Source organism: Neofelis nebulosa, chromosome 1 (assembly GCF_028018385.1).
Source record: "Neofelis nebulosa isolate mNeoNeb1 chromosome 1, mNeoNeb1.pri, whole genome shotgun sequence".
In the NCBI taxonomy this organism is placed as follows: Eukaryota; Metazoa; Chordata; class Mammalia; order Carnivora; family Felidae; genus Neofelis; species Neofelis nebulosa.
Window position 1 is genome coordinate 87,308,685 of NC_080782.1, and position 288,358 is coordinate 87,597,042.

Here is a 288,358-nt window from a genome sequence, read left to right on the forward strand (position 1 = left end):
GAAGCACCTTTCTAAGATCATGCACACTTCCCTTGGAGTGTATGTTTTATTGGTTTTCTCCACAGATTGACTTTTTTCTTTTTCATCTAAATAGAACCCCAAAGTTCCCAAATTTATATGGGCTCAGTTTTTACCACCAACAGAGACAAGCTAGAATTGTTTAATCCTAAATACAAATTCCTGGAAAGAGAATCTGATTGGACAAGCTTTAGTGTAGTATCCAAATCTAGCCCAATTAATTGTAGCCTATGGCAACAGGTTACTGAGTACCACATTGGTTCCATGACCCATTTCTGGATGGGGTGGAATATTTGTTCTCAGAGAAGGAGGCTGACAACATACAATGTGTAGGCTACAGTGCAGAAGTTGGAACACAGTATCATTGGAAGTCATTGCCCTAGTGTATTATTAGTATAATTAAATTATTAGTATACTCCCAAAGGATTTAACTATCACAGTCATTTTTATATAATTTTTTCTTTGAACTGTTGTAGTTGTTAAAATATTTCTGTATGGTTTTTACTTAAGTTAATAATATATAGAGAATGTATGTGATTTGGGGGATGTAATTTTAACAACCAAGTTGTACTTTATAGTAAAAAAAATTACTTTGTACACAATCATAATATCAATGAATATATAATAACATAGAGATAAGAATGATATTGAGTTAAGTTTATAGGAAGTATATGAAATACTGATTTAAAAGATTTAAATATAACAAGAAGAGATATTTTATAAACCAAACAATACACTTTAGATTTCAAATTCAAAGAAGTAGAGATATCATTAAAGATTTACACTAGGGCAGTGTTTTCTAGAGTATTAGCTTTATAAGTGGCTCCTCCCAAAGGTTCTATGCTGTATGTAATAGAATCGTTCATTACATTCACTTCTTGAAAATTCACATTTCACATTAGTATATCAAAAGCTCTGATATGTCCAGTAGGAATGAAAATTGTCTAACTTTGTAACCCCAAATCCTTGGAATACAGACTTTTCATTTAGCTAATTAAAAATGCTACAGAATTGGGGGTGGGAGGGAGGGGAGGGTGGGTGATGGGTATTGAGGAGGGCATATTTTGGGATGAGCACTGCGTGTTGTATGGAAACCAATTTGACAATAAATTTCATATATTAAAAAAAATGCTACAGAATTAATATTATGAACTGTCTTATTTTGAGGGCTTCATATCACACTACCTGTTAGTTTTTGTATACTCATATAATCAATTAGAATTACCATTTTATGAATAATACCTATTTTAGAATGATAAGAACAAATGTCAGGCAAATGTTAGCATTTGCCAGCTTTCTCAAATCCCCTTTTGGTATTCAAACAGCCCTTAATAAGGACTATATCACTAGGGGGACATATTGTTGATGGCTGGTAATTGATGGATTATCCGTGTGTGTTGAACAACTTCACAAACCACCTAAGTGAGCATATGTTGTAAAGTCAGGCTTAGTCATTTTAATGTATACTTTTATATACTACAAGCATCTCATCTCTATGGATACCATAACAAACAGATGTTCTTAGCTGAAGTCACTTTGAAAGAGTTCAAGTTCAAGTGATGATAAATAGGAAAGAAAAAAAAGATAAGACTTCACTTTACTCTTTACCAAATAATGGTTATGTATTTAGTCATTCTTATAATTATCCAACTAATTTTTATTAAACATTTATTATGTGCTGGGTACAATGTGGAGATAGGCAGTCTCTGCCCTTTCAGAGTTGATATTTGTCATGAGAAAGAGGTTTGTCTACAATCTCATGCTAATATTATACTATCTTCCAAGAATAAATACAGGTTTCTTGGGAGGTAGGAGTTGGGGCTGGTATTAAGGAGGTTTGAGGTTAACTGTTAGCCAAATTACCGAAGACTTAGCATAATGGTCCTCAAACTTTAGTATGAGTATGCATTAGAATCATCTAGAGGGCTTGTTAAAACAAATTGCAGCCCCTCAATCCCAGAGTTCCTGATTTAATAAGTCTAGTGTGGAGCCTGAGAACTTGCATTTCTAGCAAGTACCTAGGAAATGCTGATGCTGCTGATCTTGGGACCACATTTTGATAATCACTGACATGGGGAGTTTATTACTTACCTATTGCTACTATGACAAATTCTCCCAAATGCAGATGACTTAAACAGTAAGTATTTACTATCTTACATAGTTTCTGTGGGCCCAGGAAACTGGAAGTGCCTTAGCTGGGTGGTTCTCTCTTGAAGTCTCTCACGGGGCTGCAGTCATCTGAAGGCTTGGCTGGGACTGGAAGATCCACCTCCTACATGGCTCACACACACGACTCTTGCAGGAGGCCCCAATTCCTCACTGGCTGTTGGCAGGAGGGTTCAGGTCCTTGTCACATGGATTTCTTCACAGGGCTGCTTGCAGTGTCCTCATGTCATGGCAGCAGGCTTCCCCCAGAGCAAGTGATCTAAGATCCAGAGCAAGACGAAGCTGCGAAGACTTTTATGACCAACTTATACGTGATTACATGGATCACATTAAAAGTAAGTCACTAAGTCCAGCTCACATTTAAGAGGAGGGGAATTAGGATCCACCTTTTGGAAGGAAGAGTGTCAAGAAATTTCTGAACATATTTTAAAACCAGTACAGAGATTATACTCTAGTGTGTAAGTAATTATTAGTTGTTAATTAATTATTAGTGAATTAATCAGTGACTAACTCTTCAAGGATGATAATATGATAGAAGTAAAGATGCTGAGGAATGGGAATTCAATATCCAGAATTTATTATTGTTATTATTTTTATTATTTAATTTTATTTTATATATAGAAAGAGAGAGCACAAGGTGAGGGGGAGGGGCAGAGGGAGAGAGCAATGTAAGCAAGCATCCACCCCACAACCCTGGGATCATGACCTGAGCTGAAATCGAGTCAGTCACTCAACTGAATGAGCCACCCAGGTGCCCCAACCCAGAATTTATTATTACTGTGCTTTTACTTTTAGTGATTTTAAAATATTTTGAAAATTATAGTAGTATAACAATATTATCCACATTTTGAATATTATTCATATTTTGAATATTCCTATTTTATAAAAATGTATTTTGTTTAAATAAAGAGGCATTCAAATAAAGAGACTAGAATGTCTCTTTATTTTATGTATGTATCTATGGATGGATGAGCCTATTTCGCTCCAAACATATGTTTGAACCAGGAAAGGTTAGGAGCATGGGGTCTTGTGTTTGAATTCTGGCTCCATCACTTACTACCTGTGTAATCTTTGGTAAGTTATTTAGCCTCTCTAGAATTCAGCTTCCTCATCTGTAAAATGCACCTAATAATAGTACCTACTTTATAGAATTGTTTTGAAGATTAAGTGAGATAATAAATGTTAAAGAGCTTAGAGAGTACTTGAATATTATCGTTTCATTGTTTATGATACATACATTAAAAATGGAACAATTCAGAAGGGGTTAAAAGGAAAAGTATAAGTTTCATTTAGAGTAGAGCAGCCTTCAGTGAATGTTTGGAGAGATAAAAATAAGTTTATATCTAAGCCAAACAGATAACTTTAAATTGTATTAAATACTGCTATACTTAAAAAAAACAAACAAACAAACAAAAAAAAAACAACAAAAAAAAAACAACTTGGTTATTTCTTATAACTGGTACTCTAGCCCTTGCTATACTGTTTACCTTTATCCCTCTCCATCCTTCCTCCATTCTTAAGGAACACCCCCTTCCCCAAATTTCTTACATTTTTCATGCAGAGAAATTCTGTCCTCCCTTTCTTCTTTTTTTTCCCTTCTGACATGAATATTCCCGCCCAAATGGGTCAGCAGGATATTTTCCTAAACAAATGTTCTTTCTCTAAGAAGAATTTTGGTGCCAGCTATTTAATATATATTTTAAACTGTGTCACTTATACATTAATTCTTAAAATACCTATTAGCAACCATGGCTACTGATCATGCGCTGTTTGTTGTAACCATGAATAAAGTGAGCCTATGAGCTACTCAAATAGAAAGGTGTGAAAAAGTAGTTCTGGCGTATATCATGTGTGATGCTTGCGTATATTTTTGATAAAACCTGAAGAAGGATGTATCACGAACATTGCTTTTAGTAATGTCAATTGTGACTTTGTATTCCATGTCACCTAATTCTGACTAACGAAAATCTCAAAACCTCAATTTATCAGAAGGCAATTAACCTCCGTTTGGAGTTTTAAAATACACTTTCTTTAAAGGGCAAAGGTAAAAGCCAGGGTTATTGACTCTTAGAATCTGGCCCAGGATTCTGTGCCTTTAACATCAGGGGTTTAGAAAAAAAATGGTAAGTGGTCAGGATGATGACTGAGGTGTTATCAAGTCTTGTCATCAAAAAAGGCTTTAGTATGTTCTATATCCTTTACTTAGTGCTTCTCAGTTTCATCTTAAGATCGGAATCAGAATCACTCCAGAATTACACACATACATATAGTGTATTGTCTCTTAATTCAAGTGTAGTCTTTTAAGATAGAGCCCCAGAATCTACTATAGCAAGTTCTTCAGTAATTCTTCTGTACTATAAAATTTGCTCTGCTTAGTAAAAGAGTTTTAGATAGATGTCCAATAGCAAAGTTGAATCTACAAAAAGGATTTTCTATTCATGATTAGTTAACCAAAGGTTATATTAAACAATCTCCTAATTGTTCTAGCTAATTGAAATTTTATTATCATATGGTGGGTTGATTAATTTTGTTTTAAAGATTCTATTTGTACCCTTTAGTTAGACGTGAGTGAGTCAATGAATATTTAATGTCTGGTTTTAATGAGCCAGGTATTAGAAGAGTGGAGAGGTACAGCATGAGAAAAAGTCCAGAACCAAGGTCTCCCTACTTCTAGTCCAGTGCTGTTTGTGTTGGTTTTATCTAAGATTTTTTTTTTTGCCTCTCATGCTCTGTTTTTAGTTTGAGCATAATTAAAACTTCACTCAACTATTTTGATTTTATCTTTTTCAGATTTTATTAGGGGTGTGTGTGGAGGGGCAGGTACAGTTAGAAAGATCATTGGCTTTGAAATCACACTGAATTGTGAACTCCAGTTCTGCCACATACTTGCCGAATTGACTGTGAACAAATGTAGTAAGTTCTGAGTCTCAGTCTATTAAATGGGATAATTCCTACATTATAGGGTAATTGTAAGGATGAAACAAATAGACGCATACATTTCCTAGAGAAATTCTGCTCAATATAAAAAAAATACTTAGATTAATTTAACTTGACTAAAGGTATTTATCATTTTCAAATTACCATTTGTGTTTACTTTTTTCTAATAGGCAGTTTGAAGATAAGTAAAGGTGTTTTTCGGATTAGTTGGTTGTCCTTTCAATTCATAGTATGTAATATTGATCCCGCTTCTTTGTACGGAAAGCACGATTCAAAGTTGCAAGGTAACGAACAGTCTCATACTCAAACTGTATCTCTTTGAAGCAAATACCATGATACATGCTTTAGGAAGTGCAAAGGAAGGAATTTTAAGATAAATTCACGTGTGTTGGATTCACTAGTAGAGAGACACAATAAAGGGATGGAAAGGTAAATAAAAAATAGAAGATTAAAATAACATTCAGAGCAACTTTAGAAGAGCTGACTCAGGCAGTGACTGACTAGTTGTTAGAATACCCACCATTAGCGTGAATATGTGCTAATGCAATTCTCTGAAGAATAGTCAACTTTTACATAAAATAAAAAGCATCCACCTGAAGCTGATGTTGACAACCAGAATTATATCCCCCCTCCCCGCCGATCTCCAGGGCAACCCAGGGAGGGCAAAGGAATGCTGTCTATAGTTATTTATCAATCTCTACTGTAAGTTCCTAAGACATAAAACTGGACCTTACTTTTAGTTTTGGAAATTATTCTTGAGAACAGCATTGAAGTATGCAGTATTTAACCTTTCTTTGTAATGATCATAATAGACAAAGAGAAGAGGATTAAAATGATCAAGTGCATGGAATATTTCCTTTGTCCTGCTTATGGTATTAGAGCACGTGATACAAATTATAGCTTATATTTTTATTCTAAATACTCATTAATAAGTGAGTGGGGAAGCTGGATATGTGTACCTAGACAAAGTAAAATTAAAAAATCAAAGGCTAAATTAATTAATTTTAGGCATCTAATTTGAATATTTCAGGTATTTTTCTCCATATTTTCCCTTGCCACCAGTGATTTTTTAAAAATTTCATATATTTTCCTTCTTTATTTCATTTAATTTAGGTTTTGTGCAATTTGTGTGTGTGTGTGTGTGTGTGTGTGTGTGTGTGTGTGTGTGTTATCTCTATGAACACTTCCATATTTTCTGGTTCCATTAAATGTCCCATACCCAGACAGAATTTTCTCTGCTCCAGCCCTGGAATCAGCCATTTTTCCAACGAGTCTCGGTTCCTTTTATTTATGTCTTTAGAAACCAAGATCTGGAGGCTAGATGTGTTCATTACTACTCAGGTGTCATTGCTTCTAGACCCTATTAATAGGCATCACAGAGAAACACATTCTCTCTCTTTCCTCATCTCACTGTATAATAAAAACCGTGATTCATACCAACATCTCCAGTTCTAGTCCATCACCACTGAAGCCATTCTAGCCTTCCCCCTTCCATTATTTGTAAATCCTTTTTCTAAAAGTGAGATAGATACCACAGTGTATTTATTTGCTCAATCCTAGAATAGATACAGTTTCAGAATAATTAATTTATTAATTAGGGTATAGTACTTCTATCAGTTTCTTTTGTCTTTAAAAGATTTTTCTTTTACATTTATTTACTTTTGAGAGACAGAGACAGGGCACAGGTGGGGGAGGGGCAGAGAGAGAAGGAGACACAGAATCCGAAGCAGTCTCCAGGGTCTGATCTGTCAGCACAGAGCCCAACGCAGGGCTCGAACTCACAGATCATGAGATCATGACCTGAGCCAAAGTCGGACGCTTAACCGAGTGAGCCACCCAGGCGCCCCTCTTTTGTCTTTAGAGTTAAAATACATATATTAAAAATGTTGTTATCCACAATGACTTGGATTAGTTCTTTTTTTTTCTTTGTCTCCTTAAATAGGGTTATGTTATTCATTTCTAATAGAATTAGGCTCATTTGTTGCTGTTTATATTTCCATTATGACTTTCTCCAAGTCTTGCTTAATTTTTAACATTTATTTGTATTTTGTGTATGTGAAACAATGTCATTGTTCTAAAAATCAGAACTGTGTGTGAAGATAAACTTAGAGATAATCCCACTCATCCATTTTACCTGTTCCTTTTCCTCCATTCCTTCCATTCTGTTCCTACCCCTGTAGTTTCCCAATTTCATTTGTTTCTAGTTTATCCTTTCTATGTAACTTTTTGCTAAAGCTGGCAGATATATGTATATTTCCTTATATTTCCCTTTACTTTTTCTTACACGCATGGCAAAATACTATAGCTACTCTTTTGCATTTTGCTGTTTTCTCTTAACCATGTATTATGGATGTCACTCTATATCAGTTCATAAAGATTTTTCTTATTCTTTTTTTAATAGCTGCACAATTCTCTGTGGATGTAGCATGATTTATTCATCACCATTCTATTTATGGGCATTTAAGTTGTTTCTAATATTTCACAATTATAAACAGTGCTGCAATGAATAACCCTGTACATGTATATTTTTCTATTGTTGTAAGTGTATCCTCAGGGTAAATTCCTAGAAGTGGAATAATTAGGTCGAAAGGTAAATGTATATATAGTTTTATTAGACATTGTCAAATTCCTCTCCAAAAGGTGTACCAGTAATGTATGAAAGTGCATGCCTTTCCACAGTCTCACAACAGAATGCATTCTCATGCTTTTAAATTTTTATTAATCTGGCTTGTGCAATACACTTTATATTTCTTGATTTTTAAACCATGTAACTAACTGCATTACCTATTAAAATAAAAAATAAATTAAAACCAAAAAAATCTTGTTTGTGCAAACCTTCTTTTTAATTCTCTTAAAATTTACTGTTGATTTGGAACTAACACTTTAAGAATTCCTCAAGGCACCTGAGTGGCTCAGTCATTTGAGGGACTAATTTCGGCTCAGGTCATGATCTCACAGTTTGTGAATTCAAGCCCCGTTTTGGGTTCTGTGCTGACAGTGTGGAGCCTGCTTGGGATTTACTCTCTCCCCCTCTCTCTCTGCCCCTCCCTTGCTCACACACTCTCTCTCTTTCGAAAATAAATAAATAAACATTAAAAAATAATAAAATTATACAAAAGAATTCCTCTTCATTGTTTAGGGTCTATCAGATGATTTTTTGAGATCTTGTCATTTTATGAATTTTTTTGGTCAGAATCATAAAATTTATTCTATCCATTCACTGACTACCTATTGAAAAAATATCTTGAGTGGCCTCTATTTCCCAGACTATATGGTAAGACATAGTACTTGCCCTCAAGTTGCTTACTGACGGAGAGGAACATGTTAGCAAATAAATGGACAGTTATGAGATAGACACAGCTCTACATGGAGAAGCCCTTCCAGTGAGGGAAGACAGCCAGGTATATTCTGAAATTGCAAGTAGTTTAATGCAATTGGCATATAGAATTCAAGTATGTGCTCATAGATGTGGTGCAATGAGAGAGGAGCAGAGAGAAATATGGTTCGAGAGGCATGTTGAGAAGCTTAGATATCATCTAGAGGACAAAGACTTACTAAAAAGTTTTAAACAGAATAGAGGTATGGTCAGGATTTTTATTACAGCAAGAACAATGAGGGGTTGCCAAAGAACTTCTGGTTTATCCTCAAAGTGTTAAACTATATCGTATACACAGAGTTATACTAGGTCATGCAAAAGAAAGGAATAATCCCTAAGACCAGAATTGACTGTGATCTTCTAGAAAGAAGTAACCTCTTTAAGAAAAAATGGTTCCATCAGAATGTCATTGGCAATGAAACAAGGTAAAGGAAGATGGTATCTGAGAGGAAGCCTTTGCCTGCTTTGGTGGTTTGAAGTGCGTCCTTTATTCAGAAAAGGAGCTGCTCTTGGTGTCTGGGCTTTTCCAGTAGAATTTCAACAACACTAGTGATTAAGGTGTTGAAAACCAAGACCATCTATACCTGTAACAGCTTATGGTTTACATTACCATGACTTTAAAATTCAGATGCTTCATAAATGGGTAAGGGGCATTAAGGACTCTATTCCTGAAATCATTATTGCACCGTATGCTAATTTGGATGTAAATTAAATAATAAATAAATGAAAAAAATAAAAAAAATTCAGATGCTTCATTAATGTGAGTTTATTATTCCACTCTCTTCATCAAACTGATTTTACTGTTTCAGAAATTTGCCTGGGAAGATGAAGTTGCTAATAACTTTAGTGTTCATTTCAGAAAGTTCCTGAAAATCCTTTTAAACTGATATTAGGCTACTCAAATAAAGCAACATTAAAGGACTGTTTACTCCTCAAAATTGTTTTGAAGCCCTTTCTTTTTAAACCTCCCCCATTTTGTGTCTACCAATCTTAAACTATTAGATCGTAGATTTGCCCAATCATAATGAAACCCCTCTTCTCACACCAAAAGATCCATCTTAAACCAAACTTCCCATATCTTATACATATCTGATCTTTATTTTACCTCTTCTGAAACTCCACCAAGATTCTTGTCAAAGTAGTGGTCTCACTTACTGTGGCAAGCAATAAACTCAAGTTTGCTTTATGAAAAGGTTATTTTGGTGATGTTTTCAGGAAATAAAGTACCTATGAGAGTCATTTCTTATTCTATCTGCAAATGATGCTTTTTGCAATAAATGGTGACCAGTAGTTTGGGACCATAAGCCTAAATTGACAATCCAAGAATATCTCAGTTAACTTACTAATTATTTGTCTTTCTTTCAACCTGGCACATGACATTTATAGCCAGAGACCTCAAGGAATGTCATTGTGCCCCCCCTCATAATTATTGTTTTTCAAATTAGTGAATTTGGAAATGTATAATCATTTCAGAAAGAAATAAGTGACCTATGTATCCTAGCCAATCAGCCTACACCAACCAAGAAAGATTTTTGAAAAAAAAAAAGCTGTATAGATTTTATGTAAATTTGGTATTTATGAACACCAAAGTTTTAGCACTGACATCTGCCTGAGAAGAAACTTCATTTACAGCAGTGGCAGAAATGAAGTTCACTGTGAACTAGTTTTGGATACCATATGCTTTAACATGCAGAAGAGGAGGGGAAAAGAGGCATTCTCAAACAGATTTTTCTTGCTCTCACTGTGTATGATGTTGCATGACAACATTGTGACATCATAACTTAGGCTACTTTATTTGCTGTTGCACCAATATAGCGCCAAGGCGCGGAGTAGCACCTTTGGATGCAAACGGTGCTTTCCTTTCATGAAACTTAAGGCACTTCGCAGGCATTTTCTTTCTAAACCTCACAACATCTCTCAAAGGTATTGCCAAACTGGAGACAAATTTCACAGTTTAATCATGTGGAACACATTGGTAAATATAGATGTGCCTTTTAGAAAGTTGCTTCAAAGTGTATTTGCAGCTCACGCGCCGTTCCTCAGGGTGTAAACCAGTGGTGTAATGTAAAGCTTTCGGCCCTCGCCCTCCCGCACGCGAGCTGGGAGGGTAGATGTGTTTGGCAGCGAGCAGTGGTGCAGGAGGGAAGGAGGGTGGGGCAGAAAAGGCAGGCTGTTTCGTTACCCGTCCTTCCCTTTCCTTCTTGTCTCCCCACAGGGGTGCCTCCTTTTCCCCTCTTTCTTTTCCTTTCAGCATCAAAAAGAAGACTTATAAAATTTAACTTGTAATTAAGAGTTTGGTTAGATTTTCAGGGCAGAACACAGCTGTCCATTTAATTCACAAGGTCTGTTGATTATAATCCTGGAAGTCTCTCTCTCTCTCTCTCTCTCTCTCTCTCTCTCTCTCTCTCTCTCTCTCTTTTAGTATATGTGCTGCCGAAGCAAACACTATAATCCTGGCAATCTAACCAGTGCAGATAATATAGCTTTAAGGGAATATGAATTCTTTTGAAATGGGAAGTGGCAATATTACAGACCTGTTTCTTGCTCTAATCTCTTCAAATCAAGTATGAAAGGGAATGGGCCTTTTCTCAGGATATTTCTGCCTCTCAAACCCACACTTTTCCTTCCCTCACCCCCACACCTCCTAATCCCCTAGAAGGGATCCCTTCATGTGGAGCAGAGATCTGGCTGTGAATCCTAGTTGCGTCATCCCATAACTGTATGAACACTGAGTCGTTAAACCTCCCTTAGCCTGTTCCCACATGTGTAGTTTATACATACTACTAACTCCCAGGGTTGTTATGAAGATTAAAATAACATGTATGGAAGAGCTGGAGGGCTGTCTGTAGAAGACAAGAGTGTGGTCAATGAGAAATATCTTTGACCTTCTGGTTTTCTGGGGATGATTAGTTCCAGCCTTTTGGGTATGATGCAAACCAGGACATTTTTGAGAGTGAAAGAGGGAGCCTCAGGACAACAAGAGGTATAAACTGGGACTGTCCCAAGCAAATCGGGATGTGTGATTGGTCTGTATAGGGAGAACTTTCAGATGGCAAGTGCCTGTGCCTAATTGCACATGTAATTATGGAGATGGGTTCCTGTATTTTATGAATAAGAAGACATCATTTATTGCCCACATACAAGTTGAACTTCACTCCTATTTTCATAACTCTTTGTATAGCTTGTATTTCCCCAAATGTGCCACATAGACAACAGCTGGCACACGAGACTGTTTCAAGTAGTATACAGCAAACATTATTTTTTTCTAAACTATCAAGTCAAATCTATAATTTTGGAAGTAAATTTTTAAAAATAAGTTCATGTAGACCAACATTTGAATTGATTAAAGAAAACGAATCAAACTAAAATTGGATTACAGATATAGGAAGGTTGACCCGGAATGACTGATAGGTGGGAAAGCCTTCCTTGACAGGGTACAGCCAGTAGCATGAAAGAACAAGCTTCTCAGGATTTGGATAAACAGTATTATAATATATCACCTTTCATTCCAGGAAAGGTGCTTTATAAGAGTTGGAGCTGAGGTAAATACCCAATTGTGGCACAGGTGAGGGGAATAGAAATAGAGTAATTGCAGTTGAATATTAGCCATGGATACATTTTCTTTTTCTTTTTTAAATTTTTTTATGTTTATTTATTTTTGAGAGAGAGACAGAACACAAGTGGGGGAGAGGGAGGAGCAGAGAGAGACGACACAGAATCTGAAGGAGGTTCCAGGCTCTGAGCTGACAGAACAGAGCCTGACGCGAGACTCAAACTCAGAAACCGCGAGATCATGACCTGAGCCGAAGTCAGAAGCTGAGCCACCCAGGCGCTCCTAGCCATGGATATACATTTTCTGGTGAGTCTGGGGCTTTACCACACCATTTTTACACATTATTAATGTAAACCATGAATGAAGAATTGATAAAACTTGGCAAAATCTAATACACTGTTTTAAACTTTGTGGGGACGTTTTATTTTTGTTTATTTTTTGAGAGACATAATTTAGGGTGGAAACTAGTTTGTCTTGTCTTGAGAATTTCAGGAATAAAGACGCCTCAAACTCCTCAAATTAAGTGAAAAGCTCATTTAATTCCCTGGTAATCAAAAAGGAATTTCTGATTTCTAGTCCCAATCCGTTTCTAGTTTAAGCGCAGTCTCCAAAGAAAGAAAAATTGGGAAGGTGTTGCCACTCTGCCACTCAATATTTGTTACAAAGACCACTGACAGCAGTGGACTTCCTAATCTTCACCAAAGTTGTTTATACTTTGTTTTCTTTTTATTTGTGATGTCTTTCATCAGACTTGAATGCTTCTTATTCTGTTTGTAAAATGGAGACAATTTAGCTAATGTATCAAGACACCTGAGTATGAATGATTAGAGGTTAGTCCTTAGCAATTATATTCTACTTTTTCCTGAAACACATAGAAATATTTGATAGATGATCATTCACAGATATCTGTGTGCACTTGAGCTTAGGGTTTGTAAAGGTTTACAAGTATTTATGTATGATTTTATGTGTATTTTCAGAGATTTTTTTTTTCTTGTGGAACTTTGAAAAATGAAGAGAATTAAGTTGTTTCTAAAAAGCCAAAGCAGCCTGCCATCTCTTTTTCTTTTCTGGGCTACGGTCCAATTTGCACAGCAGTTGCAAAGAAAAAGCAAACGCATCACTAGATTCAGCGAGAAATATTGTAACAGTATGTAATCTCTGTCAAGATAAAATTGCTTTGTGATTTACATTACAATAAATCCTGACCTTTAAGTGCTGCAGACTAAGCTAATCTGTGAAGTACTTTATTCCAACACTGAATCAGCGAGTGAAGCTCAACCAAATGGAGTGTATTAGTCCCACTGTGGTGTGGTTAAAGAGCCTATATATATCGAAGCAGATTACAGTGCATTGTTCTATGTGTACTATAATAAGTAGAATAATTGAAATATTCAATCTGTTTCATCATTGTGAAATAATAGAATTATTTTAACCTCCCTTCTGTTTGCCTATTATGGGAATTACAAGTAGCTTCATTTAAATATCATTAGGGCCTGATTTAGATCGATGAGAACAAGGAAATTCAGAATTCAGGCTAAAGTACCACATGACATTTCAACCTTAATTCACTTCTTATGGCTGTTAATTATTTTCTTTCTCTCTCTCTCTCTCTTTTTTCCCCCTTGATAGCACAGTTAAGACATTGTGTTGAATTTCTCAGTACTAGCTTTGAATTTTTGGCTTTTTGTCTCCCCAAGTCAAGTGTTAGGTTTATCAATCATTGGAGAATAGAATTTTCAGAGATACTGTGAATTTAAAACTAAGTAGAATTTACCAACTTTGGGAGATTTTTAGCCATTATTTCTTCAAAGATTTTTCTTTCCTCTGTACTCTTGGCTTTCGTCTAGATTTTGATCACACACATATTATGACAACTTGATATTATCCCAGGGGTCAGTGATACCTTTCTTCCCGCCCCCCCACCCCCAGTTTTTTTTTTCTCCGTGCTTCATTTTGGATAGTTGCTTTTGCTTGTCTTCAAATGCGCTCCCCCTCCCCCATGCAGCTCCTAATTTGCTGTTAATCATACCCAGTGTATATATTTTATTTCAGGTACTCAACTTTTCATCTCTAAGTGTTCCATTAAAAAAAAACCAAACCTCATTTCTCTCCTCATCACACTTGTGTTTGCTAATTCTGTTATCTCTCATGTATGCTTCTTTTCCTGTGTGGTGAGTATTGATTGGATACTGGATATTGTGCTTTTGTTTTTGAGTGCTAAATGTTTTGGCATTTCTATAAACAGTGTTGTATTTTGTCCTGGCACACAGTTAAGTCTTAGGAACCAGATTCCTTTGAGGCCGAGTTTTTTTGTTTTTTGTTTTTTGTTTGTTTTGCTTTTATTATTTGTTTTTGAGAGAGAGAGAGAGAGAGAGAGAGATGGGGGGAGGGGCAGAGAGAGAATGAGGCAGAATCCAAAGTAGGCTCCAGGCTCTGAGCTGTCGCACAGATGCGGGGATCCAACTATGAGATCCTGACCTGAGATGAACTTGAGGCTCACCCGACGGAAACACCCAGGTGCCCTGAGGCTGAGTTTTAAGCTTTATTAGGCAGATCGAGAACAGCCTTTAAACTAGGGCTAATTTGGCCTGGCAACAAAAGCAGTATAACCTGAAGATACTTCCTCTTGTTTCGAGTATTATGAGTCTTCTCACCCTGGTTGGTTGGGACAGGCAGAGTTTCTGGCCCTGTCAGAATGGAAAATTGGCCTTCTGCTTTCTGCTGCTTCTTTATTTGGTCAAAGGCACTACTTTCTCTTGCACGTACAGATTGGTACTCAGCTAAAGATCTGTGGGAAATCCTCCACTGATCTCTGGAAATTTCTATCTGTGGAGCTCCCTCCTCTCTGGCACTTTGCTATGGAAATTCTACCTGTCTTGGCTGCCCTGAATTCCATCTTCTGCCTCTTAAACCCAGCAAGACCACAGGGCTCAGTCTGGGTTTCCTTGTCTTCTCCGAGAACAGGAAACTGCCTTCAGGGAGTAAGGTGGAACGATAGTAGAGTTCACATTGTTTCCCTTTTCTTAGGTTGCACACTCCTGTGCTGCCTATTGTTCAATGTCTGAAAACAATTCTTTCCTATATTTTTGTCCTGTTTTCTCTTTGCTTAAGGTGGAAGATTCCCTGTTTCTCTATCATGGTCAGAAGCAGAAGTCACAAAACTAGAGTTTAAAAGACAGTTTCAGATTTTTATTTAACTATTTGTCCAACCATTCTTGCCAACATACATTTCTGGAGATGTCAAAGTAAGTGATAAGAAGGCTGTTAAAACAAATTCTGGACACAATAAACTGTAACAATGTTGATGCTCATGTCTAACCACAAAGCGATATAATGATTGCAAAGCACATAGGGCGCCATAATCACTTCAGCAACTTCAGATTAGAATTTTTTTTTTTACTTCTTTCAGAGTTATATACAAGAAACCAGTGCTTCTTCCTAATAAAATGGAATTTCCTAATAAAATAGTGCTAGAGGCCTCTTCCATTGGTTCTTATGGTAACTGTTGCTCTGCTCTATTTTTTTTTTTTTTTCAATGTTTTTTATTTTTATTTTTGGGACAGAGAGACACAGAGCATGAACGGGGGAGGGGCAGAGAGAGAGGGAGACACAGAATTGGAAACAGGCTCCAGGCTCCAAGCTGTCAGCACAGAGCCCGACGCGGGGCTCGAACTCACAGATGCGAGATCGTGACCTGGCTGAAGTCGGCCGCTTAACCGACTGCGCCACCCAGGCGCCCCTGCTCTGCTCTATTTTAAAGTTACACTGAGTTAAGGGGAATAGTTTTCATTTTAGTAAGACAAACTTTTTTTGTTAGTTTGTGGGTTTTCATTTTAGATTTTTTATAATAAATTTATAGGGTGCCTCGAGGGCAGCCCAATTTGCATCATAGGGGGCCACCTAAGAAAGTCACTTGGGGCAGACCACTCTGTTCTGCCTTGGAGCACTATTGCCTAGAACCAGAATTGTTCATGAGATACCCCATATTATAAATAGAGACATCCTCAGGGCACCATATCAATGTACACTGGACATCTTCTCATGCATTTTGAGAGGAAAATAGCAGTTTTGATATCAGCAAGATGAGAGCAAGTATTCCTAATGCTAAAAGGATACCTGAGCGCTTGGCTGAAACATTAGTATTTTTAAAGGTCAATTTCATAGTTCCAAACAATTTTAAAATATAGTGATTTTTCTAGAATCATTTGATTTAGTGCAAAGAGTACAAAGCTAATAGTTTGAAGGAAAGATTATTTAAAAATATCGATACATTGATATATGTAAGTTTACACACACACACACACACACACACACGAATAGTCTTTCAAACTGCTATTTATTTTCTTAGCAATGTTTAAAAATTGCCAATTGATGGACTGGTATAACCTGATGACTTACCAATATTCAGATTTTCTGTGATGCTCCACAGACTAGAGTGTATGAATCTTTTGTGATATCAATGAAATCAACATATACCTCCAAAATAACAATTTTATTTTTATTAGGAAGAAGCCTTGATCTTGGTTTGCAACACTTTCTACTGATTTGGGGGTTTTGTTGTCCTTGGGTCTGTGAAGACACCCCTCTAACTCCTTACACAGAAATGCTGACTCCACATTGATTGTATCGCTGTTGATGTTTTGTTGCTATTTGTTTTGGGGGTTCAATAAACTAAATACGTTATCACTGGAGTGCCTGGGTGGCTCAGTTGGTTAAACGTCTGACTCTTGATTTTGGCTTAGGTCCTGATCTCATGGTTTGTGGGCTTAGTCCCCACCTCAGGTTCTGCACTGACAGTGTTGAGCCTGCTTGGGATTCTCTCTTCTCTTTCTCTGCCCCTCCCCTGCTTGTGCTCTCTCTCAAAATAAATAAATAAACTTAAAAAAAAAACCACAATATCTTATCACCTATTTTGTTTTACATGTTGGTCTGCAGGTTTTTGGTTTTGCTGTCATGCTGTTTTCTGTTTTTATGACAATTTGAGGTGATTTAAAACTACCCCAACTGCCACCACTGTCTTCCCAGAATTTTCCCCTACCGTGACTTCTTAAAGCTTTTGTTTCTTCATCTGTTAAAGAGAACAAAATAATCTCCTAATATCCCTTCCAACTCTGAGATCTTTGACTGCATAAGATAACCGTGTTTGAACCCAAAATTGTTGAGGAAGGAGTATAGAAGGTATTGCCTCACTCTCATATTTTTGGTCCCTGCGTGTCTAAGATTAAGTTGCTGTGTGCCATATTTGTCTCCCGAGTCAATACTTGTCCTTACATCAATACATCTATCCATCCATCCTAATAAAAAGCCCTGAGCCTCTGCTCTGTACTACCTTTGTTTCTCCAGGTACTTATCAGGTTAGTTTGTGCTGTTTGAAGCTGTAAATAGCCTCACTATAAATGTCATTTCTCAGATACATGGCCACCTAAGCAGACTTGATTGGAGGTGGAACGTGAGTTTTATACTGTTGTTGTTGCTGTTGTTGTTTGGTGGGGGTAGGGGGAGGGATAAACTATTCCAGCTTTTTAACATAGACGATTTCTTGCCTGCCACCACAATCTGGATCAAATCAGGGCTTGAAGTTTCTCTAAGATTTAATAATCCAAGGAAGAAAGCCAATTGACCTTACTATTCGGTTAGTAGCCAGACTCTATGAGCTTGGAAGAACTGAAAAATCGAGGCCTCAGGAAGTTCATATTATTCGTTTATAGGCATGTGACAATTCAGTGTTATCAGCTAGCTTTGTGTAGGCAGCTGCTTTCTCTTCTCTGAGGCGGGACAGTCCTGCTGAATAGTTATCAAGAGACTCCAGCAAATGGGGGGGGGGGGAAGGGTGGTGGGGAAGGGAGAAGACACTCTCAGGCAGAAGATGCACTCAGGGCAGAATTTCAGGCAATGCTTCACTCCTCTGGAAGGATCCTGAGCTCAACAAATTGTCAATGACTTACCTTTTACCACACTCCCTGATGTCTTACAATTTATATAATAAACATTTATGGAATACCTACCATACACCAGTCATTTTATTTTCTTTATCCTTTTTATCTTAATGTATTTTTTTTAAAGTGATACTTGCATATGCTTAAGAAATCAAACAATACTTTAAGACTCATAAAAAATAGCTGGCTCCTGTTTTATTTCTCTTCTCTACAAATTCCTTCTCTCCAGATGCAACTGCTTTAAATTACTTTTAGCTGTTTTTTAAAAAAATATTTGCTTCCATATATCAAAATAACAGCTTTTACCATTATTTTTTGATTTGTCAGGTTTTTTTTTATTTTTTTTTAATTTTTATTTTTTTTATTTTTTTTTTATTTTTGGACAGAGAGAGACAGAGCATGAACGGGGGAGGGGCAGAGAGAGAGGGAGACACAGAATCGGAAACAGGCTCCAGGCTCCGAGCCATCAGCCCAGAGCCTGACGCGGGGCTCGAACTCACGGACCGCGAGATCGTGACCTGGCTGAAGTCGGACGCTTAACCGACTGCGCCACCCAGGCGCCCCTTGTCAGGTTTTTTTAAGGTTTATTTTATTTTATTTATTTTGAGAGAGAGAGAGAGAGAGAGAGAGCGCGCACATGCAAGGGGGGAGGAGCAGAGGGAGAGGGAGAGAGAGAGAATCCCAAGCAGGCTCTGCACTGTCATTGCAGAGCCCAATGTGGGGCTGGAACTCACAAGTCGTAAGATCATGATCTATGCTGAAATCAACAGCTTAACCAGCTGAGACACCCAGGGACCCCTGATTTGTCAGTTTTAAATATTATTCATTGACTTTTTGCTCTAGAAGATTATGGTTTAGCTTTCTCATATCCTATCACTTCAACACAGAAATATTTCTCCATTCTCATTCTTTCAGTAAAATTACACACTAAAACCTTGGTTTGTGAGCATAATTTGTTTGGGAAACACGCTTGTAATTCAAAGTACTTGTATATCAAAGCGAATTTCAAGAACCACTGGCTCAGTTGTGATCATGTGACATTCAGCATCATGTACAACTTGTCTTGCAAGACATCACTCACGTGTCAAGTTAAAATTTATTAGAAATGTTTGCTGGTTTTGTGGAATACTCACAGAATAAGTTACTCATAATCCAAGATTTTATCCTATATGTTTTATTTAAGTCAATATTTGTTTACATTGTTATGATCATATATTATGCATAGCAAACCATATGTTATACTGTATTTCATTGCCTTTCTGATATAGCTTATGTTTTCTTTGAAATAAAAAGTCTCTTTTTAAAAAAATTTTCTATATAAATATCACTGATTCATCGCCAATTCTCTGACAGAACTGAAATTCTAATACTTTGAATGACCACTGTATTCACTCTGTGTTAGAAATAGCTCTTCTAGAGATCTGTTCTCCAGCCTTCATCTGCACTGGTTGCTCTATAGACTTGCCCCATAGCTGTCATCCTGAATATTCCACTTACATGTCTGTTACAACTTTTTACTGTGACCCATTTGACTCTAATGCCTTTTCTGAATTTTCTACTCTTTTATTCTCTTTATGTTTCAGTTTGGATTTTTTTTTTCAAATGAACTATTTTCTAATTCATTAATCCTTTCTTTTGCTTGTCTAATGTGTTATTATACCCATCTATAGATTTCTTATTTTGAGTTTTTTTTAATTTTTTCATTCTAAATTTTCAGTGGATTGTTTTTAATATAGACTGTTCTGACAAAATTATTCATCTTGCGATTTATTTTCTTGAATGTTAGTGTAGCTATTTTGAAGTCCATATTGATACCTCTGATACCTAGACTACCTGTGGGTCTGTTTCTGTTTTATTTATTTATTTATTTATTTGCTCTTTGTTTTGAGTCATTTTTGTCTTTCTTGCATGCCTGGTGATTTTTGACTTAATGCTGGACATTGTAAATTAAAACTTATAGAGGCTCTGGATGATTTTTATCTTTTTCCAGAGACAATTTTCTCTTCTTTAGCAAGCAGTTAAAGGAGGGATGGATCACCTTGGTACATTTGCAGATAGTCTATTTCCAGTCTGTTCTTGCTTCTAGAGTATTTTCCTTTTGGGGATCTTGGCTAAAAGTCTGGAACTATTTATCAAGATCTCTTATCCTTGGTGGGCCTTGAACTTTAAGTTTTGTCTTCTTGACGCTGTGGTCAGTTAAATATTCTGCTTCATTTTTAGCTTCTAACTGCAGGTTTCTGCTTGTTTTCTTTGGCTTCTAATCCTGAAAAGTTTAAGAATCTGCAACTACGTTAAAGAGAAAAATTCCAAGGAATGTCAGGTTTACTTCTCCCTGTGGTCCTCTTTTCTTTAGGATATTGGTTCCTCAAGTTTTGGAATCCTGGGTATCCCTGAACTTGAATTTGTGTCTCCCCAAACCATTGACACTGACAACAAACTCCAGGCCAACCCTTTTTTTCAGCTTCAAAACCACACAATACAAATTAACAAATGCTCTGAGGACCATCAATGAATGTAAGGCTTACTTCAATGCATTTTCCTTTCTCTGTGATCTTGGCTCTTCAAATCCTGCCTGCCTTAGTTGTCTTTAATGCTTTAAAAGAACTGTGTTTACCCAGATTTTAATTTGGAAATCCTGACTTTCATGATTTGAATGTTTTTTTGTTTTAGTTCTGTAATAATTTATTGCCTTCAATTTTAGGTTTTATTTTTTTCTTTAGCAATTCCTGGTATTTTGATATTGGATCTGTTAGATGGATCCCTAAATGTTTAACTGCTTTCTCTCTTCTATTTCTATATCTTTTCCCTTGGGCTAATTCAGAGAAGAATCTTTAATCTTATGTCTTGGGGTATGGGATAAGTATGATTGCTGGTGTTCTGAGAGCCAAGTAGAGGATGGAGTTGAGGGAGAATGTTGTTCCTAAAGTAAACTTCCCCTCAAAGCTCTTGTTGCGACTTGATACCTTTCCCATGCCTTCAGCTGTAACCTATCCTTGGATTCAGAACTTCCCCTAGTTTATCCTCTTCAATGGATGAGAAATATTTGTCTATAATTTTGTTTGAAGTCCCCCTGTATACCTACCTTCAGAAATACTTGGTGCTGCCAGTTGTCGAGGCTTTCCAAGTGCTGTGGCACGATTAGATCGTAGACTTAGTTTTCAGCTTTCTCTGATAGTTTGAGACACTTCCCTTTTTCCTATTTGCTTTTTACTTTCTAAAATTATCATGTCATCTCTTGTCTCCTACATTCTTCTCACTCATTTTTATTGTCCTTATGGATTTATGCTTAAAAGTGTTTTTTTTTTTCTTTTCTTGTGTGTGTGTGTATGTGTGTTTTAAACTTTAGAGTTTTGGGGAAGGGCCAGAGAATAGGTGTGTTTAATCCACCATACTTAACAGGAAATTTTAGGTTCTTTATATATATCACAACAAATTTCCACAGCATGTATTTATATAAAGAAAATATGGAAGGAACACGGTAAATGATAAAGTTAGAACTAAAACTCTGTTATGAAAGCCTGCATTTTTGAATGCGGTATTTTTGTTGTTGTTTTACTTTGAAATTCTAGGTTTTACTTACAAACATGAAGAAATCCAATTCTTTTCAAAACTAAGTGATTCATGAAATAGGAATTTTTGCAACACACCTTTACCTTCTGTTTTGTGCAATAAATTCTTGTATTTTCAGCACTCTATAATGAATTGTAAATTTTCAAAATCTAATGTAATTTTACTAATACATTTTTTCATTATAGTTTCTATTTTATGCTTGAAATTATGAATACTACACTCTGGAGAAATTATTTTTTAATTGAGACTTTTCTCTAAGTCAAGATTATTCTTCCCAATAGACTATATCCATTTTATTTCATAGAGACTAAAGTTTCTTGTTTAACTCTCATGTTGTGTTTTTGCCTAAAGCCTGAAAACTTCTGGGAAGTTTCTTATTTTGTTTTCTTTTGGGCTGCTCCAAAAAGCTGTTCCCTTTTGCTTCTTCTCAACATGTCTCTGATCCTGGAGAGCCTTGGTAAAAATTTCCCCATGTATTCACCACACAATTAATGATTTACTTTTTCTTGATGATTTATGTGAAACAAGTAAGATTTTTTTTCAGAAGACAATTTAGACATTTTGTAACAAGTGTAACATACATATAATGCATAGAGAGTTTCTGTAAGAAATCTCCATCTAAAAATCATGCCAGCTTTACTTTCATATTCTTACTAAAGAATGGAAAGGGTCCTGCCTATTGGGCAATTTCACATGAGGAAATAGAGTTATGGTGGGCTGCTATCACTTCTAAACATTTTTGTTCCATGAGAGTTATAAAGGACCATATTTCCCTTTTGAAGCTGTCACCTACTTTCAGGCAAAAACTCTTTGTTTGCACTTTCTTCCCTATTTTCAAGAGGTAGGGCAGTGATATCAGCTAAAAATTTGCAGGAAAAATATCCAGATAATTAGAGAACTAAAACCAATGTGAAAGCATCTGATGTTATATAATATTATTTGAATTGAGAATAGAGTGGGTCCCAAACTATTTCATTGGTCTTTGTGTCTCTTGGCTCTCTGAAACCTCCATATTATTGCTTGTTTGAAATAATCAAAATTACTTTCTTTTGTTAAATGCCTACCAGATTTTTTCACTTGTTTAAAAAATTTCTACTCCCTAGGAACTCTTTCATCCTATTTGATCAGAAACAGTCAATTACTCTGTATCCTCTTTGAGTGATTTGTATATTCAGTTTATCTGCTTTTCCTTAAAATTTGCACTTAATTTTTATTTACTTATTTATTTATTATGAGAGAGCAAGCAGGGGAAGGGCAGAGGGAGAGAGGGAGAGAGAACTCCAATAAGGCTCCATGCTTTCAGGGCAGAGCCCAATGCAGACTTGATCTCACCAACTGTGAGAATATAACCTGAGCCGAAATCAAGAGGTTAAGGAAGCTTAACATACTGAGCCACCCAGGTACTTCCTGCACTTCATTTTTTTGTGTGTGTGGTGATCCTTGAACCGTTCCATGGCATTTTTTCCCTCCCAACTAGATTACAAGCTCTTATACTTAACAAAGGAGTGCCATCCCGACACATTAAAAAATATGCTCCATAACTGTTGTTCCCCTAAATACAGGAAATACATGCTTGTGTTTTAATTCTGGAGTGTGTGTTCTTTAGTGAAGGAACTGATGCGAGATTTCCATTTCCATGCGGGATCCTGGGTGGTCTGCCATGAGCAAAGAAACAACAGGTGGCTATCATATGGGACTCTTTTTAAATTAGGATAGTGACATGTAGGAGATTCTCCCTGTTATCCTACTGGCATACACAGCCCAGAGGAAGATAAAAATTAAATAAAAGGAAACAATTTCAAAATAAAGCGATGAAATTCTAGCTGAGTAAGTGATCAATTAGCAGATAGAAGTAGATTGAAGAATTTCCCAAAACAAGTAAGCAAAGGGAAATCTAGAAACCACAAAAGAATATGTATCTAGATCTATTATAAATCATGGTAACCTCTTCTATAACAAGGGCAGTTTCCAACAGGCAACTCTGGGTAAGAATTTAAAAACTAGTGTTAAAGCCAAGAAGAGAAAAATAAAAGCGTAAGCAAGAATAGCTTCAAAATGACTTTGTTTCAAAACCTTTTAATGATAACAAAATAGTAGCAAAGAGGAACAAATCCCTGAAGGAAGAAAGGTACATGTAAGTATTAAATTTACAAATGTTAGAAAAAGAGAATCACAAATTAATGATGCAATTTCCCCCCAAGAGAAGCTGAAAAGGAAATTTAAGTCATTTTGAGGAAATGACTCTCTCTGATGTTGAAATTACCTTTCTCTTTTAATATATAAACTATGTAGAAATATAAGTTATTGGTTCAAATGTGGGTCCTCTGTACCTTGAATCATGTCTGTCTTCCTTATATCCTATTATTTGGTCTATTATGAAGAAAGTTTGTATGACCATGTGGTGGCATGCATGTGAGGTCTTGCTGACATTTTAGCCCAGACTGAAGGGCAAGACATCAAAGAACATAGAGAACAGAGAAAAAAATTGAGGAATAGCAACTGATTCAATGTTTACAATAAGAGATGGGAGATATGGTAGAAGAAGTTGGTTACCAGTATCTCCCACATAGCAGAGGCCAATAAATATTTCAAGTAAGAATGACAAGAATAAATACAATTGTAACATTAAACAAATTTGTCCCCCACCAAAAAAGATAATAAAAATAGCTGCAATGTATCAAATGCTTTACACATGCCAAGCACTGTTCTACATATTTTTATTTCTTTTTTCATTTGTAAAACACCTTTAGAAGCTAAACATTATCCTCAGTTTACCAATGAAGAAACCAAGGCTCAGAGTTGTCAAGTGTCTGGCCCAAGATCTCTTAGCCAGCAGCACTGGAGTGAAGACTGTCTTCCAGACCATCTAACCATAGAATTTGAACTCTCAGATATTATGATGATACCTCTTCTTGAACCAAATATTTATGCTCAGGATGTCCCCAGTGTTGTTTGTAGGATGAACTAGGTTTCAATATAGCACAGTATAACATTTTTGTTTTTGTTTGAATATTAAAATTGCCTGGCAAACGTCTTCATTTGGATGTTCTATAGGTCAGAGTCAGCCATTAAATGGTCTTAAACTAGAGCTTCTTGTCTTCCCTGCAAGCTGCTTCTTTCTTCTCCTTCTCCTTTCCCTTCCCCTCTCCTCCTCCCCCTCTTCCTCTCCCCTCCTCCTCTCCCTCCTCCTCCCCTCCCCCTCCCCCTTCTTCTACTTCTTCCTCTTCCACCTCTTCCGCTGCTTCTTCTTCTTCTTCTTCTCCTCCTCTTTCTCCTCCTCCTTTTTCTTTTTCCTCTCTTCCTCCTCCCCCTCCCCCTCCTCCTCCCCCTCCTCTTCTTCTTCCTTCTTCTTCTTCTTCTTCTTCTTCTTCTTCTTCTTCTTCCTCTTCCTCTTCCTCTTCTTTCTTCTTCTTCTTCTTCTTCTTCTTCTTCTTCTTCTTCTTCTTCTTCTTCTTTTTCTTCCTCCTCCTCCTCCTCCTCCTCCTCCTCCTCCTCCTCCTCCTCCTCCCCCTCCCTTATTATATAGTTAATAGCACTATGATCTACCCAGGAACCTGTGAAGAGTTGACCGTTTCTTCTTTCACAGCATCCACAGCCGGTTTAGTCACTAAGTCCTAGGCTCTCACCTTTACAATATCTGTGTGATCTGAACCCTCTTTCTGTTTCACTGCTCATGCCTTTGTCAGGCCCACATTTCTTTCTCTTGTATTATGTCAAGAAGATTTTGATTTGTTTTACTGTCTCCCATCATGGTCATTTCCAATTCACAGTAATGCAGCTGGAGTCATGGCCCCTGTTTAAAACCTGCTTCCCTAAAAAAAGAATTCTCTTTGCTCCCATGACTTCATTCATGATCTATATGCTGATAAATCACAAATTTATATCTCTAGCCCAGATTTTGCTTCATAGCATCCGTATTAATGTTTCCAATTCAATAAACCATCCACCCAATGCCTTGGACTTTCTCACTCTAATAATTAACAGTTACAATTCTCACAGTTCTACTTCCTGAATACCTTTTCTTTCTTTCATTTTTCTGCTTCCAAACTGCCATGGTAATGGTCCAGTCTTCAACTTCTGCAAAAGCCTGAGTCACCGAAGCAGCCATGATAATAGGCTTCTAACTAGTTGCTTTGTACCCATGGTTTCCCACTTTTAATCCATTCTCCACACATTATATTTCATTAATGACAATACACACTTTTTTTTTTTTTTTTACATTTAGACTTCTTTGAAATCAGGGGAAGTCTTACAACTAATTTTGCATCTGCAGTTTAATTAGTAGCATTTTTAAAAAATAAGTCACATAAAATAATGATATATTTTATATTCAGTGGTTCCTTAGAGTTGATGAAATATGATAATAGGAAAAATCATCTTTTTGGATGTTACTATCCTGCACAGGATCTTCAGTGATTTCCCCTTTTAGGGTAAAATGAAACATTCTTAACATGCCTCTGAGGTCCTGCATATCTGACCTTTATTTACCTCTGTAGAATCATTTTGTGCTGATCTCCTCTTAGTTATCTATCCTTGAATCACATTAACTTAGTAAATATTAATTGGCTGATCACTGTGTGCTAGGCACTAGGATGATATATCAATGAACCCAAAAAACAACACGGCAACTGCTGGTATGGTGCTGACTATGCATTTGAAGACTCTTGGCTTATCCTGATTTGTCATGTTATTTCTTGCCACAGAATACTTAGTCCCTCTCTCAGGAAGGGTCCTTCCTCCTCCCCTTACCTTTTGTTCTTCTACCTTTCTAAGCCCTACCTCTTACTCATCCTTCATGGCTTATGTGACACAGCTCTCCCCCACAGTCATTCTGTTCAATACTCTCATGGTTCCTGCACTTCTTTTCATGGCCGCCATAGCACTTGCTTTCTTGGGATCTGTCTTCCTTTCTGGGCTAATAGGCCCATGAAGACAGAGGCCACATCTCTTTAACTCATGGCTTTCTCCCCAGCTCTTAGTCTAGTGCCTGGGTCATATTAAGACCTCTTTAAATATTTATTGAATGAATAAGCAATGGAATTGGAAACATGTATTCAATTTCAAACCACCCTGAGATATTCTGAATTTCTACTACTTGAATATATTATTAAAACAAAGCACAGCAATAACAAAAATAGAACCATGGGGTTATGTGAGAAGTTTTAGGTTGACAGGCAAGATGAGAAGAAAATATAATATCAGTTTCAATCTGAGATGCACAGAAGTTGATATTAAATATCATAAATATTTTCTTCCTTAAAGTGCTATAGTACTCTAGCATCATTATTTTGATTACGCATGAATATACTTACAATATTTGTACAGTAGTTTTTGTGTCTTGACAGATTATATCATATTCTTTCTCTGCTAGTCTTAAAAGCTTCCTTCTCTTTGGTCTATTCTTTGTATTAAAGAGGAGCTGCCTTTGTGAGTCATGGATTTGCTCAGTGGATTATGCTTATGAGCTAGTTGTACATTTAATTCCAAGTGGTGAATTAGCCTAACACTAGACATAGTCTGCTGTTTTGCAAATATGGGTCCGGTTATATGCCCAAGAAAGCAATTAAAATAGAAGCTCACTAGTGTCATTGTACTTTTAAATTAGCGTGTTTTCATTAGTGTTCAAAGCACTTTTTAACTGCTTACCTATTCTTTGCTTTAGATATAAAGTTTCTTCAACTATATGTACTCTAGTTCATTATGTGTGTTTCTTATAATTGCCTCTACATTTATATTAGCATAATCTTCCTCAGTTACCAAAGAAAAATTTGAGAAATAGTGAAGAAAAAAAAATCTTACTTTTTTGTAAGAAGAAAAATGTTCCACAATAAGTAGAGAAAGAACCACGATGTTAGGTTTTCTAGTTATTGAATTTTAGCTCTCTTATTTTTAGCAACATTTCCTAAATCCTTGGATGAAAAGGCTATAAAATGTGAAGTATTATTACCATAACCTATAGCAACAAACTACCTCAACATAGGTATAATCAGAAGGAAAATTCTTATAACCACATTCATATTCAAAGATCTTGTGATATAAGCCAACCCCTGTGGGGGTATTATTTTCAAACATAACAGGTTGACATTATATAATTACACACTGCTGGATATTGAAATAGCAAAAAAGGAAAAAGTGCTTATAGTAGTACTCACAGCACACTATTATGAGTATTCACCTTTATCCACACATCTTTAGAAAATTATTTCTAGTTACATATTATAGACTTTAGCAAAGATTTAGTGATTTATTTAATATCAATATTAGGTTTTGACATTAATGTCTTAGCAAGCATAGGGAGGTGTGGTCCTAAGACTCCCTTCCACTCAATTAAGGGGCCTCAAAGTGAACCTCTTCTCCATTATTCTGCATTCAGTTTGTTAAACAGACATTCACATATGTATGTGTAAATAAATATTCAAAATCCCATTTTTTTAAAAGTTTATTTATTTTGAGAGAGACAGAGGGAATGTGAATAGGGGAGGGGCAGAGAGAGAGAGGGATAATCTCAAGCAGGTTCCACACTGTCAGTTCAGAGTCCATGTGGGGCTTGAACTCACAAAACTGTGAGATCATGACCTGAACTGAAATCAAGGGTTGGATGCTTAAACGACTGAGTCAACCAGGTGCCCCCACAATCCCATTTAATTATTTTTATAATTTGCAATTCCTCTCTACTTAATTTTTCCCTTTATTGACTTTTCTACTTTTGATGATAACGTTCTTTTCTAAGATAAATTCCTGTTTGTTTGTTTTTTGGTCCCCCTTAACTGTCTACTTTTTATTTATGCTGATTGGAGAAGTGATGGGGATTTGTCACTATTTTTGATTTCTCAGATTTCTTTCTAATTATTCTCAGTGCCACCTTCTTCCCCTTTAATCTCTGGATTTTAACCACCTTATACCTTTCTCCCTTTCATATGTCAGGTTTCTCATATTTCCATTCTCTTCAGTTAACATGAGCTTTTTGGTCAGTGTGATGCACTGTGAAATGTGGTTTCACAAATATTTAGGCTCCAAATACTGTCAAATCTTGGAACTCTGCCTAGTCTCTCTCTCAAATTGGTCAGCTTACTATCTTACATCTCTTCTTTCTACTCTGTTATGTAAATACAATCTATTGGTTCCTTTTGGATTTCTCCTATCTGGTCTTCTTTTCTAGAATGGAATGCATATAATTGTAGGGTGTATAATTTCATATTTAATATTCTCAGCTATTTTTTTTTCAAAAGTGACCTACCTATGGTAAATTAGAGAAGATAAGAGAGACAGAGAGCTAGAATATGAGACTGAAACACAAGTATAATATATTTTGGGGATAGCATTAATAGACCATACAAGAATAGTCACTATTTAAGAGTAAATGCTAGTAGAGCCACAAACTAGTAGTATAAATAGTAGTCTAGAGAGTAGTATGCTTCCTTCCTCAATAACAAAAATCAACCAGTCAACCAACCATGCCATAACAGAGTAGGCTTGTCCTAATTAACAAGCTCAGATTTAAGTGGGTACATGCTCAATAAAAGTGAACCAAGACCCTTCATGTGGTTATAAGAGGCCTAAAGGGGTCTTGGAGTTTACTAAGTTAGCTTCGGTCACTGACTCTGTCCTCTCTCCTTAAATCTCTTGCTCTTTCTTTCTATTGGCACAAGGCAAGGATCTAGATGCTAGGATGCAAGATGGAGGTCGTTTAAATACCACTTCTTCAACCCCCTACTCCTCACCCATGCAGGGACTGAGTAATAACTACAACAGGTTTTCAGTAAACACTTATGGATAGAAATGATAACTTACAAAAGAAATTCAGTTAGCCTAGTTTGTTCATCTGTTTGCTTGTTTTTAATAAATTATACCTGGAGAATCCATATTAGGGGCACCCTAAAACTTCTGTAGGTGTCATCTTGAGGTATGCACTTACAATCATGATCTTTCAACTGAAATAAATTTGGAAAATCTCGTTACCACTGTAAAACTAGAAATCAGTATAAATAGGCATCAAATAAAATCCAAATGCAAATTCTCTGGAAATATAGTGTGATTATTCTGCTTTATCTCCCATAAAATCTGCTCTTCACACCCTTTATGGCCTCTTTGGGGTGTTGCTGTTTATGAATAAAAATATTACTTTAACAACAAAACAAATTTCTTTGCTCTAATTAGGCAAAATGAAAGCCTTCTGTTACAATTTATATTATTAAAATTTTGACATTTTCTAATGGCATAAAACAAGTTTTATTTTTAACAAAGTCTTATATTGGAAAAGTGCTTTGAGGAGATTTCCAAGTTCTAGTGAAGCTTAAGTTTTTGTAATTACTTGATACCAAAAATTATGGTGTAATAAAGTAATTTTGGTAGTCCTTTTTTCCATTTTAAATAGTAATTGACCTCTAGAATTATATGCACCAGAGTAATGTTACTAGTGATTAAAATGTAAAAAGATAATAATTATTAAAAGCTTCACGCATAATAGAACTCATCATTTCTGGCCAACAGAGTCTTTAGGGTAAAACAGTTAAGTAGGATTTGCCTATATCAAAACTACTTGGAAGGATTCTTTAATCTGGACCTTTATTTATGAACCCTACAAAATTGTTGAAAATGACCAAACTATATAACTGTATTTAAAACAACGAACTATAAAAGCCTTTCTTCCATAGTTTATGTTTTTTTTAATATATCTGTAGCTATATAACTTATAGCATATGACAAGATATATCTTTTTCTTGCATCAGGACCTTTATTAAAGCTTTTGAAATATGCAATTACAAACACTCAAAATTGATCTTAAAAAAAGTCTTTTTTGGAAATTTTGTTTTTTCCAAAATGTTTCCTATTTAATTTTCTTTTTTTAATATATATAATTTTTTTTAGTATTTTTTTTTTGAGAGAGAGAGAGAGAGAGAGACAGAATACGAGTGGGGGAGGGGCAGAGAGAGAAGGAGACACAGAATCTGAAGCAACTCTAGGCTCTAAGCTGTCAGCATAGAGCCAGATGCGAGGCTCAAACCCATGGGCCATGAGGTCATGACCCAAGCCGAAGTTGGATGCTCAACTGACTGAGCCACCCAGGTGCCCCCCCCCTTTTTTTTTTTTTTTAAAGATTTTATTTTTAAGTAATCTCTACACCCAACATTGGGCTCTGGGCTCATTGGGCTCAAATTCACAGCTCTGAGATTAAGAGTTGCCAGATAGCCACCTCATCCTATTTAACTTTCTAAAAGGAGTGGCTATTTTATGCTGCAACTGCCTTGTTCTATTCAAAGCATTCCAGGCCTGTGTTTATTCTGCAAATATTTCTAAGCACCTGTGGTGAGTAGGCATTGCGCTAGATACTATGGATATACTAGTGAATTAGATGGCTGGCCATCCCAGCCCTAGGGGTTCTTACATGCTAGTGGAGAGTACGAATAAACAAAAAGGTAATTGCCATATAATAGAGAGCTGGGATTGGGGTAAATTGAGAATGCTATGGGAACATGTAAGAAAGGCATGTAGTTTAGTCTTCATGGGTCCAGAAGAAGAGGCAGTGAAATTGAACCCTGAAGAGTGAGTGGGACTCAGCTAGATCAGGTGGAGAGGAAGAATGAAAAGACTCTTCCAGGAAGATGAAATAAGAGGTACTCTCTTGAACAGATTAGGTTTTCTTTACATAAATACTTTTTGTACACTGGTGATGGGAATCCTGTTTTAAATTACTCTTAGCTGGGAAAAGTCACTATTTGCTTTGTGTAAGCAGGTGCTAAAAGAAATATCTTCCTATGGAGATGAGTGAAACCTTTTCATGGTTGACTATCCCCCCTAGTAACAGCAACTAGCTGGACTACTTACTTGCATATAGTACAATGAATGCAAACTTGACTGTTTGACCTCGCTCTTACCTATTTAACAGGTCTACTCATTAAGAAGCTGCACAAAGTAAAAGAATACTTGAAAAGAATATGGCTGTTAATACTTGCAATGTGTTTGGCTGTGTGTAACAACAAATAAATCCGATCTGAATTGTTAAACAATAATTGGTTGCCAATGATATAATTGGCAAGTCAGGAGTAAGGCAGCCTTTTGTCATACAGTTGCTGGTGTTGAGTCATTGAGGACCCAGCTTCTTTCTGCCTGTGTGTTCGGCCATGCATGGCATGAGCTTCATCTTATTCCTGTTTCTCCCTTGTGGTGACCATCAGGGCTATCAGAGCCATGTGATTTCTTGTTGACATTGAACAGAAGAAGGTGAAATCCTCTGCCTCAAGTATGGAATCAAGTTGTTTCTTTTAGTCTGACATAGTTAAAGACATATCCTACCCTGGACCAAAAACGGAGACCAAAGCACAATGTTTTGTTTGCTCAGGGGAGAAGTATACTTAAAACAGTGAGGAATCAGGATATCCCCCCCTGAGTCATGGAGAGGAGGCATGGATACCTAAGAAAAATCATCTTTTTGCTAGGAAGGACGAGGGGAGGAAGGTTGTGGGATAGAGAAACAGCAGTGTGTCCAACCACGTTGTTTGCTACTCCTTCATATTTGTTTAATTCAAATTCGGCCTCCTGACCAGAGAAAAAAATACTTCCATATCATTGGGAAAAAAGGTCATAATTCTAATGGATTCTAACTCTTTGAACCATGTGTAGCTTGGTAATTAGGGGGCGATGAAGTAAATGTTGAGTTGTGGAGACCACTGTTTTATCTTTCCTTTCCTTTGCTTCCTGAATTGTACTTTTGAATTTCTATATTGGTTTTTGTGGTCCACGTTTACCATAGAGTAGAAAGAAATTGCAGGCATTTATTTTGCTGTAAAAGTATTTTTAGATGTTTTGTGGGCTCTGTATCAATTACTGTATAACATAGAGTTAGGAAGGAATGTGCAAAATATATTTAGCAACCTTTGATAATATTTTAAGAGCATTTGATTCTGACACATGCTATATAATTTATAGAGATGCAGGTTACATCATTATAAGGTTACATATTGGGAAATCTAAAAAAAAAATCCTTAACAAAAATACCTTCTTGAAACACAGACTGAGGAATGTTGCCTCAAAGGAAAAATATGCAATGATTGCTCAGGTTTTTGTTTTTCTTTTCTCTTAATTTTCTTTTTGAATATCTTATGCAAGTGTAGTTTTGTTCCTTCTCATCGTGACAAATAGGTCCCCGAACTTGAAGAAATTTATGTCTCTTGAATGATTGACCCTTATTTTTTATTCAGGACGATTCTTTCCCTCTGGCTACACAGGGTGGAGTGATGTGCTTGCCAGAGGCTGGACTAAGATAAACATTTTCGCCCATGGAAGTAGCAGAGAGCAACTACATATGCAAACACAAAAGGTTTCCTTTTGCAAGTTGGTTCAGGGCGACCTTTGATGGACAGAAGGGAGCATAAAATTAATAGTTTAACTATAAGAAAAATAATGATTTCCACCTAATATTTGCATAGTGACACATTTTTCAGAGTGCTTTTGTAAACATTAACTCACATGATGAAGTGGCTCTGTGATATGAGAAGGATGGTAGTGTTATAACCATTTTGCAAATTAGGAAATCAATATATATGAAGGTTAAATGAATGGCCCATGATCTGAAGAAGAATGGGGTTGAGAAATTCAAACTTGTTTTTCCCCTCAGTGTATGTTTCTGTGTGTGTGTATGCTCTAGTAAAACATTTTACTTCCCCCTTAAAGTAAGAGAACAAAACAAAGTACAAAGAAAAAAGAGAGCTGAACAACAACCACAAAACCTGCTATGTTAAACATTCGTAATGATCAATTTCTGGAGAACACACATTTGCTGCATTAGGAACTCTTGCAAGGTAGCCATTGTGAATTGTAGTTGAATGACTTAAAATACTTAAAAAAATACCCTTTGAAATACAGTATTTCCATTTTTGCTCTTCATTTTTCTATCAGACAGAGGTCTCACACCCCCAGTTCAATGTCCCTCAAGTGCATTTCTTCCTCTTAATGCTTTTATCCTCTTCCTCCCCCTCCTCCAAATCTAAACTCATCCCTCTTATGAGGATGTTTGGGCCTGAAATTACTTGTGAAGCCTCCACTTAAAGCCTAGAGACCCTTAATGGACCCTCTTACATTATTTACAGTGTAACTGTTTAGGAAAGTACGTTAAGGGGAAGGATTTTTGTTGGGAGTCTTTGAAATCATATATAGTATATCATATGCTGGTTACCCATTCCTAGGAATGATCCAGATACAATCTTAAGGATTTGGTGATTGGCACATAGTTGGCCTTCAATAAACAGCCATAGATAACTGTAGAATTTGCTGCTGGAGTCACTGTGTTGTGTGATTTCATGCTTTCTGAATACAAAATAGATTTTTGCGTAAGGTATGCTTTTTGACAGCTGCTGATAACATCTGAGAGACAATTTAATTCGTCTACAACTTCAGCAGCAGCAGCAGCAGCAGCAGCAGCAGCAGCAAAAAAAAAAAGCCAATAGTCTCCATCACTACTCCTGCTTCTTTGATGAATATCAATAAATATGGATGAAACACCTGAAGGAGCACACAAATTCATAGTTAGCAAATTTGCCAAGTATGCATACAATGGGTGTACTGCATGATTATGTTTGTTGAAAATAAGAAAGAGAGACACAAAAATAGGGCTAGTGAGAATGAAGAGTCAGTGACAGCATCGCATAAGGCTCATAAAGTATCTTTTATCTTGGGTAGTTTAAAGCATTTGAAAATGTCCTCATGACACCCTCTGCTACTAGTAGATGGTAAAGAAATATCAACTCCATTTAAATGAAAAAAGGATGTTGAAATGGGAGTTGAAAAGTTAAGCAAATTGCTTAGTGCCTTGGTCTCAGAAACGGTGGCTGAATCTATCTGTGGCAAGTATATTGTGTCATTTGCCCCTAAGCAATCTTTTTCTAGCTCTGTATAAATTATCTACCTGGCAAAAAGAAGACTGAAGCTGGGAGCAAAAATATACTTCTGTGGGTGTAATTGTATTCGTGGCCAAATAGAATTTGGACTTCTTCCATCAGCAGGAGTGCCTGGTGGTAGTACTAACTTTAAAACCCTGAATTGTCAACAAACAGAAGGAGCCTAGTTGAACAGGATTAGAGAGGAAGAAATGAAGAGATGGGATAAATACACACACACATCCAAGGATTTAACCTGAAACTTCCTTGAGGAAGATGAATTTGTGGGAGGGATCCTTTACCCTAAGGCAGATCTCATTTCTTTCTCTCAGCTTCCTCAACCACGATTCTAGTCCCCCTTTGCTCCTTGCTTTTCCCAGAAGTCCCACAGTCAGAACCAGAACAACCAGGATCTGGGGCAGGTTTCTTCCTGGTGAGGAGTAGCAGTACTGACAATTTTCCTTCTTCCTGCTGAGGTCACTGAGCATTTTCCTGAAGCACCTCACTGGGTCATAGTTGCCTCTCCTCTTTTACTTCTCTCACATCTTTCTTACACACCACCTCCAAGCACACCAGTCCTTGCTCTTGCTCAGACAAACAGGGTGTGTTCCTGCCTCAGCCTTTGCACTTCCGATTTCCTCTACCTGGAATGTTCTTTTTAGTCGAATAATAGCTTCGTCATATGCCTTCTCTGGCCCCTCAGTGTAGATTTAGAGTGACAAATTATACTGTTTTGCCTGAGACTGAAGATTCTTAAGGCATTCTTTAGTTTTAAAACTCAGTCCCATGCAAACTATGATGCTTTGGTCACCCTATTTAAACCGCAGCTTCTTCTCTCTGGTTTCCCTCTTTTATTGTTTTTCTTAGCGTTTATCACCAACTAATACATTATACACTTTACCTACTTATCTTGTTTACTACCAATTGGTTTGCTTCCTCCCCCAGAGCTCTCTCCAAGAGGCCAAGGATTTTTAAAATTTGTTTTTATCACTGTTGTATCCCCGGTGTCCAGCATAGTTCAGAATAGGTACTCAGTAACTGGTTTTGAATGAATAAGTAAATGAATGAACAAAAACTTTAGAAAGTGTTTGTCATATACAAAGAAACTATGTCAGAGACGTATTTCCTGAAGTGAATTATTTGAATCCATAAAGTCTTGGTCAAATGTAGTTTGATTCTCAAAATAAATGCATTATTTCCTCATGAGTGATACATTTCTTAGGAAATGTAAATAATGTCTTTGTTCATAATTTAAAATCAAACTATTACTTAATTCATTTTTAAACTAGATTTTTGCAAAAATAGACTATTAGTAGAATTTAGTGTTACACCAATTCTAGCTCTTGTATTGGTGGATCATTTGTGTTGGTTTAGGACAACTGATTTTAATCTTTTGGAATGTACTTGTAGTGGAAATTCAGTTAGTTTTAACTCATAGAAATCTCTTATTCACCCCATGAAAACTTAGGCATATGCTTGGTTAACAAACCTAACATTTCTCTTACTATCCAGTTATCATTGACTGGATGAATGGAGGTTGACTTCAATAGGCAAATGTACAGAAAACCAAATGAATTATTATCTGTCTTCACCAGACAAGAAATCAGAAACGATGAGCTGCCATATATGTAGGGTGGCACTCTTAGGTGTCTCACTTTTACTGACCTTGGGACCTCACCTGGAAAGCCTGGCCAAGTTGTCCCATTGTTGTATGGAACATTGTTGACAACTTGGGTTGTCACTCACATTTCCATGTTAGTGACATGCCATGGGGAGAACACTGCATCTGGGGACAGAAGCCCTGTGTCTTCATCCCTTCTCATTATTTAATTTTTTGTGTGGCCTTGCATGATCTCTTAACCTCTAAGAACCTGCATCCCATAATCCAGAAATGTGTATGATAAAGGCCCATCCACTTTAGTGGATTGATGCAAGCTTGAAATAGGAGTAGAGATGCTTTGAAAATCATTAGGTGCTGTGTAACCATGTAAGGTAAGTAAGTGAGGTAAGGTAAAGTGAGGAGAGGTGAGGTGTTTCCTGGGTGCATATGTTGGAGGTGATTGAGCAGCGACTGCCAGATGGGGCTGAGTTTGGTTTTTATTCATATCTATTTTCCACCTCACAGGTGAAGGTTTTTCTCTCACCAGTAATATCCAGAGAGCATCAGGAATGGAGCCTGTGTTCTTTTCCATTCAGATCTAAGAGTCACTTAGATTTTATTCTCAAAGTACATGGTTAAGGAACTATTCTCCTAGTGGCTTCTTACCAGTTTTAACCAAGTCACCTTTATGGAAGCAGACTACTCACTGAGAGTAGGGTTTTGTTCTCTCCTTTAAAATGGGAATCAGGGGTGCTTGACTGGCTCAGTCAATGAAGTATGTGACTCTTGACCTGGGGATTGTGAGTTCAAGCTCTGCATTGGGTGTAGAGCTTACTTAAAAAAAACAAAAACAAAAACAAAAAAAATTAAAATAGGCATAAGTCCTCCATTTTCATACTAGATTCTATCTTGGGAAATTGATTATTAGTTACAAAGATTCCAAATAACATAGTGGTTCAAACAGACTCTGGAGCCAGGCTGCTTATGATCAATCCCATCTCTGCCATTTACCGAATACTTGGCATTGAACAAGTGACTTATTCCACATGTGTCTCCATCTCCCTTACCTCACAGAGTATCTGAGAATCAAGAGTAAATAATGGAAAGTGTTGAGAACAGCTCCTCATGTGCAGCAAGTGCCATGTAATTGTTACTGTGTTATTATACATATACATATAACATATATGGGGCTATGTATATACATGTAACATACCATTATTATGATAATCTAACTGACTCCTCACTCAAATGGGGTGGCTTGGTCCTTACTCTAGACTTGGCTTCTCTCTCGTATTCTTTTTTTAAGGATCTGCTAAGAGCACATTGATTATACTTCATTTCCCTTCCATGAACTTTAGGGCACTTAATACAAATTATGTATTATCTCTAAGGGTAGGGACATTCCCTCCTGCCAGTCTATTCTTTCCTCTGCAAAAATCCACCATGGACTTCAGGTATAATTTTTAGATTGTTACAACATGCAGAACAGGTCAATCACAGTTCTTACCAATTACTGTGCCATCGAAGGGAGATTGCTCTGCTCATAGGGAGCCCTCTGTTGAGGGAAAAGCTATATCTGGTTTCTCACCCATATCTTGCAATGATGGAATTGCCTGTCTTGTCTTTAGGTCAGGGTGGTTGACCCAAGGAAGGACAACTGGCTCAGTGCAGCTGGTCCAGTGAATGGCCTATGAGGTGACATTCATGTTTCTGTTGAAACATGGATGATTATTTAGGCCAACTCAGATGTTGTATTTGGGTGCATCTTACTGAAGATATATGGAGAGAGTAGGAGTTATTGTATTAGCAGCAGTAGGGCTGAGTGAGTTGAAGTAAGCAATTGTCACTTAGACAGTAGGCTATGAGCAAGCAGAAATCACACATCATAAGCAGGCGGCAAAAGACATAGTATAGCACAGAGTGAGATAGTTGGCTTGGTAGTAGCAAGAGCAGAAGAAGCAGAGGTTGGAAACATACATCTGTACCCATACAAGTGGGTAACAGAAAGAAATTGACAAAATCCTTCGGTTGAAGGGGTGATAGGCTAACTATCTCCCATATCTAGTTTGAGTCCTTCAATTTTTGAATGGTTCCAAATTCCAGAGGTCCATTCTATGGTTGTTACTGGATTTTCTGGAGATTATGTGAGTGTGCATGCTTAAAATATATAATTATTATTTGAAGTAATCTGAATGAAGTTCTATTCTTTACCAGCCAAAAAAATGTAAGGATCACTCCAGATACTAACTAGTCTTTCCTTTTAAAAAAAATTTTTTTTTGTTTATTTTTGAGACAGAGAGAGACAGAGCATGAATGGGGGAGGGTCAGAGAGAGAAAGGGAGACAGAATCTGAAACAGACTCCAGCCTCTGAGCTGTCAGCATAGAGCCCGGCGTGGGGCTCAAACTCACAGACCGCTAGATCATGACCTGAGCCGAGGTTGGACGCTTAACCGGCTGAGCCACCCAGGCACCCCTTTCCTTCTTTTTTTAATAGAAGGAAATAATAATGAACTTTACGATCCTTGGTGGCATTTATCATTACAGGTCTATCTTAAAATGATATGTAAATATATTAACTTTACTAAAGAAATGTTTTTGGATAGATAAATAAAAAATAACCATTGTTAATTCCCCCCTTTTTTGTTGAGATATATTTCTCATCCCCTCCCAAAAAAGGTAGAATAAAAAGTAAAATAAAATTTAATGTAAAAAAAAGTAAAATAAAATGTTAAGTGTTCAGTTTGATGAGTCTAATAATTGGATTCACATGTATAAACATCACTACAATTGAGATTAAAAAACATTTCTGTCATCTCCAAAAGAGCTCTATGCCCCCTTCTAGTCACTCTTCCAACCCTCCAGAGGTGGTCACTTTCTGATATTTGTCACCATGGATCATCTATTCTTGGATTTCAGATAAAAGGAATTACACAATAGATATTCTATGTGTCCTGTTTCATTTGCTTAGCACAGGATTTTTGAGATTCATGCATGTTGTATGTGTTTCAGAGGTCGTTCTTTTAAATTACTGAATAGTATTCCATTGTATGAATATAAAATAATTAGTTTATTATTTCCCCTGTTGATGGATATTAGGATTACGTCCCAGTTTTTGGCTATAAATATTTCTGTGTAAGTCTTTTTGTAGACATTTGTTTTAATTTCTTGAGTAAGTACCTAGGAGTTATGACAGTATAGATGTATGTTTAATTAGTAGCTGTCGACTCATTTTTCAAGGTGGTTGTACCATTTATACTCCTACGAGCAAAGTATAAGAGTTCTAGTTACTCCATATACTCGCCAACATTTTGCATTGTCATTTAAAAATTTTTTTTTATTATTTTAATGTGTTTGGAGTGATAACCTTATTGTGGTTTTAATTTGAATTTCTCTAAAAATTAATAATGTTAAGCCATTTTAAGCTTATTTATTTATTTTGAGAGAGACAGAGAGAGTGCCAGCAGGGGAAAGGCAGAGAGGGAGGGAGAAAGAAAGAATCCCAAGCAGGCTCTGCACTGGCAACAAACACCTGACATGGGGATAAAATTCATGAAACTGTGAGATCATGACCTGAGCTCAAATCAAGAGTCAGACATTCAACCACGTGAGCCACCCAGGCATCCTATGTTAAGCCCTTAAAAAAAAAAAAAAACTTTTTTATTGACCTTTCGCAAATCCTCTATGAATTGTTTACATCTTTTGCCCATTTTTATTAGGTTACTTGTGGTTTTACTGCTTATTTACAAGAATTTTTACATAACTTGAGTCATTTTTCAGATATGTGTAGTGTGTGTGTGTGTGTGTGTGTGTGTGTGTGTATGTATAAAATTTATTTATTTTCTGAGCCATTGCCTTACCTATTCATTTTCTTAATGGTGTTTTCCTGATGAGCAGACATTTTTAATTCTGACGCTGTGAGCTTCCTCAAAAAATTTTTAGGACATTTTATGAACCAGAGTAACAAGTTTTAGACATCTCTGATAAAATATTTCAGGATACCACAGGGAAATCAGATTTCCTGAAAATACTTTTTTTTCCCCCCCAGAAAGATCAGTAGTTCGGGATCAAGAATATGAATTGTCTATGTGATGTCTATACTTTCTGATGATCGTGACTCTAATAGTGGTGGTTGTTACAAAATTAACTAGGTTTTCTATTTAAAATTTGGAGCACATGAAGTCATTGCCATCTTGAAGTGAACCATTTACTTTCTCAATTAAATGACTATCTTCCATATTTGAATTTTTACCTATTGGGTTCTAAAGTATGAGAAGTGTTTAGTCTTAATATATATGTGCAAAGCCAAGTTTCTCTGACATATTGGCCTGTGGCTTACTTGCATTCACAGTAACATCATTGCTCAGAGGTGGCTTTGGGTATGCATCCTAAGAAACTGAGGAAGTAGCTTTCTCTATTTAGGACACTTTAAAACTCAGCTTTCCTAGAGGTGCCCGGGTGGCTCAGTCAGTTGAGCAAATGACTTTGACTCAGGTCATGATCTTGCACTCCCTGAGTCTGAGCCCTGCATTGAGCTCTATGCTGACAGCTCAGAGCCTGGAGCCTGCTGTGGAATCTGTGTGTGTGTCCCTTTCCCTCTGCTTTTCCCTGCTTGTGTGCTCTCCCTCTCAAAAATAGATAAATATTAAAAAGAATTTAAAAAGTTGGATTTCCTGAAGATGTCTTATCTGTTACAAAACGTTTGACAGATACAGATCCCACACTGGTCAAAAGCAGGGAATTTGGAAGCCAGTGGGTCTGAATCTCAGTTTTACTGTTCACTAGCTGTGTGATCTTTTGTAAATTACTCATACTTTCTGTGTCTCAGTGTTTTTTGTAAAGTAGGGATAAGAGCACTATCTCATAGTGTTGTGAGAGATGAATGAACTGATATACATAAAGCACTTAGGACAGTGCTTGGCACATAGCAGTTACTCTGTATTAGTTGTTATTGCTGTGATTATTATTATTCTACTCCACAAGAACTTGCAGGAATGCCTGACTTTGCTTACTAGTTTCACAAATAATAATAATAGTAATAGCAACAACAACACGTCGTGTATTAATTTGGCTGTTTCCACATTGCAGATATACTCTCTGACGCCAGCCTTCTTCCACTCAGAATACTTTCTCTAGTCTCAGATGGCAGCCCACCCTCAGGCTACTAACAGTAGCCTCCACACCTTCTGTTTGATACTATACACGAGCGCAGGTGCTTCTCTTAGTTTTCTAGAATCCGCCAGAGACCTGGTTGTTAGTTTTATCGAAATGAACTGAAGGTTCCTGGGTGACGCAAGGGAAGAACAACAGAGATGATAACTTGATGTTAATACTAGGGGAATTCTGGATTCCAGTAAAAACAACAAAAGGTCACAACAAAACAAAACAAAACAAACAACAACAACAACAACAACAACACAACACCCCGCAGCCTACTCCTGCAATAAAATGAGGAGAGTTAGGAAGACCTACAAACTCCAAATAAAATATAAGTTGGGGGAAGAACATATGAAATCAGAACAGCATGGGCTGCCAAATGGTGTAGGGTGGCAGGTGCTGTGGGAAAGAACTGGGAGCGAGATTTTATAGCAGAAGCAGAACACAGAAAATAACAGCAAATACTCACCCCCGAAAGGAAGGAGCCCTACCTGAGTGAGACCTGCTGTGGGCATCAGGGCTAGGAGAAGCAGGGAGAACAGATGTGTACAGTTGTACTGCAAGACGCTAGAGAAAGTACCTGGCACAGTAACAACACAGGACAGATCCCCTGAGCTAAAGAAACTGGGAAAACAATCTTTACCTCTCATCTCCCATTCACTAGGTTCTTTTGGTCATAGGGAAGCCAGGAAAAAAGAAACTCGTTCAATTATGAATAAAAAAGTGAAAATGTTACAGCCACACATAGAAGTCATAAGGAAAGACAGAAAAGTCAGAGCTTAGCAGTGGAATAAAAACACCATCACAATTACAAGAAAATTGTAGGGGCACCTGGGTGGCTCAGTCAGTTAGGCTCCCGACTTCAGCTCAGGTCATGATCTCATGGTTTGTGAGTTTGAGCCCCACATCGGGCTCTGTGCTGACAGCTCGGAGCCTGGAGCCTGCTTCAGATTCTGTGTTTTCCTTCTCTCGCTGTCCCTCTCCCACTCACGCCCTGTCTCTCTCTCTCAAAACTGAATAAACGGCTCAAAAAAAAAAAAAAAAAGAAGAAAATTGGAAACAATGTTCTTCTAAGGAAAAGTGATATGCATATAAAGCAATCCCATCTATAAAAAAATCACAAAATAGAAATAAAGGAACTTAGAGAAAAGATGGCCAGACAATAATAGGAAGACAAAAATGGGAATTGACAGAATTCAGGAAAGAAACTGGAGAAACAGATACAATTATTTCAGAAATGCAAACTAAATTACAAAAAGCAAAGAGACACTAAATGTCTTGAAAACGTAAGGGTATGGGGAAGAAAAGAAAAAAGAAAAAGCGAAAAATAAAAAGCTAGGGAGGAAAATGGTAGAGAAGATGAGGAAGATCTACAAACATAGAACTAGTTTTTGAGAAAGGAAAACAAAAAATGTAACATAACACATATTTAAAATTACAGTTCATGGGAACATCCCTAATATCACACAAAATTTGAATCTACAGATTGAAAGGACCTATCATATACCTCCAGAAAACTAATCAACAATGATTAATATTAAGACTTGAGATAAACTGATAAAATTTTTGGACTTTAAAGAATAAAAAATAATCCTCTGGGTAACTAGGTGAGAAGTCCAAGTAACTTATGAGGAAAAAAAAACCAAGTTACACCAGACTTTTCAATAGCAATATTTAATGCTGACAGAACATTATAGAGCTTGGTACTCCAGAAATAAAGTGGGAGCCAAGGAATATACATCTAGCCAAACTCTCCCTCACATGTAGAAGTTTCAGATAAAAAGTATAGAGCAAATAATAACCTGCAGGTGCACTTTTCCAACCAGGAAGTAGTCAGTGGCAGAAGGACCATCTGTAAGTAATACATAGATATAAATATAGTAGCAAGAATAGAACAAACATATAGGGGGATAAGGGTGACGTAATAGTGTACAAATGTTGTATGCCTTGATGATATAAGAAGTGAACACCTGAGGAAAAATGGGAGGAGAAGGAAGACAGATGGTAGGAAGTAGAATAAACTCAATCGTGCTCTGTAAGTCATAACTGGAGGTAAAGTGATATCATTTAAAGGTGGCAAATCTGGGGCGCCTGGGTGGCTCAGTCGGTTGAGTGGCTGACTTCGGCTCAGGTCATGATCTCATGGTCCGTGAGTTCGAGCCCCGCGTCGGGCTCTGTGCTGACGGCTCAGAGCCTGGAGCCTGTTTCAGATTCTGTGTCTCCCTCTCTCTGTGACCCTCCCCCATTCATGCTCTGTCTCTCCCTGTCTCAAAAATAAATAAACGTTAAAAAAAAAAAATTTAAAGGTGGCAAATCAGGAAGTAGAGTTGCAAGCAGATATACAAGGTTTTGAAAATTAGCATTATGAAAAAGAATTGTTGACTTGGATGATGAGAAAAAGGAAGGTAGGGGGAAGAAGAGTTTAGGAAAAATAGAAAAATCAGTCAAACTGTTATCCCTTAAAATATTACTATGGCTAGCTGTTACAGTTTAATAAAGAAAACATAGGAATGTGTCCAAATTCATTAATGAAGTAGGTATAGCATGGATACCAAAACTACTAAAGTTGCACAAGACAAAAAAAAAAAACCCAGAGAACAATATCAATTCTAGATATTGATGCAACTCTACTCAATACAATATAAGCAAACAGTTTTCAACAATACATTAAAAAAAAGAACATTTCATGACCAAGTGGGGGTTTACCCCAGAAAAGTGAGGATGGTTTGATATTAGTAATTTAAAAGAATTAAGGGGGAAAACATGATTATGTCTATAAATGCTCAAAAAAGCATTTGCTAAATGGGTAAGGGGCACTAAGGAATCTATTCCTGAAATCATTCCTGAAATCCTGAAAACAATATAGTATATATATAATGCTATATATATACTATATGCTATATATGCTATATATATATAATGCTATATATATAGCATTATATAGTGCTAATATAGTTAGCACTATATGCTAACTAATTTGGATGTAAATTTAAAAAAATAAAAAATAAAAAAAAGCATTTGACAAAATTCAGTCTCCATTTCTGCTTTTTAAAAAAATAAATTGGCAATCGATAAACTATATGTAGAAATGTATATATGTATAGATATAAACATATATACACACATATGTACATATTTGTATCTATCCCCAACACAACATCTTACATGATAAGGAAGCATTGGAGGTGTTCTCAGTAGTCAAGAATAAGACAATGACACTAGTTTTCAACATTACTCTTTAAAATTTTACCAGCAGTGTTAGCTAGCACAATTAGATAAGAGAAGAAAATTAAAACAAGAATGGGAAAGGAAAAGGCAGTCTGTGAATGAATAATTGGAGAATTGCAAGAGAAACTGTTAAAAAAACAACTACAAATGAAACTCAGAAAGGTAACAGGATATGAAATTAACATACACAAATAAATAGCCTTGCTAGACACAGAAAATGAGTCAGAATATATCATTGAAGACAAGACCCCATTTACAATAGCAAGAAGAAAAATAAAATACAGTACCTAGATAAAAGTTAACAAGAAATATGCAAATCTTATAAATTGTTCTATATATTTATAAAAACCCAAGTTGTTTCTCAATTTGTAGAGAAAAACAAACAAGCAAAATGTACCCCCAAAACCCAGCACTTATTGTCTATTTCAGAAAAAAAAGACAAATCTATTGGTATTTTTATTGGACTTTTGTATTACATTTGTAAGCTAATTTAGGGAGGGTTTAAATTCTTAGAAATTGAGAAGCAAAAGACCAGCAACCCAACAGAAAAATAAAGCAAAGGGCATGAATAGACACAACACAGGAAAAAAACATTCATGTAATCCTTAGACATATGAGAAGATACTCAATCTTAACTCATACTAAGTGAACGATATGTTAAAATGACACCAAGGTACACATGTCACTTATCAGATCATCACATAAAAGTCTGGTAATACATTCTGTTGGCAAGCCTGTAGGAATAGGCACTTTCTTACACTGCTGGGGGAAGAGGATGTAAAATGGTATAACTTCTTTGGAAGGAAATCGGTAGTATCTAACAAAATAACAGTTGACTTTTTACCCAGCAGTAGGAATCTTATGGATAAGTCTGTGCAAATTGTTAAGTCTGCCTATGGCCATGGGAAAATTCATTGTGTCAGCTTTAGTTGTGAGACCCATCAGCCAAAACAGGAAGGGTCCAACAAGAAGGGTACTTTGTGCATTGTATGGCACAAAAATCACTAAATATCGTGGATCCTGCACGTTTCATTGCAACATGTTAGTTTTCAGTGTACACATACAGATATTAAGGTGATACACTTCCTGTTTACATGAAATGTAGCCTCATCACTGAATCTGAGTCTACCCGCACAGTCATCTCCATTGCCCATCTGAATCTGAACACAGTAGCAGTTGCTGGTTTCCACGCATCTGCTTCTGTCAGGGCCTGGAGCATGTGCAAGCGCCTGCATTTCATTTTGAGATGTTGATGGAGAAGGTGTCGAATACAAAGAGATGTCAGATAAAACTTTTCTGCTCCCTTTGTTTGTACCTGGTGTCAAGGATATTGTGAACTAGTAAAGATTTGTAGTATCTTGAATCATCTTTGTACCAAAGGACAGAATAACATGTAGCAAACTCCAACACACACACACACACACACACACACACACACACACACACTCACACGAGAAATAGACAATATTGTGCAATATGGTTCAGTATTGTGCAAACTCCACGCACATGTGATCTAGTACCTGAGTGTAGGTGAAGCTGACAGTGCTCTGTCCATCTCCGTGTGCTTTCTAGTCCAGCTCCTGGTCTGTTTTCACAAATGAAGTTCAGCTTATCCAATAACCAGGAACACCTTCCAGTCTTAATGCTCCCAGGTCCTGTGCTCTGAACTCTAAGGCTCAATGTGAACAGAGACATTTTTGCCATCCCAATCTCACTTGGGTCTCAGGTGGCCTCTCCTGTTCCTGAATCTTCCTGCTTGCACTTCTTTGTAGGGAATCCCTGGTCTTAGAACATTTCTGGTGTGTCTTTGCTCCAAACAATCACATCAGAACGTAAGAGCCCAACCTCAGAGTATTTTCAAAGTCTGGGTTAATCTTAATTTGAACTGTGAGGGAGTTTCCTACAATCCGTTGCAGTAGAAGCCTTTTGCAACCTGGCTATGCTTCAGAAGCATGTTTGGAACTTTCTATAAATATTGACGTGCAAACTCCATCACCTTGAGATTGAGGCTCAAGTTCAACTTTATATCCTTGAAACCAATATAATATCAGGTATCTTTCTAATAGTTCTGAATCTTAGTTCCTCCTCTTCCATGAGCACACTTCCTCATGTACAAGGAAAGCAAGAGTTTGCAGGTATGCTGCAATGAAAAAGGAGATTTAAGGGAATTTTTCTTTAAAGAAAAGAGTCTGCAGGGGTCAAACAGAGCCTTTTCTGTGATCTCATTGAATAATTCAGCTCTTCGAAGCCACAGCTTCCCAAACATTGCTATTTTATATTTGTATAATGAAGGACTCATTGTATTTTTTCAAAGACAAGGGAAAAAGTGGTGTATGATTTTCACATCTTATGCAACATAAAGTTGTTCACAGTTTTCAAATGGCAGTTTTTCTAGCTTCAAGTTTCCAAACAGCTTAGAGCATCTTAGAGAAATCTTATAGAATAAACCTGCTTAAAAATTGAGAATATTCTTTAAAACTTTTGGATTGCCTTGTAACCTATAGCAAAAATTTTAATGAAGACCTGAGTTGCTTTGTGATGCAAAGTTCTCTTTACCTATACAACATGTGGCATTTTAGGCCAGTTAATCTCTACATATTGTACTTGTACCATAATTATATTGTTATATCAATTCAATTAGTTTTCTCTAGAAATCTATTCAAGTTTATTTTGTTCTCTTTGAAAAAAAAGTGTCTTAGGATAGAATCATTTTTATAAAAGGAAATCTTAAAAAATAATTGAAGAAATAATTTATGTCATTTTTATAATTTTAATTACGACTTTGAAAATGTTGCATGTAGATAGACCACTGTCTCTGAATCAGCTTGTGATGTTTCTGTATTAGTCTGCAGAATTTCTGTTTCTGTATTAGTTTCTGTATTAATCTGCAGATTAGATTGGATTTCAGGGGGTTTATATCTCCCTATTAAAAATTAAAAATTCTTTTGGAATTGAGGCACCTTGGTTTCGGCTCAGGTCATGATTTCACGGTTCGTAAGTTTTAGCCCCCTGTAGGGCTCTGTGCTACAGAGACTGCTTGGGGTTCTCTTTCTGTCCTTCTCTCTCTCTCTCAAAATAAATAAATACACTTAAAAAAATTCTTTTGGAATAAATTAGCCAACTCTGTCCAAGAACTTGTGTGAAAGATTTGGGTGCTCTTGTCTCAAGTCATTAGTGTATCTCTTTCTCACTGCCTCTGTGCCCCTCTCTTAGTGAATTCACTTTCCCACTATAAGCCACTTAAGGAAAGAACTTATTCCCTAATAAAGAGAGTTAAAAGGCCAATTTGTTAGTAAGCAAAAGTCTCACTCCCTCTCCCCCATCTTTCTCTTATTTATTAGTTCATTCATTTGCTTACCATAGGTACTATCATAACTAAGGAAGAGCACTTTGTGGCTAGACTCTTCCCCTATTTGCCAAGAAGATAAAAAGTGTTAACAGAAGAGAAGTCATTTAAAAGCAAATACACGTGCAACTTTGGATAGCATTACTAAGATCCTTGTTTAAAAGAAGCCCATCTTCTCCAGAGTATCTTATGTTATTACTACGCTAGAGATAGAGCTGGATAGAAGAATGCAGATGTAACTGGAACTGAGGAATCCTACCAGAATTCTGTTTCTTCCTTTGATTGCTCTTAGAAATTTCATTGGTGTTTAGGATTTTAAAAATTTCACACTTCAGAACAGTTGAATTCCAAATTCTAAGGTCATATGTGTGGATACATATCATTTTTTTGGTGAAGAAATAAGTTTGTACGTGGTATATAGAAATGTGAAATATAATCTCTGGGTGGCAGCATGTATTCACCAGCTAAAAGTCCCTCTTAAATAATGCCGTTTTCATTTCTCTTATGGGTTGCTAAATTGATGGGTCAGCAGTATTCTATGGTATAGTGTGGCACGGTCATTTGATAGCCCCCGTTATGTACTTTTTGAGCAGGTGATAAAATATAGAATTAGTGATAATGCAATTAACTAGATTTGTATGTGATTGTACAACTAAATGCAAAGAAATTTGATTAATGCACCAATATCAATTTTTAAGACTCTCTCTAGTGAAGTTTCATAATGCTCTAGTTTCCCTATTAAACATGTTTTACTGCTTTGGAAACAGTACCCAACCTTATAAAAATTACAATTAATATAAACTTTGAGGTACAGTGAATATATCGAATAACAGAATTAATGCTCATTGGAAAGATGGAATAAAACCAATTAGATAAAATTTTGCAGATATTAATGTTAAGTCCTATGGCTATTAAAATAATATAAATAGAAAGTATAATATTGCCAAGACCTTATTGGCATTGTGGTTAATCCTAAATGCAATATGAGACAAAGAAAATATGTTTTGACTGTTGAGGCATATAATTACAGGTTGCATTAGTTGAGGCATGGCATGGTCCACATCAAGAGAGATCCTTTTTTTGGGGTAGTGTCTGCTGGTTAGACCAAACTTGTGTTATATTCAATTCTAGGTGCCCCCCTCTAAGAGGGACATTGGTGTACTAGAATATCAAAGAGAAAGGGGGAAGGTAGAAGGTGGAGAGTCTGGAAAGTACAAGAAAACACTTGAATGATATGGAGGTGTTTTATTTGGAACCAAAAAGAACCTGGATACATGGCAGCCATGTTTGAATATTTGAAAGGCTGCCATGTTGGGGAAAGAGACTTTTTTGTTGTTGTTTATTTTGGAATAATTGGTATAAGGTATGGGGCTATTATTGGAATCAGGAAAACTTTTCCGGTAAGAATTAGAATTATTCAGCAAGGAACTTTTGGCTGTTAATTTCCCATCATTGCAAGCGCTCACCCGATTATCCAGTGTGTGATCATCTGTCAAGGATTGTTGTACTACTAAAACCTCTAAGAGCCTTCTAGTCCTCAAGAGTTTTTACTTTTACTTTCAGATATTTAGTGACATACAGGCAGAATATCAAGATGAGTGATTGTACTTGTGTTCTGCATTTGGATTTTTGTTTGTTTGCTTGTTTTGTTAATACTGGCATACCCAAATTGTTAAACAGTCTTTTCTAATTTTCTTAAGTTGCCACTACTGACAGCTACTTGCGTACATATTAGACAAGTGAAATAATGTCGTCTATGATATGCTATGGTATGGGTTTTAGGAAAGATTACTGATTTAAAACAAACCTCGAGATCATATATAGAAATGAGATATCTTATAATAATATTGTTGAGACATGTTTTCCACCTTGTTCTTCACTGCAGTTTTTCATACATCTGATATCCCAAAAACACTGAATTGAAATGACACTCAGATTATTAACTCATGTTTCTGCTTCTCTGGGTCATTTGGAGAGGTTCCAATCTTCCCAAGTATATTTTCCCCGATTTTAAAAAGTGATTTTATTTTTAAATGAAAGATTTTTATGTGAATCACAATGTGGAATTATTTATCACTTTAAGAAAACATTATGGCTACATTATACTGATTTACATTTATAATTAATACTTATAAATTAAATAGCAAATATAATGTTAGCTGGTTTATCATTTATGCTCATTGCATTTTGAAGTGTATTATTGGCTTATTTCTCATTTAATCAATATTAAAAAAAGGTTTGGTGATTTTCTTAAATAATTTTTTTAATAAAAAAGGGTAAAATGAAGGCAACAGTGGTACTTGAATTTTGTGTTTTGTTTTGTGTTATCATTAAGAGAGAAGGCTACATATTGCCTTGATAGAGACCTTAATACAGCTTTTATTTCCCCGACTACTGTGAGTACTTATTTTCAAAACAATTGAGAAATAACAGAAAATAAAGATGCAACAAAAGGTTTCAGGAATTAAGTTAAAAGTTTTAACAGAGGCCTTTAGGCATTTATTCTTTGGCTAGGTTGTAGCTTCAACAATTTATTTTCCCTAGGGACAAGGGGCAGAGTTGACCTTTATCCCACACTTTTATTTTCTATGGTAATAGGGCCTTTGGGTGAGGCCATCTATATATTCCATAAATATAACTGTTATTGACATAAATGGAGTGAAGCATATAAACTAGCATTCATTGTTGAAGATCTTATAATGTTTGTCACTCACCTAGACTTCTTGTTTACAGTCTCTGTGGACACAATTGAGGTTTTAGCATTAGTCTGACTATATGTATTTTTCTTCCTCTAAATTGTAGTCATTCCCTTGTGAATTCAGTTCTACCCCTGAGGTTACATCTTTCATTTTACATTAGCAACTCAGCATTTCAAATATTTATATATTCAGGTTATCAGCTGTCTAGGGAAAAATAGGGTATTGTACACTTAAATCCTTTTACCTGCTCCAATTTTTTATTTATTTATTTTTTATTTTTTGAGCTGATCAGGAGAGGCAGCATGGCCTTCCTTTTGTAGTACTTAGAAGGATACGTTAAAAAAAAATCATCCTAAAAAAGAAATTTGGCCTGAAATTGATTTTAAGCTTTAATAGAGGTTTAAATGAAAGTTCACTAAAAATAACTTTTTAAGTTAATTTATTTGTGATAGAGTGGAGGGGGTGAAGACGGGTAGAGAGAAAGGGAGACAGAGGATCCGCAGCAGGCTCTGCACTGACAGCAGACAGCCTGATGTGGGCTCGAACTCATGAACAATGAGACCATGACCTAAGCTGAGTTGGATGCTTTAACCAACTGAGCCAGCCACCCAGGCGCCCCTCATTAAACATATTTTTATAGGGGCGCCTGGGTGGCTTAGTCAGTTGGGGTCTGACTCTGGATTTCAACTCAGGTCATGATCTCACGGTATGTGAGATGGAGCCCTTCGTTGGGCTCTGCGCTGACAGCGTGGGGCCTGCTTTGGATGCTGTTTCCCCCCCACCCACCTCTCTTTCTCTCAAAATAAATAAATAAAAACTTAAAAAAAGCCCCCCCCCAAATTTTTTTAAGAGCTATGTGATTCAAAATGAGAAACTATGAAAAACTATATATTGAAAAGCAGCCCTGCAATTCTTACCTTTCCCATGCTCAGTTCCCACTCTCTGCCAGTTAGTAGAGTTTAGTTTATGCATATACTTGCTACAAATACAGATATTAATCGTTTCTTTATCAGAAAACTGGCATTATATTACACACATTATTCTGTTTTTTTTGTCTAAAACTTAACAGTGTATCCCTCATTCTTCTCATAGCTGTATAGAGCACTTTTTCATTCTTTTTTTAGTTACATAGTGTTCCATTGTATTGATGTGCTATAAATGACTCAATCATTCCCCTATTGATGGATATTCATGTTGTTTCCAATATTTCACAATTACAGAGCATAAGGACTTACTTTATTTGTATACCTGTTTCACACTTGAGCAACGATATCTGTAGGATAAATCCAAAAGAGATTTAAAAATTTTTGATTTTCTTTTTAAGAAACAGTTTACTAATACTAAAAGATTCTGCAATATCGATGCCAACACTTTCCCCCTTTTTAAACTTGGGCATGTGGAACCCAAAGTTTTCTGTCCCTTTTATAAATGCCTGGCCAAATCTTGCATGCTTTTCTTCTATATGTGCTCTAGAGAGCCTGGGGCTTTCAAAGCAGAACCCCTGGCTGGGCCCAGCAGTGTCTTCATTCCATAACCATGTTTCTTGTTCGGAGAAATACTTTTACAAACTGGCTCTCTGCTGCTATATGTCTCCTTCAATTATCATTTCATTGTCTAAGAACAGGTCTCTTCTAAGCATGAGAGGAGGAGTTCTTTATTCTTTTACTAAATTGGTCAGCCAAAGAACAGCTTTTGGTGAATAAAAGATATTCTCATTTTAGCAAATGAAGGGGAAGTTCTATTCCCTCCAGTCCAATGCAAAATGTTGTTATTCCTTAAAAATGTTCTAAGTGCTCAAAGTGCTGGAAACTGTTCAGAACGTACCACAGAACCCAGTTCCTCCCTACATTCAAAATGTTTACATTCTAAAAATGACAAGAGAGGGAAGGTTGGGAAGGTAGCTAGATCCGGAACAGATGGGCACATATGCCCTCTCTCCTTACCAAATGCAGTCCTATGGATGGCTCAACAGTTAATGTAGATTTCTCTTTACTAAGTTTTGTAAGTAACTCTGCTGTGCACAGCCAAATGACTTGAAATGTGAAGATGTAATGCCTCTTTGCTGTGCCCTGCTGTTCAAATGTTCTCAGCTTTGACAATTTATCTTGCTGGAAAATGTCTTCAGAATGTCAGTCACTTTGGTTTCCACGCTTGCCATTTGCATGTTGCACACCTGCTGATATCTTCGGTTGTGTTCTATTGTTATTTTTCTGCGCGGATGGGGAAGGTGCAATATTGCATTTTCAGACTTGGAGTTCAGTTTGTGCTCACTTTGGAAATAATTCTCATAAGCTCAGCTTTTCTCCTTAACATCAGTATCACCTACAAACCACTGTTTACTGAGTGCCTGGTGAAATTTTAGTGCCACATTATCCACTTGGGGAGATAATTATAGGTGAATGCAAAGACAAGTTCTTTGTGCCAAAAGGATTAGGTCCCACATGAGGATATACGTAGATACAGAGGAACATAGAATCACAAAGGAGTACTTGCAAACAGCGTTATCTAGGCAAACATAGGAGCAGATTTAAATCAAAATGTGTTAATAGTGGTTGCATCTGATAAGGAGTAAGCATTTGGGGGGGGTGCATGAAAGGGAATCATAACTCTGTGCCTATTCTATCGTTTTTTTTTTTTCCAAAGAGTAGGTAGTAACTACTTTCAATGAGCATGTAATTATTTGCTTAATTAGAAAATAATTTTTAAAACAGCAATACAATAATTTTATGTAACATTTAGGATAACATAGGATACTTTTGGCTGCGAGTAATAGAAAACTTATCTTAAAATTATCTGAAATAATAAAGCATTAGTTACTTGACATCGTCAAATCACAGAGTAGAATACTTTCAGGGTGAGTTAATCCATGGCTCAATGATGTTATCAATGAATGAGTTTCTTCCACTCTCTCTGTTCTGCCATAAATACAGTTGCCTGTCAGGGTCATAATAATGTTCAGAGGCTGGAAACAGGAAGAGGGTTCTTTCTTTCTTTCTTTCTTTCTTTCTTTCTTTCTTTCTTTCTTTCTTTTAAAAATTTTTAAATGTTTAATTTTTTTGAGAGAGACACAGAGTGAGAATGGTGGAGGGGCAGAGAAAGAGGGAGACACAGTCTGAAGCAGGTTCCAGGCTCTGAAAGGTCAGCACAGAGTCTGATGCGGGGCTTGAACCCATAAACTGTGAGATCATAACCTGAGCCAAAGTCAGATGCTCAACTGACTGAGCCACCCAGGCGCCCCATAGGGTGCATCTTTTCTTATGTCAGATTTTTCCCATGTCTCTAAAATCTTTCAATATTGGAAAATTTCAAGCATACACCCTTTACCCAGCTTTAATAATTATTGACATTTTGCCAATCTGTTTCATTTATTTCTTTTCTCTACTTTTTTTGGCTTGAGTACATTCAATCAAGCATTACATATTTTGCCTGTAAACATTTCAGCATGCATTTAGCAAATATAGGCATTTTTTCTTAACCATTGTATCTTTATCACATATAAAAGTCATAATAATTCCTTAAAATCATTTACACACTAATCTATGTTCAATTTTCCCCAACTATGTAAAGAAAAAAAGAATAATTCAAATAAGGTCCTTAAACGACATTTGGTTGTTATATTTCTCTAAGCCTCATTTAGTCTTTAACGATCTCTGTCCATTTATTTATTGAAGAAACTGCTATTTATCCTGTAGACTGTCCACATTCTGAATGTGACTGATTGCTTCCTTGTGCTGCATTTACTTTGATCCTCTTCCTTATATTTCCAAAAATAGAGGTTTAAATATAGAAACTTGAATAGATTCAGGTTTACTTCTGTTTTGTTTTGCAAGAATATTTCATAAGTGATACTGTTTACTTCCTAAAAGTTCAAGTTAGAGCACAGGTAATGTTGTTCCAGTTTTAGTGGTATTAAGATTCATCAGTGAATTCAGAAGTTTTCAATAAATTCCATTCTTTATAAAATCCCATACCAACTTTTGCATAATATTTTGGCCTCTATTGATGCTTGTTGCCTAGCTTCATTACCCCTTAATGGCTGTATTTATTAACTGGAATTCTTGAATAAAGAAGAATTTTTCCTTATCAACTATTTGGTTACACAAAATTCAGGAAACAGAATAAATGCTTTATACTTTGTTTTCCTTATTTTTTATTTTCTCCTCTTCTTTTTTAAGAGTGATGAAATTTGTCCATCTAACTCTCTTCAAAAGTTTCTCCTTACTTCCTGCTTGCTACTTGTGCAACACTTGTCCATTTTTAGAGCCATTATCTGCAAAGTAAATGGAATTGCCACAATTGACTTGAACCACAGGAGCCCAGTCTTTTGAGAAGAACATGGTTGACTTAATGTTTGAATGAACTGGGTGTATTTAGTAATGAAAAGGAAGAAAAGTTGCTAGTGGGTAGGTAACAACAAAGCACAGTGGAACACCACTATCTGTATGCATGTAATTGTTACCTCCTTGATTTTTGATCACTAGTAAGTTAACAGAATTTACTAAAAATAAACCTTACACTTTACCTATATACTCTGAGTACTCTTTAGATTCTTTGAATCTTTACCTTTACATGTTAACCAAATCCATTGTAACTTCTAATGGTAAATTTACCTCGCTGTGTTACTTCCTTCTCTTTCAATGGCCTGCCATCACTTTATGATTCCATGACCTGAATCCTTTCCTGGGGTCCATCTGAGAGCCATTGAGTTCTTGCTACCCAAGGCACTTGATTAGTATTTGAAACCTCTGTGTGAAATTAAAGCTTAGAAGAACACTGGAAAGATAATTTTTACTATAGACGAGTCAAATTTCCATAAGATAGGGTTTTATCCCAAGTTAGCTATATTCTAGCCCCAAAGAGCTGGTGATTTTACTACCCACATTGATGCCTCCTAATTATTATGATCTTTTCTATACAACAGGAGGTTGATGTCTTTAATACCTAGGGTCAGATTCTTTACTGGTTTGCTTACATATGTGAAATCATAAGAGATAAGACTAAGAGATTGATTATGGGGTAATATGTGGGCAGAAGAAAATAAGGTCTAACCAAAAGAAGTGTTCTATGTTGGTTTTCTGAGAGATGAAGCAAAAAAAAAATATGGTTCTGAGGAAAGCCAAGTTCATTGTCTAGAGAGATTGGTATAAACATAAGATGAAAAGATGTGGGGTGACTATAAGGGTAGAGTTAATAACAGCAGAGTTGGGACAATAATATCCAGCTGATTTTTATTGAGCATTATGATGGTCTAAACCATGTTCTAAGCACTGTATATATATTAACTTATGTAATCATATACAACACTGTGAGGTAGGAAAATTATTCCTATTTTTTTTTCTTCAGGTAAGTTCTAGGACAAACACTGTAGATTCCAAGTTTATGGCTTTCTGGAAAAGGTAAAACTATGGAGACAGTAAAAAGATCAGTAGTTGCTAGGGTTTGGGGGAGAGAGGGACGAATAGGTGGAAAACAGAGGATTTGTTAGCGGAATGAAACTACCCTGTATGTTACTATGATGGTGGATACATGCCATTATATGTCTGTCAAAACTTGTCAAATGTACAACACCAAGAGTGAACCTTCATGTACTGCTCTCTGGGTAAAAATGATGTGTCACTGTACATTCATTGATTGTAACAAATGTACCATTCTGGTGGGGGCCATTGATAATGGGGGAGGCTATGCATAGGTGAATGCAGGCAGCATATGGGAAATCTCTGTACCTTCCGCTCAATTTTGCCATGAACTTAAAACTTCCTTAAAATATAAAGTTTATTCTTTTCCACTGGAGCTTTTTAATTCTTTGGGAGCTTCCTAAAGATTCTAACCATGAATCCTTTATTCCTGAGATCCCATGGTTGGCCTTCTCTTTTTACCAAGAACTAATTGTTCAGGTTTTTAAGAATTCTGTGAACTCTCCCTTACCTTTCATTAAATTACTTCTTATGTGTAAGTTATCCAGAGTTGGCTTCTATTGCTTAAAACCAAAGAACCCTAACTACATACCCACACATACTCATCCACATTTTATGGTTCATTTTTGAAAAAACATTTGGCTTACAAATTTAGTCACATCTTGACCAAATGCAAAAGAGCTTTAAAGTTATTCAAAACCAGTTGAAATTTCAACACACTTTGAACATGACTTTGCAATGTTACCAAAGTGAAGTTACCTTAATTTTTCACCAACCTAAATTAGTAAGAGCATTAGAAGGTATCTGTAGTAGTTGTAGGTAGACATACTGTTATAACCATACTGTATATTTTGTTTATGTAAATTTTTCCTACAAAATGACAATTTCATGTGGTTCAATTTATTACACAGATGAAAGAGAATCAATACTTTTCTTCTTTTCATGTTTGCATTTCTGTGTTCTTAAGAGTAGTATGTGTAGGCAATAAAATGGATGAAAGGGAACTTGTGAAAATATAGGAAAAGAGGAAAGGGTGAGGATAGGATGTAAGTAGGAAGAGGTAGGTCAACAATGCTTGAAGAGAGAGTGAAAAGAGAAGAAGGTTGAGCTGCAAGAGGGAGAGAAAGGAGACGTGTGGAAAGTTTAGCATTTGCCAGGCTCTCCCAGTTTCTCTCCATACCACCAGCACACTGGATGAGTCTCTGGTGTGATTATGTCCTCTGATTGTGCCCGGTTCTTATAACTTCCCTATGGATATACTAACTTCTAGGAGGAAACATGTTTTCAAATAATTTTTTTCTTTCAAATAGTTATCAGTCAAAATTTCAAAGCCTGTTATTGTTAATAACGTGGTTATATTTACTCCATTTACCGAGAATCAGTAATAGGCTAAGAACTCACTTAATCCTCACAACAACCCAGTGTGCTAGGTTCTATTGCTCTGACTTTGCAGATACGCAGTCTGTAATTTAAAGGGTTTAGATAACTTTCCCAGATCTTTCTGCTCGGTATTAGCTGAATAGAACTGGAACCCTGGTCTTTACTTTCACTCCTTACTCTCTCATGGGCAGCTTCCCCAATAGCTTTTTTCCTTATCCTCTCTTTAAAGTCTCTCCCAGAATGACTCCTTAATGCCTCATGTGTACAGATTCTTTGCTTCTCCCTCTGTGTCTCACAACCTTGTGATCTCTACTCATCCACTGAGTAAATCCTAACTTTTCCAAAGCAAGGGAAGAGGATGCCCGGGAAGCAATGATAGAGTTTTTGGAGTCAGGCAAAGGCTCTATGAACTCTCCTCATACATTAATATTTGTTCCTGTTATGTTTGTTTGTGGAATTTTTCATAATTCTAATCTTTACTGTTTTAAACCATTGACCTAATTAAAAACTTGACACTTTATTGTTTGCATCTCAATGTCTGAGTTTTCTATATATTTTGATAACTGTTTTCATTTTTACTACAGAGTGGTGAATAAATACATGCTTCCATTCTGTAAGTCTCCACTTTTTTTTTGTAATCTCATAAAGCCCTTTTGTTAACAGGCCATCTTAGAACAAATCAAATTGTCAAGTACTTATCAAGTGTATATAATAATGTGTTCACTCCTGTAATGAGTATTGTGGAGAGGCAGAAGTTTTGGTTGCAAGGTAGCTGGGATTATAAAATTAACCAAAGGGGAAACAAGAACAAGGAGTATGGGACAACATCTGCTAAAGTAGAAGGTGGAGATTAGAAAAAGTATAAGAATTCATAGAAATAAGAAGTTGCTGGGGCTGGGAATTGCCATGGGGGACACAGGATTTCAGCTGGCTCTTTCAGGAGAGCATCCCTTGCAGGGGATGAAGAGGGGAGAAAACATTCCAGACCAAGGGAGCATGATTAAAGGCAAAGAAACAGAAATGCACGAATGTTAGGGAATAAGGCTGAAGTGATAGAAGTCCTTCTGTTTTCATGCTTGTTGGGTTAATATTTGATGTGTGTCAACAGTTATCTTTCTGTGCCGTGCACGTTTTGGTAACTGTCAGCCACAGTTCTCTTGCTTTTCAGTATTTCTAACTTGCTTTGCTGTTGTACAGGTTACACTGTTTGGGCTATTATTTTACCTCGTGGTAATGAAGTAGTAATATTTTTTTTGGTTCATAAATTGTTTCATGTGTAGATCCCAGCATTTAGCATAATACCAGGCATATGACTGGTGCCCAGTTAATGTTATTAGTGGGATGATTGATTACATGTGGTGTATAAGGCTTAATTAGGTTTTAAAAAAATTATTCCTGGGGCACCTCGGTGGCTCAGTTGGCTGAGCATCTGACCTCGGACTCTTGATTCAGCTAAGGTCATATCCCATGGTCATGGGATCGATCCCCACATCCATCGCTGAGCATGGAGACTGCTTCAGATTCATTCTCTCTCTCTCTCTCTCTCTCTCTCTCTCTCTCTCTCCTCTCTGTCTCTCAGTCTCTCTGTCTCCCCATCTCCCCTGCTCTGCCCCTGTCCTGAAGTCAGGCATGCATTCTCTCTCTCTTTAAAAAGAAAATTATTCTCTGAAGTCTTTATATAATTAGAGTGGTGTAAGAAGGGACAGACTCGGGTATATGTCACCATCCCAGGGATTTGTAAGAGTGGATTGAAATATTTTCCTTTCTCCTGTGTCTGTGATGAAGAGGGAAGGTGAGGGCAAGAAAAACATTGTCACTTCAGGGAAAACACCAGGAAAGATCTAAGTGTGAGAAGCTTTCCAAGTGTAAGGAGGATCTCTCGGCTTTGCTTCCCTTTCACTAACACTGCATTGTTGTGACAAGATCCTAGATACCATGGCAGACCTGTGGGTGGCCTCACTTGCAAACACCTCAGAGATGTGCTTTCCTTGTAACCAAGCCATGAAATCAAATTTTGTTTGGAAACTGACTGGCTTATACTTACCTTTGAAAGTAAGCATGTCACAGGTATTTATTTCCGGCACAACAGCTTCATCGCCATAACTAATAAATTCTTTACACTGAGACCAACTTTCCTAAGCACTGGCATGGTTAGGAAGTGCTCCTGGAGTGAAGACATTTCAAAGACATTTTAATACAGTGGCACCATGCAGAGGGCATTAATCTTTCTTGTGATTTCCTCTTATTGTAACAATGGAAAAGGCTTCTAATGTGCAAACCTCGTTAAATCAATCATCTTGGGAATTTAGATGCACAGTGTGATAAAGGCAACAACTTTCTCTACCTTAAGGCAATTTTCCATATGTCTTGGAATTTGGGATTTAAGGAAAATAAGTTCTTTGATGGATTTATGATTCAGCATCAAATATAATATCTGAATTATTCTCTTTATTAGCAAAAAGAAATAGAAAGTCCTAAATAGCCAATAAAGTGAGTTTCATTTTTAGATAATATTTACTGTTTACACTGCTGCTTTGGACAATCCTTTTATATCTTCTAAGCTGTAACTACGCTGACAGAATATAATAGGAAATGTATTAATTTGGAGCAAGGAACTATTTAACTGTTCTTGATTTATTTACATCTCTCTGCTATTTTTGTTAAGAATTTAACTGCTTTTATTTGACAAAGCAATTTTATGAAGAAGATTAACAAGTGTGAGGAAAATGCTTAAGACAAAATGTCCTATGTTAATTATACCTCAAAAAACAAAACAAAAAAAAGACAAAAATGTCTTAAGAGATGCAGATTTCGTCTAGGCTTGACTTCTTCCTGTTTGTATATGGAAATGTACGTTGAAAAGGAACACTAACTTCCATAATATTTTAAATTTGGACCTAACTGCGCATGGGTTATGCCTGTATAACTACAACGTTAGTCCTGGCAGGTGGGAGTGACAAAGTTGTGGGAGGCACTGTTTTAATGTTAGAATGAGATTGGCCAGAGAAAATGCACAATTAAAGCATTTGCTTTAAATTTCTGTGTTATATTTGGGAAAGAAATTGATTCAAAATGTTAAATTTGATTTGCTTTTATTAAATGTCATCTATTATTTACCTGGCTGGTGGGGTTTATCTGGACATTTCACAGCAAGACGGATAGTACGGGAAGGTCTACGGGCTTCCAGGAGCACACTAGCACCATTGTTTGTGCATCTGTATCAAAACCATCCTGGGATTAATTTGGTCAAAGGTTAGAGATTGCTGGATCTCTAGTAAGCTCTGTTTGAACTATGGATACTGGTTCCAGGAATACCTAGATCTATAGACCAAGTGGGGAACTCGTGGTTTGAACTCAAGAATTCCACAAGTCGATATCATATTGAACCAGTTTTCTCACTGCTTTCCTATAGTCCCTGGTTTGGTATTTTTGGAAGTTACATTAACTCTTTCAGAGACATTGATGCTATACCCATGTGAAACAATTATACTGATTATCTAGCTCTATTTCAGTTTGAATTGTACTTATTATGTGGCACTAAGGTGTTAAAAACAGACAAAAGAATTAACTGAAACACAAGAACTCTATTGTTTGCAATTAATTCATGCTTAGTATTAGTAAATTAAAAATGTCAAGCAATCACATTTCAAAAATTATATACATACATACATATATTATAAACATTTTGTAGAACTGAGATTATATTTTGTAGTCTCAGAAAGGTTAGTGTGGCACCATTAAAAAAAATCTTAATTGGGGGCATCTGGTGGCTCAGTTGGTTAGGTGTCTGACTTTGGCTCTGTTTGTGATCTTGTAGTTCATGGGTTCTGGCCCCGCGTCGGGCTCTGGGCTGACAGTTCAGAGCCTGGAGCCTGCTTCAGATTCTGTGTGCCCCTCTCTCTGCCCCTCCCCCACTTGCACTCTATCTCTCTTTCTCTCTCTCTTTTTCAAAAAAATGAATGATCATTAAAAATTAAAAAAAAAAAACCTTAATTGTATTACTTCTCATCCTGAAGGATCATTGACTATAATCTTTAAACATTTGTTAAACACTGGTTTTCCTTAGAAAACCAAGATTTGAATAAGCACTATAGCCTTGGAAGAGAAATAGAACATTGCAAGTATTTGTACATGGCTAAAAGCTCACATGACATTAGGTAAACTTGCTCTCTCTCTTAATTGACAGTCTATATCTCCATGGCTCAGAGGAAAGTGACAGGTGTGGGAATGAAACAAGCCATCAAATAAGTGCTTATCTAGTGTCTAACTGAGCAGTGGTCATTTTCCAAACATACTTCATTTCGTAAAGTGGATTTACATATAGGTGGTATCATACGCATTTTCGAATAAGAATACCATCATTTTCTTCCTTCTCCTCTTTGTCCCTTTCTGTCCATTACCACCACCTCCATCTACATACTTATCTGCCTTTCATAGAGTTTGAACCTAAAGTTATCCCCCATAAGCAATTCAGTGGCTTTTGCTTACCATCGAGCTTTGACAAAGTTTTCCTCTGTGATGATCTATCTCTGTGGTTAAATGAAGTTGCCTACAATGCAGGCTATATTTCTTTGCTGTAGTTCTCTGAGGAAGCTGGAATGAGCAAGTCCCTGTTGTCTGTTTGTTTATTTTTTGTATAATTTTTGAGATTTGAAAATGTGAACTGATGTTGACCTGGTCACTTTCAGGAGACTGTGCAAAAGAATTTTTGGTTCTATTAGGAAAGCTTTGAGAGTGAATGAGAAAAATGAGCAGAATATGTCCCTGAACACTGATGCATAGATAATAATGGGGCTAGAGAAGTAAAAGGCAACAGTACCCTCAGTGGCTACAGGGCTGGCTTCTTTTCTCAGCAGTGCAAAGAGCAACCACAAAGCAAGGTCTTCACTGGGTAGAAAGGAAAGTACTCTTACAGTCCAATCACAGATAAGGTGTGTGAGGACCTTAGAAGTATAGGGGAGATGGTAGGTACTTTAATGGAAGGCTTGGAGGAAATACCGTTTTATGGTACTGGTTATTATAGCATATATATATATTATTGTATACAATATACTTTTTATTATTATACTATGTAATAATAAAATACCATAGATTATATAGTATTCATTATTACAAAATTAACTATTTTTTTTCAAAAGCATGAAATAAAATACTGTATAGATACAATGGTGGTGTTATTATTGTACTCTTACGCCTTCCACCTGCTGCCAAAGATGCCTAGGAAACTTTCATATATAATATAGGACATAGTTGTTCTATGCGTGCGATTCTGATTTAGAGTAAGAATGAATTGTGTAATAATTGGATAAGAGTATGTGTCAGTCTATAACAACGGAATTCCAGATTTATATTAAGAGGAGCATGATTCATTAATAATGTGGCCTTTTTAAAAAGTTTATTTATTTATTTTGAGAGAGAGAGAGAGAGAGAGAGGGAGAGAATGAATCCCAAGCAGGCTCCATGCTCTCAGCATCCTGATGCAAGGCTTGATCTCATGAACTGTGAGATCATGACCTGAGCCCAAATCAAGTATCAGGCGCTTAATCAACTGAACCAGCCAGGTGCCCTGTTAATAACGTGGTCTTATTTCCTCTCCTCACTCTGCTGTGAGAGTAGAGGCCTTGGCACTTAGTTCTTGACTTAGCCAATCCTATTCATTCTACCCTTGTCATCACCCTGCATCGCTGTCATCTATAGCTCAGCTCCATCTAAGGAGAGACATGCCTTTACTCCCACCCTGCTCTATGCGTGCCGTCATTCTGGTATACCCAGTTTTGCTCACTGCTGCCTATTTTGTGTACTCGGAAACTTTTCCTAGAGACTGATGCTACCTTTTACACCTTGTTTGATGAATATTTTAAATGTTTTCCAAGATCCTCATGAGCACAATTTGATATCAGTAGCCTTTTTTCTTCCTTTGTGCCTTTGACATTTAATACCCGTTCCTTTATTAAGTTTTCCCATCTATTTCAAACAAAACCAATTTAGCCAGCAGAACTCCGGATGGGGGTGTTTAGGTTTGGAGACCACCTTGTTTATGCCATACTTGTAAGGATCCTGCAAATGGCCTAAAGTGTTAGGGCTACAGATGGATATTCCAAACTCAGGGTATTTCCAAACTCAGCTTTCGAGAAAGTGTTCTTGCTCCTACAATGTTAAGTAGATGAGTGCCTTAATATTGTTGAGTGACTTTGGGCTGGTTAATAGAGTTGGATGTGTATAGCAAAGGAGGGGTGGAGTGTTTGGCAGTTTTCTGGAGAATGGTAGAAGTGGGAAGAACACAGAAGAAAACATGATAAAAATTAAACCAGGGAAAGTATTATCAAATACTGTTGAGCCCTGAATAAGGTGGAAAGAGTTTTGGAATTGATCTCCATCTGGAAGGAGCTGAGAAGAAGGAGTACCAGGTTAGTTAGAAACTTTTGGGTGGGTTATGGGGACAGGATCCCATTCATTGGCTGCAATGGTATCTTCATGTGTGGGAATCAAAGGTGACTAAGACCTATCCTCAAAGACTAACTAGTACATTTTGCACTGAATGCACCTCGTCAAAAAGCAAAGTCAAGTACAAATAACTACTATTCAAAACCTGGTTCAAACCTGAGTGGCCAGTCAAGAGAGGAATCTACATAAGGAGTCAAGATTATTAACAAATACAATCATCTTAAACAAGGCTAGGGGTTATAAAAGAAAGTAACTCCAGGAACAATTCCAGAGTTTATATGAGGACCGTTCCTGCTGTTTATTCAGTGGTGGAAATCTTGGAAGTTAAAAGCAATTGAGGAAAAAATACATGATAGGAGTTTGTAGAAGCCAGTCTATATCACTCTCTGACTTCTTTTAGAAATGTTTTAGTCTCAGAACAGAACAAGCAGAAGAGAACAGGTAGGAATTTTAGGCTTTGGAACTGGCTGTGCAAATAATTGGCAGAGTTTGAGGTGGAGTGACCAAAGAGAGATTAGTGGACTAGATAAAATGAGGTTCTGACTTTCTGGGAGAGACCAATTGCTAGGAAATAATTGTCATGATGGAGTTAAGTGATATAGACTGTCATGGTATACATTCTTAAATAAGTTCTAGCTAGATACTACCTTTCTCTCAGGTGTTAAAAACTCTCCAAAAGTCACATTCAAAATAATCTGACCCTCCTCCTCTCTCTTTATATTTCAAATTTTCATTTCTTCTTTTACACTGTAAAGGATGTTTGCAACATTAACTTTTCATGTATCTTTACAATGTAAGGTTTCTGTGAGAGGTTTAAAGATGGAGTACAAATGTACTACATTATTCATGTATCAGTCTTGAGCTCTAAGAAATCTTACATTCTTGATACACAGAGCTGTGTGACTGTAGCAGAAATGACTGGTCAGTCCAACTTGATGCCTGTTCAGTGACATCCCTGGGGCAGTGCATGAGTGAGAACCTGGAGCCTTAAATTTATCACCACTGTGGTATTAAGGTTAGTTGTAGGAAATAATATTTTATAGTTTCATGTTCAATTTAATCACATACTGAGGTGGATTATTTTAAATATAAAGAAATTATATAGAAAATATCTAGTCTGTGTACTCATTGTAATTAGCTCATCTATATAATTGAGAAACAAGATTTGGGGCTGAACTTGCTAGTGTTTGGCTTGTATTAACTGATTTCCTGATCCCTTCTCTACTTATTCCTCACAATCTAAACCATCAGTCTATACAAGTAGCATGGCTATATTTGGACCAGAAAGCATGGTACTCTTGGGCACCTGGGTGGCTCAGGCCATCTGGCTCAGGTCAGATGGTTGAACATCTGACTCTTAATTTTCGCTCAGGTCATGTTTCCAGGGTTGTGGAAAGGAGTCCTGGGTTGGGCTCTGCATGGAGCATGGAGCCTGCTTGGGATTCTCTCCTTCTCTTTCTCTCTCTCTCTCTCTCTCTCTCTCTCTCTCAGTCTGCCCCTCCCATACTTGCATGTGCTCTTTCTCAAGAAAAAAATAAGACTATTTTTTATAAAGTGTTGAGGGGGAGCACCTAGGTGGCTCAGTTGTTTGAGTGTCCAGCTCTTGATTTGGGCTCAGGTCATGATCTTGCGGTTCATGGGATTGAGCCCCATGTCAGGCTCTGCGCTGACAGTTCAGAGCCTGCTTGGGAGTCTCTCTCTCTCCCTCTCTCTCTCTGCCCCTCTCCCATGCATGTTCTCTCTCTCTCTCAAAATAAATAAGTGATCGTAAAAAGAAAAAAGCATGGTACTTTTCGTCTATCAGAAACTTTTACAGTGAAATGGGCCTATGACACTGTCTTCTTATTGTCAAAACAACACAGATAGATGGAAAAACTGCATGTGTACAATGTCATTTTATTAACAGGTTTTAAAATTTACTGTGTACAGACTATCTCTGGACATATATTGCTTGTGAAAATTATCATTGATCTTTAGAGGTCATTTTCAGTCTCTACACATAGTGGAAATCGGTGAGGATGTTAATAGTTTGAGATGGTCTTAAGTGATGAAGGACAAATTTGGACTAATTGTCTATTTGTGGCTACTAAGAAACCCATGAGCTTTATTCGCCACCTACACAGGTACACAATTAGTGCCACCCAACTAAGAACGACCCCTCTTGTATAACCAGCTAAATTCCCCTGGCTGCTGGGGCTATATTTTTTGCTTGATGCAGACATTGGGTAGTTCCTTCCCAGGTGCCTGCTCTTTGTGTTTTCTACAGACTTTTCTTCCTCAGTGGCCACCTGGTTTATATTCCTTTTGTTTGATTCTAGCTCCCATCTTCTTTGGTTCTGAATAGTTTTGCAGAGATCAGCATATTCTATTTCTTGCTGAATGCTTCCCTTTCTGTGAGTTACATTTTGTTGTTTTTGTACTCTCATTTAATCTTTTTCTTGCCTCTTTTCTAATTAACTCCATCGTTGCCTCCTTCATTATGCTTGTAATGAGGTCACAAAGGTGTTCTGAAATTTCTGCTTTTCCCATCTGCTTCAGGGTTCCAATTAGTTTTCTTTGGAATTCTAAAGTTTTTTGCTTGGTAGAAGCTTCCAATAAGGCTAACTCTAGGATGGCCTCTTTTCCTCCATCAGTTCATATGAAAACTTTCAAGATTATTCAGGCTCTCAATGGTGTAAAAGGCATCATTTTCTTTAGCATAGAAATGGAGTTAGAGACAACAACAGTTGAGCTACACAGAAAATTTAAATATCTTTTGAAAGAGTGTGAAGTCTGTTCTTCCAGATTGCAAGTAGATGCAGGTGAGAAATTTCAGAAAGACACTTTTATCCACACTTGGACGTGAAGGGTATGTAGCTAACACAACAAAATGAATTTTAAAGGAAATTTGCAAATAATATATTTTAAGGAAAAAGTTTCTTAACTTTAGTATCTTGCTCCTGGAGCATTATTCTCATATAGAATTTTTCAGACAATTGTTCAGACATTGCTTTGGACTGAATTGTGTCCCCCTGAAATTCATATCTTGAAGCCCAGCACCCAGTGTGACTGTATTTGAAGACAGGGCCTATAAGGAGGTAATAAAGGTTTAAAAAAGGTCATAATCTTGGGACCCTAATATGATAGGATTGGTGTACTTATAAGAAGTGGAAGAGAGACCAGATGTCTCTCTTTTTTTCCCCATGTGCTCTGAGGAAAGGTCATTTGAGGATAAAGCAGAAAGGTGGCCATTTGCAAACCATGAAAAGAGTTATTACCAGAAACCCAACTTTGATCCTAGACTTTTTAACCTGTAGAACTGTGAGAAAATAAATTTCAGTTGTTTAAGCCTCCCAGTCTATAGTATTTTGCTATGGCAGCCAGAGCAGAGTAATAAAGCCATTAAAAGAAATTCTTTTAAAGAGAGAAGCACTTATGTAGTTTATAAATTATTTGCAGCAAATAGAGATCACGGGGAATAACTTCTAAAGCCTTGACTCCCTGAACGGGTGTGAGGGGGTTTCTGTTCGTTAGGACTAGGGTGAATATTCAGAAAGGAGAGTTTTGTCATCACATGGTACTTAGGAGACTTGCCTATCCATATGTCCATGTTATGTTAATGAAGCTTGTGCTTCAACTTGGGTAGAGATTTTAACATTATAATGAGGTAGAGATAACTGTCGGACACTTCATGATCCATCTGCACAGTTGTGAGTCAGTGGTCAAGCTCAAACTGGTCTAGGCCAGTGGGAGCTCTTCTAAAAGTTAACATTCCTGGGAAGGATGGGGTCAATGGGGGTCTTGCTGGTGACAGTTTAACCTCATTAATCCTATGGGACACAATTTCATATGCACCAAGACCCTAACTTAAAAAGTATAGAAGGAATTGAAACCCTCATATGTTGCTGGTGAGAATGTAATCTAGGCAAAGAGAGCAGCACATGTACACCAAGACCAAAGGTAAGCCAGAGTACTGTCCATACAAGAAATTTCAAAATCTATAAGATTGTTTGGAGTTTAAGGATGGCTCAGTCGGTTAAGAGTCCAACTTTGGCTTAGGTCATAATCTCATGGCTTGAGAGTTCGAGCCCTACATTGGGCTCTGCACTGATAGCTTGGAGCCTGGAGCCTGCTTCAGATTCTGTCTCTGTCTCTGTCTCTCTCTCTTTGCTCCTCTCCTGCTCATGCTCTGTCTCTCTCTCTCAAAAATAAACATTAATAATAATAATAATAATAATAATAAAGACTGTTTGGAGTTCACTGAGCAGAGTTGTAATGAGAGGTAAAGTTGGAGGTACTAGAGGGCACAGATCATAAGAGCCCCTGCATGGAGGGCTGAGAGCTTTGGATTTTATCTTGATGCAATGGTGAATCTTTAGTAGGGTTTTGGATCAAGAGAATTCTCCATTATATTGGTACTTATCTTGTTTTCTTTTTCTGTCTGTTTGTTTTATTTTAGAGAGAGAGAGAGAGAGAGAGAGAGAGAGAGAGAGATGGCGAGAGAGAGAACTTAAGCAGGCTCCATGCTTAGTGTGTAGCCTGACACAGGGATTGATCCCAGGACCCTGGTATCATAACCTGAGCTGAAATGAAGAGTTAGATGCTCAACCTACTGAGCCACTCAGGGGACTTAGTACCTATTGGTTTTGAAGAATCCTCTGTTTGGGTTCCATTGTTATAGTAGGTATTTACCTAGAGGCTAGCAAGAAGTAATTTGAAAGTAAAGGAAGAAGAGGCTTGGGAGGTCTTTAAGCAGTCATGTTATCACTTTTTACTCTTCTCCTACTTTCACCTCTTATCCTGTTGAACAGGAAGTTAAAATCCTGGGTCAGAAAGAAAGGGAGACACTTAGGCTGGGGTTTTGGACTGGTTGGCAGGAGAAGAGAGCTGTGACTCTCTTGGAGCTTCACTCTGGAGAGATATTACCAAAGGCTGGCTTTACTCTGAAGTGACCAGAGACTCAAGTTAGGGTTTCCAGCTCTCCCTAGATCTTCCACCCAGCAGGTGTGGTCTTGTCTTCTCTACCCTGTCTATCTACCTAGCTACCCTATCTGAGCTTTTGATATTGACAGCTCGTACTGACAGGTGACTCTTAGTTCAAATTATAATCACTCTGAATAATATTTTAATTCCATCTTATATTTTAAATTTATGTTATTTAAACCCTCTGTACCACTCTCTTATATAATAATGACATTGTATTTTCCATATATTTTGGCCACTATAGATAATTTCTGGCTTTTAATCTTATCATCTTCACATTCAATATACCATATCGCAAACCAACATTATATACAACTAACTAGAGGTGGAGTCCTTAAGTGCTTTCATGTGGGAAGCGGTGGGTTCAGTGTGAAGAATGGAGCTATTGTAAGGAGTCCATGTGAGGGACAATAGCAGCCTGAGCTGACCAGACATAGAGGCAGAAATGATGGAAAATAATTAACGTATAAACAGTGGACGTGGTAATGCCGAATGATAATAATAACAAAGAGCACTTACAAGCCACTTTATTTTGTGCCAAACACTGTACTGTACTTTACCAGGATGTTCCCATTTTACTTACTTAATGCCTACAACAGACTTTGTGAGTTAGAACCCCATCACCTATTCAGATACATCCGACCTTGACTGGCAGCATGTTTCAGCTGACCTGAACAGCTTTGGTCATAATAGTATTGATTTTCTATCAGTTCCATTAACATGCCTTGTTCCTCCTAACTCAGGGCCGTTGTGTATGCTGTTCTCTATCTGGAATGCTCTGCACACCCATTCCCTCCTACTTTCAAGTCAAAAGCAGTTATCCAGTTAACATTTACTTTCAGATCTAGCTCAAATGCTTCCTGCTCAGAGAGTCCTTCCTTATTCCCAAATCTAGGTGAGATCTAATTATTTCATGATCTTATGACACTATGTATCTTTTTTCCATCAGTAATCTGAGTTATAAGTTTATGTTTATTTGAGTGTTTATTTGGCTCATTGGTGTTTCTTACACAAGGTTATAAATATGGGGGATAGGAACCATACCTAGGTTTCAGTTTTATGTATTTATTTATTTTTTGATCATCATAATCCCCCCAGCACTTAATACATTGCATGGCATATAGTAGCCATTTGATTAATAATTTTTAGACAGACTGAATTTGGAGACTTTTACTTTCCTCTGTTTACTTTTGAAAATTCATCAGTTTACAATGATCCTCTCACTACACTTATGATACCCCTTCCCATTACTTACAGTGACCATGAGTACTCCAAAAACTCTGGCATTCAGGGTTTCTCTTCAATGATAGTCATCATGCTACTCTGACTTCCTTCTTCCATCTGCCTCCATGATTCATTCCTCTCCCTATTACTAGCATTCCTCCAATGAAAACAAAGCCTTTTAATTTTGTAGATTCATGATCAAACACAGAGACGTATGCCTTTGAGTTGACCACTCTTCTAGTCAAAACCTGGAGCAGTTATTTTTGAGACAAAAGGATGGGAAATGATCAAAGGCTGGGAATTTTAGTGCAAATAAAGGTTGTTTCATGCATTTTAAACACATGACATTCATAATATCAGAGTGCAAGATGAAATCGCTAAAGTAGAGATTGCATTTCAAGAAGGTAGTAAAACTTTCAGCTTCAAAGGCAGGGAGGACCAGCAACTTGATTGCTTCTCTCTACCTGCTTGAGGGAAATTTAAAAATGAGGCAGAAAAAGAGACATCTCTGAACTGAGTTTTCAAAAAGTCAAGGAATTACAAAATTGAATCTACTTTGCGATTTTTATTATGTAAAAATATTCTATGTATATAAAAGTGAAGTGACAAGATGAAAATGTTTTTTGAGGTAACAAGATTATAGGTGAGTTTTTCCTTTATTTCATTTTGATTAACATTCCTATTATCATGTGCAATATATAACATATTTTTCAAAGACCTCCAGACCTTCTGCAAAGTTCCAAATTATAATTACTGTGTATTTACCATGTGCTAAGTTTCCTATTATATTATTTGAGTTATTTCCAAAGACAACCCTGAGAGGATGATGTTGAAAAGTTTTAATAAAAAAGATAGAAATTTGCTCCAGGTCCGGTACCTTGTGAGAAGCAGAGCTGGTATTTGAGCCCTGTTGGATCAGACTTCAGTTTTGATCCATTGTCCTCCTCTGTCTCCTTTTAGAGTCACTTTTAGAGTCACTTGACACAATCTCCTCAAAGACTTTCCAAATTCCCTGATATTGTTGCACGTGTTTCTTCCTCTGCTGCTTTTTTACAATTAGTTAATTATTTCAACAAATATTTATTAAACATTTGCATTATCATTCTGGTTTCTGGATCAACAAAGGTAAACATAATGGACAAATCATTACTCTAAGGCCATCTAGTAGAAGAAAGATAATAAACTGTAAAAATAGCAAATAAGAAAGCTATGAGGTCACAGTTAGTGATATGCAGAGAATGAATGTTTGTTATCTGTAAGTGACTAATTATTGGACCCCAGAAGCTTCACATAGTGTGAAGACCTTGAATCTGAAACACTGAATCTGAGACCTGAATGATAAGGATGATACCAGCAAAGGAGCAAATTTTTACAAAGGCCCAGCATGGTATGTTTAAGTGATGGGAAGAGAAGACCAGTGTTGCTAGAGCATAAAAGATGGAGAGGGATGTTATTGGAGAAGAAGCATGTAGCTAGGTCATGTAGGGATGTGTAAACCAGGGTAAGGAAAATAATTTTATTTTATTTTATTTTTTAATTTTTTTTTAACGTTTATTTATTTTTGAGACAGAGAGAGACACAGCATGAACAGGGGAGGGGCAGAGAGAGGGGGAGACACAGAATTGGAAGCAGGCTCCAGGCTCTGAGCCATCAGCCCAGAGCCCGACGTGGGGCTCGAACTCGCGGACCTCGAGATCGTGACCTGAGCTGAAGTCGGACGCTTAACCGACTGAGCCACCCAGGCGCCCCATGGAAAATAATTTTAGTTTAATGGACATAGAAAGTCACTGGAGGATTTCAAGTAAAAAAAAAAAATACTATTCCTGTTGCTGAGAGGAAAATGGATGGTAGGGGAACAAGAGTAGAGACTCATAATGTTGCTTTGATATTGTCATACACTGACGCTGGGAGCTGACAGTGGTTTTGATGGGAGCAGTGGTTTGCAGGCCAGGGTGTTTGTCAGAATCACTTGGATGGTCTGTTAAAACACAGACTGATGCCTCTTCCTCTCCCTCCTGAGTCAGTATTTCTGGGATGGGGCCTAAGAACTGTTCAGCAAGTTCCCAGATGATACCGATGCTGAGTTGCCAATGGACAAAGATGTTAATAATACAGACAAAAGGGGAAAGATTCAGAATGTATTTCACAATTACAGTGGTAGAACTTACTGATGAATTGAATTTAGGGAGTGGAAAAAAAGAGGAATTGACACTTAGAATTTTGGGGAATTTGGGGAGTACTCTTTACTGAAATGAGGAGTTCTTAGGAAGGAGCAGTTTTTGGTGGGATAGAAGTAAGGGAAGAATCAAGATTCAACTAAATTAGCGACAAATATTTTATATATTTATACTGGATTATTTAAATATAACTTTACATCATTAATTACAATGATCTAAATCCTTTCACTGAACGGGGAAGGTTAGTGCAGGTAGCATAGCTAGTTTGAACAGATCCCAACTAAGTGTTGGGGGTCAAGATGGGGGCTAGAGCAAAAGAGGCCACAATGAGGTTGTTGGAAGCCAGAGGTATGATTCAGGCCAACTGAACTGACTGAATCAAAATATCAGAAATAAGTATGGTGGACTCTATATGATAGAGTTGGCTGGTATTTTTGTCTAGGGCATGTAGGATGCATTGTGTTTGGATGAAATAGACCAATTTACACAATGAGTGGCAATCCGGAAACATGTTTATCAATATGTACACATGATAATAATTACAACTAACCTTTACTGAGTGCATAGTACTTGTTAGGCATTGCTAAGTGCTTTATATAGATTATTTAATTTAACTCTTACAATACCCTTGCCAAAAGCCAAAAATTCAACTGACTACAGTAAATTGGCTTTACTCCACAATTGGGTTTTGTCCCATCTAGAAAGTAGAAAGGAGCTCTGAAGAGCTGTAGAAAATAGAAGGCTTTTGTAGGCAGAAGGGGGCAGGAGTAAGGATGTCATAAACAAAAGATAGTATTATTTCAGGCAAGCTGACCTTCCTTTGGGGAAGGGGAGTGGACCAGGGTCTATTAGGCAGATTACCTCTCTGGGATTGATCAGTAAATTCCAGACTGATATGTTTAAAATTCTAGTCTTTGGGAGATGTTGAAACTGCAATTAGGTTAGGTTTTAAGACCTTTTTTGCTGATGTAGGGCTTAGAACAAGTGACTCTATTTTGGACCTGTTGTGGTTTTTTGAACACCATATACAAGGAAAACTTCTTTCCTCGATTCTCACAACACTTCTGACACCAAATGTGTGGAGTTTTGTAAACCAAGCAATTCTCCATTTGTTGGAGGACACCAACTGGGAGTCCTACTAGATAACCCAATTCTGACACTGACTGGAATTAGTGAAGACCCCACGGGTTAAGGGCTCATTCCCAGAAGAGGACTCCCCACGTGAGACACCAATTACACGTCCCAGGTTGTCACCTGTAGTTCTGACTGGCTATAAATCAGGGATTCTGCAAACCCGTCTTTGGGTTTGATAATTTGCTAGATGGGCTCACAAAACTCAGGAAAGTGCTTTGCTTATTATTATTGTTTTGAGAAATACAACTCAGGAACAGACAAATGGTAACAGTGCATAAGACAATATATGCGGGAAGTGGTGTGGAGCTTCTGTGACTTCTCTGGGTGGGTCACTTTCCCCTCACCTTGATGTGTTCACCAACCTGGAAGCTCTCTCAGCTCTTTGGTCAGGGTTTTTATAGAGGCTTTACCAGATAAACATAACTGATTAAATCATAGGCAATTAGTGATTAACTTAATATCCATCCCCTCTCCTTCACTGGAATGCTGGGGGGATGGGCTGAAAGTGCCAAACTCTCATCACATTGTTGGTTCCCCTGGCAACAAGCCTTCCCATTCTTAGGGGCTTTCCAAAAGTCAATTCATTAACATAAACTCAGGTGTGGTTGAAAAGGTTTTGTTATAAATAACAAAAGATACTCCTTTTACCTCTATCACTCTTGAACTATATCAGGAACCAGGGACAAAAACCAAATATTACAACTAAAGATACCCCTTACACCTTTTTCACTTAGGAAATTGTAAAGGTTTTAGGAACTCTGGCTGGGAGCCAGAGAATGAAGACCAAAATACATATTGCTTGTTTTATCACAAATTCATGCTTTATGAGATAGGTATCATTATAATCCAATTTTATAGAAAAGGAAACTGATTCTGAGAGGATCGAGGCAGGCAGGCAGTGTCTAGGGACCCAGAGGTAGTCCCACAGGACCTGTCAAGAGGGTCCTTGGCTTCAAGCGGGATAGAAATCAAACTCCAGCCAAGAGGAAGTAAGAGCAGATTGAAGATATATGGAGAGTGCAGATATGGACAGAGGATCTATGGAATGACTCACACAGAAAGACTCAGAAGTCTCCATGGCAGGCCCAGAAAGAAGGTTGAGTGAGCCTTGTCCTTGCTTGGGGACTGGAGTTTTTACTGAAGATTGTGGTCTGGTATACGTATCCTCTCAGGCATCTAGAAACTGGTCAAAACAAGGACGAGAGTGCTCGAGTGTCCTCCATGATAGATGTTACTTACTGTGTCGGAAGACTTGAAAAACTCTTTGACCTTTAAAAGGAGGACATACGTTATCTGTTTTGTAAGTCATGTGTGCAAGGTGGAGGTAGAAGTCCTAGCAAAAATAGAAGCAGGAAAGGAGGAACAAAAAGTTTTCATGGGATTCCTTTAGTTTCCCTGTCTCAGGGTAACTTACCTGAAGTGACATAGCTAGATAATGACAGAGCTGGGATTCCAAACTGGGTGCTGTTCAATTTCGGTATAGTTTGGAAGGTTTTAATCTGTACCAGTTTGAAACCAACATTTTGCTGGGAAGATAAATTGCTCTTTGCTGCCTAGTCTATAAAATGTTTAATGTCAGGCTTTAGCCAGGGACGTTATCTCCCTCCACCCACTTATGACATTACTTCTGTTGAAGAAGCTAGATCTAGTAGCATCATATTATTGATTGCTCCTCTTCCAGGAGTGTATTTCATTGTAAGCTTGAGGACTGTTTGTGTGATTTGTGCCTGAATTCAGTATCTTCAGCACAGAATTAGCTAGAGTTTATACCACTGTTTTTTTTTTAAAGTGTTAATACATTAATCATAGTATGAAAGTGTTAAATTTCCTTGAGAAGACTTTTTTTTTTAAACTTCCTAGAAAAGGGAAAATCCTCACACACTGAAAGGCCAGGCTCTTTGTCTACTTCCCCTCCCTTTTCCTCGTCTTATATCTTTGCTTTCTCTCCACTTGTCATATCTTCACTTTCCAAAATGATGTTTCCTAGGAAAACAGAAAGAACAAAAAATAGCCCAACACACAACCCCTTAAAGATAGGTGTGCCTTTATCCTTTGCCCTTGCTCTGAATGTGTCCCTCTGCTTAGTACATGTCTCTTCTGAGCCCTGACTGCTGGTGTGGTCCCTGATAGTCCCTTACACAGACAAGAAGGAAAATTCAGTAGGTTTGCTTAGGGGATCAGAGAGGTAAGAAAGATATTTTCTTAACACATTAAATTTCGTGGAATTTTTTTTAAGTTTAATTAATTTATTTTGAGAGAGAGAGAGAATCCTAGGGAGGCTCCACGCTGTCAGCACAGAGCCCTGTGGGGGCTGGATCCCACAAACCATGAGATCGTGACCTGAGCCGAAATCAAGAGTCAGATGCTTAACTGACTGAACCACCCAGGCACCCCTCATGGGAATTTTTTTTCTGCCCAGAGAAGCTTTCTAGAGCTGTCCACTTGCTATTTTCCCAGGTCTCTGAATGAGTTTTTCATTTAGACAACGTGAGAAACTGAGCAAGGGTGGGAATGTCGAGGAACTCCTGAACTGAACATAGGTTCTTTGAGGGCAGGGAGATAACTTTTATAAAAGAAATCTATTACTTTGCACCTACTGTATTATGTCAGGTAGTAATTTAGTAAATATTTTTCAATTTTTAAAAATTTCATAGAAATGGCTTTTCAGACTATGCAGCAAAGACCACAGATACACAGTATGTTTAATCCATTGCTGGCTGCCTTTCATTTCTGCAGAAAGGACTTTCAAATACATCTTATATTTATAAGTGAATAATACTTGAAAAATAAGACTTTCTTCATTGTATGAATTTCTGTGCTTTGAAACAGTTACAGAATTACAAACATAAAGCAAAATAAGTTTTGATTAGATATTGATTTGAATTAAATGGAAAAGCAAGAAAATCCTGAGCTGGTCAAGTATATAGACCGAAATATGATATGATTGGAGGTTGGGAAGGTGCTTGGCAGAAGTTCTTGTTTCTAAATATTTCTCTAATAGCACAGAGAGGTTCTTAGCTGGGAGGTTCTTGCTAATTTAAAAGTGATCTCTTGAAAGTAGCATCGAGTTGTCATTAACACTTGATATTGGAAATATTTGATATCTAATTAAGAGTAAGAGTTAATGAGAATGGGGTCCAGGGTAGGTTGAATAGAATGGAGTTAAAGCATTTTGCTGGAGCTTTTTGTGGAGATGGGTGGGAAGGAGTGAGAAGAAAACAAAGAGAAAAACTGCCCCTGTTGGGCATATAGAATCTCCCATTCTGAGGGGGACTGACTGCCTTGCTTAAAACGCCTGCTGGCAGGAAGGTGGGGGGATTTTAATATACTACACCACTGAACTTTTCTTCTTTGGTCAAAACAGTTTACCTTGCTTAAGGGGATGGTAAGGGGGTAATGAATCTGAAATAGGGGCAGCTGTTTTATAGAGGAACCAATGACCTGTGGCATGGCCTAATACAACAAGGTGGGTTGGATCAATTAGATTGTCCCTTTTAGTTATTTGAACTAAATTAATGGAAAGAAGTAAGAGCTCGAGCTGAAAGGATGCTGTCGTGTGAAGCTGGCACCACAGTGGACCATAATGAAATCAAAGTTTTTAGGGAGCTGACAGAAACAGAGTGTAACTGGTTCTTCAAGCCTGTGGGTAATCTCATAATAAACTTTGCTGTTCTTATGATGGCCTATGCCAATCCCACTTGTAGTCAAAGGAATCCAACTAATATACTGCCTGATTAATTTTTGTTTAGGGTGATCTTGACAGCAAATATTGAAATATGTAATCACTATGCCACTAAATTTCTAGATATAAGAAGCAGATAGCGTTATTTAAAAGGAATGCATCGGGGTGCCTGGGTGGCTTAGTCAGTTGAGTGTCTGACTTCGGCTCAGGTCATGATTTCACAGCTTGTGAGTTCCAGCCTCATGTTGGGCCCTGTGCTGGCAGCTCAGAGCCTGGAGCGTGCTTCAGATTCTGTGTCTCCCTTTCTCTCTGCCCCAACCCACTAGCATTCTGTCTCTGTCTCTCTCAAAAATAAATAAACATTTAAAAAAATTAAAAAAAATAAAAGGAATGCATCAATTTAATATGCTCATTGGTAATCTAATTTCAGAATCTCTCAGCTCATGTCAGTCTTCTTTGCCCACCTACTTCTTTGATTTAATCTTGTATGAACATAGGTTCTGAGACTATGCATAGGTTAAAAGAAAAAAGGATGACTATTTTTGACCTAGAGGGATGTTAGTAAGCATAGGTAGACAACTATGAAATTATCTATAGCACTTGATCCTATCAAATAGATGTGAGGGAAATTTCAACCAGATTTAGCTCAACACTACCATGTAGTAACATCAGGGTGTGCCCAAACTGAGTTTATTAAGCTTTTTTTTTTTTTTTTTTTGATTAATCCACTTTAGAAAGTATACCTTATAGGAAAGTTTCCCTGTGGCATCATTCCTAGCATTTTGGTTCCCACAAACGATTAGCTGTATCATAGGATATGAAGAAAAAATAAGAGCAAAAGATCATGAAATGAGACCATATTGTCCAAACATGCTATGTATGCCTTGGCAAACAGAATGCATATATTAAGACAAATCACATCTAACTTGCCAGAGAACTGGATCAAAGCTGGCACAAAAAAAAGACTCTTGTTGGACAGATCAGTCAGCAAAGCTTAAACTGTGGTCCCTGTGAAGTAGGGAGATCATTCAATGTATCGTCCAGACTGGGACACTTTTGAGAGTAGTAGGGACACTACTATTAATTGCTAGGTCAGTAGATGTAAACCAGAAGGCTTTTAGGAAACTGGATGTATGGTTGCCCTACAAGGAAGCCAATTCATCATTGCCTCTGAAAAAATTTCTTTGATGGCCAAAGAGCTAAAAGGTAGAAAGTCCTGAATTAGAAAAAAAAAAATCTAAAATCTGGGTCTCTTGAAAATGCATACTGTTAAAATGACTAATAAAAGTCAACATATCAGAATTTTTGCCTTTAGGGCCACATTTTGGGAAAGTTTATTTAGGCACTGTAGTGGGAACTTGACCTCACTTAAAAGCGACATCTCCAATACTGCTGTGAGGAGTCTTGGCTGCCAGGGGCCCAGATCACTTAGGCCAGGCACATAAACTCTGAAGAGTTTAGGGGCCAGATCACAAACACTGGAATTTAGTTTAGTTTAGTTTTGTTTTTAATTGAGATAAAATTCACATAACATGAAATTTAGCATTTTAACCGTTTAGAGTTCAGTGTCTTATGGTATCACCACCACCATTATCTGGTTGTACAGCCAGATGTTGTACAACCATCACCATTATCTGGTTAGGGGACATTTTTTATTACCCCAAGAGGAGGCCTTATACATATTAAGGAATCAGTCTGTATTCCCCACTCTCTTGGCCCCTGGCAAGCAGTGAACTGTTTTTTGTCTCTATGCATTTGCCTTTTCTGGATATTCCATATAAATGAAATTGTACAATCTAAGGACCTCTGTCTGACTTCTTTTGCCTAAGATAATGTTTTCAAGATTCATCCATGTAGTAGCATGTATCGGTACTTCACTACTTTCCATGGGTAAGTTATATTCAATTGTATGGATGTACTATATTTTGTTTATCTGTTCATCTATTGATGGTCATTTGGCTGTTTCCACCAAATGGAACTATTTTGGACTATTTTGAATAGTGTTGTTACGAACATTTCTACACAAGTCTTTGTTTGAACACCTGTTTTCAGGTTTTTTGTAGTGTATATACCTAGAAGTAGAATTGCTGGATTGTATGGTAATTCTATTTTAAACTTTTTGAGGAACTATGGAGTTAGTTTTGTGGGCAGGACAACCGTAAGTGTATTCTCATGGAGGTCACCCAGGAGAGGGAATTGGGAGTGGCCGTCTATGTATAGGACCATTTCCTCAAAAGATTGAGGCATAAAGATGTACGTCACTTTCTAACACATGATGGGTGTATATTTGTTTGGTTATTTCTAAAGTAGGAAGACTCAAGAAGGAAGCCTTAACACCCAACCCCTTACTTCACCAATAGATTTACATATAAAACAAAGGAAACTTGGCAGGACTTTTTGGTTAAGAATTTTCTCTGTGTCGGGGCACCTGGGTGGTTCAGTTGGTTAAGCATCCGACTTTGGCTCAGGTCACAATCTCATGGTTCGTGCATTTGAGCCCCGCGTCGGGCTATGTGCTGACAGCTCAGAGCCTGGAGCCTGCTTTGGATTCTATGTCTCCCTCTCTTTCTGCCCCTCCCCCACTCATGCTCTGTCTCTCAAAAATAAATAAATATGAAGATAATTTAAAAAAAAAAAGAATTTTCTCTGTGTCCAACACTTCTATTGGTGCTACTGAGTCCCTCGTATTTCTTAGATTTATTTTGTTTACAAACCATTACAAGTTACAAAAGGAAATATCCCTATGTTTTTTACTCTGTACTTGTCATATACCACTTACCTTCAGAGGTTAATCTTTTAGTATCTTAAGAACCATGTTATTTCCTTGTTTTGATGAGCAACTACCAATACACAAAGAAACTAACATATGATATAAGCACACTATTTCTTTTCCCTTTACTCTTTATAAAAGTACTATATTTATCTTTTTGAAATAATTTCTTTTCTATGAAACAATTTATGTACTAGAAATAAACCTCTTTGTTGCATAAGAACAGAAAGACCACATGTCTTTGGAAAGCTAACGGATAGGAGTCTGTGTTTTTTACTATTTTACTAATATTGTTTCAGAAGTTTAAATAGAGAGTTGACTAGCTTCCAAAATTAAGTTGAGAGTACTGTAATTTACTTTGGTTTCTTTTGGATGGAGTGTCCAAGAAACAAGTTTTATCCTGAGTTTTGTTGTTTTCAACTAACGAACAGATATGGGATATCTAGAAGAGCAACACACATAATGACTAACTATTATGATTAGAAAGTGTTTCAAATTGTTTCCCAGCTTCACAAAAGCTCTAACCCTCTGCCTTTTAGAATGTTCACTCAACAAATTTATTCAACTTATTCTTCTTCTTATTTTTTTTACTTGAGAGAGAGAGAGAGAGAGAGAGAGAGAGAGAGTGTTGAGTGGGAGAGAAGAGCAACTGGAGAGAGAGAATCTTAAGCAGGCTCCATGCTCAGTACAGAGCCAGATGCAGGGCTCAATCTCACAACTGTGAGATCATGACCTGAGCCAAAATCAAGAGTCAGATGCTTAACTGACTGAGCTATGCAGGTGCTCCTCATTCAACAGATTTATTACATATGAGCACAAGATATATTCTATAGATGTGAGTACTTTCGAGCTCATATGTGCTAATTTCTTTGCATTTAAATAGCATTGGGGGGAGGTAGATTGTAGATATATACACATATTTATAATTGTATAATTGTATGATTATACAAGAGTCAATTGATTATATTTTCATTCTCCTTTATTTCAAGATATAAGATGAAAATATTCTGTACTCTGCCCTTTATTAAGAGAATTTTGAATATTTTTGTCTTTCCATTATTGTGGCATTTATTTTGCAAAACAAATTAACTTCCCATTTATGCTCCCAAGCAACACACCTTTATTGATTAACTAAGACAATTATAGTTTTGCTTTATTAAATTCTAAATGTTTCTTATATTATAAAACTAGCACAGATGATAAATAATAATAAAAAATTTAAGATGATAATAAAATAATTAGAGGCAATGGCAATAAGAAGGATGAACTAATGAGCAAGACTAGCAAAGGTAATGTTTCATGTAGACAGAAAATGTGTCTCACACACTGAAAACCTTGCAAAGATGTTGGAGGTCAGCACTTTGGTGAGATAATTAATTTTTATCATTTTGGAGATCCAGGCTAGTCCTATTGTATGTGTATGTGTGTGTGTGTGTGTGTGTGTGTGTGTGTGTGTATTTCTACAGAATCAACAATGAAATGTAGACCATAATTTTTAAGTTTTTTCCCCCAAATTTGTTCAACACTATTATTGCAAACCTTGAGGTCTGAACACAATACTTGGGTGTTCAGTGTTGGAAAGAGGATGGTTATCAAAGGAAAATCACCCTGAAGTACCAGATTCTTTTGAATGGCAAAGAAATAAAAATAATCAGGAAGAAAGAACAGCAGCAGAGGGACAGCATCTGTTTCACTTTTTTAAGAACCGCATCTCATGGATCCATTCATTAAAATTCCAATGTGCCTATGCTTGCTTTCTGTGAAGCTGCATTTTAACCCCATTAGATTTGGAAAAGAGAAAGAGAGGAAGGGCAAGAGGGAGAGATGGAGGAAAAGCGTCCTCATTATAAGTGTTTCACATCTACTACATTGGATAATATCTACTATGGGGATTGTAAACTTTCAGGCACAGTGATATATTTTTGAACATCTGAGATACTACACACTGAAAACACCATGAAATAAAAATAATCTCTTCACACTTCCCAACTGGCTGTTTATCAACTTTTTCCTTTCCCACATTCATGCATGAAGTGTCCCTTTGCAGCCAGAAACCCTGTGGTGTTTTTGGCTCTGATTTGGACAGTAACTTGCTTATTTTCAGAGTTAATGGCAAAAAGCAAAGAAAAATGTAGTCCATTAGTGTGTTACGTTATGTAAAGAAAACAAGATTGCTAAATACTGCCATCCCGTATAGTTTCCAAGCATTTATTTAAAGCTCTTAAGTTCAAATCAAACATCAAATCGAACAGCCCCAAATAATAGAATTGGAAAAAAGTTAAGTCTCTGTGCGTCTTACAGTGATTGACCCACTTATTTAAAGTTTCTGTAAACGCATCCTCCATCAAGCAACCTCCAAGGGGAAACACACAAATGTATATATACTTAAATAACCACAGCAAATATTTAATATTGACTTTCCTGTTTTTCTTTCCTTCCCTTCACCCCAAGGGGAGAACAGTGTAGGGTTTAATTCTCTCCATAGCTGCATGCTTGTGCGTGTGTGCATTGCAAATTTAACAAGCAATGATGATAAAAGATGAGCAAAGTGAATTGCTGGACCAAAAGGGTATGTGATCTAGAAACTTGCTTTGAGGTTCATCAGGTGCAAGTTTTTATAATGGATACTGAGGACGAATGACATTGCTAGTTTGTTGATGAGCCTGAAGCTAAATATATGCTGTTTGGCAGAGGGTTGCAAAGGACATGATAGCGCTACTGAAGCAGATTTTTCTTCTTTAGGCAAGGGATGCTCCTGCTAATAGGCTATTTCAGAAGCTCAGTGCAATACTAGCTTCCGGGCCAATAGTTCCAAGGAAATGTTTTATTTTCTCAGAACAATTAATGAAATTATGCAATCATAGAATTAAAGGGCATTTTCTCTCAATTTATGTAAAAGCAAGAAAAAAAAGACATATCTCAATGCACTAATTATATGTATAAAGGCAGTTGCGTACTTATTCTTTATATCTTTATAAGTGCGTAAGAAATAGTTTAGAAGAACACACTTCTAACTGGTAACAGTGTTTACCTCATGGGAGCTGATTTGGATTGGGGTGATGACTGGAGTGGGACTTTAGAATTCTTTGTACTATTTGTAGTGTAGTGCACATGCATAAATTTGTCATTTCAAAAATTAAAATAAGTTATTTTTTATTTAAAAAATATTTTTAAGGTTGATTTTATTTATTTATTTTTATTTTATTTTATTAAAAAAAATTTTTTTTTTCAACGTTTATTTATTTTTGGGACAGAGAGAGACAGAGCATGAACGGGGGAGGGACAGAGAGAGAGGGAGACACAGAATCAGAAACAGGCTCCAGGCTCCGAGCCATCAGCCCAGAGCCTGACGCGGGGCTCGAACTCACAGACCGCGAGATCGTGACCTGGCTGAAGTCCGACACTTAACCGACTGCGCCACCCAGGCGCCCCTGGTTGATTTTATTTTTGAGAGAGAGAGAGAGAGAGAGAGAGAGAGAGAGAGAGAGAGAACATGAGTGGGGGAGGAGCAGAGAGAGAGATGGGGACATAGAATCCTAAGCAGGCTCCAGGCTCTGAGCTGTCAGCACAAAGCCCGATACGGGGCTCGAACCCATGAACTTCAAGATCATGACCTGAGCTGAAGTCAGATGCTTAACTGACTGAGCCACCCAGGTGGCCTCCAAATTAAAATAATTTAAAGTTATCTTTTCCAGGTTCTTGCCCGACAGAACATCTAAGTTATTCAAGATAGCGTGTTATTTTTCTAGTTAAAAATTTTATTGAAGGAAAGTTTCATTCCTAGGCATCCTAGTATATTTTAGACTCACCCATGGTTAACATTTTTTCCTTTATCTCTGAGTTAAATTAAGAGAACATAAATATCTTTAAGCATTTCTTTTGGTTCTCTTTTCTTTTTTAAAAGTTGAATATAAATGAAGAATGCCAAGCAATGTTTCATGAAACAACAGGGCATTGATGAAAATACCCAAGTAATGGCAGCATTCAGGACAATTTGACTATCAACATCCCCAATAACATGGAATTATTGCTAGACTAAAGTGTAAGAGCAAGAGTAGAACAATACTACATTTTGTGTATAAAGCCTTGACTTACAAATATCATAATCCAAAAGACTAAATTTGCGGGTGAACAGTGCAACACACATCAAGAGTTGTGTAGTGGAGTTTTCCCTTTCATCTGCATATGTAGCATTTACTTTCAGTAGGGGTATTTTTATAATAGAAGATATACCAACACAGTATAATTTGGATAAATCAATCCCCAGACTCTTGATGTATGGCTCTTCCCTTGCTAGGTTCCATTGAGTGGCTCACGCCTCCAGATGCCACATTGGCTAGAAGGATGGTATTGTATTTGTGGGGGCCAACCAGTTTATAAATTTGTCTAAGAATTTCAGAAATTATGCAAACAAAAAGGAAGCCCTTCCCCAGCAGCACTCATGCATACAGATGAGGCCTGCATCAGCTCGTGTCCTTGACTGCCGTCAGTTTGCTTTGCATTGACATGTTCTGCTGCTGCTGAGCCCCAGACTTTCTCCATCTGCTAGTCTATGCAGCACCAATCTTTACCCACCTGGTCTTTCACAGGAAGATGACTCTGTGTGGTTTTCAGTGGGGTCTCAGTGTCTAGTCTTTAAAAAAAAAATTTTTAATGTTTATTTATTTATTATTTTTTTTGGAGAGAGATGGAGAGTGGGCAGGGGAGGGGCAGAGAGAGAAAGAGAGGGAGACACAGAATCTGAAGCAGGCTCCAGGCTCTGAGCTGTCAGCACAGAGCCTGACACGGCTCATGAACAGCTAGATTATGACCTGAGCCAAAGTCAGCCGCTTAACCCACTGAACCACCCAGGGGTCCCTAGTCTGTTTAATTATACACACAACTCTTCTCTTTTGAGGCCCCATTGCTGAACACAGAGTTGCTTCAGTCTGCCCATTGAGAATCCCACAGTTACCTGGGTACCCTTCCCTCCTGTTAGACAAGGGTATTATCTTCTGCCCAGAAGTTTACTCTCTAGGCCAGGCTTTTCTTCATTCCTTTAGGGCCCTTTCATTTATTAGGCTACATCTGCTTCTCTTCGCTGAATTTCTTACCTGACTTTTCCTCTTGTTTACTGACAGCTATTATTGTACCCCTGATATCTGTTTACTTAATTGCCTGATTTACATACTGTCCAGGCTTCCTGACTACTACTGCCCTTTGTTTAGTATGACTCAAAAAGGTCATTCTTCTATATTAGCAAACTATTTAACAAGATAAACATCTTGAGTTTCTAGTAATTGAGAATTCCAGGGATTGTGTCCCATGAAGCAAATAATTACTAAGAAGAATGAGATAATGTATGTTAAGTTGCATAAATAACTTTATGAAGGGTTGATTTATATTGAAAAGGATCGATGTATAAAAGCACAATGTAACTATCTTTAACTTTTTTTGTTTTAAATTTTTGTCCGTATATAATGGGGAAAAATCCCTTTTATTGCAAGCCTGATGTATATCATGATCATAACTATTTGTGCTATTTGTGTGGCCACATCATGGTCTGAGCAGATCATCAATTACTTTTTTAGAAAAAGTACAATTAAAAATATGTTGGATGGGGTGCCTGGGTGGCTCAGTTGGTTAAGCGTCCAACTTCGCCTCAGGTCATGATCTCACGGTTCTTGGGTTCGAGCCCCACATCAGGCTCTGTTCTGACAGCTGAGCCGGGAGCCTGTTTCAGATTCTGTGTCTCCCTTTTTCTCTGCCACTCCCCCACTCGCTGTCTCCCTCTGTCTCAAAAATAAATACACATTAAAAAAATTAAAAAAAAATATTTTGGAAAGCCAAAGCCTATAATTTTGGTTTACATATTCTAACAATTTAACATTGAAATGTTTATATCATCTTAGAAACTCTAATATGATAACTTTATAATAACTGAAAATATTAAAGAGGAACAGCTTTATGTATTTTTTGTAAATGATGACTTCTTCCAAGATACACCAGTATAGTTTTATGGAGAGGATATTAGCATCAATTTAGATTGATAATATTGTTACCCCTTTGCTTTTAGCTCTGCTTAGCTGACTGGGATTTGCTTTCATAGCAATTAAGGCTGTCAGTTCAGAAAACCTGATAAGGTTGCCACAGTCCTTAATAGCTATATTGTTTGGGCCATTGTTTTTACCTACATGTAGAATTCTGTTGTAAGGTTAAACATAATCTAGTCTTCCTTTTATGTAGTTCTAGGTCATTTGGCTTGAATCTATACTTAAAAATCTTTGTCCATGCTATAATATCCTGTGACCCTAATCTTTCTTGGAAAAGCTACTAAAACCAAGAAATAGGAAAAAATGGCTATTAATAAGGGTTTTGGCATGTAGTTTCCTTTTCAGATCTTTGAATTATACTGTTAAACATAGATCTGTGATAACTTAGGTGAGTGAGGCTTGCACAGTTTGATTTAACCTCAAGTACTTTTGTTAAATTTTGTTTTTTTATGAAATGTATTTCACTTCTGACATTAGGAAGATTGCAGCTTTGAAGAATTCATGTGGACCTTCGGCAATCATTTTATTTTGCTAATGAACTAGAATTGATCTCTGTAATTGAAAGATAATGATACTATTTGACTATAATGACTAAATACCAGATGAAACTCTCTACAAGTGAAATTCTACACAATCCTGGATATAATGTAACTGCTTTATCTTAATTGTGAAATCACATTGTGTATCTTCTTGAAATTGTTTAATTATTAAAGAAAAATATCAGATGAAATGAACAGTGAGAAGGATGCTGAAGTAGGGGTCTGTAGACTTGAGTTTAAAACTGGATTCTTTGGAAAACCTTGGGCAAGTCACTTAATTTTCTTGGGACTCAGTTTTTGACCTATAAACCTGGTAGAACAAGGTTATTTAAGGTCTCTTCCAGCTCTTCCGTCTCTGGAATCTGAATCCCACCAAATTGATTTTTCATAGTCAGTAAAAAGTCTGAACAAAGCTGAACTGTGAAATATTTGACAAGCATTAACAGGATTGAACATGTTTTAGACATTAGGTGTTCTGTAGGAGAAGAGAACAGTTAAGATCTACTCCCCCCTCCACCCCACTTGTATTTTTAAAAATTTGTTACACTGTGCAACAGACGGTTACTCTAAACTGGTTTTATACTTCTTGTGGTAAGGATGGAGAGACAATGCTTAAACATATAATTTCACAGGACATGTTGTGCTTTATAAACGCAGTGACAAACAGTGGGTTGGGTTGGAGATCTGGATCAGCTTGGGTGCTACATGGTCCAGACTATACTAGATTTATCCTTGATAAACAGGGTCATGAATCTTATTGAGATTTTTTTTTCCATGGAGATAGGAAAAAAAGGAAAGACAGAAGCAAAAGTGCCTGCAATACCAGAGCACCTGCTTTATTAAATCTTCCCCAGGGAGGTTCATTATTAAGCTCTGAAATATAAGATCTTACTATAAATGGCAGATAGGAACCTGTACTCTCTTCACTTGTAATATGCATATTTTACTGATTTCTTATTAAAATCAAATTTACCAATCAGCTTATGCACAAAAATATACTTCTTTGTAGAATTATATGAGTGGATACAGCATATTAAATTGTACAGAGAATGTTCACATATTCATTAATAAAGATTCCTGCATGAGACAAAACGATTCATTTTTATTGCCTTTGCATTTCTAGAGTCTGTGTAAGATAACTGTCTTAAAAATATCAGAGAGAAGATTTTAGAAACAGGTAAAACAGACTTGCTTAATATACCAAAAAATATCTAGCTTTATTTTTACTGAGAGATAAAAATAGTATATGCGCATATATTTTGAAATGAAAGGATATAAATAAAAATGCAGTTGTAGAGAAGATAACCTGAATTAATAGACTGCTATTTATCTGCCTTAGTATTCACATGAGGCTAGATTTTAGCCATTTACATTAATAAACTTTTTCCCAAATAACCTCTGAGTTACAATACTTGATTTCACTTAATACATTTTTTAAAGGGCAGAATTTTTTGAAGGAATAAGTATTCTATTGTGTTGTAAAGAAGAATCATATTCTCATAGTTTTTTGTCCTGAATAAACAAATTCTGTGTTTGCCACTCATTGAAACACTAAATAATTCACTTTAATTTAGACAGAGGAAAATAGAACTTTTATTGCAATTCAGAAATTGCATAGCATTCAAGGACTGTGAAAGATAGGAGGTCTATTTGATTTAAACCTGAAGAAGAAATGTGAAAGGAAGCATCTAGCATGGAAAAGAATTTGGGATTAGGAGTATGTTACTGGAAGGTCTAGGTGAAATGATGGTGAACATAGCATGTGGCTGAGGCATGTAATAAGCCCAGTAACAGCATGGGTGCACCAGTAATCGTGACAAACCTATGTTAATTTTTCTGTGATTGGTTGGCTTATTTGAATAATGGGGACGATGGTAGAAAATATAAGGCAAAAACACAGCAAAATTTGTGTGGAAACTATAGTTGCAAATTATTTTGAAAAGAAAAGTTAATTTTCTGTAGGAGTCTAAGTAATATATCAAAGTGGATTTTAATGTTGTAACTTACTAGAGAACTCCAGAAATAGGGATGTTATTTTTTGGGGGAGGATCCTTAATGCTCAGAAAAATGCAGTATTCATAATATGAATTGGAATACAATCTATTCCATGATTTCAGAAATTTTCTAAAAACTGATAAAAGATAATTTTGAAAATCTTCTGAAAAAAGAGGTAATTGTACTCCAATAAAAAAAGCAGAGAGAACACAGAAACATCAAGGCTTATATATATAATTAAAATCTTTTCCTATCATTAGTCACTTTCATTTTCCAAACTGACGCTATTTTAAAATCAATATATAGATGTATATATTGGGTTTTGGTGATTAACTTCATTACAGTTATTTTCCAAACCAGGAAAAAAAGGCAATGATGTTACAACTAACTGTGAGACCAGAGTGCTGAACAGGTTTGTTGAATTCTGTGCATTAGGCTCAGGAACCGGCAAATGCCTGGGTGAAATTCTTGAAGATGCTCCCGTTCTTCTGAGCTGGTTCTTCAAGCACAGGCAATTTCAGGTTTCCTTACCCAGGAGCTCTTTCTGATTCTTGTGACCTAAATTTGCTAATACATTATATGGGCAATCATAAGTTGCACTTTGATGCATTAGGTCTGTAAATGCTAATTTGTTTTAGAGACTGAAAAGAGGGTAAACTTCTGTTTGCCTAAATATTGATAGCTAGTGGGGGAAGGCAACGGAGATAAGGCCATCTTGCCTATATTTGGCCTCTATGTAGATTCTGTAATGATTTAAGAAAACTGCAGCTCAGAGTTCATTTTATACTCACAAAATAGACAAGTGATCATGGTAAGACAGAATGAAAAAGAGTAGCTTAGAAATATAGAAATAGAGCTGTCTTTAGAATAACCTGATAGGTACACTATGAAATGCTTAGGGTATAAGTGAGGGTTTGGGGAGGGGGGAGAGAGAGATAGGGAGACAGAAAGAGAGAGATGGAGACAGAGAGAGTGAGAGAGGGAGAACCTTAAGACTTTAAGGCTTTGATTGGCTCTTTTACAGTGTGTATGGTTTAATATTGCTTTTTACCTTGAGATTTACATGGGTTGAATTGGGATAGCGATTCACCTCAGTGGCAATAATCTTTTCAGTGTTTAGTGTCCCTAAATGCCTTAATCTGGCTTTGGGTACCTTGGTTTTTTGTTTTGTTTTGTTTTCCTGTGCCCTTCCAAATTTTTAACACTGTAGGTATTACCCCTGTCTTCTTTCAGAGAGATGACAGAAAAGTAATGTGATATTGAGTGTGATTTGTGTATCATGATTAGAGATGTTATTAGAAATAAGAATACAGCAGTTTACAGAAAACTGGTTTAGAGAACAGTAGTTCTTAAGATCTGAAGATGTGGCCATTGGGCCAGCAATAACAGTATTACTTGGAGGTAGCCAGAAATGAGAATCTCTTCCCCCAATACTGAATCAGAAACTCTGTTAGCAGGCCTAGCAATCTGTTTTAACAAGTCCTCCAGGTAATTCTTTGGTGTGCTAAAGTTTGAGAAGGAATGTCCGGAGACCAGAGCTCTTTCCTCAGTTCTACCACTTTCTAGCTGTTAGATCTTGGTAAATTTGCTGAGCTTTTCAGAGTCTCTCCTCCCGTGTCTGTAAAATGAGAGATGGTCAACAATGGCCCTTCCGGTTGTGACGTTCTGCGAGTGTGGGATTCTAAGTACTTGGTGAAAGGGAATGCGGTAAGGATAAACAATGCCAAGACATCCAGCTACAGAGATAAATCTGATATTGCTCAGTTACATGCTCCTTCCACATGTTTAATGTACAGCGATCCTTCTCAATCCTCATTAGCTCTGTATCTTTCATGTAGCAGTTACTGTTAAATAAAATGAGCCTGCTAAATAACTCAAGACCAATTCAATTCCAAGTAAGTAGGATAGATTACAGTGATGTTATTTTTAATTGTTGAAGATGACACAAAGCATCAATGATATTATTAAATGTAATTTAGAAGTACACAGCTTTTAGTGGAATGGCTTTCACCAAATTCACTGTAAATCGAGTGCGCAGAGAGTACATAATTAAGTCTAGAAGCAATAATAGGGTGACATAGCCCCCTTTGTACCTGATATAATGTATTCAAAGTTTAGAAAGTGATAAACATACTTTTTAAGAAGGACCTGCTAAAGCACACTTTGGATAGCCCAGTGGAGATTAGTTAGTTCAAATGGCCAAAGGATACATCTTTTACTTGTAGATTTTCTATTCTCCTAACAGCAATTTTCAAATGGTAGCCTGCTTTTCAATTTTTGCAGAGGTATGATACATGATTTGGAAAGCTATAGCTTCTTCTGAAAAATGCTAAATGTATCTCTTTAAAAGTATTAGCTATGAACATGAGTATTTGTGTAATATAAACCGGGATTCAGGTCTGCTCTAAGAAACTATGAATTCTGGATACTGAGAAGTGCAGGTGTGACATTTCATTTCGTATATTTGGGTTACATCAATACTGCAGAGAAAGTTAACCTCCTTCTTCATTCCATTTTTGTAATGATCTGAGTCACTATATTTTTAAAAGGCACAACAGCGATAAATTTGTTTTGAGTAACTTGAAATAATTGGGCAGAAGATTTGTTATGTTAAAAAGACAGATTAGCCCACCAGACACAAGTGGCAAAGGTATGATCTGGCTTTCCTTGTCTGTGTCTGTTCATAATCTCATTCAACCAAGTTGAGTACAAGATATACTTAGTAGCTTTGTTTAAAAGGCTCTGTCTATGTATATCCATGCTATTTTCTTTATACAATTGAATGCTTAGTAATTGTAAGCTTGTTTATGGTATTATGGAAATAATATGACAATAACAATTAAAAAAATTTTTTTTTTTGCTTATATTCTAGCTATACGTAAACCAGGCAGTTATTTTAAAAAAGATGCTTGTAAATGAGATCTTGGAGTCGCTGTATAGAAAATTATGTAAGACCAATTTCAATTGAGGGTGACTTCTGCATTTTGTAGAAAGTTATCATATACTCTCCTTTACAATAAATCATACCAAATTATTTTCTTTTGGCTTTCGGTGGACACTGAAATTCTTTGCATCAAAACCTGTTGTTAAAGATACAAAAAGAAGACAATAAATGGTGGCATATTCTTTTAGAGTGGCAATGTCATTTGTCCAGAAGGGGGAGCTCTCAGTCCGCATGCAGCAGAGCAAAGCAGACAGTCTAGTATCTTATCTGCTGCTTGGAAATTGTCTGACAGGAAAATATCAACACAAACCATGCGATTTGCCGCTGGAGCACGCTGGACCTCATCTGCTTAAAAAGATGCACGGATATAGTCATCACAGTTCATAATTTAATAAACTGCTAAAAAAACCACACATTTTCATTTTAGCGACTTTGGTCTCACAACTAAATTCACATTGCTACAAAGACATTTGAATTTTGCACTAATATGTCATGAGCACTGCACCCATTGCAAATTAATGAGTCTCTGAATAGCACTGTGCATTTGTCATTTGAATTTATGCTAATGCAATGAGGTCTCCTGGTGATGCTGATAGTCCATAGCAGCTGCTCGAACCACAGAATGTACCGGCACTTTTCTTCTACTTTCTGTTGCTACCTCTTTTCTTGGCTTTTCTGGCCTGTCACTTAGGCGACAATTCTGGAGCTGGTTATTGATAGGGCTGCTAATTATCTTTGACTTTACACTATTGGCCTGACCCCCAACACTGAGCAGAAGTAATGGATCAGTGTTGAGAGAATTATGTACATCATATGGTGACAGCCTCAGACCAGGAGGTCAGAAGGAGTTCATGGAGAACCAGTGGTATTTACAAAGGATGTTGGTATAGAAATTGGTAATATTTTTCAGTGATATTGTGTAATTTATATCGAAAGGTCAATCTAAGAAAGTGACGGTAACCTTTGTGATCATAATGAACAGCGTATGTGTATGTGTGCAAAAAGAGAGGGTGGTCCTTTTTTTAATCTATTCTACTGCAATCTAAGAAAATGGTCATGGCACTACTTCTGGGTAATCAGGGCATTTGAGTCTTTGTTATGGTTATACACATTACTTATTGGTCAAAGAGATGTGTTGGCACATTTGGATCTAGTGGAGGGATTGTTGGCATGTTGTGTGTAGGAGGGAGATGCACAAATAACCATTTTCATGGGACACAAATCAATGACAAAAGTTTCTCACTGTTATCTTCCTTTCCCAAGTCTTAATTATGAAATTAAAATTTTTTCTTAGACTATTGTTTCCATTTGACCTGCTTCTAGAACGAAAAATGAAAGTATGTAGAATTTATTCTAATAGATTCAGGAAATTAGATTTGGTGTTTAGTAATGTCATGGAAAAATTAAGCAGAAAATTAAAAGCTAAAACCAGAAGTATCCATTAGATTATGTATCTTTTGAAAATCCTTACTGAATTTAAGAAATGTTCTTTTTTCCTTCCCCGGGGCCAAAGAAAAGCATGCAGACTTTTTCTTTCAAATAAAAAAAAAAAAACATTTTCTTTACAAGGGACAAACAAATGCACACCCTGGTTAAAATGTGGCATTGTTAGCTTTCATTTCCTCCATTGTAAAAGAGGCTGAGATAAGTAAGACTCGATTCCGGAATTATCTCCAGGGGAAAAAAACATTCCAAGGCAGATACGTATAATTATTTGTTCAGTGATGTCAGAAAGTACGTAGTATAGAAGTAAAAGTGACCAATCAATCTCAAATAGTGCCCAAGAGCAATAAGGCTGTTTTTCTTGTGAAACTCCTAAAAGGAAGAGGATTTTTATCCTGATTCCACAGGGCCACTAAGCTGCTCAGGGCACAAGCCCCAGGAGATACTAACACTTCTATTTCTCTCTACCTGTGGGTACCAACCTAAGGTTTAAAAGGCCACTCTAGAGAAAGAAACTTGACTGAGAAGGCAGCACATAGATTCTTACTACAGCGCCTCTGTTTTCCATCAAGGCAGGGAGACGTTTTTCACTCTTCTTGGAAAAACTTTGAAATGTAAACTGTTTCGATTGATGGCTCCTTCTGGCCTTGGCAACTCTTTTTGGTAGCTGGTGCTCTTTCTGTAATACTTGTTAAAAACGTCTCCGAAGCAAAGATGTTGTTTTTTATGTGATTTTTTTTTTTTAAGTCAGCACATGTGTGAGTACAGACAGGCTCTCATCTTGCACGGCGGAGACTGGCAGGTGAACACCTTCTCCTGTTGCCCTTATTCATTTGCAATACTTTATAAGATTAGTCTCTTTGAAAGCTGTTTTCAGTCTAAACTGTCAATCGTCTTCGAACGTGGTCCCTCTCACTGGGGATGACTCCTTGGAACTCAAGAGAATGTTGTGGCCTGAAAATCCCTTCCTTAGCCCAGAGATGTCTGCGTGAGCCTCTGTTATCTTGCCCCTAACCCTTCTACAAGACAGCCTGGGGGCAGCTTTCCAAAACAGGACACACATCTAGGGTATCATATGTTTCAGAGCTTTAAACTACAGACATTATTTCCACCTCCATCCACATAATTGTTACTGTTTTATCTAGTGTTGGAAATTTCATTTTTGGTCAACCATCTATGAAATGATTATGCATATGGGCTTTCTTAGATTCTTGTAACATTCTTAAACTATATCCATGTGGAAAGAATTTAGGTGGTGACATAGATCAATCTGCTTAAACCAATTGATTTAGAAAGTGAAATTGTCAAACTGCATAAAGCAGTATGAAAAATGACCATTTTAATCAAAACATTGACTGCTTGTATTGATCTGTTGGACTTATAATGGCTAAATTATTTCTTTTCTTTCTTTCTTTCTTTTTTTTTTTTTTTGAGAGACAGAGAGAGAAAGAGCGAGCACTCGTGAATGGGAGTGGGGGTATGAGGGTGGGGTGGGGTAAGGGGCAGAGGTTGAGAGGGAGAATCCCAAGCAGTCTCCATGCTCAGTGTGGAGCCCATGCAGAGGCTCAATCCCACGATCCTGAGTCGAAATCAAGAGGCAGACACTCAACCGACTGAGCCACCCAGGTGCCCCATTATTTCTTTATCCTGTGCTATATCAAGTCAAGTTCATGAATACATATTCTTATTTTTTGGGGACTTATTTTTCTTTGTCTGATCGTATTGTATGCATTATACTGTTCTCTGTTTTGCAGCTGTTGCTTTCCTTTGGATGCATCACAAAGAGGAAAGCCCTGTGACCTCTTTCTGAGTGAAGCGACCCTCTTCTCCAGTGTCTTGTACTCTGAGTTCTCTCATTGCCAGACACTCTCTCCACCAATAGCACATTCTAAGGCAGGCTGCAAATCAATAGCTTTTTGACTTGTGAGTGTTAAGGCAGGCACTGATTGTATATAATCGTAAGGGCAGGAGGCCATGCTGGCTGTCGTCCTCTTCAGGTGGCTGCTCAGGGGTTCAGAGATGCTTCTTTCCTTCCATTCTCTCATATATTTGTACACATGTTATACACACACACATTCCCCCCACCCACACACATACTTGTTACCTGATACGCAGGCACACACACGAGGTTAGATTGGGATTATCATACTCTGCTATTTTTAGCTTTTCTAATTACAGGTAAACAAGAAATACTTGTGTAAAGTTATCAAAAATATTTCTTAAACATATTTTTTAATTATTTGATGAAATATAGGTAAATTTAATATGTCTTAAATCAATAGGAAACATTTCATTTCCTTCTTATGACACTAAAATTTTAAGTAATGATTGATTCCATTTCATTTTAGCGTTGAAGCACATGTGTGCTTGGTCCATAATGATTCCTAAGCAGTATGTATAAGCCCTATGCCAAGGTCCTTGCCTTCAAGAGGTTTTAATCTGGTATGGACACAACATTGAAAATGACATAATGTAAATAAAGATAAAGGTATAATCAATATAAAGTTGTTCTTTTGTATTAAAGTGATGTGTATTAGGGAATACTTTTCAGAACCATGTTCTTGATTTCTTACATATAATTCTTATATTCTTTGTTTTTCAGAATATGTGAAAAAATACAAATCAGTAACTAAATGACATAATGGTTTTGCAAAGTCAGTGCTTGACTTGCTTCTCTTTCCCTCATCTCCTCTTTTTTTTTTTTTTTTTTCTTGGTCCTATTAGGGACCTCAGAGCTACACTGTGACCTCATTTCCCTTGCCATGAGGGGGGATATTTAAGCCAAGGAGAAACCAAAAAAGAATGAGACCTCTCTGTAGAGCCAAGTGGAAGTTCTGGTATCATTGGCCTTTTTGAAAAAGGATTCAGTTTTTAATAAATTCCTGCCCTTTCAAAGCTTTCTTTCTTTATTATAATGGGTTAAATTTACTAAAGAGAATTATGGCAGTTTACTCCCAGGTAGGCCTTAATGTTCTCATTTCTAAAGTAAGATAAATTTGTAAAATTTATAAATTTGTTAGATGATATCTAACAAACCTTCTAAAGAAAAAAAATTCTCTTTTCTATGCTTCCAAATGATAGTATCAAAGTTCCAATTTTGGTTACTTTGGGTCCTGGAGATTAATGCATAGCAAACAAAACAAAACAGAACAAAAACCTAAAAATATTTAAATCAAAGTATGTTTTGAGTTTAATTAAAAGGTAGTGGAAAGAAAAAAAATATCAATTCATCCTAGTAAGATTTTTATTTTAAGAATTGAAGATATTTGTAGGAAGAAGACAACTATATATATGTGTGTGTGTATCTATCTATCTATATATCTAGAGAGAGAGAGAGATGGAGTAGGGTAGGGGAGAGAAAGTGAAAAATTAAACAAATTATTATTACTGTGGTGAGAACACTTAACATGAGATCTGCCTACTTGACACATTTTTAATTGTACTATACAATATCATTAACCACAGGCATTATGTTGTATAGCAGATCTCTAGAACTTATTCATCTTCGTGAGCGAAACTACATGCCAGTTGAACAACTCCCCACTTCTCCCTCCCTGAGGTCTCTTGTAATCACCATTCTACTCTCTGCTTTTATTATTCAGCTTAAAAAAAAGAAGGAAATCCTGTATATGTGACACCAGGGACGAAATTGGAAGACATTATGCTAACTGAAAAAGGCCAGTCACAGAAAGACAACTACTGTATGCTTCTGCTTATATGAGGTATGTGAAATAGACTCCTAGAAGCAAAGAGTGAGCAATGTTTTAGGGAGTGGAGGAGAATGGAAGTAGAAAGGGACGTCACATATAAATCACTTCTCTCAAGAGCGTCACTGAATCTCTGGTATCACCTTCCAAGTTCTTCAGCTTGGCTTTCTTTTACTAAATAACTCACCATTTCTGCTTCTTTCTGCTCCAGACACTGGAATATAAAAGTATAAAGACTCTTGAACCCTCAAGGTATAAAACAAGTATGCATCATTCCAGTTATGTGTACTATGTGGAGGGGGAGGGGAAGGGCAAAGATATTTAAAAATTTGTAAGTGCACTGATAAGAGAAAAATTATTGAAGTGAGGAAATTTGAGACTACCATCTAGCATTTATTTAAGGTCACTTGAGAGAGCTTTTAAAATCATAAACGAGAAAGGGAAATTAAAATGCTAAGAATATTACTTGAACAATGTCTGCATAATATAATGATAGGGCATTTGTGGGGCCTGGTCCAAATTATGCAAGGACATTAGAGTAAATTTTCACACTCTTTTTTAAAACTTGGGAACACCGTGGTCGTGTGAACTAAGGCCCTGCAAGGGGAGGCAACTGATCCTGAAAATATGATCCATGGCCCTTAATTTTTGGTTAGATGACTAACAAACTTTAGATTCACAAGCTTGCAAAGCCTGTGTCATATCCCTTGGCCTCTTTGTGTTTCCTGGAGGGCCTGACTTTAGGGTATGGTCTCTGCAGGGCAGGCGTGTAGGAAGTGCTTGCCAAGTGATTTATTTTGCTAAAATATGATAATCGGCTTAGTAGGACTTGGTAGCTTAAAAAATCATAAACGGTATGGGAAAGATGTCTACATTTCTAAATCTTTCAAAAAAAGCCTTCAGAAATTTTATCTGGCACTATGAAAATAGACTCCACAGAAGATTCTTCCCCTTCCTCCTCCCACTCCCCAATTTAAATCAACTAATTAAGAAAGACTGTAACTAGAAGGGAATGATTAACTCATTAACTTAATCATTGTCATACTTGTGAATATGGACTTGTACCAGAGTTAAGAGGTTAATGAATTCAAATATATTGTCAAAACTGCCTATGGTTTTCAAAGAGGAGGATTTTATGCTCTGTAGTTTATATGCTTAGAAGTTAGGACTTGGCTGTGATAAAGTTTGACATCAAAACAGGTTACTAAAATTGTGCAGAAAACGGTGAGTAGGAAAAACAAGAATTTCTCTTTATCACCATTGCCAACGTCACTGCTACCTTCAACGCCACTGCCACAAATTCTACCATTATTTTTGCGTGGATTTTTCTTTTTTCACCTGGGTAGCAGGGAATTGACCTGTTTGGGCATAAGGCTGCCCATACATAGTGATGTTTGAGCATATATCCTTACTATTAATGTTTTATAGCAATGGGTTGATGGATTAATAGCTAATGAGCCATTACCTACCCTGTTATCCATCAAATACAGCAGGCACTGAGCTAGGTACAGTGCGTGGATCTGGTGTTCAACAGAATAGACACTGCTTTTGCCCTGGCAGCACTTACCCCTGGGGAGTTGCATTGAATATATGATACAAATAATTGTCTCATCGTATATTGTGATTAGTATTCACTAAAGCACGAGAGAAGACTAGAGATTATTGCCTCGTGATGGGACTCGATTTAGATTAGGAAGCTTCTCTACAGAAGCAGCAATTATGTTGGACCTGCAGAATGAGGAGAAGTGACCTGGTGGAAGGTTGGGAGGGAGAGAAAACAGCATGTGCAGGAGAAGACCATACCAAGACTTTGCTGACATGGGATTTAGGATTTTATTTTAAGAGAAATAGAAAACCACTGAAAAATCTTAAGAAGGATTGACATGATCAGAATTTTATTTAAAGAAAATCACTGTGGCTATTTGTGTAAAATGTGCTGGAGGAGAGAACATAGTAGAAAAATGAGAACAGTGGTCTAGCTAAGGGAGGATGGTGTCTCAGATAAGAAGGCGGAGATGGAGAAAGGGACATTGATTCAAGATGTAATTTGAGTTGATGGTTAGATTATGAATATTGAATGGATATTGAATTGATAGGTAGAATTGATAGATCAGATGCCTGTTGAACAATATGTAGTAGGGAAGGGTTTGCGAGAATATCTCACTTGTCAGAGATTTCCTATCCCACTAACCATCCACACAATTGTATGGTAATTCCATCCTTAGAAGAGAAACACTGTGCAGCACAGTCATATAGCACAACTCCAGGGGAACCCTCACAATGTTTCCATGTGTTTGGTGTCCCCTGGAATTGTGCATTGGAATGGCCCTGGGGCTATGGAATATTGATTGTGCTTTGTTGTCTCTAAGGATTATAAAATAGGGTGTTGTTTGCACTGAGGGCCCCCATGTATGGTTATGTTTTCCTGAGGATCTGGCTGGGGACTGGAAAATGTATCCTGTCATGGGACTGTGTCTTTCCCTAGGAAGCAGGCACTTTTTTCTAGTTGGTCTATCCCAACTAGGAGAACATTTAATAATTCACTGTTCAGAGTGTTGCTCTTGTATAATTTGTACATCCTAAAGAGTGATCTTTTTCTAATTATGTACTAGTTGTAGCCCTGTTTCCATTACTCAGATATACGTGTGCCACAAATTCACCTCTTCAAACCATATAAGATGTTGGTAGACAGGGCATTAACACAAACATTATAAGTTGGAGATTAAATAGACATCAGAGGAAAATTATCCATAGTAGTAAGAAGTCATTTGTCAAGGTAGGAGATTTGGAATCCAAAGCTTCCAGTTATCATTTTCAAATCCCAGTTACGTTCACTTGAATAAGTAAAATCTTTAAGCAAGCCACTCCTACATCATCATGGTCTGCTTTCACCTTGGAATTCTAGGTCCAGTGTCACTAGTGTTCCGTCCCATGTTCACAGCTGCAGATCACTGATATCACCTATAACAGATTCCTTCCTTGGCTAATAGGAAATAAGCCAATAGAGAGAAACTCAGTATCTGTCCTTCTCCCTCTCTTTCTCTATGTTCTCCAAGTCTAAAGGGAGAGCAAATTTAGACTTCCAAAGCTGTTTTTTTTTTCTACTCTTTTGATTTCTGAGTTTGATAGGCCTCTGAGTCAAAAGCTAAGGAATCTTGGTTCCATCTTTTACATTTAAATTTAAAGTAATCCAAATCTCCAACTTTAGGTCTCAACAATCTAAAGCAGAATAGAACATCTATTTTACCCATAGTTGTGCTATCACTTTCTTCACTATTACAGCGAATGCACCACCATCAACCCGTTTGACTAACATGGACGTTAACATGACTAACATTGACTAAACTATAAAAGGTTCCTTTTATAGTTCCTTTGTTTTATAGTTCCTTTGTTCTCCTTTCTCTTCTCACCCTCATCTGGTCCCTAAAGCCTATCTCTTGAATCTGTCTTCTTTCCTCCATATCCATCGACCAAGTAAAGCAGTTAGAATGAGTTTTCTCAAATGCATTTTTGATCACTTCATTCCTTTGCTTAAAATTCTCCAGTGACTTTTTATTATCTTCAAATAAAATTTATTGGCAAGTCAGACAAAGTCTTTAATAAACAACTGATGTCTCCCAGCTACCTGTTTGTCTGTTTTCATCCCCTGCCATTCCCATTTAAGTTACAGTGAAATGTAGATTTTGACATACACCTGGTCTTTCATAAGGCTGTGACTTTTCATATTCTTTCTTTCTCCTGGCTCCTCCCTTTATTTTCAATGTTACAAATCATTCCACAAGTCTCAGATCAAAAACTATCTCTGATAAGCACTGAAACAGCCCCTGCACCTGACTCAGGCACCCCCTTCCTAGGTGGAATTAAAGGCTTCCCTTGCATTCTGTGCTTGGCTCTACCATGTGATTTCATTGTGCTGTCTCTGTTGGTTCATTTTTTGGTGTAGCTCTGGTGTATTGAAGAGTGGCTAGGAAGGTGGCCTTTTGGAGTTACACAGACCTAATCATATGTGTGACCAGGTAAGTTTGGGTTTCTAAATCTATTTTGATGGATTATTGATTTAAAAAGATAATGAAAGTAAAATGCATAACTGTACCTGGTGCACACTACGTGTATGATAAGTATTGTTTGTTGCTATTGGTATCAGTCAGAGTAGTATCTTTTATCCCTAGTTTCTAACATGATGTATATCACTTAACAGATACTTAGGACATTTTGGTTGAATATGTGATTAATGTTATTAACATACCTGATTAGATAAGATTATCTTTAGAACAATTTTTTAAATCTATGGATATTATTCATAATAACCAATATGACTAAGTCTTGGTTATATATACCACTAAAGGAGATTAATCGTGTGAGCAGCTCTCTAAATGTTTCTTTTATTAAAATTTGTAATATGCTTTGACATTATTGCTTGAATATTAAGTACAAATATTTGGTCATGGAAAAGAATTTGAACCAAGCAATAAAGACAAACTGCCAACCATAGGCAGGCCTGCAAGTATGAAGAGACTCATGCTCTGATTGACAGTCAAATTTGGCGTCTAGGCTCTGAGGGTTGGAAGGGACCTTAGAGACCATGGAACCCAACTTTCGACATAACAAATGTTTCTCTTCGTGCCCTACCCCATAGGTCATTATCTAGTATCTCTCTGACCCTTTCCAGTTTCCAACACCTTTAGCTTATGAGACTTCAAATAACTCTAGGGAATGTTTTAACTTTTTTGAGCAAAATCCTATTTTCCTGTTAACTTCCATCTATTTGTCTTAATTGTTCCCTGTGAATGTATTCTGAGTATTGATTTTACTTGATGAAAAGCCAAAACAGTACTTTATATCAAAGATGGTTATTTTATAGAGTACACTAGCACATTTCTACTAGAAATTTTGGGGTTTCTAAGGTAAAAATCAAGACTTCTGTGATGAGAGAAAAGTTAAATTATTCTAAAAGTTTTAATCATACTTCCTCTTTGGGAGAGACTTTTTTTTTTTGTCTCTTTGCAAGGCAAATAATTGGGCCATTTGAGTGTGAAAAGATAGGTCTCAGGATGTGGTCTGGAAGGTGAGGACTCACTGGCTCTGCTTGAAAAATATGTTTTTTTCAAGGGCTTCCCAAGAGGGAGATGGTAATAGGCAGGGGATAGGGGGAGAAACCAGTATCTATAAAGCAAAAAAGAAGAGGGTGAAAATATAGCCTGTGGAAAAAATATTGGTGTGGTATGTTTGGTACAAGCACTTAAGGAGTAGGGGTGTCTACAATACATTTTTATTTTTTTGGTTTGCACGATGCTTCCATGTATATTACCTTCTATCTTCAGACACATTCTACTTAACCTGTAGTTAAAAATCTATGCTTCACACTCTGCCTTTTTATTCACTAGTGCCTTTCATTTTTGGTAGTCAGGGAAGAATTGATAGAAAAATGGGCTGTATTTCATGATTAGGTGAACAGAAGAATAATAACAAAGCAGAGAACCTTGAGGATATTTGGGGGGTGGGTGGGCCTGAGATTAGATTTTCTTTGTTTCTTTCTTTTTTATAAATGTTTATTTATTTTGAGAGAGAGAGAGAGAGAGAGAGAGAGAGAGAGAATGAGCAGGGGAGGGGCAGAGAGAGAGGGAGACAGAGAATTCCAAGCAGACTACACACTGTCAATGCAAAGCCCAACACAGGGCTCGAACTCATGAATTGTGAGATCATGACCTGATCTGAAATCAAGAGTTGGATGCTTAACCAACTGAGCAACCCGGGCTCCCAAAGACTAGATTTTGTATTCATCATATTGTGATATAAGGCTAATTAAAAAAAAATTAATGCAGGGGAGATTGAATATAGTTGGAAGAGTTGAAGACACTCAGACTATTAACATAGGGTATCACTTAAAAAAATTGATATCTCATGGTTGGAGTTGGGTACTGTGGATGTGTCTGGTTATGTTGGGGTGTGAAGTGATGGGATTATCTGACTCTCCTTTGCTGTTAATATTTTCTGTGTTATCTGAGTAGAAGCACTGCCTATATTCTGTTAACATACCTCTTGAAAAGTGGATGGTTGTTTCCCTATTTTGGATTTCTATATATTTAAATGATACAAAAGCATATTATTTGAGATAAGATCTAAGTATTTTACTTTCTTTCTACTCATGGACTCACCTCTTACATAGTTGTAAATCATTTGCTCAAACTGTGATCTTCCTTGGTTGGTGGTTCTAACTAAAGAAGTCCTATGGTATAGGGTGAATACACTAAACTTGGAGTTGGAAGATCCTGTCTTGCATGTTAACCCTGCCAATCACAACTAAATGAATGCTTGGAATGTCACATATTCTGAGTCTGAATTTCCTTATCTATAGAATTCAAATAAAAAACGACTTTTCTGTCTCCTTTATAGAATTGTGGTGACTGTCAAATGCCACGATATGAAAAGATTTTATAAACCAAATACCTTATATAAATAGGAAGTGATGTCATTTAAAATGTTTAATAAATACCCTCTAAAGAAATGGCATGAGGCATAAGGGATAATTAAAGCACACTAGAGATGCTTTTGAAATCTCTTCCTAAAAAAAAATAACCAATTGGAAGAAATGGAGATAATATTTTTTTGCTTGTCAATGAAATCATTATTTTGTTTCTATAACTTTGTAACTATCTAGAGCTGAGCGAACCATCCAAATGATGAATTTTCTGTATGTTAATTCACATCTTCAATCAATGAAATTCTTCAGATAAATTGCATGTCTTTTAAAAAAGTTGGTAACTATGCGATACAATTTACTGCTTTAGCAAAGTAGCTACTCAGTGTAGCTACTTTTTTTTTTTTTTTCCTGTAGAGGGCAAATGATCATTAGTCAATAAATAAATAAATAAATAAATAAATAAATAAATAAAACAAGAAGAAGGAAAAGCCCTAAACTTCCAAACTCAAGCAGTATAATCTATTTTCTAGTGAGAGGCATAAATATACATTTCACAAATCATACAAAAATACAATTTTATTTTTTTGATGTTTATTTATTTTGAGAGAGAGAGAGGGCACGAGTGGTGGAGAGGCTGAGAGAGGCGGAGAGAGAGAATTCCAAGCAGGCTCTCTGCTGTCAGTGCAGAGCTTGACACAGGGCTTGATCTTACAATTGGTGAGATCATGACCTGAGCTGAAATCAAGAGCTGGATGCTTAACTAATCGAGCCACTCACGTGCCTCAAAATACAATTTTATACCATGGCCAGTTAAGGAATGAGAGACACGGAGGGAAAGAGAAAAGGAAAGAGTCTGAGGACAGAATCTTTCATTCATTGCATTTTGAATTCGTATATTTCTTTGTTCTACCGCCTAAGCTCTAACTCTTCTTTCCAAAGGTTTGGAAAAGCATCTTTCTCCTACCCAATGGCCATTGAAATCAATGACTGTTGCCTGGTACCAAATATCTCTTTCTTGGCTGCTCTACTGGTTTTCCAACCCATGCCTCTGCCTCTCCTGGATACCCACCTTGATCTGAAGGCCAGGATCATCTCAGTGCCTGTGGTGGGAATGTGGGAACTAGCACATCTTTAAATCATCTCTCTTCTGGTGATTTAAGTCCTGTTGCCTTTTCAGTGTTTGTATTTCCTTCTCACAACCAATCTTAACTGCTGAAACTAACTGCTTGGGACATACCCGACTCTTTATGAGAATCTCAGGATGAAGTGTTAGACATGATGTAGGGGCCTCAACCATACAATTAGAATTCTATTTTGGACCTTTGCACAACTGGATGAACTTATCAGTCAAGGAAGAGATGTTGAGTAGGCAATTAATAAGGAAGGTTGCCAGGGGCTTAATGAAATGAGGTTCAAGACTGGTTTCAGTTTATTGTCTGGTTCCCCCTCACCAGTCTAATTAAAGCACAGATTTGAAAGCTAAGGGGAAGAATTGAACATTATCCTGATTAATTTTCATACTGGTAAGACCTTAAGCTGATTTCTTACCTTCTCTGGGCGTTTTTGTTTAAAAAAAATTTTTTTTTACATTTATTTATTTTTGAAAGACAGAGAGAGACATAACACAAGTAGGGGGGTGGGCACAGAGAGAGAAGGAGACATAGAATCTAAAGCAGGCTCCAGGCTCTGAGCTGTCAGTACAGAGCACGATGCAGGGCTTGAACCCACAAACTGTGAGATCATGACCCAAGCTGAAGTCAGACACTTAACCGACTGAGCCACCCAGGCTTGTTTTTTGGCATGCATAGAACAACTGCTTACATGGTGAGCAATTTTTCCCAAGAGACTGACGCTTCCAGAAAACCCAGTGGGTGACTTTTCACATCTTATAACCTGGTGTGAACTTATGATGCTGCCAAATTGGAGGTCTTACCGAGCTTCAGTTGGACCAAAACACTAGTGAATGCCGAGGGCCAGCACAGTGCCTACTTAGTGACTGTTGCTGACTGCCTCACCCATGCTACTGGTGTTGAAGTTAATTCCATTTGGAAACAAGTCAGATTTTGGGGGATGCTAGAATTTTATAGTGTGTGCTTATGTTTATATAATCAGCACATTTTCTAAATAAGTGAGAATTAGTTTGTTTTACTAAGTATAGTTAAAAACCTTTAAAAACCAAGCTAGACTGTAAAATATAACTTACACAATTATGCATAATAACAATATATTATATAGTGCTTACTATGTGTAAACATGATTTTCATTGCTTAGCCTGTATTAGTTCACTTAATCCTCACAACTCTGTGAAATTAAGTTTTTCTATTAACCTCAATTTACCTGTCAGGATATTAAGGCCAAAGATGTTAAGTGATTTGCGTAAACTACATAAAAACTAATGGTTATACAAAACATCCCACCTTTTTTCTTGCATGACAAAAACATTCAACAGAATTCTATATGGACTCATGTTTACAGGGATTTGTGTAGGAAAAGGCAAAAAATCAGGAAATGGGTACCTGATTTAGAGATTTATTGAATTAAGATCTAGTGACCAGGAGGGAAGATTTGAAGACTTCACATGGCAGTGTAGCTGGTAGCATACAAAGTGTAAGAGTGCTGGGAAATTCAACATACAAGGACTATGTGTCTTGAAATTTTGTGGAGATAATCTATAGATGAAGTAGTGAGTAAAGATGGACAATGAAATAATTTGAGGAAAAGCAAGAAAGGTTAATTCAGGGGACTTGTGTGGACAAAGTATAGTCCTGATGCGGATTCATGGCTGAGTTGTTCAAAGAAGGCTGTTTTGCTATTCAGTAGAAGAATTGGTTGATACTCTGAATGAGAAGATTGGGCTGCACTAATGACCAAAGAGATCCTGTCTTTCAGTTGGGTGGGAAAAGGGACAAACTGCTGAGAAATTCACCCAAGCTGTGAGACACATGGGTGGCAGTCAATAACTGTATGCATTAAGAATGGCTATAAACATTGTACATTTGAGTCATATCTCAATCCAAAGGAATTGTCTAAAAATGGGGTAATGATCAGTTGGATGCAAAGATAATACCTTCTTTTAAAATGCCAACATTTAAAAATGCTTCCAAGAATTTGATGGGCCATGGTGGACACATTTTTCCTTTAGAGCTTAGTCCTCTTTGAACCAAAGTTCTCTTTTTACAATATTTACTTGGCAATATCACCTATACTTTCCTGAAATAAAATCCATGTATAATATAAGATCAATAACACTACACTATCAGAGGAATTCCAGATTCCTATATAGAATTCTGAAATTCCAGATTTCTATATAGAGGAAAATAAATGAAAATATTAATATTAAATTAGTACATATTTCCATATGTAAATGTTCTGGCAAAGTGACCCTGAAAGACTTAATGAAGCAGGCAGGTGTATGCTCCTATTTGAGGAATTGCTGTGGATTTAATTATATAAATACAAACTGACACAGTTGTTATACTAGCAGTCCAGATACCATGAGTAGTATTGCTCTCAGTGATGTGATTTTCTAGAATGATGAACAACTATAAGTATGCTTTCAGACAAAATAAAATACAGTCTTCTCTCTTTCCATTGTAGCTACATTCCTTGAATATTATGGACCTAAAGACTGTACAAAGCATACTTTGTGTTTATATGTAAAAGGAATTTAAGTGGGAAACTCGGGTTTTTCACCTAATTAAATATTTGGCATGATATTCTCAAGTCAAAAGAGATGCTGACTAATTTCTTGTGGTGCAAGATGTCTGGCATTCCTGGGCCCCATCCACTAAATGCTATTAGCACCCTCCATCACTATGGCAATAAAATACTGAAATGCCTGATTCAATCTTGGGCACCCATAGTTTTTAGTCTGCAAAAGCATAAGAAATCAGTAGTGTCTCAAGATGATCAGAAGATCATTTTTGCTTTGTTGGCACCTGCCTAGGCCATGTGAAAGCAAAACAGTAAAATACCCGCAAACTAAATGGTTTAGAGCAACAACGCTATGTTATTTCTCACAATTTAGTTGATTGGTTGGGCAGTTAATTCCTATGAATGCCAGTTGAGCCTCTCTAGTTATGAAGATAGTCCAAAATACCCCCATCCGTTTTTAAATTTTCATCTGGAAAACTTATACTCAGTCTCCAAATCTCAGTTAGATATCACTTTATCTGGGAGACATTTTCTGATTCTGTATACTAGACTGAATTCCCCTTGTAGTACTCCCATAACATTCATTTCCTAGCACTCATCACATTTTTAATTGCTTGGGTATTTTCACTGTCACACTATGAATTCTGTGAAGGTGAATCTTATATTTTGTTCATCATCGTATCTTGGTTATCTTGTCCCAGAGAGTTAAAGGAAACATATTTTTGCATTATATTGTATTAAGTTGATTTGAAATTCAATTATGGATCAATTGCCAAAAAAATGTGGCCTAATAGTTTTAGGAAGGGTTGGTGGATTATTTAAAATGTCATTGTATCCACTTAATTAACAAAATTTCCCTTGAAGATGAAAGGAAATGACATTTTTGATAAATAGAAAAATATTTGTACAAATAATGTATATTCACCCTTCAACGAAGCATCGTATCATTATGTTCTCCACTATTCTGCTAGTGGGTGCTTAGAATCTTCTTTGGACATGCATCCTTATCCATCTGGATTTCTAATCACTTCCTATCCCATATTTCTTGGGTATACACTCTGAATCTTGAACTTGGTTTGAATTTGTAGTTATTTGTATGAAAACCCTGGATATCTTTTTTCTGCAAGAGATTTGTCTATGGTTTTGAGTCACGCTTAGGTCTCAGTACAGCGTATTCATCCATTATGCTTGATGGTTGGCTATACTCTCTCCTCATTCACAGGCGACACCTGATCGGCACAAATGTGAGTCTCAGACCTGCTATGTATCTAAGCCTATGTTTTGTCCCGAACCTGGGAAGGAATTGAGGCACCCACAAAATTGATGGAGGAATGAATCTAGAACATGACTCTTCGTAGTTCCACTTTCCCTCTGTGTGATCTCCAGGCAAATTATATTGGTTTATTCACTTAAAAGTCCCTTAAAATACATTCTTATCACCAATCTGTGAGTCCTGTCATGGTTCTAGGATTACAACTTGGGGGAAAAAACTCTGACTTTAGTTAATATAAAGTCCACTTCTCAATTTTCTAGGATTTAGATCACAGAGGCTTTATTGAGCTATCATGTTAGCTGAACCAGTGCAATCTACTTTAACTACAATTTAAGTTCTCCCTGTGAAAAGCGGGCCCTGGTGTAGATCATTTCTAGAGTCCTTAGCAAATGCAGTATCAGAAATTCTGGAATTCCTCTCAATTGCTTCTTTGTGTATACCCCATTGAAAACTCTCTGGCTTACTGGTTTCTCTCTGTGTCTACTTGGTGCAGTATTAATTCTTAGGTAAGAAACTGGAACCTGGGAGAGTAAGGTGGGATGTGAATAGGTAATTTTTTTTTATTTGCATGCTGCCTTACACATATGCTTAATCAGCCTTGTAGTTTGAATAAGTAGTAGAAGCAATGCATGTATTTGAGCTATTTTGAGACATTGAAAACATTGTGTCTCTTTCAAAATTGGCCATGTCTTTCTTGATTTTCTTCCCACTCTGAACATAAAACAGGTGCACCAGCAATAGTTGGCACAAAGTGAAAAAGTTTTTGCACTGAAGACTGATCATTTCTTATAGTTCACTTTATCTTAGTCATCACTGTTGATTCAGAGATATTAAGTATGGTAATAATTTGAAGCCAAATTACTCAAGATTTGGCCAGCGCTAACCAGGGTTTGCTTTTACTGTGGGAGGAACTTGCAAAAGGCAATATTGATTATGTCTGGGATATGCCAATTATAATTTGACATTCTGATTTCTGCTTTTTGTTTAACTTAGAAGCAGATTCTGCTTTGCTCTATTTGTGAAAGACAACTGGATGAGGGAAGATTACTGCTTGCAATAAGACTAGCAATTTCTCTGAAATCAGAGGCAGAGAAAACAATATCTACTTTTTGCTTTTTCTGACTCAAAATGTGTGGAGATGAGGAATATCACTGAACATTAAGTAAAAGGAGAAAGATGAAAACAGGAATAAAACCACACGTGATAGTTGAGATGAAAATGAAAACAAAATATAATTAAGTACTTGGAAGATTTAAGTATGATATGTAGAGTAATGAAAACAATGAAAAAATTATGTTGCCATGAAACAATAGTTGGGAACTGAAAGGATGCAGGGTGAGTTGATACATAGAAAATGGGTATTACAGAGAAATAAGTTGCTACTTTGTGATCAATACACTCTATAACCCAAAACAGAGATACTATTCTGTCCGAGGTAATTGCACCTTAACATGTGTAACAGGAGGCCCTGTTAAAATGAGGCCCTTCTCTCAGTTTTGGCTGAGTCGTGAAGACGTTGGAGGCTACATTTAAGAATGAATTATGAGGGAGACCCCTTACCTGAGAATCAGAGAGATGACTATGAAGGTTATGTTGAGGACCAAGAAAGAGGGGAGAGAGCAGGATTTTGTGAGGGGAGCTTTTGGAGAGAACTCTGAGTTCTGTGGAGTTTCCCCCAGCCTCTACACAGGGGTGTTTGGAGTCTTGTGAGTGAAGTTCAGCTCAGGGAACTACTTGTGTGTTTTTTAAAGTTAGGAACAGAGAGGACTGAAGTCTGATTCATGCCTGAGTAAGCTGAAGCAGCCTTTAAGGAAAAAGGAACATGTCAGGAAAGTTTCTGTATATGCCTGTTAAGGGGCCAAAGGTGTATGAATTGTAGCCATGAGGAAAATTCAGTAAAAACATTAGCCTGAAGTCAATTAACCATGGGACTCTGCAAAAGAAGATGATGCATTAGGGTGAGGAGGTCCCAGAGTCAGTGGCTAAGGGGTATGCCACTCAGGTCAGAAGCCACAAGAGGTTTAGAAGCAACCAGTCATAGGTGAGGCACTGCCTTGGTCAAGGGAATCACATTTGCAGGTTCCCAGCATGACAGTCTCCAAACAATCTCTAAAAACACCTATGAGAGAATGATTCTGTGAGGTCTGAAGAACATGGTACCCCTCCATGACGGTAAAGTTGCTAAGAACCTTTCTATGTCTTTTTCCTCTCCCACCTCTCACCACGTATTTGAACCTTTAAGAACAAGACCAAGCAGCTATTGATTATGGGAGAAAGATAAGAAAAGTGAGGGAAAGAGGGAAGAAATGGACCACATCTATTTCCTGAAGGCGGGTGGCCCATCTGCTGCCAGCCTTAGCTGGAGAGTAGTGAAAGAGTCTTAGCTGTGAATGAAGTTTGAAGCGTTCATTAATAGATTGGATTAAATACTGTAATGTCTGAGAGAAGGGTTAAAGTGACCATAGGAATTTCTATTACCAAGAAGAGACTAGAAAATCATGGGGCCTGCTTGACTTTTAATTCAATGACAGGCATGAATTTCCTGCTCTGATCACATTTAAAAGTACAAAGGAAGACAGAAATCATAGAGATAACTTTTGATTGTGTGCCGTGAGCACTTTTCAAAGTATTAGCTCTGGAGGAAAAAGCCTAAGCCCTTTCTTGAAGGAGAGGTTCCTTTTAGTTAAAAGGTCATGAGCTTTAGAATTTGTTTTAAAATCTCTGATCTCTCATCTTAGCTATAACCTCAAATAATTTACATAACTTCTCTGAACCTCATCTATAAAATGAAACTAATAATTTGTGTGGATCCAGATTTATGCCCAGGAAATATTATTTTTCTCTACCTTTTCATTCCCTTTTCAAGATAAAATTTGAATCAATTATTTTAAAAACTAAACTTCATGAAACATGGGTGTAGACGTTGTGGGGTACCCAAAAAGACTCCCACAGGTCTTGGTTACTGTTTATAGATATGTAATTCTCTCTAGAAAACAGATTGTAAATTCCTTGAATGCGAGGAACAGCAGCTATGATGAATATCCTCAAATATGACAGTCAATGGAGACAGAATTACAGAGGAAAGATCACCAACATGGGTTATTAGAGATAGCTATGATGTGAAGTGGTCAAGTTCAGCTGTATGGATAGAATCAGACCAACTGGATTTGATAGGATGATGGCATTACATTCAAGCACGCAGGATAGAATCTACAATTATTTCCAAATAGAAAAAGATAACTTGAGCAAAAGTGGAAATGGGCAAAGTATAATGAGGGAACAATGAGCTGACATTTGTGATGGAACAGAAGACTGGCTTAGGTTTTGGGATCCCTTTGTAGGAGACAGAAGTAAGCCAGTTGATTAAAGATTCTTATGTATCTTACCCTTTTGCTTGGTACACGTATATGTGCTATTTATCCTAAGGTGAAGACCCTGAAAGTTTTGGGTGGGGAAAAAAAAACATCGCTTGAGAAAAATTAATCAACTTTGGCTTATAGGGATGGATTAACTGGAGAAGAGACTAGAAACCGTGAAACCATTTACAGATTTTTGCCATAGCTAACTCATAGGGATCCTGAACTCAGAAAGTAAAGCTGTGAGGATAGAAAAGGATGAAATATAATGAGTGAAGCATTGACAGGCTTCAGAAAATATTTACATTTTCAAACATGATACAAGGAAAAGTCTCTGAACCAGCTCCATTCAGCTGAATTTTCTGTGATTTTTGAAATTTTCTCTACACTGTGCAATGTGGTAGCCATTAGCCACATGGGGCTATTGATCTCTTGAAATATGGCTAGTAAGAAATTGAACTTAAAATTTTATTTGATGTTAATTATTTTAAATTTAAATTTAAATAGCCCCATGTAGTAATGGTTACTATATAAGTGCAGCATCTCTTTCACAACAAATTGCAACATCCACACCTGAGTTGATAAAAGGATATTTTGAGTATTTCATTGTCAGCATTGCCTCCTACCCAGTGACTTGAACCTGGCACTATTGCTGTCTTTGGCAATTTGTGCAATGATTTGAATATTTTATTATATTTTTTTCTGACTGCATTATGGAAATAGAAAAATGAAAATGCTGTTACTAGTCTTAATAAATGTGTCTCATCAATTAAGTACAATTAAGTCATGGGTGGAAATTATTAGGCATCCTGAAAGTGGTAAAACTTCTGTCTCAACCTAACCTGGGGAGAAATAAAGATAAAATCATATACAAAAATGATAGAAATATATTGTCAAGCATAATTCAGGATTTCTATAACTTTGTTATTATTGTTCTCATTATTTAGCAAAACTCTTGTAGATGCAGTCACATGGAACATTATCATTTACTTTTCTCACATTCCATTTCTGGTTACAATTTTGACAGTGTATTTTATATGAATGCAGGCACATCTTTTATATATTGCTTTTCACAATATTGTAAGCTATTACTATCCTTATTTGTAATGAAGAAAATGAGACTAACTTTTCTACAGTTAGACATCTAGTAAATGACAAATTTTGAATTGATCTACCTGATTCCCAAATTTCCATTAAAAAAAAAAAATACTTGTTTTAAGTAGGCTCCCTGCCTGGTGTGGGGCTTAGACTCACAGCCCTGAGATCGGGAGTCACATGTTCTACTTACTGAGCCATCAGGAGCTCCCAAATCACCATTTTTGTAAGTAGATGAAAATGTGACAGAAAGTCCTCAAACTAAGTATATGCAGTAATCCATATTTAACATTTTTAATTTGGGTTGTTCAGATCAGGCTTATTCTCTCAGCATTAAAGCTAGACTTGAGGCGCCTGGGTGGCTCAGTGGTTTAAGCATCTGACTTCGGCTCAAGTCATGATCTCAGTTTGTGAGTTTGAGCCCTGTGTCAGGCTCTGTGCTGATAGCTCAGAGCCAGAAGCCTATTTCAGATTCTCTGTCTCCCTCTCTCTTCGCCTCTCCCCTGCTCGCACTCTATTTCTCTCTCTCTCTCTCAAAAATAAATAAACATTAAAAAAATTTTTTTAAATCTAGACTGAATCACATATTTGAATCATTAGAGATTTGATGATTGATTACATACATACAATGTATTATTATGTTAATAAATAATACTTAGTGTTTATTAATGAGGTAAAAATTAATTTCTTAAGACAACATATATATTTTCTTATATAATAAGGGAGTATTATCTGTGAGAAATTCTACACTGGACTGTAACAATCACCATTCTGATTTTTTTTTTTCTGAGACGAAAGCATTCTTACTCTTTAAGTTCATGCAAGGAAGTACAAGAAGGATTGGTCCTTTGTTCTATTCCCAGTTGTCAGCAAGGAACCACAAAAGTAGTTGTAAACCCTTGCTCAACAAACAGCAGTCTTGTTCTGAGATCCATGCCTCTGAAAGCCCGCCAATCACTAAAAACAGTAAAGGTCAGCTAGTACCTATATATTCCCATTTTAAAAATTCGGCCAATCCCAGAACTCTGTGCTTCCCCCAAACCCAATACAAGATCAGGTTTTCGCTTTGTTTAATAGACTGATTTTTGCCTGTGTCTTAGCCTGCAACAAACACATCTCTGTTTCAGATATAGTTGGGAGGTGGTTTCCTCCCTCAATATTTCTTTCCTATTTTACTAGGTGAGTGATGCTCTCCTAGTATCTATGACTAGATGTGTTTGGCAGGGGACAAATGACAAAAGAAACATATTTCTTTCCTGAGATCTCATCCCCCTCCCAAGAAGACTCAAAGAATATGCTAAAAGATGGATATAGTGACCAGTTACAGTTAGACCTCATAAACTAATAAATGTTAAATGTCCTTCTTTCTCTATCTCCTTTTTTTCTTAGGGTTCCTCTAGTACCTACTGAGAATGGGCTGAACTTACATAAGATCCAAGGGAATGGGACTTCTTTACTGACTTCAAAAAAGAAATTGTTGAAAATATTTTCTTTTATTATATAAAACACAAAATTTATATAAAGAAACATCTGGTTATTGATTTAATGCTAAATTTCATAGGGTCTTATACTTGATCTCTATTGTGATTTATGTTACAGAATATCTTTCTGCCCCTTGTAATTCCTAATGAGAGATTCTGGAATGTCATTCCTGTACTTTCTTCTGCAAGAATAGCATTGCCCCTCCTAGATGGGGAGTATCACCGTCATTAATAGTAGTCCATAAATGATTACATGGGCCTTGTGGTTTTTCCCTCAGGGCTACAAGATTCCCGGATCTTCAGAGCTAGGACTTGAAATCTGACAACATTTGGCACATATATGATACCACATTACTATGTCCAAATGAACGAGATTGCTAATGTGCTTCCTGTGAGGGATTAGAAATGGGGCAAGTCACATTAAATAAAGAGTATAAATCTTGATTGGGGAGTTTCTCCGTCAAGCCGTGTCTTCCCATGGCATATAATCTTAATATATTTTAGCATTCGTGAGTTGATAAAGATTACTTCTATGGGATCAAGCTTTTAGAACATATACAACAGGGAATTAGGTAAAATAAACTGGAAACTAATATGCAGTGGTGTGGTGAAATCCCTGTGTATTGGCTCAGCAGAGCTGATTGTTATATTTTCAGGAATTTTCTAGTTGGTTGACATCACATTGGTAAGCTTGAGCTCTGCCATGATGGAAGTCTTTACACCAGTGGAACTAACAAATACTGTAAATCAAGGTTTTCTCTCATTCCCACCCCCACCCCTTGTGCCCTTTGTTTATAGTTATCTTTGTCTGAAGATTGATTTTGACACCAGTTTATCTTTATGAGCCACATGGACTCCATCATGAAAATACAGTGTTCTTATTTCTTTGTGGAAAAGGGATAACAGTAGACAGAGTTGTTTTCTGACTAAATTGAAGTGGAATTATTTACAAATTCTAAAATGCAGTTTAAAGGATTAAGTTCTGACCCAGTCTGCTCCTCCTTTCCTTTTTGTGGTGACAGAGAAACTATAGGCTCATTGGTATCAGGTATAGGTCTATTTTCATAGTGGCTACACTATTTTACATTCCCACTGACAGTATACAAGGGCTCCAATTTCTCTACAACCTTATCAACACTTGTTCACTTGCTACCTTTTATTAGTGTGTCTGTGATAACAGTCATCTTACAAGCGTAGTGTTATTTTACTGTGGGTTTTTAAAAAATTTATTTATTTTGGGGGAGGAGGGGCAGAGAAAGAGGAAGAGAAGAATCCCAAGCAGGCTCCATGCTGTCAGTACAGAGCCCAAGATGGGGCTTGATCTCAGCAACTATGAGATCATGACCTGAGCTAAGATCATGATGCTTAAAGTCTGGATGCTTAACTGACTGAGCTCCCCAGGTGCCCTTTACTGTGGTTTTTATTTGCATTTCCCTGATGATTACTGATGTTGAGCACCTTTTCATATACCTGTTGGCCATTTATATGTCTTCTTTTGAAAATGTATATTCATGTCTTTTGCCCATTTCTCATCAGGTTACTTTTTATTACCTATTTATGATTATTATTATTAATAATACTTATTATTATTATATTTTTGCTGTTGAGTTGAGTTTTTGCTATTATTTTGGATATTTTGGATATTTACCCTTTATGAGATAAATAGTTTGTAAATATTTTCTTCCGTTTTATATATTGCCTTTTTCCCATTGTTGATTGTTTCTTTTACTGTGCCTAAGACTTTTAGTTTAATGTTGTTCCCCCCAAATTAAAAATAGAACTACCATATGAGTTGGGAATTCCACTTATGGGTATATATTCAAGATAACTGAAATCTCAAAGAGATATCTGCACTTCCAAGTCCATTGTGGCATTATTCACAATAGCCCAAATAAGGAAATAATCCAAATATCCATTAAAGAGTTAATAGATAAAGAAAATGTGGCATATATGTACAATAGGATAATGTTCAGCCTTTTATAGAAAGGAGGAAATTCTACCATTTGTGATCACATGGATAGATCTGGGAGACATTATGCTGAGTGAGGTAAGTCAGTCAAAGAATGACAAATATTGAATGATTCCACTTATAGGAGGAATTTAAAATGGCCAAACTCATAGATGCAGAGAGTAGAGTGGTGATTTCCAGGGAAGGGGGAAATTGAGAATTCTTGTTTTTTAATAATTTGCTGTCATCCTAGCTAACATAAGTGCATACAATGTAGTCTTGGATTCGGAAGTAGATTACCGTGATTCATCACTTATATACAATACCCAGGGCTCATCCCAACAATTGCCCTCCTCAATGCTCTTCTCCCATTTTCCCTGCCCCCTCTAAACCTCCTCCTCCATAAACCCTCAGTTTGCTCTCTGTATTTAAGAATCTTTTTTTTAATATGAAATTTATTGTCAAATTGGTTTCCATACAACACCCAGTGCTCATCCCAAAAGGTGCCCTCCTCAATACCCATCACCCACCCTCTCCTCCCTCCCACTCCAAAACAACCCTCAGTTTGTTCTCAGTTTTTAAGAGTCTCTTGTGTCTGGCTCTCTCCCTCTCTAACGTCTTTTTTTTTTCTTCCCCTCCCCATAGACTTCAGTTAAGTTTCTCAGGATCCACATAAGAGTGAAAACATATGATATATGTGTTTCTCTGTATGACTTATTTCACTTAACATAACACTCTCCAGTTTCATCCACGTTGCTACGAAAGGCCATATTTCATTCTTTCTCATTGCCATGTAGTATTCCATTGTATATATAAACCACAATTTCTTTATCCATTCGTCAGTTGATGGACATTTAGGCTCTTTCCATAATTTGGCTATTGTTGAGAGTGGTTCTATAAACATTGGGATACAAGTGCCCCTATGCATCAGCACTCCTCTATCCCTTGGGTAAATTCCTAGCAGTGCTATTGGTGGGTCTATTTTTAATTTTTTGAGGAACCTCCACACTGTTTTCCAGAGTGGCTACACCAGTTTGCATTCCCACCAACAGTGCAAGAGGGTTCCCGTTTGTCCACAGTCTCGCTAGCATCTATAGTCTCCTGATTTGCTCATTTTGGCCACTCTGACTGGCGTGAGGTGATATCTGAGTGTGGTTTTGATTTGTATTTCCCTGATGAGGAGTGACGTTGAACATCTTTTCATGTACCTGTTGGCCATCTGGATGTCTTCTTTAGAGAAGTGTCTATTCATGTTTTCTGCCCATTTCTTCACTGGATTATTTGTTTTTCGGGTGTGGAGTTTGGTGAGCTCTGTATAGATTTTGGATACTAGCCCTTTGTCTGATATGTCATTTGCAAATATCTTTTCCCATTCCGTTGGTTGTCTTTTAGTTTTGCTGATTGTTTCCTTTGCTGTGCAGAAGCTTTTTATCTTCAAGAGGTCCCAATAGTTCATTTTTGCTTTTAATTCCCTTGCCGTTGGGGATGTGTCAAGTAAGAAATTGCTGTGGCTGAGGTCAGAGAGGTTTCTTCCTGCTTTCTCCTCTAGGATTTTGATGGTTTCCTGTCTCACATTCAAGTCCTTTATCCATTTTGAGTTTGTTTATGTGAATGGTGTAAGAAAGTGGTCTAGTTTCATTCTTCTGCATGTTGCTGTCCGGTTCTCCCGGCACCATTTGTTAAAGAGACTGTCTTTTTTCCATTGGATATTCTTTCCTGCTTTGTCAAAGATTAGTTGGCCATAGTTTTATGGGTCTAGTTCTGGGGTTTCTATTCCATTCCATTGGTCTATATGTCTGTTTTTGTGCCATCTGTATTTAAGAATTTTTTATGGTTTGCCTCCCTCTCTGTTTGTAACCTATTTTTCCTTCCCTTCCCCTATGATCTTCTGTTAATTTTCTCAAATTCCACATATGAGTGGAGACATATGATATCTGTCTTTTTTCTGACTGGATTATTTCATTTAATATAATACCCTCCAGTTCCATCCACATTGTTGCAAATAGCAAGATTTCATTCTTTTTCATCGCAGAGTAGTTTTCCATCGTATGTGTGCGTGTATATATATATAACACACATCTTCTTGTTCAAGGGATATAAAGTTACAGTTACACAAGAGGAATGTGTTCTGGAGATCTGCTGTTCAACATAGTGCCTGTAGTTAAACATATGGTGTTGTGTGCTTAAAAATTTGTTAAGAAAATAGATCTCATTTTAAGTGGATTCACCACAAAACAAACAACCCTCCCCCCCCCAAACAACAACAACAACAACAACAACAACAACAACAATAACAACAACAATGGGACACAAGACACTTTTGGAAGTGCTGGATAGGTTTATTACCTTGATTGTGGTGATGGCATTGTTGTATACTGTGTCCAAACTCATCAAATTGTATACATCAAATATATGGTTTTTACATCAATTATACCTCAATAAAGCTGTGGAAAAAAAGAAGTGAAAGTCTAATGGCTACATCTTTAATTCATTGTTTCCCACTTATCTTAGATCTTGGTGACTATTAAAAAAATGAGAAATTCTTGGGTATTTGGGAAAACATAGGAGTTCATTACTGCAAATAATTGCAAAAAAAAAAAGTAACACATTTTCAGCAGAGATGACATCCTCTTTTTGTAGATTATTTTCTAGGAAGGGTTTCTAAGGCTGTACCAGCATCATCATAATAAATAAGTATGGAATGCTTGTCTCCTTTGTGTTCTGCGTGATGTTTGGCAATTTTGAAGCCAGATTCAGTCCATATAGAACAACAGTGAATGAGAGAAATCATTCCGTGGTACTCTGTGGAAGAGGGTTTATGGGATTGTGGTGCGGCTGGAGGGCATAGGAATTGGCTGCACTTTGGAAGATTCATCCTTACTGGAATCTGATTAGTTGGTGATTAGTGTTAAACAAAATTAAAAGATGATTTGAGTGAACAGGGTGAGATTTTAAGGCTCTTTTTATTTTCCTTTTTGCTTTATTGCTGTATCTGAGAAATTATTTGGAGTTACATCTCATTTCCTATTTTATTTTTTATTGTTAATATAATATATTGATTCCCAACTCTGTCTGCACATTAGAATCACCTATGGAGTTAAAAAAGAAATCTTTACCCCTGGCCCCTATCCCAGAACAATGAAATTTGAGAGCAATTGAGAATCACTGCTCAGGAATGTAAACTTTTAATGGATTCAAGATAATTTTAATTTAATTTTGTTTTCTTTAAGGAGTTAATTTTTAAATTGGTTGTTTTTCTGGCTATCACGTTTTCATATGGTTTTCTTAACTTTCTTTTTTGATTATATGAAATATTTTTGATCAGATGACACCTACTGGATAGGCTGCTGTTATGCCCAGGACATCCATCCTACACGCTGTTAATTTGATAAGCAGTTGTGTGTGCTTTGTTTTCTTTTATATAAAAAAGAACCTATTGAGACATCAGCACATCTGGGGGGAAAACATTGCTTTTAATACTTAAGTTGTTATTATTCACTTTGAATAAAAAGCTATCAAACTTGACATGTATCTTTAAAAAATAGAAATGAATCCTTATGGACAACGATGAGTCTGATTTTGAGAAGAAAGCCAACTAGGCAGAAAGCCTTAAGGAGTTTTCCTTGTTGCTATTTTATCATAGGAAAGGACCTTTGAGGATATTAAAATTTGACTCTTGTCTGTTGACCTTATAAGAGAGATAACTCCTGTTAAACATGGTTGCTTTGTTTTTTGCTCTTGTTCTGCTGGCTTATACAGCAGTTTGTTGATTAAAAAAATCCTCAAGACATGAGGTAAAATGACTGCCGTGTTCTGATGACTGGTATATACCAAACTAGAAGCAAATTCACATGAGAAAAGTGCTCGACAAAAATATTTCATCTAAGATATTTTCCAGCTGAGTTGCCTTCGAATTCTGTTCCCACCACATTCTCTGAATTGCACGGTGGAAAAGCTGAGACTTTTAACTTGTGCTCTGCAGAGTACTGGGAACTTGGGCACAGAAACCAGGTCATTTTTTTTATTGCTGTCTTTCTGCAAGGATTTAATTCTTTTTCATATTGTTTATGTAAGGGAAGAAAAAATTTAGGAAGAATTTACTTTCTTTAAGAACTGTCAACTACCCCAGTTATATATTCCCATGCTGTATGACAATGTATTTTGTTATTGTTGACAAATTATATAGATCAAATGATAATGCCCTTGTAGCCCTTTATTTGGGTTTACATATAAACCCATATATACATATATATATGTGAATATATGTGCACATATACAATAGAGGAAGCCTAATATTGTTAGTAAAAAAATGTTTATTAATAGCATATATACTAATCAACAGAGATCAATGTGTTTTATTGAGAGCACATTGCCTAAATTTGAGCTGTTATCAGTATTGATGATTTCATGCCTACAATGTGTTCAGGTCTCTACAGTAAACATAAAGTTTCTTCCTTAACTGTTTACTGTGAAAATTACGTATTAGTCATCGGGACTATCCAGGCATGAAATGAACATGTTACTGGATTCCTCTCTGTTTATATTCTATCTTTGTTTCTCATTTAGATCATGAACCATTCGGTGAGAACCATGCCTTAATCCTATCAGCACTTATAGAATAGTAAGTGAAGTAGATCCCTACCAATTTATTGAAGAATTCTAGTAGAAGAGACAAAATAGCTTTACCAAGGAGATTGTATAGGATTTGAAGAAATCTGGGATTTTGAAAAATGGCTGACTTAGAAGAATATTTCTTCATTCTTGGAATATTAATTGACCACCAGTTTTATGAAAGGCATCCTACTAGACCACACACACATACACACACACACCACACACACACACACTTTTTCTTCTTTATTCCTAGGAAACTCAGAGTCTAGTTGAGGAAATGAGATGAATACAAATAACCACAAGGCAAGATAGATTGTGAAAAGTATCAGGCTAAGATTTATACTTAATCCTGTTCTACTATTAACTACTTATGTGACAGTAGGCAGATCATACAGTTTTTCTGGGACTTATTCTCATATTACAGATGTGGAAACTATGAACTACTTTGTCTCCAAAATCCTTTCCAGTCCTAATAAACATTCTTAAAGAGAGGGCACATTTATATGATGTAGACTTTAATGCACTGAAAACACAGTCATTCTTCACTAAGAAATTATCATCAAAAAGCTGATAAAAATTGAGTGCATTGGTATGAGTTAGAAAAGGCTGGCATGTGAATCAGTTGTGAGTAATCAGGGGAAAATCCCTACCTTGGTTTTCTTCTTTCCCCTTCCCGGAATGATCTTCCCCTAGACTCTTCCCTGGCTCTCTTTCCATCCCCCAGGTCTTTGCAAATAGGTCACTTCTTCTGAGAAGCCTTCCCTGACCAACTGATTCACAAAAGTCTCCGTACCCACATCTATCCTACACCTTGCTTTTTCTTTTTTTCATAGCTCTTATTACTGCCTACCATTGCATTTTATATTGGTTATATAGTTAATAATCTGCTTCTCCCACTAGGATACAAGCTCTATTATGAGAGAAATTTTATTTATGTGGTTCATTGCTGTTTCACCAGCTTCTAGAACAGCGTCTGGCACACTGAAGATACTTTGTAAATGTTTATTGGTAAAGAAAGGAAACTCCTTTATAATGACTCCAATTTTTGAACACTAGCTGTTCCTCTTTTTCTACAATATCTATTTACTTTCAGAAGTACTGCACTACCTAAATAGCTTACTAATGTGTGCTAGCTTTTGTAGATGAGATTTTTGTCCCCTTCCTTCTTCCTTCCTCCCTTCCTCCCTTCCTTTCTTGCTTCCTTCCTTCCAGCAATGTGTAAAGGAATTTTGAGTTAAGTAGTAAAGAATGTGGAGCTTTTACTTACTTTTTGCCTAAATGTTAAACTGGAGACCTTTTGAGATTTAACTTTCTCATGAGTTTAGTGTAATTTATAAGCTTGCAGACAGAAGAAATGATTCTTGCAGATTATTTTCCATCTTATTTTTAGGACAACCTGAATGTACATAAGGAATAAATATACATGTATATATATTTATTTTTAATATTAAAATTAGCTTTTTAAACTTTATAAATTATTTGTGTCTGCTCAGGTCAGAAAAACAGATTGTACTTTTATTTTTGATTCAAAATAAAGTGTCAGAACAGTGAAAAGCTGAACTGTAGCTAAATTTGGTTCCCATCAGGAATCATTAGAATACTTAGATAGTCACATTGTCACTGGCTACAAAGTTGATGGGAGCAGTTGCATAGGATGAGTTAACTCTATAAGGAGAAATCTCTTGGCACTCTGTAGGTAAAAAATGCTTTTGTTATTTTGGGGAAAAAAAAGAGTTAAATTGCTTACATCAAATTTGTTTTTCATGTACACAAAGACTTTAGAAGTCCAAACAAAATAAAAGAAATTAATTGGTTGCTTATATGAAGCTAAATTATAAATTTATAGGGCAGAAGCATAAATTATTTGAATGAAGTAAGAAAAAAAGATCATAGTTATATCATAAAGCCTGTATTCCAGTATAATTGATATTGACTTATAGCTTATGTTTTTATTATATACATTCATATTTATGAGTTCTTACCTTTTATTAATTATTACTAGTATACTAAATATACTTCCAACTATCATAGATACAGACATAGTGTGGGTATTTGCATTTTGATTTCAGGAATTAATATAATTAAAAAGATTGGAATATCAGTTTTCATCTTGGAATATAGGCTTATTCTAATCTCTGATAGCCTACATATGTATTGCTGGTCTCTGCTCAAGAAAGAAGCCAAGGTCAAAAACACCTTGTGTAATTTGGATCTGTTTGCTGCTTGACACACTCTTGTTTTAATGTGACTCCTTGCAACAAAAGGCTTTGATGAACTGTGTTCATGCTACAACTGTCTGCTATTAACATGAGAAAACAAAGTGTTGTACTTTTAAATAAATGGGCTCCTTGATATTCAAAAGCACAGAAAAATCAATCAAAATATCTACTTGTTCACCATTAGTATTAAGCTTGCATGTCTGTCCTTTCCAAAGCCAAACAAATTGGATGTAAATCTAGGTACCTAGGTTTATACAACCAAAGTGATCATGTTTGTGCCTGACAGTGATTACATTTGTATCTCTGTTCATTTAAAAACTGACTCATGGCTGAATTATGAATGGGGCATTGGCTTATAATTTACAAATGGAAAATTTTGGACCAGTACCTCCTGGTTGTAGCAAAGGCAGATATTATCAGTTTTGCGCTATTGGTAAGCACAGTATATCAAGAATATTATGTAAATCATTTTACTGGTTAACGACGTTGAGCATTTGTACTTTATGTGACTAAGACCAGTACAGCTAGATTTTCTGGGTATAGGCTGAGCCTAGGTTACCATCTGGCTTAGATGCAGATTCCTGTCTACCCATCTGGGCTAGATTCATTAATATTTCCTCTTAAGACATCTTGATAGCCACTGTTACACCCACACTTCCAAGTTCCAAAACACCATACTTTTCAAAAGTAGAGTACACAGTAGTAATTTAATACATATCTAGATTATATAAATTCATGTTTGGGGTTTATAAAAATATATCTGGTTTATTGAAGAGTTTCAACGGAGTGGATTATTAACATTTTAATATCTGCCTTCAAGTGTACTGTTATGAATCTTTCTGGGCTGTGGAGCCCATAGACACATTCTCTGCAAATTGGGTAACTTTCTGGGTTGATTCAGTCTAGTTCAGTGGAAATCTTTAGTTCGTTGACTGATTTAACTTGGATAATCATCCCTACTTCCAGAGTAGAGTTGGCCAGAAGGGAGGAAGTGAATGAGGTCTCTTCTTTCATCCTTCTTATTTTAGTGGGTTGGGAGGGACGGTTTCACACTGTGTGTCTTGTCTTGAATGTCTTGTCTTCCTCCCTACTCTGGGTCTAGATCCTCTGGCCTTGTAGGAGGGAAAGAAGAGGGGATATGTCTCTTAGTCAGTTTACACTTAGTTATCATTGCTTCCCTGGTGTACATTTTAGTGACACCAGCATGGCAGGTATGTGCAGGCTGGCTTCTCTGAGGGCATGTGTGCAATTCTTCAAAGACCTGGGGGCTAGTGCGTGGGCTACCTCACTCTGTCTTCCCTGCTGTGTGGGTTCAGGTTTGTGGTCTCCCTCTTGGGTGGAATTCAGGTTAGAGAGCTCAGGCCAACTACTCTCTGCCCTGTTCATTTGAATCATGGAAAACTGGTGTGAACCTGCCCGCTGTTTCCACCCTACTGTCCACATCCCCAGTTCTCTTTTTCTTTCTTGAAACAGGCACTGAGACAGATGAGTAAGTCTGCTGCCTCAAAAACTATCATACTGAGAGCAGAACACCAGTCTCCTCCATGTGGCTTCCTCTGGACTTCATAAGTTATTCTCCTGGATCCTTCCTCATTTGTCTGGTAGGGAGAAGGCACCCCTTTCCTTTCCCTGTGAAGAGTCAAGAGAACCTTTTCTCACCATGAACTCTGAATTTCCCATAAAGCTGATGATTCCAGTGACTCTTTCTTGCTCCTTTTTTCTGGCCATGGTTAATATCTATGGTAATGGTGGGGGTAGGTTGTCAATAGTTAATTGGGTAGAGTCCTCTCAGCTGACTCTTAGTAAGCCTTGGGGAGGGCGTCTGTCTCTAATTATTGGTAAATCTCTTTAAAATTTGGAGGTATTAAGCCTCTCCTCCAACCCCCCTCCCTTTTTTTTTTTTTTAAGCTTTGAGCCTTATTTGTTCATTTTGGGATTGTTTAAAATATCAATAAAGTCTCACTTTGTATTCAAAATTTGAAACAACAACTCTTCTCAATTAAAAAAAAATTCTAATAATCCCACAACTCAAACCTGGTGGGTCAAGTAGACCAGTATTGAAACTATATTTTGTTTATTTCTGCCTGGAGTTGACACCTAAGTTGTAAATGGTGATACTCCCATCCTTTGTAACATGTGAATTATGTGAACTCACAGACTGTGAGACCATGACCTGAGCCGAAGTCAGATGCTTAACTGGCTGAGCCACCCAGGCGCCCCTGAAATTACTTCTCTGTACTCAGAGCCCTAAAACGACATGGACAGAGACTAAATGTAAGTTTAACTAATAAATTCTCTTCTAAATTAATATATGAATAAATGTGTGGATAATAATTGCCATTCATATCAGTAACAGTATTAATTTTGAAGCTATACCCAGAGAATCATTAGGGCCATACAAATTGAGAATTACTCTATTTGAAATGCTTATTTCATTGGAATCTGCTTATATAAAATATTGCAGGGAACCTGTTTCTAAAACAACATTGTAACATCATATAATGGTTGAGGAACATACCTTGGTCACATTTTATGTACTAGACGAATGAAAATCCTGCCCAATTCAATACTCACGAACCATTAGATCATGACCTGAGCCGAAGTCAAATGCTTAACTGACTGAGCCGTGCAGGTGCCCCTGGACAATGGTCATTTCTGACTTTTGCACCACTTGAACCTCTGAGGCTAACTCAGAGTCACGTGGATCTCTGGAGGGCAGTGGCAGGGGTGGTGGTTGGGTAGGACTGGGGTTTCATTTGCCTTCTACCTGGCTGTAGAACCAACCTAAAGGAAGGTTTGCAGTTCAGTGTCCAAGGGACTGAGCCCACTTGGCCTGATCTGGGTTGGCAACAGTATTTCAAAGTGCTCACAATAATTTTTATCACCAAGTTGGGTGATCTGCTTCCAAAGAGGACTGGCCAGTTGAAAGCAGGAGTCTGGCCAGGACTCAGGAAGGGAGACTGAGCTGAGCTACACTGCAGACAGAGTCCTAATCCAATGGGGTTGAAATGGCTCCAGGAAACCAAGCATAGTCATTAGAGAGAGAAATATGTCCAGCACTGGAGGACTGTAGTTTAAGGAGACACAGGTGTTTGGGACCTTTCCTAGGAGCCCCTCATACCAAATTTAGGTCAGAAAAACTGGTGTTTCTAGTACCTCCTGGCTGAGGAAGTGACATCCAAAACAACATGAGACTTTGCTGGAATAGTCATATGACCTGTGGGGGTTGATGGTCATCAGTGCATTGCTGGGCAAGGCTAGGGAAAGCAGGAACTAACTTTGCTCTTTGCTTTTGTTCTCATTCCGGCCAGAGACATGTTTAGAGGGCATCGTCTAATGGTGTGTGTGTGTGTGTGTGTGTACACGCATTCTCATTCTTCACATCTAACTGAAAAGCAGTTTTTAAGGTTTGTATGTGGATTTTCTAACAACACATACAGTGTTTCTGAGAAGGAGGTTGGAATATGTGGTGAAGGTCTATGGTAGAGAATCTAACAAAGATAAGAGATTTTTACTTCTTTAAGTTTGGGACTTCATGTCTTTAAACAAAAAGTGGGAGTGGATTCAGAAGCATCCGCTGGTTGTTTCTTCATTCTTTTTAAGGGATAGTTTATTCTTGCCTGAGAAATTAAAAAAAAAAGTTCCAGAGGTTTGGGTATGTATTTTATTTATAGTCAATATCTACACTTTTACTCTGAAATGCTCTGGTTTAGAGCTTAGAAGGAGGAGGATTTGCAATAAAAAAATGTACAGAAGTGAAGGCTATAAAGAACCCTCATGACAAAGGCATACGCTTTTGCATTTCATGTTTGTAAATGACTCATAAAATAATGAAACCCTTTATGGCATTTCCCCATATGAACTGAAGTCAAAAGCTTCTAATCAGATCTTAAATGCATTCTCCAAAAATTTCAGAAGGAATTTTTGGCTTTCCCTATAATAAGAGAGATGGGAGTATCCATTTGGATTAATTGTAATGGGAAGGAAAAATTAGTTAATTCTCCTTATCGTGGGTGAAAATTGGAGGTTGCTTTAAGGACATAGGCACACGAGTGACATGCCAGGACTGCTTGCACAGAAACTCATGTGCTTGGGTTCAGTGTTTGGCCTCAGGCCAAAGGCTGCAACTAACAGGAAAGTGTCAGCATCTCAATATAATTGCATGTCCTGGAGCCTATTATTGCACTAATAAAAATGCTTTTCAATAAATCTGAGAAAGGAAGTGGAAAAAAAACACCAGAAAGAAAGGAACTGCCTGAAATATTTTATTATATTTAATAAAATTCTCATTAATGGAAAGAGTAGCTTTCTGCTAAATAAATGTACTTTAATTTTATTTTCTGATTAATTTGATTTGGGTGAAATGCAAGTACTTTTTTTCTCAGTGTACTTTCTTAAGAGAAGAGTGAAAGGCAAGTAGGCATCCCTGTAGGTGAGTGTTTTCTCAAGGAGAGGGAAGAGGAAGGAGGACCAGGACACCAGAAACCTGGGGTTTAGCTAGTAAGTATGTCACTGATGTACTGAGCGACCTTGGGCAAATGATTTAAACTCTCCATCCCCATATGTAAAATGTTAATGTTTTATGCTTACAAAAGTCTTTTAAATAATACAAACGTCGAAAGTATTTGACATGTGTACTATTATTTATAATGGATGCAATAGAGAGCATATATAATCACTAACAATGATCTTCATCACAAATAGCAGTCAACCTGACTATTCTCATAGACAATAGCCCTAATACTGTTAGTATATGAATGTAATCTATAAAGATTTTTCTATTGTGCTTCCTATGAAACAAAGAAACACAAATAAGAGGAATAATGATAACTAAATTGTGCTGCTCACTTAACTATGGACAATGTTCACAGGCATAAGGGGAAAGTAAAGCAAAATAAATTGTTTTGTACTAAGCTTCTACCATGAGCCAGATGTTTACACACATTACCTTTTTTGGGGCACCTGTGTGGCTCAGTTGGTTGAGCCACTGACTTCAGCTCAGGTCATGACCTTGTATTCCGTGAGTTCGAGCCCTGTGTCAGGCTCTGTGCTGAAAGCTCAGAGCCTGGAGCCTGCTTCAGATTCTGTGTCTCCCTCTCTCTCTCTGACCACCCCCCACCCCCACTCTCTGTCTCTGTCTGTCTCTCTCAAAAATAAACATTAAAAAATTTTACATACATTACCTTTTCTCTTAGTTTTAAGCAAAATTTCTGGCACATAGGAGATGTTCAACAAATATTTGTTGGATGACTGAATGCTTCTTGCTTCCTTTTTTAAAAAATTTCAAAATAACTTGGAAAGCAAACCTTATCTCTATTTTACAGAAAAGAATAAGGTTAAAAATTGTAAAATTTTGATTAGGAGCACATGACTAGCAAATGGCACAGCCAAATTTTGAAAACTGGTTTGTCTGACTCCCAAATGAATGTTTTTGGTAATAAGATTTTGATAGTATTTTGATTAGTAGAGGTTACCAGTCCAAAGTTTAATAGTAATTATGATGGCTTTATTGAGTGAGAAAGAAGTTGATGTGACATGATCCCCTACTCACTTTGGACTTAAAGAATTTGGTTAGCCCCTTACACGGAAGAGCTGTTTCTGAATGAAAGTGTGAGAGAAAGGGCAGTGCTGACTGCCTCTCCCTGGAGGAGAAGCTCATTATCTGGTGTGGCCTGTGTGGGATCTTGTGATCAAAACCGAGCCACAAGAGCACTCCTCACATGCAGTCATGGATACGAAGAGCTGATGATTGGAAGATGTAAGTCAGAGAGCAAGGAAGCCTCAGGTGCTATTGTGAGCTGGGGAGACAGGGAAGATCAAAGGAAAGAACAGCAGGTGAGTGGGACGTGGGTTGGGCATGTACTGGTATGAAACTGCTGCTCAGGCTGAGCTCTCCTGTCCCAGCTACTTTGGTAAATGGCCAGAGGGAAGGATCATGTTTTGCCCATCATTGGCAGAAAGCTGTCTGCCTTGTGTGCTCATTGTTACTTATTGCTCCTCTGTTCCCAATCCATCCTTCTTTGCCCTGCTTTGTGCTACTGGAGCTAGAACCTGTAAACAGTTTTCCTTAGCCAGCTGGCACAATGTTATCTCTGTTGGTAGAAAGAGCTAGGAGGACTGTGCGGGAGGGAGGTTTCTCTTCATCTTGTTGGTGTATTTGTTTGTTCTTGCTCCCAATAGTGAGCACTGTCCTGGTAGTTTTGCCAACACCCAGGGGTGGTTTCTTAGCGAGTTTCACCAATACTGCAAAGGGTGGCCTTTTGGCTAGTTGCCAGCAATAGTGGGGGCTCCCTGAAGGGTCTCACCAGAGTGTTGAGGGGCAGCTTCCCAGAGTCTTCCTTATGTTCCAGGGGTTAGCTTTCTCTTTGGCAACCCACCAGACAATTTCTTGTGGGCCAGCCCTGATCATTGGCAGTGGAGCTAACTCCTCAGCTATCCAAAGGCCACGGCCATACCCTCCCTAATAAGGCTCAACTCTTAACCATGGGGGGAGTGCCCTCTCCCAGATTTATTTTTTCTCTGAATAGTTCATCTTATCCCTAGAAGTAGTGGCTGCTTCCTTTACCTGCTCTTCTCATGTTCTTTACTATTCTCTTACCCTTTGGTAGTTAATCTTCTGATTAATCATTTTTATGTAATATTTTCTCTGTTCATATTTCTGGTGTGGTTTCTGTTTCACTACTGGACCCTGGTCAACACACCAACTTGCCCTCAAAAGCAGAGCTGGAGGCAGAGGCCTATGTGAGAGTTGTTTATGTAAGAATGTAATCTTAGGTTGCTGGAGACAAGGACAGGGGAGTGAAACAGGAAGAAGGAAGAGCCCATACAACAATGTGTTATCAAGTTGGTCATGCCAATGGACAACTGATTTTTCAATTCCATAGAACTTTCTGAGAAACAATGAGAACTATGTCTCAGAACTGATAGTGGAAAGAATAGAGGAAATATTTATCCTTTGGCTCCTCTGTCCCGTTGTTCAGAGTGAGGTCCTGTCACTCTGAACACTCCTGTCACTCTGAAGGTCGTTGAAGCCCGCAGAGAAATAGTTGCTGCAGAACTGGTTGGAATACTAGGTAAAGCTGACAGAATGTGCAAATTGGTACAGAAGAGGTGTTTGGTATAATCAAAATAAGAAATTGATATTTAACAATCTTTTCTCGAATGTCTTACAAAAACTTTGCTAAAATTTCAGGGTGAGAATATTAAGTTGGTAATTGAAAAATGGAGGAGCTCAACTTGGTTCCTCCATTTAAGGTGTCTAGATTCAGTAAATGCGAGAGTGGGTGGGAGATCAGCCCAGTATAAAATAAGCACTGATCATGGCAGTATGCAGTTGATGTTAAATTATGTTACTACAGGAATTCATGAGGAGACATTGCGTCTTCCTGGAGCAAGAGGCCCGCTAGTCCAAGAAATGGCATTATCTCTGCCAAAGCTAAGAGGTCATAGATGACTATGGCAAGGAAGATGACACAGTGTCAGAAATTCAGGAAGTAGCAGAGGTAGGTCAAGTTGCTAACACTTAAGGGAGCAACTAAAAGGAAAGGCTGGAAACCAAACGTCTCAGGATTTTGTTATTCCTGGGGCTATGGATGTGATTAGAGAGAGAAAACTGACTCCAGGGAAATTCTGATACCAAATGTGGAAAGTTTGGAGTAAGAGCAATACGCTCTATGCTGATGCCCTCTCTAGTAGACACCTCCTGATCTCCTCCCATGCACTTTCTATCTCAGCTCAGTGGTTCAGGGGAGAAGCCTGTGCCTTCCTTTTCCTCCAGGCCCCTTCCTGACCTGATGTCGTAACTCTCTCCCTCCTCATTATCTGAGACCCAACTTACCATTTCCATTTTCTAATCTGTTAGCAAAAATTACAAGGCTTGACACTTATTGGCAAATACTTTTTGATTTGGAGACCTTCAAGCATAGTTTTGAATTTTTATTTAAAAATATTTTTTAGGGGCACCTGGGTGGCTCAGTCGGTTAAGTGTCCAACTTCAGTTCAGATCATGATCTTGCGGCTGGTGAGTTTGAGCCCGGCTTTGGGCTCTGTGCTGACAGCTCAGAGCCTGGAGCCTGCTTCGGATTCTGTGTCTCCCTCTCTGTGACTCCCCTGCTCATGCTCATGCTCTGTCTCTGTCTCTCTCTCTCTCTCAAAAATAAACATTGAAAAAATTAAAAAAATATTTTGTAAAGATTTAGCATTTTTGGATTCTAGGAAGCTAGAAATTTATGCGCATCAAGCAGAAAGGATATACAATTTCCTGCAAAATGATTAATTTTTCCAGTAATATAACGGTTAGGGGAGGAAGGAAATTGGAAACAAATTTTAAAGATGGCGATAAGAGCCAACATTGACTGAGAAGTCAGGCTTTGTGTATAAGCTTTCATTTATCTGGTTAGAAATGCTACCAGAAAGGCATTATCTTAGATTTTTAGCTGAAGAGATGGACCACAATGGGGCATGACTAACATGTTCTAGGTCAGATGGATCAGCCTTTCCTGGACTCCTATGTCCACTGTCATTTCTTCCTTCTCTGAGATCCTGTTGCGCATTTTATATACAGTGTGATTTTGGCCTTTCTGGTATCCAGACCTATACTGTCAAAATATTTCTAAGTACAGCCTCTTCAGTTAGATTAAAGACAAGAAATATTTCCTTAATATCACTAGTGGCTAGTGAAGGTAAAGGGAAGATGCACTCTGTGTGGTCCAGAGAGAAGACAGTAGATTTGGTGGATTGATGACAAGTCTGTCACTTCCCAGCTGGTGATCACAGGAAAGTCTCTTAAACTTTCTGTGTCTCAGCTTTATTATTTTATAAAATGGGCATAATATAACCTATGTGCCAGATTTTTAGAATGAGTAAACTAGATATTGTAGCTAAGCAGTTCCCCAAGTGTGTTCTTTAGGATACCATACTCCTCTGAGGGAAAACCCCTTGCTTAAATTACTTTGTGAAAGGTAGTGTATTGCATAAATCTTTTGGGTCACTATGTAAACTAGTACACTCAGAAGTCTGGAAAGTTCAGCAAGAAAGAAGGGTGTTTACCTTTTTGAACAGTGTGTTTCTCATCTGTGACCACCCATCCTTCACATGGGTAGGTAGAAGGTGCACTGAGAAGCATAAATAACAATTGGTGTTTATGTTTTGGTATTTAGATTTTAGGATTTGATCACTAGATTGAAAAGATTATAGGATTAGATGGGAGTTTATCCAAAAATGTTATTAAGTAAAACAAAACAAAACAAAGCAAAGCAAAGTGCAGAAGATGATCTCATTCATGTTTAAAAGAGGTTATATGTTGCTATATTGTATTGAAATTTTGGGAAGGGTATAATAAACCATTAGTAATAGTTTCCTCTGTGATGGTATCCGTGGTATAAGGGAGTCACATATATAGATATATTTACCTTTTTGTACTGTTTCCATTTTTTTTTTTTTTTTTACTATAAGCAAGTATTACTTGACTAAAAAAAGAGAGGACAAACTAAAAATGCACCTTAATTTTTCATGAGTTTTAATAGATCAAAACTTTAAGAACGTTTTCATAGTGTTACTTTCATAACACACTTTCATAGTGTTAAATCATTTCTGAATCGTTATTTTTATAAGGAGGAATTTTATGATCAGCAGGCCAGTTTCTACATTTGTTATGTGAGTTTACCAGATTGGTAATATAAAAATATAACAGTTTTTTACTTTGTTGTGTGCAAGCTTCAGCAAAGATGCTGGTCTCCCAACTTGGAAGCCTTCTTCCAGATGTCTTACACTACAGAAACCAGTGCTAGAGATCTTTAGTAATATTAATCTGTAGAATTAAGTTTCCAGTTGATTCTTTAATCCAGAATCAACTTACTATATAATGCTATCTTTGAGAATCCCAAATAATTCATGAAAAATTTAGTAGTTGTATAAGATTGTGTATTTTCTGGCTTATGAAATTTAAACTACAATTAAGCTAATAAACTCATTCAGAAAGGTCATACTGTGTGACATTTTACGGTTTCAAATCCAAAAAGTACAAAGTGTTATAAAGTACATCCTAGACATCAATTTCTTACAAGGCAGAAGAGGTGGATTTGAATATGCAGTGATCGATAGTATAAACAGGAAAGAAAGAAAAAGCTTCTTTTCCTATTCACAACATAAGGAAGGTAATTTGCAGTGTATTTCCAGTACATGAGGTACTTAAAGCACATTTGGCAACACTTAGCAGTAAGTGGCAAATCATTGTTATGTCTCTTGGTACCCTACACACCCTCATCCATCCGGTATTGGGGCATTAGAACGGTTCTGTGGCTATAACTGCTCTGTAGGTCTTGCCAGTCTTTTGATTTTTGAATTTTGCCTTAAATCAACTGGTCTGTTTTTTAAAAAGGTGTTCTTTAGGCAGAGATGGAAGCTACTGGTTTCATCTCTAGGAGGAGAGAAAAGAAATGAAGATGGCCTCTTGTTTCACCAGAATCCATCCATTCTTCCCCTGTCCAAACCCCTAGTCTGTTCTCCATTACTGATTTCCCACTGGGCTCCACCCTCTGATCTCTAGCTAGAAAATTCACCATTTCCTAGTGGACTGGAATTTCCTGTTTGATATCTATCTAAAAATAAAGTCAGAGGGAAAGAAAGGAGAGGAAGTTAAGAAAGGTCAAAAGGAATTCTCTGGGGGAAATTTCTTGTTTTCAGAAGTGGCAGATTAGCATTTAAACCAATAAAAGAGAAAGCTGAATAGCAATGTCTTCAGGTGCCTTTTTAGTCTTCTTCTTTGTTCCTTTCCCAGTGCCTGTAATTTGAGAACTGGGAGACAACAAAGGATGTTTTTACCAACCCCAAACCATCACGACCTAAGAACAATGTGCTAAAAGCATGAATGAAAATATCAGTGATCAGCTAGAGATAGTTTGTAGTATTGGGAACAATCTGTTTTTTATTCGCCACAGTTGTGAACATTTGTTGAACAGTTACATATCTTTACCAACATTAGGATGAATCTTGACTGGTATTTTAACATTTTAGAAAATTGTAAAGCAGAGATATGATAAAGATAAACTTCATTTGTTTTACCATGTGTTAGGCACAATCTAGAGTACTTTATATATAACAGTTCATTTAACCATATGTCAACACAGTGAGGTAGGTACTTTGGCTATTATTTCCAACTTAAATAAAGAAAATGAGGCATAGACAAGTTAAATAACTTGCTCATGGTTTCACAGCTAGTGAGTGATCAGGTTGAGTCTCAGGCATTCTAGTTCTAGAACTATGTGCTTAACCACTGTATAGTACAACACAATCTTCTGATAGTACAACAGATCTATAAAAGCATTATTGATGTAAGGAAATATGATTTAATATAACATAGTATTTCTATATTTCACTTGTTAGTTTTAGGTATTATATCACAGAATCTTAGAGCAGGGAGAATTTAGCAGGACAGTGGTAGGGAGAACTAATACTAATTGAATTTGCTAAGTGCAATGCCATTTGGATGCATGAAGAGGTGAAGAGAGCATCTGTTTGGATGCTTCAGTTGGCTTAGGGGTCAGCAAGCCTTTACTGTATAGGGCTAGATGGTAAATATTTTAGGTTTTGTGGGCTATATCTCTGTTTCTTTCTCTCCTCCCTACCCCTCCTTCCCCTCCTCTCCTTCTCCCCTCCTCTTCCTCCTCCCCTTCCCTCCTTCTCATTCTCCTTTTCTTCCTTCTTCTTCTTCTCCTACACTTTTTTTTAAAATGCAAAAATCATTCTGAGTTTGGAGCAGTACCAACCAAATTTGACTCTAGGTCATGGTTTCTCACCCAGCCTTAAAAATGAAGGTGAATTTGCTTAATTATGTGTTGAAAGGTAGGATGAGCTTCAGAGGGAAGTTCATTAGAGTTCTGGTTCCACTCTATTCAGACTAACTGAGACCCTCTTTGTGTTTTTTTTAATTTTTAAAAAAATGTTTGTTTATTTTTGAGAGAGAGAGAGAGAGAGACAAAACATGAGTGGGGGAAGGGCAGAGAGAGAGGGAGACACAGAATCCAAAGCAGGCCCTAGGCTCTGGGCTGTCAGTACAGAGCCTACTGCAGGGCTCAAACTCATGGACTATGAGATCATGACCTGAGCTGAAGTCAGATGCCCAACTGACCGAGCCACTCAGGCACTCCAACTGAGACCCTCTTGGTATTGGATTTGTCCTCCAGTTTCTTCCTTCATCATTACAAGATGGCAGCACAGAACAGGTTTCCATGCCTTCTTATTCATGTTTGAGGGATGATGTGGTGGGGTAGATAAGACCTTGCTAGTAAATGCAAAGCAGAAATCCTGAGTATCACTCTGATTGGACAATCTTAGTATTATCCACTTTCTGGACTGATTTTTGAAACCAGGAATTTATGGCACTGATTGGTTTTAGACACAGTTGCCTGAACTCTCAAGGATCATGCAACAAGAAAGGTTGGGGTTATCTGTAGGTCCAAATCAATAGTCTGGAATGGGTCTTGAGATTTTGCATTTTGAGCAAGTTACCAGGTGATGTTGACAGTTTCTGGCCCATGGGTCACACTTTGAGTAACAACATTTATCTAAATCTAACCAGCATAACTACTGAATAATGAGAGAGTGATGAAATGAATGTTGGGGAGATAATTACAATGCCTAGAGTTGTTTACAAGTATATTTTTGGTAACTGTTGAAAATAATGCACGTACAACGTAAGGACTGGAATCAGGATATGAATAATAGTTATTGCCAAGGTTTTATAGTAAGAGAAGATTTTTTTCATAATAGAGAGAGAAAAATTTAGAGCTCCCAGGCCAATCCTGAAGGGAGGCATTGGAAGGTAGTGAAAGGTGTGGGAGAGGAAGAGAAATACATGAACCACCTTTTGTGATTGTATCTTTACTTATGAATGCTTGCGAAAACTGAAACATGGAGACCGATTTTCCTGTGGAGTGAAGCAGAGGTAAAATTTGAGGAAGCCAGAGCCACACCAATGAGTATAATTGCCTCAGGGAATATGAGAATTCTTGGATGTGCCAGCTCAAAGGACTGGGGAGTTCTCATAGCCCAGTGAAAGCCGCCCAATTTTTAACATCCCAGTTACATGCAGTATTTTATTAATCACTCCAGAAACGTTGTGAGTTGGATATTATTATCCTTATTTTAAAAATGAAGAAACTGAGAGGTGCCTGGGTGGCTCAGTCACTTAAGTGTCCAACTTCGGCTCAAGTCAGGATCTCATGGTTTGTGGGTTCGAGTCTCGCATTGGGCTCTGCTGACAGCTCAGAGCCTGGAGGCTGCTTCAGATTCTGTGTCTCCCTCTCCCTTTGCCCCTCCCCTGCTCACATTCTTTTTTTCTCTCTCTCTCAAAAATAAATAAACATTAAAAAAAATTTTTTTTTAAACGAAGCTCTAAGATAATAAAAAACATGACCAGGGGTTCACAGAAATTAGAAGAGGAATTTGTGTCTCACTGGTCTAACTGTAAAATCCATGATCATTTGATTACACTAGTCATTTTCAAAAAAATAAAAAGCAAAACCTCCCAAAAAACCTTTTAAAAATGAAATAGTAAGTGGGTCCAGTGGTGGCTTAAGAATTTCTATATGGAAGGATTTGGGGGCAACAACCTGTTGGTGGGTATGTTGTAGCTGAGGTCTTGTCTTGTAGCTGTATTTACATAGCTAGCATGCTATATTTACTTAGGTAGTATGTTTATTTAAGATGGTTCCTTGAAAGTCAGCTGAATCCTCTACAACCCATTTTTCATGGTGTCTCTGTGTGGGGCCTGAGTACATAAAGAAACAAAATTGAGTTTCTCTCTTACTGTCTCTCAAGCATCTCTAGGGAAACTTACAGTGAAAACCACTGAAGTGTGTACTTCCTGTTACTCCTAATTCTGTAAGTGGAACTGAAATTCAGAGATTTAAAATGGATTGTCCAGGGTAACACAGTAAGTTAGCAGCCGAATGGCTCCAAGGATTATTAAACCCAAGTGCTTAGAGATCAGTTTCTTCAAATTGTGTTTAAAGTACAAATATAAAAATCAAGACAATTGCCTCAAGTATCGGAGTATTTTGAGGCTTGTGGGAAATAGAATATTTTAGATTTGGAATTTGCTTTCTCTGAAGAAGCAATATCAGATGAGGCATAATGAGATGTATTTTCAGAGTTTCTCTGAGTAGAGGTTTATTATTTATTTTTGTTTTATAGTATTTTGTTTGTTATATTGCACAGTTTTGAGGTTTTTGTTAGTGTTTTATAAGAACAATGTTACTTTTCTTTAAATGTTTGATTTTGTGTAAGTAACCACATTCTAAGTTATAACTGCTACCACATACAGAGGGCAAACTTTTGCCAGCAGAATGTGTATCTGAATTTAGATTAAAATCAATGACAGGTTAAAAGGAATTCACTTTACATAAGAATGTTTTCTCTTTTAAAGCATTACTTAAATTAAATGACACATGTGTCTATGTTATTTTGATTTTATAACTGTCAATTATATTGCTGTTAATTGCCAGTAGGGCCTTGTTATAAAAGTGTCTTTTAAAAAATATTGAAGAATAAATTCATCTGAATTCTATTGACTCTGCCTTCTATTAGGCTTTTGGCCAAAATGTGACTCAGTAGGGTGAATACAGTAGCTGAAGCAATATAATAGCTCACCCTTGGAAATCCTTTGGAGTAAAATGGTAACCACAAGGGCAAAGGGGCATGCCTTGACAACAGTGCCTTTCATTGGTGCAGACGGTCAACTAAAGGACAACACACAGTGTTACAGGCTAGATCTATAATTCTAATGGCTCAGCTATTTGGCAGGAAGCATCATATACATAAAAACTCGTGAGACTAAAATAAAAAATATTCATGTTACCCCAAATCTTAGTTCCATGGATAAAAAAAAGAAACTAAAGACTGAATACAAGGAGCAGGAGAGGGAGAGGGAGAGGGAGAGGGAGAGAGAGAGAGAGAGAGAGAGAGAGAGAGAGAGAGAGAGATATGAAGAGTGTAGGGAAGGAGAGGAGTTTAGAAGCTGTTGTAGTTAGTTTGGACTTCTGTAAGGTTACCCTTGAGTTCTGTTGGCTCCTCACTTCTTCCCTACACCCATCACCAGATTAAGCACATATTCTGGCCTTCTATCAGTTTTAAGTGAAAAAATCACATAAATTCTCTTCTAATATTTGCTCTCATAAGCATCTGTTTTTTCATTCTTGCATTAGGTATTTTTATTTTTTGTAATTAGGAAAAAGCTACTCGTTATTTTTTTCAGGTGTATTAGCAGCTATAATAAATGAGAGGACCACTTTGCCAATAGTAGGGTATTTATTTATAGAGCATAAACATTTTTTACTTGAAGTTTTCAGGTCCCAAATATTCATACATTTGTGTCACTTCCCAATGAGGAAGATTAATGTAGTAAGTTGTCCAGATATGCTATGGCTAGACAGTTTAGGGATTATTCACACTTTTTAATCTCTTGATTTATACTTGTAAGCCTCCTTATTTTCTGTAGAATCAAATATGGTTCATATGATATGAATCAAATATCACTTCACACTAAGTGAAATAAAGAGCCATCACTTTAAAATACATTTTTTTCTAGGTCAAAGGCTGGTTACGTTTTATCCCTACAGTTCTGAATGCACATAGCCTTTTTTTCCCCCATTCCATTTTACGCTGAAGCGAATAAGAATATGCCCCCTCAAAATATGCCGCTTTGGCATAAGGATTATTTTGAGTTGAAGGCAATTAAGAAACAGGGGACACAGGAAGAACTCTCTTCCCTTCCTCTTTCTATCTAAAAAGCAGGGCATACATTTCCTTTTGTGCAGGTTTGCTTCCCTTCCCTCTCTTGTACCAGGAGGACAACAACCCTTATCATAGGAGGCAGAAAGTTAGCACCGAGATGAGTCGGTATAAACAAACCTTACTCACATAGCTCTCACCTTCCATTAGTTTCCCCTCACATGTTTACCTTTCCACAATTTACCATCCCTAGAAGCCCAAATCCATTTTCTTTGTCTTGTCATTTCTCCATAATTTATTGCCCTTTGTTAAGATGGTATATGTGCCTGCAGTTTTTTAACTACTCCTTTGAATTACTCGTCACTGAGTTCACCTGTGTGTATGCTCATTATATGTGTAAATACACTATTTTTTCTCTACTCTGTCTTTTCTCAGTTTAATTCACAGACCCTGACACTAAACCTAAGAGAGTAGAGGAAAAGTTTTTTCTTCTCCTACAGTGCCTATCTGGAACACATGGATTTCCATTACACAAGAAAGTTTGTTGCTTTTTTTGTACTGGATAACTCTCTGATCATCCTGGCCAATGTAAACTCAAATAGTGATAAATTGGTTGCTAATTAAACAATTTTCAATTAAAAACTAAAATAAAAGCTTAGTACTGTATTTGGTTAATTCAAAGACCATATATATGGAAATAATACTTTTTGCTATGTTAAACTGTTTGCAAATCCCCATCCCCTGCCCCAACTGAAAACCTGCCATCTTGACTATTCTTCTGAATAAGATAAATGAGAGTATTTACTGAAGAGACAGTGAGTCTGAATCTAATATGAAGAATGATGTGTGGATTAGTAGTTTGAAGATCTGGATTCTGCTTGATTCCTTCAGATGGATCCAGGGAATGGATGGATCCAGGATAGTGCATGGATCTGGAAGTCAGGGACAGGATTTGTATCCAAGAATACAAAGAATAGGGTGGTGGTAGTAGTTGAAGTGTGAAAGGGAGAAGCAGCCCAGAAGCATCATTCAGGAAAGAGAGGGGAAAAGGGAGTGGGTTGAGAAATCAGGAGTTCTGAGAGTGCAAAATAGTGGAGTGGATGAGTAGGAGGCAGGCTTGGATAGTGATGGAGAGAAAAAGTGGGTCTGTGGCTTGGGCCACTGCTGAGTTAATATCCTGGGTTAAAAGCAGGTGCATACGCTAGTCCTGGTCTTATGTCCTATGTGATTTTGGCCATATTACCCTTTTCCTGAGCATTTTTCAGGATTCCTGAGAATCACAGTTCAGGGTTCATCTCTGTAAAAAATAGATTACTAAACCTCTTTATAATTTTATTCAGTGAACCAAGTTGAGTTTTGATAGAAGAAGGGCTCCTTTTCCCTTTAGATTCAACTCGAATCATTAAGATATACTAGAAAGATAAAGGAAACCCTGAGCAAACAGAAACGTCGCAAGCAAATATCAGGTCTTATATTGCTTAAAGGAAGATTCATATCATTTTTTGTTGCTTGGGACAGTACTTCCCAAAGTGTGTCCAGAGGAATACTTGTATACAATAAAAAGTACTCATTGAGAATATATAGAGTTCTTTAATGCAGGACTAGTCAGAACCATTACTATGGTAAGTAATATCATGGTCAGTTTTGAAACAGTTTATTTCTTGAGATCATTCCCATCTTGAAGTTTAACAGAGGTATTAGAATCATATTAATTCAATATGGGATCAAGAGAAGAAAAGAAATTATTTTCCAAATAATTTGTGACCTCTCTTTTCCCAAATTATTATTTCCAGCAGAAAGTGTCAGGAGAATAATTCCAAGTATTTGGTGGAAAAGGTATCTCAGGTAATAGTTTTCTCAGATCATGATGTGGAGGAGGGATTCTACCATTCTGATTAGACATTTGTTGAAGTGCAAAAGCTGTTGCAGCCAGAGAGCTCTCGGGAATTCTGACTCCCAGGATTCCCAAGGTCCCACCACTTTGAGCCAACTTATTTTCTTTCATTTTAGTTCAGTCACTGGAGAGAGTGGAAGTTAGCACCTTATCTCAGTTGCAGATTTCCTTTTCTCTTCTACTTCAGGAGGGGTCTTTGATCTTCATCCTGATGGGTTTCATCCTGATGGTTTTCTAACCCAGTAAGAGGCTGATACTAAAGCAGGAATGAAAAAGGTCCCTCCAAACCTGCACTGCTAGTTGACTGATGAATGGTCTTCTGCTTGGGCATTTCCTCCAGAAGTGCCAAACCACTGTGAATTTCAAATAAATTTTGCTCTGAGAAGTAGCACTGTGAACAAGAATCTCATGAAAGGTTTGGTTTTTCTTCTTCCCTCCTGAGAATCACAAGGTAACTGACTGAATACAATGGGACACTTTTGTATTTAAAATATGTAAAATAAATTCTGTTTCATGCCTAATTTAGTGGAGGTCTAAATATTATTTATTGGTAAAAATTTAATCTACAACTTATAAATATGTGTTTACTGACATGTCCAAAAAATATAATCACATACTACTTTGAAAAATTGCATTTATTAGTGGGGAAAAAGGGAAACTTCTACTTTCCCTTATTCCTTTAAGAAGTAAAGAATACCTTTAAAACCCTCTAACAGCTTTTCTTTTATTAGTAGCTAAAAGAAATCTTAAGGAGAGGTGGATACTTTAAAAATAAAAGGAGCAACCTGAAAAGGTGTTCATCTTTTTGAAACCTCTATTGTTCAGTAATGCCTAATGTTAGACATTAAAGGTTTACGTGTTCATCATCATATTTTATTGAAGTTGGTAATAATTTACTTATTATCTGCAATGGGTTTCTGAAAAATATTTCTCTTTCCATTAAGGATTTCATTTTCAGCATTTACTTGTCAGTTAAATCCTCACATCATTAATGTAACTTCTCATCATAGGCAAAATTGAATATTCATGCCTAGCTCAAATCACTGTTATTTTGGCCTCTTACTTTTTTTTTCCCCCCTGAAAGTGTAGATTGTTAACCCATCACTTTACAGCTAAGATTGTTAAATTCCCTGAGACTGCTTTAGTTTGTCAGTGTAACTTGAAGTTTACATTTGGTCATTTTTCCATGGAAAGTAATTTCTGCTTTTAACCTTGACCAGATCCAGGCATGCCATTTAGCCCCTTGCTCTTTGCTAGCTCCTTTAGTAACTTTTTCATAATGTTCTAGGTCTCAGAGACATGCTATCTCAACCCTTCATACAATGCCTTGCCTGATTGTGTGCCTGGCAAATACAATCCTTTAATGATGATCATTCCCTCAAATGCTTGACCTTCACCCAAGGAATTAATTTCCTTGTCTGAAAGGCACTTGAAAGGAATTTTTACATGGTCCACCTTAGACTAGATGACCTCTCAAGCCCCTTACAACCACAAGATTCTAGGATTCTGTTTGTTGATATATGTCACTTTTGGCGAATCAACATTAATGAGGCTAGCTTTCAAATACATTTTTTTGAGGTCTAGGACAACATTTTCCTTCATCTGTATGATGGCAAGATGCACTTGTTCTTCCTGACACGCCCTACACCATACTGGCTTCTTGCACATAACCTTCTGCCTTCTGAGGCCAGGTTCTAATTGAGTTAGGATAACAGTAAGAGGCCTTTTGTAATGCATCACAAGGGAAAAGAAGAGACAGAGACTCTTTTTGCACAATAACTTACAGGAATTGTGTGCTATTCTGAGAGTAGAAAACCCTTGGCATTTAAAAATTCTGATTGTCTTGTAGCTTCTTGATTCCAAATCATAATCATTGAAAGATCAAGCTTTTCCTCATCTCCTTCAGGAGAAAAAAAATCCTGATCCTAAGGGACAGATAAATAAATCTTTCTTAAATTGAATGAAATGTTGGCAACTAGTCCAAAGTTGAATAGGAGATATGAAGTTAGGCTGAGGGAGAGGGTGGGTGTTGGTGGGAAGCAAATGGTATTTAAGTAACTACAGGACCTGTCATGAAGGAGAGAGGGAAGAGATTCTGGGGTTATAAGAAAGCAGTGAGGTTGCAAGGCTATTGTACCTGTTTAGGAGGGAGTGTGTGGCTAGAATGAGCTGAATATAATGCAGAAGCATCTAGAATGTGTGCTGTATGGATTATAGTGCATGACTTAAGCCTGAATATGCCTAGGGATTTTATGCTTATTATTACTTAGTTAACAATAAGATTATTTTCATAACGAATTGTACAGGTTTGACTTTCTATGAGGGCATAATAAGGGGGTTACATTGTTAATATGCAACTAATCTTCATTTAGGAAGTGTTTATGCTACAATATGTATGATGTCAATGATGAATATCAGGCTTCAGATTGTAAGCTCCTAGAAAGTAAGCATATTTCTATGTAATATGCTGTTTATGACACTGAGTTAATCCAATTCTCCTGTTGCATTACTCCCTTGATGACACACATATTGTTTCGGGACATGCTTAACCATTTAATGGTTGACTTACTATCAGAGAATTATTTGGGAAAGCCACAGGGCAAGAGAGAGCCTAATTAATATTAAACATCAACAGTAATTTGGGCTTGTTTTCATAAGTTGCCTTGTAAAGGAACATGCCGGCCCTGGGTTATCAGTATGAATTAATAGTGGCTTCTTGCGCTGCTGGCCAGAATCATTATACACTGTTTAGCATACAAATTATTATGGATAATATTTTTGATATAGTAGAACTTGACTCATTCATTCTGCTAATATGCAGATCCAATAATTCTCAAACCAACCTCAGTCATGTCTCTTTACTCTCCGTGAAGTTTATTAATGGCAAAGAGCTGTCATGAAATCTCACATTACAAAGAATTCATTACTTATACAAAAGATGCTAGAGTACATTTATTGGTCTATTACCAAATAATCTAATAAAAAATTAAAATGCGAGTCTATTTATGAGGTAGAAAAAGCAGTATGCTTTTTTGTAATATGACATCATAGCAGTTCATCCTGTCCATATGCATAGAAAGCACTTACAGTGTACAAATTACGCTGGTTAATTTGCCTTGATCTTTAATACGGTTCTTCATTATTACAATAATAAGATTTCAGAAGAATACTTCATTGGTGGGAGAATTCTGTTACATGTAGAAATTTTCAAAAAAAAATATTCAGCAAAGATAGGAAGAATAGTAAGGGTCTCAATAGGTGGAACAAATATAAGATTATTACTTAATGTGTCTAATTTTTATGTCCCCAACCTCCATAACAATCCAACACAATTTCTTAGCAAATTTACAGTTCATATAACAAAACAGACTTAAAGAGAGTCTATAAATGGCAAACTGTAATAAATTTTCCATACAAATGATGGGTTAACTATCTGGCGGGGTGGGGGTGGGGGTGGGGAAAGCAAGAGGCCAGAGTAACAGTGATTTGAGCTAGGCATGAATATTCAATTCTGCCTGTGATGAGAAGTTACATTAGTGATGTGAGGATTTAACTGACAAGCAAATGTTGAAAATGAAATCCTTAATGGAAAGAGAAATATTTTTCAGAAACCCATTGCAGATAATAAGTAAATTATTACCAAATTCAATAACACATGATTACGGCGTGCTAGCTAATTCACTATATGCTACTTGACCTTTGGTTGAACAAGAGTATTTCTGTGTACTTCAGTTCAACAATTTACAATTTGAGTACCTACTGTGTGTACCCTGTGTATAGATATCTTAGTTAAGATTGGGAAGAAATCCAGTTCTTTTCTCAGAGCCCTTCATTTTGTTTTAATTAATTGAGGAAAACACTAAATAAATGCAGTAATACCACATTCATTCATCAAGTATTTTTGAAGTGTCTGCTGAACTTGCCCTCATTGTAACTGTGCAACAAGATGCTAAATGGGAAAATTTGACTCTGATACCAGGTATGGTAATATCATAAGCCAGGGAGAGGTACCACATGATTATGCATATTTTCACTGGAAATGATAGAGAACTGGTTTAGGATTCATGAGCCTTTTGCTTATGTTGAGACTATAAAAAGGTTGAAGGTTGAAAATTCAAGATGATTTGGTGAATAGGATTTCTCTGGAGAAAGCTGAGGTGTGATTCTTTCTCTCTCTTTTCCCCCTATCCCCTGCCAGGAAGGGTGGGGGAAGTGTTTTATAAATGTTTCTTAATTGAAGGGCCACAGTATACTAGCTTTACTTACATTTGAAGAAAATTTTAAAAGCCTTTGGCAGTTATATAGATGCCATGTCTGGGGGTCTTGACAGTTTTTCTCTTTCCTCCATCATAGCAAAAAGAACTTAAATTTTAAGAAACAGATGTGGAACTCGGTAGAATTGCTTCCTGGGGACTTGTTGTTGTTGTTGTTGTTTTTTGCAGGGGTGGAGGATGATTTTATTATTTATTTATTTATTACTTTATTATTATTTTAAACATAATTTATTGTCAAGTTGGCAAACATACAGTGTATACAGTGTGGTTTTGGTTTTGGGGGTAGATTCCTGTGATTCATCACTTACATATAACACCCAGTGCTCATCCCAATAAGTGCCATCCTCAATGCCCATCACCCATTTTCCCCTCTCCCCCGCACCCCATCAACTCTCAGCTCGTTCTCTATATTTATAAGTCTCTAATGGTTTGCTTCCTCTCTGTTTGAAACTATTTTTTCCCCATCTCTTCCCCCATGGTTTTATTTTAAGTTTCTTAAGTTCCACATATGAGTGAAAACATATGTTATTTGTCTTTCTCTGACTGACTTATTTCACTTAGCATAATATCCTCCAGTTCCATCCACGTAGTTGCAAAAGGTAAGATTTCATTCTTTCTCATTGCTGAGTAGTATTCCATGGTATATATAAACACATCTCCTTTATCCATTCATCTGTTGATGGACATTTGGGCTCTTTCCATAATTTGGCTATTGTTGAAAGTGCTGCTGTAAACATCAGGGATCCATGTGCCCCTATGAATCAGCACTCCTATATCCTTTGGATAAATTCCTAGTAGTGTTATTGCTGGGTCCTAGCGTAGTTCTATTTTTAATTTTTTGAGAAACCTCCACACTGTTTTCCAAAGTGGCTGCACCAGTTTGCATTCCCACCAACAGTGCAAGAGGTTTCTCATTTGTCCACATCTTTGGCAACATCTGTTTTTTTCTGAGTTGTTAATTTTAGCCACTCTGACTGGTGTGAGGTGGTATCTCAAAGTGGTTTTGATTGGTATTTTCCGATGATGAATGATGTTAAGCATCTTTTCATATCTGTTGGCCATCTGGATGTCTTCTTTGGAAAAGTGTCTATTCATGTCTTCTGCCTATTTCTTTGCTGGATTATTTGTTTTTTGGATGTTGAGTTTGGTAAATTATAGATTTTGGATACTAACCCTTTATCCAATGTCATTTGCAAATATCTTCTCCCATTCTTTCAGTTGCATTTTAATTTTGCTTGTTTTCTTTGAAGTGTGTAAGCTTTTTATCTTGCTGAGGTCCCAATAGTTCATTTTGCTTGTATTTCTCTTGCCTTTGGAGACATTGAGCAAGAAATTGCTGCAGCTGAGGTCAAAGAGGTTTTTTCCTGTTTTCTCCTCTAGGTTTTGATGGTTTCCTGTCTAACATTTAGGTCTTTAATCCATTCTGTGAATGGTGTAAGAAAGTGGTCCAGTTTCATTTTTCTGCACATTGCCGTCCAGTTCTCCCGGCACCATTTGCTAAAGAGACTGTCTTTCTTCCATTGGCTACTCTTTCCTGCTTTGTCAAAGATTAGTTGGCCATGTATTTGTGGGTCCAATTCTGGGTCCTCTATTCTATTCCACTGGCCTATGTGTCTGTTTTTGTGCCAATACCATACTGTCTTGATGATTATAGGTTTGGAGTAGAGGCTAAAGCCTGGGATTGTGACACTTTGGTTTTTTTCAACATTACTTTGGCTATTCGGGGTCTTTTGTGATTCCATACAAATTTTAGGATTGTTTCTAGCTTTGAGAAGAATGCTGGTGCAATTTTGATTGGGATTGCATTGGGTAGTATTGACATTTTAACAATATTTGTTCTTCCAATCCATGAGCATGGAATGTTTTTCCATTTCTTTGTGTCTTCAATTTCTTTCATAAGTTTTCTATAGTTTGCAGAATACAGGTCTGTTACATCTTTGTTTAGGTTTATTCCTAGGCTTTTTATGGTTCCTGGTGCAATTGTAAATGGGATCGATTTCTTGATTTCTCTTTCTGTTGCTTCATTATTGGTGTATAGAAATGCAACTGATTTCTGTACACTGATTTTGTATCCTGCGACTTTGCTGAATTCAATTTTTCTTTTCTTTTCTCTTCTTGTCTTGTCTTGTCTTGTGGGGGCAGGGGATGTTTTTAAATAGAAAACTTGCCAAAGGAGCACTCTTAAAGCAAGAGGCTGTGGAGTGTACTGCCTAGAATCTGCAGCTGAGGTGTGATTGGAAGCACCTGACGTCCTATGATGAAGGACTGGCATTCAGAGGGATTTGGATGGATAGATTCTTGAGAACCTGTGAAAGTATCCATAAGAGAGTCACCTTTAGTCACGTGTTTTAAGAGTATGATGCCATTTTACCTTTCTTTTAATGCCTTCATTCATAGAAGGGCTAAAAGCTGTGGTTTTCCAGTTGGTGGAAGTATAGAAACTCTAGATGGAGAAAGGAAGGAAGGAAGGAAGGAAGGAAGGAAGGAAGGAAGGAAGGAAGGAAGGAAGGAAGAAAGAAGGAAAGGAAGGAATGGGGAAAGGGAAGAAGGAAAAAAGGTAAAAAAGAAGTCAACCACTCTTCCTTTCTTGAAGTAGAGCTCTCAGCTGTGAAAATGAAAAATTAAATACTTTAATTGTGACATGAAAGTGTTTGTGACTTAGAAGACTTATTTTTCCAGAGAGATTGAGTAGATTTTATTTTTAATATTTCTCTCATTAAGTAGAGCTAAAATCCCTGGACATTATATATAAAGCAGACATTGACTCTGAACATTGGAGACTGACTAGGGAACTGGGGACCCGAGGGACAACGTGGTGGAGAGTTCCCTGTGTTTTCTTTTTGCTTCATAGATCTCGGTCTGGGTACTAGAGAAGTCAGTAATCCAGAAATGCCAATGGGTACAGAAACAAAAAAACAAAAACAAAAACAAACACCAACAAATAAAAACAAAACAAAAACATACACACAAGAAATTCTTGCTCTTTTTCATCAAAGGACCAGTCTAATAGAAAATTTTAGGACAATAACTTTTCTACCTAGGCAAACAGGACAAAAGAAAAAAGAAACAACTATTGCCCCTCTACCACCTGACAAGATGGAGTAGAAAATACCAAAGAATAAAAAAAAAACTTCCCAGAACTTGTAAGTTTGTTCCACAAGCTTATAGATACAAAAATCACAAAATCAACAACAACAAAAATAAATTATATTTCTATATAATATGAATGAAAACGAAATTAAAATACAATATTATTTAAAATCATTTAATTTTTTTAATGTTTGTTTTTGAGAGAGAGAGACAAAGTGCAAGTGGGAGAGGGCAGAGAGAGAGGGAGACACAGAATCCAAAGCAGGTGCCATGCTCTGAGCTGTCAGCACAGAGCTGGATGTGGGGAGCCATGAAATCATGACCTGAGTCAAAGCTGGATACTTAACTGCCACCAGGTGCCCTTAAAATCATTTTAAACAGAGATAAATGCTTAGTTGTAAATTAAAAAAACATGTTTAGGAATTTCATAAACTACAAAGTACTGATGAAAGAAATCAAAGAAAATTTAAATAAATGAATGGATATGCTGTATTCATGGACTGGAAGCCTAAACATAGTAAAGGTGTAGTAAGATTGTCGCACAGAGAGTCTTTTCTTTCCAGGAAGCAGCTTCATTCATGCCGACACTGCTCAGTTGGGTTTTCACCCAAAGAACTGAGCCCTGAATACCACGTGGCATAGTTTTGTATACATTTTCTATTTCTTTGTCTCCCATATATGGTAACACACACAAACATTCAGTCCCATTAAATGGTCTCACGTTACAAGGTCATGAGGGATGTCGTCACGTATGTATAGCCAGATTGCCTTCAGGTTTTTTGTTTGTTTGTTTGTTTGTTTGTTTTGTTTTGTTTTCTCTCCTTAGGGAGGGGACCCTACCACAAAGGTGTCAATTCTTCCCAAACTTATACAGGTTGAATACAGTTCCTATGAAAATCCCAACAAGATTTCTTGTAGATATAGACAAGTTTTTTTTTCTGAAATTTATATGAAAAAGGAAAGGTACTATTATAGCTAAACAATTTTGAAAAAGAAGAATAAAGTGACAGGAATTATTTTATCCAATATCAAGAAGTAATGTATAGCTACAATATTCAAGACTATATGCTGTAGGTGAAGGGATAAACTTCCAGGCCAATAGGACAGAATAGAAAGCTTCCAAATAGGCCCACAAAAATCCCAAGGCTAACTGATATTTGACAAGCTGCAAAAGATATTTAATGGAAGAAGGATAGTCTTTTCAACAAATGATGCTTAACCAATTGGCTATTCATAGGCAAAAATATGAACCTTGACCTAAACTTTACTCCTACAAAAATTAAGTCAAAATGGATCATAGATTTAAATGTAACATGTGAAACTATAAAAATTTTAGACAATAAAATAGAAGAAAAATTTCTAGACCTAGGGCTTGGTTAACAATTGCTAGATATAACACTACAAGATGATCCATAGGAAAAGAATAATAAATTGGACTTCATCAAATTTAAAAACTTTTGTGAAAGGCTCTGTTAAGAAAATATTTACAAACCATGTCTGACATTTGTATCTTGAATATGTAAAGAACTCTTAAGTCTCAAGAGTAAAAGGGGTGCCTGGGTGGCTCAGTCAGTCGAGCATCTGATTCTTGATTTTGGCTTAGGTAATGACCCCAGGGTCAAGCCTCACATCAGGCTCCACACTGAGCATGGAGCCTGCTTGGGATTCTCTCTCTCTCTCTCTCTCTCTCTCTCTCTCTATCTCTCTATCTCTCTCTATCTCTCCCTCTCCCTCTCCCTCTCCCCCTCCCTCTCCCTCTCCCTTTTCCTCTCCCTCTCTCTCTCTGCCCTCCCCTGCTCATGCTGTCTCTCTATCTCAAAGTGAATAAATAAACATTCATAAAAAAATCTCAACAGTAAAAAAAAGTCAATTCAGTCAGAAAATGGATAAAAGACATGAACAGACATTTCATTGCAGTTATGAATGAGTTACAAAAAATGCATGAAAAGATATTGAACATAACTAGGCATTAGGGAAAAGCAAAAGCAAATTAAATCATGATGAGATTTTACCACCACCTATTACACCAGTGAACAGAAAACACAATGACAATACCAAATGCTGTCAATGGTGAAGAGAAACTGGATCTCTCATACTTTTCTGTTGGGATTGTAAATAGGAAAGCCATTTTGAAAAAGTTTGGCAGTTTCATAAAAACATAGACATGCATTTAATGTATGACCCAGCCATCCCAGAGAAATGAAAACTTGTCAATGACCATTCATAGGAACTTTATTGGTCATAGTCAAAAACTGGAAACAACCAAAATAGCTCTCAACTGGTGAATGATGAAGCAAACTGGTACATCCATACTGTGGGATACTGCTCAGCAACAAAAAGGAACAAAGTATTGGGGAGCCTGGGTGGCTCATTGCATTGAGCATTGGACTCTTGCTTTTGGCTCAGGTCATGATCTTACGGTCGTGAGATTGAGACTTGCTCAATGCCATTGCTCTGCAATGAGCATGGAGCCTGCTTAACATGCTCTATCTCTCTCCTTCTGCCCCTTTCTCCCACTTGTGCTCTCTTTCTATCTAAAAAAAAGAAAAAAGAAAGGCCATCTCAAAAGGTTACATTAAACATGATTCTTGAATTTACAAAATTATGGAGTTGGAAAGCAGATTAGTGGTGGCCAGGGATTCAGGGTGGTGGTTGCAGGGTGTAGGAATTACATTTAAGAGGCAGTCTGAGGGTTTCCTGGGTGGCTCAGTCTGTTAAACCTCTGACTTTGGCTCAGGTCATGATCTTACGGTTTGTGGGTTTGAGCCCTGCGTGGGGCTCTGTGCTAAAAGCTTAGAGCCTGGGGCCTTCTCCTGATTCTGTGTCTCCTTCTCTCTCTGCCCCTCCCCCACTGGCTCTCTTGTTTCTCTCTCCTTGTCTCTCTCTCTCTCAAGATAATAAACATTTAAAAAAATTTTAAACATAGTTATTATTATAATCACAGCTCTGCCATAATGTGGATAAAAGAAGAGTCAAGGGTACTTCAGGAATCCTGAGTTGCCTATAAATGTTAGTAAGTAATTCAGGGATATTAAATATGACTTGAAAACAAGCATTCCAGGGTGCCTGGGTGGCTCAGTCAGTTAAGCATCTGACTTCAGCTCAGGTCATGATCTCACTTTTCGTGGGTCCGAGCCTCATGTCGAGTTCTGTGCAGACACTTCAGAGCCTGGAGCCTGCTTCGGATTATGTGTCTCCCTCTCTTTCTCTGCCCCTCCCCCCACTCTCGCTCTGTCTCTCTCTCAAAAATAAACATAAAAAAAAAGAGGCAGTTTGGGATCTTTGTGATGATAGTATAGTTTGACATTGTGTTTGCAGTGGTGATTACTCAAATCTACACATGTGATAAAATATAAAATGGTGCACAACTACACACGCATTGTACCAATGTCAGTTTCCTGGTTTTGTATACCATACTACAGTTATATAAAATGTAACCCTTGGGGAGAACTAGCTGAAGGGTGAATGGGGCCTCTCCGCAACTTCCTGTCCATATGCAATTATTTCAAAATAAGAAATTAAAAAAATGTGTTTATAACTTACAGTGATTGTTATAGTTTCTATTATCTGAAAATAAGCAGAAAAGTCATAGGACTTCTGAATTTTTATGCAGAGCGGGGAGAATTGCTGTACTCACTGAACAAACTTAAAGGGACAGTTAGAGACAAGATCAAGTTGCTTATCTGATCGCAGTCCAGGACGACTCCTTGCTAAATGTACACTTTATCTGTAATACTCTTTTTTCTTGAAATACTTTGTTCTCTTCATTTGGATGACATGACACTCTCCTCATTTACCCATGTTTCTTCTCACAAAATCTGTTTTTCTTTGTTTTTATTTTTAGGATTCTCTCTTTCATTTGGTGGAGACATTAGCCAGCTAGTTACCTAAGTCCTAAATCTTTGACTCATTAATCTTTGCCTCTTTGCCATCTTTACCACTCCAGTTCCCTTTTTTCCCCATTTAATTACTCACCAAGTCTTGTTGACTTGACTTTCCAACACTTGCCTAACCATCACTTCCCTTGTTTTTGCCTTCATTTTCTTTTATCCAAATTACTATAACATCTCATCTAAAGCTGAAGCCTTGTTCTCCTTAACTCTGTCTTCCAGCAGCCATCCAAAATGGTATATCTAAAATGCATTTGACCCTGTCATGTGTAGCCTAAACTGTTTCAGTGGTTGCTCATTGCTCACAGGAAAATTTGAAACCCCTAACTTGTCAGCCAACCTTGAGGGTCTGGTCTCTGCCAACCTGTCCGTGCCCTGACTCTTATTTGTTACAGATTCATATCTCCATGCCATTGTTCATGCTCTGTCTTCTGGCTTGCATGTTGTCTTTGCTTGGAGTATTTATTTTTTTTCAGTTTGTTTATTTATTTTGAGAGAGAGAGCAAGAGGGTGTGCATGTGTGAGCAGGGAGGGGCAGAGAGAGAGGGAGAGAGATAGAATCCCAAGCAGGCTCTGTGCTGTCAGTGCAGAGCCAGATATGGGGCTTGATCCCATGAACCATGAGATCATGACCTGAGCTGAAACCAATAGTGGGATGCTGAACTGTCTGAGCCACCCAGGCACCCCTGGAGTACTTGTACACACATACACACACCCTCTTATTATTTTCAAAATTCAAGGCTTCCAGGAAACCCTATCACCTTCTCAAGCTAGATCAGGTTTTCTCCTCTGGGTTCCCCAAATTGCTCCATGACTTAGACTGTGCTTATGGTGTAAGTGTAGTCTTTGTAAGCAGGGAACCATATTAAATTATCTCAAGGTCTTTCAAAGTTTGTTTTTTCTGAACCCATAATGTACCTGGTATCATCTGGCATCTCTCATTCATCATAATGTGAAATCAAGAAACCTTAGCTAATTGCTTCTGTTTAGGAATTATGTTAGGGACAGGAGACACAGAAATAAGTGAGGCACAGTTGTTGCCCTTGCTCACCTCTAAGTGTTGGACATGCATTTTATGTGTGTGGTCAGATGGGAAAGGGGCAAAACTGTCTTGAATAAATTAGCAACCTGGTGGTACTGTGTTGGCCCCCCAAAATGCTGAGGCCTGCTATGGGAGGGCCGGTGCTGGTGCAGAGATTTCCTCTGCTCAGCATGGCCACACGACTTACATCTTTCAGAACGCACAGAGCCAGAGATTCTTAGAGTCTGTTTCTGCCAGTGAATTCATCCTGAGTATTTTAACAGTAAGACTGACTACAAGGTGAGGCATTTGGAAATCTGATCTTCCTCAATGGCACTATCCACAGCATAATAAAAGAGCTTTCTGGAGAGTGAGAAGGATTCATGGCAGTAGTCCGTTGGTAAAGTCAGAACTTAAAAATTTTTTTATCATTAAAGAATCCCAGTGCTAGTTTTCTACCATCTTTTTCCCCTTCTCCCATCGTGATTCTAAACATCACTCTGTTTTTATTGCTATTTTGGTTGTAAAGGATTAGAGAATGTTATAGTAAAATGTCGTAGGAACTATAAAAGAGTGAAAGGGCTTGGTATAATGCCTGGTCCTTTGTAATATTAAACAATCAGTGTACAGAAACAAAAAAGGGTGTCTTTGCAATTTTGTTAGATATCAAAAGAACCCTTAGAAGACAAATTGGAGAAGCAATGCTGCCTCTCTTTTTATAATATGACAAAGAGCTAATTCAGCTTCTTTAACAGAAACTCAAATAAGCCCAACCCGTTCAAAAAGCCTTTATATTCAATGTAAAGGAAAATGTGTCTTCAAATCCTAAGAGTTCAGCTTCCACTGGTTTCAATGGGAGCTGTACATTCAGAGCCAAGGGCTAATTTTGGTCTATGTGTTTCCCCAATAAGTTCTCTTGGGTGATCATTTTAGCTCCAGCAAAGTCTTTCCTCTAGCTATAAGAGCCAGTGTTTAAAAGTTTAAAGTAATGTGAATAGGCCAAAATCTAAATCAATATTCTGTAGAACAAATAAAGAGAACAGAGATTTAGGCAGCAGGCACATGGTATGTGCTCCAATTCCCTGGTAGGCAGATCAAGGAGGTTTCAACAAGAACTTAAAAATAAAGAAGCCTAAAAAACAGATGTTAACAAAACTAATCTCTCCCCCTCACTGAGGAGTGACTGGTTATGTTTTCAGATCAAGACACTGGGGTCCCAAAGGGAAATACCATTGTGTCGTGTCAAGTGAGATCTAAAGGGCAAAGAGGATGCGGATCAATAGTAGCTTATTTATCTTCCTCAATGCCAATGATTTTAACAAAGTTTGTACTGTCTTTGTTTAGCTTTTCGGCATGTTGCTTTGGTTCATGCAGTAGTTTATATGGAAGTTACATGGTATGAATGCCACGTTTTCTCCTCTTCTCTACCACCCATTCCTGCTTTCAATTCCCACCTAGAAGAGTCCCCTGACTTAGTAACATTTGTGGGAGGATGGCTTGCCTGTTGATCTCTAGGGCTCTGAAGATTACTTATTATCATTTACACTTTGAGAATGTTGAGTGATTCTAGCTTAAAACTGATGACTGGAAAGAAATACTACAGTGAAAGAACATCCAAAGGCAAGTTCATCACAAACCGTTTATCATAACATTTGCCTTCCCTATAATAGTAATTTGAGATGCCATGGTAGGAAAAACAGACCACTGGAATGCAGAGGACCTTCAACTTGAACCCTTTAAAAGAGGGTTCAGTATAAGAAGGTTTAATTGCTGAGATGCCAAATGCATTTTATTACGAGGAAAATTTACTTTAAAAATGTTTATTTATTTATTTTGAGAAAAAGTGAGAGCAAGGGGAGAGAGAGAGAGAGAGAGAGAGAGAGAGAGAGAGAGAGAGAGAGAAAGAGAACACAAGTGGGGGAGAGGAGCAGAGGGAAAAAGAGAGAGAATCCCAAGCAGGCTCAGCACTGTCAGCACAGAGCCCCATGTAGGGCTCGATCTCAACAACAGTGAGATCATGATCTGAGCTGAAATCAAGAGTCAGATGCTTAATTGAACAAGCCACCCAGGTATTCTAGGAAAATTTGATTTTTAAGAATATTTCCATAATCACTGTAGCAATAATAAAAATAAATGGAACTTGTAGAGGAACTTATGTTCCAGAGCATAGTTTTACATTTATGATCTCATGAACCTCTAAAGCAGTTTTTAAAAGGATTCCCAGTTTTTTTCCCCAAGATATATTCCTAATAGGTAAGTACGAAAGTCCAAAGAAGTAACTTTTTTAAAAAGTGTAAAAGGAATATTCAGTGTGGAAAAACTAATGAGGTCTGAACTGCAAAGTAGCCACTCTTAAAATATGTAGTTAATTGATGAATGGATAAAGAAGATGTGATTTATATATATACAATGGAACACTACTTGGCAATGAGAAAGAATGAAATCTGGCCATTTGCAGCAACATGGATGGAACTGGAGGGTATTATGCTAAGTGAAATAAGTCAGTCAGAGAAAGGCAGATACCATATGTTTTCACTTATATGTGGATCTTGAGAAACTTAACAGAAGACCATGGGGGGAGGGGGAGGGGAAAAAAAGCTACAAAAGAGAGGGAGGGAGGCAAACCATCAGAGACTCTTAAATACAGAGAATAAACTGAGGGTTGATGAGGGTGGGGAAGAGGGGAAAGTAGGTGATGGGCATTGAGGAGGGCACTTGTTGGGATGAGCACTGGGTGTTTTATGGAAGCCAATTTGACAATAAATTATATGAAAAATAAATAAATACAATATGTAGTTAAATATATATTATATGATATATATGATATATATTAATATTAATATATTTATATTAATATTAATATTTATTAATTAATATTAATATTAATTAATATTAATATATATTAAATATATATTATATGATATATATGATATATATATATATATTCTGTGTCTCCTGTCCCTAACATACATATATATATACATATATATATATATATATATATATATGTATATATATATGATATATATAATGAAAGTGATTTGACTATAAGTTACAGAAAATATACCATAGCAATATTTCAGGAGATGGATCCTCCTTGAATAAGTAAGAATTACGGAATCACTGAAAAGGTATTATAGGTACCCCACAATCTGGTTCCACTGCCTTTTCTGTTTTCTTCTCCTCCGGAAACTATGAGAATTTCCGGGATTTCTTGGCTCTCTTTTGAGATACTAATACTTTACGTAATGAGCAAATGCATGTGAAAGCGCTTAAACATGAGAGTTATTTTTTTTATTCTAGATGTTATTTTGTACTATTCTCAGAGTGTAATTCTAGTGATTTTGAAACTTTTCACTTTTTTCTCTCTTTTCACCTCTTAATTTGTGTTTGGAGTCACAGAGGCTATACAAAAGTGTCAAGTGCCATCCCCATCCTAGAGGAGTTTGTTGCCACATTAGGAAGAAACATACACAGTCAGCAAAAGTTGTTACCAGGTAGTATATGTTTGGAACGGTAAAAAGTTAGTAAAGGAATCAGAGGAATTCTTCATGTGGGGCTGGAATAAGTATTGAGGTCCATATAGAGGTTTCTAGAAGACTTCGATAGAGGGAATGGTGGAAGCACTGATGCTGGGGTGGGTGAGAGGGTAGAAGTGATAATAACAGAGCAAGGAGGAAGCAAATAGCACCACTTTAGAACATAGGCTATATGTGTATATATATATATGTATATATATACACATATATATATGTATATATATTTATATACATAAACATATATTTAACTTTTATTTATCATTGAGATAGAGAGAGAGAGAGACAGAGCATGAGCATGGGAGGGGCAGAGAGAGGAGGAGGAGACAGAATCTGAAGCAGGCTCCAGGCTCCCAGCTATTAGCACAGAGCCCAACGCAGCGCTCGAACTCACGAACTACAAGATCGTGACCTGAGCTGAAGTCAGACACTTAACCAGCTGAGCCACCCAGGCACCCCAGAACATGAGGCAATATTAATGAACATGTGCCTAAGAGACAGAGGCTGATTAACTTGCTGGTTAGCTTGACAGGAGAGGAAAGTTTGTGTTATGGGGCTAGTGAATACCATGGCTGAAATGTATACTCGAAAGCAGAACATTAAGCTATGGAGTTTGAAGGCTCTTTGGCGAGATGAGAAACTAGGGTTTCTGAGAAGGTACATGACTTGGTGAAAGAAATACTTTAGGCAAATAAATCTGGCAGGAATGTTCAGAAAGGGGTAAGCCTGGTGTTAAAGAGAGCAATTAGGAGGTGGTCCTAGGAAGCCAGGCATCAGGTGATAAAGATCAAGACTTATTCCAGCTCTGTATAAGACCCACACATTTCTTTCTTTTGGGAGTACAAAATTCCATAATGTTCCCTAAAAGGTCATTAATCTCAGTAGCTTTAAGTCAAATGGGAGGCTTCAACATGTGCTGTAAGGATTATGAAAGTATCTGCATTGGTAACTAAAGAACAAAACTGTTACGGAGTCCAACTTAACTGAAATGTAGAATTGCAGACTAAGAGTAGCAGATACTCAATTTATATAATCCTTGAAGACTGCAAGTAAAAATTACTACCTTATCTAGGAGGGAAAGGGTTTTTATTTCAAGGTTTTGGAAACTGACCAGACTTGCCTTGGTTGGATCTTCTTTATTTTTCGTAGGCCTTGAGTTTCCATGGATTAGTATAGAGTTCGTATTACCTACCTCCTGAATTCTTTCAGTGGACCTCTTGTCAGTGAATGAAAACTTTGTCACCTTTCTCGAGAAAGCAGAGGGGCAGTCAAGCAGTGTCCCAGCTTACAACTTGGTTAACTAGCAGCATGTGGCTTCTTATTTACTTTTCTCAGACTGGTGTTTTCAAGCAATTATTACAATACAGAGGAGTTTACCAGGCGCTATGGGTTTTCTAAATATCTGTGAGGTCAAATACTACTGAATGTCGGGATTGGTAGTGATCTGGGTGTATTTTCCTTTTGGTGCTTAATACAATCTCTGCAGCTCTCTGTGGTCCTTATTGTTCCGGAATGTCTCTTTAAGTTAAGATGTTGTTTAGGAGTTGGTAGAGCTGGCACACTATGACATTGCATGCTGTATTATTCATTGTTTGGTGACTAGACTTCATATCTGTGGTAAAAATAAATGTTATTCCTCTCAGCTTACTTCAATCCATTCAGTACTCTCTTGAATGGCTTCCTGTAACTATTTAGACTCCCTTTAAAGAATGTATGAAGAAGAAAGAGGTGGGGAAGGAGGAGGAGGAGGCAGGGGGGCAGCAGGAGGAGGAGGAGAGGGAGGAGGAGGGGGAAGGAGACGGGTGGGAGATCATCAGTCTCAAACATGAACTACATGACATAATTTTTAGAAGCAGGCTGAATGGCAACTTCAGTTTACAGAGAAGGGTAACAATCATCTTAGTGGAACTCTAAACATAGAGTTATTTTTCTTCAACAACTATAGTTTTCCTTTCCATTCTTTGATTTGGAAGTAGTCATTTTTATGTGTCAACATCACATGTAAAAAGATTGCAAGTTTTCTTATTAAGATGGAGGAACCAATTTATGGCCATGTTGGTTTCAACTTTACTTCATAAACGTACCAGTAGGTGTTGCTATGCTAGCACTAATGCTGACTTTAAAAACTGGTCACTTTGTGGTGAGTGGGTCCCCAAATAATTCTCATTTGTGTATTCTTTCTCAAAGATCAAAACACTGCGACCAAACACTGCCACCAAGTACTGAAGGCTTGGTGGGATTGTTTTGACTGCAAAATAAGCTTTTAAATGAAGAAGATCTTCTATTCTGCTATGGCAATTCATAAGATTGGAAAATAATTTCATTGACTTCACAATAGCTAAAGAATTTTGGCCTTTGGAGGAGCAAGTGATAACCAATTTGTGTTAACCGGAAAAAAGATCATTTTTCTCCTTCACTCTTCTTAATTTCTGCACTTCATTCATAATACATATTATCATCACCACTGGGTCCCAAATGCACATAAAAAAGGGGTGGGGGGAGTCTCTCTGCCTAGTATAGCTTCCAGGCATAGATAACCTTTGAAATATGTTCTTGTTTGTCAGACAAGGGAATTTACACAAGACCCAGAGTTTAATTCTTCACAATGTACCTCAGCATCTCAAGTATGTTTATATTGAAGAGTGTTTTCATATTCTTATGTGTAGGCAGAAACAAATGATTTCCTTGTGTTAACCTTGTAACCCTGCCGCCTGTACTAATTATTAGGCAGAATCAACAGACGCTACTACTTCTGTTTTTGACTTGAATTCGTTAAACAAAAACTGAAAACTGAAAAGAGAAAAAATTTTGTAATTTCTATATTCGAAGATGAGGCCCTTCAAATTTTTCAAAAATTCTGTTAATTGATTTTTAGGCAATAAGATGACCATTTAAGTATACGCTTTGATAGAGGGAAGAAACAGTTTGTGTACATTACACTGCTTCTGTGTCTGAAGTTGCCTCAGTTATACCAAGTATGTGAAATTGAACAGTAAAAATCTGAACCTGTCAAGCTGCTTTTTTTCTTTTTTAATTGCTAAACACATACACTTCAGATGAAAACTTGTGTTTTGATCTGGAAATTCTGTTTAAATAATATGAATGTGTGTACATAGTGAAAGCAAAGACACTGGTGAAGGAAAGAAAGAATAAAGCTCTAGAAGGAGATGAAATGTGAAGGGTGAATGGGAATGTGAAGCTGGTATGTTTTGTTTTCATACTTGCAACAATTCAATAATACGAAGCAATAACAGTTTATTGAGCCTTTAACAGGTAGGGTTGAACCACATGAGTCGAAGAGAACATGGATTTTTCTATAAATTGCTCAGTGCTCATTTTAAAATAATCTTTAATAAAACAGAGAAGTTCTTCTGTTGTAAAAATCTCTTAGCACTTTCTAAATAGCAAAACAATAAAACATTTTGAAGAGCGGGGTTCAGAGCAAAGTAAATAAATCTGAACACTTTTTCCTGTATTTTTTATAATGAATTTCCATTGATTTTTATAGTCGTATGTTTGCGATCTGTGATTTTATCCCCTGCCTCCTTCCTGCTCTCCCTCCTTCCCTTCATGCTCCCTTTTCCCATGTTTCTTAGTGGTGTCATTTGGGGGCAATGCTACTGTGCTAGATAGCTGAGTGAGATTAGGCAAGGTGAAGGAAAAACACTCAAAGTTTTTCTCCCTGTAGAGTTTCATTATTGAAATGTTCTGAAGTCATGGGTGGTGAGTGTGAAAATGTAGAGGTGCAGATTGGTTGGTAATCGACTCAATGTAGTAACTAGAGATGTGGCTTTCTAATCATTCTCCGTACCATCCCATGGAAGCTGGGTTTAATTCAGCTAAATGGCCCATGATACGGACTTCACTCCCCTTCAATTTGGTTTCTTCCCTCTGGCGATTTCTTAATCAGAATTTCCTACTATTTAGTAACTAAATTAAAATCTGTAAGTGGTAGGCAACTGCATATAATGCAATGATATATCCATAAGCACTGAAATGACTTAGAACATTTTATGTAATGAACATTCTAACATAATAATAACGCAGTTAAGTTTGAGTATGGGGAAATAATCTGGTTAGATATAGCCATAAAGCCTGAAGGATACTCATCTTTATTTCTGAAGAAAATGCTTAAAAGGTAGATGCTTCTTCTCAAGACAGTGTTGCTTTAAAAGAAGTTAGGTATGAAATTTTCACTCAGGTAACTGTATTTATGAACTGATTGCTTACTATTTCCAGATGTTTTGCTAACCGTTTAACATAGCTTATTTCATTTAATCTTCACAACAATTGATCAAAGTATTACAAACTTTCTCCATATCAGAACACTGAGATTCAGAGATGTTAACTTGCCCAAGTTCACACTTTTGTGTTAAGGTCAAGTAGGAAATAAAATCAAGTGGGCATTAGGCAGCCACAAAAGATGGCAGGATTCTGATGTTGGACTTGATGGCACAGACACATGGGTATAACTGGAGGTTTCTGAGTAAGAGGTCAATTCAGTTCAGTTCAACTAACAAGAACTGAAAACTTACATGTAAGGAACTATAGAGAAGCACAGTAAGATGAGCAAAATATGATATTTGCTCTTTAAAGTTTCGTAAGTATGGTAGGAGGTATGCTGGTAGCTATACGAAAGCATGCACATGTTAAAGACTATACTATAAACACAGAAATACTCTGAGATTACTTAGGAAAACCCTATTTCTGGTGGGGAATTTCTAAAAATGGTAAAAAGAAGGTAACATTAGAATTTTTATCTGAAAGTAAAATGTGATTTTTGAGAGACATGAGGAGAAGAACATTCTTGGTACAGAAAATAATGGAGCTCAGAGGCCTAGAGTTTATGTGGGTGAGAGCAGGATGGTGGAGGTAGAAAGGAGCTGGATGAAAAGGGGAGAGGACGCAAAGAGAAGAAAAGTTGTGGGGTCAGAGTACTGAAATTTTCGCCTGAAGGTCCAGGCATGCCCCGGACACTCCATGTAATGAACTCTCTGTTTGTTCTCAGAAGATTACCTGTGCTGTTCATCATGGAGGTGAAATGTAGCTTATGATCAGCTGGAGGAGGAAATAGTAAGAGAAGGAGGGGTTGCATTACAGGGCATTAAATGTGCTGAAAGGAATTAGGTTCAACAGGCCACACATTCTTGGGACTGTTGGCATTACTCTTCCTTTCCCTTTCTAGCTACTGGTACCCTACCAGTCTTTCCATTCCACCTTCTCTGTTAAGCTTTTCTCTGAGCCATTTTAAGGAAGACTGAATTTGAAATTTCTTTTTATTCTAATAGCATTTTGTTTAAATGTAAGTTTGAGCATTTATTAAGTTTTTAAAATTTTATTTATTTTGAGAGGGGGCGGGGGAAATGAACAGTGGAGGGGCAGAGAAAGAGAATCCCAAACAGGCTCTGCACTGTCAGAACAGAGCTTGATGTGGGGCTTGAACTAACAAACCTGAATCATAACCTGAGCTGAAACCAAGAGTCAGACGCTTAATCGCCTGAGCCACCCAGGCATCCCAGCGTTTAAATTTCATTGGTGTGTAAATATATGTGGTTCTCCATAACGTTGTGAGTTTCTTGTGGGAAGAACCATTTCACTGACAGTTAATCCAATGTGGACACAGGTGCACGAATGGTAAGTAGATTGGCTTGTCTGGACCATGGAGAATATAAAAGTATACTTTATAGTTCCTATAGTATATAGTATAAAAGTATATAGTTTATATCATTTTTTAAAACCCTAATATTTTAAAATCATTTATTGAGCTCTTATACACTAACCTTATTATACAAATTAATCCTTTCCATAAACTTGTTAGGTAGACATTATTGTCTCCATTTTTTTTGTATGAGGAATTCGAGGCTTAGAGCAGCTAAGAAATTTGCTCAGCAGCATTTAAGTAGTTGCCTGACTCCAATGCTCGACCAGAATGAGTATACCAAACAGCAGTGGTGCTTAGTTAGCAAGCATCAGAATCACCTGGAGGGTCCGGCTTGACTCAATATTATGGGGTGGGACCCAAGGATTTACTTTCTAACAAGTTACAGGTGACATTGATGATGTTAGTCTGGGGACCTTATTTTGAGAACCATTACCAGAAAGTCTGGTTTGAAATGTTGCCCAGAAATGATATGTGTGTGTGTGTGTGTGTGTGTGTTTTCAAAGTATTCCTAGATGATACTAGCGTGAAGCTGGTAGTAAGAACCACTGATCTCGATCATGAAGAGCCCTTCATGCTCATTTGATTTTGTTATGGCACCAGTTGACAAATGAGAAGAGTGCGTGATGCTTATGCTTTATGATTATGAGGAAAAATGAATTAGCAGACATATTAGACCAGATAAGATTGGGGGGGGGTGCACTGGAAGTTGAATCTTTCCCTCTTCTCTGTCACCTTGCACACCAGAGCCAATCAGATCTTCCTAAAACATTGCTTTCATCCAGGTGTTATTCAGGTATGTCTGAAAGCTCCCAACACACTTCCTTTCAAGCTCTGTTTTACAGTAACACTTCAATTCTGATCAACAAGGCTTTTCACTTGCCTAAGATGAACACTGTGTTTAGTTCTCCTTGATGATTTTGATGTGTGTGTCCTCCTCAGTTCTGCCAAATCCTACCTGCCTTTCTAAGCTCTCAACTTAAAAAAACAAAACAAAACAAAACAAACAAAAACCAAAACAAAAACACATTTAAATACAAAATTTAACACCTGGTAAAAAGCAAATAGCATGGACAGGCTCATAAAGAAAGCTAAACCCTTCCTGGCTCCCTAACCCCCTCAACTACTTGCCAGAGGAAAGAATTTTCTTTTAGCTATTTAACTCTCTGTGTTGGTGTTTTGTGATCAACAATTTTAGAAACTGCTCACTTCCTGCCCTGAACATAGGATAAAGGCTTCTCACACTCTTCATTTCCCCTGTTTATACTCTCTCTATAGTAATATTGTATTTAATCGAGTCAATTTTCCTTATTATGACTATGTGAATGTTGTTCTCTTCAGATCTAAGTAAATCACTATTTTCATTTCATTTTCTGATGTTTGTTTTTTCTGAAGTTTCAGATATTCTTTTTTTTCTTATCATGGTTTCCTCCTAATAACTTTTGACTTCTTTTTCACTCCTTTATCCTATCAGGTTTTTTTTTTTAAGTTTTGAAAATATTTTTCTTGGTGTCCTTGTGGACTCTTTTTTTTTTCCATGTGGGATGGTTATCACCAAACCTGCCATAAAGTAATAATCTTAGAACTTCCCTCAATACCTTCCTAGTTTGAGTCAACTGATTTTTTTGGGTTTACCTTTTCAGCTTATGTCTTTGGGTTTACGTTTTCAGCTTATATCTTACTTCTTCCTTTTGCTGGAGCACATTCCCAAATAACTTCCCAAGAAAGGGTTTGTGAGAGGAAACTTGTATGAGTTCTTGCATGTCTGATAGTGTCTTTATACTTAGACACTTTATTTATAGTTTGGCTAAATTCTACAGAAATCAATACTGAAAATCAAATTGAAATTTGATGGCATTGCTCCATTTTCTCCCACCAGGGTTCAGTTGTTGAGAAGTGGCATTCTAAATTTATATTCCTCCATTAGAAAATTGGATATTTCTTCTTGCAGGAAAATTTTAGAATCTCTTCTAAATATTGCTAGGACATCTCTTTTTATGACCATTTTCATTTGTTTATTAATATTTCTGTTCTTTTAGTAGGGTATTTAAAGATGGGAACTAATCTCATAAACTTTGGAAATTTTATTTCATACTTTGATAATTTCCTTCTATCCATATGTTCTTTCCCTCTTTTATCACACGTAGAAACTTCTAGATCACAACTTTTACATAGTTTGTCAGACTTTCCATCTTTTTTCCTGTTTTGCTTTGTCTTTTGATTCTAATTACATTTTATCTTTTAACCCATCATTTAGGTTTTTATTTCATTAAGATTTTTAATTTTCAAGGTTCTTTGTTATTCTCTGACTACTGTTTTTTTTTTTTTTTATAGCACCTTATTTATGAGTTACAGACACAGCATAATGATTAAGGGGTTTACAAATGTTTTCAGTATTTGTTTTCTCTGTGGTCATATATTTGGACTGTTCTTATTTCTTTCTTACACCTTAACATTTTTTGTAAGTCTCATGATTGTGTTTATATTTAGAAGAAATACCTCAAAAAAATTGAATGATGATTCTGTGTTTTTGGATGTAGCTCATGGATAGAAGGAACTATTTTGAAGTTATTGTTTGGGGAAGTTGACACTTATGGTTAGAGTAGTGCCATTCGTCAGAATGTGGTGGTTTTTCTCTAAGCTCATTCAGTTTTTCCAGAGGTGAAAACATTCATTCATTCTCCTTTCCAGGGTGTAGAGACAAGTTGCTAGTGTTTTCTGTAATACATGGCAAATGAGTCTAGAGTTTGTGGGGGCTAATTGACCTCTTTATTAACTGCAACCTTTTATGAAAGTCCTCTAATATGTGGTTTTGTCCACATCAGTTATTATTTCTCTACTATTTAACATCTAAACCTGTCTCCTGCCAATGGATCCTCTCCAGATTCTATGCTGAGCAACTGGGTAGCATAGGTGGAATGTTTCCTGGGCATTCCCTTAGTGTGGTTTGGTCATTGTTCCTGCATAAGTAGCACTTGTTATAGGTTCATAATTTTCTGTTTTATTGATATTATTTTAGTAAGGTACTAGGAAGAACACAGGATTGTATGTGTACAATCCTGATCTTTAGCCCAAACTTAAGGCCCAATAGTACTAAATTCTTCTATAAAATCTTTCTTTCTTGACTTCTTTATTGACTCTGATAGATCTCTCCTCAAAATTCTGTTATAGTAAATTAATTTATTTTACCATTTATAATACTTTAATTTTTTTTCTATATGTTAATTACAGATTTTTGAACTTCTGGCTTACACTCTCTTTGAATCCCCACGGCACCAATACATAGTCTGGACAAGTAGTGAATGACTTGAAAATAATTATTGATTGATAGGATCCAGGAACTGAAGAATAAAAAAGATACACACATGACTCATAGTAGAAGCCTTGGTTATTGGTAAAATAACAGTAATATGGGCAAAGAGAGAAGATGGGAAGGGAAGCCAGTGAATGTAGAGGACATTTGTCAGACCTTTTTATTTGCACAGAATCCCTGAATACCCTTTCTAGTTTGACAATAGAACTTACCTTATTAGTCCCTCTCTGAAGCTGAGGGTAGTAATTCACTTTCACAACTTCCCTTACAGATGTGATATAGTCATGCAACTGAGGTATCACCAATCAGATAGCTCTCAGTGAGATTTCAGTTTAGAAGTGAGCAGTGGGACAAAGGAGGCCCAATGAGTAAGTCATTTCAGGTGAAGGTGGTGGCAGGGATATCTGGCCTTTCAGAGCATCAATAGAATACATTCTAGCGTCCTGTCCTGGGTGCCCTGGGCTGTGTAGGTGGGGTCTTTTCTGGGTAGTCCTTCAGTTTGGTTTGGGCATTGCTCCTGATTAAATAGACTCTAAGCCTCATTGTTAGGTGATCTTGAACACTCTATGTGCATTCTTTAAGAATCCTTCTGTGTCCACTTGTATCCAAGAACTCTAAATGATAAAGCAAACAAAAAATATGTGTGTGTGAAATGTGTGTGTTTATTTATTCTATACAATAATACAAAAGTAGGTCTCATAGTTTTTTTTGAAATATGTAAACATGTTAAACATAATCCAAGAAAAACAGGTTTCTGACAGAAAGTGGAACCAAAAGTAAAAGGACAATAGACAGGTATGTTTAGCATCAACCATAGTCATGGAAGGGAAAGGAAACATGTACTTTACCATTTTATAATAATACAAAAATGGAGGGAACAAGGAGTACTCATCTAATTGGTTCTGCAATAAAATGCTTTTATAAATATATTCATCAAAGCCTGAGTATTTGAGATCTCTTTGGGGATTGAGCACATTACTTCTCCCACTAATTCTTGTCAGGTTAATGTTGGTAGTAAATTATGTAATTGCTTATTGACCTTCCTTCATTTCCCAACTACTTGGCACTGTATGGAAGAAACCATACTCTGAGAAAAGGCAAATGCTTGCTCTCCTTTTGCCATGATTGAGTTGCTCGAATTAAAGCAGCCAAGGAAATAAGTTGCTTCGATTGGAACTTCTGTTCCTATTGTGGTACAGGAAGGCCTGCTATGAAGAGAAAGGGAGAGATAAGGAAGTTAGTGTATATGTCATTATGGGAATATATTAGGTAGAGTGTGGGGTAGGGAGTATGTGCAAGGAAAATTAATTTAGGTTAGTTTTAGACATGTTGGAATTTCAACATGTAATGGATAATGAGGTGTAATTAGGAATTTGAAACCGAAACTTGGGCGAAAATTTATGCCTAGAGACAAATGAGAATCATTCATAAGAGGTGATAATTGAAGCCAGGAGAACTGATGCTATTTCCAAAGGAAGAGAGTAGAGAGACACAACAGCGGACCTGCTACTGAGTGGGGGAGAAAACCCCTATTAAGGGCTATTGGCAGAGGAAAAATAACCAAGAAAGAATAATGGAATAATCATAGATATAGTATGAGAAGCAGAATGGTGTACCCATGCTAATCAAGGCAAGTTCAAGGAAATTCTTTAAAAGAGCCCAGTGCTACAAAGTGGTGAGATCCTCAAGAACTTTGCTTTGTATTCTAATCCGTTTCTTTCATGTTACACAGGAGAGGCTCAACAATTGTTTGTTGGATAATGACAATTGTTCAGGAATATAAGAATTAGGAAAATAGAGTAGTTATCTTTTTTTTAATGTTTATTTTTGACAGAGAGAGAGAGAGAGAGACAGAGCATGAGCAGGGGAGGGGCAGAGAGAGAGGGAGACACAGAATCTGAAGCAACTTCCAGGCTCTGAGCTGTCAGCACAGAGCCTGACGCGGGGCTCGAATCCACAGACCACGAGATCATACCTGAGCCGAAGTTGGACGCTCAACTGACCGAGCCACCCAGGTACCCCCACTTTTTTTTATGTTTATTTAGAGTAGTTATCTTTTAAGATTTTAGTAAACTGGAAAGAGAGAGGCACAGGTTTCAGGGATTTAAGAAGAGAATGAGAATGTAGTCTTAGAGATAGTCGACCTAGCCCACACATTTGCAAAATTTAGACTGAGAAAGGAATATATAAAATTAAATTATCTAAGGTGCAGAAGAATCCAACAAAAACATTTTATAAATTGAAAAAGACCTTTATGTGATTAAGTGTACAGAGAAGGAGCCAGTAGAAATAGAGGAATTTAAAGTATTGCAAAAAAAGTATTAAATGAAGGAAGTGCGTGTATCAAAAGTCTTTTTATCTAGAAACAGAATTTATAGATATATCTTTTTGGATATAATGGATGAAAAGAATTGATATCTGATCTACTTCAAGTGATCAGTTGGCTTCAGTGATCTACTTCAAGTGAAGTATAGAATCTTAGACCATAGGATTTTGAAACTCTAAAACACTCATCCTCCTCATTTTCTAGAAAAGATCCCATGGACTATGTTTGATCTTTAAGACTGATTTAGGTTCAAGTATTAGTCTAAGATCACTTTCTCTTTGGTTCACTAATGAACTGAACAATTCAAGAGATACACACAAAATCAAAGGCACAATGAGAGGGAGCAACTTCTTTTTTTTTTTTAATTTTTTTTTTTTTTCAACGTTTTTTATTTTTATTTTTGGGACAGAGAGAGACAGAGCATGAACGGGGGAGGGGCAGAGAGAGAGGGAGACACAGAATCGGAAGCAGGCTCCAGGCTCTGAGCCATCGGCCCAGAGCTTGACGCGGGGCTCGAACTCACGGACCGCGAGATCGTGACCTGGCTGAAGTCGGACGCTTAACCGACTGCGCCACCCAGGCGCCCCTAGAGAGGGAGTAACTTCTTGATGCTTCTGTTTTCTCAGGTGAGGTACAGGCTAACTGACACGCAAACTCAGTAAAGTTGCAGGATACCAAATCAACATATAGAAATCTGTTACATTTCTCTACACCAAAAATGAAGCAGCAGAGAGAAATCAAGGAATTGATACCATTCACAATTGAAAACTTTAAGATACCTAATAACAAACCTAGGAAATAAAAGATCTGTACTCTGAAAATTATGGCACACTTATGAAAGAAATTGAAGAGGATACAGAGAAATGGAAAAACATTCCATGCTCATGGATTGGAAGAACAAATATTGTTCAAATGTCTATACTACCCAAAGCAATCTACACATTTAATGCAACCCCTATCTAAATACCACAGTTTTCAGAGAGCTAGAACAAACAGTCCTCAAACTTGTACGGATCCACAAAAGACCTGAAATAGGCAAAGCAATCTTGAAAAAGCAAAGCAAAGCAGGAGGCATCACAATTCTGGACTTAAGTTATATTACAAAGCTATAGTGATCAAGACAGTATGGTACTGGCACAAAAACAGATACATAGATCAGACTAGAGAACCCAGAAATGGACCCACAACTATATGGTCAAATAATCTTCAACAAAGCAGGAAAGAATATCTAATGGAAAAAAGGTAGTCTTTTCAACAAATGGTGTTGAGAAAACTGAACCGCAACATGCAAAAGAATGAATCTGGGGCACTTTCCTACACCATACACAAAAATAAATTCAAAATGGATGAAAAATCTAAATGTGAGACAGGAAACCATTAAAATCCCAGAGGAGAACATAGGCAGCAACCTTTTTGACATTGGCCATAGCAACTTTTTATTAGACACCTCTCTGGAGGTAAGGGAAACAAAAGCAAAAATGAAGTATTGAGACTTCATCAAGATTAAAAGCTTCTGTACAGTGAAGGAAATAGTTGACAAAACTAAAAGGCAACCTTCGGCATGGGAAAAGATATTTGCAAATAGCATATCAGATAAAGAGTTAGGATCCAAAATCTATAAAGAACCTATCAAACTCAACACCCCAAAAAACAAATAATCCAGTGAAGAAATGGGCAGAAGACATGAATAGACACTTTTCCAAAGAAGACATCCAGATGGCCAACAGACACATGAAAAGATGCTCAACACCACTCCTCATCAGGGAACTACAAATCAAAACCACCATGAGATGCCACCTTACCCCTGTCAGAATGGCTAAAATTAACAACTCAGAAAACAGTAGATGTTGGCAAGGGTGCAGAAAAAGGGGAACCCTCTTACACTGTTGGTGGGAACACAAACTGGTGCAGCCACTCTGGAAAACGGTATGGAGGTTCCTCAAAAAGTTAAAAATAGAACTACCCTACGATCTGGCAATTATACTACTAGGTATTTACCCAAAGAGTACAAAAGTACAGATTCAAAGGGATACATACACCCTGATGTTTATAGCAGCATTATCAAAAATAGCCAAATATGGAAAGAACCCGAATGTCCATCGGGTGATGAATGGATAAAGAAGATGTGGCATTTGTATACACAATAGAATATTACTCAGCCATTTAAAAGAATGAAATCTTGTCATTTGCATCAACTTGGATGGAGCAAGAATGTATTATGCTAAGAGAAATAAGTCAGAAAAAGACAAATACCATATGATTTCACTCATATGTGGAATTTAACTAATGAAACAGATGAACATTGGGGAAAATAAAGAGAGAGGGAGGTCGCTGGATGGGAGGTGAGTGAGAGGATGGTTTAAGTGGGTGATGGATATTAAGGAGGGCACTTGTGATGAGCACTGGGTGTTGTATTTAAGTGATGAGTCCCTAAATTCTACTCCTGAAACTAATATTAGACTATATGTTAACTAACTAAAATTTAAATAAAAACTCAAAACTCCAAAAAAAAAAATAAAGTAAAAGATGTGTAGGTGCCAGAAAAACCCAACAATGTGTACCTGCTCTGTAATGTCTTAAGAGTGCTATCAATTTATTTTTCTCTCACGGAAAAGTGTATAGGTGAATGGTGCAGGCTGTCAAGAGCAGCTCTGTCACCCAAGATGACTCAGGTCATCACCATTCCACAGCCAGTGACAGGGGATAGAGGATTCAAGGCAAACAGTTTGTACAAAGGTGACTCAGAAGTTGTATTCATCCCTTCCACTCATATCCTTCAGGCCTAAACTTAGTCATATGAGTACACTTAGCTACAAGAGAGGTTGGAAAAACAGTTCATAGTTGGGCACCATTTGCTGTTACTGTATTTTCAATTCTTTAGAGCCTTGGATAAATGTTCTTCCTCATAGCATTAGTTAGGTGTTTCAGTTGGGAGAACTGAGGCAATGAAAAAGACAAGCAAAATGAATACTTAATGAAACATCACAACATATTGAATAAATATGAGAGAGATTAAATACAAATTTACACAGGCATCTATTTAAAACGGCAATTCTATTTGGGTGCCTGTGTGAGTTTCTACCATGTGGCATTTTCAGCCAGTGTGTGTGTCTATTGTCTCTGGGCAATTAAAATTATTCAGCATCAAAATCTTAGCTCTGGGACCAGAAAAAGGAATCTAAGAAGCATTCACTGATAGTCTGATTTGGAACAACTGCTTTTCCCTTTGCTCTATTCATGCATATTTCAATCGGCATTAATGTAAAGTACCTCGTGGGCTCTCTTCTACGTGAAATCCTTGTTCTCAACTTGGCAGCAGTCCTGGCAGTAGGTTCTAAATGGTCATTCTGGGATGGTAAATCAGCAGTCCTCAGCTGATGGGTCTAACAATGAGGAGATTGCTGGAGGCAGGTGGTGTTGTGAGGCGTAATTCTGTTGGCATTAAGTGACAATTCATATTTGCTACAGGAGCAGTAAATTGCACTGTTTTAAAACAGGAAGTCTGAGTTAAAAGCTGTGTAAAACCATTATACTGTAGCCAGCACTCCATGCTTTTCTAATTAGGTCATTTGGAAAAAGATGACCTTTTAGTTTCTGTGCCTCTTTGCTGGGGACACATGTTTCTAATTATCATTTGTATTTTATTCCACCAAAGCTGTTGACAAGCTGAGCTCTTTGTGTGTGCGTGCGTGAGTATGTTTGTGTGTATGTGTGCGCTATGAGTTAATAACATTTCTGTGTTCTAGCACTGGGCAAACAGAAGAAGATGGAAACAATATGTAGGGTAATTTTAATGTCAGAGCAACCCCAAATTATAGGGATTTGTGTGAAGAACTCACTAAGGGACATTGCTGATGTTCCCAGTGTTTTAGGCCAACTTTACTGTAACTTTGTCTGAAATCACTGTATTAATATTTCTTCTGTTTGGGTGGGCAGGTGTAAACACACTGTGTAAGATACAAGAAAGAAATGAACTTAGGTCCACACTGTTACCCAAAATGTAACTGCTACTCATGCTTGGAGTTCTGTTAGGCACCCAAACCAAGAATCTCATGATGGTCTTTCCAGGCTCTTTTGTCCTTCTGTGTGCTGTTTTTGGGATGTTTACAAATGCAAACAAGTACTATCTTCTAATGTCCACTTCTTCCAATAGAGGTTCTGAATAAAGGGAAAACACAATTATCTATGGTTCAAAACTATATTTCATATTTTAGGAGATAGCTTAAGAAGCCAGGCATTGTCTAATGCTGGCTTTTCCACTGACTTCCTTTTCTTTTGTGGGGAAAGTTTCTCAGTGTTCTGTTGGGTTCTTCATCTGAAATCATAAAACTACAAAATCACAGAGCTGGCAAACCTTCGAGAAGTCTTCCAGCTCACGGTCTGCCTTGAGCCCTTCTGAACTTACACTCTCCTGGAATGTAATGGCCTCCTCCTTGCTTAGCAATCTCTCACAAGGGAGACTTGACAAGGAAGGATGGTACGATCTAAATGTTTAATATACAAATTACTCTGGCAGTTTGAGGAAAATGTATGGAAGATGATTTGAAGTTTATTATGAAATTGCTAATAATTTATTCAACTCAATTTTCTCTTCGAAGTTCTATGGTGGATAACGATGGGTCTCTAATGGAGTGCTTCCAAGTCTGGAAAGGGAGCTGGGAGTCATTGTATGACAGGGTCTGTGACATGCTAAGGTACTTAGCTGGAATTCCAAGCAGCACAGGCTGGGTCAGTCGCAGGTGAAAGTATCACATAGGTGAAGGCTTTCTTGATTTGGGCACCGTGAAGTCTGCTAGTTTTCTCCTACTGCTCTTGTGATCCTAGAGGATTTGGCTTTTCTTTCTTTCAATTCTTGGTTGGGTGGAAACTATTTACTATTGAGATTTTTTTTTTTCAACGTTTTTTTATTTTTATTTTTATTTTTTTATTTTTGGGACAGAGAGAGACAGAGCATGAACGGGGGAGGGGCAGAGAGAGAGGGAGACACAGAATCGGAAACAGGCTCCAGGCTCCGAGGCCATCAGCCCAGAGCCTGACGCGGGCTCGAACTCACGGACCGCGAGATTGTGACCTGGCTGAAGTCGGACGCTTAACCGACTGCGCCACCCAGGCGCCCCCTACTATTGAGATGTTTATCAATAATTACAGCATCAGTGCAAGTGGCTGAAAGGAGGGCATTTGAACAGATGATGCTGTTAAAAGTTGGTGTCCAAAGGACCCAAATACCTGGTTATGGTCATATTTGTGAGATGATCATAAGAATGTACCCAGCAGACCTCCAAGTACAGTGACTGTAATTGACCAAGGGTCCCCAGCTGCTGTACTCTGAAATCTGCCATATTCACACCGAGGCTACACTTCCTAGCCAATAACTGAGCCAGGCAGGCATAATAGGGCAAACTCATGCCTGGGAGACTCCCAACTCCTCAGACAGTCAACATTGGCTCATAGACTTATCCATGGCCTTGCAGATTTTCCCTTCGGCTGTTGGGTGAGTCCATCCAACCTTCTTTCCCTCTTTGGGCCCTCAGAGTATGGCTTGCATGTGGATATCACTCCTTTTCCATTTCCCCCTAGCTCTCTCCTCACTTTTATCTGTACTGAAATCTGTACTTTTTTCTGTAACGAAATCCTTGGCTTTGTATCTTTTTTTTTTTTTTTTTTTTTTTTTAATGCTTGTTTAATTTTGAGAGAGAGCAACAGACAGAGAGTGAGAGAGAGCAAGAGAAAGTGAGAGAGCACGAGCGGGGAAGGGGCAGAGAGAAAGGATGACAGGGAATCCGAAACAGGCTCCAGGCTCTGAGCTGTGAGCTCAGAGCCCAGCGTGGGGCTCGAACTCAGGAACAGCAAGATCATGACCTGAGCCGAAGTCAGCCACTTAACTGATGAGCCACCCAGGTGGCCCTTGGCTTGGTTATCTTTATGCCCTAAACACAATAAACACAAGGTTGTGTTCCTTTACAAAACTTCTTTTGAAGGCTTGGAGGTATTATAAGAGAATAATAACAATGAAAAAGGAAAACTTACCACTGGTTCAAATCTCACCAATTCTAGATGCCATCTGTCATCCTCATCACAGGAAGCATTCATTTGACTGCCTCTTCTTAGCTCTTTGCCTACTGTGACATTGTTCAGGGTCATTTTATCTCCCTTAAAAAGGGAGTCCTCTCAAATCAGTTCTTCCCGGAAATCTGGGACATTTGTTCTTGTCTCCCTCTTCATTTCTCATCCTAGTCAAAAATTTTAAAATGAAGTTAACAACATACTGGTTTCCACAGAGATGCTGTTCATAAAGCCATCACTCAACCTTAGACTGAACTTCCCTATTTCAGAACCCGATGTTGGTTTTTCTTTTGCATAAAACAAAGGCCAGTAAAGTACTTTCCTTTAAACATGATGTACTCTTTTCCTAAAACTATGTACTGCTTTTATCCCTAGATCAGATCGGGTTTCTCAAACTTGACACTATTGACATTTTGGACCTAATAATTCTTTTCTGTGAGGGATTGTCCTCTGTATTGTAAGATGTTTAGCAGAATGCCAGTAGCTTTTGACCCCAGTTATGACACCCCAAAATGTCTCCAGACATTTTCAGATGTCTCTTGGGGGCAGAATCACCCCTGGTAGAGAATGGCTGCCCTAGAACAGCAGGAACAAACTGAAAGCAACTTTAAAATAGCATTTTTGCGGAGTGCCAGGGTGGCTCAGTCAGTTAAGCATCTGACTTCAGCTCAGGTCATGATCTCACAGTCCGTGAGTTCAAGCTCTGCATCAGGCTCTGTGCTGACAGCTCAGAGCCTGGAGCCTGCTTTGGATTCTGTGTCTCCTTTTCTCTCTGCCACTCCCCTGCTCATGCTCTGTCTCTCTCTGTCTCAAAAATAAATAAAAAAAAAAAAAACTTAAAATAGCATTTTTGCCTCTGTATGGAACACCACCTGTGCTACACATTGACTGTAATGTTAAGCAAAAAAAGTAAAGTACGAGAAAGATAGTGTGTGTGTACATGTATGGGTATGTGTGTGTGCATACACAGCAGTACCTCTGTGAAGCTAGGAAAAGTGAACTGATTTGCCATCTCAACAATGTTACTGACTAATGCAGAAAAAAAAAAAAACACTGAAAATTCTCCACTGTCCACTAAACCCGCCACACAGCCAAAACTTTGAAATGTGAATAGAAGTATATATTATTTTTCACAGGTAATAGAAATCTCCTTCCATCTTTACTTTTATTTACAGTGAGAAACTTGCTTATAGGATATAGGTACATGCCTTTTCGAGATCCTATTTCCTGATGTGTCAAGGATGCCTATACTCTGTGGTCATCTTTGTGATGCATACTATTTCTGGAAGTAGATTATACCTGGAGGGAATGACGGCAGAGTCTGCAGCTGACTGTGGCTGGGTCTTGATTTTCTCTGGCTCTGACACATCACCACTGTCTGCTAGCTTGTAAAATTCTCACCACCTGGCCTTGGCTGATGTTTCAGCCCCATTGGTGGAACAGTCCATTTGCTAGAATGGCTCCCTGGGGTTATCTGAGTTCGGGCCTTTATTTTAGTCTGACTCCACAGGGCAAACAATTTGGGGGGTGGTTATTGTGGTGAATGGGTAGAGGTAAAGCTCTGTCTGCCTCCCTGGGCCATTGTAAATAAGACCCGGAATATTTCTGAAAGTGGCTGAACTACGAATTGGACAAGATAGGAAGGTCTTATTAGCTATATAGGCTTTTCCTGGTGTATTTCATTCTCTGGTTTACATATGTTTCCTCCTCTCTGTGACATTTTGATCAAATCAAAGAACGAAAACATTTGCAATGAAGCAGCTACATGATGGTGCAAAGCAGAGAAGACTAAACACCCAAATGAAGGGCAAGCCTGGCAGTTGAGGTTGGAATTCACAGAAGTGGGTTATTGTCGAAGGTAGATTTAATAGGGAGCGTCCTCCAGAAAATTTTGGAACTTGGATTAGGCTTCAAAAGTTAGGCTTTGTTAGGATTTAGCTGGGTAGAGAGAAGAGTTTGTGCAACACAGACATGGGGTATGTGCATGTGGTAAAATAATACAAGGGAAAGAGTGGAAATGGAATCGTTGTGAAATACTGCTGGAGAGATGACCCTAAAAGAGAAGGTTTTAGTAAGGAGGAACGGGGCACAAATTTGGATAGGTGGAATGGGGACATTCCTGTGATGTTTAGTTTGAGAGCTTTTGGAAATGTCTTGCAAACTTTCCTTCCATACCTACAATGACAATGGAATCATGAAAATCTGACTCGAATGGTACTGACTGTTTTAGAAACAATTTTCATCTAAAGAGCATCACAGGAAAAATTTTGTTTACTGAGAGGACAATAGGGAAAGACACATTGATTTGTTAAGGCTTGGAGGGGTTTGTGCAAAAGCAAAAGAAATTCCTCTTTTGTGAGTAATGTGCATAAAAAAATGAGTGATCAAGAACCTGGGTCAGTGCTCAGGGACATTGCATGGCATGGACTTTAACATGGCTCGGAGCATCTCACAGTGCCAAGTATTCAATAATGTCTGTAGCAGAAACTGGCCCTACTTACAAGATGTAGAACTTGAATGTTGAGTTTTATAGGCTCTTGATCTGAAATTGTGGGTTAATGATTTTTAAGTCCTTTAAAAATTTTAAAAATCTGGTCGCTTTTCATGTATTTTGAATTCATCCACTTGAAAATCTGGGTTCACAAATTTCCAAAACAGTATGAAAAAACTAAGTTCCAACTTAAAAAAGAAAATATACATGGTACTTCTGAATCTTACCTAAGATAACTTTAAGAATGATCTAGTACTAAACTGGCTGCAGGCTTTTTATTCAACCCTGCTTTGTTCCAAAGAAAGCTATTAAAAGGGGTGGTTTAGCACTGAGGAACCTTCTCTGATATACATATACATATATATAAACATATACACATGTATTATATATGCATATATAAAATATATACATATATAATATGCATATATACAAAATAGCTCATTATATTTAATGACCCCAAAATACAGACAATTGATTACATTTAAAGATCAAAAGTTGGAAAATTTTGGAGGCATGTGGTGGGGGAAGGCAAGTCTGTTTATTTTTAAAAATCTTTCTCCCTAGGTAAAGTGAGGATTTGGGAAAGAAAGGAAAACATAAGATGAGATCTCTCTATGAACAAGTGACGGTTTAAAGTGGGTCACCTCATTGCCATCTCATAAGCACCTTATTGCACCAACCCAAGGAATCACCTGCAAGTGAACAGTGAAGGTAAGATGCCTGGTTTTTATGTGAGAATCCCTTTCTTCCCTTGTATTGTTGAGAACACTAGGAGAATCATTATCCTACACAGTCAAGGTATGGAAAAAGAGTACTGGAATTGGAATCAGCCAGCCAGGACTGCATTAAGTGGCTGGGGACTCTGGATAAGTCATGTAGATTCTCTGCACCACACCTTCCTCCTCTGTTCCCTGACACTGCTCATCTCTAAGCTCCCTTCTCTGCTCTGATTCCTGGTTTCATCCTCTAAACCTATGCTTCCAAAATTTTTTTGATGTTTTCTCTTTTATCTTAAAAATTTATGGCACTTTGTACTCGTCTGTGTGTGTTTGTCTTAAAATAAAAATAACGTTTTATTTCTTTTTCCACAAGAGACTTACTTTATTTGTTTCCAGCTTTATTGGGATATACCTGACATATCACATTGTATAAGTTCAAGGTATACAATGTGTTGGTTTGATATACTTTTATATTGCAAAGTGATTACTATCCTAGCATTAGTTAACACTCCCATCACATCACATAATAATTTGTTTTTTTTGTTTTTTTTTTTGTAGTGAGAACATTTAAAATTTTACTCTCTGAGGAGATTGAAATAAAAATAACATTTAGAATTCGGAAGTCCAGTGGATGCTATGATAAAATGGGCCTCTCGCGTCTGAGGCTTCTACAATCCCCTGGTATATGAGTGAAACCCCAAAGTTACTTCAGTTTGGGGAGGCAGGGGATTAATCATTTTGAGTTCTTCCCTGCTCTTATATATCAGAATGGGGTATGTTATACTGTAGTAAGAAATAATCTTAAGATTTCAATGACTTAAAAGAATAAATTTTATTTATTTTGTCCTCATGACAGGTGGTCCCCATGAGTCAGTGAAGGCCTTGTGTTCATTCTCACTCAGGGCCCAGGCAGAGGGAATTTCCCCCTCTGTGCTTTAGGATCCATGTTATGTTAGGCAAGGCAGGACAATGGAGATATAGTGAATTGTTCACTGGTTCTTTGATCACTCACATTTCATTGACTAAAACAAGTTACAAGGCCATGCCTTGCTGCGAAGAAGAAGGAGGGAATGCCATTCTACAAAGTTCCAGAAGGCAGAGAGGCAGAATGATTTGGCAAACAGAACTAATGGTTACCACATCAAGTAAAGTCAAGAATGGGGCAGAAAGAGGTGCCTGAGAGAGACAAGGGCAGTTTAGGACAAGTCCCCTGAAGATTACCAGCTGCCCTGGAGTCTCTTTACAAAGTGAACTCACACGATGAACTCATGGCTAGTTTGTGTTTCCCTTTACTATTCACACACTTGCTTTACACTATCTTTCTTCAAAGAATCTATGAGATTGTGAAGACTGCAATCACATTCTAGTCCTGCTTCCCTGAGATTACTTTTAGAGATACATTGACTGGAGTTCTGGGAATTTTAGATCCCTTTGTCTATGCATGACAGTTGCCTGTATGGCTCTTTCTCATAGCTGGTTAAGTAAGCATAGCCATTGTCTCTGGTTTCTGTTGCTTTAAATTTCAAAGGGCCAAATTTTCAGGGGGTACCTCATTAACAAAATAAGAGGACATCATCCTTCTTTTGATACTAATGTTTTGCTCCCCACAAGGAAGGATGTCTCTGAAGACAAAATCGCTTTGGAGATGGACTCTAGCCAGTCTACCCAGAGTCCTTTTCAGTTGCTTGGGTCTCTGACTTCTGGTTGGGTTATAGGAAAGGGCCATGCCAGATTTGTACATCAAGCCACAGATTGTCTGTTGACCATTAGAGAATATTTTCTGAGTATATTCTTTGTAACATGGTGCCAGATAATACAGGAAATCTGAGGCAAACTGAGCCACCTCTGTCTCTGTCTCTGTCTCTCTCTCTGTCACTCTCTCTCTCCTTGAAGCTCCTGGGATATTGAAAAATAAAGTAATGCCAAAAAAGGATCATAGAAACTGTGATGAATTTAAAGTTGTTGGACGAAGTGCTTCTTTTAAAAACTCTTGCCAGTATGTCTATGAAAGTCTAGGTATAATCTCATTTGGAGATATCATCAAAAATCTAAATTTGAGTCTTGTTTTTGAATATGAGGCTTATGCCAAATGGTTCTCTTGGATTCTCCCATCCCCAGTATCTCCATGATAGGTCCTGGTAGTAAGTGTAAGACATTTTGTCTGCCCTTGAGACACTCAAAATCAATTTAGGGAGTCAGTATTAAAAATATAATACAGACACTAATACAGGTGGGTATATAATAAAGTGCTTAGTTGGCAGCAGAAACCATATGTATTTTTAAGAGTTTAGAGAATGGAGTGATCATTGTGGGCTAGAGTAGTCAGGAATGTTTTCACCTAAGGGTTGGGATAAAAGGGCAAAAGGATTTTAAGGACAACAACAACAACAACAATAACAAAAGTGACAGGATACTGACTTCCTTCTGTAAATCTACTTTCAATTAAAACTGTCTCTGCTTTATCAGTTTCACTTGTTGGTCCGTCCTCAGCCAGAAAACCCTGGATCAGAGCTTTTGTGAAATCCTGTGTCATTTAAGCCCTGTGTTGCTCTCTCCTTGAAGTAGGCTAATTTGTGAACTGACAGCCACTAGGGATGCAGATTTGAGAACAAACAATAGACTTTTCTCACACTTCCCTTTGAGTCCAGGAGGGAGCTAATAATTTCCTTCCAGGGTGTGCCAAACCTAGCAGGGGATGAGCAGTATGGATGGTGGAGTTGATGCAGGCAAGCCTTCTGGAGGGGCTTCTAAAATTCTCCTCTCTTTGAAGCAAGTCAGGATAGCGCATGTGGAGCTATCCTGAGTGTAGTGAGAACAGACCTACAAAACTTTCTCACTGTAGTGGGGCTGTGAGCATCCCCTACGGCCTCCCTTTTGGACAGCAGGAGCCCAGGGAGCATACCCCATGGAGTCACCAAGTCTGCAAGAGGTGGGAGAACGCTTGCTACTCATTGAATCCTGCTCTCCTCTGCAGTGCTGACTGGAGGGGGGAGGCTCATCAGATTGAACTGTCTTCCCTTCTAAGAGGATACTTTTTCCCCCCTCTTAAAACCAAAGTTAGAAATTTTGTTTGAAAATGAATTCTTAGACTCTGGTTTTAGTTAGAAATTTCCATAGGGAACAATAGAACTATAGTACATTTCTAATTTAAAACTTTGCATTGTTGATGAAGTCTTGAAAATAACAAGACTAGGCAACCCAAACATCTGTTACTTTCAATCTTTTCTCTCTCAACTTGCAGCACGCTTGTGGCACTAGTCTTGGAATGTGGGAACTGTCTCTGATCAGTATTTTGGGGGGTTTTGGAATGCGCAAGAAAATATAGATAAGATTCTGCGCTCAAAATTTATAATGCATTGCAGATTGCACTGTGGGTTTCTGAAACAACAAAAAAATCATGGTGGGTTTTAAAGCAGTTTGGAAGAATAGCACAGCTCTTTGATGTAGGGTATTTAAATTAATGTTAGTCACAACATAAAGCTCAAATTTAAAATGTGTCTCCCTTCGATTACCACACATCAGACTACTTGTAATAGAGACAAAATTGCATTTCTTTAGAGGGAAATGCAATGCAATTTTGGTACTGGGAACAAAGGTTCTTGTTAGCCATATTGGGTCTGGTGCAGGCAAGTTTCAGCCAACTTGGCTGTGGACCAGTTGTGATGGCTGAGCAGGGTGGTTTTTGCTATTAGCAGCCTCTGGTAGGAAAGTGGGGCTGGGGCCTGGTAGAGGCAAAGGCCAAACTCCCAGCACTCTCTGATCTGAGACACAGAATGCTCTAGCTGCCTGGGCCATGGCTTCTGAGTCAAGGAGAACTGGCAGGTCACTGTGCATAGGCTCAGGAGAGATGCTTACTATTTAACAAAAGTGCCATTACAGTGCAACTTACCAAGAAGTTATCATCTTGCTCAAAATATCAAAGACTGTTTCTTTCCTCTTTTAAAATTTCCTTTTGAAGTGCCTGTGTTGGGCAGCCTGTAGCCTGGTCGAGAGGAGGTGTTGCTGAGAGGAGATTGTGTAGGGGAACAAAGTTTTTCCCTCCACTCTCTGATAGTGAGGTGGGTGAAATAAATGAACAACAGGCAGATTAATAAGAGAAGAGCTTTTATTTTATTTATTAATTTTTAGTATTATATACATGGGGATATTGCAGGAAAAGTAAATATCCTCCCCCAAATGGTGAGATTTGAGAGCTTTTATACTGTCTTAATAGGAGAAAGGGGGTGGAAATGTAGGCCACTTAGCAAAGACGAATGGGCCCTTAGAATAGACAGGAGGTGTGATAATTTGTGACAAAGTTTGTCAGGGGGTCGTGTTGACTTCTAGTCTTTTCTGTGACAAGACTCCATCGTTCTTGGTTGATTAAACTCCCAGGGAGAGGATTTATAACAATTGAGTTCCTTTTGGAGGATCTGTTTTTAGAGAAAGCCTCTCTGCATTTTCTGTTTTCATGTGTCTTCAGTTCAAAATAATCCATATACCAAAGTGGCATATTTCATGGGTGGCATGTCCTGAATTCATTCCTTTAGTGACTAGTAGGTGACCTTATCTGGCCATCTGCAATGAGGTCCTGAGCTGATCTAGGTGGCAATACAGGATGAACAGGTGAACAGGTGTAGTCTGATGCTATCTCTAAAGGACAGGACAGAGAGATCTTGGTGTTTGAAGTCAGATACTCCAAGGAAGTTTGAAGCTAACTGTGGTAAAGTGATTGGGTCCAGGCCTGTGTGCTCCTCCTGGATGCTTTTCTGGACTCACCAAGTTCCCTTCTTTTTAGTGCTCTGTCTCATGGGGTTGACTTTTGGGTCTGAAGTAGTCAGGTCTTCTTGGTTCTTCAGCTTCATAGTTGGTCCTGTTTTTTCACAGCTGGCCATTTCCTCTTGTTAAGGCGAGTGTTGATCTCCCTGGGAGCATCAAGGACAGGAATGTTCTGTTTTTCCTTTCTTTCCCCCTGTATTCTGTGAGATGTCAGTCTTGACACTTTAAAAACTAAGCTGTTTCTTCTTGACTCCTACCCCCAGGGCTTTTTTTTTCTTTTCTAATTGTTTTTCTTACCAAATAATAACTTCTGAAATGTATGTCATGTTTCTAAATCAGAATTAATACTGGATCTCTATTAGTTTGGAAATCTAGGGTCTGACTTTTATAATTACTAAGTTGTTTTCATCTTTGCAGAAGTCACTGCTTAGTGTTCTACCATGTTGGATTTTTCCTAGTTATATTCTTAGGATGGCTATATCCACCTGCTAACTCAGACACATATGATGGCCTGTGAGACCAGAGGATTGCTGTGTCACTGCAACAAGAGCAGTCCTTATCTGTAGTGTCAACGTGAATGGCTTCCCACATGAGTAGCATCTCACATCTAGTACCCAAACTTGGTACATTGTTTCATGAATATAAAAGGCTGTTGAAATAGAAGTTTGCCAGAGTTAAAGGAGAAAAGTGAATGGCCAGCCCTCTTTCTCTTACTTTAGTACTGAAAACAGTGGTACGGTTACCTTATAAATTGCAACTCAAAAAATCACAAGTTTAAGCAGTCTTCCATGTAACTTCAGAAACATTTAAAAATAATTTCACTTTAAAATGTTGAATTGAAAGATGTAGAGAGGAAAGGTACGTGTATAACCTGCTTCGGAGAATAGTTGCTGGTGCTCTTAGGTAGCTGGGGGTCATCTTACCTGCGTATGTCCTCTTTGCCCTTAGGCCTTGCTCTTGGCTTTGCTTTCACAGATATATTCACACATGAGGTTATATTCACATAATATACACAAATTTGTACACGTGCATCATACACACATTAGTGTACATGACACTCAATAAAACTGTGTTGAATCAGTTAATCATATACACTATAGAGAGTGTGTGTGTGTGTGTGTGTGTGTGTGCAGAGTATGTGTGTGTGTGTGCGTGCACGTGTGTGTGAGCATGTACATGGGTGCACACGCAGAGGGGGGTGGGTGGTTTTGCCTGTGCTCTGTAGATGCAGGCACTGAGAAGAGTTTTCTTCTGTCTCTGAAGTTTTTAGTGTGTAGCTTCAGAGATTTTCTTTCTGGATAATTCCTATTCAAAAAGTTTGAAGAAAATTTGCACAGCAATTTTGACTTACCTGTAGGTGGAAAAAAGGATAATTTTTACACTTTACAGCGATTTTAGATTTTTCATATGTGGATAATTCTATGAGTTTTCAAAGCAAAATTCACTTCAGAATTTCCTATTCTTTAAATTGAAATGGTTGAAAGTAATATTATAATATTTGCATTTTACTTTTCATAATTATTACTATATATACACACATATATTTATGTAATTAACATTACTATGAATTTGTCGTTGGTTAGTTGCTTACCTTATCAATGCATTTTTAAAATCTTTCTGAAATCTACATATATCTTAGGCACAAAGGAAATACTCTTTCTTTTTAAAGCTCTGGAAAATCCACTTATTTGCTTTTAGCACTGGAAAAATTTTGTTATTTTTGTTCAAGTAGGCATTTACCTCAAGCTGAAAAATAAAGCATACTTTTCCACCCTAAAAGTCTACTTTAATATCACCTTCAACTTAGTGCAATGGTAGCTGGGTTACTGTCTTCCTCACCTTATCCACTTTATCCCAGGGAGGTTCATAGTTAGGTGGCATTGGTCCCTTTTATATAGGTGACAGCATGTCCAGGAAATTTATGGTGGTGTAAAGCCCTATGGAGGATAGAAATTCTTGCCATCTGCAAGTGGAATTGTCTTCTTCTAACTGGTAAGAATAAGCCTTTCTTTCCCCCCAGTATTGAGAGAACTTCAAGGGTTCTGCAAACCAGGAGGAAAAATCTCATACAGTCTGAAAATACTGTGTTCAGGAAAGTTTGGCAATGGAGTGAAAACAGACCCCATTTTAGGATTCTAAGGCTGGGATGCAGCTGTTTTAGTGGGCTTTTGACATCTAGAATGGTCTCTTTTTATTTCTTGGAGAAATAAATTAACTGTAAAAAGGTAAGACTTTCAAGCTGTAATAATAAAGACTGAAGTTTAACTTACAAGGTCTTTCAGTAATACTAACTCAGCTCTAATTCTGCAGTAGGCTCAGACTGGATATTAAGTATTATTTTAAAGTATAGGGAACAAGGGGTGTCTGAGTGGCTCAGTTGGTTGAGTGTCAAGCTCTCGATTTTGGCTCAGGTCATGATCCCAGGGTTGTGGGATCTAGCCTTGCATTGGGCTCTGCGCTGAGTGTGGAGCCTGCTTAAGATTCTCTTTCTCTCTGCCCCTCCCCCGTGCTTGCACATGTGCTCTCTCTGTCTCTAAAATAAAAAAAAATAATGTATAGGGAGCAAAACATGTTGAATACACTGGCAAATATTGTTATTACATGAACCTCATGTTTGATGTTCCCCTACTTCTCTGGGTAGAATTCGTAACTACAGTCTTACTAAGCAGCAGCAGCACATTCACGCACATTTATATGTCTCAGATTATCTGAGACAGGGGTTGGCAAACTAGGACTGCAGGCTGACTGTAGCCCACCACTTGTTTTTGCAGATGAAGTCTGGACACAGCCATGCCCATTTATTTAAGGCTTATCTATGGCTGCTTTTGTGTTAAACAGCAGAGTAGAGTATTTGTGATACACATTGTTTGGTTTGCAAAGCAAAAGATATTCCGACCCTTAGAGAAAAAGCTTGCTAATCTATCAGTTTTCTTCTCTTTTCCTCACTGATGGTATCATAGAAAACCTTCAATAATATATATTAACCATCTTGTGACTAACACCTCTCTTTTCAAAAGCAAAGGTAAAACAAAAAGAACAAAAACAATAGTCTCCCCCCAAACAAAAAGTCCTTACAAAATTTAAGATGTCCTGGTATAAATTAAACTTATAGGATCTTGAAATAAGCTCATTAAAATATGCTGATGTTAATGAAAAATTTTATTATTGTCAGGCAGCATAATGGAAAAAGAATATTTGCCTATGAATCAGAGGACTTTTGTTCCCATTTCAATTTTGCCATTCTCTAACTCAGGTATTGGCAAATTTCTTTGGTACAGGGTGAGATAGTAAGTACTTGAGGTCCTGTGGGCCATATTTATTTTATTTTATACAAAAGAGGAGGTGGGCTGGACTTAGTCTGCAGTCCCGTGTTTTGAGCACCTGCTCTCCTCATAAGCCACAACCTCCATGGGCTCCATTTTCAGGAGAACGAAATCAACAATACTTTCCAGTTTTAATATTTTTCTATCCTGTTATGTGAATCAAAGTCAATGTTTACACTTGGCTAAATTTTATATGAATCATTTTCTTACCACATGGCAAGTAGAATCAGAATAATACAGGTGAAATAGCATGTGACAGGAAACTCAATTTTGACATTTCCTAGTATATGATTCTCTGTTACCTTGTAATAAATTGATTCCAAACTTAAAACTGTAACACAACCACTATTTGCTCTTACTCTTAATTTTGTGGGCCAGAGATTTAGGAAGGGCGTGACTGGACAGTTTTCCCTGGGTTTTTTTTTTTTTTTATGTGGTTTTTGTTAGATGTCAGCCAGGACCATGGCCATCTGGTGGCCAGGCCATCCAAGATGCCTGACAGTGGATGCTGTCCATCAGCTGCAAACTTAGCTGGAGCTGTTGATGAGAGCACCTACACGTGTCCTCTTCACCACAGAGATCTTGGAGTGGTCAAACTTTTTTGCATGGTGCTTGGCTTATCCAATGGTGAATTTTCCTAGAGAATGAGGTGGAAGCTGCATGACCTATTCTGACCTAGCTTCTTAAGTAAAAGTCACAAGTTTGCTCAGATTCAAGTATAGAGAGGTAGATCCACCCAACGTGAGAAATGTCAAAGAATTTGTGGCCATATTTTAAAATCACCACACCCAGCTTTTGTGATTTTTAAGTTTATAACTCTTAACACTGAATTAGTAGAATTTTTATACCACTTCTTATTTAATTAACCAATTTATTAGGGGCATTAAGGGCAAGATAGCATGTTTAGGAACATCTTAGACCTCAAATGAAACTGACATATACCTATTATATTATATATATATATTATATATATAATATAATATATATATAGGAGACAGACATATACATGCACGCACGTACACTGGGAAATTATTCATCCTTAATAAAAAAGGGAAACCTGTCATTAGTGACAATACGGATGAAACTAGAAAACATTAGTCTAAGTGAAATGATCTAAAAAAGTATAACTCAGGGCAGAATTGTTGTTACCAGGGACTGCAGGTAAGGGATATAGGAAGATGTTGGTCAAAGGGTATAAACTTTCAGATGTAAGTATGAGTAAGTTCTGGAGATCTTTGTACAGCATAGTGACTATAGTTAATAATAATGTATTGTGTACTTGAAGCTTGCTAAAAAAATAGATCTTACATGCTTATCACATACACATACACAAGAAGAAAAGAGGTAACTGTGTGAGGTGATGGATTTTTAAATTAGCTTCATTAATCATTTCAAAATGTAATCACCTCAAAATGTATATCTATATGAAAACATTACATTGTACATCTTAAATATGTACAATATTTGTCAGTCATATCTCAATAAATTGGGGAAAAATGAGATTAGAAAAGTGGTGTAGGTGGGAAATTCAGGTAGGCCTTGTCAGCCATGGGAAGGAGTTTGGATTTTACTGAGTAAAATGAGAAGTCATTACAGAGTTTCAAGCAAAGGGGTAATATTCTCTGACTTAGATTTTTGATATCACTATGACTGCTGTGTAAATAATAGCCTATATTTTTGAGGAGGTGGGTGGGTAAGAATGGAGATGGAAGGCTCTAATTGGAGGCTTTTGCATTGTCTTGTGCACCAGATGTTTGTGGATTGCAATAGGGTGTTAACAGTATGGGTGATTAGAATAAGTAAAAATAAATGACAGACTGTCCCCATTTTCCAGATAAGTCATAGAATGAGTGTAACCAATTTTTAATGAAGTGGTAAACTGGTATTCGAATCTACATCTAATTTCACAGACCAACTTTAGCCAAATATCATGTAGATTTGTCACATTTAAAATTAATAAAGTCCAATTAAGTGAGATTTAACTATAATTTAGGTGGATTAGGCCAAATTAAAAGACATTAACCATGCTCCTATCTGTAGACAATTTCTACGATCATGTTTCTTCATTTTATCCATGTAGAAAGTATTTAAAATATAATAAATTGGATGAAATGTAAACTATATCACCATTTTGTTACATGATTTTTATGGCAAATTAGGAAATCTCTGCAGATGTAAAACCCAGAGCCACATAAACACATTCTTCATAACCCTGAGGAACAAGGCCTAATAGTCAACCTAAGAAAGTTTATTATTATCAGTTCCAGGGATTGATAAATGATCAATAATGTATCTGAAATTTGTTTTTCTTCAGGTTCAATAAGGATGGAAAAGAGTACTGATAGCAATTTGGAAGCAAATCTGAGGAGTGCATACTTTTCATTAAAAGGTAGAGGTTACTAGAACTAATCCTTGTGGTATCTTAAAGAGCCTGGAGAGGTTCCCTTGTTTAGATCTTTCTTCCCTTCTGCAAGGGTGGGCGGGAGGGAGACTCTTCAGTTCTATTCTTGCTGCAGTACTTTAAAAAATGTTTATTGGAAAAGAAATTGACTCCTTTATCACAAGGTTCACGGAATCTTTTTTGTATTTTCTTCACTGCGTTTACCTCCTCTGTGATCTCTCTGAGTTACTGGCAAGGTGATTTACTTGTGGCTCTAAAACCCTCTGTTCCTTGATTTATAGGTTATTTCGTGCTTCCTCTCTTCCACACGATCAAGATCTTCAAAGTAAGCATCTTTCAAAGGAGCGACAAGCAAAATACAGCTGCAGGATCAGTAACTCCCTGTTAAGCAGCTTTGCCTGCTGTCACTATTGACTGCTGGAGGTGGTGATCCATGTCAGTCACTAAAACGACACCTTGGCAAGACTGCAATCTGCTCCCAGGGTTTTTGTGTATGAGAACACTTAGATAATGAGATTTTCATATATTCCCAGCAGCTCACACAGTGCCTGGAAAAGAGTAGGTACCTGGTCAATATTTACGAAGATTAACTATGAAACCATATTTTGAAGGCTTTGCTAACATGTCATAGGCAGATTTGTTGCAGAATGAAGCAATGCAAGAATTTCCTCTTCCATCTTGGACAAATTTTATTAATACTAGAATAAATAACTCTCCAAGCAGGCGGAGACTTTTAGTGAGACTCAATGGATGGATATAAACTTATATTTTTAAGCCATCAAACTAAGAAGAGGTTAAGACTAACGTTTACTTATTAAGATAATTTCCTAATCATTCTTATAAGAACTTAATGAGTGACAAACTGACGCTGGATATAAATTTATGATTTCCCAAAATAACATTTGATTGGTTTGAGTGATGTCTTACATCAAGTAATCATAGTTAATTTTTGCTTCTGGAGAGATTTGACTTTACCAGTCTATCATGTCATCAGATGTATTTCAAGAATGATTTCTTTGTCTGTTGATACAGAGTTAAAGAATTCCTATGGAGATTCTTGAATCTATAACTTGTATTTTTATCAGGGCAGATGGGAGAAGTTCAGAATAGTGGCAAAAAAAACCCCTTACATCTTCATTTGAAATATACTGCAAACATATAAAGAATAATTTCACATCAAAAATGTTTTTAGTCATATAAATCAAGGGCAATTTTAGGATTTTTCTCATAAGTGAGTTATGGTGCATAAAACAATGGGTCACTTACTTTAAGTTTAAAGAAAGGTTAATAAATGCTGAGACCTTAGTTATATTGTAAATATCAGCAGTTGCAACAATGAGAGAATAGGAGTTGTAAATTAAACATACTATAAAACAAATGTGAAGATCATTTTACTTGTTATATTTATTTTTTCTTATTATATTTATTTCTTCAACATTTAATACCTATAATTAAGACTGATGTTTGAGTTTAACTCACAAAATAATCCAGGTCTGAAAGAAATTTCAGAGATTAAAAAAAAGATATATATACATATACATATATATATGTATGTATATATGTGTATATATATATGTGTATATATATATATATATATATATATATATATATATATATATAAAATGTGGGAATAAAAATGTTAGATTCCACATTTCTGGATTCTTTTCTAATGAAAAAACAAACCCCTAACATTAACAACACAGTCACATTAGGCCCAAATGAAAATAGGGACTAGGGTAATCCTTTTTGCATAGAAAGAACTCATGCAACGTATAGGAGTGGAGACTTAACCTGGGCAGGGGAAAGAATTTTCCCTGTATTATTATAGCACTTGCTGCCAGCGCTGATGTGTTGGGTCTGGATCTGGCTGTCTTTTGACCCAGATTCCAGTTTTTCCACGGACCAGCACACACTTTTTTTGTGTGTTTTTTTGTGTGTTTTATTTTTTTTTTTATAGTCTTTGCCCTTCTCCATAATAGTGGTGAGTGCTTTTCCTAAAAGCAACTGTTGTTCCCCAAATTACCCTTGTGCTTGAGATGTGGAAGTTAGCCCAGTGCACTGGCTCTCAAACCCTGGATGCACCTGTAAGCTTTCTGATTTAATTGGCCTGGGTGGGGCTCAGGCTTTTTGAATTTTGGAAATCTCCTCAGGTATTTCTAAGGTACAACTGGACTTGAGAACCTGGGCTAGAAGGAAGAAGGAAGAAATCACAGTCTGAAATTATGCCTAGTTCTTCAATTTTATGTTTTTCCACAGGTCCCCCAGAGCCTCAGAAAACTGAGGACAACCTGTGTCAAGGGAACTCAGTGATGGTGATTCATGGTTCCTGACTCCTTCCTAAACTGCTTTCTGGATTCTCTTTGTCCACAGTCTTTCCTAGGTGAGCAACTCGAAAGAGGTCAGAAAGGGGAAGGAATCCTGATGATACTTGGCATCATACTGTAATACATGGTAGAATGGATTCTTTTTAAATGTCCAGTAAGTGAATTGGGAAGAATTGGAGGGTAGTGGACTGACATACCAAAGTACATATATAGCAAAATTAAGGAAAGCAAACACTTAAGTTTTAACCAACAAGGTCACAGTAAACAGGCATTGGTACAAGATTTGGAAAGTCTTAGATTCAAGTGCTAGCTTCACCATAGCCAGCTGTGTGACTAGTATCATTTACCTACCTCTCTCTGAGCGTTAGTTTCTTTATAACATAGGCACGGTATCTGCTGTGCTCTCCTTACATGGTTGCCGTAAGGATTAAATTAGATTACAAAACTGAAATAACATTTTATATTATTAGGTGATATATAAATGTTATTGTATGCGTTGAGCTGCTTTAATACGTATTTATGTGAATGCCTTTTGTGTTTCACTTTTTCAACAAGGAAATAATTCTAGGGAACAATGGTTATAAAACTGTAATGATATCAGTGTGTCACAGTTTTCAACTAATCTGCTTGGGTGGCAAGTGTATGTAAAATGAAGAATGCATCTTTTGCATATCTGATGTTTTAACCTTACTTAGGATATAATTGGTAATTGGTTTTGAAAAACAAAGTTCCATATAATTTTCTCATAATTTCAGAGATTTTTATTTCAATAGCTATTGAGCACATAGTAAATATTAAAAGGGGAAAAAACCCCATGGGAATGGAAACATTGTTGATTCTGTTAGATGATGGAAGAAGTCTTATTTTTGTCTTAAACTGTGGTGTCTCAGTCAATTTGGGCTGTTACGACCAAATGCCATAGGCTGAGTGGCTTCAATGAAAAACATTTATTTCTCATAATTTTGGGGACTGGGAATTTGGAGATGGGGTGTCAGCATGATTAGGTTCCAGTGAGAGACCTCTTCCAGGTTGCAGATGGCCAATTTGTGTCCTCATGTAGTGGATGGAGGGCAAGCTAGCTCTCTGGCCTCTTTGTATAAGGGGACTAATCCCATTCATGAGGACTGCATTGTTGTGACCTAATTACTTCCCAAAGGCCCACCTCCAAATACCATCACACTGGGTATTAGATTTCAAAATTTTAATTTTGTGGGGAACACAAACATTCAGTCCATAAAATGTTACTACCAGAAATGGAATAACAGCTAATGTCTATTTCCACCATTTATTGAGCCAATACTATGTACTAGGCACCATGCTAAAGTACTTTGGATATTTCATCTTATTTAGGCCCCTAAAATTTTTATGTTAATTAGGCTCTATTATTTTATCAATTTTATTGTTGAAAAAAAACCCCAAAAATCCTCTGAGGCACAGAGGAATTGTCATTTCCCCCTTAAACTTAACAGTCTGACTCCGATACTTTGCTTTTAACAACTGAACTATACTGTCTTCCAGTGATCCCTGCTATAATATAGGTTTATTGGCATATTGATTTGTGGGAAATTGGTGAAAGGAATTTGGAATGGGAATGAGGATGAAGGATGGCCTAGGGTTTCTTTCAGAAATCGTTACGTTGGCTCAATGCATAAATTCATAGTTGAACTCTGTTGAGGCTGGGGTTGCACATACTAGTTGAAAAAAATGTTCTCACAAGAAGCTGTGGATGGCTGGTACTCGATTACCCTTCTCCTGGTGGTGGAGTGTGACATCACTGGGTCTTTAGTGAACTGACGCTTTGAGAATATGAGAAAGCAACAGTGTAGGTTCAGACATGAGCATTCTTACCAGCTGCACTGACAGTACTATCAACTCATGGACCTTCGCCATTACTCAGGGCACCAAGCAGGAGAGGAAGAACATGATGGAGACCGCACTGTAGTACATGGCACTTGGTCATGAGTACAGGCAACATTCCCTTACGAATTTCCAGGGGAAATCTGTGGAGCACTTTGTATTATCAAGAGGAGATGCGTCCCAGTAAAACACAGGTGATTCCTGTGGATGTGATCTCACAGTACCTGCAGGCTGGAGAGGCCTGAATTAAAATAGGGACAAGAATGATAGCAATTAACTGGCCATGTGCTCTTCTGAATGCTTTACATACAGTTATCTCAATCTCTAAAGCAGTTCAATGAGCTACAGAGCCAGGTAGTATTAATACTGTCATTTTACAGATAAGCATCTCGGAGATAAATAACTTGCCCAAGTTTACACAAGTTAATGTAAGGTGACATTAAATCAGATTTTTCTGATTCCAGAGCCCATGCCATATATTACACTTTGTTTTCTTATTCAAAAAACCTGGTTGAAGAGGCTTTTGTACACCTTTTGACTAGAACTACCATAAGTACTGGAAGTGGTTGAATGTCAGCCAGTCTGTTATACCAAGGGCATGAATACCAGTGTTGGATTCATTAATATAACAGGACACAGCTTGGGCTTTTTGTTCAGTATTGCTCATAGTTCCTTCGACTGGTCCTGTGACCTGCAGAAACTGTGCTAATCATTTAGGGACAACAAGTGAAATTAATTACCCTCTAAATGAAGATTAAGTCAGAAAAATGCTTTCAGCAAAAGGATTTTTGATTGTTTTGCACTAGAAAGTCCAGCATTGATCAGTGATTCCAAATTACAATCACAAACTTGTATTGATCTCAAATATCAAAAAAGTGGGTCTCTAATCCTGTTGGAGGATACCTCAATTTGATATTTAGGTCTGGTTAGGAATATGAACAGATTCTACTTAATTATAAAGAATATGGATGTTGAAATAATGAGAGCCGTGTATCTACCAGCCCTGAGAATGAAAATAGGGCATACCAAGTTTCAATGAATACAATGAATAGTATTAGAATACTAAGTTATAAGCTGGTACACCACACCCTGTCATCTGTTCCCAGAGTGTATATGGGTCTGCCTGATTTATCAAACTCAGACACTATCTTCTTATACCATCAGAGTTCAGTCGGCTCCTGGACACAGACCTGGCCCAACATTCTGGCACTCAGGAGATCACCCATGCTGTCAGTTTATCTCTGGTCTTAAGAGCTAGTTATCTTTTAAACTTTCCCTTTATTCCTGTAACTTGGTTCTACTCTGTCTTCTAGTTCTGGTCCCCAAATCCTGGCATTTTCTTCTGTGGTGGAATCCTGGCTTGGTAATTTGTCCAGGACCACAATCCCTTTTTTTACATAACTTGAATATGTTCCAAAATTCAACCTGATGGCTGGGAACCCACTCATGATTCTCTGTTGTTGACTATTTTCCTGTACATATATGTGACTATTTTCAGCTCTTAGATGTTGGCACCCACATGCATGAAGAGGTTACTTGGTATTGCAGTGATTCATAAACCTCAACTTTCATCAGACTCACTTGATGAACTTTTATAATCAGATCTCTGGGCCACATCCCCAAGAGACTCTTGATTTAGTCAGGGTGCAGAGGAGCCTAGAAATCTGCATGTTTAGCAGCTCCCCTAGGTGGGACTCTGCAGGTGGGCAGAGAGAAACACTGCTCCATTGTCTGTTGCTGGCCAACATTGGACTTCTTGTTCTACCAGAAAGGCCACTCTTCCTGATGGTCTTTTCACTTTGTCCTACTCCACTTGACTTTCAGATCTCAGATATCACCTCTTCTCACCTCCAAAGACTGTTAGATGCCTCTCTTTTGTACTATTGTACATTCTGTCTTTATCCCATCCTAACACATATATCATTGTTTATATTTCTCTATTAACTTCTGTATATGAACTGCTAGACTATGAACTTTGAGGGGAAGGTACGTAATATTCGCCTCTAATCTTCACTGCCTAACATAGTACCAGGCACAGAGGAGGACCACAAGAAATGGTTACTGAATGGTCATGTCCAACTGGTTCTAGGTGGTGGCTGCACCTGGTTAGTCGTACTCAGCTGAATCAACTGGGCTACTTGAAGATCTCAATTTGGATTGCTTTAGGGGTGCTGGTGTAGACATGTCCCTGGGATGTTAGAGAACTGCAGTTAAGGGAACAATCTAGCCCAATCTATCCTGTTGATTTCTAGACTATGATAGGGCTTCCAATACTGTTTCTCATGTGAGGATCCACTGCAAGTACAAACACGAAGCCAAGCCCATGTGATTTCTTAAAATTCAAAATATTCAGACTTTCAGTGTGAAATAACACATTTTGGGCATAAGGCATTTAAGTGTTAGAGAAAATAGGAAGTCTTCATGTTGATTTGGGGGTGGATCCAGTATTTAGATGAATTTCAGAAAGCAGTTTCCTCACATTTTACCCTCTTCTAATTGTAGTTAGTATCTTGTTCCACACCACTGAAATCTAAAATGTTAGAATCACTGCATGCTAGTTTTAGAAAGGACTTTTGAGATGATCATGTTTACAGATGAGGAAAGTTGGGTCAAATACTTACTCAGTGTCTGAAGTGAAACAACAAAACAAAACAAAACACAATTCAGACTGGAGGCTATCATATGCTGAGGCTCACAGAGCTGGTTAGTTTTACATTTAGGCCAGATCCCAGATCTTCTGATCTCCATGACAATCCTTTCTGTGTCCAGAAATTTCCATGCTGAAGTGAAATCATAGAGACGGCAGTACATGTTTATCTGATTTGGTCCTGCCCTGTAGCCAGCTTTTTTCACTCTCCACTGGGTTTTCATGATTTCTTTTTAGGATACATTATTTTTTTCCCAAGGTCTTCTATTATTTTTGTTGTTAGTCTGTTAAGTGTGTATATTTCAGGGCTAATTATCTTATTACTTATTTAAGACACATATCTGGAATTGGCAATAAGGGAACATTTAAGTGGCGCTTAAGAAGGAAATGAAGGGCAGTTGAGAATGGCCATACTTAGGCCGTTAGATGTTTTCTGGCTCGTGTTTTACAAGCATAGATTTTATGATTTTGTATATCTTCTCAAATATAATTAAACTATTGCCAACTTCTGATCAGTTCCTCTAATGGAAGAAAGCTGAGGTTTGGGTAATATAAAATAGAGGATAGTCCAAAAATTATTGATATTTGACATTTGAATGTTTGTCTACTCATTTTTTCTCCAGTGAAACTTTGCTGAGCATCTTTATAGGCAAGACACTGTGCTGGGCACTGAAGATGTATGTATTCATCTGAATATAAACATGGAAGCCAATTTAGAATTTCATCTTAGAAAAAGTGTTATAGGTACAATTTTAAACAGCAGAAAAGCTAATGAGAAGCTATTTTTCATGCTATATTTCATTTCTCCCAGAAGTCTACTCTTGGTGGGGACTTGATTCTTTTTCTTAGGTTAATGTAAAATTTGCTATCTCTCAAACTGTCCCTGGAGGAATCCTCCTGGATTAGTGAGTGTCTTTGTATGCAAATTGCATAGAGAGACTTGGGATGTCAACAAAACTGTCATTATGTAGATTAAATGTTAGCCTCTAATGTAATTTCTGAGATATAATCTAAGTAAGGATACAACAAGTGTTCTGAATACACTAGGAGGCAAATTCTGCCTTTGACAAGCCATGGTGTCTGGTCAGGTGATTAAAATGGAATTGTGCCATTAAGAAGAAATCTCAGTAAGTATGGAGAAGATTTAATAAAACTGAACTAGTGTTCTTTTAGGATAGGAAGGAAGTCACACATAAACCAATAAATAGTATTAGATAACTCTCTTTTGCCTCTCAAAGCTAATATTTCTAAATGGTTACAGTAAAAATATAATATTTCTGATGCCTTTAATCATTCCAGAACTGCTCTAGATAGTTTTCTTTTTTTTAATTTTTAAAATATTCTTATTTACTTTTGAGAAAGAGAGAGACAGAGTGTGAGCTGGGGAGGGGAAAGGGTTTGGAAACACATAATCTGAAGCAGGCTTCAGGCTCTCAGCTGTCAGCACAGAGCCTGAAGTGGGGCTCAAACTCATGAACCATGAGATCATGACCTGAGCTGAAATCAGACGCTCAACTCACTGAGCCACCCAGATGCCCCTGGATAGTCATTTCCTTTTTTTTTTTTTTTTTAATTTTTTTTTAAATTTTTTTAACGTTTACTTATTTGTGAGACAGAGAGACAGAGCACGAACAGGGGAGGGTCAGAGAGAGAGGGAGACACAGAATCGGAAATAGGCTCCAGGCTCTGAGCTGTCAGCACAGAGCCCAATGTGGGGCTCGAACTCACAGACCGTGAGATCATGACCTGAGCCGAAGTCGGACACTTAACCGACTGAGCCACCCAGGCGCCCCTAGTCATTTTCTTAAAGATGAAAGCACAAAGCATCACTTATTCCTCCACTAATAATAAATGGAATTTCTAAAATGCAAACTAATATCTAAAGGTAAAAGAAAACACAGATGACCTATATATTGATGAAGGTTAGAGTACAGAAGTAGAGACCTACAAAGTATTAGTCTTAAAGAGTTGCACACATACTCACACATACACAGTTTTTAGATGATAAAGAAGAGTGAGAGGTGGTTAAACTTCATTCCAATCTATGCTCTTTACCTTTTCACTGCACAGACTCCATGATTAGGCAAAACCTACAAGACTCTAATGTCATGTAGGAGATATTCACCAGATCTTCCAGCTTAAAGTATTATTCCTTTCATTATATTTGTATTAAGACATCTTCATAAAGCCTCTGTAAGAATATAAATAGAAGGTTGACATGTACAACATACTGACTGTGTAACACAAAGACATTTTTTAGATTAACTAAGTCTTGCTCAGTATAAAGGCAAAGAGGGGTGCCTGGGTAGCTTTGTGGGATCGAGCTCTGCATCATGCTCTCTGCTGTCAGCAAGGAGTCTGCTTGGGATTCTCTCTCTTTCTCTCTCTGTCTGCCCCTTTCTTGCTCATGCACATGTGTGTGCACACACACTGTCTCTCAAAATAAATAAATAAACTTAAAAAGAAGGAACAAAGGCAAAGGTATGGGGATTCCAGAAACATGGGCATATTTGAATGGGAGCTTAGGGGCAAGGATATGATGGGAAGCTCCTATATGGGATACAGTCCTAAAGGAAATAGGAAGTATTCTGGGGAGATGGAAATGGATGCAAGGACTTGGGAAGGTGAAGCTCCATGTGCGGTTCCATCTCTCTGTATGGTGGTCTGTACTGTTGGGAGACTACCTTGGTAGTGTTGTCACTGCACACTCTCCTATCCATTTTAAGTGGGACATTGAAAATTGCAGAGCAAATAGTTCTACTTGCCTTACATAGCTGCTTTGAAGATTAATGAGGTAATGCTTAAAAAGTGCTGGGGATGAAGGGTTCACAATAGATGTTTGTGTACTGAGCCAAGAAGAACTCTTTTTCGGAGTTGGTGTTTTTAAAATAAATGTAAACATCTAGTGTTCCTGGTGCCTCCAACCTATTATTAGGGAGATCTTACATTGGCAGCTGGACAAAACATTGGTATGTGATCCTCTCTGATATTTTTCTCCGTTTCCATGGGACATCCTCCACAGGGATGAGCTGTGTCAGGTTGGGTCAGTCATTTCATACAAATGTAAAGAAAGAAGCACCCAAGCCAGGAGTCTCAAGCATGGCTGCATTACACGGTCATGCTCAAGACCCCAGCACTTAAGAGCCCAGCAAAGCAAACACAGATACATAATGCACATTAGTAGATGTAAGCAGAATGTAATTTCGTGTTTGCATACATAGGAGTTTGGTGTAATTTTGAAAACTATAATATAATCATTCATGGTTTGGTATGGGTTTTACTTTTAATGATGCATTGGGGTTAGGAGTAGGGGACCTTAAGAGTACATAGGGCATCCAAGGTTCATAATCCTGCCTTAGCCAGGAGAAATAGCAGCTGAGAGCCATGAGTGGCTTTTCTTGTGGCTGCAGGAAGAAGTCAGGGATTCTACGTGGGAAGATTTCCTGAGTGTAATCTGTGATTTTGTTCCTGACTTTTTTTTCTCCATGGCAGAGACATATGCTTGATCTATAATTGGGCATTCAAAGAGTAAAACCTGAATCAAGTCACCAACATGAATCTTAATTTGTACCATGGCCTAATGGAACAGCAATGGTGTGACTAGGAAATTGCAAAAGGAATAGCAATTTACCCATGGGAATATGACAGATGAGAAAGATCTGGACCATCTTCCATTTTATTGAACTACAATAAACTACGAACTCAGTGTATTGAACTACACTGAGCAGAAAAGAGGAGATTGAAGTGTAGAATTGGGGTCTCCATTTTTGTAAGACTGGGAAGTGAAGGTGTAAATATTGTAAGGGGAAAGAAACAAGGCTTCTGGATCGAATAGTTAAAAGTTAGCAAATCTATTTCTTCTTTTCTTCTTAGGATAGGACCTATTTTCTTTAATCCTTGCATTTCTGTTCCCAAATATTGGACTTGGCATTTTAAAATAGAATACTTAGAAATAATATACCAGAAAAGTCTCCAAAAGGAGATTTCTATACCTGTCTTGCCTGTGCAGGATCCTAGGTAATAAATATGTTTAAATATATGACTAATGATATACCATAATCCCAAGCACTTGGGTTTCATAAAGAGGTAACAACTTTTCAGAGAATAAAGAAGATAAAGAAGGAGGTTAAACATGGTAAAGTTCTTCTAATCCTGGGGTTGTTTGGAAGAAGGAAAGTGGATCTCTAATTCTTCCAGGAAACAAAACCAGAAGGCCAGAAGCACCTTTCCTTTTGTTCTTGCCAGTCTTCAAGAACCTCTGCTTGCCCACAGAAAGAAACTTGACAACACTTTGGCCTATAAACACCGCATACCAACTGTACTAAATCTCTGCCCAGCTATTCTGGGTAAGCTAGAGGAAAAATAGCAGACTGCATAGGAGGAAGCTTGGGGGCCCGCCAAGGCCATGACGTACAGGTTTCCAAACAAAGCTATGGCTGAATCAGAAAAAGCATGTCTGAGTCAGGCTCAGCTACAAGGCCTCCTCTTCTGAAATTTCTCAGCTTATTTCACAGGAAGAAGAGGTAGGAATTCACAGTGACTCTCCACCTCTCAGAGGTCATCCAAGAGGCCGTCAAATTGTATTTTGTTGAAGTTTCAGGAAACCTGGAAGGGGATGTTGGTGGAGGTATTCTCTGTACTGTTTTCTTTGCCATTTGGCCATTAAGCAACTCATATACCCTTTTTGGTGAAGCCAAAGGTTCTTGGTGGAGAACTAATGAAAATTACTGATATTTTCTTAATATTGTTTGATGTTTTAACAGGTCAAATGACTGCTGCATAGCAATAGTACTCACACTGCTGTTAGCATGGAGAAGAAAGAGACTTTGAAAAAGTATTTTTCTTGTGTTAGGTTGTTTCCAGTTTCTGGACCTGATAGTTGGATGAATGGTTTATTTTTCTTTTATAATATATGGATCGAATTGGTAGCAGAGTCATCTGTTGGATATTGAATAAAATAACATGTCACCAAATTTCACACTCACGTATATCAATATAGGGGCCTCCCCTTTCTTTCTTTCTTTCTTTCTTTCTTTCTTTCTTTCTTTCTTTCTTTCTTTCTTTCTTTCTTTCTTCTTTCTTTCTTTCTTTCTTTCTTTCTTTCTTTCTTTCTTTCTTTCTTTCTTTCTTTCTTTCTTTCTTTTTAGGAAGGATCAAGGTTACATCTGTCAAAATCTCTTGGCTTTTGAAGAAATGTTTTTCTACCCTAAATGGCCCAGTAAATCTTGGATGTGATTTAAACAATCAATGTTTTATAAACATTTTAGGAATGTATTTCTTCTTTGTCCAAGAAACATCTTAAACAAGGCTCAGTAAGTTCAAAGCTGTTTACTAATGAGGTGAATACCCATATTGAAATCATAGTGTTAACAATTTAAACTATGAAATTTTTGCATAAAGAAAGCCATATTTTTAAGACCAATTGTATTAGCTTAGGCTGCCATAACAAATATCATAGATTGGGTAGCTTAAGCAACAAAAAAATCATTTCTCACAGTTCTAGGTGCTGGGAAGTCCAGGTCCAATGTGCCAGTTGATTTGGTTCCTAGTGAGAGTTCCCTTCCTGGCTTGCAGACAGCCACCTTCTTCTCCCAATGTCCTTATGTGGTGCAAAGAGAGTGATCTGTGATATGTCTTCTTCTTTTACAAAGACACTAGTTCTGTGGGATCAAGGCTCTACCCTTATGACTTCCTTTAACCATAATCACTCCTAAAACCCTACTTCCAAAACAGTCACATGGGTCCAGTGCTTCAACATACATATTTTGGGAAGGGTACAATTCACTGTACAGCATCAATGGTAGATAGTGTGAAACCTTTTGATGTAAGTAAGTCTTGATTCAAGAAACAGATCATCCAAGGGCCACAAAGAAGTAGAAAGCTACTTATTTTTAACATTTTCTTTTGGGAGGAAGGAACCTAGAAATATAAAAGGGTACCTCCTTTTGCTGTACTGCCAATATGCATTTTGAATTAAAAGTATGGGATATATGGGGCCCCTGGGTGGCTCAGTTGGTTAAGTGTCTGACTCTTGATTTTGGCTCAGGTCATGATCTCGGGGTTGTGGAATTGAGCTCTGCACTGGGCTGTGTGCTGACAGCATGGAGCCTTCTCGGGACTCTCTCTCCCTCTCTGCCCCGCCCCTGCTCATGCTTGCTCACTCTCTCTCTCTCTCAAAATAAATAAATAAAAATTAAAAAAAACCCATGGGATATAAAATAGTCATCATTTTAAGAACTTATTTGAATGCCATATTTAATTTGATTTAGAGAACAAGAGAGGGATAGAGGAAGAGGAGGGAGAGGAGGAGGAGAAGGAAAAACAAGGATAGAAAAGAGAAAAGTTAAAAAAAAGAGGGAGAAATTAATGGAGACAAAAGTAGTCTCAGAGAAGGAAGGACACTCAGGAGAAAGAATGAGAGATCCATGTAGAAAAGTAGATGATAGAAGTACATAGAGGGGCAGGGTTGAGGATGAGCCTGTGGCTGTCTGACATCGGGGTTAGTAGAAGCTCTGATGTCAAGTTTCTGGGTTCAAAATATGCCCAGTTATTCACTGTGTGGCCTTGAGCAAATTAATTTCTTTGAGCTCAGTTACTTAATTATAATGCTTATCTCATGATATTATAGTAAGAATTAAAAGATAATATGTAGTGCCTGACAAATAGTGAGAGCTCAATAAATGTTAGTTATTATTTTTACCATTTGTCCTTCTTTGATATATGATCTGTAGCTGTTGTTGATAGCTCCTCACATGGGGATCACACTCAAGTTATTTTGCTCTGTGGCTTGCCACTTCTTCCCCATGTTGTTATAGACTCTGAGTTATATTGCATATGATGTTATAGCAGGTATCTTCGCTTAATAGGGACCCCCCCACACACAACCTACCCCCATGCCCAGATTATAGTTATTAAAGATGGCGTCCTTGATGGCAAGACTGATTTACTGAAGCTCGTTATAGCTGAGTCTCAATAAAGATCTCTTAATGGATAAATATCATTTGATATATCCATTCATGTATTTAAAGAATGATTTGGCTATTGGATTTGAAGTGCTTTGAATTTATTTGTGTTAAATATGATTTGGGTAAATTACAAATTTTCTTGATAGTAATTTTTTCCTTTATTAAATGGATACTCAAGTTGTTTGTGAAATATGAATCACTAAGTGAATAGAAGCTCTAAATGTGTTTCTGTTTATCTTCCTTTCTTGGCTTTTTAAAATCCCAAGTTCCTGTGTTTGGAGAAAGGCAGTTCCTTTTAAGACTTCGTCTTGTGACCAGAAGCAGAAAGGATCAGTGACCTGCTTTTGAGAAATTTGCAGTTCAGTTTAACAGATGATGTTTCTGGGAAGATGGTCATTTAAGACAGACTTGAGAGAGGCACGTTTCCCAGTCTGGTGTTCCCGAGGCTGTGGCTGTGATGAATGTGGCCTTGCATATGTTTTAGAATTGGTGAAAGGTGCTTAGGTGACTGGAATCATGACACTGGAACCCTGGTTTTTTTATTCACTCATATTCCTTCTTACTTTCTGTTCCCATTTTTATTTTCTCATATATCCTCTTTCCCTTGGTCTTTTCTTCTCCCACTAATGCCACAAAGAACATGACATATTTGGATTATAACGTCAGTTCTGAGAAGAGATTCAAAACACAGGCAGTAGAGAGAAGGTTTGGGGACTAACAGAGCACCAAAAAGTAGGCAATTCAAGTACATACCAACTAAGCTATGCTTCTGGTTACTTTCTGCCTGTATTAAGGACTTTTCTAGCAGACACTTTGTATTTTACATGCTGATCTTTCTTTTTGACTTTTAATTTTCTCCCTCTTACTGCTATTGGCCATACTCAAGGTTACATATTCATACACTCTTACCATCCCTACATGAATGAACATACTCCAAACCTCTGTTGTCTGATATATCACACCAGGAATCTCATCGTCTGAATCTTATCCGGGAGGGTGGCAGGATGGGGGACTTAGGGGATAAACTTTGCAAGTTATAGGAGGGCAAGGAGGAGTGTTTGGATTACAGAGTGTGATAGTTCCCTGGAGAACCGTTTATTTTCATTATGACTGTTTGCTTTTCCTGCAAAGCTTCTGTTTCTCCCTTTCTGCCTTCCTCATTTCTCAGTCACTCTGCTGCTAGGATTGGCCTGGCTGTGGATTGCTAGGTTGTAGTTCTGTGTCTGTGTGCTTTTTGCAAGGAGTGTTTCCCTAGACTTGACTTGGTGGCTACGCACTCAGGGATGGGGCTGGCACACTTTCTCTCCTATTGGTATCCTGTTCAATTAGTGTTGCATGACAAGCCCAGGGAGTGTCTACAGCCTCGCCGGGGAGTAACAGCAGAAACCTGCTTTTTGTCGGTGACCCTACAGGGACTTCTCCATCAGGATTTGAATCTCTGGTGCACAACTCACTGCATCTCATTCTCTGCTAATTTGCATCTTAAGCGAAGCATCTTACTTTCTAGTCATCCATATTTATGATCTATCATAATACATGGGTGACTCCTTTCAGTGCAATTTTCCAATGCCATTAGTCTCTGTATTCCAAATTAGGGCCACCCTGATAAATAGGCAAATAGTTTAGCAGATTTCAAACAGGGATTAGATAAACAGGAGTAAATAAGAATAAAATATGACTTGTAGCAAAACCAACTCAGAAAAAAATGCACATTTTATGTCAACATCTGATCACATTAAATGATATATTAATAGTAACAATAAAAAGTGCCTTAATATTTGTATAGTATAGAAAAATATACCAAGCACTTTCACGTGTATTTTTTGTGTGTGCCCCTCTAAAACATGTGAAGTATGGCAGAATGGGAATACAGATGGGAGAACTATTAGAGATAAAAGACTTATCAAAAAGTTCCAGAGCAGGCCTGAAACCCTAACCTTTTGTGTCCTCGTCTTATGTTTTTGTCCCTACCACAAGTTTTTCGATAGAGTAATTTTAGAATGGATAAATGTTTAGAAAATGTTGTTCAATCTAACAAAAAGTAATTGAAGCTCCATGCTACGTATTGTGTTAGATCCCAGGTACACAATGATGGTTAAGAACTGAACTTTCACTTTTCTCCTACTTACTGGTTTCTGCTGACTAGTTCTACACAGGCAATATTCATGGTCAGAGATGGGCCTGGGGCTGTACTATCTGGATACATGATTTAGTATCATGTTTCTTCAACAACATTTCAAGATGAAGCTAGCCCCCATGTTAGAGTTTGCATTTTCTACTAAACCAAGAAGAACTTGCATCCTAGCACACACGTTCTGTTCTTAGATTAACGTGAACAGCTTTTCCATGTATTCATGAAGATGAACTCTAAGAAAGGCTAGATGGAATCTCGGCCATCTTCATGTACTGAGACAGATGTGACATTCACTTAACATGTCAAACTTTGGCATGCCTCCAATAGAAAAGCATGGCTCTGGTGGGGGGTGATAGTGTGTGTGAGGGAGAGTTTGGAAGGAGGGGAAGAGGTTTGAAGAAATTATGCTTCAGACTGCTCTTAAGAGACACTGTGGGATTTGTGATCATCTCTTACTGGAAGGTTTTACCCTACTTTGAAAAATGTATTTCTTAACTTGTTGTGACCATCTGGTATCTCTCCTTTCTTGTTTGGATGATTGGTAGAGTTCTAATACCATTTTTTAACCCTCAATTCCATTTTGTTAGCATAAAATATGGCTTTCCCCCCTGCTCCTTTCTTGTCTTCTCAAAGGTACAAGCGACCTAATTACTAAAATAAATGCCAGTATATTTTCTGTTCTTATCTTCTTTGACCTCAACATAATAGCAGACAGAAATGGCTGAGCCCTCTTTTCTTGAAACTCTCCTTTTCTTTGAATTCACCAGTTCCTTATTCCACAAGTTCTTCTTTACTCCCATCTCACCATTTTTATTCCTGCTGTGAGCTCGTAATGTGGACGCCACTAGATTCAATTCTTTCTCTATACTGTCTGTACACTCATTGGATATTTCATTTATTTCCACTGATTGAATAATTATCTATATAACAGTGTTTGTGACAGATCGGTGACAGTCATCTATACAGATCAGTAGAACCTTGTATATTGCTTGAGACAGATCCACAACCTCCTACAAAATAGTCCTTTAAAAAGCCCCCCAATCTCCATTTTAAGAAACAAAGCCCCAAACAACAAAGTTAAAAAAAAGTGTTATCTTTCCCAACCTAAACCTTTTCTTGTTCCTGTATTCTCTGCCTTGGTTAATGTTATCGCCATCTACCACTTTGACTCCTCTCTCACACTTCAATTGGAGTTACTTGCTAGTTCTTAAGTGTCTCTAAAGGCTCCCTTCATCATTACCCGTTTACTATCCTGCTCTGGGCCATCACCACTTTTTCCTTAGATTATTGCACTTAGACTTCTAACTGTCCTACAATTAGCTTATAATTTTTCACGTGGATATGATTTTGTTTCCAAGTGGATAGTTAGAATTCTTGCAAAAATATCTTAAATTTCCTGTGGTAACCAGGACAGTTTCTTATACCTGGTAGGGACTCAGTAAATATTTGTGAATTGTTTTTTAACCACATTTGGGTTTCATCTGTGTTAAGAATGCTAGAGAAGAAAGTTTGATATTTCCAGTAAGTATTCTGATGGAATTATCCACTGTCTTCAGTCCTAGAGAATCTCCTGGCTAGAATGCTACTCAGGTTAGACCTACTCAGGCTTTTTCGGTGTGGTGGAGATAGGCTTGTTTACTAGGCATCTCCAATTGGTAGCATTAACTTTTTGTTTGTGCTATAATATTAGGCAAATATCAAGTTACATTCTGGATGTGCTCTACTTCTATGTGAATTCTTCATTGAGATTTAAATATTCATGTTTATTAGTATTTACATATTTAAATCAAGCTGCATTATGAGTATGCCGTGCATTATGGGTATTTGCCGCTTCCATGTCAGTTATAAATATGCAAATATAATCTACTTTGCACTGAGGTAAAGTGTCTCTTGGCACTATTGAGAGAACTTAGGTATGACATGTGATGATAGATGGCTGCAATGGGTTTTAGGTACAGTGGGCTCTTCTTTTATATGTAGATCAACTTCTTAAATAAACAAGAGGGACAAAAATTGCACAGAGTCAAAATAACACTATGATTCCCTTAAGAAGTTGTTACATGGGGTCTAGACATGACCTATTGTCTCACTGAGTCCGAAATACCCATATTTTCCTCCTCGTCTTTAAAAAACTGCTCTTCCCTTAGTTGAGAAACAGATGACTAGCTAACTTGTTGATAGGACACACTAACCTCAAAATGCATAGTATGAAACCCCAGACTCATACTCAGCCTGATAGGATGCTAAGGTTATGAGAGACATATATGAAAACTGTGATGACTGAGGGGACACGAAGCCACATCTCCCATTTCTAACCTCCCAGACTGTAGGCTCTTTTAGTGTGAAAGCCTCCTCTTTTTAGTGAGGAGAATCGCCTGCCCTCCTTATTTTTTAACTTGTTAAATGCATATTATTAATTTGGCATAAGTTAAATGTGCTTAGACCACGACTCCATTGAACATACAATTATATATGCACAGAATCGATTTTGGACATCCTGAGAATTTTTAAATGAAGTAATTAAATGCTATGCACTGTGTGATTTGTGTTCAGAACACTTCTAACATCTGAAATGACTTTTAACTTTTTTTCATCAGCAATGAATCTTGTACCTAAGACATAAAATCTTTATTATCCTGGAAACTGAAGATCACATGTCTTTATTTTATTATTATTATTTTTTAATAAAGAGGGATGCGTTGCATCTCTCCGTCAGGACCTTGGCCACATTAACACAGACATATGGTATTGCACTCTAAAATACTTCAGCTTCATCAGGTTTAAAAAGGTATAACTATTGAAGTTATTTTCATTGTACAGCTCAGTTTCTTCTGGAATATTGTAATTTACTATTGAGTAATAAATATATTTTGCCTCAAATTTCTGAATACGTTTGAATAGGTATGTGGGACTCCGAAGGATGCAACATTCTATACTGAGGAATTGCTAATACACAATGAGTTGTAATTATCTAAGTAACTTTTTAACCTGGTCAAATTTTCTTAAAAATAAGTAGGTGTGAGGTTCAGCAGGATCAAAGGTAATTAATGTTTTCGAGCAGTAAGTGTGATAAATACTTGCTTGTTAAGTCAATTACATCAAGACAAAACCTGAATGTGAAGTAAGGGTGTACTACAAGTAAATTGCAAATAGCATTCATGTGACAGATCCACTAATTTGCCACTTGTTATTCCAGCAAGATTTGAAAAATTAGGTAGTTGGAAGTTGCTGTAAGGAACACAATTTACTGCAGAGATGCCCCAAGAGAAAACTTTAGGCCTCTGCTTTGCCTATTGACTTTTGCCGAGTAGTCACCCGGGGTCTGTTTTGAAACAATCTGTGATGGTTCACACCAAAGCAATGATTGTGTAGAAAAATTAGAAACAATTAAACACCCTGCTTCTTGGTAATATAATGCTATTTGCTTAGGATCTGAGAGTACTTGCTTCAGAGTACTGATGGTATTGGCCTAAAATAAGAGTGTAACAGGAAAACCTGTGGAAGAAATGGCAGCATTCCCCATTGAACTGAAATTTAACAGGACAGTGGAGAGATTGTGTGTTCTACCTGACTCAACTTTTAATTTAACTGAGATCTGTAATATGTGTTCTAAAGTTCTTGGTACTTAGTAGAGTAAGTTACAATTCTTGCTTGTATCTATTTACGTGGAGTTAAAAAGAAGAACCAAAGGTGAAAAAATAAAAACTACTGCATCGTTCCTACTTTTAGATTCACATTATCAGGAATGTTCAAGACGAGAGAGTCAGTTTATTTAAAAGTTAGTTATGGTTGGTGCAGGTGGAGGAGGTCCCCAAGGTTGGCTTGGCCGCTGCCCACAGCACAGACCCCAGGGCTCGGCCACTTGCTGGCCACAGGAACACCCTCTCTTGCGCATGCGAGGATCTCATTGGACCCCTCATCTGCTCGCTTCCGATTGGAGGAGCACAGCGATTCCCGCTGCTGGCGGGCTGTCCTGCCTGCCTGCCCCAAACTCGCCTCCGCTGGCTTCTTGCCACCCACTGCCCTCGAGGCGGCGCCCGTCCTGCCTTTGGGCACTGCTAAGGCGCTTGCTTGTGTGCCCTGAGCCTGAGCATTTAGGGACCTGCCTTGAAAGAGGAAGATAGCGGGGCCAGAACTAGGGGCTGCGGATGTGTACACTTGGGCTGTAAAGGTAAGGTGGCTCGTTTAGGCAAGGGGAGGCTAGAAGGTTACATGAGAGGCTCCTGGGGGTCTCAGTCAGTGGAAACCCTGACTTTTGATTTCTGCTCAGGCCATGATCTCATGGTTCGTGAGATGCAGCCTCTAGAAAGGGGTCTGCGCTGGCAGTGTGGAACCTACTTGGGATTCTCTCTCTCCCTCTCTCTGCCCCTCCTCTGCTCATTTTCTCTCTCTCTCTCTCACTCACCCTCTCCCGCCCTTCCCCCCCTCCCCCCTCCCTCACTTCCGTTCACTCGCAAGTGCATGCTCTCTCTCTCAAAATAAATAAACATTAAAAAAAAAGAGAGAGAAGGATACATGGCCGAGGCCTAGAGGACAAGAGCCCAGGTGCACTGTTAATTTCCTGGACAATGGGGAGCTGGGCCCCTTCTCAAACTTGACTGAACATCTTGTGTCACTGAAGGGCCTATTCAGAACAGCCCTGGGTGCTACTCCCAACGTTTCTGATTCATAAGATCTGGGTTGAAACTCAAGAATTTGCATTTCTAGCAAGTTCCCAGGTGATGCTGCTGCTGCTGGTCCAGGCATCACGATTTGAGTCCTACATATAAAGATGTTTAGAAGGATGTGTCTTATCCTAATAATTTTATTCAGAAGAGGGATCAAAGTGTGTGTGCTGGGGGACTTTTATTATAATGTTCAATTTTTTGTTTACAGCGAGGATATGAGCATTTATTACTTGTGCAAAAAAAAAGTTATGGTTGATATAATAATATCCAAAGATAAATATTCACATGATTTATTATTTCCTCAATTATGGGTACTCTTGTTTAGCATTCAAATGCCATGGTTTTCCAAGATACGGGTGTTTTTGACCTTTGACATTTATTGATGAGGAAATTGACAGTGTCTGTGGAGTATGGGGAAAGTATCTCATTGTTATAAGTAGTATTTTTTAAAGTTTGCTTTCCTATCCCGAATACTTAATTTATTCATATATATGTATTTCCTTAGTATCTCATTGACTTACATTCTTGCTTTTGATGACTAGGATTAATTTTTCAAGTTAAGTCAAGTTTCCTTTTCACCTGGGAATTGTTTAGACTAAGCGCTACAAAATATTCTAGAAGATTCCCAGCATGAGTGGAAGAATTTTCAAGACTGAAATTCCCAGAAAAACATTCTAAAATGTGTATAGTATCAGTGATAAAAACTAAACACATTTCTAGAAGAATGGGTCTCTCTGTAACAGGAGAGTGCTTCAACAGTTCTGGCTATTAAGTTAAAACCACTGTGTCACAGACACTTTCCCCTTCTGTTTCCTTATATTTCTCTCAGGCTCCTCCTTCAAAGTTCCCAATGTCACATTATACATAAGAAGTTGAACTAGCACCTGGTAGACCTGACTTTGTCCCCTGCTAGTCACGAGACTCTGATCAAGACAATTCCCCTCTTCAGCTAAAATTAAAATGTTGATCATATAGGGGTGGTGACAATACCTCCTATTTTACAGGGTGGTTGTGGGGATTTCAAGAGCTAATGTTTATAAAATACTTGGCACAATGCTTGGTACACATAGTAAAAGCATACTAACAATTCCTTCTTGGGTCAAGAGCAAGCCTCCTGCTTGTGTCAGCTTCATCAACTCTGCAGCCATCATCTGTCTGGCAGTAAAATCAATTCGACATCTCCCAGTTTGCTATGCACATAGAGAAAAATACATCCTCCACACGTTTCCTTTCATTTCTCTTCTCCGTAACACGTCCTTTACCTGAGTCCCAATTTTTCCTTGCTTAATTGATCATGATAATGTTGAATAACTGAAATGATGATGATCATAAGAGCAACTTAGTTTTGAGCACTTACTATGTATGTGGCAAGAACTGTGCTAAGCATTTTACCTGCCTGCTATTATTTAATCCTCAAAGAATTTTGATCTAAAATAGCAATATATCTATTTTGCAAGTGAATAATATACTTAAAGGTGTGAATAAGCAATTTTTTTCTATTTTTTATAGATAAACTATTAGTATCAGGTACTATGTCATAACAAGATTGTAACTAGGATTGGAATTCGCATTTTTTCCAAGACTGATACAGGAAACCCATTTCTACATAAAAATAACAACATCAACAATTAACTTTACTCAGTGTTTATGGAAGACTTCATATTAAAAAGTTATCATGTGCTATCTCTTAATTGTTATGTCAACTCCATGGAGTAGATGCCATTCTTATTCTTATTTTACATAGGAAGAAACTGAGAGTAAGTTTCTTGCCAAAGGTTATGAAGCTGGTGTGTAGAGGAGCCAGATTTTGACCCCAGATACCCTGTTCCCCAGTATGTGTGATGATAGGGATGTATAACGATGGCAGGTAACTTGTATATTTTCTTTAGCACTAACCAAAATGTCAACAACTGCCAGAAAAATCTTTTTTTCCGTTCTTCCTCTCTGTGCTTTTGTAGTCACTCTCTGCTGTGAGCAGGATAATTTCATACTCTTCTCTGGCAAACCCCACCTCTTTCGCTCTTCTGCACTTTGAATCTTGACTCCAGATAGTCTTTGTGAACAGACCAGGAGAAAAAACAAAGGATATGGCCCATAACTCTTGTTACGGGTTGCCTTTTGCCCAAAGTCATGAACTTAAGCCTGCATGTTTGTGATTTTTGCTTATTTTCTGTGCAATGTCAGTTGCATAGTTACATCTTTGTCTGCATTATATTTTTCCCAAATCCCGAGTTCAATAAGGGCTAGGAAACAGTTTACCTCTTGGTGTCACTCTGAAGTTGGTTGCATGCCATAGGAGCTCAGTCAATCATTTCTGATGATTTTATAAACCAAAGAGGAACATAAACAGCAGTGGAAACTGCCTTAAGGATTTAAACCTGTGTGGGCCATCTGCACATTATCTGTGTACAATTCCGCACACTAAGTGTTAATTTTGAGATTCCCTCTTACTCTGGAGGCATAGTAGAAATGATTAGGTTGAGAATCACAACCCTGATAATTAGCTTAGAGATTCTGAATCAGGATGTGTGCTGCAAAAAAAGTGATTTTTTTGGAGCATTTGGCCCTCAGGGGTTGGATAACCAGCTGTCTCAGATTTTATACCTGCCAACATCTGGTTCGGTCAATAGGTACTAGGAAATGTAACAGAGCAGTAGGGAGTTCTAACTCTGTCTTGACCTCTAGAGAGTAGGACAAGGCCCTGATTCTCTTTTGGGAACAGTTGAAAAAATATAGAATTATTTATATTGTATAACATTTGCAAAGTGCTTCACAAGCATTTTTTTAAAGCTCTTGCTCTCAACTTTATTTGAAGTGAATTTGTATGCATCCCTATGTTATAGAACCTATAGAACAGTGCAGAAAGATGTAATTTCTGTGCTCTGGTACCCAAATGAGTAAACAGCAGGCAGAACGAATACTCATACTTTCAAGGACCATTCTGTTTTTTCAGTTTTTGTGTTATCTTATTTCAAAGGCAAATAAAACCAAGAGGGGAGGGGAATGGAAAGGAAATAGGAGAGTGACCAAGGAGGAGAAGTTTTTTTTTTTTTTTAATTATTTATATACTTCTCTTTTTAAAATCTCAAATGTGTGTCGGTTCTGTAGTGATTTTTTTTTTTTTTTAATTTATTTATTTATTTTTGGGACAGAGAGAGACAGAGCATGAACAGGGGAGGGGCAGAGAGAGAGGGAGACACAGACTCGGAAACAGGCTCCAGGCTCCGAGCCGTCAGCCCAGAGCCTGACGCGGGGCTCGAACTCACGGACCGCGAGATCGTGACCTGGCTGAAGTCGGACGCTTAACCGACTGCGCCACCCAGGCGCCCCGGTTCTGTAGTGATTTAAAGATGTATTCATGGTCTATGATGTGGCCAGAGAAAATATTACTTCTTCATTCTACAGCTCATATAATCTTGCTCACTGGTATTTCCCCCATCTGACCCCAACTTTTCTATGTAGCAGAGGAAAAAAAATCCTAATGTCTAATTTTAGACTTGTAGTGCTTATGGTATCTCAGACTCTTCCAGTTTAATTGATTCTTTGATTAGTCCACAGATCTCTTCCTTGCCTCCCTTTCCTTTTTCCCAAGATAGCCCTTGGGTTCAGGAGAAATACTGATGATCTCAGGGCACTGGGGTCCAAGAGGAGCGTCTTTATCTTGTGCTGGTCTTGGGCTGGTCTTGGGTCTGCAGGGTTAGCTGTGTTGCCCTTGGGTGGAGATTGGCTGGTCTCTGCTGAGGTGTGGTTAGCTGATAATGTACTTAGTGTCCTGGTCTCCTGATGATCTTATTCACAACTGGTGTGTACCTCCTATTTTCCTGAGACCATAACTATATTTGTATATGTATGTATATAATTCATATATATTCATAACTACACATATAGACATACATGTAGAATATGTATAGAAAACATATACACACACACAGAATTTAGAAAATCTGGTACAATATGAAAATTTAAGCTCATAAGTGCCCAAAGTTGTGGGTTTTCTTTCTTAATTAAGCCAAGTAGATGAGATTGTGTGTGTATATGTATATGTGTATGTTGTATGTGTGTGTATCTATATATCCCTCTACATAGATGTATATATCTGCTAAGGCCTTATTGTTTTTCTTTGTTACTAAGGGATCTTCATACTCACAAGTCAGTTCTGATTTGGAGGTTTGCTAAAATGAAGTCCCATTGGCCATAAAGAAACATTGTACTTAGCTGATCTTTGCCATACTAGCTTTTGGAGACTCTTAATTTCCAATCCAAAAGATTTTGCCTAACCTTTTACAGATAGAATCACTTAGTTTATGTAACGAAGAAGGAGGAATCAAAGAGAAGGGCAGTTATAGCTAGATTGCTATGATGATCTATATGACATGATGCATAAATATTTTTTTCTTTTTTAATGTTAATATCTCTTTCTGCAAATCCCTGATGATTATACCTTAGTCAAAAGTCATGGTCTAGGAGAAATATTCTATTTAAATGTCTGTTAGGTAAATAAAAACTTGAAAAACTTGTTAGAAAATCCACAGTATACTTCTGAGTAGACTTATTTGCGGTGAATGAAAGTGGTTTTAAAAATGAAACTTCTCTACGATACATATTTATTCATTGGTATATCTTTGAAATGAAGCTTTTAATTGTGCATGAATTTTAGAATTGTATATAGTGATGTTATGAGAACTAAGAGAAAAACAATAAAAAATAATCAAGATGCATTTTGCAAATTATCCATATATTCTGTTGTTTAAAAAAGTGAAAAAAGTTAATTATGAACATCAGACTCAGGATTCCTGACATCTGTCCTTTTGAATGTATAGAAATTGAGCATTATATTATAATAGAGGATTTGGTTTCAAGTGGCCTGAAGGCCCCTTTTATACTTGTTTTCCAAAGATGGGTATTTCTGAGCAGGAAAAGAACTTCACTGAATTTTGGAAGCATCGTGGAAGATACAAAGACAACATAATACCCAAAATGATTGACCCGCTTCAAACTCAGTTTGTTTCTGAAATTGAATCCGAAAGGAAGTTATATACTGGCTGCATAATTTTTACCTGGAGGTCTCCTATAAGATTTGTTGTATCCCTGAACAAACATAATTCCAAGATCTATTGAGGTTAATAGTAAAAATAAATATTTACTGAGTGTCAGTGATGAGGGAGATGTTGAAATCTAGTATGTCTTAATATTTAGTTAAAGAGAATTCTTTTTCATCATGGCAAGTTAGGCCTATCTCTTCGTGAGAAATAGCACAGCTTCATGAGTTGAACTGGGAAAAATGCCAGTTACACACATATGTACAACTACCTTCAGGGCATCTTACACGTTTTGCAATCTTTCTTGTTTTTGGGGGCAGTTTCTTTTTCTTGCTTGATGTTTTCTAACCTAAAAGATAAGAATTTCTTATGCCTGTTATTCTCAAACTTTGGCTTAATTTTAATGCTTTGCGAAGTACTTAGCTTTATAACAGGATAGTTCATTTGGCAAATGTTCTTTTTTCTTTTTCTCCCATCTTCCCTTTCTCCCTCTCTTTGTCCCTTATGTTTTCTTAAATTTTTTTTTTAACATTTATTTATTTTTGAGAGAGACAGAGACTGAGTGTGAGCGAGGGAGGGGCAGAGATAGAGGGAGACACAGAATCTGAAGCAGGCTCTGAGCTCTCAGCACAGAGCCTGATGCGGGGCTCGAACTCATGAACCACGAGATCATGACCTGAGCTGGAGTCGGATGCCCAACCAACAGAGCCACCCAGGCACCCCTGTCCCTTATTTTTTTCTTTTTCTTCATTTATTCTTTTCTTCCCATCTGGAATCCGCCCCCTCCCCCCACCACCATTAAAAGTAGCAAAATCTACATTTTATTATTTAAACATTTGTAGGTTCTGCAATTTAAAACTTGTCAAAATATTTGAGAATTTTTTCCTATTAATAAATGGAAAATAAAATATTAAAAGCATACTGTCTACCTACAAAAAGTAAAATACATTATAAATAACTTTCAACAATCTTTTGAATACTTTCTAGAGTACCATCAAATCATGTCCAAATATTGTTCTGCTCTGGGGTACCATAACAATGGTAGCATTTGCTGGTGTTTTTGAATGTGGAGCATTAATCCAGGTAGTGTCAGGGAGTATAATCAGTGAAGGAAAAAGTGGCTGTATGGGCAGAAGCAAATTAACTTTGAGGAGCCTGAGTTCAAGAATGCCTTTTTGTGGTATTTGCTATAGAGTGAATGTTTGTGTCTCCTGAAAAATCATGTTGAAACCTAATCCCTGATGTGATGACATTCAGAGATGGAGCTTTGGGAAGTGATTAGGTCACAAGAGGGAACCCTCAAGAATGGGGTTAATGCCCAAGAAAAGAGACCCCAGAGAGCTCTCTCACTCCTTCTGCCACATGAGGATACAGGGAGAAGACCACAGTCAATGAACCAGGAAATAAGCTCTCAAGAGACACTGAATTTGCTGGCACCTTGATCTTGGACTTTCTAGTCTCTAGAACTGGGAGGAGTAAGTTTCTGTTATTTATAAGCTACCCAATCAGTCATGTTTTGTTATAGCAGGCTCAACAGATGAAGACAACTTTGGAAGTAGCAGCTGAAATGGCTAGCCAACAAGGGTGTGGTAGGTAGCGGGGTACCTTCAACTGGTACATGATGGTTTTGTTTTGTTGGCCGATTGCAGGCAGTTGAGTATCAAATGAGACCATGAGAGCATGAATGGGAGGTAAACGCATGGATTAGTATATTAGCTCTAATTGCTCCAAGATTCTCTTTACTACCGCAACTTGTGCTATACCTTTAAATTTGAATGTAAACATTGGGGCAGTGCTCATTGTTATGGTTTTGTTAGATTTATGAAATGTCCACAAAGTGTTTAGATCTAAGCTGGCTTTATTTTATGTGCAGAGTAGTAGGTAGAAGTCGGCTTTAAGCAAATCATTGAAAATTGCAGAAAATATTGCAATATGTCAAGTGATTTAAGTTGTCAGGAAGGATCAGAGATTAGTTCAGTTACTGAATTTAATGCTTAGTTGTTTTTTGTGGGTTTTTTTTTTTTTGCCAAATAATACTGGAAAACAGAGGTTAGCTATTACTCCTACTTTAATACTTCTCTTCTTGATTGCAGTTGACAGTTTTATGTGGACCACAAAGCATAGAGCCATATTCTTTTTTCTCTAAAAAAAGGATTACATCAAATAAAATTCTGACATTTTATCTATATCATTTTCTGTGTTCCCGTGTGTGTGTGTGTATATATATGTCACAATGTGACCTTATTTGGAAATAAGATGATGCAGATGTAATTGGTTAAATTAAATGTAGGTCGTACTAGAGTAGGATGGGCCCTTAATCCAATATGACTGATGTCCTTATATAGAGGGAGAGATGTGGAGGCACATAGGAAAGAGAGCTATGTAAAGACAGAGGCAGAGATTGGAGTGATACAGCTGTAGGCCAACGAGTGCCAAGGATTGCCTGCTTAACTAATTATGTCTTCAAAGACTGTTTCCAAATAAGGGTCTTATTCACAGGTACCAGAGATTGCTACTCATTCATCTGATTCAGATACCTCGGAGTTGAATTAGATCCCACCGCCATGGCCATTCCTCACCTTTTTATTCTTTTTTGTCTTCATTGCAATGGTAATAGTAATGTAGCCGGTGCCCCCATTCCCAGCTTTGTACTTTCTCAGTTGGCTCGCTGCTTCATTATCAGAGGGATCTTTCTTAACACGAACCTTAAGATGTACAGCTAATGCTTACCTGCCTTGAATTGTCTTTTATTGCTGAGGAAATAACATTCTAGCTCCTTAGCGTGGTACCCACAATCAGCCTTGTGCCTGTAGCCTAGCCTATTTTTACCTGCCAGCTTCTAAATGATGCTTCACTCACACCCTGATGGCTGTAGTTCTCCACAGATGCCAGATGGTGTTCACAGCACCGCTTTTACTCATCCTCGTCCCTTGTAATAAAAACCTCCTTCCTCAATCTGCCTTGATGAACATCTTTTACATTTTTTTTTCAAATCTAACCTCTAGCATTCTATTTTCTATGAGCTTTCTCTGATTGTCCCCACTCCCCACTCAAATAGATTGCCCTCTGCCCTTTGAGATGTTCTGTCATATCATCTCTGACATTTTATGGGTTTAATGTGTATGCATCTGTTTCTTCTACATGGCAAATACCTTGAGTGTAGGGACTACTGATCTTTTTATTCTCAGCACCTAGAATAGTGCCTTCCCATAATTAGTGCTTAATGAATGCTTTTTGAAAGTATAGCATATACAGTTTCCAAGTACTTTATTTTTTTTTTATTTTTATTTTTTTCAATGTTTTTTATTTATTTTTGGGACAGAGAGAGACAGAGCATGAACGGGGGAGGGGCAGAGAGAGAGGGAGACACAGAATCGGAAACAGGCTCCAGGCTCCGAGCCATCAGCCCAGAGCCTGACGCGGGGCTCGAACTCACGGACCGCGAGATCGTGACCTGGCTGAAGTCGGACGCTTAACCGACTGCGCCACCCAGGCGCCCCCCAAGTACTTTATTTTTAAAAGAAGCCCAGTGACTTTAGGATCTTGATTTCTTTATGCACCAAATGATTTCCCTGAGTTATTAAAAAAAGGGCAAATCTTGAAGAACTTCCAGGAAAGAAAAAAAAATCCATCTGAGTATGATATCATTTCATGGAGTAATAATGAAATACTGTACATTGAAATTTTGCCATGGTCTACATTCTGATATGTTTTGTGGTTAATCACTTTTGCTTTAAAACTTCTAAATTGATCAAAAGGTAAAATAGGAGGGAAACTATTTCTTTAAGCCAAGTGGTGAACTAGTATGTAGTGTTTCCAATGGAAAATAGTCAACTTTTCCTTGTTTCATCCTGGAAGACAGAGGGAGGTAGTGACTGTAAGCAGTAAGCAATAACTTCTGTTTAAAGAGGGCATGTCAATAAAGGTTTCCCCACAGTGAGGAAGCTGCTACCAACTCACTTTGAATGCTTAGTGCTTTACTATGTTGTTTCTGGATGGCTTTCCTTCTTTCTCTTCTCTCTCCTTGGGCCCCTCCTCTAGGGCTCAGTAACACGGTAGAGATGCTTTTTGACAGACAAGAGATAATCTTACACTTGACTTCCAATATCAAGGCATTTTTAACTGGCACACTTTATATTGAATAATTCATGGGTATTCAAGCTTTACTTCACTCCACAAAGAAAGTGCTTTCTCTTAGCAGCCACACTAGATATGAGCAGCTAATTCATTATTTAAAGAGATTAAGTATTAGCAACTGGTACTGGCTCTTCAGCGCTGTCTTTATTCCCTTTGCTCATGTTATCCCCAGCTTCTCAGCTGCCTAGAACAGTTTTTAGATTGATTTTACCATATTTAAGTCTTTTTAAAAACAGATCTACCCCAAAACCTCACTATTTTCAGACTGCTTTGTCCTATTTTAAAAACGTAAAGCAGTGTCTGTTAGAACTCTGTGAATCTCTGCAGGCTCGCGGGAATACATACAATTGCAACACTTTTTGCTTTCAGTTAAGAAAATGTGGCAGGTGGGAGGAATGTAAGAAATCTGAGTTTGTTCAAATTTACAGACCACTTGCTGCAATAGGCCAAGGAAGGCTTGGGCATTTTAAACAGGTGGTGAAAGTGGATGAATTCTCAACTTTCAAGTATTGTTACTCTGAAAGGAAAAGTCCCCATGGAGAACTGTCCTCTTTATATTCTCAGAGAAAAAGAGAGGAAGAAGGGTTTGAAATGTCTGTTTCTCTTTTGTAGATGGATCCTCAGGTTGGATCTCATTCACCACAAATTTTCACTCTTTCATTACCAGTTAAGAGAGGAACATTTGTCAAGAGGTTATGAGGTTTCGTTTTTTGTAAACCTTGCCAAAGGGTAATGTAACAATGTAATCAGGTCTGGAATGGTAAAATAGTGAGAAATGTGCATGTGTGTGCGTGTGCGCTCCCCCCCCCCCCACCCCAGAAGTATAGGAGAAACTTCTTTTACAAAGTGACTGATTCTATGGAAATATGTTTCCAGGATATGAAATGAAAGAAAATAGTGGACATATTGCTTAAAGAAGTAATAAGTGCTTTTCTTAGTTTTATGTTTTATTTAAAAAATTTTTTTTAACGTTTATTCATTTTTTGATAGAGACAGAACATGAGTGGACATGAGTGGTGGAGGGGCAGAGAGAGAGGGAGACACAGAATCCGAAGCAGGCTCCAGGCTCCGAACTGACAGCACAGAGCCTGAAGTGGGGCTCGAACGCACGGGCCGTGAGATCATGACCTGAGCCGAAGTCTGACGCCCAACAAACTGAGCCACCCAGGTGCCACATTAGTTTTATGTTTTAGACTAGAGTTAGCCTTTTCCAGGAGAGTTTTAAAGTAGATATTCCATTAGAATGATAAAAATAAGTTGATGATTTTATTTCTACTCTGTATGGCCTGAAAGTCCTGGATGCCTCTAAAACTAAGGAACTCATATAGCTTTATTTTTACATTTCAATTACTAAAGGGTATGGATTGTAAATGAACTCCCTATACCTCTAGTATGCTCTTGAATTACTTCCAGCATGGGGAATATATTATGTGTATATGTCATTCATTCAAAAATTTCTTGAATTGGAAAACTGGAAAGAAAATTGGAAAAGCATATAATAGATGATCATTAAGAAATGTATTTCTTGAATGACTAAATCTTCGGTAAGCCAGATGGGGACCATCCTTTGAAAAGTCTTGCTTTGAAAGGCAGAAGAATGTGTCTGCATCAAAGAGCAATTGTCTTTTAATTGTTATTAAAGGCATGGGCATGTGCATTGACAAGTAACATGCAGAATCAGGACACTGTCCTTACCTCATAAGAGTCAACGTCTACACTAGCCTTAGATCCATCAGAAAATAGAGAGGAAAAGCATAGGAGGCTAGAGGACCTCCGAAATTGTTTCTAAAGGTGAGAATTTACAAGCTTTTTCTTGTTTCATATGCAAAAAGGAACCCAAATTGAAGACTTTTCACCACAAGTTTGCACAATAGTAGGTAGCTTGGGTTTTGAAGTGAAAATGACCTGCGTCTCTGAAATATAGTTCTACCATGTAATGGCTATACAATCTTGAATAAATGGTGAAATCTCCCCCAGACTTCCTTTTCTCATCTGTAAAATGAGGATTTTGACAGTATCTACCTCATAGGTGTGAGAATTAATGAGATAAGGTCTGAAAATTGCTTAGCATAGTGTGGAGCACATAAAAAACATTCAATAAACCTCTTTCCAAAAAAGTGTTTTGGAAATTTAACCTGGCACTGACGTAGAAGTTTAATTTGCAGTTGAGATTGTGGAAGTTTAGGAAATTGCTTCATTGTAAAAAAAAAAAAAAAATTGGGAGTTTTATAAAATGCTAATGCATTTTGTCTTAACTTACATAGGCATTCCAGATCAGTTGTGCCAAAAAGGAGAGAAAGCATTTTCATACTAATCTTGGACATAATTATCCATAGATGTCAAAAGAGAGCTGCTCAATATGATCTGGTAGCTCCTGCTTCCATTGGGGTGCTTTCACATGTCTTCATTGAGGTAAAATATGTTTTAAAAGGAAAAGATGTAGCTTTGTTCTTTGCAAAGTTTTGTAAACATTTTAAAGCTTTTGTAAATGTTTGATATTATTTATTATATTATGTATTGATTATTGTAAGCATTCAACTGAGAGTGAGATTGGAACTGAAATTTTTTTTTTGAATGGGGTAAAAAGGTTAGAGAATGAGGACCTGTTTATTATTATTACCTCGTTTAAAAAACTTATTTAGGAATCTGAATTGTGAGAAATTGAGACAGCGTGTTTGGAGATAAAATCTCTTCTTCAAGAATCAGAATTAATTAATTAATTAATTAATTAAAATTTTTTTAACGTTTATTTATTTTGAGAGAGAGAGAATGCACATGCACATGCAAGCACATGTGGGGGTAGGGGAGGCAGAGAGACAGAGAGAGTGTCCCAAGCAGGCTCAGTACTGTCAGCACAGAGCCCAGCGCAGGGCTGGATCTCACAAACTGTGAGATCACGACCTGAGCCGAAACCAAGAGTTGGACACTTAACCGACCTGAACCACCCAGGTGCCCCTCCAAGAATCAGACCACCCCCACTTCCTCTGCGTTGATGAAATCGCAATGAAGAGACAAAATGAGAAGACTAAAATATCATATATGTATAAAAAATTTATCAATCATTCTAAAGCTTTATAAAAGTAAGCTATTTTTCTCCTTTGTAAGCAAGCTTACTTTAATATGGATTAAAAGTGCTGACAGCCAGTCTGGAGGACCAAATTGTATTTGGCAGTTCTCATTTGCAATTAGTGAAGGGAGACCATTCCTCAACGGTAGGGTCACCTAACGGATGCCAAGTTGAATTCCACCCACAATTATTGAATGCTGACAATGTGCCCTCCTTGTGCCATATGCTGGGAACTTAAATAGGAACTAATGCTGGAAACTCAAAGAGCTAACAGTTCCATCAAGATATTTTCAACTGAGGGCAGATACTAGAATATTTGTGTTATTTTGAGGTGTGTAGCAAGTACTCTTGTTGCTAATAATAGAGATCTAAAGTTCGTGAATGACGTGAATTTTTCATTTGTCTAAAAGGAGTCAAGGTTATTCCTCTAATGCTATCACTTGCACTCATAGACCCATATGTATTCTGATATGATTTTGAGAAGGGGGAGAGAAATCACAAGGAGAGCCAGAACTACACACAGGTTTGGCAACCTCTAGCAACCAGCTCTTAGTGCTCTATAGCTAACAGTTGTGTGCTTGGAGTGTTTTGTAGAATTTGTGAACTATGATATTATAGTTACTTACAATGTCTTTATAATTTTACCCATGAATACATTTTTAGTGAAAGGAGTGGGGAGACCAGATGAAACACCAGTACTTAGAGTTTTACATGATTAAATGTCTTATTGAGAATGATGTTCTTTATATAAAAATATGATACAGCATGTACATTATATATAGTAATAAAAAAGGAATTATATTTATTTATTAATATCCCTTAGTGTTACATAGTTGCTCAACTTATTAATGCTATTTGTTAAGTAGAATTCTAGAAAGGTCAAAATTCATATTTAAGAAATGTGGTTTAATATTAAAGAAAATATTAGTCATATTTATTTTTCCTTATAAAACCATTTTTGACATCTTTAAAAGTATGATTTAATTTTCATGTTTTATAAATACTTTTTTGAAGGCTATGCTAATGAAAATAAGACATCAGTACTATTTGGCTTATTTTTAAGCTTTTCTTTTCTCTTTTTTTATTTTCCTTTCTTTTTTTTAAACAAATCTAGTTTTTCCACTGTATTGTATGGCTCTTGTAAGTATTATCTGACATGTGGAATACAGTGGAAAAAAAAAAAAGAAAGTTGGGATGCAGTGGCCTAGTGGATTTTAATGATAACTTCTCTCCAAATGTGTGATGGCCCTACAAACACTATGGTAACAATGCCTGAGATTCATTCACCTTTCAGTACTTGGCCAGCTACAGTTCTTGCCTCTAGTACTTGTAGCCTGTCCATTTTCCAAACCTCAAATTTCCTGATTTTTATTATATTTCTTTTTGGATTAAGATTGCCCACTTCTCTGAGATACTAACATTAGGGTTGAGAAACTCTTTCCAATTATTGACCAATTCTGTCCAGACAGGGTAAATGAGGACCCTTTTCAAATGCTCTTTGGAAATAGTTATATTTAATGCCTAAGATTTGGTTTATCAATCTTTCAATTGACTACCTTACCATCTCAATTCCACATTTACAAGGAACTGAATTAGCCTATAGGGGGTGATTCAAGAGCAGTTAGATACTCCAAAATTTCTACAAAGAACAGGTGTGTTTTAAAATACTAAGAACCTAACAGGGCTGAGAAAGCTGAATGTATCTAGAACTAAACAGACCCATAAGAAAATAAGGATATATTGCTGGCCAACTTTGACCAAGATTGCAAGTTTTAAAAGTTAAGTATCAAGATAGATAGGATAAAACCTTAGAAATTATGTTATAAAAGAGGAAAACTAAGAGAAGTAAATCAGTCATCTAAATTCTTCTGGTAATTTTTAATGTACTATACTACTTTCCTCTCCAAAGACAAAAATAATAAACAAGTAAATTCAACAAATAACAATTGATTATAGGATTCTAGTGTCCTTAAGGTGACATCTTTTTGATTATTGATATCTAGCATCGGCCTATTAATATTTAGCTGATTTGGGTTTGAAAAGCATCTCTTTCCCTTTAACAACTTGTGAGTTTTGCCACCTCAACTGTAGACAATTTTAAGAACAAATGAAAACCATTTTTATTTACTGTCCCACAGGTATCATCTTTTACGTTGAAGTTCAAACCATGGATTCTAAAAGACTCGAATCAGAATTTAAAACAGTTAAAATGTCTAAGAGAGATGGGTTAGAATTAGTTCAGAATTTCATAATTTTGATGGCTGTTTTTCTGTTACACAACTGTATTTCTTAAAAGCTAAATTAACTCCAGGGGCACCTGGTGGCTCAGTTGGTTAAGCGTCCGACTTCAGCTCAGGCCATGATCTCACAGTTCATGAGTTTGAGCCCTGTGTCAGTCTCTGCTTACAGGTCAGAGGCTAGAGCCTACTTCAGATTCTGTGTCTCCCTCTCTCTCTCTGCCCCTCCCCCACTCACACTCTGTCTGTCTCTCTCAAAAATACATAAAAAACATTTAAAAAGTTAAATTAACTCCCTATTATCCATCTTCTTGTCAGTGACAAATAACAAAGATGTTGTAGAATACAAGCATGCAAAATACAGTTATAGTACGCTTTGGAAAGTATCACATGGAATTCTGTTGTTGATTATCATCTATCTAAAGATTGATATATATGATTACCAGATGAAAAGCAATAATGGGCCCAAATTAAAATTTGACCATGTAAAAGCCACAGGATAAATTATTCTGAACACGGGAAATCCAAAGTGATTTCTTTTGTGAATCTGAGATACAACATGTAGGGAGAATTTTGTCAGACCGTAGGCAACCATGCTACTAGAGTCCCAGGACTCAGATTATAAGAGAAGAAACACTTTGCCTTCCAGAAACATGTGTGTATGGGGAATATGGCAAATGAAGGCAGATGTAAGATAAAAACCTGAAGGATTTAACCCTTGAATTCTTCTCTTTAGTTTGTTCCAGTTCCTGAGAATGACTGAATAAATTTGAAATTTGCATATTTGCAAAAATCTATAATGTCTGTAATCTATCCTCTATCTGATATCTACTGCAGAAACGTTAAATGTATATAAATACAAGTTAATTGATATTGTCAGGACATACAGCTTTTCATATAAATTAATGTGTGCCTTACCACATCGCTGAAACATAGCTCTATGAGAATTACACTTTAAAAATATCAACACTTTAAAGAAAGAATGTCTTCAAAGTAGCAACTGTTTCCGGAGCTTTCTAAAAAGAATGCACAGGCCATAATTATTTCCCACCAATTCAGAATTAGAAAAACATTGGCTCCTAATACACCGAAGCTTGCGAGAGCCCCACGAGTTGTTTGCCTTATCCCTGACAAGTACACAAGGCTCTGGTATGTCTACTTTTATACTTTAGTCTGTTTCAGTCACACTTTGAATATTGCTGTTCGTGAGCCTGCATTTCAAACAGCTCTTCTGTTGATATTCTCTCTTCTCTACCATAATTTTCACATTCTATACTACCTTAGACTGAGATTGTTTGCTTAATAGAATTTTCTCTAAATGTTGGCTTAACTAGTCCCTGTGCCTACAAAAATCGAAACTATTTTCATGTGTAATGATATGACTGGACACTTACTGAAACTGTTTTGATCAGGGCCCCAAGAAACAAACAGATGTAAGTAAGATTTGGGCCCTTCCATGATGAAATATGTAAATAGCTCATACTTTGTTAATGTTCTTGAGAAAACATTGCTTATAGTCAATAGGGGCAAATAGGGTGTGATTAGAGTTGCTAAAACCACAGAGATCTTTCTACTTAGCTTAACATACTGTTACAAGAGACACAGAGGTTCTGTTCTGAATTGCTCAGCTATTACTTTTGAATTTCTTGTTGTGAGATATCCCAGGGTTTCCATTTAGTATTTACTAAACGACTTATAAGATTTTCTTCTGGAAGAAGCAGAACTCACCACTGGCAGGGACCTGATAAAGTTCTAGCCCAGGATGAGAGTAGGAAATAAAATCTCATTGCAATCCTGTCTTCCAGAGAGGATAGATAAACACGTCCCATAAAAAATGTATGTTCATTGTATTACTCTCTTTAGGAAGATGCTTGGTCCCCTCTCTTTCCCTGCAGTGCATTTTGAGAACCTAATACTAGCTACTAAAAGTTATGCTGTACTAAAAATAGAAGACTTAAAAAAAAAAACCTCAGGTATAGCTAGCATTCAAAATGTTAGACTAATTTGAAATCAATTTCAGTTGCATAAATTTCTAAACAACTCTTGATCTTCTGGGTTGTATTATTTCCCTTAGACAATGCTCAAGATATAGGAAGGCAAACACAGTGATGTTCATTTATCTCTATAAAATACCATTGGCTTGAAATAATTAGCCCATATGGCCATTTCATATAGCTGGTTGGAGAACTCATGATGTCAAGACATCCCTTCTATTTTAGCATTTTTTTTTGTTTTACCTTCACAGAATATAATTATTAATAATAGAAATATTCAGAGATAATTTCTTATATAAAAGATTTATATTACTTATTTATTTAATAAACATCAGAATGAGAGAATTACACCTTTTTCAAAGAATTAAAAAAATTACCTAATAAAGTTCTTTCTCTGCTTTTAAATAAGACAGCATTTCAATCATTTGGGAAAACTGTGTATTTAAATTTTTTTTCTTGAGAAATAGTCTTTGTTTCAATAGTTTTCAACTAATACATCAAACTGTATTAGTAGGCTTCACACATGTCATGTATTGTTGCCATTACAGTTCCTTAAATTGTAGACAGAGGTTTGAAGGGGGATCTGGGCTGTGTTTGGGAGGAGTGATCTTTATTTTGCTTTTAGCTTGTTGGTTTTCTGGCAGTACCTTCCCCAAGCTCAACCTGATAAAAGTTTACGGAATTGAGAAGTTTTCCTTTTTCTTTCTTTTTTTTTTTTTTTTTTTTTTACAACTTTTTTAACGTTTCTTTATTTTTTTATTTTATTTTTTTTTTTAATGTTTTTTTTTAAATTTATTTTTGGGACAGAGAGAGACAGAGCATGAACGGGGGAGGGGCAGAGAGAGAGGGAGACATAGAATCGGAAACAGGCTCCAGGCTCCGAGCCATCAGCCCAGAGCCTGACGCGGGGCTCGAACTCACGGACCGCGAGATCGTGACCTGGCTGAAGTCGGACGCTTAACCGACTGCGCCACCCAGGTGCCCCTTTCTTTCTTTTTTTAATGAAAGTGTATGTGGCAGACATTATATTAGTTTTAGGTATACAACATGATGATTTGACATTTGTATACAGTACAGTACCATTTCTCATTATACAAAGCTACAAAGAAAAAAAAATTTTCTTGTAATAAGAACTTTTCAGATTTACTTTCTTGGTCACTTTCAAATTTACAATACAGTGTTATTGACCATAGCTAGCCACCATGGTGTACATTGCGTCCCCATGACTTATTTTATAACTGGGAGTTTGTACCTCTTTTTGTCTTTTTTTAAAGTTTATTTATTTATTTTGAGAGAGAGAGACCGAGATCACGTGTGTGTGTGTATGCACTCGAGTGCATAGGAGGGGCAGAGAGAGGGAGGAGGAGGGAGAATCCAAGCAGGCTCCACACTGTCAGCGTAAAGCCCGATGTGGGGCTCAATCTCTGATGTGGGGTGGATCTTACCAACCCTGAGATCATGGCCGGAGCCCAAATCAGGAATTGGCTGCTTAATGGACTGAGCTACCCAGGTAACCCGGAAGTGTATACCTCTTGATCTACTCACCCATTTCGCCCAACACCCTCCGCCTCCTCTCCCTGGCAACCGCTAATCTAGTTTCTGTGTTTTGTTTTGTTTTAGGATTGTTTGTTCTATTTCTCTGAAAAAAGCCTTTGGAATTTTGATAGAGATGGCATTGAATTTCTAGTTTGCTGTGGCTATTATGGACATTGTTATAATATTTTTCTAATCTATGAGCACTGAATATCTTTTAATTTTTTTCATCAATTTCTTACAGTTTTCAGCATATAGGTCTTTCATCTCCTTGGTTAAAGTTATTCCTAGATGTTTTATTCTTTTTGATGCAATTATAAATGTAATTGTTTCCTTCCTTGTGTTTCTGATCATTGTTAATGTATAAAAACACAACACATGTTTTGTATATTGATTTGGTATCCTGAATTTGTTTGTTAGTTCTAACAGTTTTTTGGTGGGGCCTTTAGGGTTTTTGTCATCTGTAAATATAGTTTTACTTCTTACTTTCCAATTTGGATGCCTTTTATTTTCTTCTCCTGCTTTATTATTCTGCCTAGGACTTCCAATACTGTAATGTCAAAAGTGGGCATTCTTGTCTTATTTATGATATTAGAGAAAAGCTTTGACCTTTTTGATGTTGAGTGTGATGATAGCTTTGGGCTGGTCAGTGTGGCCTATATTATGTTGAGGTATGTTTCATCGGTACCTATTTTGTTAACAATTCTTATCATAAACAGATTTTTGGGGATGCATGAGTATCTCAGTTGCTTAAGTGTCTGGCCCTTGATTTCAGCTCAGGTCATGATCTTTCAATTCATGAGATTGAGCCCTCCGTCAGTCTCTGGGCTGAGAGAGTAGAGCCTGCTTGGGATTCTCTCTCTCCCTCTCTCTCTGCCCCAACCCCCGCCCCCCAAATAAATGAACAAACAAACAAACTTGAAAAACTAAATGGATGTTTGAATTTTGTTAAATGTTTCTTATGCATCTACTGAGAAGGTCATGTGATTTTTACCCTTAATTTGTTATTGTGTTATTATCATGTTGATTGATTTGCAGGTGTTGAATTTTCCTTTCTTCCTGGAGTTTAAATCCCACTTGATCATGGTGTATGATCCCTTTAATGCATTGTTGAATTTGATTTGCTAATATTTTGCTGAGGATTTTTGCATCTAGCTTCATTGGGGATATTGTAATTTTCTTTTTTTATGGTGGCCTTGTCTGGGTTTTGGTATCAAGGTATGCTGGTCTTGAATTTGGGAGTATCCCCTCCTCTTCAATTTTTTTGGAAGAGTTTGAGAAGGATGGGTATTAACTCTTCTTTGAATGTTTGATAGACTTTACCAGTGAAGCCATCTGGTCCTGGACTTTTGTTTGTTGGGAGTTTCTTGATTACTGATCTAATCTCCTTACTAATAATCAGTCTATTCATATTTTCTATTCTTGTTTGAGTCTTGGAAGATTGTGTGTTTTGAAGAATTTATCCAGTTCTATGAAGTTGTCCAGTGTGTTGGCATAAAATTGTTCCTGTAGTGTCTTCTGAATCTTTGTGTTTCTTTGGTTTATAATTTATCCTCTTTCATATCTGATTTTAGGTTTTTGAACTCTTTGTTTTCTTAATGAGTCTAGCTAAAGTTTGGTCAATTTTGCTTACCTTTTTGAAGAACCAGATCTTAGTTTCATTGAGCTTTTCTATTTTCATTTTAGTCTCTAGTCATTTATTTCCTCTCTAATCTTTATTATTTCCTTCCTTTTACTAACTTTGAGCTTTGATATTCTTTTTATAGTTTTTTTGGGTATAAAGTTACATTGTTTATTTGAGATTTTTCTTTTTCTTGAGGTAGGCCTCAATTCTCTTAGAATTGCTTTTGCTGTGTTCCTACCATTTTGGACCATCGTGTTTCCATTTTCATTTGTCTCAAGTCATTTTTTAAATTTCTTCTTTATTTGTTCACCCATGGGTCGTACAGGATCCTGTTGTTTGATCTATAAATATTTGTGATTATTTTCAGTTTTCATGTTGTAATTGATTTCTAGTTTCATACCATTTTGGTCAGAAAATGTGCTTGATATGATTTCAGTCTTCTTAAATTTATTGATACTTATTTTGTGGTCTAGCATATGATCTATCCTGGGGAATGTTCCATGTGAACTTGAGAAGAATATGTATTTTGCTTTTTGCATGGAATGTTCCATGTATATCTATTAAATCCATCTTGTCTAATGTGTCATTTAAGGATGATATTTCCTGATTGATTTTCTGTTTGGATGATCTGTCCATTGATACAAGTAATGTATAAAGGGCCTCTACTCATAGTACTGTTGACATCTCTCCTTAGATCTGTTAACATTTGCTTTATATGTATAAGTACTCCTATGTTGGGTGCATAGATATTTACATTTGTTATATCCTCTTGTTGGGTTGACCCCTTTATCATGGAATGCCCATCTTTGCCTCTTATTACAAGTTTTTTTGTTTTAAAGTCTGTTTTGTCTGATGTGAGTATAGCTACATCAGTTCTTTTTCTTCCCATTTGCATGAAACATCTTTTTCTATCCCTTTACTTTCGGTCTCTGTGCATCCTCACATCTGAGGTGACTCTGTTATAGGCAACATAGAGATGACTCTTGTTTATTTTTTTTAATACACTGAGCTACTTTATGTCTTTTGATAAGAGATTGTAGTCCATTTATATCTAAAGTAATTATTGATAAATATGTACTTATTGCCATTTTGTTCATTGTTTTCTGGCTATTTTATAGTTCCTCTGTTCCTTTCTTCTTCTCTTTCTTTCTTCCCTTATGGTTTGATGATTTTCTGTAGTGTTATGTTTAGATTGCTTTCTCATTTTCTTTTGTGTATGTATTATAGGTTTTTGTTTTATGGTTACCATGAGGTTTACATATAATAGTTTATTTTAAGCTGGTAGGAAGTTAAGTTTCAACACGTTTTAAAACTGTGTTTTTACTCCCCCCCCCCCCCATGTTTTATATTTTTGGTGTTACATTTTACATTTTCTTATATAGTGTGTCTGTTAACTAATCACTGTACTTAAGGGTCATTTTTACTGCTTTTGTCTTTTACTCTTCATACAGCTATATAAGTGAATAATTTACTTCCTTTAATACATGTTTAATTTTATTTTGATATGTTTTATTACTAATTAGTGCCCTTTCTCTTTATTTTTTTTTATTTTTTATTTTTTATTTTTTTTTTAATTTATTTTTTAATATATGAAATTTACTGTCAAATTGGTTTCCATACAACACCCAGTGCTCATCCCAAAAGGTGCCCTCCTCAATACCCATCACCCACCCTGCCCTCCCTCCCACCCCCCATCAACCCTCAGTTTGTTCTCAGTTTTTAACAGTCTCTTATGCTTTGGCTCTCTCCCACTCTAACCTCTTTTTTTTTTTTTTTTTCCCTTCCCCTCCCCCATGGGTTTCTGTTACGTTTCTCAGGATCCACATAAGAGTGAAACCATATGGTATCTGTCTTTCTCTGTATGGCTTATTTCACTTAGCATGACACTCTCCAGTTCCATCCACGTTGCTACAAAAGGCCATATTTCATTCTTTCTCATTGCCACGTAGTATTCCATTGTGTATATAAACCACAATTTCTTTATCCATTCATCAGTTGATGGACATTTAGGCTCTTTCCATAATTTGGCGATTGTTGAGAGTGCTGCTATAAACATTGGAGTACAAGTGCCCCTATGCATCAGTACTCCTGTATCCCTTGGATAAATTCCTAGCAGTGCTATTGCTGGGTCATAGGGTAGGTCTATTTTTAATTTTCTGAGGAACCTCCACACTGCTTTCCAGAGTGGCTGCACCAATTTGCATTCCCACCAACAGTGCAAGAGGGTTCCCGTCTCTCCACATCCTCGCCAGCATCTATAGTCTCCTGATTTCTTCATTTTGGCCACTCTGACTGGCGTGAGGTGGTATCTGAGTGTGGTTTTGATTTGTATTTCCCTGATGAGGAGCGACGTTGAACATCTTTTCATGTGCCTGTTGGCCATCCGGATGTCTTCTTTAGAGAAGTGTCTATTCATGTTTTCTGCCCATTTCTTCACTGGGTTATTTGTTTTTCGGGTGTGGAGTTTGATGAGCTCTTTATAGATTTTGGATACTAGCCCTTTGTCCGATGTGTCATTTGCAAATATCTTTTCCCATTCCGTTGGTTGCCTTTTAGTTTTGTTGGTTGTTTCCTTTGCTGTGCAGAAGCTTTTTATCTTCATAAGGTCCCAGTAATTCACTTTTGCTTTTAATTCCCTTGCCTTTGGGGATGTGCCGAGTAAGAGATTGCTACGGCTGAGGTCAGAGAGGTCTTTTCCTGCTTTCTCCTCTAAGGTTTTGATGGTTTCCTGTCTCACATTCAGGTCCTTTATCCATTTTGAGTTTATTTTTGTGAATGGTGTGAGAAAGTGGTTTCAACCTTCTGCATGTTGCTGTCCAGTTCTCCCAGCACCATTTGTTAAAGAGACTGTCTTTTTTCCATTGGATGTTCTTTCCTGCTTTGTCAAAGATGAGTTGGCCATACGTTTGTGGGTCTAGTTCTGGGGTTTCTATTCGATTCCATTGGTCTATGTGTCTGTTTTTATGCCAATACCATGCTGTCTTGATGATGACAGCTTTGTAGTAGAGGCTAAAGTCTGGGATTGTGATGCCTCCTGCTTTGGTCTTCTTCTTCAAAATGACTTTGGCTATTCGGGGCCTTTTGTGGTTCCATATGAATTTTAGGATTGCTTGTTCTAGTTTCGAGAAGAATGCTGGTGCAATTTTGATTGGGATTGCATTGAATGTGTAGAGAGCTTTGGGTAGTATTGACATTTTGACAATATTTATTCTTCCAATCCATGAGCAGGGAATGTCTTTCCATTTCTTTATATCTTCTTCAATTACCTGCATAAGCTTTCTATAGTTTTCAGCATACAGATCTTTTACATCTTTGGTGAGATTTATTCCTAGGTATTTTATGCTTCTTGGTGCAATTGTGAATGGGATCAGTTTCTTTATTTGTCTTTCTGTTGCTTCATTGTTAGTGTATAAGAATGCAACTGATTTCTGTACATTGATTTTGTATCCGGCAACTTTGCTGAATTCATGTATCAGTTCTAGCAGACTTTTGGTGGAGTCTATCGGATTTTCCATGTATAATATCATGTCATCTGCAAAAAGCGAAAGCTTGACTTCATCATTGCCAATTTGGATGCCTTTGATTTCCTTTTGTTGTCTGATTGCTGATGCTAGAACTTCCAGCACTATATTAAACAACAGCGGTGAGAGTGGGCATCCCTGTCGTGTTCCTGATCTCAGGGAAAAAGCTCTCAGTTTTTCCCCATTGAGGATGATGTTAGCTGTGGGCTTTTCATATATGGCTTTTATGATGTTTAAGTATGTTCCTTCTATCCCGACTTTCTCAAGGGTTTTTATTAAGAAAGGGTGCTGGATTTTGTCAAAGGCCTTTTCTGCATCGATTGACAGGATCATATGGTTCTTCTCTTTTTTTTTGTTAATGTGATGTATCACGTTGATCGATTTGCGAATGTTGAACCAGCCCTGCATCCCAGGAATGAATCCCACTTGATCATGGTGAATAATTCTTTTTATATGCTGTTGAATTCGATTTGCTAGTATCTTATTGAGAATTTTTGCATCCATATTCATCAGGGATATTGGCCTGTAGTTCTCTTTTTTTACTGGGTCTCTGTCTGGTTTAGGAATCAAAGTAATACTGGCTTCATAGAATGAGTCTGGAAGTTTTCCTTCCCTTTCTATTTCTTGGAATAGCTTGAGAAGGATAGGTATTATCTCTGCTTTAAACGTCTGGTAGAACTCCCCTGGGAAGCCATCTGGTCCTGGACTCTTATTTGTTGGGAGATTTTTGATAACCGATTCAATTTCTTCGCTGGTTATGGGTCTGTTCAAGCTTTCTATTTCCTCCTGATTGAGTTTTGGAAGAGTGTGGGTGTTTAGGAATTTGTCCATTTCTTCCAGGTTGTCCAATTTGTTGGCATATAATTTTTCATAGTATTCCCTGATAATTGTTTGTATCTCTGAGGGATTGGTTGTAATAATTCCATTTTCATTCATGATTTTATCTATTTGGGTCATCTCCCTTCTCTTTTTGAGAAGCCTGGCTAGAGGTTTGTCAATTTTGTTTATTTTTTCAAAAAACCAACTCTTGGTTTCGTTGATCTGCTCTACAGTTTTTTTAGATTCTATATTGTTTATTTCTGCTCTGATCTTTATGATTTCTCTTCTTCTGCTGGATTTAGGCTGCCTTTGCTGTTCTGCTTCTATTTCCTTTAGGTGTGCTGTTAGATTTTGTATTTGGGATTTTTCTTGTTTCTTGAGATAGGCCTGGATTGCAATGTATTTTCCTCTCAGGACTGCCTTCGCTGCGTCCCAAAGCGTTTGGATTGTTGTATTTTCATTTTCGTTTGTTTCCATATATTTTTTAATTTCTTCTCTAATTGCCTGGTTGACCCACTCATTCGTTAGTAGGGTGTTCTTTAACCTCCATGCTTTTGGAGGTTTTCCAGACTTTTTCCTGTGGTTGATTTCAAGCTTCATAGCATTGTGGTCTGAAAGTATGCATGGTATAATTTCAATTCTTGTAAACTTATGAAGGGCTGTTTTGTGACCCAGTATATGATGTATCTTGGAGAATGTTCCATGTGCACTCGAGAAGAAAGTATATTCTGTTGCTTTGGGATGCAGAGTTCTAAATATATCTGTCAAGTCCATCTGATCCAATGTATCATTCAGGGCCCTTGTTTCTTTATTGACTGTGTGTCTAGATGATCTATCCATTTCTGTAAGTGGGGTGTTAAAGTCCCCTGCAATGACCACATTCTTATCAATAAGGTTGCTTATGTTTATGAGTAACTGTTTTATATATCTGGGGGCTCCGGTATTTGCGCATAGACATTTATAATTGTTAGCTCTTCCTGATGGATAGACCCTGTAATTATTATATAATGCCCTTCTTCATCTCTTGTTACAGCCTTTAATTTAAAGTCTAGTTTGTCTGATATAAGTATGGCTACTCCAGCTTTCTTTTGGCTTCCAGTAGCATGATAAATAGTTCTCCATCCCCTCACTCTCAATCTAAAGGTGTCCTCAGATCTCAAATGAGTCTCTTGTAGACAGCAAATAGATGGGTCTTGTTTTTTTATCCATTCTGATACCCTATGTCTTTTGGTTGGCGCATTTAATCCATTTACATTCAGTGTTATTATAGAAAGATACGGGTTTAGAGTCATTGTGATGTCTGTATGTTTTATGCTTGTAGTGATGTCTCTGGTACTTTGTCTCACAGGATCCCCCTTAGGATCTCTTGTAGGGCTGGTTTCGTGGTGACGAATTCCTTCAGTTTTTGTTTGTTTGGGAAGACCTTTATCTCTCCTTCTATTCTAAATGACAGACTTGCTGGATAAAGGATTCTCGGCTGCATATTTTTTCTGTTTAGCACACTGAAGATATCGTGCCAAGCCTTTCTGGCCTGCCAAGTTTCAAAGGAGAGATCAGTCACGAGTCTTATAGGTCTCCCTTTATATGTGAGGGCACGTTTATCCCTTGCTGCTTTCAGAATTTTCTCTTTATCCTTGTATTTTGCCAGTTTCACTATGATATGTCGTGCAGAGGATCGATTCAAGTTACGTCTGAAGGGAGTTCTCTGTGCCTCTTGGATTTCAATGCCTTTTTCCTTCCCCAGTTCAGGGAAGTTCTCAGCTATAATTTCTTCAAGTACCCCTTCAGCACCTTTCCCTCTCTCTTCCTCCTCTGGGATACCAATTATGCGTATATTATTTCTTTTTAGTGTATCACTTAGTTCTCTAATTTTCCCCTCATACTCCTGGATTTTTTTATCTCTCTTTCTTTCAGCTTCCTCTTTCTCCATAACTTTATCTTCTAGTTCACCTATTCTCTCCTCTGCCTCTTCAATCCGAGCCGTCGTGGTTTCCATTTTGTTTTGCATTTCGTTTAAAGCGTTTTTCAGCTCCTCGTGACTGTTCCTTAGTCCCTTGATCTCTGTAGCAAGAGATTCTCTGCTGTCCTGTATACTGTTTTCAAGCCCAGCGATTAATTTTATGACTATTATTCTAAATTCACTTTCTGTTATATTATTTAAATCCTTTTTGATCAGTTCATTAGCTGTTGTTATTTCCTGGAGATTCTTCTGAGGGGAATTCTTCCGTTTGGTCATTTTGGACAGTCCCTGGAGTGGTGAGGACCCGCAGGGCACTTCCCCCGTGCTGTGGTGTATAACTGGAGTTGGTGGGCGGGGCCGCAGTCCGACCTGATGTCTGCCCCCAGCCCACCGCTGGGGCCACAGTCAGACTGGTGTGTGCCTTCTCTTCCCCTCTCCTAGGGGCGGGATTCACTGTGGGGTGGCGTGGCCCGTCTGGGCTACTTGCACACTGCCAGGCTTGTGGTGCTGGGGATCTGGCGTATTAGCTGGGGTGGGTAGGCAAGGTGCATAGGGGCAGGAGGGGCAGGCTTAGCTCGCTTCTCATTAGGTAATCCACTTCAGGAGGGGCCCTGTGGCACCGGGATGGAGTCAGACCCGCCGGAGGGATGGATCCGCAGAAGCACAGCGTTGGGTATTTGCGCGGAGCGAGCAAGTTCCCTGGCAGGAACTGGTTCTCTTTGGGATTTTGGCTGGGGGATGGGCGGGGGAGATGGCGCTGGCGAGCGCCTTTGTTCCCTGCCAAGCTGAGCTCTGCCGTCCGGGGGCTCAGCAGCTCTCCCTCCCTTTGTCCTCCAGCCTTCCCGCTTTCTGAGCAGAGCTGTTAACTTATGACCTCCCACACGCTAAGTCGCGCTTCCTGTCGGAACACAGTCCGTCCGGCCCCTCCGCTTTTGCCAGCCCAACTCGGGGGCTCTGCTTGGCCGGCGAGCCGCCCCTCCGCCCCAGCTCCCTCCCGCCAGTCCGTGGAGCGCGCACCGCCTCGCCGCCCTTCCTACCCTCTTCCGTGGGCCTCTCGTCTGCGCTTGGCTCCGGAGACTCCGTTCTGCTAATCCTCTGGCGGTTTTCTGGGTTCTTTAGGCAGGTGTAGGTGGAATCTAAGTGATCAGCAGGACGCGCCGTGAGCCCAGCGTCCTCCTACGCCGCCATCTTCCGGAACTCCCTCGCCCTTTCTCTTTAAAGAAACTCCTTCAGAGTTTCTTATAGGGCTGGGTTAGTAGAGATGAACCCCTTTAAATGTTTACTTGTCTGGAAAATTCTTCAATTCTGAATCATAACCTTTCTGGGTACAGTATTCTTAGTTGGAAGTTTTTTTTTTTCAGCACTTTGAAAATATCATGCCACACCCTTCTCATTTACAAAATTTCTGCTCAGACATCTGCTAATAGTCTTATGGGGGAGTTCCCTTGTATGTAACGCATTGTTTTACTCTTACTACTTTCAAGAATCTTTAGCTTCTGAAATTTTAATTATAATCTGTCTTGGTGTGAGTTTTTTGAGTTCTTCTTGTTTGGAGTTCTTTAGGATACCTGGATCTGCATGTCTATTTCCTTCCCTGAGTTAGGGAAGTTTTCAGCCATTATTTTTTCAAATAAGTTTTATGCCCCTTTCTTTCTTCTTCTTCTGGGACCCCTATAATGCAAATGTTATTTCACTTGATGTTTTCTTATAGGTCCTTTCAATCTATCTTCATTTTTAAACATTATTATTATTATTATTATTATTATTATTTTTGCTGCTTTGTTTGGGTGAGCTCCACTGCCCTGTTTTCCAGATCACTGGTTATTTCTTCTGTTTTTTCTGGTCTTCTATTAAACCCTTCTAGAATATTTTTTCCATTCAGTTGTTATATTCTTCTGCTCTGTGAATTGTTTTTGGAGCTTTCTTATATTTTCTATCTCTTTTTAAGTTCTCTCTGTGTTCATCCATTTTTCTCCCAAGTTCAGTGAGCATCTTCATGACCATTACTTTGAACTCTTTATCATGTGAATTACTTATTTCCATTTTATTAAACTTTTCTCTTGTTCTTTCATTTGGAATATATTTCTCTGTTTCCTAATTTTGCTTAACTCTCTGTGTTTGTTTCTCTGTGTTAAGTGAAATAGCTATCTCTCCCAGTCTTGAAGGGATGGCCCTGTGTAGTGAGATGAACCACATTGTTTAACCTTCCCTAGTTCTTAGTTGTCTCTTGAATTTTACTTAGATTGTTTCAGGCCCATGGGTCTCAGAAATGCAATCTCTCTTGGCCACCAAAGTCCAGTGTTCAAGGGACATGTCTCCTGTGTGTTCTGAGGGTGTACCCTGGCTTAGAATGTCCTGGGCAGGGACAAGGTGCTCAGCCATTGCCTCAGGAAGGAGGGCATGGCAGCAGTACATTTGGGAACACCAGCAGGTTAGAGAAGGGTGCAAAAATGGTTCCCACCAGTGCAAGCACTAGCAAGGTAGAGAGAAAATGTAAAAATGGTGCCTGGTAGCATCTCTATTCCCTGTGGAAAGTCTAACAGGATTTTGCGTTTCTGGAAGATGCTTTAAGATTAGCAAATGAATCTTCTTCACATATGGTCTAGGCTCTTTTAAAATTGCTGCCTTTGTACTGAGTCCTGGAGTGATTTGGTTTGTGCAGGAGCCCTTCAAGAGCATAAACTCCATTCCCTACAGCCCTGTGGTTCTGGATGTAAGCCCTACTGTTTTTCAAAGCGAGACATTTTGGAAGCTCATCTCTCTAGTACAGGTCCCAAATGTTGGGGTGCCTCAGGTAGACAATAAACCGTTCACTCTTCAGGGTGGAGTTCCATATTTGTCAGACCCCTCCCAATGGTGAGTCACTGCACTGGAGGTGGGCTTTTGGCAAGACCCTTTCGCTGCCTCTCCTACCCTCTTGATCTGGCCCTTTTATCCTTGTGAAGTAGCTGTTTAGCTAGTTCTCAGATTGTTTTCAGAGGTAATTGTTCCACATGTAGTTATAAATTTGTTGTCTATGGGAAATAGTAAGTTCAGGATCTTTCTATGCCACCACCTTAAACTACTTCATCCTCTAATTAAAAAAAAGAGTTGGATCCTCTGCTTTATGTTACCATTGGGTAATTTCACCTTCTTACCACTTTAACACTCTTTGTTCTTATCCATATCCATTCTAAATTCTTTGTGCTTTAACTGAGTCCTTTTTGGTCCTCAGGAGAAACAGGGAAAAGCTGCTCTGAGTCACTGATAGCACAGCTCTCCATGCAGTTGATGACTTTTGGCTCATGGCTGATGTGCTGTGACAGAAGCAATGTGTGACTCATCAGGGGCTGCTCTTGAGTCAGTGAGTGATAAGACAACTGGCTGTATCTCTAAAATACTCCTTAAGTCTGACTCTCACACTCACAGGCTTAAGAGTACAAGAATTAACAGCACAGGATAGGATTTTTGTCCTCATCTGAGTATTCAGATGACTTCATTTTAAATTCAGCACCCCAAACTCAATTTTCTACAAGTTCAAACCATGTGCTTACATATATATAAAGGTAATCTAAATAGCCCTGCATTTACTATGGAAGGAGAGACAGTACCACATGATGAGTGGTATGAGGAGTTCCAGGAAAATCCTTCCATTAACATCAAGTCACCAGAACTAGAAATTCCTTGGGAAGGAGCAGAGATTAGCGAAAAGAGCATTGGAAGTAGACAACTCTGGACTTGAATTTGTGCTCTTCCACTTAATAGCTGATGGGAAATTCGGAAGAAAAACATTGGAGATAACAGAACTAAGATGCTAAGTACTGGGGGTGTGGGTGGGGACAGGGAGAGGCACCATGGGCCAGCCAGGAATACTTTGTGTATAATGGGGAAAGTTGGGTAACATGAGAAAATCAAAGAAAAGATAAAGTGAGATAGCCTCAAAGATAAATACTAAATATTGTTCATAGCAATAACAATAAAATAGAAAGGGAGAACAAATTTCAAAATTTACCTAGCTAAGTTTGTTGATACTCAGATGTAGTTATTAGATTTATTCATTCTCTCTCTTCCTCTCCCCATATACATATCATATTGCATATAAAATTTATATATCTATAGCTACCTATCATCTATCTGTCTATCTATCTATCTTTCTGTCTTCTCTGAATCTGCTGCACATAAGGTATTATGATAGTCATTGGGAATACAAAGGCAAATAATCCATGGTCTTAGTATCTTAAGTTTGCACATCTCTTTGTATCTTTCAGGTATTTTAACATATATTATCTTATTCTGTGTCTTCAGACAAAGAGGTAATTAGTCTTGCTAACATATGCAGGTCATAAGAGTCTGCAGGGGAATGTTGTAAGGCATCACGTCCTGTATCTTGATTTGGCACCTTTCTATTTGACTTTGGAAAAAGTGTGGAACTATAAAGCCTAGAGAAACTATGACTGCCACAGGTAAAGATTATCGGGTCCTAGAAGGTATAAGTTCTGCAGCTTTGTGAGTACCAAAGGAGAAGGTGTTTCCCTTTATCCCTTTTCTGAAATGTCCTGTGTCCTGGGAAAAGAATTGTGCTCCAGTGAGGAAGCACTAGGATGTCTGTGAGCCCATCTGCAGAATCATGTTAACTGCATGTGCTCCCAGTGGGGGCTGAATAAACTCTTCTGAACAATTATGAGGCCCCCTCTCCTTTCAGGTGGTAAAACCAGGATCTTTTAAAGCACTTCTGTAGACTGGTTATTATATAGGAGTCACAGGGTGAAAGAGCATTTACATTCTTAAAACAAACTAGGTAGAGAGATACTCAGGAAGGCATTTTTCCAAATGAAGGGGAAATGGAGAAACAAATTTTGAAAAAATGTCATCAGAGATATTATCCATTATCATTAAATATAGATACACAATATAGAATGCAATTAATGTTATTTTTGATTCCTGGCAGAACTTGAGACGGTGGTTTGTCTGACTGCTATAGGACATCAGTGAGTGGGACTGGGCCTCATTAGAGAGGTGAAAGGAAGAACAAAAACTGCCAACACAACAAATGGAGCCCCTTGGTGCAGTTAATGCACTTAGTCATATTATAGTAGGAACTGTAGATCTCCGTGGTCATGATGAAGTTAGAGGGAAAACAGAGCTTCCAGTGAGGATGTTTAAGGACCTAAGTGGTTATGAGTTTATGACAGTTCAGCAAGGAGTGATCTTTGGAAGACAGCCATTAAAACTGAATTTCAGTTTAGCACCAACAGGTTCAAACAATTAAAGGTTGGTGAAACCCTTATTTCACATGCATTATGGAAAATTTCAGAGCAAATCAAATTTAAGTTAGCAGTGTTTATTTAATTTAGTTTAAGAACTAAAAAAAAATATATATATCATATATAACTAGGCCATATCAACCCCTTCTTTGACCCCCTTCAATGGATTCTCAGTGCTCTGAGGGAAAAATCTCACTCTATTATTATGGCCTCTTTGCTAGGACTTGGCCATCTCAGTCTTGTTTCAATTCCTTAACATACAAGCTCCTTCTACCTTCAGAGGATCATCTTCCCAATCTCTTTTCAATCTATGTGCTGCATCATTTTTCACATTTTAGCCTAAATGTCACCTTTTTGGGAAAACTTTACTGACTAAATCAGACCCCACTCCTCACCTCTCCTGCTCCTTTTGTTTTTCTTATTTTAGTCCCATGTTTTTCCTCCAGGATTTCTTACAAGCTTTCTTATTTTGTTAATTTTGTTACACAGTTTACCCTGTTTTTCATACCAGAGTATGATACATGAGAGAAAATGCTGTCTTTTCTGATCCACCATGGTATTTTTGGTGTCTAGTAGAATAACTGGTAAGAGTAGACATTCAATATGTGTTTGATAAAGAAATGAATAAAAAATGTCAGTTATTCATATTAAATTATGGTGCCGGTGTGTTTATTGAAATGTCTAATAAAGCTATCCTCTCAAAACCTCTGAGGAAGTTTTGTGAGCTGATTAAAAAAAAAAAAAAACATACAATGCTACTTCAGATAAATTACTTTAAGTCCAGAAAGAAACTGTGTTTACTTGCTGCAGGTATCACATCTCCTTAGTTCACTGGAACACTGAAAAAAATGAAGAGTAATATAGTATATAGAAAGCACTCCATCTGAGCCCTGATTTTGCTGTATGCAGTCTTTGCATGATAAGCATTGGCATTACAGTGATGAAGAGAGACAGACTTCTTGGCCTCATAGAGCTTATAGTCTCAATTTTTATTGGGATTTTCCTTCGAAGACTTTATCAGTTGCCAAATTGGGCATCTTCCCGAGACATAAATTCCTCTATGAATGCCTGTGGTCATTTCTCCGTGAAGATCCTTAAGCATTTCTAGTCTAATGTTTTAGGCCAGATATTTTAGATATTTAGATATTTTAGTCCATATTTTTCTTCAATGTTTGCCTTTGTCATCTTGTTCTAATGCTACCTGTTAAGTGAGGTTTTAATGGAAAGTCAGCATTCGGGGGAAAAATGGACTTTGAAAGAATGGAATTCTTATTTCTAGCATTGTGGGGAAAAATTATTTTGGTACAATTTTTTTGCATCAATATGTCCATATGTCCCCTTCCCCCCACATTGGTGTGAAGCACCTCCATTTCAAACAACCACAAAAATAAAACAAAGGCCACTTTATTTTTTACATTCTGAATGCTGTATTTATCCTATACTTTAAACCTGTTGATACTGCAACATAGAAATTACTTATTATGATTTTATTTTCATGCCCTGTATTGAAAATAGAATATGCTAAACATACCAGTATAAGAGCTAGTTATAAAAATGATTTTAAATTTATTATAGCCTCTAGGAATTTTGAGATATGAAAGATATTTTTATTCTTTAATAATTCTTTAACAATACACTCATTTTTTTGCCTATCATGGTTTTCCCGCATCTTTCCACATATAATTTCTTATTTTCAGTATGTTACCAATACTGCTTACAAGCTTTCCTCTTTTTACTTCATATTTGCTGTTGTTAGTCTGTGATTTTTAGATACCAGGTGACCAAGTATGTTACATTGCCCTTAGAGTAAGAGTAAATTCTTGAATGAAAGCATGAGATTCTTTTGTGCCTAAAGTATACACAATTAAAAACATCGATTTTGTTACACTGATTTTGGTTCTTTGGAGAACTTTGATCTACTTATTTTTTCTGGTAAAGTTGTATTCTGGAAGCTACCGAGTTTATTAGATAAATAAGTTCTATACAGGAGGCATATAACTGTATTTTAGCTTTCTACTTCTCTTTGCTTGGTTTTTGTTCCGAATCATTTGAGATCAAAATTAGCACTAATACTTTTATTCTTATCTCATGTGAATGATTCCAAATAATGTCTGAGAAAGTGGTACATGAAACCAGGAATACACTCTCCTAGTAGTCCTCCAAAATTAAGCAAATAATCTTTGCTTTGCATCTTTTTTGGATATATAAATAAAAGTAAAAAGAAAAAAAAACCTCAGAACTTTTCAACAATGTGAATATACTTAATGCTACTGAACTGTACACTTAAAAATGGGTGAGATGGTAAATTTTATTTTATGTATATTTTACTATAATTAAAAAAAAGAGAAAGGAAAGAGAAAATAAAAATAAAGGAAAAAGGAAAATGAAGAAAATAAAATCACTTGAAATTTGTCATGTCGTTCCACTCTAGGAAACACTCAAAAAAAAAACCCCAAACAAACAAAAGCCAGCACATTCCAGAGATATGTCAGCATTTGCCTCAGGAAGACAAAAATAAGGAAAAACAGAACTAATAATAAAAGTAGCATGCAACCAAGACAACCCTAATTATTTAATTATGGAATTTAGAATAATGCTTTAACTACATTATTTTCAGTAACTAGCAAGACAGTAGCAATTATTTAACCATAATGTCCAGAATCACATTATTATAGTATTTCAGTGATGTTAGAAGCTTACAAAAAGCTGTACAATACATAAAATTTTAGAAAAATAAATAAGGACTTCTCTCTCATACAGGTTTAATGGGGGAATAACAATTGAAGTTTAAAAGGAGAGAAAACAGAGCACCTGGGTGGCTCAGTCGGTTAAGCTGTCCGACTCTTGATTTCGGCTCAGCTAATGATCTCAGTTTGTGGGGTTCGAGCCCTACACTGGGCTCTGTGCTGATGGTGAGCAGGCTGCCCTGGATTGTCTGCCTCTCTCTTGCTCACTCTCTCTCTAGAAAGAGAACTCAAAATAAATAAATAAACATTAAAAAATAAATAAATAAAAGGAGAGAAAAAAGTTATTAGAAGAAGAGAGGGTGAAATTTTATTGCAGAACATTTAATCTTTTTAAAAAGTTTTTATTTAAATTCCAGTTAGTTAATTTATAGTGTAATGTTGCTTTCAGGAATAGAATCACTTACATATAACACCCAGTGCTCATCCCAATAAGTGCCCTCCTTAATGCCCATCACCCATTTAGCCCATCCCCCACCTGTCTCCCCTCCAGCAACCCTCAGTTGTTCTCTGTAGTTAATTCTTGATTCTTGCTGCCAGTAGGGGCATTAATGTTATAATAAGGAAAATCTTTAAAAAAAGATAAAAAGACAGTTAAATATAGAATTAGAAACAACTTTTTAAAAAAAGATTTTATTTTTAAGTAATCTCTATACCCAACATGGAGCTCAAACTCACAACTCTGAGATCAAGAGTCACTTGCAATACCCACTGAGCCAGCCAGGCACTCTGGAACAACTTTTGAAAGAGTTTGGGTCATATCAAAATAAAAAAAAATTCCCTGTCCTACATTAAATCCTTTTTTAAAAACTTTTAATTTTCAAGTATTTCCAGACTTACAAAACTCTTACAAAAAATGTATAAAGAGTTCCTTTACCCATCTTCACTGTACAGTAATATCTTACATAATTGTAATACAATGATCAAAGCCTGGGAATTAACCCTGATTCATGGCTCTTTAATCTGTTCTAATTGGGCCATTTTCTCAGTAGTACTTTTTCATTTGTGATCTTGACATTTTGAAAGAGTACTAACCAGTATTTGGTAGAATAAATCTACTTCAAATTGAGTTTGTCTTATGTTATCTCATGTTAAAGTTGATATGCATTTTTGCCAAAAATAGTGGAGAAGTGATTTTGTGTCCTTCTTAATGCATCCTATTAGAAGACACTCTTTAACCTCTAACACCATAAAATGTTGCTGACTTGTACTGTATTTTCCTTAGCCCAATCCTGGTTACTTTTTTTTTTTTTTGAAGAATGGTGTTTGAAAAACAAAATCTGGTGTTAGGTGTGTTCATTACATTAGGTAATCTTTCTTCTAGAAACTCTTAGTGGACAGAGGTTGGAAAGGTACACACACACACAAAAAGATAAGTATGTAAAATACGTATATATATATGTACATGTATACATACATACACACACACGCACATATACATCATACACATTTATATCCATTTCTAGATCTGTCTGTATTAAAAGCAACAACAGCAACAACTGAGTTTATACTGATAATCCAATTCTAATCCAAACCTACTTGGTCCATTCTAGCTTTCTCTCTTATCCTGTTTATAAATCTTTTTTCTGACAATGAGATAGCTGTCTCTCATACCAATACATTTGTTTATTTGCTAAATGCTAGATGACACGTAAGGTAGTTTCACAGTTCTTAATCTTATACTCCTATGAGAAACAAATTTATTACTTAGAGGACAGTTTTTGTGTCTCTGCTCTGGCAGTATATAGTAAAAGTACTATTTTACACAGATATATAGGTTAGTTATCTTAAGTCCAATAAATTTAGTTATTTCATCTCAAATAGAAAAATTGCATTTTTGAGAAAGAAAAACACTGACGATTATTTATGTGAAGAAACAGTGAATATGCTTGAGTGGGACTGTAGCAATACCTTTCTTTTTGGTTTTTAATAATTCCACCTACTATAGTTTCTATATTAGGTAACTTTTTGACAAAATGTAAGCTTTAGTGGCCAAAATAACATTTTATGATTATTTTTTAAAATTTTTATTCATGTAATTTACAAAGATGTTTTACAGATACTTTGGAAAACTGTGGAAGAAAGCAAGAAGACAATTTATATATTTTTAACATGTGCTTTTTTCTCAATGTGTAAGTAATAAATGCTCATTTTTAAGAATGATAAAAAACACAGTCGGTTAAGCGTCCGACTTCAGCCAGGTCACGATCTCGCGGTCCGTGAGTTCGAGCCCCGCGTCGGGCTCTGGGCTGATGGCTCAGAGCCTGGAGCCTGTTTCCGATTCTGTGTCTCCCTCTCTCTCTGCCCCTCCCCCGTTCATGCTCTGTCTGTCTCTCTCTGTCCCAAAAATAAATAAAAAAAAAAAACAAAACAAAAAAAACGTTGGAAGAATGATAAAAAACACGGGGCGCCTGGGTGGCGCAGTTGGTTAAGCGTCCGACTTCAGCCAGGTCACGATCTCGCGGTCTGTGAGTTCGAGCCCCGCGTCAGGCTCTGGGCTGATGGCTCGGAGTCTGGAGCCTGTTTCCGATTCTGTGTCTCCCTCTCTCTCTGCCCCTCCCCCGTTCATGCTCTGTCTCTCTCTGTCCCAAAAATAAATAAAAAACGTTGAAAAAAAAATTTAAAAAAAAAAAGAATGATAAAAAACAGTATAGAAGCCAGCAAAAATCATTTACTATGTTATTATCTAGAGATAACTACTGTTAAAAATCTCAATGTACATCGTTTGCTTTTTTATATGGGTATATGAATAGCCATATGTATAGTGTTTAATCTTGCCTTTTTTACTTCTTATGGGCATTTTTATTGTCACTAAATATTCTTTTAAAAACGTGATTTTGAGTGGCTGAGTATTTTTTCCATCAAATTCCATAATTTTTCTAGGTATCCTCCTAGTGTTTGGGATTTAGGTAGTTCCCAGCTTTTGTGCTCTTAATAAAAGGAACTTCATTGAATGCCTTGATCCTCTTATAAAACTTACATGTACTTGATGGTGAATGAAGGGTTAGTGCAATTAAAAGGTAGTAAATAGGGGTGGCTAGGTGGCTCAGTTGGTTGAGCATCTGACTCTTGATTTCAACTCAGGTAATGATTTTGGGGTTGTGGGATTGCACCCTGAGTCTAGCTCTGCACTGACAGCACGGAGCCTGCTTGGGATTCTCTCTCTCCCTCTCTCTGCCCCTTCCTCTGTTGTGTGTGCATGTGTGCTCTCTTGATCTCTCTCAAAATGCATTAAAAAAACATAAAAAATGTAGCAAACAAGATGAAAAAGGTGGTTAGGACCTCTGGAGCAGAAAATAAGTGGCAAGACTTGTGAATGAAGGGAAGAAACTGAGGAAAGTGGAAAAGACAAATTCACATTAGATGGAATATACAGGAAGATTATTCTGGACTGAGAGCATGGCTGGTAAAATGTAATAATGCTTACCACAAAGTGTCTGTGAAAGGAATTTTACCGAGTCTATCAGTTAGTATTTGCCGTGTAACAAACCACCTCAAAATTTAGTTGCTTATAACATTACACTTTAAAATATTTTCTCATACTTCTGTGTATTGGTGGGGCAGTTTTTCTTATCTGAGTTGGCTTGGGCTTGGATTAGACAGTCTAGGATGGCGTCAGTCACATATCTGCTTTAGAAGGGAAAGCTAGCATCTCTCCTCATGTGATTTCTCATCCCTCAATGAAGCTATCCTGGGTTTATTTACATAATGTCAGAGGTGTCCCTGCCTCTTTATGAGAGTATCTTTGGTGTTCTCCCATAATGCCTGTGAAAGAGTAGGCAAAAATAAATCCGTAAATTGGTTGGTGGTCATTTGTTCATGGAATTGTTTTATTTCAGTTGGTTTAAGACTTTGGTCTTTGAACCACTTTTTGGAATCACCTTTGGAGCTTCTTAGGAAAAAAATCTGATATGTGAATGTCAGGTCTAAAACTTGACTCAGTAGGTTGCAGTGGGGTCTAAGAATCTTATTCAAAGTAAGTACCCTTAGGATTTTCTGATGCAGGTAGGCTAGATTTTGAGAAAACCACTCTAGCTTATGATTCAGTGTATTACAAAAATATAGGGGAAATTCATGAAATACATATGGATGAGAGATGCACAATTTAAAAATTGATATCCTGATTTGAAAAGAATGGGTTGTGTTCATTGCCTGCTTTTATTAAAAAAATTCTTCCTTCTTTTTCCTTTTGTTGTGGCTGGTTCTTCCATAGTTGTAAGATGGGTAGATTGAGAAAGCCTTGGATCTAGAGAGTGGAAGTGGTTCAGAAGTGAGTGAAAAGCAGGAGTCCAAACTCAAGAGCAAGACCAGAGGTCTGTTTGTTATTTTGGGGAAGTGCAGATGGATTAAAAACACTAAGAAATAATTTCAAAATCAAAATACGAACAAAAAGCAAACAGACTCATATGGATGAAGGCTACTATTTTTTTAATATTTATTTATTTTTGAGAGAGAGAGAGAAAAAGAGAGCAGGCACACATGAACAGAGGAGGGGTAGAGAGAGAGAGAGGGAGAGAGAGAATCCCAAGTTGTTCCATGTTGAGGGTGGGTTCTGACACAGGGCTGGCTGCTTAACCTACTGAGCCACCCAGGTGCCCTGGATTAACCAAGGACTGCACAGTGTTCCAGATATGGCATACAGAAATGAGACGGAAAGAATAGATGATGGTTGGTAATCTAAGCATTAAAAATGCTAGATTAAGTTGTATAGGGAGATGTCAGGAATGCAGTTAGTGGGATATCAAGATACAGGGTTAGAAAATTCAGTAATTTGTGAAATGTAGTTCAGACTGTGGAGTTATCCAGTTCTGGAATATTAAGGTCAGAGTAGAATTAAAAGAAAGAATGGTTCTTGGTTCTGATTCAACAAATTACTGCCATATGTCTGTCCTCCTTTTTTAGGACCAGATTCTGACTTCCATGTTTATAGAAGCATGGGAAAGAAAATGATCAGCATTGGGTTATTTGTCTAAGTTTTGTTTTAGGTTAATGACACTAATTACACAAGATATTAAATCAACCAAATACCACCTTTTCTTCTTTAATCAATTCTCTCTGCCCTTCTCCTTATGTCAAATTGGAACAGTCAATAATTTTATTTCTAGTGTGGCCAGTATTACTATTTATATTGAATATGGCCATTTTTTTTTACATGACTTATTTCAACTATGGGACCCTTCATTCCCTGAGGCCAGGAGCTTTATCTCTCTTACTTCTCCATTGTAGGACACCCCGCCTTGGACATAGGAGATGTTAAACAAATGTTTTCTTAATGAAGAAATTAGTGAATGAAGAGATTAGTTAATTTAAAAGGGAACTTTAAGCTTTGAAGCCTCAAAAGACTCAGAGCTTAAACAGAAGATACTCAAAATGTATGAACTGTTATTTGGTTATTCTCTTTAGTAATGTACCTGTTCAAATCTTTTGCCCATTTTAAAATTGGATTGTCTTTTTTTGTTGATTTGTATTTATATATCCTAATATAAATCCCTTGTCAGATATGTGTATTGCCAGTATGTTCTCTCATCTTGTGACTTGTTTGTTTTTTTCAATCTCCAAAGGTAAGGGAGCATATATTGTATGATTCTGTTTTATGAAGTTCAAAAAGCAGGCAAAACTTAGCCATTATAGTAGAAATCAGAACAGTACATACCCTTTGGTATATGGGGGGAGTGGTAATGGCTGGGAAGATGCAAGAGGCTTATGTGGTATTAATAATATTTTACATTTTGATATGGATGGAGGCTCCATAGGCATATGCTTTTTAAAAATTAATTAAGCTGTACATTTACGATTTATGTACTATATGTTGTATCTCACAAAAAGTAAAAGTTAAAAAAAAACTAACGATGTGAAAGAGTCTTTTAAAACATCTACTTTTAGACACTGTCAAAGGAGGGAAGCTTAAGTCATTTAAATGAGGAAAGAACACAGTCTTATGCTTTTGTCAGTGAAGAAACTGAGGAAAGTGGAAAGGACAAATTCATACCAGATGGGATATACAGGAAGATTCTTCTGCACTAGGAGGATGGGTGGTAAAATGTATTGACTATTATCACAAAGTTTCTGTGAAAGGAGTTTTACTGAGTCTATAAATTAGTTTTTGCCATGTAACAAAAGGTTTTTGATTTTTTTTTGGTATGAAAAATATTGTATCTTCATGGATTTACATTATATGTTACTAGAATGAGGCAAGTTTTGTACTCCTTCTATTCCTATTTTTTATTTTTATAGTTGAAAACATAAATATTTTCACCTAAATAAGTGGAAACTTTTATAGAGGTGTCTGTTTTTTAAGTTCTTTATCAGTCATATGTCAAAAACCAAATGGGGATATATTATTAAAATTATATTTTGGTTATCAACTTGTTAAGGATCTTCTTCAATTTCATTGTAAGCAGTTAGAAGTCACCTCTTTTGCAAAAGAATTTATTACTCAGTCATTAGTCATGTACTTTGTCAATAACATAAAGGCTTTCCCAAGGCTTTTCAAGTGATTCCTATTACTTTTTTACAAAAAGGCACCTTGCTTTACTCAGTATACTAAGAAAGGGTTGGTGAAATAAAAATATCATTTATTTTAATACGTTTATGCCAGTGTACATTTTTTTGATAAAGTACTTTTTTCTTATAAAGTATCTTATATTTATTTCCATCAAAACTTGAGCTGTAGGGGCGCCTGGGTGGCTAAGTCAGTTAAGTGGCCGACTTCAGCTCAAGTCATGATCTCGCGGTTCACGAGTTCGAGCCCCGCATCGGACTCTGTGCTGACAGCTCAGAGCCTGGAGCCTGCTTCAGATTCTGTCTCCTTCTCTTTCTCTTCCCTCCCCCACTCAAGCTCTGTCTCTCTCTGTCTCAAAAATAAATAAACATTAAAAAATTAAAAAAAAAACCCAAAACTTGAGCTGTAGACTTAACTCTTTCAGTTCATGGGCAATGTTCACCTTATAACCTAACTGGAAAGTTCAGTTTCATTGTCAAATAGAACAGCCAAGGCAGACCATCACAGAATGTCTAACTTTGGTTTTTAATTTACATAACATTGTTATTTTTCTCATGATAACCATATCACTTCTGATTTTCAGAAGTGATTCTGATGGATAATTCAGGGATTGAGTCTTAGTATGAATTTGTCAGTAAGGTGGCTGCACTTTTAATATTTTGTGCCTGTGTGCTCACAGGGCCGTCCCTCAGAAGCAATGTCAAAAGGCAGTGAATGGACAAGATGTGATAGGCAACAAAAATTGTTTTCATTCATGCTGCCCTACTCAGAATTTATCTAAATTCAAATGATTCCAATGTGGGCCAAATTACTCTCATTTCACTCTTAGCCCTTAATGGAAATAGGTATAATAAATATAAGGAGAGACATAAGCTATACCATGTATATATTGTGCCTTGATTTAAGAAGACTTCACAGATATCAGTATTTCAAACTATTCCTTTGGTGGGGACCACGGAAACTTATACTTCAGCACAGTGTATCATTGTGAGAGTCTAGATAACTAAAGACAAGTATGCTTTTTCTTTTCAAAGTGGGAGATGACTGATTATCAAAAGGCAAGTGGGAAAGGAAAATATGTTTGATTCCTGGACTGATTTCTCTAACAATAGGCTATTTCCTGTTTGAAAGTAATGTATGTATATGTACAAATATACATACATATGTGTAACACGTATGAAAGCAAATTTGTTGGCCTTTTATTTTTAGTAGTTAAATTTGGCAGGTGAAAGAGCTTTGTTATTTTACTGGGTTTTAAAAAAAATGCTTATTTATTTCTTTGGAGAAAGAGAAAGAGCAGGGGAGGGGCAGAGAGGGAGAGAGAATCCCAAGCAGGCTCTGTGCTGTTTATGAGGAGCCCGATGTGGGACTAGAACTTATGAACTGGGACATCAATACCTGAGCCAAAACCAAGAGTTGGCCACTTAACTGACTGAGCCACCCAGCCGCCCCTATTTTACTGTTTTTTTAAATGGATGAGGAGGCATGAATTTACTTATATTTCCTTTTAAAAAGTTTACCTGTCCTTTCAATTGGTAAAAAGATTTCACATTTTCAGAGCAGTTTTAGGTTCACATCAAAGTTGAGAGAAAGCTACAGAGATTTCCCATATACCCCTGCCCCCATACATACAAGCCTCTCCCATTATCAACATCCCCCACCGGAGTGTTACATTTGTTACAATTGATGAACTTTCAGTGACGCATCATTATCACTTAAAGACCTTAGTTTACATTATGGTTCATTTGGTGTTATACATTCTATGAGTTTGGATAAACATATAATGACATTAATTCACCATTCTAATATCATACAGAGTATTTTCACTGCCCTAAAAGTCCTCTGTGTTTTGTCTATTCATCCCTCCTCCCTCCCCCATCTCTCCACTCCACAATTCCTGATCTTTTTACTATCTTCATAGTTTTGCCTCTCCTTTCAATTTTATATATGCCAGAAAATCATAGGATGTTATAATATTTCAACAGATCTGAAAGTTAGGAGAATGACTTGCAGAGTTAAAATTAAAAATCCAGTCTTTTCTGGAAAGGTTGCCTGCTGTCTAGCAAGAGATTAAGGTAGGAGAATTCATAGAAATAGAATCTCTTTGAAACTTAAATCAGGAAATCCAAAAGGCGTTGGGTATAGTACTTTGAAGAATTTAGGTTATGAATAAAAGAGAAAAGAGCAAGATGCAACTTTTGCCCTTTTTTTTTCATTTAAATTAAAACAAAGTCTTAATACCATGCTTAATTGGAGGAAAAGGAGTAGAAGAAAGTATCAGAAAGAGCCAATAAAAATTTGTATGAAATCACGGGCTATTAATTTAAATGCATGCTACTGTTTTTGAAAATATGCTACTTTAAAAATTATACAAGTTCATTTAAAAATTAAGAAAAGAGCATAAAGAATAAATAGGTACTATTCATAGCTACATTTAGAAGCATCATATTAATACCTTTTTTCAGCCATCTGTTCATGCATGTGTATTTTTGTACAGTTGAAAAAATATTGCATATCTAATGTGGCTTGTAACACTTGTTACTTTTATTGTTTTGTCATATAACTAAAAATTTGACAAACCTAATTTTAATGACTGTATAGTATTCCATCATGTCGATGTATCATAATTTAAATCATTCTCTAGAAGCTGGAAAAGGCAAGGCGGAATAGTATCTGCTGGAGCCTCCAGAAAGGAGTGCAACTTTACCAACACCTTGCTTTTAGCTCAGTGAGACCTGTGTCAGACTTCTGACCTACAAATTATGCTCATAAATTTGTGTTGTGTTCGCTTACTATATTTATGTGGATTTGTTACAACAGCAGTAGCAAACTAATACGTAGACAAATGCTTTTTTGTGATTCACTATGGGTCTGGAATATTAAAACCTTCCTTTATTCAAAACATTTTCCTTCATTATCATTCAAATTTCAAGTACTTTTTGCCAAAACACTAATTGAAATATTTACAACAATTAGTTTTTTCTCAACTGACCTTAATAATATTAAACAGATGTTTATTTATTAATGTCACTTTACATTTTTCATGCAAATTGTTTATGATTTTCATTTTATGTACTGATCAAAATCCATTATCTTTATTACTTTAGTTGCCATTTCTAGAATTGGCTCACAGCCCCAATTTTATTCCTTTACATTTTTGCTGCATGGAGTTGAAGACCAATATCTCAAAAAATATAGAGGAATACTAGTATTTTTCTCTTCCAGTGAATCAGCCCAAATATTTTTTTACATGAATTTTCTGTTTAAAAAGCCATGATATTTGGATCTCCTCAGGGTCTGAATTTCTTTGAAAGTCTATATTAATAGACTTCTTTTCATTCAGTAAGCATCTGCTGAGTACTATAATATACGAAGTTTTTGATAAAATGTTGATGATACAGAGATAAGAGACCCATTTCCCCTCTTAGGGATGTCATAGTTTTATCAAGTCAAATGCCAAAGAGTAGGATAATGGCAGGCTGGATCATAGTCAACTTGCAAAAGGAACACATAGGGAGCCCCTTTTATCTTTCTTATCTTTCCACTGTAAAACTTTAACTGATCAGCCGGTTTCCTCCCTGGTACCACTATAGTACATTCATGAGACAGAAATCAGAATAATTCATTTAAACATGTCAAATCATTACACCCTTCAGCTCAAACCCCCCAGTGGCTCCTCAACTCACTCTGAGTAAATGCTGGAGTTCTCAAGGCCTATGGGGTGAAAGGCCTCACATGTCTGCCTGCCTGTCATCACCATGTTGTCGCGATCACACAGCTCCAGGCATGAAGGCACCCTTTCTAGTTCCTAAAACATACTGAGCATGTTCCAACCTCAGGCTTTCTGTGCTTGAAGTTCTCTTAGTCTGAAGCATTCTTCCCCTGAATATACACTTGGTTTGTTCCTTCACTTCCTTGGAATTACTACTTCAATGTTATTGTGTCATTAAGGCTTTCCCTGACCATCCTATTTAAGAGCAGTTACCCTATTGGTCAGGATGTCCTAGCATCCCTAGCCTGCTTTATTTTTCTGCCATCCTGTATTTTATCTTTACTTATGTGTTTCATTATTCCCTGTGGCATATTAGGTGTTTTATGTATTGTCTTTCTCTGTCCATTAGGGGGTATGTGTTCTCTTTCTCCGTCCATTAGGGGGTATCCCTGCTTCAGGAGGGACTCTAGTTAATGTGATCACTGTTGTATTTCCATGTGCAGACTAGTATTTGGCACATAGTAGGTCTCAAATATTTGTTGAATTAATGGTTGAATGAAGGGAATCTGATTCAATCTTAGGATGTCAAAAGTATTTTCTTGTGGAAGTTACCTGGGAAATTGGTTTTAAAAGGTTACTAAGAGTGACTTTGAAGGGAGAAGAAAGGGTATTCTTAGCAGAAGAAAAGGCAGGCTGCAAAGTAAGATCTTCCGAAGTATTAGACTCTATTTTTTTCAATATGTGAAATTTATTGTCAAATTGGTTTCCATACTGAAGTATTAGACTCTAAATGGATTAAAGTTGTATCAAAGTTACTCAGCTCACTTCCAAGAGAAGTTGTAAATTGGCTTATGTAAGTCTTATCTTCCCAACTCAGAAAAACAAATTCTATTACCAGTGGAAAGAAGAAGAACCCTGAAGATGGATAGAAAACTGCCTATCCAAGACAACAAAAGTACAGCAGTATTTTACAGGATGAATGAAAGCACTAAACCTGGTCATGCATGTTCCTAGTAGTATGGTTTTTATGTGTAAGAATCTTCCAGCAATGGAAACTTGGGCAAAGCTTTCCTTTTATTTGGGCAAAATATTTGTTCTGCTTCTGCCTCAGTGTTTCTGTTTTCAAATTTCAAAGTCACTTTTGGTGACAGCTCTACCTTAGGTTGACTTTCCTTATGTCTCATAGACTTTCAAATCTAGGGAATAGTAGAATATCTCAATAACTTATACAGAGGATAAAGGAGAGGGTATCTTTGAAAAGCAGTCATTGAAGGCTGAGAGTGATAGATGCAGTGTTACATGATATATAGAATTACAGAAACCTAGTATGGTGTAATAATTGCCTTAAAGATACTTACAATTTGATGAAAGGAGTAAAATGAATAATAAAGCCAGCGTTTATTGGGGACATATGGTATCCAGGCATGATGATAAGTAATTTCATAATTATTTAGTATCCATAGCAATCTTACTATTATGTTTATTTTACAGATGAGGAAAGTGAGGCATGGAGAGACTAAGTAACTTGCCCAAAGTTACAAAACTAAAAATTAGTAAAGCTAGTACTTGAATCCAGATATGCTGACCTCCAAGATCATACATCATTTTTCCTGAAAACACAAAATTACCTAGTTAGAAGAAAAGTATTAATAGAATTTCATGTGGGAATATATATAGGTATATTATAGAATATACTTAGATATATACAGTCCAATAATATAATCGAGTAGGTAGGTATATGTATATGTGTGGATGTATATGTATATCAATACACACATACACACACACACACACACACACACACACACACTTTTAATATTGGAGCAATTAAAAGCAAGTAAATTAGTCTTTGACCTTATGCATTTGGCTAACCTTAAATATCAAAATGCAGACATTACCAATATTCCTCTGAATTTAACTGTATTTTAGAGGATGAGTGGAAAGTTTTAATGATTTTATGAGACTTTTATTTTCCTAAGAAGTCAGAAAAATAAAAAAAAAATTATTTCCCAAAGTGTGTTTACTTTTTTTGTTACTTCTATATCCTTAAGTAGTATCTGTTATTAAGGAATCTAATGTGTATAGTACTCTGGGTTGACATCTATCTTTTAAAATAAGCCACTTTATAAAAATTTGGCATTTAGGAAAGTGCATTAACTTTTTCAGGCCCCGTTTATTGCTCTGCTGGAGTAATTCATTGGTCTGTTATATATCCTGGAGTACTTTGCTGGCAAAGTGAAGAATGTCATCTATTAAAACTCCAGAGAATATGCTGGCTTCTGTAGAGGCATAATGACTTATTAGGAAAAAAAAAGAAAGAAAGAAACAACACAACTCTGGAGATTCTGCCCAAGGTTTTGCAAATAAGCCTCAGTGCCTCTGTAAAATCTTCATGTTTCTGAAATTCCTAAAAATTCAGTAAAATCTCATTAACTTGATGTTGGTATTTTAAAACTGGTTTTAATTTGAAGAGCAATTCCCAAGTCACCTAAATTATATTATCTGTACAAATATACAAGTTGAAAATTTGGCGCACTAGCGGTATGCCTCTAGAAACATTTAATACCAAACAACCACTTTCTTTCTTTCTTTCTTTCTTTCTTCCTTTCTTTCTTTCTTTCTTTCTTTCTTTCTTTCTTTCTTTCTTTCTTTCTTTCTTTCTTTCTTTCAACTGTTTTTAAAACTCTGAAAACAGAGTTAACTCACAATTTGTAAAACACCTAACAAAAAGCAGAAAGGAAGAGGCTAAAGCATTGTTTACATTTTATTTTTTTCCTTGGACTCTTTTTTTCTAATCCCTTGTCAGATAGTAATTTATGTCAATAGCAAATGGTTTGCCTAAGGGAGAATCTCATTATGTGCTTGCTTGGCTCACTGAAAATCAAATAATGTTGAATTTGTATATCTTTAATTGAAAGGTACTTCCCTTGGTCTCTGTTATTTTAAATCATTAGAACTTTACTTTCCTAAGGTAGAAATAGCACCAATGTATTTAATGGATGGAAAACAAACTTCGGTTTTATTTTATAAAATCAACTTTTAATCTTTTATTTTTTTTTTTTATACCAAGATCTTCTTCTGCCGCGTTCCAGTCATGGCACCTGAATGAGCCAATGAACTCCAACTCAAGGAGCCTCGGTCCTCTTTGAATCTTATTTTGTCTTTCTTTTCTACTCCTATCTAATGGGTGGCCAAATCTGACTTTTTTTTTTGCAACACTTTTCATTGTTTTGTATTTTTCTGTGACTGTTGCCCCAAACCAAGTTCAGGTGCTTACTGTGTAATACCTGCAAATACAGTAATGGTGTTTCTGTTCACATCTCCAGTTTCAGTTTCGTCTGCATATCCCATCTGGAACACTGATATATTTAGCCTCCTGCTCAGGAACCAATGATGAGTCTTATTTTAAAAATCATACTTCAGTTCTTGGAAGTCAGTCAAGGGTCTTTTCAAGCTGACCCCAAACCTATCTTTCTAGAGTGATTTCTACTTGAGTTACCATAAATGCGTTAGGAAAACTGCACAATAATGTTCTTGATACATGATATGATTTTGCTATAGGCCACATTTGCTCATGATATCTTGGAAAAGGATCTTGAGCAATTTCATATGTATTCATCTATATAACATGCCCTAAGTTTATATAGATCTGGAATACAAGCCTACGGGCAGAAATCTTGCTTTTAAGCACTATGATATTACACATCTATGTTTCTTTAATGTTCAAATAAATGAATCGTATCTTCTTCCCCCCCAATAAATGACAGCATTGTATCATCTTGGAAAGAAACATTTTGGGATAAATATAATTGAAGAAAAAAATCTATTATCTGCCTAATAAACTTTTGAGGTAGCGTAGAATGGAGAGGATGGACTCTGGTTGTACACCACCAGGATTCAAACCCTGACTGCTACTTGCTAGCTCCTTCATCTTGAACATGTTTTTGAACCACTTTACAACTGTCTCTTCATTAACAAACTATCTATCACATGTTTATAAGGAGGATTAAAGGAGTTAGTATGTGTAAAGCACTTAGAACAGTATCTGGAACTGCAAGGTAATAGAAAAGTAAAAACTAGTTATTAACAGGGACACCTAGGTGGCTCATAGGTTAAGTACCTAACTCTTGGTTTCAGCTCAGGTCATGATCTCATGGTTCGTGAGTTCTAGCCCTGCGTCAGGCTCCACGCTGACAATGCAGAGCCTGCTTGGGATTCTCTCTCTCCCTCTTTCTCTCTGTCCCTCCCCTGCTCACTCTCTCTGTCTCTCAAAATAAATAAATAAATTTAAAAAAAATAAGAGAAAAGGTATACAACAAACATATTTCAGAATGTCAAAACTTAGAAACCTAAAGAGTTCTCTCTTCTTTAACTTGATTTGTGTCTAAATCTCTTTACTGGATACATTTCCTACAATGAATTTCAACCTTTGGTTCTTTCTTTTTTTTTTTATTCTTCTTTTTAAAGTTTATTTTATTTTTGAGAGGGAGGGGGAGGGGCAGAGAGAGAGGGAAACACAGAATCTGAAGCAGGCTCCAGGCTCTGAGCTGTCAGCACAGAGCCTGACGTGGGGCTTGAACTCGCAAACTGCGAGATCATGACCTGAGCCGAAGTTGGACACTCAACCAACTGAGCCACCCAAGTGCTCCAACGTTTGGGTATTTTAAAATGAGAAGACCCTTTCTCATTGTAACCCCAATGAAAGAAGATATGTGACTTGTAGTGAACTGTCCCTTGTAATAACTCCATAGCCAAAATTGCTTCTGCTGACCCAGAGACTTTCTCCACAACACTGCCATAGTCTTTGAAAATGTTGAAGGTCAGAAGGATGGAGAACCCTTGAAAAGAATTATTATAGCCAAGGAAAATTGTTAAGATCATTGACCAGTATTATATGCCAGTCACTGTTTTAGGTATTAATTATTTTAGCTCATTTAAGTCTGATAACAACCAAATGAAGTAGACACCATTATATATGCAGCCACCCTCCCCCCCCCCCTTTTTTTTAAATTAAAAGACTGTGGTATGGAGGGAGTAAATAACTCACTTAAGGTCATACAAACAGAAAATGATGGAACAAAAATTTGAACGGAAAAGTCAAACTCTATCATTCTCATTCCAGGCAAAGCCTTCTCCCACCACTTTAACCTCTAAGCATATTATTGCCCCTTTATAGCTAATATAAATATTTACTCCTTGTATTTAGTTTCCATGGGCTGCCATAAAAGACCACAGATGACTGGGTGGCGTAAACAACAGAAACAAGTGTTCTTACAGTTCTAGAGGGTAGAAGTTCAAGATCAAAGTCTCTACAGGCCTCTCCTGAGGCCTTTTTCCTTGGCTTTCAGATGGTTGCCCTACTGCTGTGTCCTCATGTAGTCTGCCCTTTGCTCATGCATCTCTGATATATTCTATCTGTTCAGATTTCCCCCTTCCTATAAGGACACCAGTCAGATTGGATTAGGGACCACCTACCTTAAGGGCTTCATTTTCACTTAGTCACCTCTTTGAAGACCCTGTTTGTTTCCAAATACAGTCACATTCTGAGTACTGGGAGTTAACAGCTTCAACATACAAATTTTGGAAGGAAGCAGTTCAGCCCATAACACCTCTGTAATCTGTGACCCCAGAAATCCATTTCTGGAATGTGTTGCATTAAAAAAAATAAGCTTCAGGCAAAAATTTCAATCTTTCATCATACTTCTTTCAGTTAATAAGCATCTGATGATTTTGTCAACACTAACGCTTATATCCTATTCTTTCCTCTCTTCAAACATGCTGAGTTATTGGGAACTTCTCACACTTTTATCCCATATGGCACCCGCATCTGTGTCCACCCATCCCTGCTATTTTGCTCGCTAGATCCCATCTTTTCTCAAAGATTGGAGGTTCTGGGATAAAAGTGCTTTGTTTGTCCCGTGGTTCTCTTTTGAGAATTTGCATGTTCTAACTTAGTTCTCTTTTCCCATTAGTTCCCCACATTATGCAAAGAAGGAGAAGGAAGGCTGTGGACCTTTTCATGTTCATAGCTTCTATCCTACCACAGTAACTTCAATTAAACACTCACTCTAAACCAAGCACTGTGGGAAAGTGTTTTATATCCATCCATGCTCTTTTTAGTTTCACTTAGTTTTATGTTAGCTAAATTTATTACCCCTGTCTACAAATTATTATCCTTATTTACTGGTGTTTAAAGTGAGTACAATAGTTACTAAGTGTCACAAAGCTAGTAAATGGTAGAACTGGAATTCACACTTCAGAGGTTGGCTTCTTCACCCTGGTGATATATAGTGGCCTGGCTTTTATTATTGATAAACTTTTATCATTGTACATGACATTGCTGAGCAATTTCTCATTATTTATGATGGTGAAAAATTGGTAGAAACTCATTTAAAGGGGATTATTCCAATTATATAAGTGTAACACTTTCATCTTCATGATAATCAGATATTAGAGTATGAAGATTATCAAAATGAATACCTATAAGTTACAAAATGTGTGTTAAGCAATTCATGCTTATATGTACAAAGTCTCTCTTAGCGCCCCGGGGCTGCATGCAGGTGCTAAACATAAATGGAACCCTGATAGGATCTGAGAAAAAGAATCCCATGTTCCAAGTATAAGTAGGAACGCCAAATATTGCATTGATTCTGGCTCTGGGAAAAGTACATACTGTTATATTCCGGCACATCAGAATTTTCCAGGGATGTGCCTGGTGTCTTGGAATTAAGCCAATGTGATTTTCCTGCCATCTAAGTCTTGATTCTTTATAGGTCTCTGTGCCATGTTCATTATGTAAATCATAGCTTCCTGTCCCCGAATTGTGAGACTTTTTTCTTTCTCTATACAAATGGAAACACCCTCAACATTTTCTAGAATCTTGCAGATATAATCATCATTTGTCCCTTTATAGCTCCAGGCTTACTTTATACAAATGTGTGAAAGAACTGATGAAGGGAAGTCATTCATATGCACCCATACTATTCAGTAATTATTATTACTTTTATTTATTGATATTAATATTTAAATAACAACCCGTAGGTTGTTTATTTTTGGCAGAGAGGGGAATACTTTACTTTTCTGTTGTTCTGCTTATACTTAGGGACTTACAGGCTTTAAACAACAACAACAACAACAACAACAACAACAAAACTATGTTGTGGTGCTATTCAATTTCAAATACATTTTACTGGTCCTTAAACTTAGTTTTGTCTGACAAATCTTTCTAATATCTTTGGAGAGATGTTGTAATTTTTCAATCAATTTAGAAAAATCAACAATACCAATATCAACAACTCAGTAAAAATATAAATTGATATCATTTGGAATCACTGAAATCTACATACCTTGATTTTTAAAATGTCATTTAATTAGAATAAAATATAAATATAGATTTATTTTCATTGAGATTTGAAATAAAGTCATTCAGAAAAAAACTCAATGTTGCTGAAATAACATGATAAAGTGATGGCTGACTCTCAACCGTAGAGGGAGAGAAGAGTGTTTTACAGCAAGTGATAAGGGACAAATTCTTTAATTCTGGTCATAATGAAGATTTTTGGTGGGATTTATATTTATATATCTTGAAAATCCTGAGTCCTATTATCTGTAAATTTATATGATCTTACTTGTAATAACTGGTGAATCACTTCTGAAGACACAAATTTATTCCCATTATTTTTGATGATAGACATCCCATTATACTAACCAGTAAGTTTAGGAATCTAGCAAGTTTACGAATGCAGCCATACCACAAAGTGTGGAATATGGCGGAAAGGGGAATAATATGGTCATGTTAGCAGGCTTGGAGAGCAATCAAAAAAGCCTACAAAAGGCTGGGTGTGTCTTCAAATTCTGATTAGGAATTTCAGTGCAGATTAATGGGGTCCTGACTGAAATCAACACATTTCTTTTGAAATCTGGCAGTAGGTTTTATATTGAGGGTCCCCAAGACCACCCTCAGGCTTGAGGACTGACAGACACATAGGACTCAGAAAAGCTGTTATACTCACGCTTATGGTTTATTACAGTGAAGGGATATAGATTAAAATTAGCAAAGTGAAAAAAGCATGTGGAGCAAAGTCCAGGGAAAATCACAGGCACACTTCTAGGGTTCTCTTCCAGTGGAATTGCATAGAAATGTGCTTTATGTTCCTGAAATGATGTGTAACAAGATATGTGAAGTGTTTCCAGCCAAGGAAGCTCACTGAAGCCTTGGTGACCAGGATTTCTACTGGGGATATATCATGTTGGCATCATCATGACTGACTTCAGCCAGTCAGACTTGAGAGCCATCCCCCCCACCAGATCAAACTGAACTAAGAGTGGCTCAAGGCTTCAGTCATACAAAAACATTCTTATCAGGCAGAATATTCCCAGGGTTCAGAGGTCATCTCCCTGGAGCCAGGCCAAGGGTGAGTCTTAAGACAGATTTTTCTTTGGAATGGGCAGGGGTTGAAAAGCCCAACCCTTGATAGAGGGGAGGGATGCAGGGGTGGGGGTTAGGTTAAATGGGTAATGGATAGTAAGGAGAGCACTTGTTGTGATGAGCACTGGGTATCACATGTAAGTAATGAATCACTAAATTCTATGCCTAAAACCAGTATTACACTACATGTTAACTAACTAGAATTTAAATAAAAACTTGAAACAAAAAAAAAAGAAAGAAAGCAAAGCCCAACCCTGATTAGTTAACCTTTTCCCAAACAAGTTTATAGCTACAGAACGGTAGATTAATAGGTTAGTTTCCCACAATTTTATTGAAACACATTTTCTAAAAATAATTAAGGAAGTTATTAAGGAAGTTGTAGGATTCACGGCGATAAGAGGTCTACCTGTGGGAGAGACTATTGTTCTGAATCTTTTGTTAGTGGGGAGTTTAGTAAATCATCTGGAGTTCTAGAAGGAGACCCATATCACTCAGTATGCTTTAATAAAGGAAAAGGTACATTTTACATTAAATCAAATATTTATATCTTTTTCTTTCATAAGAATTTATATTTCTTTGGAAAAGCTAGAAGAACAAGATATAGAACCCCAATACCTTCAAATAGGAGAATAATATTTTTACAGTGAACACTGATTTATAAGTCTAACCCCCCAGAGGTGCACACAGGTTTATCATCCAGCTATAAATGTCTAAATGCATAATGGAATACAAGGTCTAATTTCTAAAATGTATTTGGATGATGCATTACTCATTGATAAATGCAGCTGAAACCAAAAAAAAAATAATTCAATTTTTTTTAGAGGTTGCTCATACAATGCATTTTTAAAGCTTTCAGAGATAAAAGGCAAAAATATTATCTAATCTGGTATTACAAGGGAAAAAGGGAGGACCATTTGACTGTTTTTATTTGTCTGCTTTCTTGGTTTTTAAAACTCTAATAATCCCTTTCAGTTTTGGAGCAAATACAAATCTAGTGGGGACAGAGGACCAGTAGTTAATATTAGAATTATTAGCTTATCATGAGCAATGTGTATTATAGTCAGGATACTATTACCTTTTGCTAATTGCTCATGCTGGCATTAATTAGCTCCAACATAAAAATAATAGAGGCCATGCATACCTCTTAATTTTATGCATCTTTCGGAGGTTCTATTTTCCCATGAAAATGATTTGTTCAGTTAAATCTCAATAACGATAGACTCAACAGCCTTCATTACAAATCCAGAGAGGTATATGTGTTAAAATAGCCAGATTGCTTATGTTGTTTAAAAAAACAGTAAAACTTGAGTAGACACAAAAGAATATGACTGGTTATAATTATATCATAGCTGGAACAGGAAATGTGATAATGGTTTTCTTGACAAAGAGCAGAGCAATCAAGGATAGTTCTAGATTTCACTTCATAATAGGCTATATAATGATGGGAATGGGATTGCCACAATTGCCACATTTCTCCAAATAAGACTTTGATAAGAAAAAAAAAAAACAACCAAAAACGTAAGTCCAAGAAATCCTGAGCTCAGAGCTTAAGATTCAAGAGAAAGATTGTTAAATGTTAATTTCAAGTCAGGAAATAAAGTTAGGCATTAATAACCTATAGAGCATTTCTTAAGTACTCCATTTTCAAAAGGCCATTTTAGTACTGTGCCATGGTTCTTATTAGTTCTCCTTCTTTTAGAAGTTGTTTTTCTTATAAAACTTGACAATTTTAGATAGGTGAATGATAGTTTCATTGACAGCTTGACATTGCTAGATAAACTAATTCATTTTGGAATAAATTCAGTGTCCAATGGCACAGAGGCTTCAGATCGAACATGTCAGAAATTTGTTATTTTCAATCAATGCTTATATTTGTATGATTAGCAATAATCTTGAGAGCTGGAATTAGTTAGAAGAGTTCTATGGTAACTAGTTTTTTGTGACTGTTTCTTAAATTTGGGTATTTTTTTAAAAATCTAGGGTCAGTACAAACTCTATTCTTAAGTAGTGCTTTCTGAAGCAGTTTTCACTGGAAGACATCCCAATTTGCTTTTTAAGGAATCCAGATTTTCAAAAGTATAAATGTACAATGATTTTCTTTTTGAAATTCAAATGTAACATACAAGTCAGTTTACTTTTAAATGAAGATTTGCCTTTCCATTGGCAAAGATAAATTGATAAGTAAAACCTATTACTTTTATTGTCAGTGTTTCCCAGAGTAAAGTATAACTAAAATACGTGACATATAATTTTGCTAACGCTGTATGATCATAAAAATTGTAACAGCTACCTTCTAATACTTCCAAATGTGGACGATTAGCAAAACAGCAACAAAAATTCAGTTAAATCCAAGACATACTTGTTGAGGTCTTACTTGTTGGGAAACACAGTATCATATCCTGGGAGTGATAGTAGGAAAACTAAATTCAGTGTTAGAGTAAAAAGGAATTAATGATTTTATCATAGTAATTAAACCTAACTGCTGTTGTTTGGCACTGAAGTGTCCAAGAATCCTTATGAAAAAGAGGAAACTCGTACGAGCTCAAAGATTTGGAGACAACTCCATCAAGGAAGTGGTGAGAAAAACTGGTCTCAAGTGAGGGATACAATTTGGACTTGTAGAGGGAAGAAAAGGAGGCTTTGGGGAAAATTATAAAAAAAACCCAGAAGGTTGGATAATCAAGTTAGGGCCATTAGGATGTCTGCAGTATCAGACTGCAGCACTTTGCAGGCTTGGGCTTGGCCGTAATGGATTAAGGAGTTTCCCAAAGCATGTTTTTGTACTTCCAATTTCCAAAGAAAATCTGAATATTGTGTTTATATCCCCTTACATTTAGACTCTCTTGTGTCTCCTTTTCAATGGACTCTTACCCTAAATATTTGGGTGCCTAGTAATAACTCTTCAAGGAAGTCAAATTTTGAAGGACATTTGAAGGAATTACAAATATTTATTATCCTAAAATTTTTTCTAAATTTCTAGAAATACTGCAAACTTCAAGAATAAAGGAAGAAATGTAATGAGTTCTTATTGAGGGGCCCATTTTCCAGTTTTTTTTTTTTTCGGGAGACTTTCAGGTGATTCAGCTTTCCTTACACAGGAAAGCTTTTCCTTTTCCCCAACACAGCTTTTCTCAGTATCTCTACTCTAATCTATCTTCATGTCCTTGTGACATTTGCGATAGGGAACCATGAGGTATTAAATCATTCCCTTATGTTCACAAATAAGAGGCATTGTATCCCTGCTGGTGAATCATTTCCAGAGTAGTATTAACTGGGATTTGAGATCAGGGTCTGGAAGCACATTAAGCTTCCATAAGTAATTGGCTTGTTTCTTTTGCTGTTTTTTTTTTTCTTTTTTCAATTCTAAGTCTTAGAGGCTCCAAACATGATGTGGTAGATGGAAATGAAAAAGTAGATTGTTGTAGAATTTATTAAGCTGGGATGGATGGAATGAGAGAGGAAGAGAGAATGAAATAAATCAAACCACAGGTTTGATATGGTAAATCAAACCATAACCAGCACTCCCAAGTCTTTCCTGTGGTTACAAACCGCCACTTTATCTAAACTGCACATAAGAATAGAGGATAAAGTCTCTTGAGTAAAATGTCTGCATCTGAACTCTTGACTTGACGGTTACTTAACTGTATCCTTGGGGCAAGTTACATACCTCTTTATCCATGAAATTGGAAAATTCTAGTACCTGTCTCAGAGTTGTGCTGATTAACAGCTCTAAAGTATGTACTGGAAGGTGCTTGATAGTATTTAGAGTAGTGTCTGGCTTATAGTAAGTGCTCAATAAATTCTAGAAATTATTACTCAGTGGAGATTATTATTTCTAGTGTAGCTCAGTGCACTTTATAATTCTAAAATATTTAAGAATTAAGATTATCACCTCTAATGATATTTTACAGATTGCATATTGGAGTCACCTGAACTGTGCTTGCATACCTAACTGGTTTGCAGTTTACAAGATAGCATAGCAGTTGGTTCATAGAATACCAATCATAAGAGTGTACTGTAACAGATTACTTCAGAAGACCGAATGGACAGCATTAGCTGACAGAGCCATGGAAAGCAAGATGTGATCACTTTGGGCATAGGTCACATTTAGTAATCTGTGTGACATCTAAATTAAATAGATGAGACAAATATATTTAGTTGAAAATGTTAAAGGTTAATAAAAATTAATAGTCACAGGTTAAAAAAGTAGTCACAGGTTAACATAAATTAAACTGGAAGGTTAACATAAAAGATGTCAGCAGTTTAGTAGCCCACAAATCTCTATCAGCATAAATTTGATAAATGGAGTGTGCTTGCTATGAAAATTCACGTTTAAGGTAAATGCCCTAGCTCCTTTTCCCTAGAAATTGCTATTTTATAAGTATTCTTATCCAGAAATTCTAGAGCCATTACAAATACAAACACCATCTTTGTGCTGATAGAAGACATCTAGTAACCATTTCATCCTCGGCTTTTTTGGTGTGCATTGAGGAGATTTCTACAGTACTCAGTGTAGTAACTATCGACCTTTGAAAGATTCAGACCATTAGAATTTTCAATGTGGGTGTCTGAGAAAAATACCAATGAATTTACTTAAGTGTTTCCTTTTCCAGTGAATTAGGAACCAAAATAAATTGTGGTGAACATCTCTATTATTCATTAATATATGATTATCCTTTTCTTCTTTGAAGAAGGATACACTTCTCAATTACCTTGCAGAGAGTAGGGACTAGTTTCTAATTCTAACTAGTGCCACATGAGCAAAAGTCGTGTGTGATGCTCCTAGTCTGAGGATATGAAAGGTCCTCCTTGTTTCTCTAGAGTCTCTTCTGTCTGAAGGATTCTGGAAGCAGTCCCTGGGTTCCTGAGGGATTGAGATGGTAAATCATAAAGTGAAATCAGCCTACATTTCCAGGTTTTTGATTGGAGGATAGCTGTGTCAAGAGTTGCCTAGGTTTGTAGCTGGCTTAGCATAATAGAAAAATAAACTTTTATCAAGTCACTGAGATTTTGAGCTTATGTTATTCTAATATGTTATCATAGTATAGCCGTTCATATCCTAATTAAAGCAGAGGGTTAAATAGCACTTATTGTGGACAGAATGACTTTTGTCTAAATATAGCTTTAGATTTGGGAAGATTAAATTACTCAAATTCAGAGAAAAAATACCAAGTAAACAAAAACTTAGAATCATGGTGTCACTTTATCCATTTATCTATCTGCCTACCTACCTACCAACCTTCATTCTCCCATTGCTTTCAAATTATTATTATCTGTATGGGTGAAGCATACCTTCAGGGAAGCTCAGAATTCAGAAAGGATTTGGGTTGGTAAGTAAAGATGAGTTTCTATTTATTATTGATTTTTTCTTTTGGGGGGAGGGGAAAGTACTAAGATTTCCCTCATAATCCATATTTTAGATAATTTTCCACCTTGCTGAAGATTACTTAGTGTTCCTATAGTTTGTAAAAGAAAACTCCAAATCCAAGACACTAAAACATAGTTACCTAAATTAAATAGAGAAAATAGAACTGAGGCCAGGAATTACTAAATACTTCTTCCTTATCAAGAAAATTTTAGAAACTAGTGAAGGGTGAGTAGTGTAGGGTGTAAGTGTGGGCTGGAAATTTCCAAGAGGGAAAGGGAAATTATTTTGTTGGCATCACCAAAAAGTTGGTTCCAACTGGCCAATATTTCATTTGATCTCTTCTGCCCAATTGATGCCTTTGTTATTTCTATTTTGTCATACTCTCTCCCCAGAAGACATACACATATTAATATAGTAGACTTTGATTTCTTGGTGTGGCAGATTTCGTTTTCCAAAGATAGGTGCACCAGTATATATCCCAGGCCACATGCCTTTCTTGCAGTGTAACATTGACATTCTTCCACTGAGAGGTAGGTTCTACATTCTTTCCCCCTTGAGCCAGGGCCAACCTGTATACAACTGCCTCTTCCAGGAAAAAGTGGCAAAAGTAATGCTTCATGACTTCAGAAACTCAGTCATGAAAGGCTTCTGTCTGTTTCTCTCTCAAGGTATATGACAAAGGAAGCCAAAATTGCCATGTAGGAAGTATGGCTGCCTTAAAGCTAGTATAGACACAGAGGATCTCCAGCCGTTCCAGCCCTAGCTCTACAAGTCTCAGCCCTGGCACTGGGTGTGTGGGTAAGTGAGCCTCCAGATAACTCCAGATCTCAGACTTTGAGCAGTACTAGCCAACTCTGATTTCACAAAAAGCCCTGACAATACTACAGATTCATGAGGAAATACACATTAGTGTAGTTTTAAGTCTTTTAAAATTAATTTTCATTGAGATATTTTATTTGATTATATTAATTATATTATTTAAGATATAATTCAGTTGCTATAAATTTCACTATTTCAAAGTGTAAATTTCAGTGGTTTTTAGTATATTCACAAGTTTGTGTAACTATCGCTGCTATCTAATTTAAGAACATTTCATCACTAGAAAAAGAAACCCTATATCCATTTGCAGTCTCTCCCCGTTCTTCTCTTCCTATCCTGTAGCAAACATTAGTGTGTCTTTTATTTCTCTGGATTTGCCTATTTTGTACATTTTATATCAATGGAATGATATGTGGCCTTTTGTGGCTTCTTTAACTTAGCATAATGTTTTTAAGGGTCATCTATGTTATATCAGGTATCAATGTTTCACTCATCTTATGACTGAAAATATTCCATGGTATGAAATATTTCTTGTTAGTTGATGGATATTTGGGTTGTTTTAACTTATTTATTTATTTATTTATTTATTTAATATAATTTATTGTCAACTTGGCTAACATACAGTGTGTATAGTGTGCTCTTGGCAGTGTGCATCCCAACAAGTGCCCTCCTCAATGCCCATCATGCATTTCCCCCTCTCTTCCATCCCCCCTCAGTTTGTTCTCTGTATTTAAGAGTCTCTTATGGTTTGCCTCCTTCACTTTCTGTTTGTAACTATTTTTTTTCCCTTCCCTTCCCCCATGGTCTTCTGTTAAGTTTCTCAAGATCCACATATGAGTGAAAACATATGATATCTAACTTTTTAGCAATTTTAGTGTCAGATTGTTGAGTCATAAGTAGATGTGTATGTTCAATGTTTTGAACATATTTTCCAAAATGGCTGTGTTGTTTTACATTCTTCTCAGCAATATATGAGGGTTCCAATTTCTCCACATCCTTACCAACACTTGTTAATGTATGTCTTTTTGATTATAACCATCTTAGAGGGTGTGAAGTAAAGTTTCAGAGTTTGGGGGTCATTTTTACATAATTATGATAATGGAACATTTGGTTTGAATGAATAAATGCTAAATTAAGAATCAGAAGATCGGGATTCACATACCGCTTATAACTTGTAACTTGACCTTCGGCAAGTCATTTGCCTCGTGGGCTTCACATTTTTCATTTACATGATGAAGCTATTTCTTCTAGGTCTCAATATGTTTTAGTACATTTTTTACTTTCCATGCCATTGAATTCAGCTTGTCTAAATGTCCATTGAGATTCAGGTAAAACTTTGCAATGCACATTTATCTATAGCATGAAGGTGAACATGGATTAATTTCATTTTTTAAAGTTAATAGATATTGGTCCAATAATCAGTGATCAATTACATGTGATCTTGATTATAGAAAATACTGGTATAATGATAAATCTGTCATATTTAAAATTTTTTTAACGTTTATTTATTTTTGACAGAGAGAGATGGGAGTGTAGGCAGGGGAGGGGCAGAAAGATAGAGGGAGACACGGAATCCGAAGCAGGCTCCAGGCTCTGAGCTGTCAGCACAGAGCCGCATGTGGGGTTCACAACACAAACTGTGAGAACATGACCTGAACCAAAGTTGGAGGCTTAACCTAATGAGCCACCCAGGTGCCCCTTTATTGACCACTTAAAAAAAGAGTGCTTTAGAAAGAAATCCATGTCATCTGAGCCAAGTCTACTCAGTTCAAGTTCTTAAACATCAAGGTACACTGTAACCCCCCTTTGGAATTATTCATGATTTGAAACTTAAAAAGGAAGATGGATCCAGTTATTAATAGTAACCTGGAATTTTGATCTTATTCACTTAGATGCTTTCTATCGCCTACACTATCATTTAGTTGGATTGGATATACTTTAAAGAAAAAAAATGTTGGAAAACAGTGTAGTTTAGCCTACATAAAAAGAAAATTTACTTTTCATTTCTTCTTCTTCTTTTTTTATGTATAAAGTGACTAACGTGTCTGTAGCCTATGTCACCAGGAAAGAACTGGTGAAAAAGAAGCTTGTACATGCAGTATTCTTAAAGAATTTTGATGTGCTTCTGCTATGGTTACATGAGCTTCAGGAAGAGGACTTTTTTCTGTTATATGCTTCTCCATAGCACTTTGAACAGTACTGTACATAGAATAATTTCTTTTTGAATATTTAGTGTTAAAGTACACAAGATTTGCCTTCACTGCCTACGTTGTGATGCAAGATATTTAGTTTTACATCTAGAGCCTTGCCAAGTTAAGTCAGTAATTGTTCACTTGTTAATTGTTAATTAAAACCCTACCTATACATATTGTTGGAATGGTTAACAAAGATGAGATGATCCTGTAAATATAGCAGAATATAGTGGAATACCATTGTTAGGAGAGGTTGCAGTCAGATGCCAGACTTCTGCCGAAAGTGTCTTTCTAGTGACAAGTCGCGTGTTAGGTGTCAATTCACAGACCTAGGGTGGGTCAATCTGAATGAAATCTTAAATATAGACGTATACTTAATTTATATGTATTTAAAATGAATAAGTAAATACAAGATAATACAAGGAAAGATTGGGGATATGTCAGTTAGATGGCTGTGGCTCTTAGAATATGGCTCTATTCCTATGGCTTTATTTACTTCTGGATTAGCTGAGTTACCTATAGTCAGGGTGGGTTTTTTTTTTTGTTGTTGTTGATGTTGTGCAGGGTTGCTGAAGTTAACATGGTGTGTTATATTGTACTTCAGAGTATAAAGGGGGACTTAAAACTAACCATTGAGATTTTATCCTCTTACAGCTTTAGAGAAGTCCAAAATAGAATACACCTGCAGGAGAATGTAACTGAATTCCATTAAGTAATCATCTGCCAATATTTGAATTTTGAGAGGATGGTATTAAATGTCTTGTTAATTTAACTATGCTCATAACACCAAGTTCTGAAAGTGTGTTGAAATAATGTTAAGGTAAATATGAAATAATTCAAACTAGCATCAGAGACAGTTTGAAACATAAATGAAAAACAGCACACAAATCTATGTAGCCTGTTTATATCACCCCAAAGATTTAGATAAGGAAAAACAAACATAACCTTTTCAGCTGTTTCTCATAAGGGAAAAAAGAAATGAAACATTTGATTATAATTGTTTTAATGAGCTGTGATTCAAACTGATGAAGTTGCAGTGGTTTGGGTAAAAAGTATTCTGTTAATGAGCTTTTATTTCTGTCCAAGTCTTTAAGATATAAAACTCTCCAAGAATAAAGTTTAGTGGCAAAGCAGTATTTACTTTCTGAAAATTAAAATCTCTAATATTTATCTGCTTTATTTTCAACAAACATACTTATCAATTATGGGTACTAGCATAGAACAGAGAGCTCAAAGTATACAAACGAAACTGTACAATGGACACAATATATTTATGTTACTAGTTTTCACACTGAACTTTAGCTACAAGGTAAGCTTCATTGCCTGATATTTGAGTCTCTTAGTTTTTAAAAATAATTCATATCTAATATTTTAATTGCAGGCGTGTACAGAGTAGTCAAAAAGTTCTTCCACATGAAACAGTAAAATAACCATGTTCTTTTAAAGTAGAACATTACAAACTGATACTTGTTTGGGATATCTACTGTCACTTCCTTACTGATGCATGTTTCCAAAAGGAACACTCTATCTGAAGAAATAAGGTGTGGTGAACAGATGTCTGCTATTGATTACAACTTTTTAACATGACTCAAAACAAAGCGATGTAGGAATTAACATTCAATCTTATTACAAATTACAAAAGACCAAATATGGCCAATTTGTCTTCACATTAGAATCCTAAGAAGTTGTCGATGAGAAACAGAAAAGAAAGGTAATTGTGAAGGGTTAATGTAAGAGATTCTGTTTAGGTGATCATGAAGTTTGGTAAGACTGCTATTGAGGGTCATTGATTTGTTCAAGTGTCACTAACAGTACAGTCCCAAACTAAAGTTAATTATCAGTAGTGGAGAAAATAGTTTTTATTTTGAACTTCTACACATAGCCAACTCATGTAACCTCAAAATTTCAGCTGGCTAATGGCAGTGTTTTTTTTTTTTTAGTATCTCTCTCTCTCTCTCTCTCTCTCTCTCTCTCTCTCTCTCTCTCTCTCTTTCTCACACACACACACACACACACACACACACACACACACACAATCATTTTTTAACCCAGCTTTGCAGTGTGAAATAGAACAATTTGGGAAACTGTTAAGAACAGCAAGCCAATGCCTCAAAACTTCTCTTTTCTTTTCCCATTGTATTTCAGCTTCAAAAGTTTAGGTAGACCCTTGGATTCCTTGTTATTATAAATGTTTAGATATTGGAACAGTTTACTTACAAACCTAATATATTGCCAAGAAGCTGACAAATAGAAGAGGAAATTTTATTTGTTAATTCCTGTAGCTATGTACATCATGATTCACAAGCAAAAACAATTTTACAAATAGACTTATCAATGCTTTAAAAGCCAGATGAGGAATAATGGCAGTAATAACAACAACAACAACAATAACAACAATGACAACAATAATGACAACAGCAGCTAATAGCTTTTGTTTGCTTACGTTATGCTACATTCTGGTCTGAGCACTTTAGATATATTATCTAATTTCATCATCACAAGAATATTACAAATATTATGTTTTAATCTTATTTTACTAGTGGGGAGAATGTGGCAATGAAAAGTTAAGTAGCTTACCTAAAGCCAACAGCAAATGTCAAATTGGAGTATCCTAACAGAGGGAAAGATTAATTTGGGGGTAACAAGGCAATTAAGCTAATCGCATAGTTACTTTATTCAGCTGAAAATGAGTTAACAAAATGATGTTTCTAGTATATGTTTTTTAATCATTTACTACATGTAAGAAAACCGATAGATATTATGTAGTATATACTGTATTTCTAAAATTTCCAAAATAATAGAAATTCATTTATTTATTCACTTAACAAATATTTATTGAGCCATTAGTATCACCTACCAGGACAGTAAATTTCCTGTCCTAATTGAGGTATTCTAGTATTATCATATTATACATATCACTCAGCAACTTCTCTTAAAATTATTTTTAGATTAATCCATACACACATAAATAAAATTCTTCTGTATTTCTTTCTGATAGTTACAATACCATCATATAAATATACCAAAACTGATCGGTCCCATTATTCATTAATATGAAGATATTTATCAATTTTGTTTTATTGCAAAGGTTGCATCTAAGATGCATGTCTCCTTGTGTCTATGTGTGAGAATTTTTGTGTGATGTGTATATTTATCTATTTGCGTAAGCTATTTGTGCTGCCATAGAGAGCTACCTCCAAATCTTAGTGGCTTAACACAAAAGAAATTTGTGTCTTGCTCATATAAAATCTTTTACGGACTCAGGTGACTCCCCAGGGCAGCTTTCCTCATGTATTTGGCTCAGCATTCCCCAGATTGCCTTGATCTTATGTTCCCTACACATTAGCATATGCTTCCAAGATCATCTTGGCAAGGCAAGTAGGAGCTTGGAGGCCTTACTCTCACAATTATATATCCAGTAACATGTGACACCCATTTCTGTCTCTCAGTTATTAGCCAGAACTAGCCCCACCTAAAGACAAGGGGACTGAGGAGTATAATCCCTCTATATACCTAGGGAGAGGAAAGAATAGTTTATATTCACAACCTAGTCATGGAATTGCCTTGTCATGGGGTAAAAACATTCAACATTTATCAGGTATTGGCAAATTCCTCCCCAGAGAGATAACTTCAAGTTTACATTCCCATCAGATGGATAAAAGAATCCCTCTTTCCCCAAAGATTCACCTGGGCTTTGATACTGTTAGACTTTGTAGTTTCTGGCCAATCTGATGTGTGTATATTGTTAATTCATTATTTTAATTTGTACTTCCCTGGCGACTAGTAAGTTTGAGCATTTACTAAAGGTTTCTGAAGTAGAAATCTACCTAGAGAGTTTGCCTTTAGGGAGGAAAGGAGTGAAATGGGAATAAGGGGTGGCTATAGACGACTTTAAGTTTTTCTGCATTGCTTTATTTCTTTAAAATATGGCATAAAAAACACAGAAAAATGTGGGTGGTTGTTAATTTTAAATAAAGATATGTTAATAGGAGTCTTACTTTTTTTGATTCCCACATTATAAAGAAAGCTTAACATTTTAATTGTTTTTTTTTTTATTCAGTCTCTTATCTCCATGGTTGGTACTGTATTTTCCTGTAACCCTGGTGACAAGACATGTCTAGATTCCCAGTAAGTGCTCTTGAGACTTGGTACCTTTGTTCAGCTTCAGCTTAACTAATCCTTTTGGGGTTTGGCCATCAGGAGAAAGAACATACTTGCTTTAATTCAAGTGAAAGTGAAATCATATCTTGAGAACCCATAAATGTGAGATTCTGTGACAAAAAGTCAAGTTTATCTTTCAGAAATCGGAGCTAGAGAAGGAACATTTACAGAGAAAGCATCTCGCTGTATTTGCCATCTTAAAAAGTAAATATATAATGATTTGCAATTTGGATAGTTTATTTAGGTACTTTTTTTAAAGTTCATTTATTTATATTGGGAGGGGGGGAGAGGGACAGCGAGAGGGAGAGAGAGAATATGTAGGTAATTATTTTTAATGTCCTTTTGATTTACACATGTGTCTTTAGAAGGAAAATATAACCACTTCAATCTCAACATTACAGGTTAATTCAGCTAATTGGGATGCTTCTCAGGTAAATATATTCTTTATTATGTAGTCTTAATTTCTTTGTCATTGAGTTTGAATCCAAAATGTATCGACCTCTTATTTTCCCAAGAGAACTTTTGTTTTAGTAATGGATTGATTTTTTGTGAAACATACTTTCATACTGGTTGATTTTAAGAATTTTTTAATTGTTTTTCATTAAGCAATATACCCTGAATTCTGACTCAGTAGGTTTATTTTTTGTTTTCCTATGGCTTTTTGTTTCTAGAGTTTCAATGTATGCTGTCGACATCTGACCTGAAGAACAAATTTGGCCTTACGTCTTAGAATTTTAAATAAAGGCACTGGGTTTTGGAGTTAAACTTCTTTTCTTTTTTTCTTATCTGTAAACATTCCCAGAGTTTAATTCTTGGCCATTTCTCTTTCCTTTTTATATACTTTCCCTGGATCAACTATGACTCATGGTTTTGACTTTCACTTCCATGTTGAGGGCCTTCCTCTTCACAGAACGTCTTCTATTTATAATTTGGTTAGGTTCCAAAAGGTTGGTTTAAGTCTGTTTGCAAAGTGACACTTAAAATGAGTAACTGCTAACACCCTCTGATGGTACTAGGCAGAGTTGATTATTTTTTTCCTCTCTTTCTGGCTCCTAGCTTTGTTTGAGTCATAAGAGAAACTTTTATTCCATTTACCCCAGCTTCAGAGGTCTGCATCTCAATTGCTATGGGGACTTGTTCCCTTGGTGGATTGTCTCCTCAATCTAAACGTATTAAAGTTTGAGATCACTTTCTTCCCAAACAAACTATGCCTTTCTCCTTTGTAAAAAAAAAAAAATGGTACCACTGAAGTCACCAGAACTCAAAGTCTATACCCTCCCATCATTTTAATCTCATACATTTATTTTCATCAAATGCTGTTTATTCTTTCCCTAAACTTTCTCTGATGTCTGTACATTCTTGGCTATTAACACTATGAATAAACTAGTTTCAAAACTAATCATGTGCCTTGAAGATTATAGCAGAGTGCTTTCTACTCTCCAGTTCTCTAGAGTCCTTGTTTCATCTACATACTACCACTTCATTGCCTTCCTCCAGCTTTCCACGCCAGTCCTCGGCTCAGTGATGGGCACTGATCCACACTTTATTTAGTAGGTAATATTCCAGATTCTCAAAATGGCATCAAGTTGCAGAATAATCTGGTTTCATGCTAATAGCTAAAATTTAGTTTCTATCTTTCTAGAGAGAATCCTGCATTCCATGAAATTAAGACATTTCCTCACAGATGCAGCCTGAACATTCTCTACTCCAAGTTTTTACTATTAGGACTAGCCCTGGATTTCCATTTCCTCTTTGCTCATATAAAACTTGCTGATATTTCAAAAATATAACTTAAGTTTAACTGCCTCCTGAATTCCTTCTTTAACATCTTCCATTTTCAATGATCCCCTATTTAAAAAATCTTTTTATTAGAAAGAATGCACATTAAAAATAGAAGATTTCAAAAGTCCAAAAAAGCTTCAAAAAGTTAAAAAAATATACACCTAAGTATCATCTAATGCTGTCTTGCTGACTTTGACTTTCATCATTATTTTGATGATTCTTCTTTTGAGCTTGAAATATGTCTTAAAACTCAGTTTCAGTTTCCTACCTTCAATTGCACACAGAATTTTCCCACCTAGATATTCATAAACTCAAACACTATTACAATTTGTTATATTTTCCTCCAGCCTTTTTTAAAATGCATTTTTGTGTGTTTAGTACTTTTGTACCATAATGTTAGGAAAAACGTTAAACAAAACTTTTGATGCCTATATATCATTCTAATATATAAATCTGCCTTACATTTCACTATAATTATATATCTTTATTTTAAATATACATTATTTATTGTTATACATGATACTGAGAAGACCATTTTTAGATATAAATCTTTGTCCAATTTCAGATGATGTTTTTAGGTTAATTTAGAAATGAAATCATTGGGTGGAAGGTATAAAAATTTCATAGTTAAAAAAACTCAGATTGTCAAATTGCTTTCCAAGACAGTTTTACTAATTCATAATCCCAAATCAAGATTCCTTAAGAGAGTGTCTGCATTTATGTGATGAAATAGTGACTGAACAGTCTGCTTTTTCTAATGAAATTTTAGTTCAATCTATTTTATTAAAATATTTTTTTAATGTTTATTTTTGAGAGAGAGAGAGAGAGACAGAGTTGAGTGTGAGAGGGGCAGAGTTAGAGAGAGAGAGACCCAGAATCCAAAACACGCTCCAGGCTCTAATCTGTCAGCACAGAGCCTGACGCTGGGCTTGAACTAGGGAACAGTGAGATCATGACCTGAGCCGAAGTCAGACTCCCAACTGACTGAGCCACCCACGTGCCCCTATTTAATTTTTTAAATGAGATTTTTAAGTGGCTAATGGTAGTATAACTTTAGGAAAGTTATTTAATCTGTCTAGTTCCTGGGATCCTCTCTAAAGTTGAGAATGTCATAGTATCTACCTCGTGAGTTTGTTATGAGGATTTAATGTACAGGAAATATTTTGCATGCTGCAAACATAAAATGCATATCCAACAAGTGGTAGTCAGTAGGATTATAAATGTCTATGTATTACACAAATTATTACTCCTTTTATATATTTTTTTAAATTTAGACTTCCTATATTTGCTAGCAAGAAGGAATTTCCAAAACGGTTTCTTTAATTTAATGCTAACCATTGCGCACATTAAAAAAAAAACTCTTTATTTAGATTCAAGTTAGTTAACATAGTATTGGGTTCAGGAGTAGAACTCAGTGGTTCTTCACTTAATATAACACCTAGTGCTCATGACAAGTGCCCTCTTTGTTAATGCCCATCACCCATTTAGCCCATTCCCCCCGCCCACCTCGCCTCCAGCAACCCTCAGTTTGTTCTCTATAGTTAAGGGTCTCTTATGGTCTGCTTCTCTCTCTTTTTATCCTATTAATAGAGATGACCCAAACAGTAAAGCAGAGACGCCTTTAAATTATTATAGGTTTCATTGCTCTATCGCTCAGGCCACATGTCCTCTTCCCCTTGAAAAGTGTCCAAACCCCTAGAGGTACCATCAGTCAGCACCTCACTACTCTTCTTGCAATAGTTCCACACAGAAAAATGTGCAAGTGTTAAAATTAAACTCCAGCAGAAGATGATAATGATGCATGTCTAGGTTTGTGGAACCTAAAGATCATACAATTTTAGAACAATTTTTAAAGGAAAATACTAAGAATTATGAATTACAAAATTGCCACCTTCCCTGCCAGATCCTTGCAAAAGGATGAGAGGAGGACTAAAGTTAGGTTAGCTTCATGGGAAATCAACTAGGGCTCCTTTGTGCACCCTACCGCACTTTGCAGAGTACCTTTCCCACAACAGGTGCTCAAATACACATTTGTTGACTTGAATAGGAATTGGGGCTTGAATAGGAATTAAAGAACTATCACACATGCTTTGATATTGTATATAGATAAAAAGGTTAGCTGTATTCATAGTGATCCCCACATAGCAGTGATGTAGAAATTTAAATCTGCTGATAGCATGTTAAATATACAGTGCAAAATCCACCCTTGGGTGGTATCCTTCAGATACCCATTATAGCCCCTTGAGGTAGAGACTGCAAAGAGAATACACCCAGCTCTAACAAAACGTATTTTGTTCCTGCTAACCTCACAATTTGAGATGCCCACTAAGTTCTTTTTTTTTATGTTTTTCCTCTCTAAAATTATTCTACTGGAAATAGAGAAATTGGCTGCCAGTTTCATTAATAGAATTAAAAACTGATCAAAGGTTTTAATCATCACTAACAGTATTTTAATGCTTAAAGAGACTTGCTGCCTTCAATAAGGGACCACTTTTCAAACTCTTTTGCGGATGTGGGACACCTGAAGATTAAGTCTGTAAGATCATTGCCTGGCAGGTTAGGCCCTGTCACTAGAAATAAAAACAGTTCTCATGTATTATGAAATGCAGACAGGTGAGTCCTGTTTGTAGCTTTCATTGCTGAAGGACAACAACAACAACCAAAGTGAGGTGAATTTATAGTACTTACTGGTATATGCTAAATGTGCCTATTGGAAAGACAAAACTACTTTATTTTTTAAAATTTTATTTATTTACTTTTTAAATTGTATTCAAATTCAAGTTAGCTAACATACAGTGTAGTCTTGGCTTCAGGAGTAGAACTCAGTGATTCATCTCTTACATATGACATCCAGTGCTCATCCCAACAAGTAACCTTCTTAATGCCCATCACTCATTTAACCCATCCCCCCACCCACCTCCCCTCCTTCAGCAATCCTCAGTTAGTTCTCTAAGAGTCTCTTACAGTTTTCCTCCCTCTCTGTTTTTATCTTATTTAGCAGGGTGAGTTCGAGATGAGTTGGTTTCTGTGTCCGGCTGTGGCTGTGTTGTAACCAAGCTTCTTTGGAAACTAAGGTTTCCTCAAGCTACGCTGCTACAGTCATAGTGACATTAATTGTTGCCCTTGCATGAAGTCCACTTCTTGTTTATTCCTTAACAAAAAGAACTTCACTTTAGAGTATGTATCTGCATCTTTCATAGCTACTGAGCCTCTCACCTGAACACCTCGTTGAGAACTATTTAGGAGCCTGGCTTCATACTTTCTTTACAATAAAGAACAAAATGTTCCCGGCACGATAATTCTGCTTAGGAATGGATAGATTCTCACATACTTAAATTCTGAAAGGTACACGAGATGGTCTGTTCTAAACGACAGGTTGCCATGGTTACATTCTTCTGTGGCTCAGATGGGGATAGGGGCCAATTATCAAGTTTTGTTTGGTTGATTTTAAGTAGTTTGTTACCTGGATACTCAACAAATAAGAAAACTGGAAAAAAAAGACTCATTTTCTTCTCCTCTAGAAAGGTAACAGTCATCATGGAAAAAAAAACCCACCCAAATTCCAAACAACATGGTAAATTATTTACTTCAGATAAAGTGTTTCTAAATTGTTGACTTTATTTAGAAACTAACGCAAGGTCTGTGAACAGAGATAGCTTTGATTCTATGAATTGGATTTTTGTTAACTCTGTTGGTCTATAATACCAGCTTTAAATAATTTGCCTCCTTTCCAAATTTGCCTTGTGCTTTTCAAATTTGTAGGTGTGTGTATTTCAATAGTTATTCCTTTTGTCAGTTTTGCTGCTTGGCCTCCCCCCTCCCTCCCATGGTGGAAGCGAGATTGTTAATTAATGATATTCCAGAGGCAATGTCTGGAGTGACTATTGGAAAACCCTCCTTAATTAACAAAATGATAAATTCCCCACTGCAGCAGTGCTGCTGCGAAGTTCATCTCTGTCATTCAAAATCCATGATTCTAAAACATCCTCCGACATTTTGGTGAGGATGTTGGGCACTTAAAGTCTGGGTCTTTTATCAAAGGTTCCACGGCAAGCTGGGGAAGGAGAAATGAAGAGTGAAAAGGAGAGAGAAGAACTGGACAAAATTAAAATGCTATTCTGTCATTGTGATAGTTCGTATGGGCACTGACAGGAGAGCATTTTAATTTTGTCAAGTGTGTCTGCTACTCATTTATTCCATCTCCTGCTTGTTATCGAAGTTTCAGATTAAATGTAAAGATATGAATGTATTGCCATAATAAATTTATAAGTGGATATTTAAAGAGCAAAGATTTGAATGACACAAATGAACCTCAGTGTAGCAGTAAAGTAGATAGGATTTGTAGAAAGATGCCACAGAAGTCAGAAATGACTGCTGGAATCGCCTTAATTAAAAAAAAAAAAAAACTTGAGCTGCATGAACAACCACAGAAGGTATCTAATATGAAATTAGGCTTACTTTACATTATTTATGCCACTCTAAAATAATCTAATAAAAGCTTTAGAAAATCTGATTAAACTGTATTATTCAAATGCAAGGCAAATGCTTAGATAATGGATAACTAAGCTGTTAAATTTGGGGGCAGAAGGTAAGATTCCAGGCAAAGTTAAAGCAGCATGAAATTTTTAAAGTATGGATTTATTTGTAAGGTATCTATAAAGCATAATTAATTTTTGAAGTTATATTTTCTTAAGTGATTAGTAATCCTGATATAATAAATTGTACAGGTAACCCTTTCTAAGGATGCCTTATTTTACTCCCCATAAGAGGCTTGGTATTTGTTCAGATGTGACAGCAAAACCACAACCTATGACACTCTTAAGGGGTTTGCATAACATTGGTATTCATCATATTAAGAGAGAAAGTGACGTGACGCAAGGAGGCACTCAGCTGCCATTATATGACGCATAGTTAGGACCCAGAGTACAGGGCTGGGAAGAAGTAATGGGGAGTTAAAATAGGACACAAGGATAACTTATTTGACATGATCCTGAGCAGACCTGACTTTTGTAATGACACTCAAACAGCAGATAACCCTGAAGGCAATCTGAAAAAGAAGAATAAGGTGGTCATACTAGCAGATATGAAAGATGAGTAAGCTTTTCTAAAATGTCTGAACCACTATTGAAAACATGTCCTTCGATTGTGACCACTACTTCTTTTTTCTTATGCCTGCTGCCTTCCGGCTAATATAAGGATTCACTTTTGCTTATCTGCTTTAACACAGAAGAACCCCAGTGAGGATTAAGTTATAAAGATTGCAAAGAAGAGGGAAAAAACGCATACAAAAATAGCAATGGAAGTTTCAGAATCATAGCATGAGAAGGACCTTGTTTAGGCTGCTGTTCTGATTTTATGCAAGTAAATATCACTTTCAAGATATTACCTGACTTGAACTTAAATGCAGAAGGATAAATGATAAAGTTCTTCACTTAGGCTCAGATCCAGTGTTTTGTTTTCAGTTGAGAATAAATAGTAAACCTTAGAAGCAGTTCATTCAGATACTCTAATACTTAAAAAAAAATACTTACAGGACTAATATAGATCGTGCTTTTAGTAGCCCCATTCAGTAAGTTGAGGTGAAGAGAGAATGTCGGACACTTTAGCAAATGACCAATGGCAACAGATTTTGCCTAATAAGTAGATTGTATGTGGTAGATGACCTATCAAACTTTCAAAGAATTAAATTAGATTTTATTAGAAAGTCAAGTTAATATTAAGCATTGTTACTTTTTTTCCTTTGGAGAGAGAGAGAAAGAAAGAGCATGCATATGTATGAGGGAGTGGGAGCAGGGGAGGGGCAGAAGGAGAGGAATAATCTTAAGTAGGCTCCATGGGGCTCAATCTCATGACTGTGAGATCATGACCTGAGCCAAAATCAACAGTCTGACTGAGCCATCGAGGAACCCCAAGCATCGTTACTTTTTTAACTAGAAGTTATTGATTACATAACTGCTCATACAAAGTGGGAAAACTCATTTTATATATGGCACAGATCTTTGATAAATAATATATAAAACTGAGATTTCCAAAATGTGGTATGTAGCAGGGTCACAATTCATAAATTGCAACTGAATTGTGTGGTCTGTAAGTCATCTTTCTCAGGACTACCCCCATCACTGAGTAGTGTGCAGGGAGCCATGGTGGGAAGAAATCTTGACAATCATTGGTCTCCTGGCCTCTTCATATTTAAGGCAGTGTCTTTTATAATAATACCAGTCCTTTGGATTTCCTCTTCCATCCCCAGACAGGTAGAGGTAGATCGGGGTAGATTGATAGCAATGAGCATAGTGTGAGTAGTCCCATATGGCCTCAGTGGTTGTTATGAAGGAAGCCACTACTAAAGTCCACGGTCCCAGTTCACTAAAATTTCTTTTCTTAAAAATTTATTTATTTATTTATTTATTTATTTATTTATTTATTTATAAAGGCAGGCTTCCACATGCAGCACATCATTTGGATGTATCTTGAGTATTAGAAGCTTGACTACCCTATGATTTACTACAAATGAACCTTGAGAGCCTGTTTGGAGGTTCTAACAGGGGAGTGCAACTGCTTATATACCCTTGACCAAAGAATGGTCCTCCTTTACCAGGGAAGGTCATCCTCTTCGACCGAGGGTGCAGCTTTGGGAAGGATGCACATGGAGCAGTGAGGGAGGAACGGGACACCTGCCTAGCTAGCCAGATCAGCCGAATCGACCCTGGTGATACATGGGGTGACAGATGTTGCAGCCAGATCTCCCTCACATCCTAAAATTTCTTGATCATGATCCTAGGCCTCTGCTATGTCACCATTCCCCTCAGAATCCATCCCCATCACCCCTTACCGAGGCATGCATAAGCCCCTACACAACAGACCACCAGTAACTAGGAGCAGTGTCTCTGGCTCATGTCTTTAGCCCCCTCTATTTATCCATGTTGACTATCTTCCCTCCTCCATTCTCCCCAAGACTTGCAACTTTGTAATGTTCCCAAATTTCCCCATAGAGATTTAGTTTCCATAGGCCCCTCCTCAGGTTTGACTCCTTTTTGCTCCACCTCTGGCTCTCATCTTGATTCTCACTCCACTAGGGCCACCAGGGGAGGGCTTTCTACTTTATCTTACTATGTGGAAATAATTTACCATAAGTCATTATATTAAGGTTTTCCAGAGAGACAGAATCAATAGTATCTCTCACTCCCTCTCCCTCTCTCTAACTCTAGTCTTCTAGCCATCTATCATCTATCTATCTATCTATCTATCTATCTATCTATCTATCTATCTACCTACCTACCTACCTATCTATCTATCTATATGAAGAAATTTATTATAAACGATTGGGAAACATGAATGTGGTAGCTGAGAAGTCCCACCTCTGCTGTCTATAAGCTAGAGACCCAGGGAAGCTGGTAATGTAGTTCCAATCCTAGTCCAAAGGCCTGAGAACCAGGAGAGCTGATGGTATGAGTTCTTTTATTTTTTTAATATAAAGTTTATTTATTTTTGAGACATACACACAGAGAGACAGGCGGGAGGGTCAGAGAGAGAGGAGGAGAGAATCCCAAGCAGCCTCCACTCCACTAGTGCGGAGCTGGATGCCACGGGGCATCTCAAGAACTGAGAAATCATGACCTGAGCTGAAATCCTGAGTCGGATACTTAAGCGACTGAGCCACCCAGGCACCCTGATGATGGTATAAGTTCTAATTCAAGTTCAGAGGCCTGACAGCTGGACAGCTGAGGGTATATAAGTCCCAGTCTGAGGGCGGGAGAAGACCAATGTGACAATTCAGTAGAAGACCATTGTGACATTCACGCTGAGAGAATGAGTTCTCTCTTTCTCTACCTTTTTTTTCTGTTCAGGCCCTCAATTGATCAGATGATGCCCACACATACAGGGGAAGGAAATCTGTTTTATTAAGTCTAGTAGATTCATATGTTAAACTCATCCAGAAATACCTCCATGGACACATTCAGAAATAATGTTTAACCAACTATCTGGGCACTCTGTCACCTAGTCAAGTTGACACACAAAATGAACAATTATCATATATATTCCTTTTCAGTTTCACTGCATTCTTCCTATTTTATCTAACTCAAAATTCATCAACCACCATGTGAACTCATCCCTCAGCACCTCTCTAATCTCATCTCCTACTAATTTTCCTCTTGCTCATTCTGCTCTAGGTGCATGGACTTGCTTATTGCTCCCCAAATATATGAAGGGGCTTCAACCGCAGGACCTTTTACTTAGTATGTGAAGGTTCGCATGTACCAGATATCAGCATTGCTTGCTGCCTCATTTTTCTTAGGTCATCATCTCGTGACAGACTGCTTTCCTCTCCACTTTCGGTAAAATGGGAACCTCACCTTAACATATCCAACTCTCTGTTCCCTTTATCCTTCTTCATTCTTCCTTCATACTACCAGCCATCTGAATATTATGTTTTACTTGTATACATATTTCTATTATTGATCTCCCCCTATTAGAATGTAAACTCTATGAGCGTAGAAATTGTGTTTGATTGAATGTTATATCCCCAATAGTAGAACAGTATCTGGCACATAGTAATAAATGCTGAATATGTGCACATACATATGTACATATGAAGTCAACATGCATACAATATTTGTCAGATAAGCAGGTGATAATGTTGGATGATACACAGGAAGATAAACTGGTTTACTGAAAGGAAATATGCATGGGGAGATATTTCCAAAAATACCATTTACAACACAGAAGTTACTTTTATTTAATATGCTGTTATTTTTTTTTTTAATTGTTTGGAAATTTAGTTATTGTGCCAATCAATGCAGTGGGAAAAATACCATAAAGGTCATTGTATATATAAACAGAAATCCTACTTTGTTTGTTTGTTTGTTTCTTTCTTTGCTTTGGTTTCAATCAGTTATTTCAGAAAAACAGTTCTGAGATAAAATATATGTGAAAAAAAAACTAGTCCGTTTCACAAATGTTTTCTATTCCAAAAAGTAGTTCAATTCAATTTACCCTCATTATTAGATAGCAATTATATTTTAAGCAATGTCTTAGGCTCCGGCAATACAAAATTAGTAGTCATATATTCTGCAAAGAATGATTTATAAAAATAGTGATTTATTTCTATGGAATTTTATATTTTTCAGAACCCTTTTATGTATATTCCTTATTTTTAATCGCACAGCTATTTCTGAAGTAGCTTGTTACTCCTACTTTTCAGAGATTTTAGAGGTTAAGAGACTTGCCCAAGGCTTCACAGCTAGTAAATAATGGAAGCAGAACATAAATTTAGATTTTTATATGTCAAACTTAGGATGCTTGCTTTCTTTCTTATGATTTATATTTTTAGGCAACTTCATGATTTAAAACATGGTTTATATACATTATCCACTTAATACTAGAAACACTCCTATGGGCACATTTTGCCAAGGAAAATGTGCTTTGTATAATCCCATTAAGATGGTCAAAGTTATATAACTCATTTGTGGCAGAGTAATTTCTTGGTTTACTCATTTGTGGCAGTCATTCTTGGTTTCATCAGTTTTTACTGAAATCAATGCCTTTACATTGTCCCTTTGATCCCAAAGTTCAGAGGTATAGTTACTGTCAGATTAAAAACAAATGAAGAATAAATTGAAAGAAAAAAGACCATATAATTTTAGGGCAAAAATTGAGAAATTTACATGATTAAAAAATCCCAAATAGTTAACTAAGCAGCAAAAATTACATCTATAGTTGGTAAACTTTGTCAAGTGTGTATTTTTATCCTATGGGCTATTATTTATTTATTTACTCTTGTTTATTTCAGACTTAAGGCAGTTTGTAGAGTTCCATAAAATTAAACAAAATAGAAAAAAGTAGGCTTTAAAGAAGAAATAAACGAAAGTGAAGATATAAAGCTACACCAAAAATTGTTAACAAAAAAAAAAAAAAAAGAAAAAGAAAAATGTACCAAATAGCATTACCTACACCAGTCAGCCACATTTCACTCTTACTCAAAAGAGAAGTATGACCTGTTCCACAATTCACTTTACTCAAAATGTAATGACAAACCAGTGACTTTGGAGAAACAAAGACTTCTTTGAAATCAGATCAGAAAGAAATTACTTTTGAGAGTCTTCATAAAATGACATTACATAATATCGTCAACATTTTTTTTAGCTGTGTTCTTAGAATTTTGTGAAGTTGTTTACAGTGTCCCTCATTTTAGGATTAATGCATCATACCAAATCCCAATTCATAAAAGAAATCCACTGGCATTTATCAGGCTATTATGCCTCCAATGAACATAAAAGTCATAAAGCTGAAAAAAGAGGATTATTAACACAAAGGTTCAAATGTTGAGTAAATCCATATAAGCCTATTTTGTCCCTTTGGGCTCTTCATCGTGGTGTAGATTCTTGTTGTGAAGGGAATTTGATGGGGTCATGTGATTTCTCCTAGGGCAATGCTTAGCAAATATTTCTGCAGAAATACCTCCAATGGTACCTGTAGGTGATAGTGAAGACAATTGATGAAAGAATAGAATGGAGGAGATACTTACATGAAGGTTAGAGATAATAAAAGGCAACTCAAAGTCTCACCCATGAATATCTATGTTTGTTATATTATTAAAATTATGTATATTTCTTTAGTGCCTAAACAACATTGATGTTCCTGGAAGATGTGGCTTATTTATGTGACTTTGATGAGTCCCCAGCACAGTGCTGTGTGTTCACAGGGTTATGGGTACTTTGGTCTGATAAGCAATACCTAAGGAAATTGTATTCAGACAGAGGCCAGTTTTATTTGTTTTCTCTCTTTTTGAAGCTTGAGATTTTTATTTAACTTATGACATATTAAAAAACATAAGCAATTATAAAGATTAATGTAATTAACACCTATATAGCTACCAAATTTTAAGCATTGTAGTATCATGCCATTTTAGCTACAGACTTCAATAGAAGTGTAGATAAAACTTCTGGCCCCTTTGCTGTGGTCCTTGCAGATGCTGTTACTCTCCCCTCTTGAGCCACCATGCTCCTTAAGTTGGTTCCTAAAAATGTTTTCCTTTTTTTTTTCCTTTTACTACTTATGTATGAATCTATGAAAAACAGAATATTGTTTGTGTGCTTTTATATTTTTATAGAGGGAAGCATGCAATATGTATAGCATTCTGGAAATTCTGTAATTTACCATTATGTTTTCAAAATCCATCAGCTTTAATACATAGATTCTGTTTTACCAACCTTAACCCATAGTGTCCCATTTAGAAAGGTATACTTGTATTTATATCATTTATACATATCATTAACTTACTGATGGATATTAACTTGCAGTTTTTCTCTAGTACAAAAAGTGCTGCAATGAACATCATTGTTTAAGTCTTCTTGTGTATGTATATGTGTGTATATATGTGTATATATATATATATATATATATATATATATATATATATATGTATATATATATATATATGTAGATTTAATTCTAGTATATATGCCCAGCAGTGAAATTCTTGGACCTAATATATATACATCTTTAACTTGATGAGATATTGCCAAATTCTTTTTAAATTTACACTGTTACTTGCATTGTATACTAGATCCTCTTTACCACACTCAGACCAACTCTTAGCATTTAAATTTTTTTCCCTATATTTTGGGGGTAAAAGCTGTTTTTTTTTTTTAATTTGAATTTCCTTGATTCAAGTGGAGGAGGTTGAGTACATGTTAATATACTTATTCGACATTGAGCTTTTCCCATTTGGGAAGGTACATAACTGTTGCCCATTTTTCTATTTGATAATTTTACTTTACTTACTGTTGTATTTTATATATTAGGAATACTTTCATCTTGTTTGTTATACAGTATACAATTATGTTTTCTAAGCATATGTCTTGAAATTAAATGAATGTGTCTTTTAGCTAAGTTTGTGGAATCTATTGTCATAGCAGTTTTATTTTTTTATTTTTTTATTTTTTTGATAATTTGAGATTTATTTATTTTTTATTTTTTTTTAACGTTTATTTATTTATTTATTTATTTATTTATTTTTAATATATGAAATTTACTGTCAAATTGGTTTCCATACAACACCCAGTGCTCATCCCAAAAGGTGCCCTCCTCAATACCCATCACCCACCCTGCCCTCCCTCCCACCCCCCATCAACCCTCAGTTTGTTCTCAGTTTTTTACAGTCTCTTATGCTTTGGCTCTCTCCCACTCTAACCTCTTTTTTTTTTTTTTTTTTTTCCCTTCCCCTCCCCCATGGGTTTCTGTTACGTTTCTCAGGATCCACATAAGAGTGAAACCATATGGTATCTGTCCCTCTCTGCACGGCTTATTTCACTTAGCATCACACTCTCCAGCTCCATCCACGTTGCCACAAAAGGCCATATTTCATTTTTTCTCATTGCCACGTAGTATTCCATTATGCACATAAACCACAATTTCTTTATCCATTCATCAGTTGATGGACATTTAGGCTCTTTCCATAATTTGGCTATTGTTGAGAGCACTGCTACAAACATTGGGGTACAAGTGCCCCTATGCATCAGTACTCCTGTATCCCTTGGATAAATTCCTAGCAGTGCTATTGCTGGGTCATAGGGCAGGTCTATTTTTAATTTTCTGAGGAACCTCCACACTGTGTCATAGCAGTTTTAAACTTTAATATAGTCAATTTACTCTCCCACCCTGCTTTTATGTTTGTTATTTAAGACATATTTTTCTTTACTGTGGCCATAAAATATTCTCTAAAATTTTCTCCTAAGAGTTTTCAAGTTTTATCCTTTACGTAATAGTTTTTTTAAGGTATCTGGAATTGATTTTGTAAGTGCTGTAGAGAGGGATCCAATTTCCTTATTCTACTTGATACTCCTATTCATGGAGAAACAATAAATTGTTTTCTATGTAATTAGCAAAGGGATCCAGCATTTTTTACTAAATAATCTGTTCTTTTCTCATCAAAGTATAAATATTTGGTCTATCGAAAGTTGCCATTTATGTGTAGATACATTTTTGGGCTCTTTATTATGTTCTATTGTTCAGTAAACTCCTCTTCCTCCTCTTTCTTCTTCAAAATTGCCATAGTTATTTTTGGTTCTTTATTCTTAGGTATAAGTTTTAGAATCTGTTTTTTAGGTTTCATGAATAGTTTTGTCTGGGTTGGGAATGATACTTATGCTAGCCTCATGAAATGAGTTGGATAGCTTTTTTTCTTTTCAGATTTCCTGAGCAGATTTCAAAAAATGGAAATTATCTGTTTATTGAAAGCTTTGTAGCTTTATTTATTTATTTATTTATTTATAGATCAGATTTTTTTAAGTTCATTTATTTATTTATTTTTTTAATTTTTTTTTTCAACTTTTTTAATTTATTTTTGGGACAGAGAGAGACAGAGCATGAACGGGGGAGGGACAGAGAGAGAGGGAGACACAGAACGGAAACAGGCTCCAGGCTCCGAGCCATCAGCCCAGAGCCTGACGCGGGGCTCGAACTCACGGACCGTGAGATCGTGACCTGGCTGAAGTCGGACGCTTAACCGACTGCGCCACCCAGGCGCCCTAGTTCATTTATTTATTTTTAGAGAGAGAGAGAGAAAGAGAGAGTGAGTGCACCCTAGCAGGGGAGGGGCAGAGAGAGAGAGAGATGGAGAGAGAGAGAATCCCCAGTAGGCTCTGCACAGTGCGAAGCCTGAAGGCAGAGCTCGAACTCAGGAACCGTGAGATCATGACCTGGGCCAAAATCAAGAGTTGGACGCTTAGCTGACTGAGCCACCCAGATGCCACTGTAGCATTGTTTCTAAAATTGTCTCTGGTTCATATCTGGAATGGCTTTGGGATTAATGATTTGTGTTTTTGAACGTTCATGATCCTTTTAAGTTTCCATTATTCTTTAGTTATTTTTGATAGTGTATATTTTTCTAGAAAAGTAAATTTCATTGAAATTGAATAATGTGTTGTCATTTATTTGCTTATAGTACTATGATGTTAAAAATCTTTACTCTTTCAATGATTATATTCTATATATATCCTTCTTTAAACCTTTAAAACATAATTTTTTCTCTCA

At 37.0% G+C, this 288,358-nt stretch overlaps 1 long non-coding RNA gene across 1 annotated transcript; it reads left to right on the forward strand.

The window, feature by feature from the left end:
- Positions 1–10,260: 10,260 nt before the first annotated feature.
- On the forward strand, positions 10,261–187,405 carry LOC131510309 (uncharacterized). Its single transcript, XR_009260993.1, has 5 exons — positions 10,261–10,420; positions 96,199–96,318; positions 176,215–176,361; positions 186,765–186,839; positions 187,133–187,405. It is a non-coding gene; the product is annotated as an uncharacterized LOC131510309 (long non-coding RNA).
- The last annotated feature ends 100,953 nt before the right edge of the window (positions 187,406–288,358 follow it).